The sequence below is a fragment of the Pagrus pagrus genome (assembly GCF_965226575.1).
Source record: "Pagrus pagrus genome assembly, chromosome: 5".
Classification (NCBI taxonomy): Eukaryota; Metazoa; Chordata; class Actinopteri; order Spariformes; family Sparidae; genus Pagrus; species Pagrus pagrus.
In genome coordinates, this window is record NC_140189.1 from 24809070 (window position 1) to 25046482 (window position 237413).

Below are 237413 nucleotides of genomic sequence, written 5' to 3' on the forward strand. Positions count from 1 at the left end.
CACACACACACAGACACACACTCACAAACACACACACTCTCTGCCGCCAACCCCTCCCACAGCCCTCATAACACATAAACACACTTCATCAGTTTATGAGATGTGCGTCTTTTTACGACTGTTTCTTCTCAACGCTTTCTTTTTATAATGGGATCACCATCATTACTATATCATAACTATAACGCACTTTTTTTTACACAGATACCTGAAATAGAGGCTTCACGTCTCCGCGGGTGAGCTCACATTACCGTCAGTAAGTGTGATGAATGTGATGGTAATGGTGGTAACATCCTGTAAATGTATCCTTTTCTGAGCTTCTCTCTTCATTTATGCTCTTTTTTGTCCTTTTCCTGAGCTGATTTTTCACATTTTTATCATATTTATTTTGAAAGAATAACCAGGAACAGTAAGTATTCCGATCCTTTACTTAAATAAACAAGATAATAACAAAATGTGAAAAGAGAGTCCTCGATTCAAAAGTAAATCTGTATAAGTATTATGAGATAATATAATTAAAATATACTTAGAGTGTCTAGTAATACTCATCAGGCAGAATTGCACCTTCCAGGGTGTTGTGTTTCCGCAGATATTGTACTATTGGATTATTGTTGCATTAACCCCCCAGAGTTCAACGTGAATACACTGAGCATGTTTTATTTATAGAAACACAAGTTCATTCATAGATCACGTGGAGACAAACTAAGAAAAGCAGTTCAACGTCTGGTTTAAACGAAACGTTTAACATTTTGAATTATTAATATTTTCAGTGGTTAACAGGGTTACACACACTCTCAGTGTAAAAATGCATGAAACAGATGTGAGCTGTGAATACACTGTGTAATTTTTTGTGCATTTTTCTGGTATTTTTGTGTGATAATAGTGAAATTATACTTTTTACAAGATAGAACTGCAATTAAAACTCAGGATTTGTACATTTTAATAGCAGCCTGTACTTCGGACCCTGGCAGCTTCATACTTTGAATTATCATTTTGTCAGTTTAATAGACTTATAGCTGAGTTTGTGCTGGAGGAAAAAAAAAAATATTACAATGCTTGTGGGGACAGAACAGTTTAAAATCTGGATCTTAAACAACCACAACCACTGTAAACACTTGCCTACACTGACACCTTAATAATGGGGTCTTGAATTTGAGATTCAAGGACTGTGTTTCCTGCAATCTGGTGACATTTAAAGAATAAATATAGCAAAGTAATGAGTAAAATTCAACAGCATTTTTATGTCAAATGACTTAATTTTACTTTTAATTCTCAGGGAATGACGCAGAATAATTCACCCTCAGCGTAAACATATTTATCACTTTTCATTCATTCATTTTTTGCCCCTGTCCCCAAGAGAGTCTCCACTCCACGCCACTGGCCTGTGTTTGTCGGCCTCTGGATGGGAAATGACGTGGCGTGTTCCCAATGGATGGCAGAAAAATTAATCTAACATATTATGAGCGACACGACATTGATAGTCCAATGATTCCTTGTGCAATAATGTGAGCAAGCTAACCTGACCATAAGCTAAATCGCTGTGTGGCACCTAGTCAACAATGTATTATTAAAACATATTGGCTGGTTATGGGTGTTTTTATACGAACAGACATTATTGTGGTTGCCAAGAAAGAGACTCTCACATAGGTGAGTTTAAAAGGTGATAACATCACATCTTTTATATGTAAACTCTACAAAGTAGTATAGTAGTATACCAAGTAGCAGTATGTGAGAATCTGCCACCTGTTGAACTCATACTCCAAACAAATAGGGGAAACTGTAGGGCTAACTGTATTCTGTAACTGTAGCTACAGTTAGCTTGTTAGCTCAGTTAGCCATGCAGCCACCAAAGAGCTGGCGTTTACATTGCTAGCAAAGGATTATTTAAAGGTATAGTTGGTAATGTTGGAGAGCTAGCAAGATTTGAAAGTGGCACCTCGTCTAAGCTCCGCCCCCTTCTCCCCCTCCCGTCAGTGCTCCGTCCAAAGCCCCGCCCCCACAAACTTGAACGCGCATCAGACAATCCGTCAGCAGGGCAGAGGAGAGCCGTTAGCACTGGGCTAATACAAGCTACAAAAGTAGCTAAGTTGGCTAACGTTACATATTTCATGAAAATAACAAATCCCCCCGAAGCAAAACAAATAATTACCTGTCCAACAGAAAGACGGCAACCTCTGCATCACTTCTGGAAGTGCTACTTTTGGCTGCATTTCCTCTGCCATTGTTGTCTCCTGCTAACTGTGCTAACTCTTCTTCTTCTGCTGTTTTATGGCTGTTCGCAAACAACTGTGTGCATTACCGCCACCTTCTGATGAGTGCGCGCAGGGAGGAGGCGGGGACAGAGGGGGGTGCAGGCAGGACGAGACATGAAGGCATCTGATTGGTTCTTTCAACTCGGACCGAGAGGCAGGGATTGGTCAGTTTTTACAGGCCTGCAGCTGCCACAGAGGTCTGATTGTTTTCGTTCCTTTTTCTGAACACATTATGTATGGACTACTCTCAGGGTGGGAAGACCATTTCACCCAGTATAACAAAAAGTATTTCTGAACAGGATTACCAACTATACCTTTAACCACCGGTAGAGAGCGACTTTCAGGCCCGGGGCTAGCTCGTTAGCATGCAAACTTCAGGAGATATCTCAACAACTGGGGGAAGGCATCCTCCCACATGAGTACAGGTAACTCAAAACTGTACCGTATTTGGAGAAATGTACCTAATTGCTCTCTCACTACTGCACTAAATGTTAATATATTTATTGATTATCTCAAGATTGTCTACTACTGATTCCTTTGACCCCGATCTCAACTCATCAATACACCTCCAGCCAGAGAGCCAATCACTTGATCGAGTTGTATTTGCCCCATCTTGTTACGGATCACATGCAGTTGACCTTCACAAGGCCTCCTTGATTCATCCTGACCAGCTGCTTCACTAAAAGATGGAAGAGAAGATGGGAAAGCAAGAGGAGCACAGGAGAGAGAGAGAGAGAGGATGCAGGGACATAATCTTATAATGTCCTCCTGGGCTATATTTAGTCCTGGATCACATATGGTTACTGGACTGACGGGCTAAAATGCAAAGTACAGGAAGAAACGGCAACAACGGCAAAGTTTAGAGGAGGAGAAATGAGGGAATAAATATAAACAGACGCTATGGGGGCAAGAGGGAGAGAGAGGCAAGCAATAGAACAATAAAAATGCAAATGAACAGCATAAAAACCGAAGGAATAGAGAGAATTGATGGAGGAGAAGGGGAATGAGCAGTGGAGTGAGGAGGTTGGGAGCAAAGAGGAGGTGGGGGTGTAAAACTCAAAGTCCCACGCAGGCTCGGGGGGGTTATTTGCCATCAAAGTGAAAAAGGTTCGACAGGGGCTCGGATCAATACTTCTCCTCAGACTCTGAACGCTCCGGTTCACACTTGAGGGAAGCAGGAGGAAGGCGGGAACAAAGAAACACAACATGAGAGAGTGAGAAAGACGAGAAAGAAAGAAAGAAAGAAAGCAAGAAAGAAAGAAAGAGGAGCAAGTGGAACGGTTGAGCGGAGAAAAAGAAGGGGGAGGATTGTTTTTTCTGAGGCGCCACCACTGTTTTGGCTATTAAGCATGAAGGAGATTACTGTGTGGGGGAATTTGCATAAACATGCTTCTCTATTACCGCCCCCATTGTTCATGATTAATGAGATTAAGGCTGCCTTTGCGCACAGATTCGAGGATGTAATAGCAGATAATTGCTTGTCTCTTCCCAAATTAGAAGTTGCGTTGTTTGATGTTTGTTTCAACGAGAATTTGTTCGAAGTGATGAAGCCCTGGTAGGACAGGACAGAGCGTACCTGATAGGCACCGTGGATGATAAAGACGTGGAGAAAATTGAAGGGGATGAGAGAAGACGGGCTGGCGGAGAGATAGAGTTTCATGACGCACAACAGCAGTAAAGCACCTCGAATTGAACTGAAGAAGAGGCAAAGCAAAAAAAGAGAAGAGCACAATATCAACTTGGGTGAGAAAATTGTGGAGATTAAAGGAGAGTTCAAATAGATTAAGGTGTATGAAGAGGCAATACGAACAAAGAGGAATAAGGAGAAAAAACAACTGGAAAAAAAGAGGAAAGAAAAAGATGCAAGGAGTGAGGAGAAGAGAAAAGAGAGGTCGGCGAGGGAGGTGAGAGAAAATCAGAGAGGGGGCGGAGACAGGCAGAGAAATGAGCGAGACAAAAAGAGAGGAGATTGCTTTGAAAGCTGTAGATCTGTCAGAATTGAATCACAGGCGGCCAGCTGTACGCTCTGATAGTGCTTCGCCTCTAAATATAACAGACTGTGAGATGGACTGATACGGCCACAACAAGAGACGCGAGGAGGGTGAGGATAAAGGAGGCATCACAACACTTGAGAGAAGAAAGAGGGGGTGCAGGATGCCAAATCTGTGCACATACAGAAAGCGTGAGAGCTCAGCAGTTGGTAATTTTCATGTGATGACATTTATAGCGTGTGTGTGTTTGCATAATACGCCAATATACATGCGCACACGCACACACACACAAATCAAACCACAACAACCTCCCAGCATTAAGACCCGTCTGCTCAGACACAGCAGCTGGAGAAACCCACTTTTAGAGCTCTTCTCTGGGTGCGAGCGGCAAGCTGGCGCCCCGGAGGTCTGGAAGTCGACTCCAGACAGCCACCCCACTTGTGCCCCGAGTCACTGCCACTGTCAGCAGCAGTGATGGAGTGACAACGTCCCCTCTGGGTGAAATTAAAACCCCAACACACAATCCCTCCTCTCCCCTTTCACATCTGCCTCTACTTTTGCAGCAGTCCCCTCCCTCGAGGCACCCTGCTGATGACAACTGTCTGCAAACACACACACACACACACACACACTCCCCTGCAGTGATGGTACACTCTCAGCCACATGTGCAGAACACACACATGCAGAGAAAGCTCCAGAAGTGTCATTAAACGACACAACAGAATATTCTCGAGCCCAGCTGTCGTTGTCGTTGACGCCCTTGTGACACGCACACACTTTTTTTTCTCACTCTCTGACTCCTGTGTTGGCCTACATGTAAGGAGCTGGGCATCATTAACATCCTGCACGGAAACTTAATTAACACCGAGGTCATTAAACCCATGTAAACAAGACATCAGCACACACAGCACTTCACCGAGGCATGTGCGCATCATATGTGTTAATAACGGAGGTGAGTCTCCCTGCGGAGTGTAATGAGAGTCCTGTGGGTCCGGCTGAGCTTCTTCACGCTGATTCAGTTGCGTCGAGCGTCTGCACTGCAGATTTTATTGAAGCATCTTCAGTTGGTGCAGTGCAGGACTACAGTAGACCACCAATTCAATGGAAACTTGAGATCCAACATGCAATGCAGTGAACAAATGCACCAGATTCTTTTGCACGAGTGCAGTGATGTCATTTTTGATGCACGCGATCTAAGCCTACAGTGAAGAGGCCTTGGATACAGTCAAAATTTAATATTGTTGCTTATGTAGGGTTTATCTTACTGGGTTAACTTGACCCAGTTTTTTAGATTTCTTTTGGGTATCTGGATCATAACAACCCATTCTACCCACTGGGTAAAATTAACCCAGTTTTTGCATCAGTGCGATATTGATCACATTCCTGGGTGAATTTTAACCCTGTTTTTTTAGTGAGTCTGCAGCATGAAAATGATTTGTTTTGTACATAAATGCAGTGTACAGCACTATAATTGCAATATAAAAAAATAATCTACAGTACAGTACAGTACATGCAGTTTATGTCCTGCATTGAAAATGTCACTCAAAGGAGACATTCATTGAAAAATGACAATTCAATCATTTTCTGCTGGCCCCACCTGCCAATAAAAAGTCAGGGGAATTTTTGTAGTCCACAAAACGTTTCTGGAGCATCAAAGCAAAACAGCGTCGCAGTTAACAGCTCATCATCCAAATCTCCAGGAGCCCCAAGATCCTAAATTGATCTGAAAAGATTTTTACACCCCCCATGAGTGGTCAAGCTCATGCACCCACTTCAAGTGGGGGGTGTGCTAATGCTTTTAGCTTAGCAGCCACTGTGAAGATTTCATCTTGAAAAAGGTTTATTAATCAATTAAAATCAGTTTGGGATCTCTGAGCTTCTGTAGGCTTGGTTACATTGGACGAGTTGGGCCAAGTTTTTGTTTGTTTGTTTTTCAGTTGTTTTTTATATTTTAAAACAAGTCCCCATCTACTTCAGCTGTTTAGGAGAATGCTGCATGCTCTGAAGCTCCAGAAATGTTTTGTGGACTACAAAACTTCACCTGACTTTCCATCAGCATGAGGCTGAGAAGATAATGACAAAATCTTTAATTTTTGGGTGAGCTTATCCGTTAATTTAAAATGACACTCAAGTAAAAGTATGTAAGTAGTACAATCAAAAAGTACTTTTATTTATGAGCAAAAGTAATCATCAAAAACTACTGAACAGATTTCCCCCAAACTTCTATAAAATCTATAACAGTGTATCATATTTGCCATTCTCATCATAGTTTGTATGTTAAATCTTAATTTGTAAAAGCAAAGCTGTCAAAAAAGTCTAAGTCTAAGTGAAAAGTGTGATATTTCCCTCCGGATTGCAGTAAAAGTATGAAGTAACAAAGTGGAAATACTTGAGTAAATGTACATGCAGAGAGAGGAAAAGAGGTTGAGGAGCAGGAGAAAACATTAAAAGCAGAGCACGGTTCAGGCGTCCTCTCTTAAACTCCTACACTTTACCTTAATACACACACACACACACACACACACACACTTTCTCCTCCACCTGGTATTCTTTCTGCTGAGCTCGAGCGATGACGTCCTCAGAGGAGCCCCAGAAGCTGCTGAGCACTGCAGGTGATTATTAAGCTCCTTTTTTAAAAAGCTGCTGATGCTTTTTTCTTCTCCTCTTACTTCAGCTTTTGGTGCCGTGCCTGGTTTGTATTGAATGTGAGAGCAGACACTTGATAAGACAAAAGATAAAAAAAACCCTCTTTGTTTGCACGTCAGCATCATCCACTCATCTAAATCTCTGATGAAAGCACATGTCAGATGGAGCGAGTTACAAGCGCACAGCACTACACGTAAAGATGTCCATGAATGGCCGCCATCTAGTGTTCATTAATGGAAAGTGTTTCAGCTGAGTAGAGCTAAGAGGAGTTTCATAATTCATTATCTGCGTTTAATCAGACAAACTGATCGTCACTGTCATGTGATGTATCTGCAAAACATCAACCTTTCATGAGGTAAGAAAAAAGGGCCTATATTTACTTTTGTGACGATGCCTTTTACAAACATTTAATGGGTTTTAAGTCATTTATTTTGGCTAAGTCGGAGAAAGAAACCCATTTTTTTAGAAAAAAGATTTGGAGATGTTTTTTTCTCTGGACAAGAATGTATTATACACATCAGCCAAATCTAAATTCATGATCGTTTTTCAACCAGAATGTTTAAACCCAAACCAGTTCAAACACACAGACAGACACTGGGGTGACAGTTAATATTATATAAACATTTAATCTCTGTACAGTCAGAAGGAATCAATGGGAAATCAATATTCTCAGTTACTGATAGAAAAATACCTCTGCTGCACCATGATCACTCCACACCCATACGTACGTACATACCGTGAGTAGCAAAAGAACATCATCGTGTGTTGTGAACGTCGTATAAAACAAAAAACAATGTGAGCGTGCAAACGTAACATCTATCAGGTGTGAATAACAAGTGTGTCACTCATACAAAAAGACGTACAGTATGTGGTATATTGGCATATTTTTTAGAATATTCTCTACAAAAAAATATCAGTGATAATCTCTTTTTTTAATTTCATCTTTTAGACAGTGTGCAAATATCAGAACTTAAATAACACCTGGCTTCTGTGTGTTAAGTAACGTTGTGGACCTGTGAGGAGAAGGAAACAGATAAGTCTTTGGAGTGATTCTTCATTTTTTTTCTCATATTTGGCTTCATGTGTAAAAATCAAGTAAGACGACCTCAGGGTGCAATGTTGCGTCGGCACATTATACAGTTTTCATACAGTGAATATCCAGCTGCTCGTGTCACAGAGTCCACAGAGGCAGATGAAGCTGTATGACACAAGATCTCTCAGCGTTTAACACAGTGTTTATATGTGCAGCAGATGCAGACGTCCCTCCAACATGCTCTGTTAGTAAATGTTGGTGTCACAGGCAGCTTTTGACATTGTGATTGATCTTGGCTTCATAGAGTTTGTAGTGAAGTAACACTTTACATCAGTTCGTCAGGATTTGTTTGATTGGCAATCACTCCGGCCTCTCACTTAGGAAACGCGACATCCATTCAAGAGGTGAATCCAGGAACAGGAAGCTCTTCCAACGAGAATCAAGCTAATCTTCACCTGCCCAGAGTTCTGACACAGCGTTTTGTTTGACATCTTCAGTGAATCGTTTTGAGGTTAAGCTGCCGGCCACGGGTCACTACATGTTCATAGGCTGGTAATGACGACGTGAGATGAGTTTTTCTGATTAGTTGATCTGAGCCTGAGGGTGTTCCCAGCAGTGTGACGGTGTGTCGCCCTCGCTGTCTGCTGAGGTGGAGGTTAGGACGATCCCTCAGAGGGCTGCAGCTATAGATGGCTGTGCACTGAAGGGCGGACAAACAGGACGAAGGGAAAAATAGATCGTCACACAAATGTCAGTGTGAAGAACTTTAATGTCATATTTATCTGTATATAAATATAATTTAATTTAATATAATTTGTTTTGCATGACAAAGCAAACACATACATAACAAAATACATGACACATTGAAAATATTCAGCCATACTTTTTATATACTGATACTATAAATACAAACACAAGGACAGAAAGATACTAAGACACACACAACCCGCCAACTGACAGTGAAGGTCTTCACCGAAAATTGGCGTTATCCTACAGAGACACTGACGAAATAATAAAACTTTTAACTAATTCGAAGTAAAGATGAAGGTCACAGGGGTGTCACATTACTTTACTTACTTGTTGACGTACGCCACCATCATGTTTGCTGTAGGCAGGACACTGTGAGTCAGTGCTGAGTCCTGAACGTTGTGTGGACACTGTTTGAACTGAGACCGTTAGAGCCCAGCGTTTGGACACTGATGTGGACGGGGACACTCAGGTCCACATTCTCCAGAATACACTGCAAGAAAAAAACAAAAATGCAGAGCAGGGATTGCTGTTATTAAGTATAACAGGATAAAGAAAAGCACAGCTGTTAAGCATCAGGGGAGAGAATGATACCTTGGTGCACGCTGAGCTCATGACAGATTTGTGGAAGTCCTCATCTACAAACACCTGAGAGGTGACAAGAAATAAAATAATAAGCACAAGAAGCTTTTCAGACAAATAAATCTTCCAAGTGTCAGTTTGCTCTGCTCACCCTGTATCCGTACACAAATGCGCCGTTACTGCAGCCCAGCTCGTCCAGTGGCGGCCTCTCCCAGCCAATCATGAGGCTGCTCTGGCCCACTGTTTTGATGACCTCCAAACAGCGAACCTCGGCTGGAGCTTCTGGAGGTGATCGGACAAAGATAAATCAAGCACAGCACCCCACTAACACATGGTGCATTACAGCAACACAGATGTGCACTAATCTATTTATCTCTTTGTGACTGACTTTAGCTATATATTTGACCTTTTAACATAAAAAATCTTAACCATAACAGGACTCACTGCAAACTGAAATGTTACGTGACATTATTTCCATTACAGCACAGAGACAGAATAGTCCATATCTGTGCTGGGTATAATCACATTGCAGCAGTATACAACCAAAAAGTAATATTCTGCAATCTTTATCTGCAATATTTCAGCAAAGTTTGAGCTACTGCTCTTCTTGTCGGTAAATAAAGGCATTTCAAGTTCTTCATAAAAACAAGAATTTCTTCTCCCAGGACTTTAAGCAACTGTGCTCTGCTTTTGTGTAACTAATCTCAAATATGTGCATTACCTGGTGTGGGTCTTGCTGTCTTAGGTTTTTCCAGAGCAGCAGTGGACTTTATGGCGGACTTGTTGGACCTCTCAGGAGAGCAAAGAGAAGACTGGGTGCGGGATGCAGCATAAACAAGCCCGTCATGTACAGGGGCAGCACCATCGGTTTTAGAAGGCATGCTGAAATGATGAGCCTCGGGGGCAGTCGGTATGCTCGGGGCAGTTGTGTCTGAGGCAGTGTTTTTTGGATTTGTGACATCAGAGTCAAAGTTAGTGGTCCTCAGAGTTAAAGGAGTGGAAGCGGTATGTTTACCATCAGATATGTCAGCAGTGATTTTCTTTGTCAGTCGTGGGGATGTTGTGTGACTGCTTGATTTGGCTTTGCTCGGCGCCACAGTGGTAACAGTAAAGTTTGAAGAGTGAGAAAGAGCAGACGTAGTTTTAGAGTCTGCTTTAATGTGATGTTTTGTAAACATGTTGGGACTGAATGCAACATTAGCAGATCTTGAGGCGACTGCATTAAAAAGTGCTGTTGACTTGTTAGTGGAGGCAGATGTGGTTGTCACAGCAGGAGTGTGTTTAACTGGGCCCGAAGCTGTGGTGACTGGGAGAGAGTTGGTAGGTGGTATATTGAAACTTTGCTTCTCTGTCTGAGAGGTTGTTCCCAGGTTTGCAGGAGCTGAAAAAGAGAGACTTTTCCTGGGTTGCTGTCCTCTTCCTCTGCTCACTGGAGCCTTAAAATGAAGGGAATTAAGAGGGATTTTATTTTCTTTTACATACTCCAAACACTAACCTGCATCTGTGCGATGCCAAATGTTTAAAAGGTTTCAGTGTTCGTTACCTGATAGCTGCTCATTAGAGTCTTCTGCAGCTGCTCGTGTAGGCTGATGATCTTCTCAGGACTGCTCAGCCTCCTGCTCAGACTGACACGGGCACCGGAGGACGAAGGAGAGGGACTCAGTGAGGATCGAGGTGAAGCGGTCAGAGCTGGGGAGGACTTTCCTTTCACATCTGGATGATGAAATCCAAATTTCTCAGGTCCGCTGGTTACTTGGACTGACCAACTGGTGGAGGGAGAGAGCTGCAGGGGGATTGAGAAAGATTGTAATGTTTCTCCCAATTTAATTCTATAATTTAAAGTACAAACAGCTAAAAGGTTTAAACACTGATATATTAATTTAATGCTTAATGTGATAACTTTTTAAAATGAGTGTAAACAAATGACTCTATGGCTGAAACAACAGGCAGCTCCATATTATTCAAAGGTTACACTCACAAGGGGAATGATAACAGTAAGCAAAACATGTTTCAGTGTTCATGGTTTATTGCTGTTCAAATGCTACATCTATAAACGGCCAAGTAAATCAATACATTTAAAAATAAATCTGAATTATCTACCTGTGCTGTAGTGGGGATCAAGCTCGCTTTCAGGGCTGAGACATCTGGTGGTGGTGAAGAAGATTGCACACTGGCAGACTCTAGCACCAGTAAGGCTGGCACAGGTGAGTTGGCTTTTTTCTTTAGTGTCCCAGGCGGTCCAGGTGAGACTTCGCTGCTGCTGCTTGTGGATTCAGTGGAGACTAAAATTGTGTGTTGATCACTTTTGAGTGCTTTAAATTTCACTCCAGGTTCAGGTGCGAGTACATTTTGGTTCTGCTGATTTATGAGTGGGGGCATAGTAGAGCAGGTCTGATCAGGTGTGAATCCGTTGGTGTAGTCTTGAAAGTTTGAAATAAATCCTGGTGTAAACTCAGTGCTGTAGTCCCGGGGCTTTACGTGGCTGACTGGTGTGAACGCTGCAGTGTAGTCCTGCAGAGCAGCGTCACTGAGCAGCTGCTCAACCTGCTGTGTGAGCGTGACGTCCGCACATCCTCGCTTATGCATGGCCTTCGTCATCTGAAACAACAAGCTGTTCCTCTCCTGACACTTCACCACCAGGCAGGACAGCTTGGCCTGTCGTCGGACGAAACACCTGTCAGTCAAACTCAACTGCTACTGACACATGACAAGAGTAACCTGACAGTCGTAGAGGAGAATGAAAAGTGTCTTTCCTCACCTTTAAAGGAGCCATATCCAGATCAATCTGGCTCCTCTTCTTCAGGAGTGCATCATACTGCAGAACAAACACAATAAGATTAAACACAAGAAAATCAGCTCATAACTTGCAGCTAACTGCTCTGACAGGTTACCCACCTTAGCTCTGATGTCGTTGTAACGTGTCCTGAGTGAGACGAGAACAGTGCTCAGGTCATCTTTGCTGCCCTGCCCTCGCTTGAGAGCGATATACTCTGAGTTCAGCTCCTCCAGAGCCACCGTCTGTGAGGATTCACACACAGATCAACACACACAGGAACAGATCTATGATAGGAACTGCCTCACAATGTTGCTGCTTCTCATTTTTTATATTTTATCTGTTACTGCTTGTTTTTAAGTAGTTAAAACACCATCAAAGGATGTAAAGAACGTGACAGATGAGGCAGACAAAGCATCAACACTCTCAAGGACTTAAACAACTGCTGATTCAAAATCAAGTCTTGCTAGGTTGATTTTAAAGATGAGTTTTTTATATATATACACAGGCACTCACAGTATATTTATGGTACATAACAAATGAAAACAAAAAATATTCTGCCATTCTTACCTTAGCTTTGAGCTGAGCTGTGAGGATGTTGTGTTGCTCCTCCATCTGTGCCTTTAGTGACAGAGCATCACTCTTCTCTCTGACGAGGCCTGTCAGTTTGCTTTGCAGCTCCTTCACCTGCGGCAGACACAGATAACAGATAAACCAATTAGGTCAGGCACTGTGTGCTGAGGTTTTCTGAATATAGTTTAAAAGAAAGACCAAATGGCAATGGTGGAGCAGACAACACAAGATAATGGCACCACACTGAAGTTTAAACACCTGGGTTATGAGGCTGTCATTTTCCTTTCTGGTTTCTTCCATCTGATTGGCTACATCTGTCAGCCTCATCACCTTTCTCTCCGCCTCCTCCCTCCTGGCTTCTGATTGAAACAATTCACTGTGCAGCCTCTTGGTCTGAAAATACCACAAACATAAACATGAACACATGAAGTTAGTTCAAACATCCCTGATCTGTAAATATAAAATAGAGAAACCAAAAAAATTCTGTTCCTAAACGTGTTCTTTGTCATTTTTTCCTTTCAGGTTAGGATCAATAAATCATATGCAGCGAAAATTATAATAAAATAAAACAACAAATATTATACTGTATGAAATATTCATTTCAGATTAATCAACAGAACGTCTGAAGATAATCTGAAAAACAAACTGTCCAAATGTTAATGAAGAGCGTTGTGTAAACTCACATCTACGTGGTTCTTTTCCAGTTCATCTCGCGACTTCTTTAGTTCTGCTCCCAAAGCTTCAATCTCCCTCATCAGATCACGTTGCTCCTGATTTCCATCAAAAACCATGTTAATCAACATAATGACACACAAAGAGCGATAATGCTGACAGGATATTTACATCTTGATACCTGTAGGTGGTTTCCTCTGTCGTCACCAGGCTGACATCTCTGTGTAGCACCAACAATAATCTCAGCCTTCTTTGTTGTAACAGCACTGTTTGGATTCAGGAGATGCTGCTTCTGATTCCGCCCATCTGTTTGTGTTTGGCTGGATAAAGCAGCTTTGTGGTAGTTTCTTTCCTCTTTTAGGCCCTGAAGTTGTAGCTTTATCTGCTCTTCCTCCTGCCGCAAACAACTGATTGAAAGTTCAATACTTTCCTTTTCTTCTCTCAGACTGCTAACTGATTTTATCAGCTTGTCGGAGTCTTCTTCTAAAGTGTAAGATGATTGTTCCTTGTCTCTTTGTTCCTTCAGACATTTAAGGGAATTGGTTAGTTCGTCTCTCTCCTGTTTCAGATAAAGCACTGCCTGGATTAACTGGTCGCTCTCTGTCTGTAAACTTTGTAGTGACTGCATGATCTGATCTTTCTCTTCTTTTCCACTTGAGAGAGATTCTGACAATTTTCCCTTTTCCCTCTCGAGACCAGATAAAGATTTAGTGAGCTGCTCTTTCTCCTCTTTCAGGCTGCTCATAGACCTTTTAAACTGGTCCCTCTCATCTTTAAGCCCACAGACCGTCCTGGTAAGCTGCTCTTTCTCTTGTTTGAGACCAGTCAGATATCGAGAGATGCTGTCTTTCTCCTCCTTAAGTCCCCAAACTGAGCGGGTTAACTGCTGCTTCACTTCTGTCTGTGTTTGGACTGACAGAGATACTTCTCTCTGCTGCTCACGGAGAGATTCGATGTTGCCTGACAGATCATCTTGTTCTGTTTTGAGGCTCTGAATTAACTTGGTCAGCTGGCCCACTTGATCAGTTTGTGAATTCATATGCAGGCTTTTCTGCAACGGATCATAGTGACTTCCATGTGTAGAAGGTGCTGAAGCTGCAGCCGAATCGACCTGGTGATGACAGGATATCAATTGTGGTTCTTCCCCTTGCAGGACACTTTCCACCAAACTGTCCACACATTCTTCCAGGTTGCTCTGTTGAAAACATCCTGATTTTGCAGATCCACACAGGTCTTTATCAACCTGTGTTTCTTCTATACGGTGTTCAGCCTCCGCTAACTTTTGCTGCAGCTCCATGATGGTATTGAGATCATCCTCAGTCTTCTTGGTGAGTTCTGTAATCAAACACCCATGTTCCTCATTCTCCTGCTTCAGCTCCTCTAACTTGGAGATATGCTCCTTCAGCTGTGTTTCCTCCCTCTTCATCTCCTCTTCTCTAAGCTCAATGTGAGCCAGAAGCTCCTGGATCCGGTCGGCCAAGGCCCGGTTCTCCTGATTCAGGGCCTGGACAAGGTCATCCTGGTCTTCAGCTCCATCCCAGGTGGTTACTGTGTTAATCTGAGTACACAAAGTGGCCAATGTGATCAAATATATACTTTAAAAGTTTGTTATTGAGATTTGGATATAACTTCAGCTGTATAAAATATTTCTAAGTACAACCCCTGTGACATACCTTTTCTCTTGCAGACCCCGGCTCCTCCTCCACCTCTTTCCTGAGTTGTAGTGTCAGTCGAGTATTCTCTTGAGCCATCATCTGCAGCTGCTCCTGCGTGTGCTGCAGGGCGACCTCCAGGCGGTCACGATGTTCTTGAAGTGCTTCAAGATCCTCCCCCAACCCCAAGCTCCTGTAGGCATCCCTCAGGGCATCAGATTCCTCACTGGGGCTCTGCTCCAGGTTTAGCATCCCTCTGGAGCACCAGGTCCCCAGTTTGAACTCATCTAATGTCTCTGTAGCGAAGGGAAGTGACTGGCGGATGGGGTTGGAGCCAGGGTGGTGAAAGAGGCTCAGAGGGCCATTTTTGGGTGGAGGTTCTGATTTGGCAAATGAGGAGTGATCCTCTTCGTTGATCTGTGTGCTCTCTGCTGTCGCCTGGTGGTGAACAGGTAGAACTGCAGATGCATGAGGCTGGTCTGTTGCCTCATCTGAGGTTAGATGGACCTACAGAGAGATCACATAGAGGTCAAAGCTGTAAATCATTTATGTAAACATGAAAATGACAACACACTAAATGATGTAACACAAACCAAATTCATTCACAGCTGATATGTAGATACACTTGGATAAGCATTAACAAACGGAGATTTGGTTATGTAACTAAATCCCGGCAACAAAGCTCTCCCTCTTTTATGCTGTAATACCCTCTCATGAAAAAGCAAGAAGGGATTTACAACATTAAGCCGATGATAACACCGGATAGAATATTTATTGATCCTTTAGTTATTTTTACCAACCATATTGGGGCTGTACAGTGAAGAAGTGGTAGATATTGTAGCAGTCTGGCACAGAATCAACAACTGAATATAAAAATGTGTTTTTTTACTTTGTTACAGAGCATGTTTTTCTTTTGAGAACAGGAACACCATTGGGCAATCAACCGTCATGTCTGTACTTGACTTGTGCTTGTGTAATATCCTGTACTCTCAGACTGCTCGTTCCACCTTTAAAGGAAAAGTTCACCCAAAAATGAAAATTCAGTCCTCATCTGCTAACCCCTACACCAATGAAAAGTCAGCTAAAGCTTCGTATTCCACAAAACATTTCTGGAGCTTCACAACAAAACAGCATTGCAGATTCTCCAAAACAACCGAAGTAGACAGTGACTTGTTTTAAAACGTCCACATCTACTTCAGTTGTTTAGGAGAATGCTGCAACACTGTTATGCTGCGAAGCTCCATAAATTTTAAGTTGACTACAAAGCTTGACCCGACTCTTTATCAAATGTTTTGCATGAGTTTTTGGGTGAACTTAGCCTTTAAAACAACATAATGCAGTTTACTTCCATGCCCCAATGTTTCATCAACGATGAATTTAAGTATTGTACTCATCAATGTATGTAAAGCTGCCTCATTACATCACATTTCTTCTCAGATCTGACTAACTCTAGATGCCCCATAAGTAAATACTGAAGTTGGCAAGACTTTCAATATTTTGTTTTCCGCACCTCTCCAGAGCTCCCCACTGAGGAATGTTCCTTGGCATTATAAGAGAGAGTATTGGAGGGCACAGGACAAACAGCAGGACTGCAGCTGGGCGAGCTGGTCCCAGGAGCCAGGCATGTAGATGACTGACTGTGTGTTTGGTTAGCTGTATCTGTAAGCATCTGCTGGAGTTTGTGGTTCTCCTCTCTCAGCTCTTCAACCTCCTCCGTTAATGAGCTCTCAGACAGCTTCAGCTGTTGCACCTCTGTCTTCATATCCTCCACCTTGCAGCCCAGGAAGTGGCTGTTCTCCTGGGCTGCCTGGAGCTGCTCCGTCAGCCCCCTCCGCTCGGTCATGCCATTCTCCTCTCTCTCCAGCAGCACCCTGAGATCCTCCTGCAGGCTCAAGATGAAGCCTTGCAGCCTGGCTTCATTTGTTTTCTGTTTTGTGTCTTTGACTCTTCCCCCTTGTATCTCTTTCTCGGTCTTTACCTCATCGTCTTTCCCTCCTTCTCTCTCAGCCCCCGCACTTGGCTGCCATTGCCTCCTCATCTCCTCCTTCCTTGCCTCTTCTCCTTCACCCTCTCCTCTCATGGAAGGTAGCCTCTCTTGTTCGTCCCAGTGTGTTACAGTCCCAGCAGTGATTCTGACTGCACTGATCGCTGCCATGCCAGTGGCAGCACTCACAGTCATGTCCAGTATCTGCTTTTCTAACGTGTAGATCCGGTTCTGAAGGCTCTGCTCTCTGTCCCGGGCCAGACTAAGCTTGTGTTGGAGCTGGGTTTTAAAGTTCTCGAAGTACTGGGACTGGCGACTCATCTCCTCCTCTTTGGCCTTCAGCTGCCTCTGACAGCGCTGCAGTCGATCCCTCCAAACCCGCTCCCCTTGCTCCTTGTCCTGGGTCTGAGCAGGAAAGAGAACGGAGAGAGATGGAGATAAAATATTAATATATATATATCTGTACACATACATTTGGATGACTTGATTACCATTTTTCTTGTCCAAACACTTGGTAAATTTGTATTTTGATGCTTTGGCAAATTGTTTGTTTGTTGAAACTTTCACGCCTATAGCCAGTCAAATAAAAAACAAATGAAAATTGAACTAAGATACAACCAACTACTGAGTTATCCTCGTGATCCCAGCTCCATTTCACAAAGCTTGCTTTACAACATGTTTGAAATTGTTCCCCTGAGCTACACCAGTGTCCTCTTAGGACTAATATGTTTTAGTTTCTGTCTTAGCATTAATATTGTAGTGGTAATAGTCTTAACTGTAGATGTTATCTGTTGTGACCGGTGTCTGACATGTGTCTCTTTGGAGCTCTGCTAATTGTCAGTTGTTGCTATAAGCTTGCATATCAAAGTTCAGATTCATCCTTTCTTAATAATCTAACTTTGGTAGCATTGTTTGTGATTTTACTTCAGAATCAAGGTCTCCATTATCTTGTGTCTCACTTGTGCACTGAAGAGGCATTTTAGTCCAGACCTATGGGAAGTAAAACCTGTGTGACTGAAGTCAACCTGCAGGGCTCACACATCCATTACAGTCTTCATGTTTTACAGTTTGTACATCCATTCATGCATTCAGAGATCACAAGCACTCACCATGGTCCTGACCTCCGCCCTGAGCATGTGGAGCCTCTGGTCCAGCCTCTGGGAGTGCTGCATGCTGTGGTGGTTGGAGGCAGAGGCTAGCTGTAGCAGCAGGCTCCTCTCTGACCTCTCTAACTCTCTGATCCTAAAGCAACACAACAGACAAGCTCGCATTACATCATGTAACTTTACACAAATGTGCACATTAAAATAAAGCTAGAATATTATTCTTCTGTTCATTTGATAGATCGATTTTAACCTCCTGATGTGAGAAAAGATGAAAACGTAGTAATCCAGGGGAGATGTTAGCAGCAGCGTGATCACATGCAAGTGTGCAGTGCAGTCAGGTGTGTGTGATATGTGATATCACCTTGGCAAAAAGTGAGTATATAGTAGCAGGTGTGTGTGTGTGAGTGCGTGTGTGTGTGTGTGTGTGTGTGTGTCACAGGATCCCTTCTCCCACAGTGTCTCACCTGTTCCTCAGGTAGCTGTCTGACTGGAGGTCTGAACCTTCTTTCTGCTCCAGGACCCTCACTCTGTTACACAGAACCGGCAGGTCCAAGTCCAGGTCAGTTCCCCTTGAGTCTGTTACCTTGGTAACAGAACAGTATACGGTTCCTGTCGTCTCTGATGAGGCCATGTGATCCTCCACGGGATAGCCTGCGCCCACTAGGTCAGTGTTACCTGTGGCACAGGAACTGATGGTGTCAGAATTACTTCAGGAAGAAAAGAAAAAAAACTGTTGCACATCTTCTTTACGCTTTCTTTTTCATATCAGCATGTCCATCATAAACACACTGACATTTTCCAAGATTAACAGAAATACACAAGCACAAATTAGTCATCCATTATTCACCACGTCAACAGCTTGGTAGCAAGTTGTCCAGCACAGGTGTCTCTCAGGTTACCCCACCTCCCAATCATCCCGTCTCATCCTGCACCTCGAACCACATTTCACAAATCCTTCAGTCCAAAAGACTTTAAAGGAAAGGTTCACATTTTTACATCTAAGTCTGTCTTAAAACAATACTCACATGCCCCTAGGTGCATTGAAATAGTTTTTGGTCGCTGTAATAATTCCCCCTGTTCATACTGGCTGTTTTCAAGACAGAGACGAAAAATGTGAACCTATCCTGTGCGCTAAGCAATAAGTAAGCTAGCAATCAAGTTTGATTAATACATAACTAAATACAGGCAAGAATACATGAGTTAATTGATAACCAGTACACATAAGTATAGTCAGAAAATCATTCAGTTGCAGATTTTAAGTATTTTCGCAGTCTAAAGAAAGTTAAACTCACATGACCTTGAGTAAATTCTTAAAGGTAAACTTAAACAACAACCTGTTCTTTTCGCTCCACTGATTTTAGTTTCATCTTCTTGATACATCGATGAGCTTCCAGTGAGTTTAGCTTCTTCTCTGTGAACTTAGTTGCACGGTTGCTTCCTTGGAAACGCCACAAACGTTGGACTTTGCCAAAATCCTCCGTATCCAGCTGGCACTCAGATTGTTTCACCCCCTCGCTCGGCCCTGTACTTCCACTCTTCTTCTCCTCCCTCCGTCTCTCCTTTTCCATTGTCCGACCGGGCATTCCTTCAGCCGAGGCTCCTTTCCCGTTAATAAATCCTCTGATTCAGAGTTTTCTCTCAGTAAATCCGAGTGTTTGTTTCTCACAAAGGACTTAAAGTTTTATGTTCCAGGTCGAAGAAACCTTATAGTAAATTTCATTTATAAATAAATCTCACTTTAATCTCATGTATATATGGTTATTTAGTACATTTTCAAATATGTTTGCATTCCAGGTAAGGGTCTTCTGCAAAAGTGCACATTTATCAAAAAGGCCATTGGGTTTTGATGGGCTGTCTAAAAATGCATAAAAAACAAGTAGATTTTGTTTCGTCCTCGCTTGCCTCCACAGCACCTTAACACCTGAGAAAGAAGAAACATTTGTATAAATAATAAATGTATTATAACAAATGTATAACTATATGTATTAAATACTGATATGATACAGTGAATAAAGGTGCTACCTGATGTGGGTCCTCGGTCACTTTCATTAAGGCCAAAGAATAAATGCTAAAGAGAAAAACAAAAAGAGGAACAAAAACTAAAAGAACACAAAGTATTTAATGAACAGGTGGAAAAAAAGAGAGAGGAGAAAAAGAGCGTCAAGAAGTTAATAAAATACACACAGTGCCACTACAGCAAATGTAAACTCCTTCATAATCCCTCATTGCTAATCTTTACCTAGTCAAGTTACAGTTTACGCTTCCTCTACCAGCCATGACTGAACCTTTCTTAGAAAGAAACATAAAAAATAAAATTTAAATGTGTACCTTTTCCTCTATTTCCTTTATTTGTCTCTTTTGCAAGTCAATCCTGTCCTCCAGCTCTCTAATTCTCTGCAAGGCAAAGACAGACACGGTTAGGTGGTCAAAAGTATGTTCAAATCTAAAATTAAGACCATCTGGCCGGCTCTCAAACAAAAACAAACAGTTGTTACAGTGTTAATAAAACTGCGATCCAGCTACTCCTGCATTTACTCCAAATACTCTGCCTCCTTCCCATCATGCCCTCTGTCTCCATGGTAGCTGTGTTGGGTAAGAAGCTGCCATGGCAACCAAAGAGCAGATTTAACAGTGAACAGCTGAAGTTACTACATCTTTGAGACTTTAAACCAGAGCAGCTTATTCACTTGACTGTGACACTAACATCTTACTGATCCAGCGTGCAAAAGTCTTTCATCCAGCTGTAGTATCTTTAAGCGTATTCAGGGTCATAAAAAGGACACAGCCGAATCATTTAGGTCATAAAAAGCTGTTAGTTCTTAATTACTAGACTGTTGAGTCAGCCAGGGGACTGAGAAGAAACTAAAACCAAACTGTTGGGAAGAGGAAACAGTTGCTGCTCTTTTGAGTGAGAAGAGGTGCAGAATTTCTACCTTTTTTAATTACAGATTAAATGGACGAGGCATTACAGATGTATTGTTTGAGGACTAATTAAACTACTGCATAGACACATTTAATTAGTATATGTCATTAGCAGCATTAAAATGAGTTTAAAGTGAATAAGTGTGGTTAGAGATTAGAAAAAACAATGTTGGTAAGTTACAGTACAAATGAAGTTGAAGGTGCCGTGGTTGTTGATGTACTCAATGAATAACATATACTGTACGAGCCATGGGTGTAAAACTACTGTGAGGGCTGCGGAGTGGAGGGATACTGAAGGAGTGAGGGGGTATTCAGATCACAATGATACACACTCACACGCAGCCACAAAGTCATTCTGCCTCATCTTTTCACTCTTTCACTGCTACATGTGCACTTACAGGTAGAGTTAGAGGTTGCACACACAGGGATACTGCATCTTTTTCATAGCACCAGAGGTCTGGTGGGGTCAGACGGTTCAGACAGGGACCAGGGCTCAGATTGAGGGAGGGCAGGACTCAGTAACCTGACTGGATTTGTTTTAAGCCTTACCTGCTGGGCCTGCTGTAGGAGCTCCATGCGCTCCTGTAAGATCTGACTGTCAAACTGCCGGCTCTGCCGGAGAATCTGACGCCGCAGCTTGTCCACGGCTAGCCTCAGCTCCTCCCTCTGCCTGTCTGTCAGCGACTCGGCCACCGCCTGGCATGCCGGCTGCTCCTGCTGCAGAGCGCTATACAGCGTGGCCTCCAGCTCCTCGATCCTCTGCACAGCCAGCCACATACACACATACAGGTACACAAACACACAGACACGTACACACACACACAGAGACATGCACATGCACATGCAGAAACACATACAGGCATGCACAAGCACACACATGGAGGCACACACACAAACAGATAAACATATACACACAAACACACACACACATACACACACTACTGTGACCATGGCAGATATGGGGAACAGTGTTCCACTTTACACTGCGGTTATTCAGGCTTGACTTTGTCATGGTAACTTTTATTACCAACACAAAACGTGTTTTTATTCTCAGTCTCATACAGATTAATTCCAGCAAAATTACCATGTAAAAACCAAGTTTTCACCAACACAATATAAAGTGGGACCATAAACACAAACCGACACCAAAACTGACCAAATAAAATGGTTATAATTATATGGAGAGTGACCTAAGTGTTAACCTCTGTCTTCTGGGTACAGTCTATTAAAGTCAGTGAGGGGGAAAATGTTTTCATTTCATTCTTATCACTCACAGTCTAACATTAAAATCTTATTCAACTCATGCTATCCAGAATTATTCCTCAACTTTGCTATTTGTTCATTTGGACCAAGTAACACAGGGTATTCATAAAGGCATTGTATCTTTATACTTTCTACAATTTAACATAAATCAGTGATTGACCTTCTCAGAATATAAAAGTGCATTGGGCCAATAAACATGAAGCCAAATACCTCGGCCAATTCAGTGGCTCAGATTGTTCACAGAATTTAGACTTGAGTGGTAAAAGATGCAGTATCCCGACACAATGTGACAGATTTTACCTTCATGGAGCATGTCGTATTCATGATGTTTAATGGGCTTCCAAATGTTTATGTGTCATGCTGGAATGACAATGTTGCACCGCTGCATTCCTTGAATCACTTAATGCCTTGTACACAACCTTGGTTAATGTTGTTATTAACATAAATGAGTGGATTTTGTCTATTTGACAGGCCGACTTTTGTATAAAGGGACAGGTCATAGTGCTCCAGGCTCCGTACCATGTACGCCTGGTCCAAGGCCTGCTTCCTGTAGTCCAGCTCTTCCTCGAGGAATCCCTTCTGCTTACTGAACAGCTCCTGCAACAAGATGTGATGATATATAGATACAGGGCACAGTATCACAACTGACTGGTAGACTATATTCTGTAGAATCAGGAAAACCATGAGCTCCACATTTAGCATCTTTTTCACATTACAACAGCAGAAAAAACAAGGTGATAAATAGCTTGATTTGTGTATGAAGCAAAGAAAAGTCAAGTATATTTGCATGATACCACTTTAACATAACTTTGTTCACTAATGGTAAATGGATGTTTCACCTTGTCATTTTCCAGGTCAATCATCTTCTGTGTGAGGGCAGCCTCTGTGCTATCTATCTGTTTCAACCACTGCACAGGGAGGATTGGGACGAAACAGGGAACAAGAGGGATCAGTGCTTTTTCAGAAGTTGAAATGGCTGTATTATTGTCATCCATATTAATTTACATGTGCAATAAGTAAGAATTGTAGTTGAAAACATTAAAAAATTAACTAAAATGTATAACAGAATGTGAAGAAATAAAAGGTTTGACGTTATGTCGAAGATGTCTACATGCACGTATTGAAAACTTCTCTCTCCCAGCAGTTCAAAGCTCCTGTGCTCGCGGTGTAAACGCCAACACTCCCCCAGTTGTCCAGCTAGCTGCATGGGCTAACAAGGTAACAGTAGCTACAATCATGCAGGCAGTAGCAGTTACTCTGGTGATATGTGTTTGTTTTGACTATGAACTAAACAGATGGCCAATTCTTACATATTGCAATTGTAGTGCCTGCATTGGGAATCAATGAAGTGTTATGGCCATAAGTGTCCACTGTGTGTCAGTAAAATCCCAACCTCTCTGAGAAGCCTTACTCACCTTTTCACACAGTGAGATCACCGTCCCTGCCTGGATCACAGCGACCTGCTCCTCATTTCTGAGATTCTACAGAAAATACAAGAGAGACGTCAGAAATTAGAACTAAAAATAGACACTGTAGCTTATTTTAATCCAACAGTGTGTTTTAACTCACCCCATTATCCCCCAGGATATCCAGTTTCTTCATCAGCTCAGGAATAATTACATCCTGCAGAGGTCAAAACCATCAGACATCATATTGACTGTGTGTAGTGTTAAAGGAAAATATTTTGTGTAAGTGTGTAATCACCTTGACTCCCTCCTGATGGCAGTAGCTCTGCAGGGCACTGGTGCTGTTCTCAGGGAACGCAGACATGTGCAGATTGAGGGCAGGAGATCTGCGCTCCCTCTCCTATAGCGAGTACACACCATGTTAACATTCACACGCACATCACAAGGTCAGACAAACTAATCAAGTCCTACCGTTGTGTAATAGTTCATCATAACATTGACGGCGGTGCAATGTGAGACACAGAATGTAAATGAGAATGAAAAGGGAGTGAATGAGGGATTTACTTACATAACACTGAAAACATGGTCGGGATCTGCCAAATGAGGGAGGTGGGAACCCATAGATTTAAATGGGAAACCAAACCAAACCAAGAGGGAGTTTGACAACACATGCTGGAACTCAAAACTGACAGCAGATCTCAAACAGATGCTGACCCACAACTGTTAATAAAAAGATAACTGGATGCAGGAACAACTGAAAGAAGTGATGGGTGATAAACTTTATATTCTAAATGATACACGCCTTTGAAACCTCTAGGTTAATGACCTAACATCTCTAGATTTCTAACTTTAATACAAAATACTCTGCAGATAAACAATAAAAATCACTAAATTAGACTACACTGTAAATACTTCCTTGTTTATCCATGGACATAAGCTTTTATCATATGGAATATGTCAACAAAACATAGGACATGCATGCACAAATGAGAGACAAAATGAACAAAGATGGGGTTGAATGGTGAACTTAAATACATTTTTATTCAACAAGAAATTATTTTCATCTTAACACAACATTCTTTCATTAAAAAAAATATTCCAGTTCAGACAAGGGGGCTATGCACACAGCTGCCATGCAGGACACAGATGCTATAGAGGAGGACTCAAGTGTGTATATGTGAACAGTATGTTTGTTTGTTTGTTTGTTTGTATGTCTGTCTGGTGAGTCACTGTATGTAGGTCTTGCGTCTGGAACTGAGATTGTTGTTGTCGCTTCCTGGTGACATTTTGACGTTGTTACAGTCTCTTACTTCCAGTTCCAGCACCCTGAACTCCAGCAGCTCATTCTGATCCCGAGCGTCCTGAACTTCGGCCTGCAGCCGCGACTCATTCTGCTGCAGCACACACATCTACAGACACACACACACACACTTTTGTTAAGTACAATGGTAGGGCATGTTTATGAATGCATTATGAATACTTAGGTTGATTTATTTCTTGTAGTTGTCATTATTCTGTTAGTTATGACGAACTCATATTATTGGTTGTGATTGGATCACTATGCTTTAAAGATATAGAAAAAAAAAAAACTTTCAGAAGATTTAAACCCAGCCCCAAATTTTTTCAAATCATATTTCACCTGTAGTGCTATTTATCTATCCAGATTGTTTTAGTGTGAGTTGCAGAGGCTTTACGATATCGGCCGAAGAGATGTCTGCCTTATCTAGAATATAATGGAACTAGATGGCACTCAAAGCACCATAAAAAATACTTTTGAAAAACTCAACAGTAATGTCTCTTCACAGAAATCTTGACCTGGATACTCAAGATAATCCACAGACCTTGTTGTGAGCAGTTTCCTGTAGGGAACTATTTCCTTACTCACAACCCCCAACCTTATCACCATGCAGAAGGAAACGTGCATCGACTCAAGGACGAGAGGCTCGTGCTCCTGACAGCACAGCCGTGTTCCTTGTCTGAGCTGTAAGGTTAGCCAGCTAAGTTAGCTAACCTCTCGTTGAGAAGGCAGACATCTCCAAAACAATCTAGATGGATAAAAAGCACTACAGGTAGATTTTGAAGTGAACTGGCCCTTTAAATCATGTTAATTTTTTTTTTTTTTTTTTATTCCATACTATTAATTTCTGACATTTTAATTGGCATTTTAATGTTGTGTGCATTTCCTTTTTAAGGTTGAGAGTGTGTAATAACACTTAATGTGTCCTGCCTTGATCAGACAGTTTCTGTTCTTATCTTATTTAAGCAAACCTCTTGACAAGTGTTTAAATGTTTGGTTCTTTTGTTAAATACCAACAAATAAAAAGTTGGGCATTAAAAAAGTATTGTTTGGTATCTGTGCAGAGAATTTACAATATTATGATATCACATCAGCAAGAGCATTGAAAAATCTTAAACTTTTTTTTTTATGTAGTATCTTGATACAGTAACTATGTTTCTGATAGAGTGATGCATTTAAACTGAGTATAGGCTTATTCAATGTACCTTCTCGTGAAGTTCCTGGTTGGTCCTGAGCAAGTACTGCTTCTCCTCCACCCACTTTGAATCCTGCCATAACAACCAAACACAACATCAGCAAGAAATGACACTGCCAGGAACAGTAAAGGATCCTTGACAACAGGGTGTAATGAACAAAGCTGTCGGAAACACAATCAGCCAACTCAAAACATAACATGCAGTGACAAGCTACTGTATTTCCAAATGAAATGAAACATGCAAATGTACCATAGACACAAACAGACAGGAACAGAGTGGCAGTAGTAGTTTATTGATCCAGAGAATTAAAGACCAACCCTGAGATAACAGGCAACGGAGCTGCATTCACAACCATCATGAGTTCACATTAACAGGAGGAACAGAGCAGGAAATCAGCAGAGCAGGAAATCAAAATAACAGAGAAGGATCACGCCACAGTGGAACAGGCAATATGCAGAAAACATGCGGTGACAAAGGAAAAACTTCACAACAAATGAAGAAAATAAGAGTAGTGATACGTATCCATCATAATCATTTCAGTGTTCAAGATAATTAGTGTAGGTAATAATCAAGGTGCTCAGTCAGCTTCTTTTTTAGGTCTCCTTAGTTTTGACAAAATAGCCAACTCAGTTCTCATACCGAAATGCTTTAAGATGACCGTACATATTAAATAAACTAAAATTAATGTAAACATATTTTCAGACTCAGAAAAGGTGAGAAATTACTGGATTAAGATCTTGTATATCAATCTACTCACAGCTGTGCTCGACAGCACTATAAGGCCCAATAAGAAACAGAACCGACAACAGGGAGGACAGAGGGTGAGGCAGAGCATGCAGGCACAGAGCTGTGACATCACACATGCAGGAAGTGACATCACAGGATTCTGCGGCAGACCTGGTCGGCAAAGCGCCAGCCCAGGAGCAGAGCGGCCAGACAGACATGCAGGAGGGCCAGTGAGAGCAGGACCAGTGAGCTCCTGTCACCATTCCTCGGCTTTGTTACCTGCCCCCTCTCGGCCAGGGCCTTCTCCAGGTCCATTATCTTGGCCTGGCAGCTGTTAAGCTCCGCCTGCAGCTGTTCACGTGTCTGTGGGAGCAAAGATTAGCCATGAGACAAACTAACATAAACTCTACTACATCTGAACTTTACACTAATTGCAAAAAATGTTTCAGAGCTGCTGGACGACAGGTAAAGAGGGCAAGAGGTAGAAAGTGATACAAACCCTGGCTTCCCTCTCAGCATCCATAGAGCCCCCCGTCTGCTCTTGGAGAAGGGCATAGGCACGCTGGAGAGCCTGGTACTCTCTGGTCAACTGACGGAAACGAAGCTCTGACTCTTCACGGGTAACACTCTTTATTCAAGAAAAATATAAATGAAGATATTAAAGATTTACTAAAGAGGGACAGGATTTAACGCATACCTTTACCTGAAATTATTTGTTAGCCTGTCTCTTATTCTGTAAATAATTCTTAACGTCATGTCTCCTCTCTGTCCTGTTAATCACTCAGAATTTATGCAGCACATGAAACTATAAAATACACTATAATTTAAATCATTTCTTTCAGTATAGACAAAGGATTTCCTTACCTCTTCCAAATCCTCCTCTGGAGTTGCAGGCGTGCGGTCAGTGAGGTCAGTGTTATAGGAGGTCAGAGAGGAGGTCTCAGAGTCTATCGACTCCTCATCAAATCCAAAATATGTCTCCACAACATGCCTCTGCAAAAAGGGAGAAGAAAAGAGGATATGCACAATTTAAACAAAACCCAAACCATAACATATACGTTGTATATAGAAAGCCAACAAATCCAACATCCATCCACAAGCTTATTTGAATAAAGCTCTTAAATTCAGCTCATACTAAGAAACACAAGCAGACGGTGTTTCTTTACAAATTGCTTCCTTTTGTTTACTCACCAACATTTTGTTTAAAACTTGTCAAAAGCAGCTGTCTTATCTCAGGAAAAGTAAATCAGATCAAGTCTCTGCATGTTAGCTTACTTCTTTCTTGCTATTAACTTTTCCATACCCCACGGAGTCCTTACCATCATGTTTATAAGTCATCTCTTGGCAACCAGAGAAGTAGAGGCAGACTAGGGCGCAGAGGCAAATGAAGGCAGAGAAGTAGAGGATAAGGAGGAGGTACTCCGTCATGTTGCTAATAGAACAAAAACACCAACACTAAACTATAAAAACTATATACATCTATCATCTCATATGCCACACTAGCTGATGTATGCAGCGTTCTGCAGGCCTTCAGTACTCCCGCACAAAATGGAAAAGCAGACAACAAGGCTTCTGGTTACAATCAAACTACTCCTTCAGAAAATCCAAAAAGCCAGCCTTTGTGTTTTTTGTCTCCAAGCTCATGTATTCAGCGTCTGCCTTAAATTAAAAAAGAGAGAGGCAAATTGTCAGGTGAAAATCCAAGAGCCGAGCTGCCGTGCCCAAACACTGAATCCACCACTCCAAGGTGACAAACTGGTTCCAGCAGAAGAGGTGGGATCTGACATGCATCCAAAAGCTCCTCCTCCTAGCAACATCGAATATCCCCTGATGTATGAGCCCAAACACGCACACTCAAATGCACACGTATCTCAGCAATTAGCAATCGTTTGCCTCTTTACTCTTTACACACAAGGAAACACAGAAAAACAAAGACACAACCCAATCAAGCTTGAAATGTATTCAAGGTCCTACAATAACACTAAATACACAAAATAAGAAAAACAACAAAGGCAAAGAAAAAAGAAAAGATTTTCCACTAGCACTTTCATGTTAGAGCTGCGTGATGCTCCCAGCTGTGAGGGATATTGTCATTGTTGTCTCCCGAGCCCAATTAAACAGAGAGACACACACCCAAATGAAAAAAAGTGCTCAAGGATCAGTCAACCACAGATTGGGTAGCTGCTTAGTTGCACATCCCTGGATTAACAGCGTTTATAAATCACTCACAGACACTTACTCTAGTCAGCTTGGGAGGTTTCCTCCTGTTCTTTTTGCTCATCACCAATCGGTCACGTTCCTAGAGACAAACACACAGCAGATCAATATCTCAAACCTCTGGCCCGACCAGCCTCACATCTGATTTAGACACAATACTTTTAGCTGCACAGGATCCCACAGTTCAGCCAAAACATCTGTCATCAGAATATAATGTTTCATGCAGCAGAAGTGTTCAATTTTGTCTGTTTCTACAAAATTCGAGTCAAAAGTCAAGAAGTGCTCAAGAAAATGAAAACCAAAAGTGCAGTGATGATCGAGATGAAGTGGTAATGATGGACAGAAAACAGAATAATTATAGGAATAAAGCGCGTGGGTTGAGGCTCTATATAATGAGGAAATTAGCTGCGGATGATTGATGAGTCGGGCGTGATGGAAACGTACAGAAAAGAGGGTGGGAGGGAAAAGACGAGTGAAGATGAATAAATCAGACACTCTGCTTCTGTTCTTACACCAAAAAACATTAAAGCAACAACAACCACTTCACCATCTGAAAATATAAAACTTCTTCCACTAATCCAGTAGATCCAAAAGTAAAACTGTTTATGTAATTTTATATATATCCAGAACATATCATAAAACCATACTGATATATATTTTGATATTTAAACATTTTCGATAGACAGGAATATATCAGTCTATTCAGAGAAGTAAATATTTGAGAAATCAAACTAAATCATCATATTAAAACAAAATCATGTATCAAATTCGGAAAATGTCCAAAGAAAATCCTGATCATTTATTAACATAAAAATGGTCAAATGTTATGAAAAGAACATCTGATGGGGAAAAAAAATAACATTATCTGACGGCACATATTGTTATATCTTCCAGCCCATTCCTCCCATTTTAGAGACAGTGTGGGATGCCAGCGCTAATTAAAGACACTTCTTACTCATATGTTATAAAAACATGTAAATTTAAACTTGAAAACTTATTAGAGGAGAGTGATCAGAGCCTGGTGGGTTGAGGAAAATCCTGACCTGCGTGAGCTCATCAATGATGCCGCGTTGCTCAGAAATCTGCAGCTTGAGGAACTCCAGTTCCTGTTCTTCGTGGGCGTGGCTCAGGTCTGTCAGGGAGATTGGCCGCTTCAGCTGGGACTGAATGGGTTGTTGTGGTAAGGGGGGCCGAGAGGAGGAGGCTTTCTCCTTCTGAGGGAGGAAGACAAAGACAGAGAGAGAATCTCAATTATTGTTGTATGGAGAATATCATGCTTTTTCTCAAACGGCCTGTAGAGGTCCTGTTTCCTTTTTAATGAACTCTTTTTTTCTTAACACATCTACCATCTACTATATATCTACTATTTTCAAGTATTTGAACTTTCTAATTAATCTTTATCTTGAGAACAGAGAGAAACAAAAGAGAAGAGGTAAAACATCTCACCATTTCAGCGTTCTCTCGGCTCAGGTTCTTCAGTTTCTCCTCCATTCGTTGCAGCGTTTGCAGGAGGTCATCATTTTTCTTGGACAGCCGCTTGTTCTTCTCAAATATTGGCTTCATCTGGCTCTCTGCCTCTCGCACCCTCTTCAACTGGACAGAGGAAGGAAACAGGGAGGGGAAACACTATTCTTAAGTCTTGACCTCGTGTGACACAGAATTTCCAAACTGAGCAAGAGGGAAAGGATCAAAGCAAGAGGTCTTAGGAAATACATTTTTTTAACACACCTAAGCATGTATGTTTCTTTATGTGCGTATACATGTTCTCGCAAGCATAACTATATGCGTTTCTGTCTTTGCATGCCTATAATCGTTGCATGTATATACTTCTGCATGTGTGTTCCTCACTAGTTCATTCCTCTCGTCAGCCAGCAGTGCATTTCTGTCCTCCAGTTTCCTGATGACCGAGTGGAGCTCCGCAATCTTCAACTGGAACCTCCTCATGTCACGCTCCTCCAACTCCTGTGGAGCAGGGGGGAGAGGAGAGGAGGAAAACAAAATCTAAATAAAAAGGGAGTACATGCAGGCAGGCAGGCAGGTAGGTAGGTAATGGAGGTGGATGGAAAAGAGGAAGTGGAGGGATGAAGATTGAGATGCCATTTCACAGAGTAACTGTGAACCTGTATGTACAGTATAAACAGTCTATCAACATGCTTCTTATGAAAGTATGAGATGTAGGTGTGGCTGTATGTGATCTACAATATAACATTTTTATCTTGTAATGTCATGTTCAAATCATGTTCATCCTGTTACAGTTTTAATGTCTGTATTTTGGTGTATAAGTGTATCCATGCACATGTGCAGATGCATGTGTCTACATCTGTTTCTGTATCTGTGTATACCTGGTTGCTGAGCAGGTCTGAGTTGTCCCCCAGCCCAGGCATCACTTCTCTCTTGGGGCTGCCGTGGTTGTGTCTCTCAGCCTCTCGTACGTGGCCCAGCTGCTCATCCAGAGCTTCCTTCTGAAGCTGGAGCTTCTGGGTGTAGCCCGCCTGCAGCCCCAGCTCCTTCTCCAGGGCACCCACCACCCGGTCCTTCGCCTTCAACTCATCCATCTATAAGAGGGATGGAGAGGAACAGTTTTCCATTAAATCCTATTTACATTCCACATTAATATTAGTGAAAAATCTTCACAATAGATGATACAAAGATTTGTGCAATCATGTTGTAGAAAATAAAATGTTTATGACATACAGCAAAAATAGAGCTTGAGCTGTTTATTTCACCCAATTTACCACCAACATGGGCGTATTTGGCTACATGAAGTATGATGTTCATCTTTTTTAGGCCTAGTGTGATGCAGGGTTTAACTTTCAACCTAACACTGTCAGCATCTTCAGTCTAACAAGCTGTTCGCTCTGGTGCCTGAAAACGACAGCGTTTTAGCTTTAAAATACTGTTTCAGCTGTGATTAATTTATGAAGCTTTGTTCTTACTCTGCATGCACACAATCGTCTTCTGACAGATGTTCCTACTTCTACTTCCCTTCTGTATTTTTTATATCATAAAGTCTCCTTGTTCAAACATTCCTTTGCAAACAATAATGCCCGCTATTGTAACCCTACTGTATGTAATCGGGTTAATGAGTAACGTCAGCCGAAAAACAGACTTTTATTTTTGCAGATAAGCACCACATGGTGAGATAGGCCGAGACAGACAGTGGAGCAATTAGCCTGTAGCCTCCATACGACAGTGAGATAAACCCTGAGCAGGAACTTCAGAAGCTGAAAAACAGATGTCATGTGTGAGAGACTCTTGGTGATATTCAAATGTGGTTGGAACAAGGGCTATAAAAGTAACAGCTGTTGGGTTTGTCAAGCTAACCTATCACTGGAATAATAATATATACCTGCCTTTTTATAGCTTAAATTACAGCTCCATATTTTGCAATTCAATAAAAAAAAAATTTAAAGACCTATTTTATTTTATATCAGACAGTCTGGGCAATTTGATAAAGTAAATGCATTGCTTTAACTAGAGCTCCAAGTCAGACAAAGGTTAAATAAGTTCAAGAAGTTCATCTGGGAAACACTGGGGTCACCAGCAATTATGCCTTCAACATTATTAGCCTTTATCGAGATACTTAGCTAGTGGCCATGTCATTTTTGATAAGACATACAGTATGTAGTGTCTGTGGTGTATATCTTTCCAGCAGCATGTGGTCTCACCAGTCTGCGGATGTCTCTCTCACAGTCCCGTTTAATTCGATGCACCTCATCCTGGTGCTGTTGGTAGGCTGTGCGGAGATCTGCGGCTTTGGCTTTATCTGCCTGCTGAGCATTTGCAAGCGCCTCATCAGCCTGCTTCCTGGCCGTCTTCTGCTCCTGGATCTAAAATACCACACACACACACACACACACACACACACACACACACACACACACACTATAATATCAATACACACAAACCTAAAAACAACAGAGTGACACTCATATATAAACACGTCCTATCCCATTAGACTGTTGTAATGATAGATGCCCTGTTTGTCTGGAAAGGCTGCAATGGAACAATAGCTTGGCAACAGGCTTTTCCACCCTGCTTCCTGTTTTTCAACAGCAAATTTAAAAAAGGTTTACACAGTCCCACATCAACACTCGGCAATGACTAGCACACATGCACTCATTTAATGGTTTCAGAATGTCAATTTTCCACAATGAAACTGTTTGTCTTCATCTAAGAACATACATTTCCGTCAGAAAATATCCAATCTGCAACACTCATTGCACAATTTTTTGTCACTAAGATAGTCACCAACATTTCCAGATGAAGCCAATGTATGCTTTAAATACGGTGAGGGGCATACAATGAGATTGCTGCATTGACAAGAAGCACCATTTTGCAACACATAAGGCTGAGCTCTACTTTGTTGAGATTATTTTTTCACAATATATGCTGGAAACAAGAATTAATTCTGCATTAATGTCACCTGTATACATGCTACAACCTACCTCCTGCTGCAGCTTTAGCCTCTCCCCATCAAAAGCTCTCCTGGCCTCCTCCCGAGCCTCTCCGAGAAGAGCATTTTTGAGCTTGTCAGCAGCTCCATCTCTCAGTGCGTTTACAAGCCCCTGGAGTCTCTGCACCTCAGCATCCCGGATTTTGATGGCCCGGGCCAGCTCGATATCATGCTGCCGTGCCAAGCCCTCTCGGACTGCCGCTATCTCGCGTAGCTTTTCTTCGTGGAGTTTGGCACGCAGGTCAGTGAGCGCTACAGCGTGTTTGTGCTGCTCGAGCTCCCGAGCCTGCCGCTGCTCCTGGAGCCGCTCACGGAGCTTACATACCTGGTAGGGCGACACAGTTTGCCATTGGAGTTGCATAAGAATCCAAACAACCAGTCCTCATCACACATATCACAGACCGCCAGTGTATTTGTGTGCCACAGAGTGATGACTTCATTTGTAAGTTTGTGCTCTAAGTGCTGGCAGTCTAAAACAAAATGGATGAACAGCTATCAAGTGGTGCTTTATTTCCCAACAGGGAGCAGTAGACACTCAAATGGAGAACAGTTATGGTGTCTGTCCTAGCTTGAACATGTTCAACCCAAAATATACTTTCCTTGCATTTAATTCCATATACGTCTGCCCTGATATATCTGTATAATCATCTCACAATAATTGTCAATGTTATACTTGCACTGTGCATACTATGCACTACTGTTGTTATTCTTAGGCCACATGCAATATTGCAGATGCTTTAAATGCAATGGCTTGTCCCAGTAAGATATGCTCCATTATAATTTTGTACATAGAATATATTTCACATATGTTCTACTCAAAGGGTGGGTGTTTCTGACTCTGCTTAGTTTGCTGCTGCAAATGGATGAAGCAGGTCTCAACTCAGGGCGAGACTTTCCTCTTTTTAAACATTTGCCCCCTGTCTCACTTGCTTGTCCTCTTGCCACTACTCTGCAGACTGTAGTCCTGTATCATTTAACCTTCCTCTTCTTCTTTGTGAAGGTCTACCTGGCAGAGATGTATCCTACACACACACACACATACTCTCTCACAATGTTCGCACTTAAAGATACGTTTTATGATAAAACTTAGATGTTGACTTGATCGCTTTTTTCTAACAGTTTTTACAGTTTGTTTTATTTATTTAGCCATTAGTGAGGCATTCATTTAAATGAAAAGCCTTTTAGTGTCACATCCTTGTATTTGTTCTATTAATCTGTGGTGTAGGGTGTGGACATCCTGGAACTCTTGTGGCTCACCTGGTCTCTCTCCTACTCTCATCCTCCACCTAGGGACACCTTTCCATAATGGAAAAGCTGGGTCCCTAAAATTGTGATCAGAAAGGCTCACCACTTCCTCTCTCTCTCTCTCTGCTTTGCCAAAGATCCCAGACTGAAGTTCAATCTTCAGTTGACCCACTCACCTTTTCCTCAAAATTATTTATTAATCAATTTATGTCTACAGCATCTGTCTGAGCCTCGTATTTTATTGTGAATTTTGCCTCTGCTTCAGCTTAACGGCAGCGAGAAAGCAAAAATAAGTAAATAATATGTAAGTAATTCTTTAAAGGAGGACTTTCTCATCTTAAGGTTTCTATACAAGGCATCCACTTCTTCTTCTTGCTCGCCCTCACCTTGCCACGCTCCTGCTGCAGCTCAATCTGGACATCCATGAGTTTGCTCCTCAGCTCCTCATTGGTGGCCGGCACCGATTCTGTCATCACCTCCGATTTCTCCGGCTTCCTTCCCTTCTTAAAGGGCGGGGCCGCAGGAGGTGTGTTTGATGACATAGCACTCTGGCCGCCCCAATCAGGACAGACACAGAGTGGCGAAAAGGAGGAGAGAGTCAGTCGCTGCTCCTCCTCCCTGCGAGCATCATCATCATGTCGTTGTCAGGTCTACATCATTGCTGGAGGTTGCCGAGAGTTTCTAAACGAAAAAGAAAAGATGGAAAAAGGGTGAGTCAGTGTTATAATGCGAGCATTACTCTGGGCCCAAGCCACATGACGTGCCACAGCCTGGGGAAAACAGACTATTTTTGGGCCTAACATTTACACTCTCCTCTGTGTTAGAGAGGAGAGGGAGACATACACCTGGGCAATTTATCTTCATCCTATTCTAGTCCCTGGGCTGTATTTAGAAGCTCCACAGTGCATGAGAATGTGTCTGACCACCACAGTTATGGTTCCTTGCCTCTGACATCTCCTTCAAACATTTCTCTCTATCTCTATGCTGCACAGAATATAGAGCAGTCCTAGCATCACTATACTAGATACCAGTTTCATCACGATATGATATGATATCGATTGTTAGGACGATACAATATCACAAAGTCTGCCACAATACAATTTGGATTCAACTCAGGGGCCTCAATATGAACAATATAAGACAATATCATATGCCCACAATCAGTTCCAGAAGAGGCTACCTCCCCTTTCTTTAAGTTCAGTAATGTTACTTTAATGTTACTGCACTTAACGTTAAAATTGACACCACTTACACATAAAACATGGCCTAACAAGAACATTTTGCTCGTACTGTATCAAACAAGTACTGTATCAAATTTGGCTCGATAATAACGTCAAGGAGACAAACCATTTGTTTTTTGCTGATCACCATTATTAGCTTCAGACTATTGTATTTTATATTGCATAAATTATCCGAGCAGCTAGAGCACTTGTCCCCTACTCATACTGTGCTACTAAAACAACAAAATGTAACTTTCTGAAGAAAGATTCATTGCTCATCCATAGGTCATCAAATACTGATGCTTTGGGTTGGTGTCAAACCTGAGCTGCCAACCCACAGCGGCAGTATTTGATGACCTATGGATGAGACTCAACAATGTAAGTAACATTTTGTTGCTTTAAACCATGCAGAAATAAACTAATCATCACAAATCAGTATATCTTTATCACTTTACTACAAAGTCCCTGAACACTGAGAGTCTGTGCTAATAACATTTAAGAGAAGTCTCCTTGGAAAATTAGATCTAGAAATCTTTGCTTCATTCAGTTTTCTCTCGATCCTTTCTATTGCCTGCTTTTTGTCTTTAAGCCTTCTCAAAATGAAATAAATAACTGTTTCAAACAGATATCTCATTGATTTTGTCTGGACTCTTTAGACAAGGTGAATGTAGACAGCAGCTGCCTCGATTACTGTCATTTGATCCTTCCATTTTATCCATCAGTGCAGTACAATTGCAAGATGTGTCTCCACTTTTCTTTCTTGGCATTTCACAACAAAAAGAGGCACCGCTTGTGCTTTTTGTCTGGTTCTAAGAGCCATGACATAAAACAGAGAAAAGCAGCAAATCAGTAAATCAATTTGATCACCTGAAATGAGAGAATGTTTGGCATTTTTGATTATAAAATTTCTTAAACGATTTTCTGATTATCAAAATAGTTTATATAAATTTCTGTCAATCAACAAATATAGATTACTCAAGTTATAGTTTCAGCTTCAGTGTAAACACATGAGAGATATCATTGATATGCATCAGCTTAGCTGGAAAAAAGATGGCATCCAATTGAACCACAGAAAGCAAGGCAAATACAACATGGTTTAAATTAATCATTTGTTTACTCCTCCTCCTTTTTGGCAATGAATGCAGGCTACACTTGTGTATTTTTAGGATATTTTGTTGTAGATGTTTTGCTACAGTGACACACATTCACTGAGCTGAAAATCGACTCCTTTAATCTCTTCCTGGAAATGAATTGTAACCCAGTAACCTTACAGTCGTTCTGCTAACTATTAAATAAATAATGCAACGCTGAGGGAGCTGAAGCATTAAGACCACAGAGGCTCCATCTTTTTTCTGCACATACTACCAAACATTCATACAACATACACAGATGGCTGCAATAGTTACCAAGGCAACCCTTGCTCTCAAAAACTCTATTCCTCTCATAGCAAAGGATGATGGGAAGGAGGAGTCTCACGGTAGATTTGAGACAGACATGGAGCACACACACAATTGCATCGTATAGAGGTCGCACGTTGGAAAAAACAACACGTACATGCACAGGATTTTTTATCTGCTCCAATCTCTGAGCCGAGGTTGACTGAGAGACAGAAATGCACTGATGCTGGAGGGCAAAGAGGTTTTCTTCCACATGGATTTCTAAACAGCAGCACGCACAGTCAAACGTTGGGAACCGATGGGGATGGGAAAGGAAAAAAGAAAAGAGAGAAATGATGGAGCGGGAATAGGCCTAAGAGAGAGGCAGAGAAGGGATTGTAGCACGGATCAAAGTGGGAAAAGAAAACACCATGCAGAGCTCTACAAGACCTTTAACCATCTCACTTCCCCTCCTCTTACATTCTCTAACCTCTCTCATAACTCCAACCCCCACTTGCTGGCATGAGCAGAGGCAATCAGAGATCTCACTCTCATTCACACAGACAGGAAAAGAGAGAGGGAGAGAGAAATCATTCACACACAGAAAGCACTGACACAAGCACACACTCTCTGAGTCTTAAACAGAACAACTAGAGGCAGATACAGCTGTCATCTATTCACACAGGCACCAAAAGCTCTCTGCACTTATTCACTTCGGTAACAAACATGTATTCAGCTAGAGTAGATCAATATACTTGACTCATACATGTACAATAAAGCATTTTCTGTGCACTTTCTATTCCTGTCACTGTTAAGCATGTCTGTGCATGCCTGTGTCATTATCAGGGACCAGGTGTACCTCAGCTGAAATGGCTGAGAGGCATGACGGATGGTTTCACTGGTTTTGTTCATAGGGCAAGGAGGCGTGGATGCTCATCCTACCAACATCTGGATGTAATGCTTGTCCACAGTAGATATGTGACTTGAAGTGGTCTGATATATCAAACATATCAATCATTTTTATACATTTTTGTTTCAAATTCTGGATCAGCGCTGGTCTAAAGATACAATTTGTTTGCATGAAATCAAAAATCTTGGTAAAAAAGGTTTAGTACTTTTCCTCACTTGACATGACTCCAGATGTTTCCTGAGAAAAACATGTGTACAGGCACAAACATATGCCATCAACTACACCCTGTTCCCACAAGGCCTCCCAGAGCCACGTGCTCCCAAGCTGGAAGCCAGAACCTAATGCCAAGAGTTTATGGGGAAACTGGAACATTTTATGGGTGCACCAAGGAGCTAACAAGCACCTTTAATGTTCTCAGGAGCAAACAAAAGCTAGCACAGGTCATAGACCTTAAAATTACCTCATCCACTCAGAGTCTAAACAGTTACCCAGCTTACATTGCACTAGAGAGCTTTAGTCTTAACAAAACCTTTCAAAAGACAAAAGGGGTGGCCACCGTTGACTCTGCTATCACCCATCTATAGCTAATATAATCCCATGTTCATAACTAAAAAAAGAATCATTGTGACTCATCAAATCAATCACAAGTCCTATTCTATTCACAAGACTTATATAAATTGAAAAACACAGCAGAAAAAAATGCACTTTCAAGGGCCGATTTAAATGCACTGAATGTAGAACTGAGACAAAAGGCTTAAAGAAACAATGGAGCTAAATCACCTGGTGGTGACAGCAAGAAAGAAGTGATGAAGAAACTTTGCAGCTGCTGGGAAGTTTCACAATTAGGCTTATTGCTTTTTTGAGAAACCAACTCAAAAGTCAGCAACAAAACGTGTCCTTCAGCATCGATACAACACATAATATTAGTTGAAACATAGCATAACAGAGGCTGTAGGCCGGTACCTGGCTGCCACTGGCTCATGTTGAAACCTTGATCCTTTATAAACTGGCTTAACAAGTGAGACAAACATATACATAGTTTCACAACGGCCTCAGGAAATCCTCCTTCTTTCTGTGAAATGGCAGGCCTGTAGGGTTACAACAGTACACTGGTTGGTGGGTGTTCCTGGGTTTTGTCTTTAAGTTGAAGAATGTTTGTTTGCTTTTTCTTTGTGATAGTTTTTGTAATAAAGCTTAGTGGTGAACTGTACAGTGTAGTGAGCAGTAAGGAAGTACATTCTTAAAACAGGTGCCTAAACTGACCTATTTTAACAGCTGTTTTCATTATCTGAAACAAGGAGCCCTTGAAAAAGTAATGTCCACCTACGAGTTGGCAATAAAACCATTAAGATTTCTGTTGCCATTTCAGGTACATGTCGATGCAGTTTCCTGAACTATTTCTGTTTGTTTGCAACAGTAACAAAGCCACACAATCAAATGTAAATAAATAAATAAAACCAAGTCTTTTTGCACTTGGTCTTATTAGGACAAGGACTGCAACTATCAGTACTATCGGAAAATATTGAAAAAACTTAGAGCCAGACCAATAGTCTTCGATATCTATCTCCACTGGGAAATTAATAATTATAAATTGCACTAAGCATCTATTCCTGCCTTATAATCTTAAAAAGAAAAAAAGGTTTCATACAGGCCATTATCAGTTGGGCTCTAGAAAAAAAATACTTGTCATACTTATAGATAAGATAACGAGTTCAACAACGAGATGTCTAAACCTAAAGAAGAAAGAGTGGCAAACTATCACATGAAGAAGCTGCAATCATAATTTTTTTGCATCTCTGCTTGAAAATTAACTTAAATGATTAAACATCATTGTGAACATACATCTTCTGACTCCTCTGGATCTTCAGTAATGTTCCCGGTACTTCCTTACTCTGTTTCAGGTCTTTCAATATCAGACACCATGGCATCTAAATAGCCGATTAATTTCTTGTAGATTGCCTCATTGATATATTGTCTAATGGTTGCAGTTCTAGTTGCTTATTGACACGATAAGCCAAGTTGCTCTGCACTTACTGCCCGTTTCTGTGTGACTACCTGAATTATCAAACCTCAAAATTCAAAATAGATTTATATTAATGAAGTCAACAACTCAAGTTAAAACCAGTGTGGTGGAGTAAGTGTTGGCATTAGTGCATTAAACCTGTCCTGAATGGACATCTCAGAAAACTAAGCCTGCAAAGAGATAATGCAATTGTATTTACTGACAGTGATGCTGAGGGATGTCACCATCATATCTACCATAAACTGTGAATTTTGTCTACACAGATAATCATGATGTGTGATACAAACGACTCCAGCTAGCTAGAAAAAGTAAAAAGTATTTTTTTGTGTGATTATTGATGAACTTTAAAGGCTAGCTTTGTCTTTTAGCAGAGGAACCAATGTAGGTTTAAAAAAAGACGTAGGAATGTAAACAAATGTCTTTGTAATGGTCACAAGCTTATAACAGACTTACAGATGGACCTCCTCAAAGCTAGACCGACCACACACACGCACTGACATCGTGTCAAACATTAACTAGACATCAGTGAGACATGCAGGCCCAATAAATACATAAAAGAGCTGCAAAAGGGAGCTCAAACAGAGACTCCTCAATTCTCTGTCTAGGTTAAAATATCAACAGTGAGGCTGTGGACAGACTGAGATGTACCCCTGTTTATACTGCACGTTTGTTCAATGCCTCATAGGCTTATATACGGACACAACACACATACATTGTAGTCGTATCAGCATCAGCAGAGTGCAGACTGTCAGAACAGGTCTGGCCAAACTCCAGACATCCCTTCACACTCACACACACACACATGCACACTCAGCAGTCTGGTGATACTCCAAAGACACTGTAGAGAAGATCCCATTGAAAGCCTGAGTAACCTAGCAAAGCGCCACACTTGCGGAGCATATGACCTAAAAACGACTATGCCAACAGAATGACTGCGAGTTACTGACCCCAATGACTAGTCAACCCAAACAGAACAAGACTCTCTGTGTCTCTGTCACACACACACACACACACACACACACACACACACACACACACACACACAATCTACTCAGTGATGCTACTGCTAGTTTTATCACCCAGGATTTAGATCTATAGTTCCCACAAATGTGTCGATTTGCTATTCTTTGCTGGAGGCATTGTGTGTCTTTGGCCTGTGCATGTATCTTTATGAGTGTGCTTTTTGCATGCATGGGTGCATCTGTGTGTATGTTGGCAGTGACAGCCTCTCCTCCCTCGGAAATACATGATAGTGCAATCAGTAATGTGATTAACCTTGCCTCTCTCTCTCTGACTACACAGCACATTGGTCCATACTGGCTGGTTGCTATTTAACCCCTGGCTTAAACAGATGCAGTACGGATGAGGGCTGCAACAGTATGACATTTTCACGGTATGATAACCATCTCAGAAAATATCATGGTGTACAAAAGTACACAATTCCTCACACTATTATTAGTCACAATGACCTTTAAGGGACTGAAAAAAGAAGGGTTTTGGGGTTAAACAAAGACATGAAACTTGAAATATATATATTCTTAATCACAATAAAACAGTAGAATTCAATACTGCACATAAGCAAATGTCAACATATTATACCACGGTATATCGCTGAAACCCTTGTACAGACGTTTAATCACCTGTCCCACTCTTTGCATCAAGAATATATGGGATGAACTACCCTCACATGTCTTCACGAAAGGGTTGTAATGAATGCAATGAGAGAGGCATGCACATGTGAGGGTAGTCCACAGGGATTATCCAGGTATCAGCCTGCTACTCAAAGCGTTACGCTGAGGAAGGCAGAGGCATGGAGGAAGAGATAAGATTATGAATGAGGAATAAGTGGCATGAATTACGTTACAGGAAAGGTGAGTAAATAAAGGCAGAGTGACGGTAAAAAGGAGGGGGAATCTGTGACGTAAAGCGGCATCCCAATGAATGGCATTCATTAACATTACACCTAACAGAGTAGAAAGAGGGGCTCAAAACAAGGGGGTTCTGGGTTCAAGCCCACCAGCAAGCTGTGGCCTTTCTGTGTCCAGTTTGCAGGTTCCCCTGACGTCTGCTTGGGTTTTCTCTGGGTGCTCCAGTTTCCTCCAGCAGTCCAAAGACATGCAGTTTAGGTTCACCCAAAAATGAAAATGTAGGCACTTTTCACTCACCCCAAAGCCAACGGAAAATCTGGTGAAGTCTTGTAGTCCACAAAACATTTGTGGAGCGTCACAGCAAAACAGTGCCTCAGCATTCTCCTTCACCAAGTAAAAACTTTTGATTTTGGGTGAACTTTATACTTTCATTTAATCTGTGTCTCTTATTGCCTGTATGCGTTAAACTGGCGACCTGTCGAGGTTGTACCCCACCACTCTCCCTCCCACTCACCACAAGTATAAGCGATTATAGACATTGAATGGTGGATAGATTGACAGGTAGAGGTCAGGATGAAAAAATAACATTATAATAATAAATAGACAGCGACTGTCATCCTGTCACAATAATGATTGCAGTTTTGATTCAGCACTTGCATGAGAGCAATGCCTTTGTCAGGATGAGTGAGATAAAATTTGCACACCGTGCATCAGAGTTTTTGCAGCATGGCCTGAGCAGGCTGATCAAACAGAAGTGAGTGTGAAACATATGTTGGCTGTCCACAGGGGCAGATTTACGAGCCTCTGGGGCCCCTGCTACAGCAGCAGAGCTGTTATGACAGACAGTCCCCTCCGCCGCCAACAAACACTCACAGCAAACGGACAGAAAACATGCATGACAGAGGACTGGTTTAGTAAAGGGATACTGTTCGTGGGGATGGCTTAATGCGATGTGGCCAGCTCTCTAATGAGCTGTCAAATGGGAGATTACAGGGTAGAGTGCTGCTGGAGGGAGCTGCTGACAGGCTGCCTGCCTGAATGCCTGTCCGGTTTGCCAACCACACCCCACGGCGACATGCAAGGGGGGCTGCTGCTGCAGCATCCTCCAGCCACAGAGGTCGGATGTCCTTGCACTCAGGCTGTGGAGAATACCGTGTTGATGCCGTGAAGCTTTTCTACCGAGGTGTTCTGCTGTGACCACGAACTAACCGCCGGTGGCCTCCATCATACCGGGAGGAAACATCGTGAAGGCTAAAGATAACACATCAGGAGGACAGCTGAATATCAATCACTCGTGTCGGGCTATCACCACGGTCCATACTTCCTCTTTAGCTAGCTGGCACTAGTCTGCCACACAGCTTCACGATGCGGCCAACATTAACACCCCCCGTCTGGCGGTTTGCTTTAACTGTTAGCTAGCAAAAACTCACATCGACCGCCAGAAATGATGAAACCAGGTCGGCGACCGTTACCGCACACGAAACACGGACGTGTGTGGCAGCTAACCGTCCGCCAGAGTCCACAAATCATTTCCCAGAAGTTGTCTTGTCATTACACACCGAACAAACTTACCTGAAATGGAGGTGCAGCGCTCACTCACAAGTGTCCTGATGTTGGGGAAAAACGTCGCCGCCTGATATGCTTCACATCCAGGAAGGGAGGGCAGGGGGGAGCGGTCTGAACTCACCTCCGGCGGCTCTTAACAAGATGTCGACCAGCGACCATTCACAACTTTATCCTCCAGGTATTACACATAATTTCCAGCAGCTGAAGTTGTGTATTATCCTCTAGCTGCAGACTGGACTCAGCTCCGGGGCTTCTCCTCCTCCTCCTCCTCCTCCTCTCGCGCCGCACGTTGACACTTCACTCCACGCCCACACACACACACACACTCACACTTGAGTGCACGCGCGACGTCATCCAGTCTACATTTCACGCACATGAGTAGAAAAATATATAAATAAATAAAAAAGCGTTTCACCGTGAACGTGGGAAAAAAAAAAAAAAAAAATGATGCCGGGGCGGGCGTCGCCGGTAGCGTGATAGAAGCGCGACACCTGACTGCGTGTTCAAGAATGACACCGCGCGCTCTGAGTGCGTGAACACGCCGCCGGTGCGGGAGAAACGTGCGTCGTCAGAGCGTACGGTGGGAGACACTGATACCTGACAGTGTGCCTCAGACTGCTGGATGTGTCAGTGTGGCATGTGTGGTTGATTTTGCTTTAAAGGGACACTATGCAGATTTGGAGAAGAGATTAAAACTCAGGATTTTAATATTAACAATATTAATTAGGTAATAATACTAACTCTGAAATATTTAATTTATCCATAACTGAATAAACGAGCTGTTCTCAGAGGAAAACAGCGTTTGAAGCTAGAAAGGTGGCAGGGTCCGCCAAATATAAACAAAGTAAAACAGTATGAAATTGTGCTGTCCTTTAAGGTCAGTTTGTTTGGTCAGTTTATTCAGCCATGAAAACAAGGAGATTTTGTTTAGTTTAGTTTGTTTGGGCATTTAAAATAATCAGTCAATGAAGATCTTTCTTTTCTGATTACAATTTCCTCCAAAAAACTACATAGTGCACCTTTAATGTATAAAAATGTTCTTACAGTCCATTTCATACTGCACTAATAAGAAGGTTTGTAAAGCTGTTAATGAATGTGTTATTTCATGTCTTTGTTTAACTTTTATTATCATTTTTAATTATATATTTTTATTTTTATTATATTGTTTTTATTGTATACATTTTTTTTAAAATGTTGCCTCATTATTTATATTTTTTATTTGATATTCCATGTGTGTTTGTGACATTCTGTTTACATGTTTGTATCTTGCTCTGGTACCGAATAAAGTTGATTTAAAAAAAAAAAGACAATTCATTTGATCTCAGAGGTTTCTTCAGTTATTAAGACATACTGCTTTTATTGTCTAGAAGATCAATTAACAAAAGATGGGAAGAATAACAAAACATTTCTTTTTGTAAATTAAGCATTTTCCTGGTAAATTAACAGACTCAACAATATACTATATTTTACAGATAGTTACCAATGGAAACAAATTATATCTTCATCTTCTTATTCAAGAATTTTAGTTTAAGTCATTCAAAACTTAAATTATCATCAGAATGTGAAGAAATAAATAGAGTTGCAGAGATATCTACTGAAGTTAGCGTGCTAACCAGCTAGCACAGCTAGGCTTGACAAGCACTTTCTCCCAGTGGTCCAAAGGTCCTGTGCTGCTGTTGTAAACACCGACATTCAAGATAACTGCACGGCTAACCAAGCTAAGAAGCTAATAGTAGCTACAGTCATAAACAGAATACAGTTAGCAGCAGTTAGCTGGTGATATACTGCCCCTATTTGCTGGGAGTGAGATCAATAGGTGGCCAATTCTTACATAATGCACCTTTAAATGCATTCTTAAACAAACAAAAAAATAATGACTCTGATGCAGCTTGTTATCTGCAAAGTAACTATATTGAAGTCATCAAATAAATGTAGTGAGTTAAAAGTACAGCATTTGCATCCAAAATGTAGTGGAGTGTAAGTAGAAAGTACCAGAAAATGGAAATACTCAAGTAAAGTACCTCAAAATTCTACTTGACTAAATGTACATAGTTATTGTACATTAGATGATGATGATGATGATGATGATGATGATGATGATAATGATGATAACTTATTTATTTTATAGAGCCATGTGCTTCATACCAAGCATCATTGTAAAAATACTTTATTCTTTCTTAGTAAAGGTTATTAAAGACAAACCATCATCAACATCAACTCAAAAACATGCCTAAAGATTTCCCACTGTGTGTATCCTCTTCAATTACAGGTACTGCAGTCCGTCTAATTCAGTACATCTATCTGGGACAATATGACTCTGCGAATCATAAAACTAGGTGAAATAATCTGACAATATGAAAGTGGTGTGAGTGTGACCCAGATTCAAGAGGATGCATTACTTACGCACAGCTGCCTGTCCCTGCCTCTCCACACTGCGCCTGCCTGTCTGCCATTCACAGGCAGCACCACACAAATCATCACAGCATATGCAGCCCATTGCTGCAGGGCAACGTAGGCCATAGGAAGTGCAGGAAGGAGAGCACAGCACACAGTCAGGGATGAGTTTCAATTGTCTACATCGCGGTCCCAGTGGGCATTTCGTCCAGGTTGTGCAGGCTCTTTATATTTGCAGAGCATTATTGAGTGAGGTGAAGCAGAGGAGCAAAGGGAGTGAGTTTGGAGTATAAAGCCACACTCATTTAGGTTCCTGCTGAGGCCAGCAAACAGACAACCAGATGGAGTGATAAAGTGAAAAAACATTGTGGTTGCAGGCATCAGGGGAGGGGGTCTGGTTTTGTTTTGGTGAAGGATTGACTCAGAGAGCAAATGTATGTCAGAGACCGGTAATGAGTGTTTCTGTTAACTGTTTTGCCTCAGGTATTTTTTTACTGTTTTCCACCGCATGGTATGTTGTGAGCTTGTTTTTGTACCATACTGTCTGAAAGAACAACGGGAGCATTCACAAAAAGAGCATAAAGGAAACTTGCTTTCTTATGTAAATACTATGCAGGTTCATAATATTATATGGGGTTACTACTAGGATAGGTTTACATGCTTTATGCTTAAAAAAACGCAGCAGTTTTGTCATGGTGCTTGCAGCCCTGTATTCCCCCTCTGTCTGAAACGCTCTGTTTTAGCTCCTGTCTCTTTAAGGCCCCCCCCCCCTCCTGAATACCCAGTCTGCTCTGATTGGCCAGTTCACACACGCCTGACCCAGCACCACTAACCCTGTCTCTGGCCGGCTCTGTTGTGCTTCTGTTAGCTTCACTTCTACCGTGAATAACAATTATACAAATGTGTGACATGGTGATGTAGTGTGATGTCACAAAGTCACAGAATTAAAGGCGAGGCTACTGACGAGCCGTTTCAGGAACGTGAGGAGCAACGTTTTCTGTGGGAGAGAGGAGCTTCTGTTGGTGCAGACTTTGCACAAGAAGCTACATACACTGAAGGAAAGGAAAAAAATGAGGAGGAATAATAGGTCTCCTTTAACGTCACAATAACCTTGTGATTAGGCCTTGTGATATCTCATCCTCTGATAAAAAAACAACCCCACATGTAAAGTGTAAAGGTGATGGTAGGTGAAAAGCATCCTGGGCCTGTGTTATGCTTCTAAGAGGAGACTGACTAACTGGGCTGAATGGACAAGTTATATAACCATCTTAATGACAGATTTCTCCAAGGGAAGAAAGAAACAGTCTCATTCAATAGCAGCGATAACAGTGGACATAGTCAGTCAGCCTATTTCCATCTCTTCGGCCCGGTTACGAGTAACACGGTAATGTGAGGAGTCGCTGGTTTTATTAACTTAACATAATCATCTTAGGTTTTCAGCATCCATGAGAGCTGTCAGTAATAAGCTTAACATATTCATGACTGCTGGCAGATTAAATTTATTTTGGCTTTTAGTGGAGGCCTTTGGTTTTCCGACGGGAGCAGACACTCGAATGAGGAATATATCAAGCTAACACCTTTGCGTCCATTTCTGAAGCCAGCCACCAAACTGACCCATTTTCCACAATGTAACCCCAAGTCCCCCAGTCCGTAGCGGCTATGGTGACGTAACACATTCATATGAAGTTAATTAGACTTCCCAGGCATGAGTCACCGCTGTTAGTCACTAAATAATCTGAGGCTGATGTTCCATGGTCCATCCCCAAAAAGCTTAATTCATAACATGAACACAACAAGACGGTAACCTCATGTGTAAGAGGAGAACGTGGCGTGTGAGGTTGCTTAAAGCTTTTCAAACATAGTAACAAAGATATTCCTGTGTTTCTGACCTTCGGGGTAAGTTATGAGGTGTTTAATGGAAATGCAGTTGTTAAATGTTCCATTAGCTGGTCCAATGCTTTGCTCTACAAATGCGCCATTACTGTCCACACCCAGAATCATGATGCAAGTTGTTTAATGTAGCCACAGAGCAAAGTAGTATGACTCAACAGGGAGAGTTACAGAGCTGTAATAGCATTACAGTTAGCTCAACTGGTTCATAAATAAACAATCATTATATTATTACTGTCACCATAAAGTCACCATATATCTGTCATTGAGTGTCTGTGAGTATTGTGAGCCACATTCCACATAAAACAAAATGGTTTCTGTCTCTGCTTTGTCTTTTTCAGGTCGTAACTGTAAAAATGTCTTGTCTTTTTCTTTTATATCTTATCAAAGCAGCACTCCACCGATTACACATGAAGTTCAGTCTCCTCATTGAGAACTGTTCAGCCTGTTGTATGATGTGTGGCTCTGGAGGGAGCTTTCCAAATGTTTAAAAATAATTCTGATGCCATCGGGGTGGGCTCCAGACTTTGACATTTTTTTACGGAAAGTCTGTTACTATCTAGAAAAGTGGGGCTGGAAAGAATGAAAAAACTTGTAGGCAGTGTAAGACACTACTGAGTTGCATTTAAAATGTTTTTAACTGTTTTGTTGTTTGCATGTTTAAAAGTTGAAATTGATCAAGAAGTAAAGACAAATTCAAGCTCCTCAAGTTTTTTCTTTTAGGTATAACCTATTAAGATGGCTTCATTTGGTGTCATTATAAAATGTATCTAAACCTTTTTTTAAATCATAAGCTCTCATACAATATGATGTAGTTCCTGTCTAAATAAACAGCTGTTACAGATCACAGTAACTGCAGCTGAAGCTCAGAAAAAGCGAGGCAGAGTGAAGTAATGACACATACTGCAATCTGCCTTGGTTTTTGGTTGGATTTTGTAGTTAGTGCCATTTTGATTTCCATTTTCTCTAAGACTGAGCAAGATTGAACTTAGAAATAACTCAATTTTGACCAAAATTGTATGATTGCACTTTTTATGTAAGTGCAATCCTGGCGTAAAGGATCAATAGCTGAAGACAAGACCCCAAAACAAAAGAAATTTCAGAAAGAACATGAGCCCAGACCTACAGGGTTGTGACTAAAAGCCTCTATGCATACATCTATTTTCCATCTTTACTTTTATTTGATTTTCCCCTTTCTCTGCTTCTTTTTTCCACTCAGGCCTCAAAATAGCCACAGATCAATACGCAGAGGGTTGGCAGCCGAAGAAGGGACATAAGCCACAGGAAGGAGCTGAGTTTTCCCCACTTAGAAAATGTGTAGGAAGTGCCAATGATTTAAGCATAACAGTTTGTAAGAGTTTATAATAACAGGTTCGTATAACAGATGGGTCATGTTGTAAGGACGTAAGTCAGTCGCACCGACATTACAAGAGTTGGATCAGCTCCCTGCATGAGGATTTCCTCAAAGTGAAATTGTATTTGTATCATAACATAAACAAGTTGGTGTGATATTTCTTGAGTGCAATTAGGACAAATACCATAAGTCTCTAAAATTGACCAAATTATCAGCTGACTGCAGTCGGTCCAGCATTACAGTTCCAGCTCCCTGTAGAGAGACACTTCAAAGGTCAGAATAGCTTCTGGTCTGCATTTGCGATGGAAGTATTCATCTTCACTTCAGTCGATGTCCGTTCTCACATAACCCTTCTGGTTGCTATGGTTACTGACCATATCTCCTCTCCTCCTCCTCAGGTCTCTCTTCCTGTGAGGGGGGAAGGCCGTGGGTGGGGCCTGTACTGTACAGGGACCTGTTACCTAGACACAGAAGGAGACGGAGAGGGGATTGAGTGCATTTTGAACTCTATTCTGGTGTATCATGCAGCAGCTTTTTATAACAGCAGCTGGCATTGTTGCCAGATCAGATCAGAAAAGATGACGGGGAAGTCTCCATCACATGAGAACTGGGATAGGTCAATACTACCTTGAGGGGATGCTGAGAATGAAAACAAACAGAAAATAAAACCAGCTTGTTTCAGTTTTCACTCGACTAAGTAATGACCACATGGTAGAAATTTGCACGTGTTGACTGTGAGTCTCAGGCAGGGGTAGTGTGCCCCTGACAAATCTGTGAGGGGATTTACATAGTTAAAAGATTTGGACTCATAACAAGCTCTTTATTACAAATATCTGTCTTGAGCTCCTTTGCCTAATTTAGATGGGAAATGCGTCTGTGAGTGCATGTGTGGCTAAGCCTATTTAAATGATAGATTGCCTAATGTAGATTGAAGGTGTGCATGTGAAAGACCAAAACCAGTATAAGGGTGCTGCTTATCCTCTCAACCGGATTGCGTTAATCTACTAATCGAGAGCTATTTACATAACTGCTTCCATGCAGTTGCAATTACAGACTGTTTCCTTCTTTTCCCACAATGTTGAATCCACTCTCAGTCCCACAAATTTAATCTCACTCTGTCCCTTGAGTCCTGTTGCTTATTCCCTTTGTAAGTCATTTAATTGTCTGTGCTCCTTCCTTTTTTGCCTGTGTCCCCCTCTTCTGAACTTGTCTATGTCCCACTGCTCCTGATTGAGGGTGGCGTGGTACAGTACATGCATGTGAGCAGAAACCTCCACAATGGAAGATCTTTACAAATCCTCAGTAGTTTATGTTTGGGGCTCAAGCAACATATGTTTGTCTCAGAGCAAAGCTGGCAGAGAGTAATTCACCCAAATCACAAACTTAGAGGCAAGTTATCAAAGCTTGAATCTGTTTGTTTTGCAGAAGAATAAACTCTTACTGCTAACTAACTTTGGATCATGTGATTAATCATAGTTGTTGGGTAAACCCTGAACCCTAAAGAAGATCAGATTACATAGATGTTAGTCTCTAAAACACATCATTTGCTAATACTACATTTACAACAGCCAACATGGTGCTACCTTTTCTTTCTCCTCTGTTCATTAACTAAAATTATGGATAATTTCTAATTAAACTCAATTATGGGATATAAGTACATTTACTCAAGTACAAGCACAATTTTGAACTACTTCTACTTTACTTGAGTATTTCCCATTTTCTGCTACTTTATACCTCTACACCACTATTTTGGAGGCACATACTGTACTTTTACTCCACTACATTTATTTGACAGCTATAGTTACTTGTTACTTTGCAGATTGCATGCTGCATCAGACCCAGAGTAGCTCATTTATGAATGTTAATAATAATTGGTAAAAAAATAAATAATTAAAAATTAAATTAAAAATTAAAACAGATTTTAAAAAAACACTGATTTCAATCATCAGAAAAAAATGCTGATTATTGAATATGATAATCTACTATAATCTGTCTTGCCATTGCATGCAGTTCATACATACATGTAAATATACATGTATTATTTCAATTTCACTTGTAGGCCTATTTTTAGTACTTAGGTACACTTAATGACAGATAACCTACTTTATGCTTACGTACTTAAGTATTATTTCATGGGTGACTTTAACGCTGATTAAATTTGTCATAAAAATAGTAACACACCATATGAAATGCACAATAACATCTTATATATGGGAATAAAAATGCAAAAAGACAGCAAAAGTTAAGGTAGACTTAGATTTTATTCCGTATTAAGTTTTTTATGTAATGTTAAAGGCTTTGAAATAAGGAGGGAAAATAGTAATCGTGGGTAGGCTATTCTTTTAGTTTGTAATCAACGTTTGTAAAAGAAAACAAAATGCCATGTACTGCCATCTCCTGGTAGACAACTTGAACTACGTTGTTGCAAACTAAAAAAAGAAAGATAATAATTATTATTAAAAGACAAAGCAGACATTCAAAGAAGCCTAAACCACTATTATGTAACTTATTTTAGGATTTAACTAATTTAACGCTAAATTACCTGAAATAACAGTCCCTGATTTTACTTTAGGGGTCCATCAATTTATCGACAGTTGACTCTTCTTGACTGTGAGAAATCTATTGAACTTCCTGTCCTCGCAGCCAATCAAATCGCGTTCTGGAAAAACGAGTCCTAAGTTATATCCAATCACAACACGCAGAAGTCGAAGTGGGCGTGGACGCCCCGTGCAGCCGCTGACAGACCTTCCTGTACATTGTTTGGAGTTTGACCACCCAGAGTCCAGCCGAGAGGCAGACCTCACCAAAGCGAAAGGGAATAATGACTTGGGACACTGAATAGCACAGAAAACGAGATATTTCTCGAGGCCTTTTCACTCGGAGGATTTGAAATAAATTGGTGTGTTCGTGGTTAAAGGTAAGCGAGCAACAGCAGTGACATGTTTGAGGAACGTACAGGTTAGCATTAGCAACAACACCACCGGTTGGTTTAGCTACCTGCCACATATATCACTGTCAGTTACATAAAGACTGTGGTAGTGTATTAGTGTAAGACATGTATAAACGGTGGCTGAATAATAATGAGGATTAGGACTATCTGAGTGTCTATTCCACTGGTTAAATCTATGTCATTGGAGCTTTTCCTTGCTGGCAAAGAAGGGGTTTCCCTAAACTGCAACAGGACACATCACGTTTCCAGTCAGGACTCTTCAAGGATGTGTCCTTCTCGATATAGCTCCACAGGGCTCACTCGATAATGTCTAAAATAGACTGCAGGACACATGACGGGTTTGATATTACAGAAAACAATGGGTTTTACACAGCTGAACCAAACTTATTAAAACGTGGATTTGCAGAAAGTTCGAGGTTTGCAGGCTTCAGTCTTTAAAGACATGTCTGCTGTCAGTGGTTGCAGGGTTGCAATGAAAATCAGCTGTCTCTCAAGCCTTGGTGTCACATGAGAGAGCCATATATGTCAGTTTTTTCTTGTTTTGTTTTACAATAAGTTGTGTTCCCATCATAAAACATATCAGACGTTGTAGGTTATCTGTAATATCATAAGGTGTTAGCCCTATTTTTTCATCTAGGTCTTTCATCTTTGGAGCAAATTTGGCTGTTGACAGAAAACTTTCATGAAATTAATCAATCAGGTTATGTAATGCGAACAGTTTTGTTGCAACTCCGCTTGGCATTGATGTGTCAATTTGATGTTCCCTCGTGAAAAGGGAGAGACAATAACAGATTTTATCACAGATTGTGATTTAAAAAAACACAATAAGTTGATCGTGGTGAATTTTCATTTTCGGGACAATCAGGAATTTCCTTCCTTCCTGTCACCATGGCTTGCACGTTGTATCTGCACAAACGCAAGTTCAATCAGATGTGTGTAAAAACTACAAACTAAAAAGCAACAGGGGGGTGGGTTTACCACCAATAATTTACCCTGGCTTTTGGTGAGGATTTAAGCAGTGATTACAGTAATTTGTTTGTGTACTGCAGTCTCAGTAATAGCTGACTGAGCAGAGGGGGCGTGTTGAAGTGAAAAGAGAAAGTGTCCTTTCACAACAGCTGTTACTCCACCGTCACTTCCTTCTCTGTCATACCTTCACTGTCAGCTGTCTGCCTTGAGCTCTTCCTTACACTCTGCTGCTGAACACATGCTAACATATCAGTTACATTTTAACATTGCTGTTTTCCGATCCTCTCCAACATCACTGTGATTTTGACAAGCCCTTGAGTTTTCTTCTTCACTGATTTGCTCTCTGATGTGATTTTCAGCCATGGAACCATCACCTACCGGCAGCGCTGCCGCCCCAAAACCCAACCCCTCATCTCCCTTCACCCTGAGGCCCAGCCTTTCCACTTCCAGCTCATCGACAACCACACCAACCTCAGAGAGGCCTAAGCCTAAACTCACCATGCCAACGCCGCCAACTATGCCCTCATCATCTCCCTCTACTGCCTCCCCTCGGACTTCTCCTGGCCTTTCCTCCCGTTCTTCCTCCCTGTCCACGCCACCTGCCTCCCCTCTCCGCCAGCCCATCAGGAGCCCCTCTCTGGTGGGCAGATCTCAGCTTAATGCAGCCTCTACGGGGAATCCCCCAACTGGATCCACATCTGCTGGACCTGCTGTGAAGGCTCCACAACCTCCACCCACACCCGAACCAGGTTGGAATCAAACTCTTTGACCTTTTGCTCTTATAATAAAAAAATCTTTCACTTCTCCACCAATCAGTGCAGCCAACACTCCCAGACAGTTTACTGCCTGTACTACTGTGTCTCCATGACAACCATGGACATTCCCCACAACATGTAAAGTAGTCTCCCCCACTCTGCTGACTTGAGGAGAAAAACCAGTCTCACCCTCATCTTTTCACAGACCATGTCAGCTCTGCTTGCTTCCTACTCACCAAAGTAAAGTTCACATAGTAGGGGATCTCGAAGCTGCACTGGGGATATCAGATTTAATTTGTTGCATGACTTTGCAGTGACATGTAAATATGGAGGATGGCTGGAAAGTGTGAAATCCAACACCTCAGTCGTGTGACACAGTTTTTTCCCTTAGACTCAGTCCTGTCCCCGAAAAAAAGACACACCCTGTACTTTGTGTCAAGCTGTCGAGATTTCATCAGATAATCATGTCGTAGCTAATGAAAGTGAAAAATGGGAGACAGATTGCATCACTGTGCAGGGAAGCTAGCAGCTGCTGTTGACTGTGCTCAACCAACAGTTATTTAAGGGCACAGGCGGTGATCGGGGTATGAGCAATGTACCAGGAGCATTGACTGGCATCTGACAGAAGATACCAGATCCCATCTTATTTTTTTCCTCCAGAGACAGGCAGGCAGGCAGGCACAGACAGACCACCAATTCACACACCAGTATCACTAACAGCCTGTGGGCGTTTTGAATCTTGGAAAGTCTTTCCACATTTCTTGCCACCTCCAGTTTTTCCTGGTATACATGATTAGAAAGATTTGCTGTTTTGTTTTTTCAAAACAACAAATGTATCACCTTACTTTGAAGGATGTCGACACATTTTCCATCGGAGCTAGTTTGAGTGAGGCACAGGGATTTGACAGTATCAGAGCTCATCAGCCAGAAGGAGAAGATAATTAAACCAGATTGCTTCAGAGGGACGTTCTTATTAGGGCAGAAGCTGTTTCTGGAAGGGTCTGACTCATGCTCTGGGATCTCTCATATCATGACTGCCATATCGCCTCCTTGTGTTTACCTGGACCATGTATGCGGAGTATTTTATTATTATACTTTAAACTTAATTTATTTTATGGTTGAAGTTTTCCTCAAACTTTAGGCTATAGGCTAAATATTTTTTTATATAGTATTTCCACATTCATATTTTGTCAGTTGTGGACATTAACTTGAACTGGAAACAGTATGGTCAGCAGTTTCAGACCCTACAAATACAAGTATCCATACTGTGCCATGATTAGACAGCATGAACACAAACACACACCTTCACTCACATCTTTTCATGTTTGTGTTCAAATCATTTTTCAATTAACTCTCCTTCAGTGTTATCCATCTATTTACAGAAGACAGACCTAACTAAATAATTACAGCCAAACATTTTACGCAGTACGGCATTTTGTTGGGTACTGTTTATTCAGAATCTGTTGTATATTGTGTACCTGAGATCCATGAAATCTACTGCAGTGTTTAGTAAATAACTTCCTGTTCTCGTCAGAAGAGCCGGAGGAGGAGGTCAGTTTTGAGGACCTGGAGGAGAGAGCAAAGTCAGGAGAAGCTAAAGCACAGACCAAGGTCAGTGTCAATGAACATATTGCAAATACTTTTGACTTTAATGACCATATGGTGGGCGTAGAACAGACCAACATATTGATGGGAAGGACAGGTCATTGCAACGCTTGCCTTTGCAAGTCTAAGAGTGTGTGTGTGTGTGTGTGTGTGTGTGTGTGTGTGTGTCCAGATGGGGCGTTACTTCCTGGCTCTGGCAGAAGAAAGAGATGAGGAGCTGAACAACTGTACAGCAGTCACTTGGCTCATCCAGGCTGCTAAACAAGGCCGCAAGGACGCCGTCAGACTGCTGCAGCAGTGCCTAGCCTCCAGGAAAGGTGCCAAAACCTCCCACTGATATCCTCAATCTATGGCTATTAGCAACGCAGCATGAAAGCCATTGGTTTCCATGTTATGACTGTAACTGTAACTGATGCTGGGAATAGATCTCCATCATCAGCGTGCACATTTGCTGTCTTGTTTTCAGGCATCACTCTGGAGAACTTTGAGGAGGTGAAGAAGTTGTGCACAGAGACGCGTTTCGAGAGAGGAGTTAGGAAAGCAGCTCTGCTGATGTACTGGAAGTTGAACCCGGAGAGGAAGAAGGCGGTGGCTCTTTCTGAGATGTTGGAGAACGTTGAACACGTGCACACAGAGCCAGGTACGAGAAGAGATATACTGTGATTTAACACATTCACATTGCACCATTTTATGTTGTTTTTTCAAAAGCAGGGATGCAAAGATTTATCCACTGGATAAGCAGTACTTGCAATATACCTCTCCTGTTGGAAATTATGTTAAATAGGCAAAGAAATACAAATTATTTCCATGTTTGTTTGTTGTTTTCTCTTGTATCCACAGGTCAGCCAATCTCCCCAGGCCCACTAAACAGCTCCACCAAGAAACAGAGGAGAGTCCTGGAGACTATGGTCAGCAATGAGGGTATGTGTGGCCCCAACTTGTAGGATGTCTTTATCGAAAAGTGTTTTTAAATTTGTGATTTATTTCTCTTGCCTAAGATGATTCAAATGGAGTAAATACATTCTTTTTATTATTCATGTTTGAAGAAGTTACTTTACTTGTAAGTTAACGTACATCATGTGTGTCTTTGCAGCCAGCTCCCATGTGGGTCTTGACGACTTTGTTGAGATGACTAAGAAGTACGCTCAGGGTATTGCACCTTCTCCAGTCATGGCTGCAGCAGGAGGGGGTGATGATGACGATGACGACGATGTGGTAGTGAAGAATCCAGATGAACTGCCACTACACCAAAAGGTAAGACTGTCTCTCTCTGTTTAAAGTCTCCCTCCACTCAAAAATGTGTTTTTCCTATTGTTACTTCACTTGGATGTTTGAGCTTCACTATACAGAAATATGTACATGAGGCAGTTAAAACGATTCTTGCATTTTGGGACCTTTGTCATGTACTAACCAGGGTGGTGTCCTTCCCTCTCTTGTGCTTCCTCCAGCTGCTGAAGTTCCCTCTCTACGCTCTGCTGGAGATCAAGGAGCACCTCATCGACTGGGCGTCACGTGCTGGCATGCAGTGGCTCAGCGCCCTGATCCCCACACACCACGTCAACGCGCTCATCTTCTTCTTTATCATCTCCAACCTCACGATCGAGTTCTTCATCTTCCTCATCCCTCTGCTGGTTTTCTACCTCTCATTCTTCTCCATGGTTATCTGCACACTGCGGGTTTTTCAGGTTAGCGACAACCCCCGTTCTGTTACAGTTACAGTGTGTAGATGTACTTATCTGAGTAGCAAACAGAAATTAATAAGCATCTTTTTCTACAGAATTCAAAAGCATGGGAAAACTACCGGGCCCTGACAGACCTGCTGACTCATTTTGAACCCGGTCTAGATCTGGAGCAGGCTGAGACCAACTTTGGATGGACACACTTGGAGCCTTATCTGTAAGCACATCTGTATTTACATGAATCCACGTGGATACACATTCATCCCTTTGCTCAGCTGACTGCTTTTAACTGTTTTTTTGTACTCCGTTTTGTTTGCAGATGTAAAGTTTGGTTTTGTTCATGGTTTACTGGTTTGAAATTTCAGTTTAGCATTGTCATGTAGACACAATCACACAGAGTTTGCTTAGTGCAGTTACTGTTAATTTCTAATTGAGAAGTGAACTATGTTTTTTTAATTTAACTTATTAAACCTGAACATTAATAGAACAAATTGCTTTTTTTATCAAACACATAAAGAAGCAGAAATGGTGTAAAGAATTTTTCACAGAAAAAGCAGAAATTAAAGAAAATGAATGAGATAAAGATGTCAAACACATAAAATGCACACTAAATTGACTCAAAATGCTTCTGCAGCAAAGTGAATACATCGTGTTTCTGTGTTCTCAGGTACTTCCTGCTCTCGGTGGTCTTTGTGGTTTTCTCCTTCCCTGTTGCTGATAAATCCTGGATCCCCTGCTCCGAGTTGGCTGCTGTCGCTCTCTTCTTCACCGTCACTGCCTTCCTCAGCCTCCACGCCTCTGCTCAGCTCTTCGCTCGTAAAGCCCTCCTCACAGAAGTCCTCTCCGGAGCGTGCTCCCTCACTCACCTCCTGCCCGACTCCTTCTGGCTCCTCAGGATGTTTGGGACGACGTTCATCTCTGTGCCTCTAGGGGACATAATGGTGTTGAACCTGGGGATGCCATGTCTGCTGTATGGACACCTTTTCTATCTCCTCTTCCGTATGGCCCAGCTGAGAGGCTTCAAGGGCACCTACCTGTGCCTGGTTCCCTACCTGGTTTGCTTCAACTGGTGCGAGCTCACCTTGGTGCTCCTTAATAACGCCTCTGCGATAGGACTCATCCGCACCTGCGTTGGCTACTTCCTCTTCCTGTTCGCCCTGCCTATACTCTCGCTGGGCATGGCTGCGATGCTCATCATCCAGCTGATGCAGTGGTTCTTCGCCCTGGAGCTGACCAAGATGGCGGTCACGCTCACAATTTGCTTTGTGCCGGTAGTGTTGAGGCTTTGGACCCGCTTCAGCCTCAACCCCATCGTGGTTTTTCGCTCTTTGTCACGGAGCAGCATCGTCAAGCTCATCCTGGTGTGGCTCAGTGCTGTGGTGCTCTTCTGCTGGATGTACGTCTACAGGTCTGAAGGCATGAAGGTGTATAACTCCACCCTGACGTGGCCTGAGTACAGCAACCTCTGCGGCCCTCAGGCCTGGAAAGAGTACAACATGGCTCAGACTCAGATTCTCTGCTCTCATCTGGAAGGACATCGCGTCACATGGACCGGACGCTTCAAATACGTCCGCGTGACCGACATTGAGAACGGGCCACATTCTGTAATCAACCTGCTGCCTGTGTTTATGGGGAACTGGATGCGGTGCCTGTATGGTGAGCCGTATCCTTTGTGTGAGGAGGTGAAAAACGCCACAGCTGAGCCCCAGCCTCTGCCTGCCCCGGCTCCTCCTCCAGAAGATCCGCTCTGTAAACTTAAAAAACTGGCCAAGCACGAGTGCCATATCAAGCGCTTTGATCGATACAAATTTGAAGTCACGATGGGCATGCCGCTGGAGAGGAAGGCCAAAAATGGGACGATCATAGAGGACGAAGACGCCACTAAGGACATAGTTCTGCGGGCTAGTAATGAGTTCAAATCTGTGCTTTTACACTTAAAAACAGGAAGCCTGGTGGAGTTCAGCACCATACTGGAGGGTCGTTTAGGCTCCAAATGGCCCGTGTTTGAACTGAAAGCCATTCACTGCATGTCGTGCGCCGATGCCCAGGTGCCCAGTCGCAGGCAGTACAAGATCGAACACGACTGGAGGCGGACGGCTCAACACGCCCTGCAGTTTGGATTTGACTTCTTCTTCAACCCCTTCCTGACTGCTCAGCTCCACCCAGAGTCCGAGACTGGAACAGAAACGGAGATTGTGACACAGGAGGTGGCGTAGAGGGAGAGAGATCTGGCAAACACACCTCTGGGAGAAACAATATGTGTGATAACAATAACACTATCTTCAGTCAGAGAACGTGAATGATTGTACAACATTGTCCTGCACAGAATCCAATTGTAATATTGGTGATTATTTTGTTCCTTAAGAGATTAGACAGATATTTAGGGATATTTAAAAATGGCAGGTTGGTGCAGTGAGTCCTTTCTGACAATTCAACGGTCTGCTGTTTTTCTAGCTCCACCTTGTCAGTATCAGATCAGTGTGTTGTGTGCGTCAACGGAGAGGAAAAAACGGGACAGAATAGTCATTTCATGGTACCATCCTCATCTTCTGACAATGGAAGAGCCGTTCTGATGTCTGACGAACTGAACTGAACCGGGCCGCTTGGTGGAAACTCAGACATCCGTGGTGTCAGTCCTGTTTTGAAGCTGAACTTTAGTGAGTGTGTGTTTGCGTTCTCTTAGCTTTTGAGCCAAAATGTGTGAGAATACATTATGTAATTAAATGAAATCTACAAAGGTGAGAATAAGTTAAGAGTTAATTTACTTCCTAACACTTAAGTAAGAAAAACACAATCTTAACGTCCTCAGCTGTGGTAAGTTGTGCATTTCAACCAGTTTAAGCTACACGTGTGCTCATCACAGGGAGTCGGTTAATGAAGGCATTTTGATTTTGTTTGATCATTATACAAACAATATGTGTGCTACACCCACTTTTTATGAAATATTTGTGGCCAAAATCATCAATATTTACATTTCACAGTTTCCTTGTCAGGCTGTTGAACCGTGTTGTGTTTGTGGCCTACGGATTTTAGAGGAAGTTTCTATTTTTACACTAAAGGCTGTGAAGCTGATGATGACGACGTAAGGGTTTCCTTTTGCTGTCAAGCTTTAATTCACTTAACATTATAAAGTATATGTATGTAATTTTAAAATAGTTGATATTGGAAAAATATTTTCAAGTGCCTTGTAAGACATCGTCTCAATTCAAGAATAATTTGGATGAAAATCATCTTAACCTTTTAAAAAGCTCAGCTGCATTTGTGTTTGTATTACAGAGCAGTTGTCCAAGTTTATCTCTGCCTCCTCCCCTCATGTTCTCCTCCTCTCTTGTTTATCTCCATCTCTGCTGTGCAGAGATTTAATATATTGAATATTTGCAGTCCCAGTGTGATGATGTGTTTGAATTAGGATGTCACTACTGTTTTCTACTGTGACCCATAAACATTATGAAAACATTCATGTGTTGCTGTTTTTGTATTGTATTAATTTTAAATGCAACATTTTAAGGTTTAAAGAATGGCATTCACCCTATTACAAGACACTGTCCCATCAACATGATTCTGAAGCTATTTTAAGGCAAAGAAGTTGCATAATATTTTAATTAAACTACCTGTTGAATTATAACTGTTCAAAGGGAAATACATTCATATACAGGCAAATAACAAAACAATGGAAGAGGTTTACTATGCTACACAGTTTGTTGTAACTTCACTGGTATTGTCTGAATGACTGTCCTCCACAATAGGACATCAATTAAGAAACCTAATGATAAACATGTCACTTACTCATTTTGATTTAATGCGCAGGAAGAGAAGGCTTAAGAAAAGAACAAGGGAAAGGAGGGATATATTGACATGTTGTCCTCAAAGTAAAACGAATTTACAATACAAAAATGTTTGTCTACTGAGTACTCTGACCTCATTTGCATACAGATTTGTGTACAATCTACATAGAAAAGGTCTATTTCTTTCTATTCAAGCTCAGAAAATGTCTTTATCTGCCTCCATATTCAAAATAGTGTCATAGTTCTCCCCTATAATCTGTGACATATTCCCAAAACAAACAAAAAACACATTCATGCTTTTGTACAGTCGCGAAATCAGTTTGGATGCCATTAAATTGCATCATTCCTTTTTTTTTTCTTTCATAGAAGAAACCACTGAACTGGTCTTAACAGGACATTGGATAGATTTGTATGAAAACGTGACAGAAAGTGTTTGAACAGGGTTGTTGTAAATGGCAGTGCGGTGTAGGAACAGAGAATCAGTGGGTGGGGTGTTGCCTGTCTTTGCCTGGCTTGAGCCCCTTCCCCCAAAAATGTCTGTGCTCGACCCTGCTGAGGGCATGGCAGTATATTTTTAGGAGGAATTCGAGTCTCAAAATCATTTTGTTTCCAGGTGTAATAAGTGTGCGATGACACCAGGTGGCGCCTCAGACCACATGACTTTGCTGGTGTCACAGACTGTAATGGGGACCCCTTATAGGCCCATATAAATGGAAGCTATAAAGCGTGCTCATTTCCATAATGACACAGGCGATTATTATCAGTCTTACCTAATTACACCGCAATAAAAACCACAGCTGTACGCTCATTGGATGCAATTTCGTTGAAATCTTTATTCAGAAAAAAAACATATTAACATTATTTATAACTGTCCATTTGACAATTTTGTCATCAACATACATTAACACAAAAATATGTGAATCAACATTAGTTTGGTCGGGACGTGGCAAAAAATTGACAGATTTTTTTTTTTTTTTCAAAAAAGAGAAAGGATAAAAATAAAAGAATAAATTGTTCTCTAAAAATAAAAGCTTCTGCACATCAGCAAAGTAATCAGTGAGGAAGGCTGGAGAGATTAGAGTACCATCTCTCTGCTGCAGCTTTGGAGGCAATCATCGATGCAGATGATCGAGTCCGCAGTCCGTTTATGGATGTTAAAAAAAACTAGACCTCATACATGTCAAAAACAGAGTTGATATATACAGACACCATTTAGGCCCTTTGATTTTTTGTTTTTTTTGTTTTTTTTGTGTGTGTTTTTTCTTTTAGAGAACAACATTAATGAAAACATTCCCCATTCTTCTTGGTTCTCAGTTTCAGTCGAGTAGAAACTGATTCTTGGACGGCTTCATTCAAAATGTACATGTAAGTGTATGAACCGAACACTGGTAAACATGCTTCAGTGCCCGAAGACACAAATAAAGGTAGGAGAGCTCGGTCATCTATGGTTACTCGTGCTGCACGGGGGCCCCGGGGCCGCTGAAGCCTTTGTACAGCTGGGTCTAAATGGTTAAGAAGGCAGCCAAGTCAGTCAGTCAGTCAATTTATAAACACCTAGGCTAAATTGGTTTTACATGCAGCATCTTTTTGCTTGATTGTTGAAATAATTTTAATCTTTTTTTCTCTTTTTTTGCTCGATTTGAGTTGTATTTAATGGCAAAGTAGCACACGACGCAGCCCCAGATGGGAAGCAGAATCCACAATCTGAAAAGTTTCATCAGAGGAAACATTAATGACTGAAACACAGTGTGTGGAGCAGATATATGAGAGTGTGTCCTCATATTAGGCCGCGGTGTAGTTACCTATTAACGTCTGCTTCCATCTGCAGGACTGTGAACGTTTTGCCTCACTGAACACGGTCCAGCGGAGCTCAGAGGCGTCTGGGTGCACTTGGGTATAAGGAGAGGGTCCCGAGTTCATCCTTTCACATCACACATTATCATTTTAAATTGTCAGCGTCATCATAATTACCATCATTAACATCATTTCACAGGAAGTTACAAAAACAGAAGTGGGGTAGCTGATCTGAAATCAAACAAACAGCCAGTTACATAAATGGCCCATTTTTCATCGCTGGTTGACAACCACGAAGGGCTTTTTGTTACACAAAACAGTGGGCAAGGGATAAGAATAGGCTTTGCTCGAGCACACAAATACAGAAAGGAGAGGAGGAGGAGGAGGAGGTGGAGAAAGCAAAAGAGCCTGAAGAACAAAAAAAATAAAAAAATACAAACATGTAAACGTCTCTCCGGTCCAAGGGGAGCTTTATCCCCCTCAGAGGCTGAGCTGTAGCAATCAACACACCATCAAGCGCCATCCAGAGGTTAACAATCGGGAAATCCACAGTTCGGACAATTTTGCAATCCATAATCCATTGCGTAATCCAGCCTGTTCCCTTTCTAGCCCTTTCTAGGTCCTTTCAGTTCTGGGAGGCCGGGGAGGAGGTGAGGGAGTGTGAAAGAGTAGACCTAGATGTGTTTATCGTGTGTGAGGGTGTGTTAGGCATATTCCTGTGGGTATATGTCCGTAAATGTGTACATTCTGGCATAGTTGTGTGTTCAGGTGTAAACTCGTTTGTATCCACCGCTGACATCCTTTCATTAATGCATCTCAGAGTTGAGTTTGTCCTGGAAGATGTACAGGTTGTTGGTGGCGGCGATGGCGATGATGTTCTCGGTCGGGTGCCAGGCTGTGTGGAGGATCTTCTTGGTGAAGTCCAGGCTGTCCACGCTGATGTCGTCCTTCCGGCGCTTTCCTCCGGCGGCACAGACCCTGCGTGGCTTCAGGACGGCCCGGGGTTTGCTGCTCTCTCTCGACGCCTCCAGGGTCACGTCGCGCTTGGTGTTCCGGTCGAACATGCGGAAGAAGTTGTTGTAGGCGCCGGTCATGATCACGCTGAGAAGAGGAAGAGGAGAGAGGATTAGTTGCTGAAGACTTAAATTGTCTTTTCTCTCTGAAGTATTCAACTGGGGAGGACCTTCAGTGGCTCCGCTAGTCACTTTCTCAAAATTACAAAAAGACTTCTTAGCCATTGTAGTATCTGACCATGAAGATGGTTTCAGTTTGGCTCTGTTTTGAGATCTTAAAGATTCATTTGTGGTGCTCACAGGTGGTGCAAAGAGTATTCAGATCATTTACAGAAGTGAATGTAGCAGTAACACACTATAGAAAATATCAATGACAAGTAAAAGTGCTGCATTCACAGTTCTACTAAAGTAAAAGTACAAAAGTATCAGTAAAATGTACACAAAGTATATAAAATTGTACTAAAGTACAGTATTTGAGTGAATGTACTTGGCTATGTTCCATCAGTGACTCTCAAAAGTCTACTTGTAACAGTCCTTTTTCACGTTGGATAATCCAGAAAAATGCGATGTCAACAGGAACTACTTCTTTGGAATAAATACTTCCTCACAAAACTGTTCAAAGTTCAGTCTGTGGATTATCCACTCTGAGATATCGCTGCTGAATTTTCAAATGTAATATTTTTCATTGAGGGAAGTCTTCAAACGTGTGTCTCGTTTCAGCCGGGTGAGATTAGTAACAACAGGTGACATGATATTAAAGAGAGACAAAGTCCACATAGGAAGGAGGTTGTGATGATGGATAGGTGGGTCAAACACAGGCCTTTAACCAGGAGAGCAGGGGCTGAGCCTTTTTTTTTTCTACTTAGGAAACAATCATGTGTTTGTATGGAAATAGCACTGTTGGCTGCAGACACCTGGACGGTAATAGCATCTGCCGCACATTAAACAGTACCTAGTGCAAGTGTGGTGACGTCGACAGGAGGGAGGGGATTGCTTCCTGCAAAACTGACAGGAAGTTCGCTTAAACGACGACACACTTGTGTTACAAGTTCTCATCTTGGGACATTCACAAGCACAGAAATACACAAATACATGCAGAAACTCGAGGTACCTGTCCGAGCCGTTCCAGGCACACTCAAACTTGTCGAAGATGCAGTCGTTTTCGTAAAGGGAACACAACTTGCTGCGGAGGTAATCGTGAACCTGGAGGAGTAAACAGACAAACAAAGACGTATATGATTAAAAATGAGTCCACAAGTGCTTCACTCTCAGGTATTGACTCTCTAAATAAACTATAAATAGAAGAGTGAGCGGATGACACACACACACGACGCACAGACAAAACACATTAAATGTGGGCAAGTTGTAACAGAAACCTCCCTGAAGGCAGCTTTAATAAGACAACAACAGCGGCCCTGAGCAATACGAGGGCCAGGAGTACATTTTAATCTGAAATCCTTTTCCATATCAGTAAATCCATTAACATCTAAAACCCACCAAGGGCACGGTAATAGAGACACACATGTGAACGCACACACTCACACACATATTCACTGACTAATAACTCTTTTCCCCCCGAGCTTTTCCTTCGACCTGCCTGTGTCAGCACTGTGTCCGCCCGGTGATGCAAAGGCTTGAAATCTACACCATCCTCCAGCCGCCGCGCTCTGCATTAAGCCCCCCTGTTTTCACATTCTGCATAAAGTCAGCAGTCAACAGTCGCCTCGCGATCAATAAACGGTCAAGCTGAGGTCGGGCTCACAGCTGTACATCAAACCCGGTGACATTTAGGTTTTCCCCTATGGGTCTTCTCTGCTCGAGGTGAAATGATACAGTGTCAGCTGAAGTTGAATATACAGTCTGTTTTTGTTTTTTTCCAGTCGGCGTGATCTCCGGTTTAGAGTACAGCGTCTCATCCCTCGTGGGTATGTGCATATTTTCCATTGTGTGGAAATTTACCAAAATAAAAGCACTTTATCTCCGACATCCTTTCTCTCTCCTCAGTTTACTACTTTCTCATCCTCTTATTTACAAACTCTCCCCTCATTCTTCTCTCCTCTCATCACACCATCCTCACCCCTCTTCCCCTCTCCCTCCCTCCCTCCCTCCCTCCCCTTCCTCCCCTCTCCCTCCCTCTCCGTGCTGCATTGCAGATCTAGGTGTCGGGCGCTGTGTAAGGTATCCCTCCTTCCCGTTTTCACTTTATGAGTGGAGGCCCGGCAGCCTATAAATAGCTCCAGTGCGTCTTAGCCTCCCACTCCTGGCTGCCTCATGGGTCCTCACACGTCAGGAAAACACACACACACACACATGTTCACCCACACGCCCGCGGCAGGAATACTAAACACACACTGAAAGAAGGAGTTGATAAATACTTCTACTGCGCATAAAGGCATAAACAGGAGGTGGTGCGGCCTATTGTAAACACTAAGACGTGACACAAGAGACAAATTGAGTGTGGATGTGTGAAAAATAACAAGCAAAGCTCTTCTTATCAGCATAGTACTTTTTAAACAGCATGTCAAGCCCACTTAATCTCTATTGCACATAGAAGAACATGATAATTTAATGTATTAATCTGCCAAACACGCAGAGATGCATCTACAGATTACAGTCAGAAGTTAAAAGCTTAACACCCACAAATGTTTCTGGCGATTCTGCACATATGAGAAGAAGAAGAAGTGCATTCTCTGGCGTGAAATCAATGCAATCATTCTTAAAAGGTTTTGGGGAAAAAAATCTAATCATCAGTAAGTACGGTGATTCTGAGAGTAAACCATCCTCCCATGATTAATCTCCATCTCCAACTTTGCATATTTCCAGGATGACAAGACCCTCTTTCAGTAAAGGGACAGTTAGTCACCTAACAGTTTGGACAATGCAACAGTGACTTCAGTCACACTTACATCAACCAAGTGAACATTTACAAACAGTTCTTCCGTTAGAGGAAACTGTGAGCAGCGACACTGGACTGGAAGAGTAAATCCTGCACATAACAAACGTCGGAACTGTGCTGGATTGAATTCAGAGAAGCCAGTGGGGGACAGATTAAAGGAAAGGCCCACATAGTGTGTCTTATTTGTAAGGTGTCAGGTAGGGATGTGTGCAAGATTAGTTGCCTAGTCGACCCTCCCCTCACCAGACGGCACCCGAAATAGAAGTCTGGTTCTTTTAGTCTAGTCGACTTGTCAAAGTTGAAACTTCACTTTAAACGTCAGGAAATTAGTCGTGACAAACAACACTATTGTCGGGCCACCACAAGCCACAATAACAGCTTCAGTGCTGTTGAGAAAAGATTCTCCAAGTCTCTTGAACTCTACAGGAGGGATGAACACCATGAAATCAGAAGATTCACCCTGATTTTGTGATTTAATTATGGTGGTAGAGAGTCTAACACATTTAAAATGCAGCTTTTATTCTGTACAAAGCTTTATATATAAGGAGACTGTCATTTTTTATCTGCTCTTCTACAATCACTGAAGTACCGGAGCCAGACTGCGATAATGGCAGATCATTCTGAGGAACTGTAACACGAATGGAGAGCCTCATTTTCAGGACTGGATGACTGAATTAATGTCCAACAGGATGCGGGAAATATCTCCTCAGGGGATATATTTATTTCTTCTGAACTTAATTATTGTTTTTTGTAATGTTTTACAGTTTTATAACAACCCCTTGTGTTTCCGGCTGGGTATGGGCTGCAATGGGGAGGGGGGTTTGACTTGGTTTAAAATATAATGTGTCATCGCTGGGACTGATGTTTGTGTTGTTAAAAAAATGGTGGGTCCTTAAAGAAATTGAAGCATCTGCATTTGTTATGTCTTTCAGGTTTTTCCTTGAATTTGCCACCGACTAAAAGCAGACATGGACATTTTGACATAGACATAGACACCATAGACAAAGATCCCAAAAAGTGTTCACACATGAGGATGACTCAGTGATGACAGCGAGTGTCGGAGGTGTTAAAGGACAGAAGGCACTCTCGCCTCACGCTCTGCGGGACTGCTACGTGATCAAACTTTTATGGGAAACAATTCTGAACTATATGGAATACAGAGATATTTGTATTTCTTGTATTGTATCCCTTGGTTAAGTTTACTGTGTGACTTCTCTAATGTACCTGGACTGAAATACTGGAAACTATCTAATGTTTGGTCTTTGTGTCAGTGATCAGGTTGGTGCTTAGAGAATGAGTCCAAATGTGGCAGAATGAGAAAAACATCAAAGATGTAATGGAGATAATATCAAGATGGGGGACCGGGGAGCCGATCTTACAGCCTCGCTCCTTTTGTTCAAAAGAATGGCTCATCATACTTTTTTTTCTCTTTTCATCCTTAGAGGACGGCAGCTATTAGATTTACTTACCGAAATAATCACTAGAATAATGACAGGCTAAGATTTAGGGCAGATTTTGCATGTGTGGAGTAAGTTTAACAGCACGAAAGGACTTACAGACCTAATGTCAATGATGTGCATTGAAAACATTACACAAGGTGACGCCACGTTTCTCTGCTTTGTCAGGGAATTTATGAATTTGAATTTACCCTCTGTCTGAAATGTGTCAGTAAATAAAGTCACCTTGCTTGATTGGGTGAAATTAGAGGAGTTGGTTCGCTTCGATCATGCCAAAGAGTCATCGAAAAAACTTGTATCGTTCACAAAGGTAACATCACTAAAACATAATGTTATTATAAAGAAAAGGTGAATCAGGTCATTTATGTTTGTGTTGTCTTGGGATTAAACAATTAAAATAACAGACGTGGACAAATGAATTCAGCTACATTATATGAAACCTGAAAAACATAGCGAATATTATTTCTAATAGAGAACGAGCAACAGGTTTGTTTGTTTCTGTCAGTAGATTGTTGGTCTTCATGGACTTAAATTAAACGGTTTAAAAAACAAAAACACATGAGCTGGACTTTGCAACAGCAGCAGAAGCAGCATGTGGTGCTGACGTGAAGGTATCAGCAGAAAAATAATAAGACCAGCCAGGTTATAAAGTCTGTTGGCTATGATTGAATGCCAACAGCCAGCTGATGAAGCTGATGAAGTAAACTGCCAATAAACTGGGCAACCACAACGTCAATGTTCTGCTTCAACACACTGCAGAGTATTCGCAGTGTGCCAAGAGTAGTTAGTCGAATACAGGTATATACTGACTTTAATTTCCAGCTTCTACTGGGTTCAATTTGTAGAAACATCATTATATTAGACGATCATCGCCCTCTGGGAGACGAGTGGATTCAAAGGAAAATATGTTAATGCCTCCTCGCCGGCTGATCAGTTCACCTCGCTCAGAGTAAATTTGCTCATTGCCGGAGTCTCATCACAGCAGCTGAGCCTGAGAGAACATATTCATTCTTGTCTTCTTTTGTGTTTTAATGCTCTCTCGTGCTTTTCATGCGGTCTGAAACACACCTGGTAGGTCTCCAGGGGCTTGCTCTCCATGTTGAGGTCCCAGACTTTGGCGGTCAGGTAGTCTCTGGTGAGCAGGTAGCGACCGCTGTGGCTGAATTTGACGTCTGACACGGAGGAGATGATCTCTGAGAAGAAGGAGCGGGCGCTGGGATCCTCGGGCTCCTCGAACACTGGAGAGAGAGGGGGAGGAAGGGAAATGCCGTTAAGCCAGGTGGCACACAGAAACACAGTTGGATGTGTGTGTCTTTATGTCATGTGCAAAAAATAAGGAAATCTCTCAGACGAGCCTTCATGTTCACTATATGAGGCAGATCAAAAGTCTTCTATAAATAACAATACAAAGACAGAAAACTGGTAAACACTGTCATTTCTTATTGGATTTAACAAACAAAAACTAACTTGCTGCTTGTTTGGGCGCTCTATTGAACACAATTTGCAGTGTTCACTGCACTGGTGACTCATACTGGTAAGAGGTGTAAAATTCACAGGGAAACTGCAATTTCATCTTTGAAGTAAACATGAAAGCTGGGAAAGCATCAATCCAAGAAAATGTGGCATGAATAGATGTATTGTCCCTTCAGGTCAGCAAACTACTTTTGCTCTGTAGAAATGAAAGAATGAACCTCCAAAGGGAAGAAATGTTAATGGAAAATGGTGAAAAATGATACAAAAGAAACATTTTGTGGCCCTGAACTGTGAGGAAATCAAACTTCTTACACTTTGAGATGGGGATGCACGATATCGATTTTTTTCAGCCGATACGATGACTGATAATTGCCTGCTTCTCACGGCCGATTACCTCAAGATAACCGATGATTTCACACACTCATCACACTCGTCTCTGTGATTATTGGCAGATAGCAAACCAACTTTTAAGGTGCAAATAACCACCTGCTGTATCAGAGTTTATACACGCTTGTTAAATCGAAGACAGGAATTTTGCCGTCTCAGGATTTGCAGGTCTCAGCTAGTAAACTACAAATTTACTACTTAGTATTTTACATTTACAGTATATATACAGTGAAATCTATCTATCTATGAAAACTATTATTTGGATACACCTCAAATTGTACTCACTCATAGCCAGCCACCTACAGTAAATACGCCAGATTGTTTTCTTAAAGCTCGATGCATTATTCTCTGAGAAATCCACCTCTTATAAAAATCCATCTAAAACCTTGTGGTATTCTTTGAAAAATGCTCAGAAGCTAAATTTGCTCTCTCTGACTTATAGTTCATAGGTTAAAACAAGGAAAACTACCAGTATCTGACATTTTGACCTTTTGAGGAAAGAAAATAATAAGACATGTTAGTCTCCATCCCAGCTCTCAGCAGGTTTACTCACATTTTGAGTGTTTGTCGCACAGTGCTGCTTCTCTCATGTCACAGAGGCGCAGGGTGCCTTTGCTGCTGCTGTAGACAAACAGGTTACAGTGGTGGGGGTGGAACTCAGCCGCTGTGATCACCTCTGTCAGATCCTCCATGTTGGCTGGTTTGATGTCCACGATGTCTAAGAGAAAGCGTCGCTCAGGAAAGCAACAGAGACTCGACGCCCCAGGGCCGTCAGTTTGTTTTAGCTTGAACTGTTTTAACCTCATCAAGTGTACGCAATCATTCATACATTTTATTCACTAACTTACTCAATGAGAAACTGATTATATTGTGTTTTATTTCACGTAGAAACCCACTCAGTTCCAAAATAAAAGCATGTAAAAATGGATGTAAATGTATACACACCCAAACACACTGCAAATAATTTACAGAGGAAATAAAGCAAACTAATTTAAATATATCTTGGGGGGGATTGTTGGGAGTAAAGTAATTCCATATTCAGATAAATTGTAGTATTATAAATCCTGTCTGGGTCACGGATGTGACTGTACTGTGTCCTATTGAGCTGGATTAGAACCAGAAAGGAGCTGAAATATTTATGAAGCCTTTGAATTATTCATTAAGCTACATTTTCACTCCTCAAGAATAATATTCCCCTCCCCCAACACTGTGTGCCTTCTTGCATTTCTTTATACAACAAAGTGGGATTTGTTGGAATTTATTGAGTGTGTGTGTGGGCAGGGATTGATTACTGAGCATGTGTTAGACTCTATGTGTTAATATATGCAGGAATTATCTGTGTCCTCACACTTTCATAAGTCTATTCCTGCTTTTACATGCGTTTGTGCGCCTACACAACTTCTCCGCACTCAACTACACAGAGGATACTGAAGCTGCGGTCGGTGATGTCCAGATGCCAGAGGTTGATCCTCAGGTCATCGGCTGACATGTAGGTCTCGTAGTCGGAGTTGACGGAGATGGAGTTGACGTGGTAGGTGTGGGCGTTGGCGAACACTCGGCGCGGGCTCACCTCCACCATCAGGTCCATCGGCATCAACACCGGCACCTTGAAGAGAGCGTTTCAACATTAGAGGTGGTCAAGAAACAGACAGCGGATTCAATTTAAATCATTTGTATTGTATTATGAATTAATATTTAAAGAATTACTTCCTTTGACATCAATAATATATAATAGCTAGAGCCGCTCACTTGCTCGCTTGATAGTCGATCAAGAGCCAATTCAGTGCGTGACTTACAGCTCTTTTGGCTGCATTTTCATACCTTGACATTTGCATTTAATACATCATTTCACTGACAATGCGTGATTTACATTATTATACGCGGCTTAAATGTGTGTCCTCATTTGCATACAGCACAGTGGGAGACCCGGCGCCATACACATACATGCTCTCTACAGAGAAGGACGTGTTGAACTACTGTGGCTGCTGCGTCCAGATTAACAAGAATCCATCGCAAAATACAAACACTGATGCTTTGACTACTTTAGATCCAGTGCAGATGTCGTGTCACTCTTCTGCACAGCTGGAAATCGAGGCTTTCTCCGCCCCCACACACTCACGCATACACACATGTACGATTGTGCCAGTGACCCATTTTTGCACATGCAAACACATCTGTACCTACTGACCCAGTTATGCTGCACAACTAACTGCATGAATATGCCAGTGAGAGAAAGATTAAAAAATAGGGTAGATAGATAGATAGATAGATAGATAGATAGATAGATAGATAGATAGATAGATACCTGTAGGGAGGTGACGGTGGAGATGTCCTTGATGCGACCCTCCTCATCCTTCAGGTTGTATCCCTCCGGCCGTTTGTCTCTTTCACTCACCTTCCACAACTTAATGGTCTTATCTGTAGAAACAAACGGAGCCATTAAACAACCAGATAAGATCAGATATCATTTGAAAGCGTGACAAATGATTCTAAGGTACTTGTTCATACGCTCTGAGGTGAGGAAAGTTATCTGGAGAGCTCAGATTCGATGTGATTAAACACACCAGTGTAGGCTGAATCACCTCATCTCAAATTGATAAAGATGAAAGCCAAAAAATCTTTGCAAAAAGGGAGCTGTTTTAGACACTTAACTCAAAAGAAATGACTTAATAGACAAGATAATCCTCCACACTCCAATCTGTCAGCTTTGAAAGACCGCGTGGATCCTGAAACTCTAAATGAGCTAACAGCGGGGTTTTGTTTCATCAACACAGTCAAAGACAGAAAGGCTCTGTATTATATTGACAAAATGACAGCAAGGGTTGCAGCAGCATTACCCAACTGCTGAGGCAGGTCTTACATTTTTCATACCCTCAATCATAAATAATATAGTGCTTAAATAAATCAATAACAGGGCGCTCAGGGAAAATCTATACATCTTCCAATATAGCCATAAACTTAGAGCGTAAACTGATGACGGGACCTCTTATCCGGGGCAGACTAACTCATAATGCACTCTCTCTTTGAGGAAGGAAAATCTCGAATAGCAGTAACGTAATTTCAACTGCCCATTCCTGCCTTTTAAAAATCATTCAAGTAAAGTGTTTTGCCACAAAATATCATCCGAGCACATCACTGCTTCCACATCTTCCCTGTTCCTCTATGATGCGTGTATGTGTGGGAGGTCTCTCACCATTGGTGGAGAGGAGGAACTGTGCAGCGTTCTGCTGAGGCAGCCATCGGATCTTATTGATCTTCTCCTCGATCTCCAGACTCTTAAGGTAGTCGAACTCGGGTTCATGGCTCTGAAAGGTGCTGTAGACATTGTACTCTCCCTGGGAGAATGGCTCAATCTTGCTCTGTGGAAAGAAAAAAGGGAGGCATGTGGAAAAATGTACAAACTCAGGGCGTGAGCCAGCCTCCGTCTCCCTTGCTCATGTGAGGAAGTAGCATGGCACAGCTATAATGATACACTATCTGACACAGCAGGAGCATCAACTATTCATCATTCAATCTAGACTGTAGCTGGAGGGGAACGGTGTGCGTTCACCGCTGCTCTCAGAGCTGCAATGAGAAATGGTGTATTTGTGTGTATGAGTGTAAGTGCTGGCGTGTGTCTCTACCTCAGGTTCCCTCTGAAAGATGACCACTCGGCCCCCTTTGTCCCCTGTGGCCAGGAGCTCTCCGGTGTGGTTGAACTCAACAGTGGAGATGATATCAGCTGAGGAGGACATAGAGACGAAGATGGAGACAGAGGGGGGGGGAGAACAGAGAGAGAAAGAATACCCATTAGCTAATTGACCACACATCATCATTCATCTTCATAATCTGTTTATCTGGCTCTAAATTATTAAACCGAGGCAACAGTCAATGCATTAACATGTAAGTGGATTAAAATATGCAAATGAATGTGTAGAATAAAACAATATTTGATCAATTACACAAATATTCTGCAATTGTGTGTGAGCCTTCAGAGAAAATATACTATCAGCCCACACACACGCACACAAACAGCTGTTTCACAGGAGGCGCAGGTGTTTCAGCATGACATGTACACAATGACGCACACTATGACACTCCAGTACACAAGATTACAGTGTCACTGGAGTTCATTGTGTGTTTGTGTGTAGGTATAATCATGCACTCTATAATCTCTGTAGCATCTAAAAGCGTAAACACAACTCAGAGTGTAAATGCCGAGTGAATATCATTCCAATATCATCTTTCAGGGCAGCCATTTGCATATTTGCGACACTCGCTCTGTGTCATGAAACACCAACACAGTCTGACTGAGTGACAACACTATCAACGCTATTAATCCACTTAGCATTCACTGACTCAGTGCTTTCAGTGGACCTTCCTGCATCACCCAATATACAGAATGGGGAATGGAAAGCACTTTGCCGTCTAATGAAGGGCATGCAAGCGTCATATCTATGTAATCCCCTCCCTGTCCTTCTATACTGCTCCTGCTTTGCACTAGCCTCTGTACCGCTGTAGCTAAAGTCATCTAAGGTCATCTAAACCTTAAAGTTCAATCTAGCCGGATTAGTATGTGAGCCATTTTGCTAGTCTTGAATGCCACGTAACAAATAAATAAATAGAAAAATCCACCATCATAAAGTAGGCCCGTATTTTGACGTGCTTTGTCATCTTCAAACCGAGCAAACAATTGAGGAAGTGAACTGAGTGTTCAGCTCAGATGTGGGTTGGACTGTTTCCACACTTGTAAATACAAAGGCTGCGTTAAGGACAGACAGTTGCTGGTGATGCTGATCATGATGCTGTTGGCTTCGGTGACTGGCTGATGTTCAAAATGGACAAAATCAACCACAGGCACAAAAAAAACGCACAGATTCTCTAGCTTTCATTATCTTATTTTGTCCATTAATTCATACTGAATCATGATACAGCAAAACAGCTCAGCAGAGCAGTTGCTAGTGTGTGAGGCAGTATCTTTAAGACCAACCGAATCAGCTCACTACAGAACAAACAGCATCATCTGGCTATCGTGGCTATCATCTGACAACGATTTTGCTTCTTTATCTTTTTTTTCCCCAGCTACTGGCGACTTATGAAACAATCCGGTCAAAGACATCGTCTGTCAACTCCAACTCCATTCTCTCATCTCTAGATGCTAATTGGATTGTAAACAATGACCAGCACACAGAAGACAGAAAGTCTGAGCCTGTATATCAGACATTATTCAGATGTCTGCTGGCTACACCGGATGCTCCAAAACCATTGGGTAATGACCCCAGTAGATAAAACATAATCCGACAGTGGCCAATCAGTTTGAGACTGACTTTAGCCGGGCTAGTTTTTCCCCCCTCGTTCCTGTCTTTATGCTGACCTAAGCTAGCTGACTGCTGGTTGGGGCCACATATTTAGCTATAATCATATTTGGCAGTAACATTGCTGGAATGTAACTTGTGCATCTCACTAACATAGCATTGGTGATGGTGAACATAGGAAGATAAAAGCTACAAACTTTTTTTTGACTGAAAAGTACTCATTGCAAACCATAAAATTGATAAACATATTCCCACAACCTTTAGCTATTTACAGATTGTGTCTAAGGCAGTCAAGTAAAACTGCACGACCCACAGGTGTAATAATATGCTGCACTTTGACTGACCCACTGTTCTAGCCTCCAAACCAGTCATGCCTCATTGAGATTTTTTTAAAGTTCAAATCCGCCATTGCGCTACACCAAATAATCTTCAAAAATGTCATGGACTAGATTTAAACATAAGGCTCATTTCAGATGCTGTAACCCATGAAGTCTCTGACCAAGGAGTCCACTGAGCTCAGTTTTGATAGGAGGAGAACACGGTCCTCAATAAGCATTGACTGTAATAAAAATAGAGGGGGTTTATTGAGAGTCGGGGTGATTCAAAGCTGTAGCCTTGCCTATTTTGTGGTGGCCTTGAGAGAGGGAGGTTTTATGATGAAGGGGAGGCAGGGACTGCTCCTCAATCTCTACACCAACACAACCCTACACCTCGCCCTGTTACTCACACATTTGAGTACTGTATTACTGGTTGCCTCTCTCTCTCTATCATTTTTCCACTATTAACTGCACTGTGTCTTGATCCTTCAAACACACTGCAGTAGCTCCTTTATTCTCCAGTTTCAATTTCTGTCCTCTGTTCCAGGCTTTCTCTCGCTCTCTTGATCTCTCTCCCCCCACGCGTTCTTTTGTCATTTCTCATCTCGTGTTCCCCAGTTTCTCTCTTTTGCCCCATTTCGCTCTCTCACTTCCTTCTCGGTTGTCTATCCACATTCGGCTCACTCTCTTTCTCATCCCTCCCCCACGGCACTCTGCTGCCAGGCTGTAGGTTAGCGTGTACGTACTGGCGGTGATGCTGGTGGTGGAAGAATGGGAAGGATGGAGAGGGAGGTGGAGGGAAGAGGCGCCGGGGCGGAGGCGGTGCAGGGGTCTGTCGGTGAGCAGGGGTTGCCATGGTAACAGGCTGAGCCAACCAGTAGCAGCGGTACTCGTTAACGGTTAGCCGTATATGGCAGTGTGGTGAAGGAGGAAGTGGGATTCATCAATCCAATCCTCGCAGGAAGGAACGAGCGCGGTAAAATAATTATGCCGCTGCAGTTTTGTCCACTGGCAAACATTGCTGAAGTAATACCAGGAGATGGAGCGGCCGCTGAGGTCCAAATTGAGGATACGCAGATAATTAATGCATACACACACACACACATGATAGCACTCCCAAAAACAGGCCCCTGCACATGAAGTAAAATTCACAAACACTCGTACGCACACCAGGCAGCTTTGTAATGCACGCAGTCACGTAATGATGCACAGAGAATGTGCATGTGCTTGATGCTTTGTGTGTGTGTGTGCACATCCAACACAATTACTGATAACTGTGTCTCCACTCAAGTCGCACAGAGAAAGAGCTAAGCTAAGCAAAACCACAGGAGTGGCACACAATATAGCTGAATAAAATATGGAGCACACACTCTACTCTCTCATCCTCTGTCTGTTCTCAACCTGAAGCCTCTTCATCTTTCTGCAATGCTCTTTCCCTCACACACACAAACACACACAGAGAGAGAGAGAGAGAGAGAGAGAGAGCTCACACCCATCTGTCTCTCTGATGCTCTTTATTAGAAAAGCACTAAAGAAAAATAATCCTCTAGGAATACAAACAACCACTGCAGAAACAAGTATCACGAGTGCTGTGGCTCTCGTACAAGAGGAACCACTGGCCACTGTACTGATGTGTGTGTGTGTGTGTGTGTGTGTGTGTGTGTGTGTGTGTGTGTGTGTGTGTTTGTGTGACGCTCTGTTAGCTTGTCAAGCTGTAAGTCAGTGTCTTATAGTGTGGATGTGTGTGTGTGTGTGTGTGTGTGTGTGTGTGTGTGTGTGTGTGTGTGTTTGTGCTACAGTATAGCAAGCTAGCTGCGTCTGTCTCCCACAGACAGTCCATTAGCATCAGCAGGCCCGTCTGACTCATCGCCACACTGCAGGAGCTGGGGGAACACACTGTGACTGCAAGTGAATGCGCCCACGCATACAGTACATTTCAGCACAAAACAACACACCGACATGAATGAACCGAATGACACTGAGAAGTTTAAAAAAACATGCACAAGTGTAAAAACACCAAACACTGAAATGCACTGTGAGGTGTTGACAGCAGCTCATCATCAAAGAATGTTGTAGAGTTAATTTGTTGGTGAATACAGAAGAAAAGTTGCTGTTTTTTCTTTTTATGTCATTGCAAATTGAATGTATTGAAAACTTTGAAATGCTGATCAACCACAACAAGCGTTTTTAAGACCTTGGGCCTCTGTTTTTGAAAGGGGATATTTGCAAATCCAATGGTCCAAAAAATGTTTCATCAGGAAAATAATAAGTGGATTAATTGACAACCATAGTTTGTATTATTCTCATTAGGGTTATTTGTGTCAACAAAAGTAGTCAAAAAGACACTCTGGAGAGGAGATGAGATGTAAGATGAGATGATATATGAGATATGAGATGAAATATGATATGAGATGATATATGAGATATGACATATGAGATGAAAGACAGGAGATAAGACATGAGATATGAGATGAAAGACAGGAGATAAGACATGAGATATGAAATGATATATGAGATATAAGATGAGATATGAGATGATATATGAGATGATATGATATATGAGATGATATATGAGATATGAAATGAAATGAAATATGAGATATGAGATGAGATATGAAATGATATGATATATGAGATGATATATGAGATATGAAATGAAATATGATATATGAGATATGAGATGAAAGACAGGAGATATAAGAGATATAAGATGAGATATGAGATGAGATATGAGATATGAGATGAAATATGATATGAGATGATATATGAGATATGACATATGAGATGAAAGACAGGAGATAAGACATGAGATATGAGATGAAAGACAGGAGATAAGACATGAGATATGAAATGATATATGAGATATAAGATGAGATATGAGATGATATATGAGATGATATGATATATGAGATGATATATGAGATATGAAATGAAATGAAATATGAGATATGAGATGAGATATGAAATGATATGATATATGAGATGATATATGAGATATGAAATGAAATATGATATATGAGATATGAGATGAAAGACAGGAGATATAAGAGATATAAGATGAGATATGAGATGAGATATGAGATGGGATATGAGATGATATATGATATATGAGATGATATGAGATATGAGATGATATACAAGATATGAGATGATATACAAGATATGAGATGATATATGAGATATGAGATGATATACAAGATATGAGATGCGATATGAGATGATATATGAGATATGAGATGATATATGAGATATGAGATATGACAAAGGAGATGGGAAATGAGATGTTATATGAGGTATGAGATGATATATGAGATATGAGATGATATATGAGGTATGAGATGATATATGAGATATGACAAATGAGATGGGAAATGAGATGTTATATGAGGTATGAGATGATATATGAGATATGAGATGATATATGAGGTATGAGATGATGATATATGAGATGGGAAATGAGATGATATATGAGATATGAGATACAGTATGAGATATGAGATGAAAGAGAGGAGATAAGACATCGGATTTGAAATGATACATGAGATATTAGATGAAATATGAGAGGATATATGATATACGAGATGTGATATGAGATGAAAGAGAGGAGAGAAGATATGAGATCAAAGGACAGGAGGTCTATGGGATAGATGAGGCTGGTGGCGTAGGCTGAAGAAGGCGGATTTCCTGATTTCTTTTTGTGAAGACTACCACAGGGACATAGAGGGGGGCAGACGTCCTACAGCCCCAATTATAGATATCTTCGGTCTGGGCAAACACGGACCATTAAAGCCGAGCCAAAAACACACACTCCTTAAAAGCGAGGACAAGCCACCACTCAGCAGGAGACGTCTGTGCGTGTGTGTTGCCGAGTGTGTGTGCATGCTGCAGCTCAAGCACCCCGCATTTCCTGTGTGCGTGTGCACAAGTGTGTGTACTCAATTACCCTGTAGAGAAATAAATGGGTTGGAGGCAGAGAGGGAGAGGGGGGAGTGAAGGAGACGAGGGGAGAGACAGCCGGAGGGAGACGTTAAATTGATCCCTGTCCTGCAGTTTTGGAGTTATCTGGAAGAAAAAACTGGTGTATGTGTTTGTGTTAGAGGTGCACATGTGTGGAGAGGAGTGATTTAAGCCCAGCACAGCAGGGGATCTGCCATTTCTCCAAACACACATCGGCACAATGGAGCAGAGCTGGTGTGAGCCTAATGGTTATAGACACAAACAATTAGAATCACAAACCAAGCCAGCTTCAAACACACCTGTAATCCTGCTTCGTCTGGTGGTTGCAAAGACATCTTATAGCTGCATGAATTCTCACAGCTGTGATGTGTGATTCATTTTTGATCAAAATCAGTTTGTTTTCTGATAGATTTGTAACACTGTTGCATAAAAAAAAGATTAGGGACTTAGCTGGTTTACACCCAATTGAACCCCGGCGATACTGAAAACTGAGATTATGTGTCGACGCCGCATAAATACTCAAATGTAATCCCATATTCTGAGAGCTGTCGCCCCTTTCATTACACTTCCACTCTAATCTTTTTCGCGTGTAGAGCTGAAATGATTAGTTGGTCGACAAAATTCTATTTATATGTTATTCAATTGTTGTCTTTTTTGGCCAAAAATGCCTAAAAATCGCCATCTCATGTTAATCTTGGCTGGCTTTGTGTGTTTTTTATGACAGTAGACTCGGTTTTTGACTGATTTTCAGCCAAAACAATCAATTTCATTATTCTGGGACATTGTGACAGGCGTTCATCACTATTTTCAGACATTTTATAGATCCAAGATTAATCAATAAATTGAAAAAAAAATAATAAGGAGATGAGCTGATGATGAAAAGATCGTTAGTTATAACCCTGTGTTCGTGTGCATGGATGTGAGTGTCTGAGAGCGTCTTCTTCCTTATCAAATAGGAGCATAAGAATGATAGCTGTGCTTTGAAGGAGACGGGGTGTCATCTGGTCAAACTATTTAAAGAAATCAGTCACACACACTCACACACTCCACACTGAAACAGGCAGACTAGGACAAAAATAAAGAAGCAAGTACAAAAATAGAGACGCACAAAAAAGGATGAGGCAGACAGACAGAGACAAAGTGATGTTTAAGATATTTATAACACTCAGACTCACGTGAGAATTCACCTGATTCAACCTACTCGCACACATGGCACACACACACACTCACATCACAAATGCTCACACGCAGCAGCACACACATTAACTCTCACATCTCACAGTGGGGTCATGTGGCGCAACTGTGCGACACAGATATGACCTTAGGGATAGAAGAGGATAGAGCACACACCTTCAGTGTAAGAGGCAAACGGCTCGGGCTCCAGAGAAAGGGTAGTGATGTCGGAGCACAGCACCTGGATGGGGCTCAACATCCTGGGGGAGGACTCCAGGGTGGAGAGGGGTGGACGGGATGGGCGGAGCTCTTCAGGCTATAGCCAGGAGCAGCCCTGCAAGAGGAGCAAGGATGGAGGGGAGGGAAGGGAGGAAGGAGCAGAAGGGAAGGGAGGAAGTACCAGGGTGGGTGGGGTTAAGGGTAGGGACTGAGTTACTGCATCACCACATTTGGCCATGAGAACCCACCAGAGAGAAAATTTCTGATGGTGTACGTATGATCATTCTGTAACTACACAACATGATGTGTTCACATGTTGAGTTTGGCAGGAAGGCTAGCAGGTCATGCAGGATGGACAGAGATAGCTTGTGGGACAGAGTCTTAATATGTAGAAGTGGAGAGGCTCACACGTCCTCAGAGGTGACAATGATCAACAATTACAAAAGAGCAGTGAGAGCTGGTGAAAGCTCAATTAACTACACACAAGTATGATGACTCAAATTATTTCCATTACTGATTAGTCAATTTAACACAATGACATATACTCATCACGGGTTGAGAAAGAAATGTCTTTAAAGTTTGTTTGAGCAACAGTAAGAATACAGTTTGAAATCACCTAAATGAATACAAGCGAGTAAATGATAATGTCTGAGACGCTGCAATCAACAAATATATAGTATTTTTTAATCTTGATTGAGATTTCAGTGCATAAGACAGACAAATATCAAACAACAAAAAGTGGGGTCAGATTTTCAATTTGAGTGCTTATAGGTCTTTTTAGAGGAGTTTTGAATTGGTAACATATTGTACCTTGTCTCCACATGCTGCTGCTGAGTTGTCAGCCCGAAAGTGGAGCTGGAGTTTGAGTGGGCATTTATGCTGAAAAGCAGGATGTGGAATAAGCCAACTCCCACTGCTTTGCAGGGGAACTCACTAAGGACTTAAAATAATGGCAGAACGTGGACATTTCAGTTTTATGGTGGTATGATGTAATATCAATGATGCCAAAAATGCAATCATGTACAATAATTTGACCTTTTTGTGAGGCTTACATGAGTAATTGGTATTAGTCTACGCTGTCTTATTTCAGTTTATTTCCTGACGTGCCTTCTCTTCAGCCAAATCATGCTTGGTGAAGGCTCTAATGACGAATGTGATTCCCAACACTCCTTCAAAGCGACTTGGGAGGTGGTGCTTGAACTTTCCTACGAAGGAATGCTTGTTAAATTCCAACTGTTTTGAATGCAACAGTAAGCCCAGTTTTTATTTTGAATTTTAAATGTGTATGACAATTTCCCACTAAAACACGATAATTTTAAGCTTCTAGTCTGATAGTTGAATATTTACCATCCGGCAACGCTATTCGGGAGGTCAGGTTTGTTCAGGTCAGGCTTCTTTTACATTATTGTTTTGTTTAAGTTTAAGGAGGAGTCATTTGATGATGTGTAAACATTATGCAACTCTGTTTCTTATTGACTGAATGTTTGTTTGGCTAAATAAAAGATTAACCTTGTGTCCCCTGCCTTTGAGCATAACATACGTTGGCTTTCATGACATTCTTATTGTTTTTGCTTACTGTTTTCTTTACTGATACTTTTGTGTACAGTACGTTGTATACAGTACTGGCTGCTAGCATTATTTATGAAATGGAAGCAGTCTTAGAAAATGCATTTAAAAAACTGTCAATAATGTCCAAATCCAGATTTTTTATAATATGTATATTTGTTCTTAACATGTCCTCATAAACTCTTGAAGCTAATGCCTCTCCAGTTGGAGGTGAGGTGTAGCAAAGGGAGACACTGAGGAGGGCAAAAGGAGTGAGAGGACGGGAGTAAGAGATGGAGGGAAGAAGGGAGGGGAGGGGAGGTTAAGGTAGAGCTTCCCTGCCCTACAGGAGTTAAAGGGCAGGGGAATCCCCACGGGAAGAGCTACAGACACACTGTTATGTATGCACACGCACACACAGAAAACCCTTGCAGACACACACACATACATACACAGACCTGACAAACAAAAAGACACACGGTACACACTCAAAGACACAGACCTGCATGTGAAGGCAACACAGGACAAAAAATAAAAAATAAAGATGGAGACACACAGGAGCTAACACAACACACTCAAGCATAAAATGACATGCACCACCTCTCTGTCTGTCTACCACACACACATACAGAGGCACATTGTGTTTGAGCAGCCTTTAGAGCACTGTTGGATAATTGTTTGGCAGACGTGCCACTTCAGCACCGGGCAATGCTGCGAGTTGCATTAGAGGGCCGATTGGGGAAAGTGAGAGAGGGGGGAGGCAGTGGGGGATGGAAATGGGGAGGAGGACGGGGGATGGGGTGAACATGGAGGAAAGGTGGAGGGGGTTGGAGTGGATGTGGAAGAAGAGGCAGGTGATGGTTCATTTTGCTTTTTTGTGACAGGAAATCACCTCGTTTTTTGTTTGTTTTTTTCATTAGAGGAATTTTTGGTGAGGTTTTGATTGTTACAGCACAACTTACACTTCTTCCTCTTCTACCACAATCTATTTTCAGGCTGTCCATGTGTTGCACAGACCGACAGCGTTCAGTGGTGTGTCCACCTTGGTGTGAGCTCATCAGCAATTCAGCCCTGAACAATGTCAGTGTCTGCCTGAGATGTGTGGAATAATTAATACTGCCATTATTGGTGGGTGGAGACGACCTGTCAATCATATCGGCCAAGCATGAAAAGCAGCATGTTTATCATCACGGACTGTTGCTATGGCGATAATGGATGGTTGGTGATGGATGTTAAGACGGACTTTCTGCCACAGTAGCATCAAAGAAATCCTTTTCTGAAATGAGCAAAGATACATATTTGGTCATGGAAACACTGTACGTACAAGTAGAGAAGGACGCTCCCACACACGGAGACAAACAAAGACACACACGCAGATACTCTTCAATCTCTCACTCAGTGTGGACACACATTGCACAATCAACAGGCAGCGCTACAGGTCCCCCCTGAATACAGTACGTGCTTCTGTGTGAGGGAAATGATATTACAGGACAGACACAGGAAGCATAATTCCCTTTTTTCCGTCGTGATACGAGGATCACAAATGAGCTCACAACACGTTCATGACCCGCCGAATGATAATCCGCTGTTCTGGTGTTAGAGGCGTGGCGAACAATGAGCCGAGTGTAAGAAACAGATTGGGGACAGACAGACAGGAAAGCTAGTGTGCAGGTGAGATTAGTGGTGTAACTGAGATTAGGAGAAAAGGTGGTTATCCGGGGTTATAATCCATCTGTTTTATGAAACAAACCAAAGGAATTCACTGGTTTGCACGACTCGTGTGCTGCTGGACTTTGTAATATTCCCCTGCCTGAGAGTTTGGCTGTATAATACTCAAATTGACACCTGTTATATGCAAGTGGAGAAAGTAACAGTGACTCGATCACAATATGAGAGGTGACATGTCGTGCAATGAGTATGAAAGAACGTGTAGGAAATTTTGGCTGCTACAGAGAAAAAACAGTCTTCTTCCAGCACTCTGTCTCTGACACACACACACACACACACACACACACACACACAAACGTCCGGACACAGGCCAGATCAATTCTTCCCTGCGGTGTAAGAAAATAGCTGTGTTACACAAGGTAAGAAAGTAGTTACGAAAGCACAAATAATCAAAACAAAAACAGAATGAAAGGTGCAAGACACAAAGAAATAGAGAAAGTGAGGAAGGTGAAGTGGGAAACTTGCCTAAAAAGGGTTTTAGTTTTTCACCCTAGTTCATGTTGCCCTGTCTGCAACTCTGTCTGAGCACTGATCAACACGGAGCTTACAGAAGATTAGGAAGCCGTCCTGAGCTTGCTTTGCCTACCAGCATACACAAATTTTGTCACAAACACATACACTCCACAGAAGTCCAAAACATAGACACACACTCACATGTGGGCACACTTAAACACACACTTTGTAACACATAGACAGCTTCCTCTGTCCTCTTCTTACCTTCAGTCACATAATTGTGGTCGGGGAGGAAGCCGCGGTGGTTGAGCGTCGGGGTGGCGTCAGTGTCTTCGCCCATCGGCGGGGCTGGGGGGAGCGCCCGTCTCGGTGGGGCAGCGTGGTGGTGGCAGATCGGTGGTGGAGGGGGTGGTGGGGATGCCGGCCAGCACAGCGCCCATACTGCTGCCCGCCGACGCCTCCTCAGCACAGGGGCGCAGAGCCGGGCATCCTATCCTTAAATGAGGCAGAGGGGCAGGTAGGGAGGGAGTGGGCCGGTCCCGAAGGAGGGATGGGTGCGTGGAGGTCCGCACAACTGCTTCTGAGGCCCAGATGCAAACCTGCAGGAGGAAAATTATTATTACTGAGTTCAAAAACTGCCATGGACGAGCTTGATTTGTGCCTCACGAGAGCACACATCACTCGTGAGGCAAGAAAAATCCAGTGCACCTCGTGTCCACCCTGCAGCTGCTGAGTCCAGGTGTGGCCTGACCAATCCTACACTCTCACAAACACACACAACATACACAGCCCTGTGCTCTCAGAAATGGGTAAAGTCCCGACTTGTTAATGGATGCTCCAGGAGAAGAGAGGAGAGGAGGTGAAGAGGAGGAGGAGGAGAGTGGGGGGAGGGGAGAGAGGGATGAGCAGAGCCCCTGGTTGGTGTATCTGCAGTGCTGCTGCTCCTGCAGTAAACTCGCACGCATTGGACACACATATACAGTTGGATAAAAACACACTCACCTACACACTCGGCAGCTTGCAGGTCAGGTACTCCTCAGCGGATCCTCCATGAATAACGTCCGTCTCCTCCTCAGCAGCTAACTGTCTCTGTGGTTTCTCGGCAGTTCCAGTATGAGGAGGAAAACCCTACTGGCCCTGCGTTCTGCTGCAGTCTGCGCTCTGGCGTATGTATGAAAGGCAGAGTGAGAGGTAGAGAGAGGGGGAGGGAGAATGAGAGAGAGAGAGAGAGAGAGAGAGGGTGAGAGAGAGAGAGGGGATCTGTCTTGCTGCGCTGGTACGTGTGTGATGCATCAGAGTAGGCCCCGCCCACTCCTCGATGCAGCCAATCATCACAGAGCTGAGATCTGCCTGACCACTGACTGCAGGTGATTAAATATGATAGAGAAACAGAGAGGGATGGAGGAGTGGGAGGCAGAGCGGAAGTGGTTGAGTGTCTTATAAGGTTGTGACTAATGAGAGAGAGCATGAGACTGTTTCACTCGACTGAGTGCTGAGTATGAACCACAGTACAGTGACTACTACAGGATTCACCTGGAGACATTATCCAATTAGCACAGAGATGGCTAACACACTGCTGACACAAACACACACACACACACTTTTTAATACACAGCTGAGTCAAGGTCTGCAGGGAAGGGTAGGGCTGGGCAATGATTCAGTTACTATTTGTCATGTCGTGATGTGATCTTATCAAGTTATCATTTTACAAATTCAACCCTACTGCCAACAGTTGTTTAGCTTAGCTTATCTTAGCATAAAGACTGAAAACAGGGGGAAACAGCTAGCTGGGGTCTGTCCACTCCAAGGGTAACACATTTTGCCTATCAAAACCTAAAACCCTGTAATTAGCATGGCATATCTTGTTTGTTTAATCCATCTAAAAAAAACAAAAAAAAAACATAGACAACAAGTTGTGATTTTATGGGGGTTCATGCACAACAGAGTCTTGTTTGTCAGAGACTCAAAGGAAAGTCACTGAACCCGGCATGAAAAAGTATGGCACATAACCATCGGAAAATCTTCAGTTTGTAAACAGATTAAACAAACAAGATATATTTTTAATTAGTGAGCTTAGAGGTTCTGCAATTGTGTCACCTTTGGAACGAGCTAAACTAGCTTTTTCCCCGTTTCCACTACTTGTGCGTAGCCCTATTTATTAGCATTAGCCCTGATAAAGCAATATTTTCGTGGTTGTACAGGTGCAGCAAAAAGTCTGTGTCACATCACTTTGTAATATAAAGCTTCAAACAACTATCAACATGTTGTTTAAATGCTCTACACAAAAAAATGCCAAACATCTTCTTTGAAGCATCCATGTCGTTTATACATTACCACAAAAAAGCTTAACGAGCACAAGTTGGAAAAACTTACTGCACTGATCACCCACCACTACTTTATAGATGATCTTGCATTAATTTGCCATATTGCGATTTACTATATATCAATACCAGAAAATATTCTTATTAACATTAACATGAATATTTTACTGAGATCTACAAAAGGGACCAGAAATAACCACCTCCTGTAAGAGAAGTACTAATACTATGTCACACACCAACACACACACACACACAGGCGTAAGTCAGCGTGGCAGCAGAGAGTGAGGGGCTGCCAGTGACAGTTGGTGCCATCACTAGTGCTGGCTGTCTGCCACCAGGCTTTAAACCACCCCACAGCAGGGAACAAGAAGAGCTGTTTATCTGACTTACTCCAAGACTGCCAGCGTCGCCATCCCCCACCCGCTTCTCACCAATGATGGGCAATGCTCCACACTCCACTGCCATATCTGCCCTTCTAACTGCCCCCCACCAGCCTAACATCCACCACAAAGCTCCCCTAAGCCCACCCACTGTTCCCCCATATATAGCTACTGTTCTACCTGCCCATCTCCACCTATTCACCCCAACCATATGCCACCAAAATCCCCCTCTGGTTAAATCTATAAACCCATAAGGTTTGGTGTTTAGCTCTTACTCTCTGCCAAACCCAAATCAGAGAGGGAGAGGTGAGAAATACAAATGTTTTTATTGTTTTCAATATTGTTTGACATGCTTTTATATCTACTGGTATAAAAAAAGTGGATATAGCTATAGAGGCACATTTGGATATTATACATATGCAATAATCGAGGCATGTTATAGCCTCTTGCTCCATAAAGTAGCTAAAGTTGGTCCTTTTAAGACAATATGTCTTGTTTTTTGATTTTTTTCCAGCCAATACTGATCACCATTGATTACCCACTTCTCATGGCAGACAACGATTTGGCTCTACCCAAGTGCAGCATTTGACGTCATGAGTGCAACAAGATCGTGCTGCACTTCTTCTTCTTCTTCTTCTCTGTGTTTCTTGCTGCTATTGCTCCAACCTGCTGTATCGAAGTGTTTAGATGCTGTGCTTGTAAGGAGCCATTTGGCTTCAGATCATCAGGTCCATTTATCGGCTTTAATTTTAACTGAGACCAATATATAACCAATAATCTACTGCGCGTTTCCCAATATCAGGTCAATAAATTATCATGTATCACTACTTTTAAGTTTATTTTGTAATTTTAACAGTTCAATTTGTAGTTTAGTCAATGGAGTTTTAGTTAATTATATAAAAAAGTGATGACTAGGGGTGGACTGATTATTGGCGCAGATATTCATCATGTTTACAACGATAGGTATTAACGATTTTCTGTCAGATTGCAAATAAAATAAACAATTTAAAAAATGAAAAAGCTATGATCAATCATTTTCGTAATCCATTAAGCATTTAAGTAATGTATTAAGCACACATGTCATAAATAGCTGGTTCCACCCTCTCATATATGTATTTTTTTCTTTCTGTCATATCATTTTCAATTGAATGTCACTGTTTTGTACTCTTGTTGAGACAAAACAAGCCGTTTGAAGGCAAAAAGAATGGATGAATCAAAAATCATCTGCATCACGTAGATTTTCACTAAAACCACAGTATCACTAATATACAGTAACCAACCATAAAGAAGAAGAAGTTGACATATTAAGTCATTAAATCCCTTCTAAACAGTTGATGGCCCAGGTCCTGCTTTATTTCTTACAGTGTTTGGGAATAAAATAATTCCCAAACACTGGGGATATAATAAAGTATAATATGAAAAATGAAAAATGAAAACAATTTAGATATATCTCTTTATTATTTTATATAATAAAATAATAAAGAGATATATCTAAATTGTTTTCATTTTTTCACGTTCAACCAACATCTTTTTTTCCCCATTTGACAGTAGATGAACATCACCTGCTAATAGCTAGTAGCTAATGTCACTGATTAGCATTTAGCTAAGTACCACGTGTAGGAAATATTCAAGCCATAAAGAGCCAAATAGCTTCAGTTTGTAACACATAAATGAACAGAAAATATATGAATTAATATATGAATACAAACCTATATTAATAATATTTTGGCCATTTTAGAGCAGAATCCAAAACAGTCTTGCTATTTTAGCCTTATGCTATGGCTAACATGCTAGGAAACAGTTAATTAGCTGCTTAGCATTTAGCAAACAATGACATGGCGTTAAGTCCAATGTTCACTGACCTTTTAGCTCCGCTTATAATCCTACACCAACCCATGAGCAAGCCAAGGTTGTATGTCAAACTCTCTTGTTACCAGCTGTCTGTCTGTCTGTGTGTGACCTGGCAGGTGTGTAGCTGTTGGTTGTTAACGGCCGCCTGCTGCTGCTGGAATAAGGGCTGTTGATGAGTGAAGTGAGACTGACCCAAACAGCAAAATTGCAGGCTGTAAAAACAAATCAATAAGCTGAAACCGGTTCAAAAGCTCCATGGAGCCGGCGTGAGTCATGATGGAAGAGATGACGGTGATGATTTGTAATTTTTTTCCTCAAAAATAATTCAAATTAGCTGTTGTTTGTTAGAAATCTGAGACAGTCAGAGCACATAAAACCTGGGGAAAAGAAGCAAAACAACCCTTTTTATTATTTTTATAGTGAAAAATGTGCCAAGATTACAGAGAAAATCCAAGAAACACATGTACTTTAGTATAAACAATCCATTTGACTCAAAATCAATCCTTATGCTAGAGGAAATAAGATCTTACTGAACCAAGGCACAGGCTCCTAAAGTCCTCATCATCATAGTAATCACTGTAATCACCGTATTTACCCCTGCAAGAGGCAGGTTTGTTCAGGTACAGCAAATCCAGTTCAGCTTGTCCCTATTAACCTCCCATGCCTGACCCTGGGCTTGTGCAACAGCAGGCTCGGGCCCGTCTCCCCCAGCAGCCATTGCGCCATTCAGCCGTGAAGGCTTGGCCTCGCGGTCGTCCCGTTACCTTGGCGACAATGGAGCGTGACCATCCCCGACGTCACTTTGACACGTTGCCCTGGAGAGCCTGAGCTGTGTTGTGTCCTCACATCATCTCCTTCAGTGGAGATGGTGGGGACACGAGTGGAGCATCTGCATCTAACAAGAGCAATCTGTTTCAATCTGTTTTATTTTGATGTACATCTTTTCTCAGACTGGTAGAAGTACTGAGGAAAAAGGCTGAAATAATGAAAAAGACTCAAAATGAAGCGTGAAAGTGGTGTTTAACAGTTGATCTGTTGACTCAGTGATGACTCATGTTTAAATATCAAATAGCTCTCAAGCCTGACATAAACAAGACTGGGCAGAAGATTATAATGACTGTTTATCCCGGAGCTTATTAAGTATTTATCTGTGCGCAGGTAGGACAGAAACTCTGGAAATGTTTGAAATCAAAGCAATCTTACCACAAATAAGGATATAATTAAAATAATATTGGGAAAAAAAAGAGTAAACTTTGTGGATAGTGGTAAATAAAAGCAGGTCAACCCACGTTCTTCTTGTCTTAAAGGATAAGTTCACCTAAAACAGTTTTGCAGCATTTGTTTAAAATACTGAATAGTAATAATAAAGTTTTTTAGATAAAGTTTCTTCCAAATATATGAGAGAAATCAATTCTTATAACCATCTTTGGAAACAAGGAGGAACTGTTGTCTTCTGGTCTTCGAGGATCAGATGTTTTTGTCATCAAAGCTGATTGTATATGAGAGATAAGTGATAAAAATAAGGACGTCTCTGTGGGAAAGTACAATTATTTGCTATATATTGGAAACCAAGTCTCTTAATATCAGACAGAAATTCTCCATCTCACTCTTCTCTCTTCCTCGTAGTGTGAAAACAAGCAGAATCTGAGCTACAGTTTCTGATACAAATAAATGGACTTTGAGACTCCGGCACGATTCCTGCCTCCAGCCAGTCAACATGATAACGATCAGCATCATTCATCAGGAGCGCCGATGTGTCCAATCAGACGCAGCGATGCCTGTGAGTGTCTGCCTCTGTTGACCTGGTGCTTCTCTCTCTTCCCACCCCCACTCCAATGTGCAGACAGAGGGTTGCTTAGCAACCCAAGAGCAGCCTATGGAGCACACACACTCATCCGTGCACACACACACACAGGCAGTTGGAAAACCCAGGAACTCTGACGGAGGAAGATAATGTACTCCCACTCCACCTCTCCATGCTCTGTGACCCCCAAAAATGTGGAGAGAAACAGTGAACGCCTCTGACTGGATGAGACTCAAACCCAGTAATCGTGGCCCAGTGACTGCTCCTCTCGGAAACACACGCACACACACACACACGAAAGCATGTGTGCGTAAAGTCCACTCCATCCTTAGTTAATATTTTGTGATTGTGACTGATTAGCGACGGTTTTAAGCCGGCAGCCATGAAATCAGCGTTTCCAGCAGACAAAGAGCTTTAGTAGATGAAAGTTAAAAAGCTCTGTGGCGTCTCCCCAGTCTAACACTATTAGCACATTAAGTGAGTGCTTAAATACAGTCAGCAGACGATGGATCAACTCAGTGCCTCGAGCGGGAGACAGCACTGTAATCCCCTAAAGGGGGGTTTCACTACAGTAATGGCAACCCGTATGAAACCACAACCCCTGGGGAGTGGTGGGACTGGGTAGATTATGAGCAGCCTCGGGAACCCGCTAAAACCCTTATAGCCCTGATACACACACACACACACACACACACACACAGAAAGGAGCTGGTACCTCCAACACACACACACACACAAGCATGTTCATAAAAGGAGTCAAACACACAAACACAATATCCAGGAGTATAATTTAGCTGACTGCACATACATCTCCAGCTGAGCGAGGGTTAATATTTCCTCTCTTTTAACATCTGTATGACATGTTTGGGGAGCTGGGTGCAGTGACTGGGTGTCGGGGGGATAATTTTACTCCTGGAGGATTATAGGATGGTGATGGAATGGCTCTTTGGGCCGAGGGCGAGGAGATGGCAGGAGGTTGAGAGCGTGTTTTTTTTTTTTTTGCTTGCTGGCAAATTAAAGCAGTTGCCTCAGGGGCAGGAGAAATAAACTGAAACATGGTGACATAAAAGGTAAAGAGCACATCACGGCTTGATCTCTGCTAGGAAAACAGAATGATAACACTTGGGCCTGGTGATGAACACTGACTGGGACATGGTTACCTGACAGGGTTGTTATTACAAACAGGAAGGTCTAATTTGTATCAAATCACGAGGGGGGGACAGACTGGGATAGATTAGTCTCGGGTCAAATTATTTTATGTGGTGCCAGAGGGCAAAACATGGGTAGAAAATGATTGTTTTAAATAGACGTATTGATAAAATATCTACATACAACACAGCTTTATGTAAAGCTTTTATCACATGAATTATAAAAAGCACCCGTATTGTGCAGTCAACTGTTCATTTGTTGTCTCTCCCTCCCCGGGGCAAAGCAGCTTAAAGCATAAAGGAGATTACACACAACCAAATATACAAACATAAAAAACTGCAAAGCCTACATGACCCCTGCCCGTGAAGACACACACACACACACACATACATATACCCCTATTTCGAGACCCAAATCTGTGTATAGATTTGTGTTTTCTATCTGACCCGAGGCTTTCATCCACACATAAATACAGTACTTACACAGTACATTCCCCTAGATGGCCTGTAAGACCCTGCAGCTTTACTGCATAGGAGTTCAATCCTCTCACGTTGACAGTTAACTCACTCATAAATCCATAAATATAACACAACATAAGCGAGACATGCAACCATTCCTTTCTATGTCTCCTGCATCAGAGCCAATGTAGAGGTGGCCTCTCTTTGTGCACTATTAAGACATTTTTATAACTGCGAGCGTAAAACCCAAAGGGAGAGACGGACACAGGTGACCCTCGGGGGAGGGGAGGTCACTGGAGGTGGGTCACTGAATGTAATCTTTACAATGAGCAAAGCAAGGACTCAGCAGCCGGGGGAATACATGGGCACAGCTTGGCTGATCCTCGCTCAGCAGTCGAGAGTGTGTGTGAAAGGGAGAGCGAGTAAGAGACGGGGACAAATGTCTCATCAACCTCCACACAGCCCACATCCTCGAGGCACTTTCCAGTAGGCGTTTTTGAAAGGGATGGCTCAAAAAACACTGCCTAGGTTCTTTATTTCCTGTAGTTAGATCTATTAGATTAAGTTGCCTGTTTTTGTTTCATTGCTGAGCTTCAATGGAGGGATTGTAACACAGAGGTTACATTTCACACCAAAAACACTGACTCTGGTAGTTACATACTGGATCTAAGGTTGCTGAAGGGACGTGAAAGTGGATTCTGCCCACATCACTTAAAGGGTAACTCACCAATTTTCCACATTGAAGTGTGTTTAGGCCTACTGGATATGTGAAGGAAGTAGTATAAAGCCTTTTGTGGCTCCAGAGGAAGCGCATGTAACCTTATATATTGCCTCCAGTGATGTCACTCAGAGTATTTTAACTATTTTAATTCTACATCAAAGTAATGTAACTTATTCCATTTGATTACTTTATGATTTCTGTTCTAGCAAATGTTTTCAACTGGCAATGAAAAGTCCAATTGGTAGACAAAAGGCAGTGCAAATTCAAACAAGGGAACCAATCAAAAACACAATCCTAAACCAGAGCACACACTGCCCAATGAATTGCGCCTGTCCAGACGTAAAGACAGCTCCTTGTAAGCCATTCGATCCTTGATGGTGTTCCCAATGACTGTGCTGACCAAGGTGATTGCTATGAACGGACAAAACTGCTCACACTTTCACACACACGCCAAACAGCAGGTTTGGTGACCGAAGGACCCGCATACACACATTCTGATTTTGCCTCATAAGCACATGCTTACAGGCCATGACCATGAGAGATGGCATGATGACACAAGTGCATACATCAGGGAAAAATATCTGAAAATTGAGGGCACATGCTAAAACATGCTGAGAGCAACACTTTCTATCCAAAATCTATTTGCATTGCTGTCCAAAGTCATTCCTACCCCGTCTCCTGTATGTTGACACTGCCCCCTGGTGTCTGTGAGAGCAAGGTGCGACAATATAAGACTGTACTGTACAATGCATTGATGTTTCAGATTGATGTTTCAGGCTGAGGAGAACTGTTTGTATACGAGTATATTATTTAATTTCACTTTGCAAAAACAGGATGGAAAATAAAAAGCACAGTTCTTCTGTTACAGCACAATTATGTACTTGTTTCCATTTTACAACACAGTCAAAACAAAAGTGAGGAGATGGGCAGCACATAAACACAATTGTAAAGGAAGAGACGTGCTATCCTACCTCTGCATGCCACATGTATAAATCTAATATCAACTAGATTTTGTTTATTGGCTTTATGAAAAACATTTTGCAGTTCTGTCACTTCAAGTAATGAAAATGTACTTTTCACTGATGGGGAAGAACATCATCAGAACATAGGATCGCCCTTAATTAAACTCGTCTTCTTTATAGCCAATATTTCTTATTAATGGATGACTACATCCGGTCATTTACAAAACAGTTCAACACAGAGCTCTCCCTTTTAGTGTGATCCATATTTCTGACATCGAATTGTATTTGAAAATAAGTCAATACACAAATTTCAGATTTCTTTTGACCATTTATGTCATTAATTACATATGATAAAATTTAAAGATGGTTAATTCTGAGGTTGCCCTGCATTAAAAAAACTAAACAAAACTTTTATTTGTAATTTATCTGGGACACAACAGGTAATCCTGAAACAAGCTCCTCTGGGTTTTTTTTGCGAACAAAATTAAAGTGCAGAACCATCATTTTTCAAATCTTTTCAAATTGGATTAGGGCCCATATCAGGCTCTTGCTGCTCATCCATGTAGTAGGGATCTCCCTGATGGACTCTGTGATTGTGCACCCTCAGGTTCCCCCTGTGGGCAAATCTCTTCCCACACTCTGTGCAAGCGAAAGGCCTCTTCCCCATGTGAACGTCCCTTTGGTGGGCTCTTAAGTTCCCGCTGCGGGCGAAACGTTTACCGCACTGAGCGCAGCCGAAAGGCCGCTCCCCTGTATGTGTGCGAGTGTGCACGGTGAGCTCAGAGGGAGTGAGGAAGCTCTTGTCACAAAACTGACAAGGATGCAGTCTGACTCCTGTGTGGCGTAAAAGGTGTCTGCGCTGGTGGGAGGGGTAGGTGAAACACTTGGTACAGTACGGGCAGGTGTAAGGTCGTCCTGTCCCTCCACCGGGAGCTGCAGGGTGGCTCAGAGTATTTGTGTGTCGTAGCGTGAGCGACTGTGAATTGGACTGTGGTCGGAGAGGGTCTCTGTTGCCAAAGGATGTGACCCGCCGTGTGTGATTGATGGGGCCTCTCCCACCTCTGTCGTCTCTGGGTCTCCATGGTGATTCGCCAGAGGGGGCTTGGGGTTGAACCTGGCGAGACCCCCTCTGCCCCACGGCCTGGCCCTGCACAGAATTCTGATTGGAGTTCTGGTTCTCAGGCTCCTGGTCCAGGAAAGGGAAAGAGCTATCGTCATCTTCATTGCTGGTCTCGTCTGAGCCAAAACCAGGTCGGAAGCAGGATGCGTCTGTTCCAGTGCTGCTGCTAGCTGGACCAGAGCAGCCGGTGCCATCGGCCTGCAGGTTATCCAGACCGGACACCCCACCTCGGGTAGCGTCCAACCCCGGTAACCACTCCCCAGGTTGAGCTAGGCTTGGGTCAGGCCTCGGGGAGCAACGCCCGCTCTGGGAGATGGAGAGAAAAGGGGCGGAGGCTTGATCCTGGAGGGGTCTGTGGTCTGCACTGCGACTACCCTGATCCCAGTGAGACACTACAAAGAAATCAAGGGAGGGGGAGAACAATTGATGCACTTTCTAAAATAAAATATCCTTACACAAAAAATGTCATCTTGTTGGGAGAATAATGTGGGAACTTCTTCTTACATTTGGCCTTGGCTTGTGTGGCAGACAGGGTATCTATCTGCCTCTGGTCCACAGCAGCAAGGCTTCCTTCTGGGGCTTGGACTGCGACAGACCCCAGGGTAGGCCGTGATCCAGCCCGCTGTGGAAAATAAGTAAAACAGATCTGTAAGACACAGAAATGCTAACAGCAAGCCATGGTGCAGTTTTCACCTTGTGCTGGCTACTTCTATTTATTGAAACAGCACACTTTGAATCATGGAGAGGCAGGACAGGGTCTGACCTCATGTTTTACTGAAGCTCCGTCCTGGCCTGTGACCTCCTCTTTCATCCCGCTGAGGCTCTGACTGAGTCCTTCTACTGGGTCTGAATGGGAAGACACGTCCTTTTCCAAATTCAGTCCTGTGCAAGAGAAGTATTGGTGGTCATTGTATCTGTAAAGCCTCTGGTGCTAGTGTGTTCATAGACAGACAGAAAGAGGCTCAAAATGGGTTGACCCACATGCACCCATGCAAAGGATAAACAGTTATAGATAAAAAGTTGGATTACTTGTATTGCTTTTTTACTCTTATGTCCTACATCAACAAAGGCCAAGTGAGTATTCATGCTCTCCTGACTTAAATATTACCTGATCCTGCCAGGGTCTGTTGCCTCAAGCCGCCATCCCTGTCTCCTGAAGACATCTCCCCTTCCTCGCCCCCTCCACCCTTCGCCTTCTGCCTCCTCTCCACTTTCTCCAGCTTGCCTCGGAGGATGGAGATCTCCTCTGATTTCTGCGCTAGCTCCGCCTGCTGTTCACACAGGCTGCTCTCAAAGATCTTGGCGATCTCGCACACAGCAGCTGCCAGCAGTGAGTCCATGACGGTGGCCAGCTGAGCGTGGAAAGCACTCCTCACAGTCTCCATTGTCCTTAGTTTACGTGATGATGTTTTAATGTCAACGACTGATTGACACCGCTGTTTTCTTCTGTGGTTGGCCTCCAGAGGCAGCTGGGGGACGATGTTGCTACCACCGCACACTGCCATGAGACGTTGCCATGCTAAGTAATGTTAGCTACGCCATTCCCAGTAGATGTTTGCCGCAGCAGTTTGTCTTTATCTCTTAGTGGTGAAATATCTCTAGATAGTCAACCTGTGTGACGTTTTTAAGCTATGATGTCATGGAAATCAGCTTGTAGGCTAACGCTACTGTTGTATACAGTGATGACAGGCACATGAAATGCAGAGACTGTCTGCATAGTACGAGTACATAAACAACACACTTCTAGCTAACTGTGGAGATAAAAAGTTGTTAACAGGCGATGCTATTGGTATTAGCAACTGTATCGTTAGCTAACATCACATACAGCTAACGTGTAAACAAGGGAGCCACCGGAGCGTAGCCAGTCCTAGCTCGTTCTAGCTAGCATTCTAGCTAACTACGTAAGAGCAAAACAAACATCCAAAGACGGAGGTTGCAATGTTTCTGATCAGTCGTCGGCCAATATCTTCACTGGCTGACCTTCAATCCAGGAAAACAGTTCAGTCAAGCTCAAAGATGCGGCGACTCAACGTCCAGCTAGCAGGTTGGCATCTGATGTGATAATTGTCGCAAGTCTCGCGAGAACAAAGCCGCGGAATTCAGTTGCTTCATAGCTGCCTGTGAAAAAATAACAAAGAGCCAAAATATGTGTGTAATGCTGTGTAGACTTCAGATTAATTTATTAAGTTATTATAAAAGGAGGTCGTACTAGAACTTTACTGCTACTACAGAAAATAAACACATCTTACACAATATGCAATACATTTTATTGGGGTAATGTTGACAAAGTCTCAATCTAGCAACATTACTGTTGAAGAAAAATACAAAATACAACAAATATTTATATCCGTGAAGCATGTTCACTTATGTTCTTCTTTGTCTTACAACTCAAGCATGAGATGAAATGATTTTACAGTAACCAATTACATTTTGTCCAGTAACATCACAAAGATGGGTCCCACAAGTCTCCATAACCAAGCACATCAGCAGACACTGGGCTGATATGAAAGATTGTGATTAAGGCAAATAGAAGCCAAACATGCACAGAGAACTCAAAATTTACTTTCACTGGATACAAGATGACTGATGATGTTTTTTTAACAGGTAGAGATTTTGTTATACAGCTTCTACCGTACCTATTCTTTTAGAATATATACTTATATTGTTTTGAGAGAGCAGGTGTGCTTTGAGGCAATGTTGGATTTACATAACTGCATCAATGTCATGAAGTACCGTGAGGAATTAGTCAGAAACAATATTTTTTTTCCCCCATGAATGGTTTCTTAGTTCAGATTTCCTGAAAGAATTTACAAAATTACAATTACTTTAACTTTGTGTTGATAATGGTAGAACAGGAGTGCTTGTTCTTACACCTCTCTGCACTAGGGATCGACCAATATGGTTGTTTTCAGGCTGTTACCAATTATCAGTAATCAAGGAGACCAATAACTGACAAGTGGAGCAGATATACATTTGCAGTCAAAATTTAAATCTTCGTGTCCAAAGTCAGAATAAGCGGTGATGGAATGTAACTCAAGTATTGTACACAAGAACACTTTGAGGTACTTGAAGTATTTCAATTTTCTGCTACTTTTTTATCTCCGTTCCACTACATTTATTTGTTAACTTTAGTTACTAGTTACTTTGCAGATTCAGATTCTTCAGTGTTGATAGACTACTACATTTGATGTGACCAATCAGATATTGTTGTGTGCGGGGCATTGAGTGAAACCACAGACTGGCGACAGACAGAGGATGCCGCATCGGAGCCCATGTAGCACATTTACCGAAAAACAAAATGCTGAATATCGGCCCCGATAATCAGTCTATCCCTACTCTGTACATAGACAGAGACACCTATGAAACGAGGAGACTGAAATGGCACATTAAGTGTGACGTGGTTCCCCTTTTCCACAAGTATGCATTTTAATTTAGTATCAGAACGAGATCTTGCTGGCTTGCTTTTTGCAGAAACCCCAAACATCACCAGATTTTTTAAATATTCACCAGAGATGAGGAACACTGATGTGATTTAAAATATTACTACATCCCAAAATAGAAAAACACGACAGAACAGCTTAACTTAAGCCACCAACAAAAAAGTGAAATGCTGGAAAAACCCCACCACCACACCATCCGTCATGATTGACGGCATCCAGGGTTTCAGTGTCCACAGACAAGGCAATACGAACTGTAAACTTGCTTACGTATGGCCCTGCATATGGTTCTTTAGGCGACCTTCAAGAAAGAAGCCTTTTCCGCAAATCTCGCAGAAGAGACGCCAGTCCTTGTGATATTTAAACACGTGCTTATCATACTTTGCCTGTGAGGGGAATTTCTTCTCGCACTTCTCACACTGGAACAAAAAACCAGTGCACTTCTTTATGTGGATCTTAAGCTGCCATGAGGAACGAAACTTTGCAGCACAATGGTCACATATGTAAGGCTTCTCTCCTGTGTGTGTGCGGAAGTGTTCAATCAATGAATATTTGCTTTTGGTGACCTTTGGACACTTTAAGCAGGTGTATCCATCAGAGCATCGGGTGCCCATTTCTTTCCATACTACACCTGGTTTTTGGTCGTGAATGGGTTTTCTCTGAACGTTGTTGTGGTTGCTTGCTTGACTTGTGTCTTTGCTGGGAGAAATCAAATCCTCTTGATTGTCTTCAGTTTCCTCTAAAGGCACGGTCCATGAAAGGACTCCATTCCTCTCACTGGTATTCACTTGGTCTTTGTGCATTCTCGTCATGTGCATTTTGAGGGATTGTTTAAGGCGGAATTTCTTTAGGCACACGCTGCAGCGAAATGGCTTTTTGCCAGTGCGAACACGCATGTGCTCCCGCATCTTGCAGCGTGACTCACACTTCTTGTTGCAGAATGAAGAGGTGTGCTTATTGGTGGGTCCATCTTTCTGGACAGATGATTCACCATGGCTGCAAGACAAAGGTAGTTTTTCTACCTTAATGATCACCTGTTTTTTGGCTGTTGATAATGGTGTGTCATCCGCATTTTGTTTTCTGCTCGGTGATGAAGGTGTGTCATCGTTATTGGTCACATGTTTTTTGCTCGGTGATGAAGGTGTGTTGTCCTCCTTATTGGTAACCTGTTTCTGGCTTGGTGACAAAGCTTTGTCGTCCTTATTGATCACCTGTTCTTTGCCTGGGGCAGCTTCTTCATCACAGGACTGATGTTTTGGAGGGTCAGTGGACTGTGCTTGCTTTGCCAACAATTTCTTAAGTTTTGCACAATGTTGTTTATGGCTGTTGAGAATACTTGGAAAAGCAAACTCTTTTTTACAAGCTCGGCACTTCTTGTGTGATCGCACATGCATGCTTCGGCCAAAGATTGTATGAAATTTCTTCTTACAGAATTTGCAGGTGTAGATTTTTTGACTGTCATTTTCCACAGACTCCTGTTCTGTAGACTTGGACTCAGTTTTTGCGAGTTCTTTTTCCTCTCCTTTGATCTCCATCGCTTTTTCTTGCTCTTTTCCTGTTTGAGTTCTCCGCCCTCTTCTTAGACCTCGAGGTGTGTCTGTTAGGTCGGTACATTCTTCTCTGATGTCTTGGAGCAATCTCTTTATGTCATTTCTTACTGGTCCACGTTTAGCTCCTTCAACAGACGCTGTGTGTCTGTGCTTCCCCTTTAATGAAGAACCTGTGAAAGAAAATATTGCAAGAAAATTAGACTGAGTCAGTGAAAGGGAGAGGTGTCTTGAATATGATAAACTAAACAAACAGTCTATTATCTAACAAACTAATTTAACTAGATGCGTAGAGTGACAAGACAAATTGATTTTCCGAAGATGCTCCAATGTCCAATTTTTTTCTAATGTTATTGACAGCATACACAAATATTTTTGTAATCTTTCTTGAAAAATTAAAATGAAAAATGTAACTGTATATTCATAAAACAGTGGCTAGTGACCAGGTTACAGGACCTCCTCTCACTTTCACAAAAGTCTTTAGTCTGTCCAGTAACATTTTCGTTTTAGTGTGCTTGATATGCACGTTTATGCGTCAGAGATGCATATTTCATCCATGATTAGTTACGAGCTTAACTCAAACTGTGATGGCAAGATAGTCAACAGAGGAGAAATGAGGTGCAGAGCAGGAAAGGAATATTTTAAGCAGCTGATGAAACTGAAGTTGAGGACAGTGAAATGGTCAAAGAGAATTTAGGTACCCTCAGTAAGCATTTATGCAGTATATACTGATATATAAGAGACTCTTATTGTGAAAGGTAAACAAAGAAGAGTGTCTGTAATGTGCTGCAGTTGACATGTAAGCAGAATAAAAAGTTGTCCTGATTCAGACAACAATTTTATTATCCTGAAAGTATAGCTGTCATTTATAGTCGCGCTCTTTAAGAGCTTTCTCTCCTCTTCTCTGCTGCCTGTTTGACAGGGTTGTTACTTGAGATGATTACAAGGTGTGTTGGTATAAAGATCTGTTGCACCTGTTTTTGTTTTGTTTGTTTTGTTTGAAATGAAATGAAAACTCACCTCTCCTGGTTCTCCTGCCACTCTTTGTTTGCTGGTGAGAGTCAATGCCACAGTTATCCACCTACAATACAAATGTATTTGTTATCTATCCAATGATTAAAATGACAAGGAACAAGAAATGGTACATGTCTGAAACAATTAGTGAGATGGACTCTCTCAAGGCCTCACTGACTGCGTCTTGATTCAGAAACACATCAACAACAATTTGATCCTGATGCAGTGTTGGGTTAGTTGTCACAACACTCAAGTGTGCTGACAACTTTTTTAGCCCATCTCTTCCAACAACATAAATTCTCAGTGTATCATAGGTAAATTACTAAACCACATCCCATTTACCTCCTTCTTGATTGGAACCTGCCACAGAGGAATGTACAGCTTTCGCAGTCTTACGCTGGGACACAGGCCATCCTCTTGTTTGGGCACAGTCTCACAGCCCAGAGGAGCACACCAGTCATCAGGTACTGCACAAACCCATACACAAAGACACAGACATGATCATAGTGTGTATGTAAGCCATATAATATTGTGATTCATTTCACTGCAATGCTGTGAGTGATATTTAGTGCCTTGTAGATTTTCTTGAACTGATTTCCATTTAACTTAACATGCACCTGGTGAAAACTGGCAACGCCAGTGATGCTTTAGGTGTGCTCAAGTAGAATCTGTTTTTGTTTATCATATGTATTCTTACTTGGTTCATTTATAAGTATTTGTTTTCACTTTGATTACTGTTACTGTTAAAAAAAGACAAAAACATATTTACATCCATAATGACTCAGTTTAAAACAAAAGAACATGAAAACATCCAGGCGGATGGATACTGTAATGGTTTTAAACACACCGTCAAGTCAGGTTTCACAGTAAAAAGTAGCATATTTTGTCAAGTTATCACCTCATTTAAAGACCATACCTTCAAAATCAATCTCAGGACAATTGGAAGTGTGTCCAGAGGCTTCCACAACATCTTCAGGCTCTTTCTGCGGTTCACTCATCTGAGTTTTATTCATCTCTGTTCCTCTGTCACCTCCGCACTGCCTTTCCCTCAGCTTGATCTCTGCTCTCTGTAACTTTATTTTAAGTTTAGCTATCTCCTCTCCCCTCTGCACCAGCTCCATCTGATGGTCCTGTAGGCTGGTCTCAAAGATTTTCATTATTTCATACATAGCCCTCCTCAGGGTTGAGTCCATGGTCGTTGTCAGCTGGGCACTGAATGCGCTTGTCAGACGGTCGGACATCTTTGGAGATGTGTGGCAGCAGCTTGCAGCTGTCCTTGATCAAGACTTGTGTGATGCTGTACTGGTCCTTTCGCAAACCAATGTCACCTTACACCTATAAAGAGAGATGACGGATCAAGTTAGGGTCAGCTAGGGTCACTTCAGCCTGGTGTACGTTTGCTGAAACAGGGGTCTGGGTGAGAGATGTTCTGCCTTCCCATTTCAATTCATCAGTCACAACACACACAGTAAGACTGTTTGGATAAGCCTGTTCACGTTCAGAGGGGACCATCAGGAACTCAGGTTACGATGCAACATTAAATTGGCATACAAAGTGAGCCAAAACAGTGACGTCCTGTAACATTATTATTCATCTTTCTCAACCACACTGACGTTAGCTAAAGATATCTATGTTAATGACTAACGTTAGCTAGTTCGGTCATTTATTTCAAAAACAGCAGACCAGAAACTCCCTTCTTAATACGAACACGTTATTGTAAACATCAGTAGATATTGTAATGACAACACGTACATACGTTACAAGTTTTACAGTTAGTAGCTAACGTTACACATGGCATGCAACCGCCTGTGCAATACTGACCGTTCGGCACAAGACCCCCTGAACAAAGAAACTTGCTAGCAAGGTCTCAAAGATCTTCAGTGAACTGGCACGATCCAATTCTGATATCGAAATGTCAAACCAGCCGCATTTGTTTCTTTTAATTTAGTTTTACGTGCACACGTATAGATGGCCGTCCGCCATTTTACCGAGAGGAGGGGCTACGCCGCTACTACGTCATCTTGGCTGTAACGTTTCTGCCAGAACACACCAAATTCACCCCGCGTTCACTTATTGTGTCGTTCAACATTTAAAAAACAAGGCGAAATTAAACCTATAACGTGACTGTCAGGGTAGTGTGAAAAGGTACTTAACATACAATCCATAGCAAAACGAGTTTTTGCTTTGCGCATGCGCTTTCTGTTTGCTACCAAGCCGGGAGTTACCATAGCAACCAGGCTGGTATAAAAGCACACCACCCGGTTTGTTACTTTCACGTAAATAAAAGCAATAATGCTGCACTGTGACTCCACTATCAGTTTATTTGATTTTTCTAGTAACCTTCATTTTAAAGTAATATATTATGGTACAATATTACTGTCTGTGTCGAGTAATATATAACTTATTACACTATTTTTTAGTCACTTTCACCAAATTGCCCAAATAACCTATAGAGAACAATTAAATAGCCACACTAAATATATATATATTATGAGATAGGAATTAATATTTTTAATTATAGGCTCAGTCATTCGAAACACAGCAGACCTATACCTTCTATAATGTAGCCTATCAGACAAAAATCTATTTTCTATGCCTTTTTGTTTTAGTCCACAGAACAAGGAATGCATGTGCCTATGTGATTCAAGAATGTAAGTTAAAGTGCGCTTAGGCTTCATTATTAGGCCAACGAAATACGAATCATTTCAGTCGCTATATTAAACACACAATGCGTTGCTTATGTTCACTGCACAGTTTGTAAAGCCCACTGAGGCAATGTGATTGTGATTTTGGCCTGCATAAATAAAACTGAATTGATTTACAAACAAAACTTATTGCATCATAACAATGTTATGTGTTGAAAACTTGCATCTTGAAGTAACTATGTATGTAACGCTGTGACAAGAGGGTGGAGTGGCTGTGACAGAGACACCATTTCCTTCAGTACAAGACACTGTGCCATCAAAATGATTTTAAAGCTGTTATTTTAAGTATCAAAAGTTAAAGTACTCACTGTGCAATATAATGCTACTTGTCAGTTGTATTATATTTGATGCTTTTGGATTAACATACTGCTGCATTCATGTGTGTATGTTGCATTTTAGTGCTTTAGTGGCGGTGCACATTATGCTCATTGTCCAGTAAAAACTTAAATATATATTTTTTTAACAGGTTATATTTTCTTATTGGTTATTATTCACCCCTGCAGAAACTGCTAACCTACTGCATGTAAACATGAGACGTTTAAAGAGAAGAAATAATAATAACATGTCTCTTATCATAGGCATATAGTGATATGAATTTTGACCTACCCTCAGATAGCAAGAAATCAGTAAGCAAATGCAAATATAACTGAGTATCTAACTGAATACCTCCCACTTTGTCAATGAATACCAGGTTTAACGTCAGCTCACATTTGGCTCATTGTTTTCAAACAAAGGTCGATATAGGCACTCAGTTGGGAGAGGCAGACAATTTCTGGAAAACTATCCACAAAATTCGGCTTTTGAATTTTGGGGCCACAAGTAGGCTTTCCTGTCTTCGGATATATTTCCTCATTTTCTTCCTTAAGCTTATCTTAAATAGATCACATTGTTCAGAAGCTCAGAGAATTGGCAAGTTATGACCTGTGCAACATGTATCTAGCAGGCTAAATAGACCTTTTTAAATGGATGATGTGCCGACATGTCGGAAAAGCATGGGATGAGTAATAAAATTACTGATGGATGAATTTCATTTAGCTGCTGTTGTCTACCCGTTATTTTCAACTGGGTGTTTTCCAGATGGGAATTTTTTTTTTTCCCCTAAACACGTCAAAAGCAGTGTGCCTTTCAGGCTAGACAATCAAAGAAACTCAAAGAGATTCATTTTTGGTCTACATGGTTTACTTTATTGCATTTAAATTGACAGGGATCAGTGCAAAGCTAAAGGGTCCTATTAAGTGCTTTTAAGACAGCCATACAATATATTGGCCAGTGGATTACTTGGTGTCTTTGCTTCTTCAATCCATATGTTCGTACATCTATGAAAATACTGGAATGTTCTTCTATTTCAGTGTGTTGACCTCCATGTCAGCCAAAGGTGCTGTTGTTCCAGGCCACATTGCCTGGCTCCATGTCTACAAAGTTAATATAAATCCTGAAATAGACATAAGGGGAAATAGGTTAATGAGATTAGACATTAACAGTGAGCAAGATGCCTGCACAGAGGTAGTCTTTGTTTCTGTCACAATATTACATTTACTTATCAAATTATGTGCAGTAATGGTTGCTATGTGTGTTCACTACCTGTCAGCAGAGATGCCCAAGTGTTTGTTGAGCAGTCCACACAGGAGCTTGGAGTATTGCTTGTTCTGAGGACCGATCTTGCCAATACTGTGGAGGGAGCAGAGTGCGCAGGGGTCTCCCTTTCCTCCAAACATCATCATCTGGTCAGGGTTGATGTGCACAGCAATGTACTGGTATATGTAAAACAGAGACACAAAAGTGATGTCAGCCCACGCTGGGCGGATGAGTCGTGACTGGTGTTGGCCTATTAAATATAGACTTCAGCAAACGACAAACTTTCGTCTCAGATTATGAAAAAGTACTACATATTTAAAGAGCATTTATTACCTCACAAAGAATAAATGGCATAAACAATGATTTTTATTATACATATTTTTCATAATTTCACTTTTTTATTATAAACAGGCCAAATCGAACCTCATGGTGGCAGCCCTGGATAACAGTGAAGGCTGTAATTAGGATTTATGAAACAGTTTCCCCACCACAATCCCAGTTTTTCACCAGAATATACTTGTAAAATTCAAGATTTCTTTCTCATTATATTCATTAATTTGACCATTTACCTCACAGCAATTTCCCTACATAATGGTCTAAATGCTGCTTCATATTCTGGTGTGAAAATACTAAATCACTTTAGTGTATTTTAACATAAATATGTAAGAATTTTGGTTTAAAACATTCAAAAAATTAACAAAAGTTAAGAAGAAAAAGAAAGTTGTGACATTAGGTCAAAGACATCTTGAGACACCTACTGAAGTTAGCATGCTAAGCGGCTAGCCCCGGGCCTGAAAACCTATTTCACAAACATCAACACTCTGGCTAGCAGCACTGCTAACTGTGCTAACAAGCTAACAGCAGCTAGAGTCATAAACAGAACACAGTCAGCAGCAGTTAGCTACTCTGGTTATATGCTGCCCCTGTTTGTTTCGCAGTACGAGGTCAACAGGTGGCCAATTTTTACATATTTAGCATTAAAAACATACAAATTTTAAGATATTTAGCCAAAAATCAGAATCAGTCTTGTAATTACAGACTATTTACAACTGTATCCTAAAATATCGAAGATATGGAATAGATATTCAGTATTACATGTTAAGAGGATTTGCTTTTAACATGTGGGTTTACTGAACTACTGACACCATGATCAATCATTTACCCAAACTCAGAGTATAGGCTAAATAAATAACAGTCTGTTTGCATAACTGCGCCACAAGCTCGTCTTACTCAGAGAGGCGTATAATATCTTATTTTAGCTGCAAATACATGGAAATCAGGCTTCAGCTGCTGCTCGCATGCACTCAGCAGAATAGTCAAGTCATTCATACGGGAAAGAGTCCAGTGATGCCCGGGGGAGCAGGTGCTGCAGGAGTGAGCTTGCACCTGGCCTACCATACCTGTGCAGGTTTGCCCATCGCTTTAGCCAGCTCCTCGGTGGCCTCGGACAGCAGGCTCGACGGCACATCGCCTCTGGCCACGTTGGTGCTCACCACAAACATCGGCATGATGACTTTTCTGCTGTCTTCTCCACTTCACGAACTGCAGATGGCAGACGCTGCAACTCAACCCAGAGGCGGAAGAAACGACGTGTCTTCCTCTCGCTCTCTCTTTCTCTCGCTCAGTGTGCAATCACGAAGCAAAAATGACCACAGCGCCTCCATGCAGCCTGGAAGACATTTTAATGTTGACACTGTCTAAACAAAAAAAAACCGTATTTTAACGGAAGAGGAACTTTTGTGCTGTCACCTCCAAAAAAAATATTTTTTACCACCACTGTTGAATTCAAATCAAGCGCAAGGTGATATATATAAAAAACCCGAGCTTGTGTTTTTCTAGGGTGCGGCAGCTCTTGAGTGTAGGGTAATTACGGTACTGGGCATGCGCAGTGTCCTCAAGCGTCGGTAAGCAGTGCTGAAGGAGGCGAGGAGGAAAACAGTAGCAGGGGGAGAGCGGACAGAAGTTGGATGGCGCTTTCCTTTGTCGCCACGTCTCTGTGCTTATGAACACCGAGCGAGCTCATCTGCCATCCGTGAAATCTTAACCGTGTGTCGCCGTTTCACGTCCAAGTTACTCCCCCGGGCTGAATCTAACAAACGGTGCGTATACGAGGCTAAATTAGCCAGGCTGCTAGCACGATCACTTTCCACCGTTACGGAGGCGTTACTGCTCCTCGTCTACTTTAACAGTCTGTCATTAGCAAGTTATTTAGACTAGCTTATTCTGATTTGGTGTTAAACTACAATAGCGATGTTGTACCTCTTGAATAAGCCTGTAGTATAGTCTGTAAGTAAATGGATTTAAACAGATGGCATAGCCATAATGTTAATGTGTGGACCCACTGAGCTCTGTCACAGGTTAATGTTGATATCGTGAAGGTTTGGTAGCTGCTAGCTAGTAGCGACAAGTAAAGTTCGTTTATGTAACAGACAAGCTGTGGATAAGATTGGACATATCGTGGCTAACGCTATCCGATCGTGTGAAACTTTTGTGATATCGGTGGGGAAACTGTCTCGTATGTCTCACGATCGTGACATCCAACTGTTACTGAACCATCCTCAGGTCGCCAAGATGATGGAGGAGTCGGTCTCCACGTTTGAGACCCATCTGACGGCTGTCATGGACAGCCTGATCCGAGCCTCCGTCTGCGAGATCACCAAACTCTTCCAGGAGACGGTGAACGACTACCTGGTGGAGCTGTCTGTCAACCGGAGGGAGAACGAGGCTCTCAAACTGCGGCTGAGGCTCACCGAGAACAAGCTGAGGACCGAGCGCAAGTACGGGATGGGCTGGGCTGCCCACCGCCGCAACGCCGGACTGGAGGAAGCAGCTGGAGGGCGGCAGAAACGAAAAGTTGAGGGGGCCCGTGAGTATGTCTTATTGCCTGAGGATGGCCTCTCCTCTCAAACAAGGAGGCTTACATCACCTTTTTTAGTTTGTATCATAATTTAAAGCTGCCTTTACAATTAAAAGGCAGCTTGCAGGAACATCTTCCATATCTCAGTGTTTTAATGTGAGAAGCAGGTTTGTTGCTGTGCAGTCGGGGCTTATGTGAAGACGCACTTGTTTTGTTGGAAACCATCTGGCAAGAGCTGATCTCTCCCTCCCTCCCTGCCTCCTCCTTCCTCCTCCGCCTCCTCTTCATGTTCTCTCCCTCTGTCCTTCACCTCCCCCTCTCCTCTCTCTCTCTCTCTCTCCCTCCCTGCTGCATTCTGTCCCTCCCACTCCTCTGTGCTTTTTGCACACTCTCTCCCTCCCTCCCTTCCTGCCTTGCTCCTCTCCCTCCCCCCACCTCCTTCACTCCACTCTCTGCCTCCCTCCAACTCCTCCTCCCCTTCCCGCTCCTCTCTCCTTCACGCCCTCGCCTCCTTCCTCTCTCCCTGCCCCCACCTCCTCCTGCTCTGCTCTCTCCTTCATCACGTTGCACACACACACTCCCCCACCCTCCCTCCCACCCCCGCCTCCTCCGCTCCACTCCTCTCCCGCTCCTCTCCACCGCCACCACCGTAATTACACACTTCCTCTCCACTGCCACTTCTCCTCTGTCTCTCCCTCTCATCTTTTCACATGTTCATTCTTCTCTTTCTCCTTCAACATGTCCTCCCTCTACTCCTCCTCCTCTCCCCACCGACTCCACTTCTCCCTCTCTTCTCTGCCTCTCCTCCCTTTCACGTGTCTCTTTCTCCTTTCCGCTCGCTTGTCTGTCCTTCTACGCCCCCTCTCTCCTCACTCGTTCATCATGCTCACTCCTCCTCCCCTGCTCCCTTTCCTGTCTCCCTTCCCCCCCAACCTCCCCTCTACTCCTGTTCCCTTCTGCCTCCCCTACCCCTCCTCCTCCTCCTACTCCTCCTCCTCCTTCTCATCTCCCACTTCTCCACCCACTTCTCCTTCATCTCTCTCTCTCTCTCTCCTGACCTCCCAATCATCTCCTCCCACTTATCGCTCTCCCCCTCATATTTCATTCTCTCTCCTTCCTGTCTCCCCATATGCCCTCCCTCTCTCCTGCCCCCTCCCCACCTTCCTCTCTCACCTCCCTCTCTCCCTCCCTTCCTTCGTCTTGCTCTCTTCTCCTCTCCACAGGAGGCAAGTCAAAGAAGAGCCCGGCGGCAGCCTATGGCAAAGGCTGGCCTGGAGGTGTGTGGGAGGAAGGAGGAGGCGGCGGTGGTGTTGTCGGGGGAGGAGGTGGAGGAGGAGGAGGAAGCGGAGGAGCTGTGGGGATGGTAGCAGGAGCAGGAGGAAGAGGGGGGAAGGAGGCCCGGGAGATGTACCTCATCCAGTTCCCCGGGGATGAAGAGGATGAGGGAGGGATGGTGGAGGACGAGGAAGGGGAGGGGAGTCTCAGCGTTGAGGGGGAGGAGACGGCCAACATCAAAGAGGAGGTGAGGGAGAAGGGCTTTCTCAGAGGAGGAGGAGTAGGAGGAGAAAGTGGCACAGCATCTCTGCGCTGCTCAGCGGCTTCATATAGAATGAGAACGAACGTGGAGAGAAAAAGAGAGCTAATACGGAGAGACTGAGAGAGTTTTGCTCGTGTTCAGACATCAAATCACTGCAGAGATGTAGTGGATAAAACGAAGGCTATTGATTCGATATTTAGCTTCCAGAAGAGCCTGTTGAGTGTGGCTCTCCACATCTCAAGTGCAGCAAGCTTTTAGGTAGGAATACTACTGGTAGAGGTGAAAAGCTGTTTGCTATTCCACCACATGACCAAGTGGCAGGGCACAGAACCACTCTCCTCTCCTCTCCTCTTTTCTATTTGAATATTCAAAGCATGCGAGATGTGTTATTAGCCTCTCTGTCAAGTCATTTCAAGGTGTTGTTGATGGCTATTAAAATTCAATACAATCAATCATGTAGCTTCGTTCTCAGATGCATTTTAAACATGAATTTGTTGGGTCATGATGTGTTGCATGTAAGTTAACAAGCAATTTTGGTTCTCTGTGCAGTTTTCTCAAACAGAGGGCTATCAACCCGCCTCTCTCCAGCTCATCAAGGAGGCTTTGAAGATGGACCCGCCCAGCAAGAACCTCCACTCTGGCTCCAGAGCCCAAAGCGAAGGTAATGAGCCCAGGTCACGCTGGTGGAGGGAGTGGAGAACAGTTTGAAAGAAAGTGGAAATGATTGCTCACACCATCTTTCTGTCCTCCTCTCTGTCTCTTCTCAGGAGACCTGTCAGATCATCCCCCGACCCTTCATCCTGGAGAGCGAGACGAGGAGGACTGGGAGGTGGGCTCAGCAGAGCCATCGGAGGGGGGCATGACCATGGATGAGCTGAGAGGTCTGGAGTCCGCACTGAGGGCTGAGAGAGGCCGCGAGCAGGCTGCCATGACGGTCTCCCAGAATGTCAGCCCAGATCACAAGATGGTGCGAGGCAGCGAGCTCAGCATGGCGCCCAAGTACATTGGTCTGGATGGAATGGAGCAGGACGAAGAGCTGGAGCCTCAGCCACCCACCCTGCAGAGAGAGGAGCAGGTAGGACAGGGCAGGTCGAAGGACCCCGTGAGGGCTGCAGTGGAGCTGAGGTTAGGCTGGTCGAAGAAGCTGAGAGAGGGCGACTCAGTCACGTCTGGAGATGATGGAATGGAGTCGGAGCCCCGGTCCCACCTGTCTGCTCCAGGGAGTGCTGGGGAGAGTGGAGGGGAAGAGGAGGGTGGTGGGGACCTGCTGCACTTCTGCCCACAGTGTGGAGGAGGCTTCACCTCAGACGCCGAGCTGGAGGATCACCCCTGTCCACTTGGAGGATCTCAGTTACAGAACAGTGGAGCAGAGGATGGTCTTTTCCCCTGTGCCCACTGTGGCAACACGTTCAGCCACGCCTGGGCACTAAAGAACCATGAGTGTGCCTGTGCCGCCGAGCGGCCGCACTGCTGTGAGATCTGCGGAAAGCGCTTCACACACTCGCGCTCACTGGAACGGCATCATCTGGTGCACACGGGCGAGAGGCCGCACCGCTGCCCCCAGTGCGGACGCACCTTCAGTCGCCTAGGCAATCTGGAACGGCACCAGCGGATTCACACGGGCGAACGTCCATACGGGTGTGAAGCATGCGGAAAACGGTTCAGTCGCGTGGAGTACTTGAAGAGACACCAGCTCATACACAACAGTGAAAAGGCGACGCTCCAGTGCTCCAACTGCGGGAGTGGTTTTAGTGATGTGGAGCAGCTGAAAAACCACCAGTGTTTTTAGAGCCTCTCCTCTGAATCTCTGACAGAACTGGAAAGAAGAAGCAGGTTTTTCATTGAATGTGGTAGAATCTAGGTGATGAATGTGACTGGTAGATGCTCATTTTATTCTCAGTGATGTGGAGTTGCCTTTCCTACTCACTGCTAAAAAAGTAAATACAGAAGGCAAATGTCCAAAGTTGACAGGAAGTCAGGTGTAAATGAATTCCTCTGTATGAGGAGAAAGAAAATCAATCTCAGACCTTCAGCCATTTTAATTTGATGTGTGTTCATTTGTATGTACAAAGCTTGTACTTATTTATGATGATCAATAATGTACATTTTTGTCTTTTTATCAATAATTCAGCATTACAGTCGATGCTCTTGTTTGTTTCTGACAATATAATTGACAACTTGGTATTTTGTATGTTTGTGTTTCAGTCATATCATTAAAAAAAATAAAGACTTCAACTCATCAGAAGGCTCTTCGACAGTTTCAGTCTGGTTTTATTGGAGAAGCGTCAGGTTAGTGCAAGATGACATTGACAAGGTGGAAAATAGGAATTTTACAAGATCATATTCAACAGAAACATTAAGAGATGAAACAATATTTTAATTAAGCATACACACAGTAATTAAGCAGTAAGGGAGTTTCTTTAAAGCTTGGGTTCTGCACACCTATAACAACCTTGGCTATGACAGATGTATAAAGAGTCTGTGACCCTTTGTTACTGACACTGCCCTTTAAACAGACTCAATGTAGGCCTTCTCAGCCTTTTCCTCAAGATGCCCTCTAAGGTCTGAAGGGACATCCGCCTCACATCATAGCCACGGATCCTGGCGTTGGCGTCAGGATTCACTGGCACAATCTCCTTCCCACTGTCAGGGTCATTTCTTCCCACTGCAGCATACGTGGGAAAAAAGTTCTTCATGGGCTTAGGAAGGCTGCTACTGTAGGATGGACAGCAATAGGCAGACCACATGTACTCAGGAATAGACACCCTGTTATTAATCCAGCGGGGCTCAGGGATATAAGGCAGGGCTCCGGTGATCACATACATTGACCCCTTGCAATAAGCCTTGAATCTCTCTAACACCTCCGTCTCCAGACGCTTCCAGGGTCCGTTGTTGGATTCCTCTCGCTGAGGGACGATGTTTGTCAGGGTGAAGGTGGACTCACGGTCTGCTTTTATCTTGTGGTGCATGCTGGGATTGAGATGGCCCTTAGTGTAGTTGGAGTTCTTGTAATCCTCACGTACCGCCTGGCTCTTCTTCACTCTCTTTGGGATTTTGCTTGAGAAAGGCTGCATATCTGGGCTGTCTTTGGGACACGCCAGCTTAAAAACAAAGAGAGGAGAAGATATCACTTTTTAGGAGCCACATTAGAGCGCTTTGCTGCTGTTGAATTGAGTTTAATCTGTGTGAGTGTGCCTCTGTTGTGCAAACAGGTGTGTGTACTAAAAAAAATCAACAAAATAAAATGAAATAGAAAACAAAATGGATGAAATACTGCTTTATTTCCTCTGAGAGAAGATTACGTGTGTCTTGCCTTTGCTTCTGCTTGAAGGTAATGGAAAAAAACTGCCTTTGAGCAGGTCACCACAATGACCACGACTGCTAGTGTTCTCACACATTTAGTCACACTACCTTACAGCCGCAAGACAATAACCTATTAAATCTACATGCAAAAACGCACACAGTGACATCCTCCATTTATGATTTAAAGACACACTTATAACAATAACTTTTTTCACAGAGCAGCTTTTAAAACAGTTTACAAAGTGCTGTGACAGACAAAGCAAGGACACTCTGGTCGATAATATAACAGAATGAATGCTTAACAACGAAGACAAATACGAGGAAGCCACGATTAAGAGCAAGTTCAAACAAGAAGGCCAAAAAGAAAACAAAATTCAACACCAAATACAAGTAAAAGAAATAAAAGCAATCGATAGAAAGCAAAATCTGAAGAAGAAAACAGATCAAGAACAGGTAAAAGAATACAAATAAATAAAAAGAGAAAGAGAAAAAGAATTAAAAGATAAAAGAAATCACTTTTTACTAATTTTTGTCCTGTTGTTGCAGTAGGTACATACATTTTGTCTTTAAGTAAAAGTCTCTTAAAAGTTTTTCTGCTTACCTGTGGTTCATACTTCCAGTTAGGAGGTGGCCGTTTTTTGCCCTTTTCAAAAGTGACATTATAGGCAGAGTACAACGGTGTACGACCCTGAAGGTGATACAGGCTGGCAAAGCGGTACTTGTGTTTGTAGCGCTGGCATATTGGCTGGTATCCTGATTTTTTGAAGCCCTGTGGTGGAGTTGCTTTATAGAAGAAATCGAGGCACTGGGAAAAGTCGTTGCTAATCTCGCCGAGGACCAGTCCACCGAACCAGGGTAGGAGAAGAAGCAGAGCTGCTGTTGAGGATTGCAGCATCTTCCTGTGAGACAGGCTTTGGCTGTATCTGTGATGTGGAAAAAAGAGATTATTAGCAGATTATTAGCAGTGAACAGTGAACACACCTTGAACTGCAAACTAGTCTTACCAAAGATCTTTCCCTTCAAACACTGACTAAACCTACCTGCAGCTCTTCAGTTAAAAACTCTCTGAGGTTGGTGGGACCACCACACGACCAAGTGACAGTTCACACTCCACTCTCTTGTTTTGTCACCTCACCCTCAGCCCCCCTGCTTCACCGCTCCCCCGCACCAGTAGGGAGGAGAGCTGAGGTCCAGAGGTGAACCTATCCCCCGCCCCCCTCCCCCTTCTTCTTCCTCAACCTCTGTATATGAGACTTTCTCAGCAGCAGCAGCAGCAGACGCACCTTTACTCCTCACACGGCAACATGACATGATTGATTTGACGTGTAAATGAGCAATGAATGCAAACTTCTACACCAGAAGTGTACTTCATGTCGTTTATTAAAATAAACCAAAATGAATGACATCAGCAATGAAAGCATGGAGTTGCTTTGAGAGAAGTGGTATGGTGCTGAGTGGTGCAAAAAGAAACGGAGCAAGGGGGCACATCAGCTGGAGGAAAGGTAAAAGAAAGGCAAAAGGTTCCTGCGCTACTTGTACCAAAGACCACTGCAGTGACATACAGCTGTCATTCATAAAGGTTTAAACTAGCAACTAAAGAAAGTAGTTGCAAAATCAATAACCAAACCAAAAATATTCTTTAACGTTCTGTGCAGTATGGATGTTCAAATCATATAAGATTTATTTTATTTTAATGGTCAGCTAGTTTATTTATTAATAAACTGTATTATTTACTTTACATTTGCAGGTTGCATCATACCAAGTGGGCCCCAGAAGCTCCGGACTCACTGTGTGTCCACTTATTTCTGCTGATTTGATTCAAAATTAGTTCGCTTCCATGCTAAATGTGTCCAAGATGTGTGCTGTTATTCTAGAGTTAATTTAAGCCTTTCCTATCGTATCGTGTAAGGTTTATCGAACCGTAATGTAAGCTAGGAAGTGACCAAATGCCAATATAAGCTGTTATCTAACTGAAGCTGACGGGTCGGCTTTTCAGTTGCTGATTGATCAGGAAGCAGTGAAATGATAACGAAAGGATTAAATTAACTCTAAATAACAAACGCACATCTTGGACACATTTATTTAAGCCTGGAAGTGAAACACACCGGATGTAATCAAGCAGGAAATGTTAGTTTTGAAGTGATTGAATGCGAACATTAGCTAATGGGCTACCAAAAAAGTATGATTTTACAGGAAGATGGGAAGCGTTGTGTGAACACGGTCTATTCCTGACGTGTTCATTTAATTTACCTCACAGCCAACTTGGAGCTACATTGTCTCCCACAACACAAAAACCTCACACATTTGCACAGAGAGTGGGATGAATTTGGGAGGTAAACAGGTGTCATAGCTCATTAGCTCATTTAGCCTCAGGGCCCCCAGCAGGTTAATCCAGTTGAAGAAGGAAGACACCACAGCCGTAACAGCTAATGGCTGCTCTTGCATGTCACACAGTATTTTTATGATTCGGTACAAAATGTGACACTTTCATTCGGAGGCTTCTGCATATTTGTGTGAACAGTTTATTTAAGATTGTTGTGCACTGACATTTAAACCAATGACATACTCTTTTCTGAAAATATAATCAACGTTTTGTTTTATTTGTTTCATCAGTAGACTCATTCATTCATTTCAATTTTGTTTTATTAGTAAAATCATGAGCTCATCATCATGTCGTGGTTAATTAAACACTCATTCAGTTATTAAAAAGCGTCAGGAAGACTTCTTGATTCTGACTAGACACTGAAAAGATGAGCTGTATGTGGTGACTGCAGTGCACATTTGATTTCAACAAGGAACTAAAGCTTTTCAACCCTCGCTACTGACACTGTCCATGAAACAGACTGATGCGCATGCCCAGCCTCTGTGCCAGGATGCCCTCCAGAGTCTCTAAAGACATCCTCCTCACATCATAGCCCCTCACCGAGGCCTTCGCCTTGACATTAACCGGCACAATCTCCTCTCCACTGTTGCGGTCATTTCTTCCCACTGCAGCATAGGTGGGGAAAAAGTTCTTCATGGACTTAGGAAGGCTGCTACTGTAGGATGGACAGCAGTAGGCAGACCACATGTACTCAGGAACAGACACCCTGTCCTTAATCCGGCGCTCCGTGATATAAGGCAGGGCTCCGGTGATCACATACATTGACCCGTTGCAGTAGGCCTTGAATTTTCCTAACACCTCCCTCTCCAGACCGTTCCAGGGTCCGGCGTTGGAGCCCGCTCGCTGAGGGACGATGTTTGTCAGGGTGAAGGTGGCCTCTCGGTCTGCCATCGTCTTCTGGTGCATGCTGGGATTGAGATGGCCTTTGGTGTAGCTGGAGTTCGTGTAGTCCTGAAGCACCGCCTGGCTCTCGATCACATTCTGGTCTGGAGGGTTTCCATAGAAGGACCTCATCTCTGGGCTGGCACGGGAAAACGCCAACTTCATGACACACGATGGGGGAAGAACATGTCACAGTTTAGAAGTTACAAATGAGAATTTAGCCGCTTTTTGATCCTTTATACTAATGTGAGTCTTTGTGTTATTACTTTACTTTTCACTCCTGAGTTCGAAAAAGAAAAATGAAATTGAATCTCAGCAGAGAAAAGATCAACATTTTTATATGTACATTTTAAGAGGTCGGTCCTCTACTTCTCCTAATCACACACCAACCACAAGGACACTTAAACTAAACACAAACTTCTACTTCCCTGACACGTCATCCCATGTAGCCCCATACATGTAAATATAAGTTATATGTTAGAATTAAGATATTATTGAAAATAAGTGTGTTTGTGAAACCTGAGTTATCTACAGACACTTAAAGGGACAGTTCACACCAAATCAAAAATAATAATTTTTCCTCTTAAATCTAGTGTTGTTTATCTATCTAGATTATTCTGGTGTAAGTTGCCAAGTTTTGGGGATATTGGCCTTTGAGACTGTTACCACCAAGGCCCAACAGTCCCCTTTTGTACTCACTCACAAATACCAGCCACCTAAATACACCTGATATTTTCATCAAGATACAAAAAAAAAAACCGACAGAAAAACAAACTGGATCCGTCCCTTAGTCCAGATCAAAAACAAAAGTTAATGGGGTCAATTCTGGGTCGAGACTCATCCTCCATCCAAGTTTTGTGGAAATCTGTGAAGTAGTTTTTGTGTAATCCTGCTGACAAACCAACCAACTAACAAACCATGACATCACCTCCTTGTGGTGCTGTTATACAGAGAGGTGTTTTATTGATATACATGTGGTGGCAAAAATAATAAAAGATACACCTGCCAGTCTGCAAAGAAAATGTCTGCTGTTCAACACCACTTACCTGCGGTTCATATTTCCAATTGTTATTGGGCCGTTTGCCATCTGCGGTGCTGAGTATGTAGGCGGAGTACAAAGGTGCACGGTGCTGACGGTTATACAAGCTGGCAAAGTGGTACCGGTTCTTGTAGCGCTGGCATATTGGCTGGTATCCTGCCGCAGGGATACCGTTTGGTGGGGTTTCATTATAGAAGAAATTGAGGCACTGGGAAAAGTCGTTGCTGATCTCCCCGAGGACCAGTCCACCAAACCAGGGTAGGAGGAGAAGCAGAGCTCCTGTGGAGAATTGCAGCATCTTCCTTTGAGACATCTTGCACAACAGATCAACAGGCCGGCTGGAGACAGATACCAGTGAGCGCAGACTTTGACAGACTTCCTCTCCGACGCAGCTCCAGAGTTCAATAAAGCCTATATTTCCTTTGTGTCCATTCAGCATCTGGAGTAGAGGCGTTTGTTGAGTTTCCTCTTATATACACTGACAGCAGGACGGTGACAGTTTGAACCCACCCCCTAACCCCAAGTTTGCTATCAAACTTCCCCTGTTAACCAGCAGTCAGTTCTGGGAAACTATCCTTTTGTGGTCAGTCAGCTGAAGTAGAGACAGTTACATTTCAAGGTTTTTATCATTTGATGAAAATGAGAAAAAAATAAGCTACACTGAGCTTCGAGACTGACCTGAACATTTTTTTTATTTAGAGATCTTTTTCACGTCACTGCAGTCATGTATCTGGTGACAGTTGACACATTCTGGTTATTTTGAGGGTGAAAATGACACTGACAGGAACTGACATTGCTGTTTATGGTTGCTGGCTGGTGAAGAAGTTGTTGTTGCACCAGGTTTTACTGCTCAAAGGACCACAGACCTCTTGAAATGTGGCAACAAGTGTCTACTGTCCCCAGCTCTCATACACTTTGTCTAAAATGATGAAACTGATGCAGAGTTCTGTATGAATTGCTCATTTTGTCAATATTCCTGCATTCAAACTGTCTCCAGGTGTTGTTTTAATGCCTCCTCAGACGTTCTTTGACAATAATTTGTGAGTTAATATCATTACACAAACACACTCATCTGAAAAAGTCAGCTTGCTTAGTTTCATTTTCCTTCTCCCTCCAATTTCTGGGTTGTCTTGTGTTTCTATTGTCATCAAAACTTCCCCAATTGTGGGAACCAGAAAGATTTTCCGGAAAGATTTTTTTTTTTAAATCCATACAATGCTCATTATTTCTCAACTGTTTCATTACATACTGGATTGGTTTGTGGGGAACTCTTCAGTTTTAGTCATCTTGATTGATCAAAAAGGATATTTTTACTGTGTTTAGGTCTTTTTAGACTGTAGAAATGATGCAAAGATGGGGGAAACTAGAGTGATGTACCCTACAATGAGGTCATTTTAGCTTTAAAAGACTCACCTCAACACCTTCTCTTCCCTCTCAAAAATAAGATATTTATGCATTCAATTCTGATCTGTGAATGTTGATTCTCTTAAAGGGGGAATAAGAAAACTTAATCTATCTAAACATATTAATACATTTACATTATCAAACACAACACAAAAAGGATTATCGTCTTAATTTTGTTGCCTGAGATTAAGTTCCAGGATCTGATCGTGCATTAAAGGGGCACAACCTTTGAATTTCAGATGGTGCTGGTTCATTATAGCCATCTAGTGAGCGTTCAGAGACATGACAGTTGGCAGCAGCTGACTAATAAACATGCAGAAACTAATCATGGTCAAGTCAATGAAACTGGTTGGACTGGGAGTAATAACGCTGCATTTACCGTCACTGGTGACGAGTCGTAGCCTGTGGACGACCAGGAATTGCCATAGTTTCACTTTCCACACCGAGGAGAGTTGAGCTGAGCCTAAACTTGTTGACAATATGAAAATTATTGGGGTCGGTAGGAGGGCCCTCCCTATAGACTTTATTTATATTTTTGTTGGACCCCCCCTTAACAATTAATGCTGTGTCAGCTAGTTTCTCTTCTTCTTCCTTGTCTTATGTTGCTCACTCAGCAGCTGTAGGCTGTTTTAAACCTTACTGAGCACCTGGTTCACTCTGCCCACCTACTGGATAAGTTTGCTTCACATTAATGAGCCTTAAAGCTCCCCTAATGCTCAACTACATGCTTGAGAGATAAGGTAATGGTGATAGTGGTGTTTGCTTAAAGTAACCTGAATTCATCAGGTTGCACCTATTTTAGAAATCCATATAATGTTCATGATAATTTTTTAAGTGAATTATCAGGTTGCAAAACAAACGTATGTTTTTCAGTAAGTTTATTATGGCACATTTCAGCAGCACATTGTCACAAAGTCTGTCACAATAAATACAAATAAGGCAAACACAAACATAGCTGCTGACATAAAAACACTGAAGCCTAAAATACAAATACATGTTGAAATGTTTAAACCTGATGCAACCTAAAGGGTAGGTAAATACTTTAATGTGTAAAATGGCTGCTGTTGGAAACATGCTATCGTCAATCAGTCAAAAGCAATAAACTTTGATTAGCCTAGTTAGCACAGCTAATAGCATCACTTCCAAAAGTAGCCCAACAGTAGGAGAAAAGTAGACCTATTACATTAAACTAACATCTAGTCCTTTATGTGGTGCATACTTTATAGGTACATGATGAAAAATATGTGTAGGCTATTTCATAATGAGTAGGCTAGTAAGCAGTTTAGACTGAGTGTTAGCCCACTATGCTAACCTAGCCAATGTTAGCTAGGCCTACTTTGTAATTTCATGGAGTTATATTGGTTTTAATGCTTTTATTTTTGTAAATTTGATCTTTAATCTTTACATTTACGTTACTAAACACTGTGATGTGTTTAATTAATTAATGCTTTAGCTCACTCTTCAGTTTTAAACATGTCATAGACCTTCACATGTGTAACTTTGGTAGGTTATACAACAGTTAAGCTGTCTTACACCTGACAGTATGAGGCTAGTTGTGTGTAGGCTAAAATACTTAGCAGCCCAACAACTGTAATCTCTATTTAAAGAACGACCTTGTGCAACTCGTTTTAATTTAGTGATTCATAAAGAAGCACTTGTTAAACAGGTAGGCTATGCTACAACCACAGGCTAAGTTTATCAACAGGAACAGCTGTGTTTTCCTCGGCTTTAAATTTAAAGTCACAGTTTCTTTTGGATTACATTACATATGTTGTGATTTTTACTCACCTACATTTATTTGACAAGTGTCGGCATACTTAGGATCCTTTGTGGACTGCTGCATTAGAGCCAAAGCAGCTCATTTTAAATGAGCATATATACATTTAGGACCAAAATTACTATTTAGAATTTTTTTAATCAGATATTTTAAGACTTTTACTCAAATAATAATCCATTGGTTGACTTTCACTTCTAAAAAAAAAATATTTTAACACATTATCTTTACTTTTTTCACTTTTGGGTCCTTGAGCAGCGTGGCCTCCTCCATCAGGCACTGGCCACGCCTGGGTCCCGGTATGGATATGTGCGAGGAGCATGAGGAGAAGCTGAAGCTTTACTGTGAGGATTAAACACTCATTCAGTTATTAAAAAGCGTCAGGAAGACCCCTTGATTCTGACTAGACACTGAAAAGATGAGCTGTATGTGGTGACTGCAGTGCACATTTGATTTCAACGAGGAACTAAAGCTTTTCAACCCTCGCTACTGACACTGTCCATGAAACAGACTGATGCATATGCCCAGCCTCTGTGCCAGGATGCCCTCCAGAGTCTCTAAAGACATCCTCCTCACATCATAGCCCCTCACTGAGGCCTTCGCCTTGACATCAACCGGCACGATCTCCTTCCCACTGTTGGGGTCATTTCTTCCCACTGCAGCATACGTGGGGAAAAAGTTCTTCATGGACTCAGGAAGGCTGCTACTGTAGGATGGACAGCAGTAGGCAGACCACATGTACTCAGGAACAGACACCCTGTTATTAATCCAGCGTTCCGTGATATAAGGCAGGGCTCCGGTGATCACGTACATTGCCCCTTTGCAGAAAGCCTTAAATCTCTTTAACACCTCCCTCTCCAGACCGTTCCAGGGTCCGGCGTTGGAGCCCGCTCGCTGAGGGACGATGTTTGTCAGGGTGAAGGTGGCCTCTCGGTCTTCCATCGTCTTCTGGTGCATGCTGGGATTGAGATGGCCTTTGGTGTAGCCGGAGTTCTTGTAGTCCTGAAGCACCGCCTGGCTCTCGATCACATTCTGGTCTGGAGGGTTTTCATAGAAGGATCTCATCTCTGGGCTGGCACGGGAAAACGCCAACTTCATGACACACGATGGGGGAAGAACATGTCACAGTTTAGAAGTTACAAATGAGAATTTAGCCGCTTTTTGATCCTTTATACTAATGTGAGTCTTTGTGTTATTACTTTGTCTGAGTGAGTGTATGACTGATTCACTCCTGAGTTCGCAAAAGAAAAAGGAAAATGAAAATGAACCTTAGCAGAGAAATGATCAGCATTTTTATATGTACACTTTAAGAGAGCGTTCGTCTACTTCTGCTAATCACTCACCAACCACAATGACACATAACCTAAACACAAACTTCTACTTCCCTGACACGTCATCCCATGTAGCCCCATACATGTAAATATAAGATATCTGTTAGAATTAATATATTATCGAATATAAGTGTGTTTGTGAAACCTGAGTTATCTATAGACACTTAAAGGGACAGTTCACACCAAATCAAAAATAATATTTTTTCCTCTTACATCTAGTGTTGTTTATCTATCTAGATTGTTTTGGTGTGAAATGCCAAGTTTTGGGGATATTGGCCTTTGAGATGTCTGCCTTCTCTCAAATATAATAAAACCAGATGTCACTTGGCTTGAGGTGCCCAAAGTGCTAAAAAAGAACATAACTAATCCGTCCCTTAGTCCGGATCCACAACAAAAGTTAATGGGGTCTATTCTGGGTCGAGACTCATCCTCCATCCAAGTTTTGTGGAAATCTGTGAAGTAGTTTTTGTGTAATCCTGCTGACAAACCAACCAACTAATGAACCATGACATCACCTCCTTGTGGTGCTGTTATACAGAGAGGTGTTTTATTGATATAAATGTGGTGGCAAAAATAATAAAAGAAACACCTGCCAGTCTGCAAAGAAAATGTCTGCTGTTCAACACCACTTACCTGCGGTTCATATTTCCAATTGTTATTGGGCCGTTTGCCATCAGCGATGCTGAGTATGTAGGCAGAGTACAAAGGTGCACGGTGCTGACGGTTATACAAGCTGGCAAAGTGGTACCGGTTCTTGTAGCGCTGGCATATTGGCTGGTATCCTGCTGCAGGGATACCGTTTGGTGGGGTTTTTTTATAGAAAAAATCGAGGCACTGGTAAAAGTCGTTGCTGATCTCCCCGAGGACCAGTCCACCAAACCAGGGTAGGAGGAGAAGCAGAGCTCCTGTGGAGAATTGCAGCATCTTCCTTTGAGACATCTTGCACAACAGATCAACAGGCCGGCTGGAGACAGATACCAGTGAGCGCAGACTTTGACAGACTTCCTCTCAGACGCAGCTCCAGAGTTCAATAAAGCCTATATTTCCTTTGTATCCATTCAGCATCTGGAGTAGAGGTGTTTGTTGAGTTTTCTCTTATATACACTGACAGCAGGACGGTGACAGTTCGAACCCACCCCCTAACCCCCAGTTTGCTATCAAACTTCCCCTGTTAACCAGCAGGCAGCAGTGTGTCTTCTGAGAAACTTCGGTTCAGCATATCCTTTTGTGGTCAGTCAGCTGAAATAGAGACAGTTACATTTCAAGATTTGTATCATTAGATGAAAATGAGAAAAAAGAAGCCACACTGAGCATCAAGACTGACCTGAACATTTTTTTTATTTAGAGATCTTTTTCACGTTACAGCAGTCATGTATCTGGTGACAGTTGACACATTCTGGTGATATTGAGGGTGAAAATGACACTGACAGGAACTGACATTGCTGTTTATGGTTGCTGGCTGGTGAAGAAGTTGTTGTTGCACCAGGTTTTACTGCTCAAAGGACCACAGACCTCTTGAAATGTGGCAACAAGTGTCTACTGTCCCCAGCTCTCATACACTTTGTCTAAAATGATGAAACTGATGCAGAGTTCTGTATGAATTGCTCATTTTGATCGTCAGTATTCCTGCATTCAAACTGTCTCCAGGTCTTGTTTTAATGCCTCCTCAGATGTTCTTTGACAATAATTTGTGAGTTAATATCATTACACAAACACACTCATCTGAGCAAGTTAGCTTGCTTAGTTTCATGTTCCTTCTCCCTCCAATTTCTGGGTTGTCTTGTGGGAACAAGAAAGATTTTCAGGAAATCCATAAAATACTGTTTCCTTACATACTGGATTGGTTTGTGGGGAACTCTTCAGTTTTAGTCATCTTGATTGATCAAAAAGGATATTTTTACTGTGTTTAGGTCTTGTTAGACTGTAGAAATGATGTAAAGATGGGGGAAACTAGAGTGATGTACCCTACAATGAGGTCATTTTAGCTTTAAAAGACTCACCTCAACACCTTCTCTTCCCTCTCAAAAATAAGATATTTATGCATTCAATTCTGATCTGTGAATGTTGATTCTCTTAAAGGGGGAATAAGAAAACTCAATCTATCTAAACATATTAATACATTTACATTAGCAAACACAACGCAAAAAGGATTATCGTCTTTAATTTGTTGCCTGAGATTAAGTTCCAGGATCTGATCGTGCATTAAAGGGGCACAACCTTTGAATTTCAGATGCTGCTGGTTCATTATAGCCATCTAGTGAGCGTTCAGAGACATGACAGTTGGCAGCAGCTGACTAATAAACATGCAGAAACTAATCATGGTCAAGTCAATGAAACTGGTTGGACTGGGAGTAATAACGCTGCATTTATATTTTTGTTGGACCCCCCTAAACAATTAATGCTGTGTCAGCTAGTTTCTCTTCTTCTTCCTTGTCTTATGTTGCTCACTCAGCAGCTGTAGGCTGTTTTAAACCTTACTGAGCACCTGGTTCACTCTGCCCACCTACTGGATAAGTTTGTTTCACATTAATGAGCCTTAAAGCTCCCCTAATGCTCACCTGCATGCTTGAGAGATAAGGTAATGGTGATAGTGGTGTTTGCTTAAAGTAACCTGAGTTTATCAGGTTGCACCTATTTTAGAAATCCATATAATGTTCATGCTAATTTTGTGTTTGTTTAAGTGAATTATCAGGTTGCAAAACGAGCGTATGTTTTCAGTAAGTTTATTATGGCACATTTCAGCAGCACATTGTCACAAAGTCTGTCACAATAAAAACAAATAAGGCAAACACAAACATAGCAGCTGACATTAAAACACTGAAGCCTAAAATACAAATACATGTTAAAATGTTTAAACCTGATGCAACCTAAAGGGTAAGTAAATACTTTAATGTGTAAAATGGCTGCTATTGGAAACATGCTAGCGTCAATCAGTCAAAAGCAATAAACTTTGATTAGCCTAGTTAGCACAGCTAATAGCATTACTTCCAAAAGTAGCCCAACAGTAGGAGAAAAGTAGACCTATTACATTAAACTAACATCTAGTCCTTCATGTGGTGCATACTTTATGGGTACATGATGAAAAATATGTGTAGGCTATTTCATAATGAGTAGGCTAGTAAGCAGTTTAGACTGAGTGTTAGCCCACTATGCTAACCTAACCAATGTTAGCTATAGGCCTACTTGGTAATTTCATGGAGTTATATTGGTTTTAACGCTTTTATTTTTGTAAATTTGATCTTTAATCTTTATATTTACGTGATGTGTTTAATTAATTAATGCTTTAGCTCACTCTTCAGTTTTAAACGTGTCATAGACCTTCACATGTGTAACTTTGGTAGGTTATACAACAGTTAAGCTGTCTTACACCTGACAGTATGAGGCTAGTTGTGTGTAGGCTAAAATACTTAGCAGCCCAACGACTGTAATCTCTATTTAAAGAACGACCTTGTGCAACTCGTTTTAATTTAGTGATTCATAAAGAGGCACTTGTTAAACAGGTAGGCTATGCTACAACCGCAGGCTAAGTTTATCAACGGGAACAGTCGTGTTTTCCTCGGCTTTAAATTTAAAGTCACAGTTTCTTTTGGATTACAGATTAAATTGGTTCAAAACTTCCTTTTTTTTTAGCGAGTTTTATCTGAAGATGTTGTATTGTAGAAGTGAAATCCAAATTTCATGACTGTCTAAGTTCGGGGGGCGACACCCGTTCCGAAGGACCGCCATTCCGACAGTCCGCCATTCCGACCGGGTTATGGTTAAGGTTCGGGTTTCAGGTTCGGAATGGCGTTCTTTTTTCAAAAATGATTAAGGGCCGGCATTCCGAAACAAGAAAGTGAACGTTCGGAATGGCGGCCCTTCGGAATTCCACCCTGGACCCGGCTGAATGGCTCTCCAGCTGAAGTTTTTTAAAGTCCGATAAGTAGCCCAGCAGTAAGCAGACTGTTAAAATTATAAACTGACCATTCACAATCCATCACTTGCAAGGTGGGTCAGTGCAATAAACACACTTAAAAGCAAGATAAAGTAAGAGACGGAGCTGCCGTAACTAGCCGCCGATCTTTCGGCGACATTTTCATACTGCCCTGTAAACAGACTCAGGTCAGGCAATCTCAGCCTTCCCCTCAAGATGCGCACGAGGTCGTGAAGGGGCATCTGCTTCACATCAAAACCGGCCGTGTCAGGAAGAACCTCCTTCCCACTGTTGGGGTCATTTCTTCCCACTGCAGCATACGTGGGGAAAAAGTTCTTCATGGACTCAGGAAGGCTGCTATTGTAGGATGGACAGCAGTAGGCAGACCACATGTACTCAGGAACAGACACCCTGTTATTAATCCTGCGCTCCGTGGTGTAAGGCAGGGCTCCGGTGATCACGTACATTGACCCTTTGCAGTACTTGAATCTATCTAACACCTCCGTCTCCAGATCGTTCCAGGGTCCTTGGTTGGATTCCTCTCGCTGAGGGACGATGTTTGTCAGGGTGAAGGTGGCCTCTCGGTCTGCCATCGTCTTCTGGTGCATGCTGGGATTGAGATGGCCTTTGGTGTAACTGGAGTTCGTGTAGTCCTGAAGCACCGCCTGGCTCTCGATCACATTCTGGTCTGGAGGGTTTCCATAGAAGAGTATCATCTCTGGGTTGGCACGGGAAAACGCCAACTTCATGACACACGATGGGGGAAGAACATGTCACAGTTTAGAAGTTACAAATGAGTATTTTCCTGCTTTTTGATCCTTTATACTAATGTGAGTCTTTGTGTTATTACTTTGCCTGAGTGAGTGTATGACTGAGTTGGAAAAAGAAAAATGCTAACCTCATGCTAATCCTTACCTACTATCAACATTTTTGTATTCACACTTTTAGAGGGCGTTCCTCTACTTCTGCTAACCACACACCAACCACAAGAACACTTAAACTAAACACAAACCTGTAGTGTTCCTGACACGTTAACCCCATGTAGTCTTACAGTTTAAACACAATTTTCCATACATGTAAATACAAGATATATGTTAGAATTAATATATTATTGAATTTAAGTGTGTTTGTGAAACCTGAGTTGTCTAGAGACACATAAAGGGACAGTTCACACCAAAATCAAAAATAAATATTTTTCCTCTTAAATCTAGTGTTGTTTATCTATCTAGATTGTTTTGGTGTGAAATGCCGAGTTTTGGGGATATTGGCCTTCAAGATATCTGCCTTCTCTCAAATATAATAAAACCAGACACTTGGCTTGACGTGCCCAAAGTGCCAAAAAATAACATAACTAAAGTAAAATGAGATACAATTTAAATATTTACAGCAATGTTTTGCTCCAGAAATAATGACCTGGTTACACAAGATATTCCACAGACCTTGTTGAGAGCAGTTTTATATAGGAACTATTTCAACTATGATGCTCCATAGCAGCATAAAAACTAGAATGGCCCTCAGTAGAGTGCATACCTCCGCCAAGGCCCAACAGTCCCCTTTTGTAGTCATTTATAAATACCAGCCACCTAAATACGGCTGATATGTTCGTCAAGATCCAAAAAACAGACTGGATCCGTCCCTTAGTCCGGATCCACAACAAAAGTTAATGGGGTCAATTCTGGGTCGAGACTCATCCTCCATCCAAGTTTTGTGGAAATCTATGAAGTAGTTTTTGTGTAATCCTGCTGACAAACCAACCAACTAACGAACCATGACATCACCTCCTTGTGGTGCTGTTATACAGAGAGGTGTTTTATTGATATAAATGTGGTGGAAACGATAATAAAAGAAACACCTGCCAGTCTGCAAAGAAAATGTCTGCTGTTCAACACCACTTACCTGCGGTTCATATTTCCAGGGGTTATTGGGCCGTTTGCCATCTGCAGTGCTGAGTATGTAGGCGGAGTACAAAGGTGCACGGTGCTGACGGTTATACAGGCTGGCAAAGTGGTACCGGTTCTTGTAGCGCTGGCATATTGGCTGGTATCCTGCTGCAGGGATACTGTTTGGTGGGGTTTTTTTATAGAAGAAATTGAGGCACTGGGAAAAGTCGTTGCTGATCTCCCCGAGGACCAGTCCACCAAACCAGGGTAGGAGGAGAAGCAGAGCTCCTGTGGAGAATTGCAGCATCTTCCTTTGAGACATCTTGCACAACAGATCAACAGGCCGGCTGGAGACAGATACCAGTGAGCGCAGACTTTGACAGACTTCCTCTCAGACGCAGCTCCAGAGTTCAATAAAGCCTATATTTCCTTTGTATCCATTCAGCATCTGGAGTAGAGGCGTTTGTTGAGTTTCCTCTTATATACACTGACAGCAGGACGGTGACAGTTTGAACCCACGCCCTAACCCCCAGTTTGCCATCAAACTTCCCCTGTTAACCAGCAGTCAGTGTGTCTTCTGAGAAACTTCGGTTCAGCATATCCTTTTGTGATCAGTCGGCTGAAGTAGAGACAGTTACATTTCAAGATTTTTATCATTTGATGACTGTGAAAAAATTGAAAAAAGAAGCCACACTGAGCATTGAGACTGACCTGAACATTTTTTTTATTTAGAGATCTTTTTCACGTTACTGCAGTCATGTATCTGGTGACAGTTGACACATTCTGGTTATTTTGAGGGTGAAAATGACACTGACAGGAACTGACATTGCTGTTTATGGTTGCTGGCTGGTGAAGAAGTTGTTGTTGCACCAGGTGTTACCGCTAGAAAGACCACAGACCTCTTGAGGTGTTGCAACATTCGCCTGCAGAGTGTCTACTGTCCCCAGCTCTCATACACTTTGTCTAAAATGATGAAACTGATGCAGAGTTCTGTATGAATTGCTCATTTTGTCAATATTCCTGCATTCAAACTGTCTCCAGGTGTTGTTTTAATGCCTCCTCAGACGTTCTTTGACAATAATTTGTGAGTTAATTTCATTACACAAACACACTCATCTGAGCAAGTCAGCTTTCTCAGTTTCATGTTCCTTCTCCCTCCAATTTCTGGGTTGTCTTGTGGGAACATGAAAGATTTTCAGCAAATCCATAAAATACTGTTTCGTTACATACTGGATTGATTTGTGGGGAACTCTTCAGTTTTAGTCATCTTGATTGATCAAAAAGGATATTTTTACTGTGTTAAGGTCTTGTTAGACTGTAGAAATGATGTAAAGATGGGGAAACTTCGGTGATGTACCCCACATTTGGGCACCCTCTGGTTTTATTATATTTGAGAGAAGGCAGACATCTCTAAGGCCAATATCCCCAAAACTTGGCAACTCACTAGATGTAAGAGGAAAAGTATTTATTTTTGATTTTGGTGTGAACTGTCCCTTTAAGTGTCTCTAGATAACTCAGGTTTCACAAACACACTTATATTCAATAATATATTAATTCTAACATATATCTTGTATTTTCATGTATGGAAAATTGTGTTTAAACTGTAAGACTACATGGGGTTAACGTGTCAGGAACACTACAGGTTTGTGTTTAGTTTAAGTGTTCTTGTGGTTGGTGTGTGATTAGCAGAAGTAGAGGAACGCCCTCTAAAAGTGTGAATACAAAAATGTTGATCTTTTCTCTGCTGAGGTAAGCATTAGCATGAGGTTAGCATTTTTCTTTTTCCAACTCAGTCATACACTCACTCAGGCAAAGTAATAACACAAAGACTCACATTAGTATAAAGGATCAAAAAGCAGGAAAATACTCATTTGTAACTTCTAAACTGTGACATGTTCTTCCCCCATCGTGTGTCATGAAGTTGGCGTTTTCCCGTGCCAACCCAGAGATGAGATCCTTCTATGGAAACCCTCCAGACCAGAATGTGATCGAGAGCCAGGCGGTGCTTCAGGACTACACAAACTCCGGCTACACCAAAGGCCATCTCAATCCCAGCATGCACCAGAAGACGATGGCAGACCGAGAGGCCACCTTCACCCTGACAAACATCGTCCCTCAGCGAAAGGGCTCCAACGCCGGACCCTGGAACAGTCTAGAGGAGGAGGTGTTAGGAAAATTCAAGGCCTACTGCAACGGGTCAATGTACGTGATCACCGGAGCCCTGCCTTATATCACGGAGCGCAGGATTAATAACAGGGTGTCTGTTCCTGAGTTCATGTGGTCTGCCTACTGCTGTCCATCCTACAGTAGCAGCCTTCCTAAGTCCATGAAGAACTTTTTCCCCACGTATGCTGCAGTGGGAAGAAATGACCGCAACAGTGGAGAGGAGATTGTGCCGGTTAATGTCAAGGCAAAGGCCTCGGTGAGGGGCTATGATGTGAGTAGGATGTCTTTAGAGACTCTGGAGGGCATCCTGGCACAGAGGCTGGGCATGTGCATCAGTCTGTTTCATGGACAGTGTCTGTAGCGAGGGTTGAAAAGCTTTAGTTCCTTATTGAAATCAAATGTGCACTGCAGTCACCACATACAGCTCATCTTTTCAGTGTCTAGTCAGAATCAAGGGGTCTTCCTGACGCTTTTTAATAGCTGAATGAGTGTTTAATCAACCAGGACATGATGATGAGCTCATGATTTTACTAATAAAACAAAACTGATAAATGTACTTAAGTATCACAAGTCATTTCTTGGCAATATGAAAGTATCTTGAGTAAAACTCTTAAAGTATCTAATAATAAATGTCAAGGAAAAGTCTTAAAGTATGTGATAATAAATGTACTGAAGTCAATGCACCCCCTTTAATACATTGAAGTCAATGCATTAAAGGGGCATAAACTTTATAAATCTTGAATTTCAGATGGTGCTGGTTCATTATGGCCATCTAGTGAGCATTCAGAGACATGACAGTTGGCAGCGGCCTGACTAATGAACATGCAGAAACTAATCTTGGTCAAGTCAATGAAACTGGTTTGACTGGGAGTAATAACGCTGCATTTACCGTCACTGGTGACGAGTCGTAGCCTGTGGATGACCAGGAATTGCCATAGTTTCACTTTCCACACCGAGGAGAGTTGAGCTGAGCCTAAACTTGTTGACAATATGAAAATTATTGGGGTCGGTAAATATAAATAAAGCCTATAGGGAGGGCCTTATAGGCTTTATTTATATTTTTGTTGGACCCCCCCTTAACAACTAATGCTGTGTCAGCTAGTTTCTCTTCTTCTTCTTTGTTTTGTGTTGCTCATTCAGCAGCTGTAGGCTGTTTTAAACCTTACTGAGCACCTGGTTCACTCTGCCCACCTACTGGATAAGTTTGCTTCACATTAATGAGCCTTAAAGCTCCCCTAATGCTCACCTGCATGCTTGAGAGATAAGGTAATGGTGATAGTGGTGTTTGCTTAAAGTAACCTGAGTTTATCAGGTTGCACCTACTTTAGAAATCCATATAATGTTCATGCTAATTTTTTAAGTGAATTATCAGGTTGCAAAACAAACGTATGTTTTTCAGTAAGTTTATTATGGCACATTTCAGCAGCACATTATCACAAAGTCTGTCACAATAAATACAAATAAGGCAAACAGACATAGCTGCTGACATAAAAACACTGAAGCCTAAAATACAAATACATGTTAAAATGTTTAAACCTGATGCAACCTAAAGGGTAAGTAAATACTTTAATGTGTAAAATGGCTGCTGTTGGAAACATGCTAGCGTCAATCAGTCAAAAGCAATAAACTTTGATTAGCCTAGTTAGCACAGCTAATCGCATCACTTCCAAAAGTAGCCCAACAGTAGGAGAAAATTAGACCTATTACATTAAACTAACATCTAGTCCTTTATGTGGTGCATAATTTATGGGTACATGATGAAAAATATGTGTAGGCTATTTCATAATGAGTAGGCTAGTAAGCTATTAATGGAGTTTAGACTGAGTGTTAGCCCACTATGCTAACCTTACCAATGTTAGCTAGGCCTACTTTGTAATTTCATGGAGTTATATTGGTTTTAATGCTTTTATTTTTGTAAATTTGATCTTTAATCTTTACGTTTACGTTACTAAACACTGTGATGTGTTTAATTAATTAATGCTTTAGCTCACTCTTCAGTTTTAAACGTGTCATAGACCTTCACATGTGTAACTTTGGTAGGTTATATGCTACAACAGTTAAGCTGTCCTACACCTGACAGTATGAGGCTAGTTGTGTGTAGGCTAAAAACTTAGCAGCCCAACAACTGTAATCTCTATTTAAAGAACGACCTTGTGCAACTCGTTTTAATTTAGTGATTCATAAAGAGGCACTTGTTAAACAGGTAGGCTATGCTACAACCGCAGGCTAAGTTTATCAACAGGAACAGTTGTGTTTTCCTCGGCTTTAAATTTAAAGTCACAGTTTCTTTTGGATTAGCTACATTGCAAATATTGTGATTTTTACTCACCTACATTTATCTGACAAGTGTCGGCATACTTAGGATACTTTGCGGACTGCTGCATTAGAGCCAAAACAGCTCATTTTAAATGAGCATATGTACATTTAGGACCAAAATTACTTTTAAGAATTTTTTAAATCAGATACTTTAAGACTTTTTCTCAAGATACTTAAGTACATTTACTATCGAAGACATTAAGATTGTTACTCAAGATACTTACATTTATTGCCAGAAGAATACTTTTGAAACTTAAGTACATTTATTATCAAATACTTTAACACTTTTACTTGACATAAGTACATTTATTGATACTTAAGTAGGCCTACATTTATTATCAGAGACTTTTCCTCAGGTAATATTCCTACGGGTGACTTTCACTTTTAAAAAAGCAACACTACAACACAATATCTTTACTTTTATTCACTTTTGGGTACTTTTTTTCTTCTTCTTTGTTTGTTTTTTTACAACACTCACTAGCTAAACAAAAATCATGACAAAGCCCATCAGAAAGTGGTGGCCTAGTGTATCTACTGTACGGTACTTCACAGCAAATCTGTACTTTATTTAATTAGGTAACATGTGAGTGGTTCGCCGCTGTGGTTCGGGGGTAATACAGCCCACACGCCCTGTCATGGAGCTGCGGCGGGCGGCTCCGAGCCTGTCGCTGCACGCCCTCCCCTCTTCTCTTCCGTGAACACTGCCGTCAGCTGCAGACCACTCCCTCTGTCTCTGAACGGAAGGACAGTCTAGTCTCTGCTCGTTACTGTGTTGCCATCAGACAGTTTTTTTCTTTCTCAGGACTATGTGCGCGACTGAGAATGGCGGAGGCCAACGCGCTTGAGGAGCTGCAGTCGGAGCTCACCTGCCCGGTGTGTCTGGAGCTGTTCCGCGACCCGGTGATCCTCGAGTGCGGACACCACTTCTGCCAGGTGTGCATCATCCAGTGCTGGGAAGCCAAGGCGGACGAGTTGTCAAGTTGCCCCAAGTGCAGAAAGTCGTGCGGGCGCAAACTGCGACCCAACTCGCTTCTGTGCAACGTCGTGGACAGCGTGAGGAGAGCCGGGGGCATGAACATGGCCTCGGGGATCACTGGGTGGGACCTGGAGGGCGCGCTGGAGGAGCCGGAGCAGCGGGAGCGCGGGTCCAGCATGAGCAGCGTGGCCTCCTCCACCGGGCACTGGCCGCGCCTGGCCCCCGGTATGGATATGTGCGAGGAGCATGAGGAGAAGCTGAAGCTTTACTGCGAGGACGACCAGCTGCCCATCTGTCTGGTGTGCGGCATGTCCCGGGACCACAAGACCCACAATGTCATCCCTATTAATGAGGCGTTTGAAAACTACAAGGTACCCTCTCACTGGCTGGGATTAGACACACTGATCTCTGATCAGTCTAATTCATTTTCTGATCAATCTTCTTTAGGCTTCAGTGATCTCAGTTTACACAGACATGTAGCCTTCTTTCTGTTATAAAGCCTATAAAAGTCATACCTCAGGTTTTAGGGAGTGCCGTGCTGCAACATGCTCTTTACATTCCTCCACTTGTTCTTGGAAGGACCTGGCAAACTTTCCTGAATGTCAACTTTAACGTGGTTTATTAAGCAAAAAGATCTGCTGCTCTGACATTAACACACAGAGCTTTCACAGAGAAACTTCTGTGACATGGCTGTAAAAAAAAAAACTCCCTGTTTGCCTTTGGGTACTTTGGGTACTTTGTGTTTTACAGGAATCCAGCAGGCCTCTGTGAACTCCCCTACACTGTAAACCTCACATCGTCCGTTTGTTTCACTCACAGAGGCCTCTCAGTCTGTTTCAACATGTCTCCCTGTTGCTGAATTCCTGTTTTGTTTGAATGTTTTATGTCAGAGAGGTCAGTTAGGGAAGGGCTGGGCATCATATGACTCCAATTGAAGTTGTTGTTGTTCAGAGGGAGACACCAATGAAATTACCTCTTCTTTTAAGTATAATCTTGTTTAGCGACACCGCTTCATGCATGTGATTGTTTATCTCTTCTGCCTACTAACAGGATAAGCTGTCTGTCGCTCTGGAGAGGGTTCAGCTGCAGACGGAGGAGGCCACGCTCTTCCAGAGTCAGACCAATGACAAGATCCTCCTCATTAAGGTATTAAGATGTGTGTGATTGTTTATCAGAAATGTCGTTCCAAGCAAAGACAAAATACTTGCCTGTGTGCATCCTTTGAGTAGAACCAGTAATTCTGGTAGCTAAGCAACATCACCTGCATTCCTCCACCTTTACCTGTCAGACAGACGTGACTGACGGATGACTCACACTGATCATGACTAGCAGTGACATAACAGATTGTTACTCAGCGACCTTTCGTACGTGGGGATTCTCATGTTTGGCAAACGCGGAGGCCCGACCTGCAATCAGACAGGTGGTTAATAAACATTCATACACGTCACGTCATGTTTGTCTTCCTCACACACACACACACACACACACACCAGATATAAAAGCTGGCACACACACCCACACAGGAAGCGATAACAGCTGGCAGAATTTCACCTTAAACAGAGGTCTGTGTGTGAGTGTCAAACAGAGATATGAGTGTAGTGTATGTTGTGTTGGGGTGTCTGCTGCAGCAGATAACAACACACATCTCCGCTGGAGGCTACTACAAACTGTCTCTCTCTCTCTCCCAGCTGTGTGTCTGTCTGAATGTCTCAGCATGTATGTTTCCTGTGCGTGGCTGTCTGTCTGTTTGACCTAGTTTATGTGCACATTCACAGATTTTCACTTCTCTGTTTCGCCGTCAGTTTGACAGGATGTGGGTCAACAGGGCCGAGAGGAAGTTTGTCGATTCGTCTTTCCTTGTAAATTTCTCTTCCTTCCTATGTATGTATGTATGTGTATGTGTGTGTTTGTGTGTGTGTGTTGTGTAAGTGGCCTTCATTCAACGTGCCTACCTTCTGTCTTGGTTAGCGCTGATATACAGCTTTCAAGGTATACTGTGGTATGAAACGTGACGATTATCATACAGTGTGTGTTTTGCTTATTTTTTGTAATACATTCTACTGGATTAGAGTTTTTAAAAAAGTAATTTCTCAAGTTTACATCAAGTTTCATGTCATGACATTATATTTCATGTAGTATATAAGCCTCATAAACCCTTTGTTCAACCAAAAAAACCCTCATATTTTCATTCCTTTAAGGATCGATGCAACTGATAATAATAATAGTAATTGTGTAATACCATATACCTTGAAACCGTAATATTTTCTGTGATGGTTATGCTGCATAGGAATGGATTATAAGTATAAACACCTGTTACTTAAAGGGCAACTTCACCAATTTACGCAAACTGAGTGTAAAGCCTTTTGTGGCCCCAGAGGAAGCTGCATGTAATCTGATAAATTAACTCCAGTGATGTCACGCAGTGGCTAAGTTGCATTGTGGTTAATGTAGGCGCCAGGTCTTGAAAAGGAAGAAGAATGAGTGGAATAAAAAAAGGCGATATCTCTGATTTTGCTGTATTAAGTTGATCATTTGTTCTTAAACTGTCCATAATGAGTCCAACAGTGTTACAGGAGTGCAATGCTCGACTAGTATCCTGTTTTTAAAACCTGGCGCCTACATTACCCACAATGCAGCATAGCCACTGAGTGACATCACTGGATGCAGTTTATCAGATTACATGCAGCTTCCTCTGGAGCCACAGAAGGCTCTATAATACTGTTATAATACTCTTGTGAGTAGTAAGTAAAATTCCTGCATTGATTATATTACTTAAAGGGAAACTTCACCAATTGTGCACATTAAAGTGTGAGGACACAAAAGGTTTTGCAGTCTATGAACTGTATGTCTGAGTATGAGTATGACTGCATATGTGGAAATAGTGGTGTAAGACCATATGTGTCCTCACAAGTGGTGTCACTTGAAACACTTGAGTCAAGTTGAAAATGTAAAAATCTCTAAAGCTGAGCACTAAAGACCACAATTGCTCGCTGCTTCTCATCTCTGCTTGAGGACATAGTGGCTCGAGGTACAACACGGCAGAATAACCTACTGAACTGGCCGAGCTGCATTGTGGGTAATGTGGGCGTCAGGTGTTGACAAGGTAGAAGAATCCATGGAGTTAGACTTGAGATATCTCAGGTTGTGCTACATCAGAAGAACAGCAGAGTCAGTGTTGTAGGATTGCAATGCTTATTCGGTGGAGTAGTCATATTAAAGCATTAATGTGTTAGGAGCATTTTAACAGTAGTTGTTGACGGATGAGGTTGAAACATCACGTAACCTCTTCTCGCTCCTCTCTGTTTTCAGGAGCGAACAGGAGATCTTGAGGAGCTGGTCACTGCAGAGTTCAGTCGTATGAGGGAGTTTCTGCTCGAGGAGGAGGAGCGCATAAAGGAGAGACTGCAGAAGCAGAAAGAGGAGAAACTCAACCAGCTGGAGGAGGCGCTGACTCAGACCACGGAGCAAATCAGCCAGCTGGAAAGTACGGCCGACCAGCTTCGCCTCAAGCTGACGGAAGAGGAAAACCCGGAGCAGCTCAAGGTGAGAAAGAGCAGGGAGAGGATGATTTTTAAAAAACACCTAGATTAAAAAAAAAGATAAAAACACAGCAGGCAAATACCAAAGAATATTGTTATCGTTGTTGTTGTGAATATTGTCTCAGTGCCAGAGATAATTTACACCAGAGAGTATTTTCTCATCACAGGCTCGTTTTATGTTCTCTGTTTCAGGGAATCAAAGATTTCATCGGAGGGTGAGTATCATCCTGGCTCTTATCAACACTTTGTTACCGTCATTGTGACTTTTTCACTTGTAGGTTTGTAGGTCACGTGCCCTTCTGTCTCTACTTGACTCTTGCCCTACTTAAAATGCCGAGTTAAAAGTGACGAGACGAAGGCGTTTTGTTTACGTGATTAGCTGTAAGTCTTGTAGAAACAGGATGCGGGGGCATGATTGTGGTTTAGTCATCTTTGCCTCATGTTGTCATACCAGGAAGCATAAAGTCTAACTGTTAATGACAGAATAATTCAAAACTGACACTATCTCCTTTCATAAAGGTTTAGTCAGCTTGTTTCTTATGTTTCTTCTTGAACAGGTGTCATAGCAAAGATATGGCTTAAAGTACAAACTAAATACATGTGCTATCATATCTTTATACAAACACAGTTCTTGATATTTCATAATAAGAAGAAATTTCCTTGATGAGTTGGATCTCATTACTTGCGTTAAGGGTACACTTGCTTTGAAAGGTGAAATGACTCTTATTATACATATAAACACAACTTTTCTGGTAATGTTCATTGACTAAAGCAGCCCAAAACTGATGTTTTACTTCCCTCTTGTGCTGCCTTCTCCTTTAAACGATTGTATCTCTTGCTCTCTCTGTCAGGGTTGAGAGCTTGTTCGAGCGCCCCCCAGAGGTGGATATCAATCTGCAGTCAGCTGAGTTCCTGGGACCTCTGCAGTACAGAACCTGGAGGAAAATGAGCTCCATTATTCAGCCAGGTATGTCGACACACGTGTGCACACAACATGGAGGACGGCCAAAATCCGATGCAGCAGAGGCTGAAGAATCTTTGACTTGACTACTGCAACACCATTTCTCCAGACAATAGTCGTGTCCCACTTGTAGGAAAATCCTAAATCCTTGCAGAGCCAAAGAAGATGCTCCATCACTAGTACGTTGACTTTGTCATGTAAATTTGTTGGAGTCCCCGTTTTAAAAGAAGTTACGTATTTGTGCTTTTCATTATATGTTCGGTCTAGTATCAACCTGCTCTGTGTGAGTCGGAGGATATGACTGTATCTGCCGTCCAGACTTAATTTCAACTGCCAGTTCAGTTGAAGTCATGTATGCAAAGACCAGTTCAGTAAAAAGTACAAGTAAAAAAACTTGAGAAAAGTACCTCAAAACTGTATTTAGGTATAGTATTTAAGTAAATGTACTTAGTTACATTCCCTCACTGGCAAAGACTTATTTTGGGTCTATTCGGGTCATTAGTCAATGACAGGTCATCATGCATTGTTGATGATGGTGTCAAATGAAACTCCAACATCAGTTTTCTGTCTTGACGCCGTATCATTTATATTTCATTTGTATCATGTAGCTGCTGCTCTTATCCAGCTCGTCTTACCCTATTTGAGCAGGGAGGCTTTCGGTATCTTGTTGAAGGTCACTGCCAAGAAGTCTTTCTTGGGTCATTCTCTGTAAACACATGTTGGTTGTTGCATTCGTAGATTTCTGACTGTTTTTTCCCCTCTTAGCTGTCACACCAGTGTCCCTCGACCCGGACACAGCCTACCCGTGCCTGTGGGTTTCCCCGTGTCGCACCAGCGTCCAGGTGGGAAAACTCCAGCCTAATCTGCCCAACAACCCAGAGCGCTTCACCCTCTACAACATCGTCCTCGGCACCGATGCCTACTCTTCTGGCAGACACTACTGGGAGGTGGAGGTGGGCTCTAAGACAGCGTGGGGTCTCGGCGTGGCCACAGCCTCCGTCAACAGGAAGGAGGAGATCAGCCTGTGCCCGGAGGACGGCTTCTGGACCCTGGTGCTGAGGGACAACTGTAACGGCACCAGCGAGTATGAAGCATGCACCGACACAGAGGAGAGCTTGGTATATCCCACCACACCCCCCAAGAGGGTGGGGGTCTATCTGGACTATAGCCGTGGTATAGTGGCGTTTTATGATGCAGGTGAAATGAGCCACCTCTTCACCTTCTATGATGCTAAATTCAGAGAGCCAGTTTTCCCGTACTTCAACCCCTGGCCCATTATCAACGGACACAACCGGGAGCCAATCACCATAGTGACGCCATACTGGGGATAGACGTGACTGACGCTGTGCATCAGCAGGTTCATAATGGACTCATCTTAAGAGCATTCACACATCTGCCTCATCATAAAGACTTTTCTAACGATGTGGTGCTGATAAACATGCTGACTACATTCTTGAATAAGAGGATGAAACTCCTTGAGCAGAAGACAAATAACACTTTAGAGGAGATGGATGTTGATATTCTACATTTTACTTATTGTCAACACATCCTGTGAAAAAACCCAAACCAACAATGAATTGATCCTACTAAGAAGAAATGTCTGTGTATCCCTAGCCTCATATATCTCACTCCTCTGTGCCATTTATTACTATTGTATTGCAAAAAAAAAAATATTAAAAACACATCAATGAGCCACATCGTTGTACTGGATTACATGTTCCTGGAGAGGGGCACTGTAGTTTATTTTGACTTGATCCCACAAACACGCCGCTGTTGTCATAAAACTTCACTAGCGAACCAAATGTGTATAAATCCGCAGCTGAAAATAGTCCCAAAAATGTGCACCGGCTCCTCCTGTTTGAGTAATGTTTTCTAAAAACTACAGCGCCATGGCTGTTATGGGAAATTATTTTGACTGTTGACTCTAAACAAATAGAGTACAGCATATCACCCGTGTAACCATCAACAGCAGCAGTTAGCTAGATAGCTCATTTAGCCGTGTAGCTAGTGGTCCTCTTAGCTGATGTGAGTATGTCTGGACTATGAGCTCGAAGCAGTGGTGGAGTGTTGGTGTTAACACCACTAGCACAGGGCTAGCTGGTTAGCATGCTAACTTCAATAGATGTCTTTGACATAACGTCACCACTAATATTTCGTCACTTTCTGTTGATAATCTTAGTAATTTTTTGTTTTTTTTTATGTTTTCAAGTAAAATTCTTAAATATTGCACCTTTTAAGTAGAAATGAATGGGCTTCGGGCTGAAAGACAGACCAACAAACAACTTTGTTTGACAATAAGAAAATGTGTTTTGGTACTGAATTCACTAGAAAAGGCGTAAGGCTTATTGCTTGCTAATGTAACCAAAGACTTAAAGTTTCCCTGTGGAGTTTCAGACACAGTTGAGTCGTGTTCATCTCGCTCTGCCAATTATTTCACTCCACTCCACTGATGTATAAACTGTGATAACAAGTCAAGAAATGCTGCCGTGCTCCAATATGGACTGGATGAAGACCGCCAGCTCGTAAACATGGAAGTAAATGGCGCAGGATTTAAAATTGGCTTCACATTTCATTCAGTACATTTGTTATTTTGGGTGAGTAACACTGAGCGTAAGCATAAGTTGTTTACAATGTTTACAAGAGAGCTCCACAGGACAACTTTAACAAGTAGAAAGTCTGCAGAGGTTTTTTAAATTGCATTAACTGATTTTGCTGCAATATCTTACTGTGTGTTTTGAAATTATATCCGATGTATAAAATAACATCATGTATTTTTTACTAATATGTATCTAATCCTGAAATGTGTGTTTTGTTATGACCAGAGAAAACACTGTAGAGAGTTGGCATGAGATTTTAATATGATGACATTTTCCGACTGAGGTGGTTGTTGTTACATTTGAATGCACCAGAGGGCGCCCAGAACTAACACAGCATCACTCTGCCCCTCAGTGGTCTTCACGCTGAGCTTTTATGAACCAGATGGAAGCCAATTTACAGCAACTGCAGCCCGCTCGAAGCTTTAAGCCAAGAGTTCATCTAGAGGGTGATGCAGAATACATGCAGCGTGCACGCGTGACGCAGTTATCAGGTTTTCCAGTTCTGTCGAGTCATTTTTTTCTACATAACCCAATACGTTACAATTTTTGTTTGCATGTGAAAATATTCAGTTCACGGGTAAATAATGATGAATTCACATGTGACTTTTTCTTTAAATCAGTATTTGCCAAGTTAATCATGTGATTGTCTGTGTCGTGTGTCTGTGTTGGAGTCTTGTGTTTACCGGTCACAGATACACACAGTTTTCCTTTGCCAATGTCCAGTTAAGCAAGGTTAATGCGTTCTCTTGGGCCAAATGAGCAGTTTGGTCATCTGTGACTACTATTACAAACAAATAAATAATGACAATTAGTCTGACCCAAATCAGACGTATCTGTTAACCATGTCAGTTTAATCACTGTGCGTCATCTGCCTCTACATTAACCATAGACGGCTGGATTTAAGACTCTACCTGTCAGTGTCGTGTCCAGGCCGGCCCCTCTCTCCTCTGACTGTCCTGATCTGTAATTAGATATTATTGCTGGCCGATCAACATGCAGTAACACAAGCCTTCACTTCTACATTACTGCTCTGCTGCCACTCCCTCCATCATCCGTCAAGGTGAAAAAGTCTGGGATGAAACTTTCTCCAGAGAAAAAACACCTTTTTCATCTTCATCATCTTTTCATCTTGTTCATTCATCGTCCATCTGCCCCTCTCTCACATGACTGATCTGTTCTTAAAATACAACCCCCCCCTCCCCTATTTTTGACCATCAAGTGCGTGTAACTCAGCTTTTCTGTAATGGATCTCTTTTCTGCCTCCGCTCAAGAATTTGCCTCTCCCTTCGCATCAATAATCAATGAGGAGAGGGACGGGAAGAAGGGGCTAAAGAAAGACACTGAAAGATGGGGTTTAAGTGATTAATGGAAACCACATTAGGAACCGGAGAGAAGTCAAACTATACTGACTACACTGAAGTCTGGAGAATATACTCTGTCCGTTTCGGAGAAATGTTTAATGCGGGTTAACGGGAGGGAAAAAGCAGGAGAGGCAGAGGTGGAGGGAGATATCAGGGGAGGCAAACAGGGTGAAAAGTGAGACGCTTTATCTGCTCAAAGCTGCCAAACACCTGCCTTTTGGACTGGAAGGAGGGAGAGAAGGAAAGCTGAGGCTTTTCGACTATAAGGCTGTTTCAGAGAGCTCAAAGGCTCAATAATTGTTGAATGTTTACACGCTTGTGTGAAGATGCATGTCTAAAAATAGAGGTCAGTGGTGACTTGTTCACCTGTGTGTGCTCAGTCATGCCCGCTGGATGAGATTATGCATGCAGGGCAACGGTGAGGCGATGTGTTGTAGCTAAACAAAAGTCTTTCAATCATCACATAGCGGCTGAGTTTGTTGCATCACTCCCTCCCTTCACTCTCCTTCTCTCGCGCTCACTGCTGACCTGGACACGTCCAAAAGAATCCAATTTGTGTTACAACAAAGGCAGAAAATTTGACAGGGGAGAGGACAGGGGATTTAGGTCGGATAGATTGAGAGGAAGGAGAAGCGTGGAGAGCAATGAGGATTACTGTCAGGGGGGGATGATGGTGACAAGTAAGAGGAAAGGATGACAGGAGGAAAAATAAAGACGAGAAGGAAATACACGACAGGAAAACACAAGATTATGACCGAATCCTGGAGGAGCAAAAAGCACGTTTCATGAAATATATTTGCCAAGAAGGGTAGCTGTGATAAAGCACCCGGGCAACAGGAGGAGGAGGAGTGTTCACCTGTGATGAAGGGGAACAGGTGGAGGAAGGGGAGGAAGAGAAGGAGAGAGATAGGTCGATGTGTTACAGGTAGATAACGTGAGAGAGGTAAAGTTCAGGAGGTATAGGGTGTCACTTTAAGGACCACGAGATAGCGAGCGGGGGCAGAGGTGCAGGAACTCAATCCAAGAGCCAAGACAACAGGTGATGATAAAAACCTCCTCACCTGCACACACCAAGGACTTACCAAGAGAGAGATATGGACAGGAGCACGGTGCAACAGTGAGGAAACGCTTGGAGGAAACACAAGGACACAGAGGAGGAAGGAGAACATTTGACTTATACATCTTTTCCTGGAGAACCTTCATCCATCCTCCCTTTTTCCAGGAACAAAATCAGACTTCTATTCTGTCAAAAGAGCTGAACTTTTTTGCCTTTTTTGAGGAAACTCAACATAAATATACAAGTGACTTTGTGGTGAATTTTAGCACATAAAATAAAAGCAAAATCAAGAGCTGCTGCTGAGGAGAGGAGAGCAGGGAAGAGGCGAGAGAAGACGGTGAGGGAGGGGGAGGAAGGGAGAGCGAGGGAGAGAGAGAGAGTGTGTGTGAGCCCGTGACGCCGAGATGTTCATGCTCATTCGAGAGACGCCCGCCGCAGGAGGCGGTGCTGGAGCGATGAGCGGGCCATCTGAGAGGAGTGCAAAGCAGGTGCGTGAGTCCAAGCCTATATATTTGTGTGTGTGTGTGTAAAGAGTGTAATTTGTGTGTAATTATCACTGTCCTTTCTTTAGAGACACATTCTGATGCTTTCAAAAGTGAATTTTGCATGAATTTATGTTTGTGATGAATTGCAGGATAATTTAAGGATGATCCTAAACCAGTTTTAAAGGTGCACTATGTAGTTTTGGGGAAGAAGAGTATGCCAAAACAAACTAAATGATCAAACTCTCTTTGTTTTCATGACTGAATAAACTGAATAAACAAACTGACCTTAAAAGACAACACAAAGTCATACTGTGTTTATATGTGGCGGACCCTGCCACCTTTCCAGCTTCAAACAGTGTCCTGGGGACCTTATTTTCCTCTGAGAACAGCTTGTTTATTCAGTTACGGAAAAAATAAACATTCCTGAGTTTGTATTATCACCTCATTAATATCGTAGATATCAACATTCTGAGTTTGAATTTCTTCTCCAGAACTACATAGTGCTCCTTTAAAGTGTAAGAGATGTAACTGATGAATCTAGTGAATCTAGTCTCCATATCTGTTAAGTTTTCTCATTGATACATTTACTGTTAATGCTCCTTTATTGCTAAGGAACAACAAAAAGTCCTCTAAAAAGCCAGTGAAATATCTAAAAGTTTACAAAAAAGTGTTTCACAATAAAAGCTAATTAATAGAGACAGAGACAGTGTTGATATCAAGACATTAGATTTCTGGTCACCATATTTTGCATCTATTCACACTGTGTGTGTGCATCAGTCTTAATGTGACCATCATGTGTCATCATGAGTCTGAACCCCTCGTCTCCTCTGCTCCCCTCCTCCTCAGGTGCAGGCCGCCATCAAGAAGAAGGTGGAGAAGCAGAAGAAGCGAACATCTGGGCAGGGAGAGGCTCTGGGCCTCCCCTCTGCGACACCTCAGCCCCCTCGCCAACAGCGATCCGGTTCGGCCCTGCAGGCGACAGCGGAGGTCTCTGAGGACAGAGAGTCACTGGAGGAGACGCTGCAGGAGATGATGGAGGGACCGCAGAGGAGAGAGAGGGAGAGGGAGATGGAGGAGGTGGAGCCCGTTGACCTGCTGCCCATAGTGGACTCTGTGTTTGGACAGGTAGGAGGCAAATGATGCTGTGTGTGTGTGTGTGTGTGTGTGTGTGTGTGTGTGTGTGTGTGTGTGTGTGTGTGTGTGTTTGTGTGTGCTGCATCAAGTTCTCTGGCTGATTGAATGTCTCTCAAACAGATTGATTGAAACCCTAAGCCTCCACTTTGAATTTAAAGCCTGGCTGTACTCACCTACACCCCTGACATCTTTGACCTCACATGGCGAAGGACACAAAGCTGCGTTCACTTGCAGCGACACATTTTACCTTCTTGTTTTAACCCCAAATCCACCCGGAAATGGCGGGAGCAGCGAAACACGAGGGCTAAAGCTAAGGACGGAGATAGCGTGTGCGTTTAAGAGGATTTAGACTCCTTTACTTTGGGAAACGTTATAATCCGTAACAGATACGACCATAGTCAGCCAGAGATCTGATGAACACCCTATCTGTGCGGTATCAGCTCAGTATCACATCACTCACATGGTAAGCAGTGACACACGACACGGCACGGTAAAGGCTCCACCATCACAGCATCTGTCACCCCGGGGTCGGTCAGATGTGTGGCATCGTGGTGTGTGAGAAAATAAAATCAAAAGAGATAACACCAAAATTAAAACTCCACTCGTTTCCTGCCAGCTTGTGAGTCACTCCGACTTGAAGAGAGAGTCCACCTGATCTCGTCAGCAAACTCCAGGGGGGCTGATGATGAGTGTGGCTGAGGTTAGAAACAGGAAGTCAATATAAAAAGCAAACATGAGTGATGTCAATGGTGATGCAAGTGATCCAAAATAAGAGAGGACGACTGGGCGAGTGGGAGAGAAGATTTATCTTTTCCTCGCTTCACTGCAGGGCACCTCAGGGGGCCCTGAACCTCACTTCGACAACCGGTGCGGTATTAGAGGAAACTTTTGTGTGTGTGCGTAGCGGGCGAGTAGCAGACAGCGAGCATGTAGTATTCCCAGAGACCCTCAGCCCCCACACACTGAACCGAGACTCGAACAGACGGAGCTTGAAGAGGCACGCTAGATCTTACCGTCTTCTTAAAGTGATATTTCATAAAAGGAGCTAAGTGCATCACAAACAAACAGGGAACACTGTCACAGGTTTGTCATGTAGGCTTCAGCGTAAGGCTCCAAACATCATAACGGGGGATTTTCACGTGATGCAATTAAAAGAAGGACGATTCCTGATGCCTTTTGACTCTTGGGTGGGAAACTTAGGGCTCTTTAACACCACGTTTTTGTTTTAGAGTTGCAGCAACCCACTTTTTTTCAGTTCAAATCTGATACCTGAATTTGGATATCTGTAAATACTGATACTGATACCAGAACCCTTTTTTCCTTTAATATTTTTATGATAATTATCAGTAATAATAGAAGTAGTATTGTTGTTGGAATTACCTGTAAGGTTACATAAGGCTGTAGTAAACAGCACATCACTCCTTATTTTTTATTTGAGGGTGTAAGTAGTTGCTGATTTCCAGGGAAATTTCCTTCAGATAACATCTTGATTCAAACCCCAATATACATAAATTCATTATTAATTTTGTTATTGCATTTATCCTCCCTATTTGTTGAACTGGATGCTGGCAAGAGGTCAAGTTTCACATTAATGCATGTTGAGCTGGATCTGCACTCACTAATGACTCTTTATGTCACGCTACCAACTAGAAATGAGACAATTGTTGAAACTTGTTACCTGTGAAATGAAGCGTTATACAGAAACCTTACCATAAGGATATAGGGATATCTCCTATCTGCAGGGGTGGAAAGTAACTAAGTACATTTCCTCGAGTATTATCCTCAAGTAGTTAGAATACACTCAACATTGACCAACAACAATAAAGGACTGCTTCTTACATGTTTGCATGCATCAGTACTGATGATCTAATGGTGAGAATTGATGATAATCAATGACGAAGGCAGGACTCTAACTTGTAATGGAGTATTTTAACTCCGCTGTATTTCTAATTTTACTTGAGTAAAAGATCTGAACGCGTCTTCATCTGCGTCGGCCTCCTCATGTTCTTCCACGCTCCGTCGGTTCTGCCTCTTCTAGTCTTTCTCTGACTGACAGCTCTCGTCACTGGACACCAGCTGATCTACATCTGACACCAGAACCAGCACATGATCCGTCTACCTGCACACACACACACACACACACACACACACACACACACACACATGCACACAAGTTTGTGACTGAGGCACAAGGGCACGCTGAGTCCAAAACAAAGAACAGAGTCACATTACCTGAGCACTGCCCACACACACACACACACACACACACACACACACAGACACACAATGCATTGTCAGTGTCACAAGTGTGTGCGGTGCTAAAAATAACTGCTGGCGTGACGGCCATTCAACACTGATACCTGGAGACAATTGAAAAGTAATCAAAACAGAAACCAAATAGCATAAATAAGCCAGAGTGTGCGCACACACACACACACACACACACACACACACACACACAGCAGCAGCAGCAGCATCTTATTTGCATGATTAATTGAGGCTTAATGGTATTGGTGGTGTGTTGGGTTATTCATGCAGCCGCTGGTGTCAGTTTTTACTAACACACAAACATGGAGGTGAATCATCAGCCACCTCGCTGGAAGTTAATTGGATCGATCAGGTTGTATTGTGTTCATTTACTAGTCACAGTCACTAATAGAAATGTTGTGGGTTGTTGTTGTGCGTCAGTCCCAGAAATGGAACAAGTGCAGCAAATTCATCCCCATTATTCAGTCAGGGGGAGCAGAGTTATGGTTTTGATGCCCTACTTTTTGTCTTTTAAAACAATAATCTCATCATCATACAGTCCCTCCAACCAGATGATTATACTGATGCAGTCTAGTAATGATCCCTGGTGAGATATCAGTGAAAACTACTTAAATAATTCAAGGTTTCATGGGTCATGATCTTTTGGCAAACATCAGCTGGTTCCCTGAAAAGAGCTCAAGTGTCCATTACAAGCCACTGATATCCTACTCACACTTTACAATGTAGAGTAAAGTGTAAGTAGGATATCATATGTAGAGTCTACATAATGTTTTTATAAACGTAATTTGAAATATGAGAAATCCATTCTTCTAATAATCACTTCCAGTTCGGACCCTCCCTATTATATCCTACTGTTGTTGGTTTTATAGCATCCTCAATCCAACTAATCAACGCTGCTTCCTGACTTAATCAAAGAGGTCATGTTGAGAAGAAATGCAGGGAAATTGTTTAAAATTACCTCCAACCAATTAAGTATCTTTCAATAAAATAATGTGGTCTTTGATGTTTAAGCTGTGACGTGGAGGCACTGACCTGTGAATATGCAGGAAGTATAAATCATGATGTAAATTATTCCACGAAGATGGTTCAGAAAAAGCTCAGGTGAAAACACACATGTTGGTTTTCTTTTGTTGTGACCTCATGCATTACTTTATACTTTCAGATGTCACATTTTAAATTCAGATGCGTGGACCTCCATTACATAAGACGGCGTTTCTGTTTCACACGCGATGAATAATTACACCTGCGCAGAGTTACAGCTCACAGGTGCCTTGTGTGTAGAACGTATTCACTGATATAATGAATGTAAACTAGTTTTGCTGTGAATTTGCTTGATATTTTTCTAAATCTGACTTTTCTGGGGGAGTTTGAAGGCGTCAACGTGCAAAGAACAACAAACCATGAACACAATATGATCCCTCTGATGCTAAAATATGTGATCAGGGTTGGTTTGCATTTTATTTCCGCTTCTTGTTGTCTTCTATGTGTAACTATGTTCATTCATCTGTCTGTTGTCTTTGTGAAATTAAGAACAATTTGCTTCCATCTGATCAAAATCTCTAATCTCGTGTTATATTGACAGAAAGTTAGTAGCTGGTCTGTGTCAGTCAGTAAAATATTATCACAGCCGGCTGGGAGAAAATGTCATTTTGATCTCTTACATGAGGATCAGATGATGTGAAAGATACTCTCATGTCTGCCCGCTAGATAACCCACAATTAGAGTCTTAATGTCCAAACAGTCTGTTTCTACTTAAGAACTTTTTTTTTCGGGGTAAAGAATTAATTTACAGTCGGTCTTAAGCTTTATATCATTCAATCTGCCAGGAAGTTCATCTTAAAACAGGAGCTGCTGCATCATCACTGACTTCACTGCAGCAGCTGTCAGATGAGACTCAGTTGTTGGACCGGTCCTAAAGTGGCCTCTAGTGGTGACTGCTCATTATTGCAACAAGTGACCAGTCTGAAAGAGATGTCACAGGTGTGTTTCATGGCTCTTGGACAGTATTATCCAAAAATATCCACACAGGAGGATATTATGCAAACTCTCACATCACATCAAACACCACATAATTGTTTTCTAAGGCCCTGCACGCTCTTGTCTCATCCATAATAACAATGAATCAAATGAAAATGTGAAAGGGATCACTAGTAGTGACGAACTTACAGAGAATTATCAGCCCAGAATACACGGCTGCCGTCGTCTTTACAGAGTTTTATAGTGAGTTTCAGCTCATCCATATTTAACACAAATTTAAACCAAATTTTCTAAAAAATCTGCACAAAAAAAGAAAATGCACATTTCCATCCACTACTGAAGCCAAATTCTAGGAACCAGTTCGTGGAAATAAGCAGTAGGTGACACTAATGCTTCAGTCAGAAGTAGAAGAAGAAGGCTCAGCGAGTTGATGCAAATACAAGCAATTTAACAAAGCCATCAAAGAACATCTAGAAAACAAGATGTAAACATGGCATTTATATGTTTGAGGAAGATTAAAGTCTCCTAATTATGGAAGCCTTTATATATAATATGTAATATTTTTTCTCATGAAGCTCGACTTCTTATTCAATTTTCTTCGACTGGCAGAAGTGGGCCTCCATACCTTAACGCTCTACAACAGATCTGATGATTCCTTCTCTTCAGTCACACTCTTCATATGTCATGTGCAAATTCAAAATACACATAAATCAGGTGGATGAAAACCCAGCTATTGTTTAGCTGTCTCCAGTCCTCAGCTCACCTGTTTTAGTTCAATCTTACTGCTCTCATAGTGTCATTATCTGCAGAAAGAGACAGGTGAACACAGTGGAGCATTAAACAGCTAAGAGCCGATGTTTTCCTCAGGAGGTGGTGGAGACCAAAAACAGAGCTAAAAGAGGCCGAATACTGGACTTACATTCATCAGGTGGACATAAACGTGACTATTGTCATTTTTATAGAAACACTTTCAATTCACCAACCATCAGCCTCAGTCATCAGCCCCTAACCCATCAGTGGACTGTTTAATACAGACTGTGTTGTAAGGGAACATTTCTCTGTGAGCACCTCATAAGTTCACACTTGAGCACTAATTTCTCTCATTTTTCACAAGCTTTTGTCTTCATTTAAGTCGTTTTTTAACATATCGAGTCAATAACAATAATACTGCTGAGCCAATGAAATGTCTTTTGGTTTCTATGTGTGCTGATACTGTGTACAGAGTAGATAGGCTGCTGTACAAGAGTGTGTTTCAGCTTTGGAGAAGGAACATTCAGACCTAAATTTAAAGAACTAATGGGTACAATTTACTTCATGGTGTGCTGCACATGTACACACAGACACACACAGACAGACTCACACAGACACACAGACAAGCTGTGCTCTCCATATGGAAGCACTGTAGGAAGGATCATGCCAAATCTGCCTCTGGAGAGATTTGTTGACAGATGCTTTGTACGAGCTCAGCTGACCACTTATTGCTGCACTCATAACCTCAACTTATGATTTTAATGTGTCGCCATTTTAGAAAACCCGACCGAACTGGTTCTGGCATGTCAGAGGTCAAACTCAGCGGGAGCTCACACCAACTCTGACATTGAGCCGTCACGTCCTGCCGAGTGTGACCCGAGGTGACACGGACGCTGCGGGGCTCGTAAGCCGTCCTTTGCTCTGGTGTCACAGCTCGGTTGTGGTCGCTTTTTCATTAGTTTAAAAGTTTAGCACGGTTTGAACCGCGGGACATCTAATTCTTCATGGAAAACAGACAATCACGCTCGGAGAGAATTGTGTGTATCTCCAAAAACACAGGAAACAAACTCGTTATTAGTTTCAGAGCAATGTGTGTGACGACCTGATTTTAGAGCTACACAAAATTTTTTACATAATGTTGCTTTATATTCTGTTTTATACAAGCGTTGTTTGTTTTTGTTTAGTTTCCATAAGTGCAAGTTTTCAAAAATCAGACTTTTCTAGAAGGGTTTTGATGATGCATGTCTGCAAACTCTGACAAAGTATGAGCACAATATGATCTCTTTGATGAGAGACTTCTGCTTTATTGAAAGAAATCTGACTTGTAGGTAAAAAATATCACAGCTGACTGGAAAGTTGGAAGTTGGAAGTCACTCTAGTCTAATTAGACCCTCTGTCTGCATGCTGACTGGATCGCTAACAATTACAGTTTGTGAGTCCAAACAGTCTGTTTCTACCAACATTTCATTTACAGTGGTCACTCTTAAGCTGCACATCAGCTTATGAGAGAAAATGTTTTATCTTTGTCTTGCGTGTGAAACGGATGAGTTTCATACTGCACATCACCCCCTTTTTTTTGTTATGCAACTTCGTTCTGTGTCTTGTGATGATGATGTTTAGCAAAACAAATCTTTCACTAAAAGTCTGTTAAGAAATAGAAGTGTGCGGACACAAAACTGTCTCTATTTTCAGCTCAGTTCGATATTTTTAATATCTTTGTATTTAATTAAGCGTACAGCGCTCATGTTGACATCATTTCCTCCACATTTTAGCCTCCTGGCTTCCATCTCTGTGCTGTATCCCACTCTCCTTTTTCTTTTCCCATCTTCCCCTTTAATCTCAAATGGAAGGGATTAATCCCTCTCTGTTATGCCGTCTTAATTCTCCCTCTAAAACTCCTCGTACTGTCGACAAAGTCATTTGAATGCTTGTGCAACATGTTGGAGAGGGAGGAGAGAGAGACAGGGAGAGAGGAGGAGGAGGAGGGGGATTAAAAGCGCTGGTCGGTGTGAAGAGAAAAGAGACAGCGATGCTGCCGATGTGAGGAGCGAGCTGCTTTTAGTGGGGAGTTCATCGTTGCTGCTTTGTTTGGTGACTCTGGACCAGATAGAGATGGTTGGAGTCAGGCAGGATTGCTCATGCATGGATTAAATCTCTGTGGTGTCAGATGTGACGACTGGTAACCAGCATGGGACAAATGAGAGGGTTTCTCTAAGTTTAGAGCCTGAGCTGGACCTCTGAGGAGTCCGGACAGAGGAGGGAAGAAGAGATAAAACCAGATAAATAGGATCAGAGAGACTCAGGGAAAGTTTTGGGCAGCTGGAGGAGAAGAGTGGGTGAGATTTCTTGTCAAGCAGTGGTGGTTGGGTAATGGGCAACTGCACCAAACCATCTCAAGACAATATGAAAAAGGTAAGAGCACTTTGTCTCGTCTCTTTATGCTTTTGCTTGTACTTGCTAAGTGACAAATCTGCTTTTGTTGGTCTTAAATTCTGAGATTGTCAAACTTCTCAGCAGCTTTGAGCATGGACGTTCATTCTCGTCATTGTCTCGTCGAATAACGATAGTTCAAAAGACCACTTACTAGCTTTTGGAGCTCTCTTTTAAACATATCTTAATCATTTAATCTCTGGATTATAGTTTTGATAATTGTTAATGTTCTTAAATGCAGAAAACAGTTTGCTGGTTGTCTTTAACCTCATCATGCAAGACGTTTTTGATGTTTGTGGCAAGAAAATTCAAAAATGTTCACTTTTTAACATTTTACTGCAGCAGTGTCATCATCAGACCAGACACTTGGCAGGACTATCAGCAAAATGTACACATACTGTACTGAAAATGTAAAGTTAATAGCCGATGTGAGTGGTCGCCTTGAAATAATAAGCGGCTTATGTAATGCAGGCTTACAGCCACATTCTGTCTAATGTTTGCGTGACTAGAAAGCCTCTTCTGTGTGGCTTGTTCCTTGAAAGATGTGATGTTTTATGTGTGAAGAAGTCATGTGAGATAGTATTTGACTGACAGAGTGGTCCAGTAACAGCCTGGTCTGCCTCTGAAGGGGGTAAAGGATGGTAAGGGGAGGTCAGTGGGCCAGCAGGAAGTGGAGGATCAGGACGTGGAGGAAAAGCCGCTCTACGATTCTTTCGGTGCTCTGGTGAAGAACTGCAACATGCTGCACAACATCGTCGGCCCGGCCTGCATCTTCCTTAAAGAGGGCTTTTCACAGACACTCGTATGTAACACAGCACGAACCCCCGGTGCCACTTTTTCCGCTCGTCGTGATTCATTTTCATCCCCACATCGTGACTGACCCTCCTGCTGCCCACCACAACAGCTGTGTCATCCCATCCCCGACCCGGGTCACACGATCCAATGTGCTGGCACATGCTCAGAGGGGTCGATCAATCAGTTCCATGGAAATTATTGACCGGCATTTTGGGAACTTACTCTAAAACGTGTGGTACATCGTGATTCGGGTCAAGGTGAACCGCCGACCGGGCAAAGTGGGCGAGAAATAGCGAGTCCACTGTGGGCTCATAGCAGGTTCATTAACTCGTCCAAAAAGGCTGTACAAAAGTGATGAAGTGTGCTGTGGGTTCCCATCTGGCATATATAGACAGTGGTATTCAGATCCTTAAGTGAGTAAAAGTATTACCACGGCATAAAAATACTGTGTTACAGGTAAAGTTGTGCATTTAAAAAGTACATACGTAAGTATTAACATGAAACTATACCTAAAGTAAACTAGAAGTAGGGTCACATTTATTATATTATTGGATTTTAATACCTTCACCAAGAAGGTTACATTTTTTCCCCATCTATTTTTTGTTTGGTTGGTTTGTCAGCAGGATTACACAAAAACTCCTGAATGGATTTCCACCAAACTTGGCTGGAGGATGTGTCTCGACCCAGAATAGACCCAGTTAACTTTTGGTGTAGATCTGGAAAAGGGGACAAATCCAGGATTTTTTTTTCCCCCACTTCTTTTAACATTAAAAGTTCAGGCGTTTTTCTTGCATTTCTGTACATTTCTCTGGAAATAATGCACGAATCCTGATGAAAAAAAAATCAGACTGAGTGAATTTGATGCCGATCCTAATGAAAATCTAGATCTAGCAGATTTAAGTACGTTTAATTGGATATTGGATTCGGCTTGATTGAATTAAAGGGGACTGTTGGGCCTTGGAGGTATTTGTCTAATGAAAGCCTAGTTATTGATCTATTAATGTGTCATTAATGTTGCAGCTGGTGAAGAAGGAGATCATTTTATTATCTTTATAAACTGCTGTGTAGCTTTAACTTTATAATATATCAGAATTTAGTTTAGTTGATTTACATTTTGTATTAATAATCTGAATTTGTAATATAACTAATGTTGTTTAATAAATGTAGAACACATTTTGCATTCAGACTGAGTGGAGTAGAAATATCAATGAGCATAAAATAAGTACAAGTACCTCAGAACTGTACATACATGCAGTACTTTGCAACTGTAACAGAAAATCTCACATTAAAGGAGCAGTGCAACACTTTGTCCCTCGTTGTCAAGTGAGATCACGTCTCCTCATAGTGTAATTGGTTTGAACTTCAGTGAGAAAAAGGGCGAGCGAAGCGAATAAAATGATCTGAGAGGATTTTGTCGTATCGTTTCCTCTCTAAAGCTCTTAGCCTGACATCCTTGATACCGAACCACGACACCCACTATGTGACTGTGTGCTTTTGCACGGGCGGACTTGCGTGCGAGCTTAAGTGCTATGTGCAAGATTTAGAGTATATGTGTATTTATGTGCGTCAGAACGGGGGACATGTGTCCGAGGGCCTCTGGACTAACTAAACCTCCCAAATCTCATAATCTCCTGATGTGTGTCGCCTGAAAAATAAATCTGGTTACCCTTTGTGATTTATGGTACATGAATTGTCATGTACATCATAATGCAGTTTAATCCATATAGATTTAGAAAGTGTTTTTCATTTGAAGATGTTGTCTAGTACAGCTTACTGAACACTAACATTTGTCAGTCGTGTTGAAGTATGACATCCAGACTATTATACGGGCACAAGCTCAGTTTTCGAAGCAATTTAAATGTAAATGTAACATTTTATAACATCCACAAAGTTTAACCACATGAAGCCAAACCCCACTGGTCATTTCTTCTGTTTGTGTTTGTGCATCATCTCCCTGTTCACTGGCTTTCTGGTTGTTGCTGCAACAATGCTCCTTTTAATCCGACTGTGTTTATATTTCTGCACTATGCCAAACAAGCTCTCTAAATATTTCCAGCATGAGTGTTTTGTGAGTGTTTTAGCACTTTATGAAGAGAGAAGCTAATGTGTGTCTCTGCTTCCTCCAACAGGACAGAGAGCTGAGGCCAGAGGAGATTGAAGGTGAGGTGGTTTCAGTGTCTTTACGTCACATCGACATGGCGGTCGAGTTAAATACATTAAACGCGTGCTTTCTGTGCGTTTCCATCAGAGCTCCGTGAGGCGTTTGTGGAGTTTGACAGGAACAAAAAAGGCTACATCAGTCACAAAGACCTGGGGGAGTGCATGAGGACCATGGGATACATGCCAACAGAGATGGAGCTCATCGAACTGAGCCAGCAGATCTGTGAGTGGAACAACAGCCTGGAACATCTGAGAGAGCAGAGGAGAGTAAAACACAGTAGAGTAGAAACATAGACATTATAATGCACAGGGCATAAAAAGTTTACGTATTGTATCTGTGGTTCGAATGTTGAAATGTTTATTCTTATGTGGAATTTTTTCACTTACATGTGAAAAAAGGAATTTACCTTTAAATGTGACATTTGGTCAGCACAGACTGACGTGACTTGTGTGTTGCAGGTGGAGGTAAAGTGGACTTTGAGGACTTTGTGGAGCTGATGGGACCCAAGATGCTGGCAGAGACAGCAGACATGATCGGAGTCAAGGAGCTACGAGATGCGTTCAAAGAGGTCGGTGATGTTGGGAGGCATTTTGACACTTTCGATCACAAGTTTTTGAGATGGAGCCATCGACCGTTTGATTATGACAGGACAAACATCTGCTGTGTGAAGGATCTATGAATCTGATCCATGTGGGAACAATAAAGAAACAAAAGTTGTGCTCAGTGGGTAAATCTTGGGATGCACATCACAAACAAACTCTGGTGCAAACTTGTAGAGGAGAAAGGGGGTGAAGTCTTGATTAAAAAAGCCCGTAACACTTATACGGGTAAGTAGTATATGGATGATTCATGACACAATCAGACAAGTTATTACAAAACAAGACAAAACCAACCGTTGACCTATTTAAGTCATATCTATCTAAGACCTTTATCACAACAGAGGAGTGCACTCTGCTCTTCCAGGGTCTTGTTACTGAGGATGTTGACTCACTGGAAAAATCTAACCGGCAGCTGAGTCATCGTCAGTGTTGTTTGTTGCAGCTGTTTTTGTCCTGTTATGACAAGTCAAAATGTCTGCTGTGGGAAAAAAAAGGTCTATTGAGACAACAGGTGGGAGATAAAGAGATATTCAGATATTACTCATGAGAGCTCTCCGATGCTGGTAAAGGTATCATGATTCAGGTTTTGCGAGATTTAGTCAGAGAACATGAAGAGTACAAGATTACACAAAGAGGGAGATTTTGAGAGGGAGGAAACGGTTACCAGTTAACACTGATTGTGTTTGTACTGTTTTCTGATGTTGTTGCTGGTTGATAAACCTCTTATAGGTAACACTTCATGATAGCCATGATAAATAAATGGAGAATTTAGCTGATTAAACTTTATTTAACAGTAATTTGACCGTTAACAAACCATGAAATACTTTATAATACATTTATTAAACAATTGTAAAGGTTCATTAACATCAGTTGCAACTTTCTAGTGGCCAAATCATGTTTAAAGATGAACTATAAACAGTGTTTTGTGACCGTTTACAGCTTTACAATAAATAATTGCTTAAGAAATGGGTTATTAAGCATTTCATTGTTTGTTTACATGGAAATAACTCTTAACTACAGCTTAATTAAGTGTAATTTTCCTTTTATAAAGGCTGGTTATTACACACCATGTGTCAGGGTGGGGTGACACATTACTTCAGCCTCATAAGGGCGTCATGCCAGACAAAGTTTGGGAAACAGAGCACCATGTGAAGGATTTGACAATTTCTTTCTTTGGTGCCATCCAGTGGTAGTATAAAAAAAGAGATTCAGGCTGTACTATAAGTATTTGTATTGAAACATGATTAAATCAGATGTGATGTGTATCTCTCTGTGTGTGTTCAGTTTGACTCTAACGGTGACGGTCAGATCAGTCTGATTGAGCTGCGCGAGGCCATGAAGAAGCTGATGGGAGAACAAGTGACCAACAGAGAGATCAACGAGATCCTCCGAGACGTCGACCTCAACGGAGACGGTCTGGTGGACTTTGAGGGTGAGAGAAATTGTCTTTGCCTTCCTGGGATCCGTCTCAGAACACATTCGTCCTCGTCTTCAACCCTCACTCTTCTCTTCTGTCTTTCCAGAGTTTGTGCGGATGATGTCTCGCTGACCGGCCCAGCTGCCCAACACGTCAGACGGACACACACATTATGCAACTGCTGGATTAGTTAGTGAACATTATTTTGCTGCTCTTAAAAGCACTTACCTAAAATTGTATTTTTTATATTAAATCTTAAAAAAAAGAAAAAAGTTTTAAGTAGACAACTATGACACAAATAGCCGTAGATCTGAGGTGCAACACAAAGTATTTTAACAGCTGCAAAACATATCAGAAGCTTCATAGAAAAACATTTACGACCGTGTTTTTTAGATGTATTTTTATATAATCAATGTTTGTTCTTTGAGTGTAAAATCCTGTTTGTAAATCTGTAAAAAAATCTTTTTTAATTAAAGATATGTACAAAAATCAGATGAATGGGTGAATTATTCCGACCGGATAAACTGATGAAAGGTAAACAAAGGAGGATCTATTGGCTTAAATATTTTCTTCATGATTATGTTTTCATTAGTGTATATTCACCTGAAGGTACGGTATTGTTGTGTTTTCGTTTAAAATGAGCCTTTTATATCTACAGACTCTTCCACAGGGTCCGTGTTGCACTGCCATGTTTCTACAGGAGCCCAGAACGGACAAACCAAACACCGACTCTACGGGAGTCAAAGAGGGATTGTTCAGTTGGTTGCAATCTGCAACCTCACCACTAAATGTCACTAAATCCTACACACTGGTCCTTTAAATGGAGATTCAACGAGAACAAGGTGAGGTGAACCTATAGTGAGTCAGAAGCATAAACATCATGTGGACACAGTTCACTTTAATCTTCAAACAACCTGTAAGCATGAATAGAAGAACAAATGGAAGATTCAGCTACAGAAAAATAGTTAATTTCATATTAAATCATATTAAAATATATATTTTTATTCTATATATTTTGTATAAAAAACACGTACATGTAATATTCTTAAAATAAAGTTGTTTTTGAATAGCATGAAAAATTCTGACTTGTTTTCATTAGAAATCATTTAACTCTTCTCATTTTCAATTAATTTGAATAATTACTGCGTCTATATAAAGAGAGGGTTTTGGCCCTACGCACCAATATATCGCTATGTCACATGATCGTCATCACAGCTTGGTCTCTTTTTCTACACACTGCGTTTTATTTATTTTAACAAAGCATGTTTGACTCTGAGGTATTTTGTAGCTGACCATGCAAAAGCTTTTCTAACCCCCATTCAGCATGACTACAATAGTGTTTGTTCACTTTGACAACTACAGTTTCACAATTAAAACTATGAACTACGAAGTATCACACACGTAACAAACTGGATCGAAATATTTCAAGGAAACTTTCAAAATACTGAACTTCAGAAAAGCGGTGATTAATGAAATGGATAAATCTGACATTTTTACTCATCTTGTTATTTTATTTGTCATTTTTTGTTCATTAACATTTTCATTCAGGTGATTTATCAGTAATAATTACCAACAACAACATATTTGAAATCAAGATTTTCCTTTTTATTGAAAACTTGGCCAGGATTCTGTACAGCAGAGAGGGTGTGCAGAGCACAGGGGCGAGAGGTCGGGGGGCAGGGGGCTCTAGGGACTCAGTTTCTCATGGTGTATCGTACCCTGAGCCGAGAATCGAGTGTGTAAAACAGCCAGAGGGGTCGTGCGACCTCTTCGGTGTTTCGGAGGACTGTGGAGGGGAATGAAGTGAGGGACTAAAAAAAAGGGAGAAAAGGGGGGGAAGCAAAACTCAGCCCATAGGGGAGAAAGAGAAAAGTAGAGACAGAGAGGGATGGAGGGTGGTCCAGCTGGTCCTTCCACTGAGGTGTTGTCTCCAATTAGGGGCAGATCTAAATCCTCACCCTTCCCCTCACTGCATTAGATTATTACTTGCACTGAGGTAAAGCCTCAGACATCTCTCCCCCTTTCCCTCTTCCTCCGCCCCTCTCCCTCACTTCCGCTCTTTCTCTTTCTCTCCTTCCCTGAGCCTCACTTGCTGGCCATGGTGTAGCAGCCCTGTTGGTGCCACTGCATGTCACGGATACGCCTCACGGACTGGAACTGAGGATGGCGGGCACCATACTCGTTGAAGTGCCTGAAGTCGCCCTTCTCCAGCAGGTACTGGCTGCCACGGTATCCAGGGAACTGGTATCCCACCCAGCTGGAGGAGAAAGAGGAAACGTGTCAGAAACAGGATCGACATTACGTGGATGGATTTTTTTTACGGCTTTATGAGCTGCACTCACGTTCCACAGCTGACGATGATGCTGCCGACTCTATCGGTGAAGCCGTAGGAGAACAGGCTAGGAACGTCATCGTCCATGATCTCCATCTTGCGGCCCTTGAACTCTCCAACCTCGTACAGGCAGATCTTGTGCTTCTCGGGGTCCTGGAGGAGAGACAGGTTAGTTTAGAGAAGGGGCTCTAAAGCAACAGAGAAAACTCGAGAGCGTGAAAACAAGAGCGTTATTTTCTTTTACCATCCTGACGGGCCTGAAGGACAGCAGGTAGTCGTTCTTCTGGCAGTTGCTCCAGGAGTCCCAGCGAGGATACTCTCCCTTCTCCAGGATGTACATCTCACCACAGAAGTTCATCTGCTCGAAGCCCACGAAGCTGCACACGAGAGAGGACATCATGAATGTCAAGAGGTGGGTTTGAAATGTGAAAATGCAGATGTGTGTCGTGTTTTCGGAGACTTACGGTCCGCACTCAACGCGCAGGGAGCGAACGCGGTCCATGCCCAGCTCGCACACATTCATGCACTCGTTGCTGATCTCGATCATGCGACCCTGGAAGTTCTCCTGGTCGAACACGTACATCTGGAGGGGGAACAGGTGCAGACAGGTGAGTCAGAACAACATCTGCGATATGATAAATTACATATATCTCAGTGTGTTTTTAGACAAGAGAGCCACCCACCTTGTAGGACATCATTCCCATCTCGGACTTCTTGCCCTGAGCGGCCTTCCCATCGGTCTGGGAAGAGGTCTTGGACTTATCTCCACTGGACATGATTACTGAGTGGAAAGAGAGGGGAAAAACACTCAGAGAGGGTTTGTTCATGTGACGGATCGAGCATGTTTGATGGTGTAAAGGAAGGATGCATTAGAGATGGAAGTATGTGGAATAATCTGTATTTTTTGTATCTCCACACACCTGCAGGCATATACTGTATGCGTGTGTACCTTACCTGTGTGTGCGATGCCTGTGCCGAGCCTCACTCAGAGTGTGTGTGGCTCGGAGTGCGCCGCTCCCTTTTATACGCTGGCGCCCATAGGAGGGGGATTATGGGCAGAGAAACAAACCTGCTGAGGTCAGAGCGGCGGGACAAAAGAAACCCCACATCATCAGGGAGGGACGGACAGAGGGGATGGGCGGAGGCAGAGGACGACTGACAGAAGCTGGAGAACAGACTGACGCCCAGTTACTGACAGAGTAAAGCACAAGTTCAACTGTTAGAGTTAAATGAGACTCACAAAAATCAGAGTAATTTGGCGTTATATGTCAGATTCTTTAATCTGCCTTTACCATAACAACCTATAATATTCACTAAAGTTGAATTATTTGATTGTGGCAGGAAGGAATGTGTGGCTTCAAACACAAAGTGGACAAATCTAAATGTAATTTCATGTTTCCAGATAATGTCAGTGAGAAGATTGCCTGTATGACACATATATTTGGATGAAAAGCTTCCTCACTAAAGGTCCAAACTTTTCATCCGAAGGAGCCCCACACAGAAGCATCAGACCACTGACATTTTTTCAATAGGAGGGGTCTGATTTCCGCATGTTTGATGTCATTTATAATTCATTTGCTGCTTAAATGGGGAAGTAACTGCAACTCTGCTTTGGGAAGCATTGATTTTGTTAAACCAAAGTGAAGCTGGCTCACAATGAAAAATTAAAAATGAAAGGTCCAATGTGTAAGAATGAACTGCTGTTATCTTGATAGCTCAGTTATCCGTGCATCTCGTGGTCCGGATTGGGAGCTCGGAGCACCAGGGAAGTGTTGGTGTTAACTCTGGTAGCACAGGACCAGTACGGGCTGGGGCTAGCTGCTTAGCATGCTAACTTAAGTAACACAATATAATTTCTATTATGTTATTTCTTCTCATTTGGCTGATAAGTTCAATTCATATTTGACTATTTTAAATAAAAATTCTTACATTTTGCACCTTTAAACATGTAAATATCTAGTCTGGTGTTTCATTTAAAAAAAAAAAAGTTTTAAAAAATGTTATATGTAGGATAATTATTAATTACTTTTCATAATCAGGTGAGTGACATTGTCCTTCTGGCATTTTGCACCTTTACAAAATGTAATTATCTTAACAACACGATACAATATGAATAAAATTATTACAATTTTGATCCACCATTACCTTTAAGTTTGGGCCCCTCTGATTTATTGATTAAAATGTTTGATTGCGATGTTTATTTCGAATACGTACAGAATAAGAAACGACAGACCAGAATAATAGTTCAAAAACAAATAACAAGAAATAAATAAAAAGCACAGAAACAGATGAAAAACGCTTGATGACTGTGTTTACATATTGGAGAAGGAGTGAGAAGAGTCACTGGATGATAATCAACCAGCTCCCCTGATGACCAAACACATCTGTGTTCAACCAAACATCTGTGTGCCTTGAAGGTGCGCGCGCAGGTACCATTGGAGATGCCATTGTGTGAACGGAGCTCAAATGAAACTTTAACTTTTTCTACACTCACACAGACCCACCCAGTCATCTCCCTCTGTTCCCCCGCGGTGCCTCCCTGCTCCGCCGTTAATCCCCACATTCTCCACCCCGATCCCGGCCCTTTGTGCCGGGGTACGCGCTGGACTGCTGACCGGGGTCCGAACATACCGGAGCGCCTTTGTTCCCGGGCAGCAGCGGCTCTATGGGATGTGCTGAGCTGGCGACACAACGGAGTCCAACAGCGGCACGCGCGGCGAGCTCGGGAGCGCGCCCCCGCCGGATGACACCGCTGTGCCAAACGGACGGAGAGCGTGGTCCCCAGTCAGAGCCGTGGACGCGCACCGGCAGGCGCGCTACCCGACCGTCGGTATAAAACTGAAGCGCCAGGTTCTCCCAAAACTCTACGCGAGGCAGGCGGTAGGCGCGTACCACTCCAAACCTCTTCTAATAAAGTGCCAAACTAGGTAAGGATGAAACTCTGCTCTCCACACGGTCAGGGTCCGACAGACAGGTGCACTCAAGCTGCTCCACACACCAACACTCTGAAAACCAAAAAGCACTTTCTGAAACACTTGGACAACATGCTGCTTTTTAAAAAAAAAAAAAAAAAAAAAAAAGTCAATGATCTGTTTTGGATCAGATCTCCTCCAGATGTTTCAGCTCAGACTGTTATTAGTTAGTGGGAATTGAACAGCAACATGTTTTACACTAAGAAAACGTGCCAAAGCGTCTAAAAATATCTCATTATTGAATCAAACGAGTCTCGAAATGACACTTTTCTCCCCCTGTACCTTCTTCTCAGGAGTAAAGATGTACAGAACTACAAGGTCCCCCATGATGCAGCCGCTGGTCAACTCAGGAATGGGCATGGCTCCCTTCTTCAAGGTAACGCACGCTCATTTACGCACAAATTATGTGATTATGATGTGTTAATTCCTGCTGGACACTCAGAGGATGAACTTCGTTGTAACTTGCCGCCCACTCAAGCCTCGTCTCGTCTCCCCAGGTGACCGTGTTCGAGCAGGAGCACTTCCAGGGCAAGTGCCTGGAGTTCACCTCCGAGTGCTGCAACATTCAGGAGTGCGGCCTGGACAACATCCGCTCCATCAGGGTGGAGAGTGGAGCGTAAGTCTCGCACTTTTCCTCTTGTCCTCTAGCACTTGTCCTCTTGATGACACAAAAGTAAACTGCTCTCTCTCTCTCTGCGTTTCTCAACAGCTGGGTTGGTTTCGAGCACCATGACTTCCAGGGCCAGCAGTTCATCCTGGAGAGAGGAGAGTACCCCCACTGGGACGCTTACAGCGGCTCCCTCTCCTACCACGTGGAGCGCCTCATGTCTCTGCGCCCCATCTACTGCGCCGTGAGTCCACCTCCGTGTCCTCTCTTCAAATCTGTAAGTGCCTCAAGAATCCAAAATCCCAACTGTGCGTTTCTCTCTCTCTCCTCTTCAGTCTCACCAGAGCAGCCGCATGATCATCTTCGAGAGGGAGAACTTCATGGGCCGCAGCGTGGAGATCTGTGACGACTACCCCTCTCTGCAGGCCATGGGCTGGATGATGCCTGAGGTTGGCTCCATGCACGTGCAGTGCGGCGCGTAAGTGTAGTGTGAATCTGTGCGAATAAGATGCATTTTCCAGCTGTTTTAGACTGATCTGTGTCTTTAGTTTCCTTCAAACTATCTATCCAGAAGCTCTGAATCCACACTAACCCTCGCTGCCCTCTCTGTCCACCCCTCAGCTTCGTGTGCTACCAGCACCCTGGCTACAGGGGCCAGCAGTACATCATGGAGTGTGAGAGACACAGCGGAGACTACCAGCACTGGAGGAACTGGGGCTCTCACTGTCAGACCCCCCAGATCCAGTCCATCAGGCGTATCCAGCACTGAGAGGAGGACAGGCTGAGACTGAGACAGCAGCTCCCCTCGACCCTCACCCAACCCCACCCCACCCTTTACCTTTACCTTTACCTTTACCCCCTCCTCTCTTTATCTCTCTCTCTCTTTCTTCCTCTCCTTCCTCTTGACTTGAGCCGCAACAGCCGGCCCGCCCCAACTCAACACCACCACTGATTTACAGCCGTTGCCAGAGTGTGATAAGAGACAATATCGCACTGTTAAAGCACAGGGAAACACATGCTCCACACACACAGACATCACTGACACTCACACAGTGTCTTTTTACTTGGTTTAGAGGTCCCTGCACACTCACGCACAAACACACACCTGCGCTGTTAACTCTCACCTGAGCCGAGCCATGATCCAGAGGGGAGACGAAGCTCCAGCATGGCGCCGTCGACCGGGAAGGCCTCCCCCAGCTGCAGTCGCTGCAGACTGCGCTGTGGCACAGCTCAGATGTGTTTTGTTGTTGTGTGTAGGAGGTTGATCCACAGGTTGATAACTAATAAACTCATTTTCACCTCATGTCCTCTTGGTTTATTGTACAAGTGTGTATGCGAGAGTGCACTGATGGTGGCTTGTCCCGAAACATGAATAAAATATGAAACACACCACCTGCAGGACTATGAGGTGCCTGTGAAGTCAGTTCTTCTCTCTACAGATGACAGCGTTTGTGTTCGGCTGAACTTTATGTCAGTTATAATCGGTTTAAACTGTGAAAGTATCAAAATATCAAGAGACACGTCTCAAAATTAAAGTTGGTTTGATACGTTTCTACTGATGTTCTGACACTTTGTCCCATAATGAAACCTTGTCGCTGTTCCTTTACTCCAAACTTTAGCAAGTCAGGGGTCTAATGATCACATATTTTAAAGCAAGAAAATGTAGCCACAAAATGATCTATATTCAAATGTGCCAAACTAATATTAGGTGCTAAACTGACTGAAACATTTGAGCATTTTAAGAATATTATAACTGATCTATAATAATGGACCATGCTGCTGGATCGGTCGGGTTTTTATGGGGTTTTTTTCGCCTCCATCTTTATTTAAGAGTGCGGTCTTTCAATTTGAGAGTGCAGAGAAGCAGCTGTTCTCATTGCCAACGCATCAAATACAGGCTGTGAGCTTCTCATTTTCAGGCTGAAGGTCCTCCTCTAGTGCAGCAGTATAAAGAGCAAGAAAGTCAGAGTCAGACACGTGTTCACGTCCTGTTTGAGTCAAGACTGATCTATGTAACGTAAGTAAGATAACATGTGGGAAGTGAGTGTTGTCACCTACGGCCAGAACAGAGGGGTAGGTAGAGCGTCATCCTTTGAAGCCTAAAGCCGCTGACCACACGGAAAAGCCCCACAGGCTTCAATCATTTTCATCAGTCCTGTACGTTTGTGATTTTTGTTTCAATATGAAACATTAATCTACACTCTGATGCTTCATTTGCAGCGGTGTGCATTCAAGAAGAGAGCTGATGAAACGCAGGAAGTAGAAAATAATCTTTTTATTTTAGAAATCAGAGTCCTGGACTCAAAGTGCCATGAGGAACATCGTGAAACATAACCTGAGAGTAAAAAAAGGAAGAGTTTTCCTGGAACATTTACAAACTGTGGCAGAATTTACAACTAAAACAGTCATAGTCATATTTACAACTAATAAAACACTCTTGATTACTTTGTCACTGCATGAACCTGATTTTTTTTTTTTGTAGACTCTCTCAACTGTTTGGTTCGTGTTGTTTTTAACACCTGACAGTTAAAACAAACTGAACACATCCGCGTAAAAATGACTGAACATAGTAGTAAGAACCTTAGAACGAGTACGGCTCAATAAAGTGGAAACAATGAACAATCTCAGTCAGTCTGACTGTTGTTAAGTCTTAATTCTCAACTCAAGCCCTGTTGTTTTGTTGCTGATTCTCACTAAGTAACTCACTCAAGTATCTTTATGCATCATAGAGATCATCTTTTCTATCTCTACCCCTATTTTAAATCAAACACACAGCTAACATGTTGCTCACAGCTCTTCTTTTCCTAAACATTAGGAACATTAGGCAGAGTAGGAAAACAAACCCCCTCACGTGATCTTCGGTGTGTTTGCACACGGAGGCGCACACAATAAAAACAAATGTACGAAACAACAAACTGAAGACGAGTAGAAAACAAAACGACAGACACTAACGTAAGAGCACCTCAGTGTGATGATTTCTGTCGACAAGCTCACCTTTACTCATCGTAGCGAAGACCACAGTTGAGGCAGAGTCTGTGCTCTCTCCGTCAACGTCAACATCCTTGTCTTCTTCCTCTTTCTCTTCTTCTGAAGACTCCGTCCAGCTGATGATCACAGGATCAGGAGCGGGACTGGCCCCTCCGATCACGTCGATCTCATCTTCCCAGCTTCTCGTTGACCCTTGATTGACCTCTGAGTGAGAAGCAGGTGAAACGTAAGGCTTCACTTTGACGTCAAGCGACAGAGTTGGTGCTGTTCTGCATTCCCCTTCTCCTTCCTCATCTCCATCCACATCGATGAGCGTGTCATCGCTGCTCTCCGTCTCAGTCTCCACATCCATTACGTCCTCGATCTCTACAGCTGCAGACTCAGAGCCTGATGTTAACGTCTCAGGGGTCGGCTGCTGTATCTGCTCAAAGCAAACCCTCTTGGTCACAGTGGCACCATCACTTGTCTCCTCCTCGGACTCTGCTCCCCTCTTCTCTCCCCTCTTTGTAGGTCCCGCTGCCTCTTGCTGTGGCTGGACAGTCATTTCTTCTTCATGTCTCTCCTGATTTGTCTCTGGTAGCTCCTCTGTGCCACAGGGCTCCACAGGCTCTGTCTCAATTGGCGGTCTTGAACTCTCTTCGTTACATAAACCGAGAGGTTGTCCATTTTTCCTTGGCATGCCTCGCCTGCCAACTGGTTTGACGGTTGAGGGCGGCCGGTTCTGTAGTGGCTCCTCAAGAGGAGAGGGAACACTGTCCTGTAAAACAAATTAATCTTATTGGATAGATATACAGACAAATATAAAAACAATACATGACAGATAGTAGTCTGGTTCATTCCTCTTGGTCGGTGCTCACCATACCTGTTCCTTAAACCTGCTCCTGATGGGGTACGTCTTGGTGATCCGACTGTCTGGCTGATTCTTTCCGGACAAGCTGCCATTTTTCTTTGATGATGATCTGGCCGTTGCTTTTGCAAGACTCTGAAATATATAAACACACAGAAAAACATATAAAATCCTCTATAAGACTTGTTTTTTCTCACCTAAGGGTGACAGCAGACTTCATTCAGAAGCATTAATGGAGAGGATTTAGAAATGTTTGCCACCTTGACGTCCAGGCAGCTGTCTCCCTGCAGTGTAACTCTGACTGGCAGCGGGCCACTCCTCTCCAGTTTCACCACAGGCATCTGCTGGAGCTTGTCTCCTTGGTCATGAACAATTTTGGACTTAGCGTCACTCAATGACGCTGGCTTCCTCACCCTCACCCTCACCCTCTTTCTCTTTTTCTCCAACGTGAACAGATATTGATTAAATGTTTTCTTTCTCCGTCGTTTGACTGGTTTTCTGACTTCCCCTGATGGCTTCTCAGAATGTTTTGGGGGAGCGGGACTGCGAGCTGAAGCTTTACGTGGCTGTGAACGTCTCGCTTCATTCTGCTGCTGTCTGGTTATTTGAGAGCTTCTGACTGGAGCCTCTCTGCAACCACCTACCTCCACCTCTTCTCTGCCAGCACAGTTGTCGACGTGCTGCTCGAAGGACAGGAGGAAGTGCTCCAACATCTCGTTCAGCTCCCCCTGTCCCTGCTGCTGCAGAACCGGCACCTCACTGTTTGCAGAGCTGGAACCACCACCTCCTCCTGCTACAGCGACAACCTGCACTTGTTGTTTTTCCATAGTTTGGCTGGAGGAGGCGTAGGTACTGAGACCGGCTGGAACAGGAGGCTGAGGGTGTAGAGCGGCATTGTTGTTTGGTAAAATGTCGAGGCCCATCATCACTTCCTCCAGCAGACGATCGATGTGTTCGGGCTGTTCCTCATGAGGTGGAGGGGCCAGAGGAGGGACAGGGGTGGTGTGGATTAGAGTCGATGCTGGAGACACGAAGGAGGCTGCAGGGGATCTCAGGTCGTCTGACTGAGAAAGCCGGAGCGAGGTGCTGGGGGTAGACAAGGTATGAACATTGTAGAATCTCATGGGAGGGGAAGAAAAGGAGGAAAGAGTCGTTGGTGGTTTGGCCGTCGCACTCTGAGGTCGACCAGCAGGGAGGTCATCCTGTAACCGCGGAGAAAACTGTGTTTATTATATCATATAGCACTTAATATGTAACGAGCGATGTAAGAAAGTCTTAGAAAGTGATGATACCTACATGAGGTTAGACATGTTAAAAAATAATGTGTGTTTTGGTTCAGCTGGATCTCTCTCTACATTTAGTCTCTTGGCCTGGTAAGAAACAAATGACTGAAGAATAGTGATTGTAAATGCAGTTATAATCCATTAAACCTTTTTAATGGAGGAGTCTTCTTATTTTCTAATATCAGACTTGATTATGTCAGAAGCTTTAGGATGAAAGTTGTCGATAACTAACTTCGATTATTGTATTTTCTATAAAATTGCTGTTATTTTTATTTGTGAAAACAAGAAAATCTCAACTGGTTTCTTCATCTCATTTCATTTATAACATCCCACCCCTGGACTATGGGCCCTCTAATATCCTCTTTCAAAATAAAATACTATATTTCAAGCTCTAAAATGTTCTCATAATCAAGCCCTGGTGAGGTTTTTGTATTTGATTTGAAAAACCAGCCCTCTCGTCTCCATGTCATGTTTATATTATCAAACACCGCTTTACTTGAAATGTCACAATTCTGTACAATAAATAACTTTGATATCTTTTCGTTTCATGTTTTGGTTACGTCACATTATCAGCACTCCCACCTGGTTAAGCTGCTGTGTTGAATTTTTCCGCCCACGCTTCGCTTTTCCTGCTCCTCCATCACTGCACAGCACGTCTCCATTCGGGCCAAACTCCCACACTTTCCCACGCGCTCTCCTCCTCCGGCTCTTGGCTGGCGTCAGCAGCTCTCTGGTCTTCAGCTGCAGCCTCCTACCTGCAGCTCCTCCGCCCTGGCCCGTCCTGGTCGCCCTCGTCCCCCACCTTTGCAGGAACAACTTCTGCAGCTTGCTCACCCCCACCTCCTGCACGTCCACCGTCTGCGTTAACCCTCCTCTCCCTCTCCCTCTCCCTGCTGTCCTCCCTCGTGGTCTCCCGGCTCTTCTCTGGCCAGTCCCACCCCTCCTGGCACGTCCCTCTCCTGTGCCCTGCCTCCCTCTTGACCGCCTCCTGCGGGAGCCCTCCCTCTTGTCCGGGTTCAGGAAGTCGTTGATGTATCCGGGGATGTCGCCTTGAAACTGCTCGTACCTCTCGTCCTCCAATTCATTACTTGCTGTGATGTATTCAGCTTGAGGGCCTGCCCACCAGCTCTGAGGGTCAGCAGCAAAAGAAGGGAGGGACGGGTGGACTGAGGTGTACTGCGGTGCCACATGAGCCGCAGATGTGTGTCCAGCTGCTGTGGCTTCTTGCATGGGGTCAGAGGAAGGCGGAGGAAGGGATACGGGGATGTAGGGGATTTGAGGGAGAAGAAGAGTGGGGTTTGTCTCTCCTAAAATCTGGAGAGTGGCGATGTCAATAGTCTGATAGGAGGCTGCTGGCTCAGAAGGAGGAGCTGTGCTCGCCTGCAGCTCCTCCGTCTGCGTCCATGTGTCTCTTCCACCTTCTGACAATGTTTCTTTCCATAGAAAGGTGCTCCTACCACTCACCTCTCTCCTCCACCTGCCCCGCCACCCCCCATTCTCCTCAGGCTCCGTCTGCACTCCTACCTCTGCAAGGCGACCTTCTCCTTCCTCACGTCTGCGTTTGCAGTCTCTTCTCGTGACCTCCACCAGCCCGTGGATGCCCAGCCTGGCTGCAGCAGAAATGGCCTCCTGTTTCTCCTTCTCCCCCTCTCCTGCCATCTCTCCACAGTACAACAGTCTGACCATGTGAAGCAGCGTGCAGCCACCGAGAGCCCGAAACTCCAGGAGACGGCTCTGTCCTGCAGGGGGCGGCGGCGTGGAGGAGAGAGCGGAGGAGATGTGGGGGCTGATGGCTGAGAGAATACAACTGTGTGCTGGCACTGAAACACCTGCAGGAGAGGAAATAAGTCACTGATGATAAAATCTACAACTACATGAAACTATAATATCAGATGAAAATGTGCAACCATTAATTGAGTATATCTACAATAGTTGGCGATTCATTTTCGTTGTAATGTGTAATTAATCTGTTTTCTTGAGTATATTTATACCGTTTGTCCTGAGCAGAGTGTCACAGAACTGGCTGCACTGCTGCTGTCTCTGCAGCTCGGCGAGGAGGAGGCCTTCAAACCCCGGCTTTTGGTAGCACCACATCTCTGCGTCCACTTTACAGGAGGACGACAGAGAAAAGGAGAGTGGGGGTCAAAAGGTACAGGTGATAACAATTTGTATCTGGAAAAATGTATGTCGATTATTCTGACGATACTGTGATTGGGATATGATTCACGAGCTGTTGGACTGATCGTTTTTGCATCAAAATTCTTATTTTCACTTAAAAAAAAGATTTAAATCATGATGATGTGACATTTGTGGGAGTTTGTAGCAAATAAACAGGTTTTCTTACATCTGGAGAGCAACATTTTAACAAAAAGGCATCTCTGCAGCACTGCAGTACTTCTTTATAATGCTGTTCTGTTTTGACTTACGGGCATGAATGCAGGGCAGGCTAATATGAAATATACTTAACTCTGACTCTAAGTCAATTCAATTCAAAGGGGCTTTATTGGCATGAAAGTTTTACAACGATGTTGCCAAAGCATCAAAACACGTCTCTGACACTCTAAGTCAGATTCATTTTCTTTTTGAAAAACTGCATTATCACAACCAACTATATGAGAAAGTATGTATGTATTTATTGAGCAGGGTTGATGGTGAACTGTAAGACTTACAACCTGAGGTTGTGTACTTTTTTGATAGATATTGGCTATGATAAACATTAAATTGATTGTTTTGCACAATTAATTCAAAATTGAGAACTTTTATTTTAAAAAAAATTAACAACCTCATATGTCAGTTTATTTCTAAATACCCTTAATCTTACTCTAAATGATATTCATGACACAAACTTTCTCAGCAGCAGGAACGAGGCGTATTTAAACAGGAACCCTCGTCCACTGACGTCCACCACGCTGGGATGGAGCACACCTGCAGGTTAGCTTCGCCGCTGACAGCTAGCAGCCAGCTAGCGCCGCACAACACAACCAGAGTAAGCAGGTGTAAACTAGTCATAACCAGTTAACATGTCAAATAAATCACATCATTGTCTTTAATCTAACCTAACAGTGTTTTTCAGAACAACCTGAGCTGTCTGAACCACTTTAACCCGGCGGACTGTAACGATGCTGCACGCAACCGCAGGCCAGTGACGAGAAACGGGCTTCACTCACCGTCCAGAGTCTCAAAGCTCTCTGTTAATCCGTCCGCACGTCACAGAAATAAGATTGTGAAACGTAAATGTTAACAACGAGAGTGCAGACAGTGTTTTTATGTTTTTAAGTTGGTTTTCTGTCCGTTTTGGTGAGGTCATCCACAGGTCAGCGTGGTCAGCAGCGCCAACGGTAAACTGTCGCGTGTCGCTCCGCCGCCAGGGGGCAGCAGACAGCGACGGACAGTCAAAGATTACAGAAGGAGCATCAAACACGAGATGGATCACTTCTGCTACTTCCGGTTTCGTTTCTTAAGATTTGACTCCATCTAGATTCCTGTTTGGTGGTAAGTGACTGCATTTAATGTAACTAATGTCATGTAACTGAGTACATTTACTCATGTACTGCACTCAAGTCCTTTTTACTTGTACTTTACTTGAGTATTTCCATTTTCTGCTTCGTTATACTTTTTCCCCACACTTCACATGCATAAAAATGTATGTATAATTTTATTTTTATTTGTACTTTTGATACTCCAGTACATTTAATATCAGATACTTTAAGACCTTTACTCAAGTATTTATTGCTATACAATATCTTTCTTTTCAAATCAAAACTTTTGAGGGAAGAAAAACACATCTGCTTTTTAAAAATGAACATTTTAATTCAAAAGCAATAGAACACACCAACGCTTAATTAATTATACTCAGGGGTTTTGTTTATGCAGCTTTATTTGGCTAATACACATATTACATTTTAATATTAAGTGTATATTTTTGTGTTTTGCTGCTTTGGTGACTTCTCTGCTTGTGCTACTGTTACACAACTTTGTAGTTAGTGAAACACTGTATATGTCACATAACTCTATTCTAAGACACAATAAAAACGTAATACCATGTTAACTGCTCCAAACCCAGCTCTGCCTCAGTCTGGTTAGGATCTTATTTGGGGTTAACAATTTTAATGACCAACCTTTTAAAAACCCTGTCCCTCAGTAATATAAATAAACAGATGGATGACCAGTGTTATTTTTATCTACCTATATGTTGCTCTGTACACAGCTACCAGTCAGTCTGTAAGCCCCGGCCTTCCTTTGAGGATTACTATGAACATGAATATGATGAAAGTGACAGCAATAAGTAACACATGAGATGCATTTACATGGATATCAAAATGTCACAATAATCCCCAATAATCCACATTAATCCAGACATTTTAACGATTTTTACTGTATGTCGATGACAAATGATTTCTACAGAACGGTACATCAAACATGATTCTGTCTTTACCGGTAGGTTCAGGTGTGTGGTTGGGTTGGTTACTTTGTGGGAGCTGGAAAAAAAGACAAAATCTGCCTCTTTGGCAGTGAGAATTGATTTAGCACAGCTGTTCTGTTGTTGTTAGCAGTGCTGGGTCAGGCATGTGTGAGATGACCAATCAGAGCAGACTAGGGGCCTTAAAGAGACAGGAGCTAAAACAGAGCATGTACAGTGCTGAAGCATTAAATCATGTAAACCTATTTTTGTAGTAAAATAGGTTTACAGGATAGGTTCACAGTGGAGGACGCTCTTCCTCTATTTTTGTGAGGCAAAAGGGATAAAGTAGTAATTGGTTGAAATAAAACATTAACCAATCTCAGTAACATTTATAAAGTAATTTCTCTACTAGTGTAAAATAACATCAGACTCAGAATCAGCTTTATTGGCAAAGAATTTGTACACAAACAGGGAATTTGACTCCGGGTTCAGTTTGCTAACGTGAGACAGGTTTCCTCCTGCCCTCTCCAATTTCATGAGTCACCAGCCGCGACTCTGTGCATTCATGGACCGTGTTGGATCCGTGTGAAGGGATAGTAACAGGAAGCAGGACATTCTTACAGTGGGTTGTCTAACAGACTTCTTAAACCTCATATTAGCTTCAGGAGAAGAGCGATTGTCACAGACTTAATGACTATGGCCAAACAAACAGTATGATATCGTTTGTGCTTAACTGTACATATCAGGCAGCCACAGTTTATAATTAAAACATTCATTAAATTGATACAGATTTATGTGTTGTTGATACAGCTTTTTACAAGTGACTATTTTGGACGCTTCTGTGGAAGCAAGTTCATTGTCCTCGATATGAGAATCGCCAGCTGCACATTCCTGGAAGATGTGCAAAGACCAGCCAGTATTACATGCTATTTTTCAATCTGTAGCATAATTAGTCCTGGGTTTTGTAAAAAAAACAAAATTAAAAAATTTAAATTAAAAAAAGGACAGAGACGGGACATACACGATGCACGATACTGGATGTTAGCCGATACAGATTTGCTGATATTTTCACTCCTTCTGGTTGATTGCAAAGCACATATTATTTTACACCTAATTGCAGAGAGCATGAGGTCTTTCCTGTAGTGAAAAAAAGATATTATTACACGACTCTATTCTAAAACCTTCATCAGCCGATACTGAAGATGTGCTGATATTATCCTGCATCACTAATATACAACAACACAACTTACTCACATATATAGTCAAAGTTTGTGTCCTTTAAAATAGCACTGGTGTAATCCCTGTGGAGTCCTTGTTCCTCATATCCACAGAGAAAAGAAAAGTTCCCCCCCTTTTTGTAAACAATCAACTCATATCGTCTCATTGTCTGTGTGCAGATCAACAAGGACTTGCTCGAAGGATGAAGAGGGGACCGTACTGAGCACCTCGGCTGGCGCTGGAGAGTCCTGCCGGGGCGGAGTGGGCCGCGGCCAGCGCTCGTTGAACTTGACAAAGAAGAGCGGGTCTTTAAAGGGCCCTCCGAAGATGATGGCCTGCATCAAGTAGACGAGTGCCACGACCATGAAGCTGATGAGGAAGAAGGGGATAAAGGGCCTCAGGTGCTCCCAGGCCACCCAGAACCCGTAGCCAAGGCCGCCGAGCCCTGTCTGGTTCCCAGTGTGGGAGGTGTGGCGGGAGGAGTCCGGGACTGGAGTGCGACTGTGGGACTCGCCATCTGAGTTTGAAGAGGACGGACCACGGACATCAAGTGAAGCCATGAGGTTCGAGGCTGAGCAGTTCGTTTGCACTTCTTCAACTGTTTGTACTCACTTTCCTCCACAGATCAGTCGCAGATCATTAGGAAGGAGGGCCACACATAATCTCCCAGTGGTGTGTTTCCACGTCATGCATGGCAAGACAAGCAGTGGTGCCCCTAATGTAGCCTAGCGGTGATGACTCTGGTGTTAATTCCTCACAACGGTCATTCCTCTCTGAACATGCGCAGTATTCCTTCGGCTTTATCCTCCCGGCGTTTTTTTTCACACAGAACTTGTGTGCTTAAGTTTAAAGTTGCTGCTTCTATTTGAGCTCGAGACGGCGTTAGATGGGAAATGAAGAACAGCGGGGGAGCCCTAAATAGATATGACACCAAATGACACAGGGAGGGAGGGAGAATCTGCTGCGTTTGGTGGTCTCAAATTTAAGGAAGGGTGTGTGTGTGCGTGCGTGTGTGTGAAGTTACAAACATTACGCACACCCAGTGACTAACACAGTTATGCACGCTCACTTGTCACTCAGATATATACGCATGCAGGCGCTAGAGGACGAACTCATTTATGTTTCACTGGAGTTTATTATCTGTGGCAAGTGCAGCTGTGGGATATTTATGAACCTACATAAAGTTTACCCTTTACGTGTTACCAGGGCTGTAGCTAAAGTTTTACGTGTACTGAGGTCAAGAGTCCCCCCAATGAACCCCCAAACTCTTGTATCCATCCATCCACTTTCCCAGGATCGGGTCGCAGTGGCAGCAGGCTGGGATGGTATTCCAGATGTCCCTCTCCATAGCAACGCTTTCCAGCTCCTCTTGAGGGATGCCGAGACGTTCTCAGGCCAGATGAGATATATAATCCCTCCAGTTAGCTCTGGGTCTGCCCCGGGGTCTCCTCCAAGTTGATCGTGCCCAGGAGGCCTCCTGATCCGATGCCCAAACCACCTCTACAGGCTCCTTTTGACGTGAAGGAGCAGCAAGTTCCTCACCCTATCTTTAAGGCTGAGCCCAGCTCCTTTACGAAGGAAACTCAATTCAGTTGCTTGTACCCGTAATCTCATTCGTTCAGTCACTACTTTGTAATTACCACAGGTGAGGCTTGGAACATTGTTCGACAGTCCGGTGCAAGGCCTGTAGTACTGCTGACCCCGCACCAAACCACCCGTCATCTCACACTCCACTTATCCATCACTCGTGAACAAGACCCAGAGAAACTCCTTCGAATTGGGGAAGGTGGTCACCCCCCCAACCGGAGGGAACCCTGGCCTCAGACTCTGAGGTGCTGACACTCATCCCAACCGCCTCACACTCGGCTGCAAATCACCCCAGTGCCTGCTGGAGGTCACAGACCGAAGAAGCCAGCAGAACCATGTCATCTGCAGAGAGCTTCCCAAACCTGACACTCTCCTTACCTTGGATGTGCCTTGAGATCCTGTTCATGAATATCACAAACAGGATTGGGGACAAGGGACAACCCTAGAGTCCAACCACCGCTGGAAACGTGTTTGTGCATACGGACACAGCTCTCACTTCAGCGATGGGTGAGCAGTGTGATACCCCGATAATTGGAGAACACCTCACCAATTTGGATTTTTCATACTTTATTCCTTCAGTCAACTATATTATATTTTCTTTAAATTCACAGCGTGTAATTTCCGGCACTAAAGGGGCTCTCAATCAAAACAATGAAAACAAAAGAGGTAGTTTGATGTTGTGAAGTAGCGTAGGATGATGGGAGTTGCAGTTTAACCACCAGGCAGATGAGGTAATGCATTAAAGTTTTATATTATGTTTGGTAAAGACGTCCTTCCTCACTCTCTGAGGTATCATCTGGTGTTTACTTGGAAGTTATAGCAACCGAATGAAACGCACACTTACCTTGAATAAAATTATGATTCCTCTGGGTTTGATAATGTAAAGACACAACTCAATAAAACAAACAAAGGTCTAGTCGTTTGTAAACATCTTAAGTGCAGAAATGTTACATAATTGTATCTTTAATTATATTTACCATCATGGAGGTCTAACTGCTGTTTCAAACCTGTCTCCACTAGGCAAAGGACGATATGAAAATTTCATGTCACGATTATCCTGTCCAACATAATTGGGGTTCACAATGTTATCACAATAATCACCAAGGAAAATTTTTTCAAACTCTTAAAATTGCATTAAAACATACTGAAATCACTTTAACCAAACATTTTGTTAGGAAACAAATATTGTTATTGCATCACAGATACGACACAAGACATCTATTTCTTTTAGTGAAAAACAAACAAAGAATCTTAAATGAGTTATTATGAATCACGAGGCTCCTCCGCATTAATAAAATATAAATAAATGCTTGTAACATCAACTCCCTGTCGTTTGCCCTCAGCTATGGTGATGGGCTTAGGCAATGCAAAATTAACAAAAGGAAACCAATATAGTTCTGTTAGCTAGAAAGCTTTTCAAGTTATTCATGTGAGGATATTCATGATTACTCAGGATTATTCTGATAATAAAAATTGACCACAGTTTCCTGCACATTGAGTGTGATTTCTAGAAAACAACACTCATCATTTGTCAGTGTGAAAGTGAAATCGTCAGAGAAAAAACACAGGACAAATAAAAATATCAGAAAGGAAGTGAAAATAAGTGTGGAAAAAGTATGTATGTACAGATGCTAAACCTCCTGACCTCTTTACTATGCAAAAGTCACATCTTTTGGGCCTTTCTTTCATGACTTTATCTGACAGGAAAGCTGAAGTGTGACAAGAAATGGGAAGAGAAAGAGGGGGAAGTCATGCAGCAAAGGTCTGATTGAAACCCAGCTGCGGTTAAGGCGCATCCTCTGTACATGCGGCCTGCAGTCTACCACCTGAGCTACCAGGGCGCCCCGGCAAAAGACAAATCTTTCACAATGTTTGGACATTTCATAGTGTAAAAAAATACATCGATTATTTAAGAAAATAATCCGCAGGTAAATCAAGTTTGCAGGCTCATAGTAAGAGAAAGTTTATAATTTTAGATGCTGTGACCCCGTGGAGATGGACGTGACCTTCCATCTACATTATTAGCTATGACGCTGCGTCTTACACAATCATTTCAGTTTCAGTAGTTGCGCAAAATCTTTTAACCTTCATCAACATTTATATTTTAAGTAACATTTAAAAAGCACTGGTTGAAGTTGCATGACTTTGTCCGGGTCACACAGGCTGACACACATACACATCATAACCTGACTAATAGCAAACTTTCGCTCTGACATGCACTTAAAGCCCTCGTGATCCAGCAGCTGCTTCTCAATCTGTGTGTGGGATGCATTTCAGATGTGCCGCATACTGGAAACGCCGAGACACTTTCACGTCCTCGTACAACCCTCCCATGTTCCTTCGACATGTCTTAAGGCTGACAAACATACTCACGCATACACACACACACAACTATTCCCTGTCAACATGCGTAACCAGAGACGGCAGCAAAGCCGAGAATGTCAACACTTAAAAGTCTTTAACCGTGCTGCTATGTGTGTTGGTTTTGAAGGTTAGTCGCCTTTATGCAGGCATGAGGACGGTTTGTAGTGTTTACAAAAGGTCTGGTAACAAACAACTTCACGGATAACAAGCTCTGATAATTAGAGCATCCAAAAAAACAAGTTTAACGGGGCACAGAGTGAATAAATGACATAGTGTCATGTTTGTGAGGGTGCCATTTGCCTTAACAAGAGCGCGGGGATGAAATTACTCAGACGAACAGGGTGCCTCTCTTTAATTAGACGTGTTTATCTACATGATACTGCAGTCATTCCTCACCTCACCACACAGCCACATCAATCACACAAATCTTGTCTAAGAAAAGATCTTTATTTATAAAAACAACAGTATTACCAGTTACATACTTTTACTGAAAAAAGCAACTTCTCAGAGCCAAGGCAGGTATGAATGGTACATCATAATTTTACATGGATAGGCAACATTACAAATATACTGAGTGGAGAGTAACAAAAAAAAAAGAAACAAAGATGATTGGTCTCTTTTGCCTTAAAAACAACTCGGCGGTAAAACTGGGACTAAAAAGTTGAACAAATTGCATAATGCTCTCACCCACCGCTCCCATACATACAAACCCCCGAAATAAAATACAAACAAACCAGACACAAAGAGAGAAAATAAAAGTAAAAACAAACGGATCATGGACGAAAATGTGCTTTTTGTCCAACTCCCAAATTAAATTAAAAGTCAGTTTCTCTCCCCAACCTGTCTGTTAAAACTCGAGTCTCCTCTGAGTGAAGACACCTCGCATAGTAGAGTGTTTTTTGCAAAGGATGTGTAGTAGAGAAATATAACATAGATCCTCATGAAGTGTTAGTTACTTTCTAAATAAAGAATAATAGAGCAAGGAAATGCTTCTAGAGCAGGATGTCAATAAGTGTTAGTGGCTTAGTAGTGTTTGTTCCCAGCTTTGCATTTGAGTACCAACTTTGGTCGGCTTAATGGGCAGACAGTAAAGTCTCAAAAGTAATTTTCCTTTTCACTGGAGGAAGAAAAAAAAGGAAAACAAGATGGAAAGTAAGGTATCAAAAACAAAGAGGCAGTTGGTACATAAACAAAAAAAAAAACAATGTTTAGTCACAGGAGTAGGAGCACAAGATTGAAACAGACAACATGAACGGATGAAATAATAAACGTGGTCTTATGGGTCTGGTCCGTGCACACACACAAAAACACACTCACTCCAAGGTCCATATTCCACACTCGCACTCACGGCCACAGGTTCTTACTGTATGACAAATATACACACACCTGCCCTTTCTGGTCTACACCTGTGCTCGTTCCCAACCGAGAGAAAATAACTCTAGACAGGAAAATAACTCCTATATAAACAACATTCTCAATCTACAGGGCGGCCGTCAGCTTGTCCCAACCTCCCAACGTTCCCACTGAAGGGACAATTTAAATTAATGAGCCAAAACTAAAGCAGTCATCCCCGTTTTTCTTTTTATATACAGTATATACCCTACATATAAGTCTACGTACATCATCAGGATGCGGGCGTTGGCAGCAACATGTCATGACCGTGACAAAATTTACCAAAACGTAACAGCAAGAAAAGAAATAAAAAGCAGGATGACAACACCAGAATTAAATGATTGTCAACAAAGGTGATTGCCTTTACAGAAGAATCATAGTTTAAAAAAAAACTGAATATATATTTTTGTTGCTACACTTGAATGAATTTGTAAAAAGTAGATGTTTAAGTATCTGTACGCGTGTTGCACGAAACGTTTCGCCTGCAACACAGCCACTTTCTTTGGATGCCAACCCTCATCTTCTGATCCCATCTGTGTGGTGATAGAGAGAAAGAGAGGAGAGGAAGGGAAGAGAGGGGGGGAGACGAGAGGGAGAGAGTCTGTGCATCTGGATTTTTCTCTCCTCAGTAGCAGTGGTAGGGCAGGGACGGCCCAGTCTGGGTGATGCACACTATCAGTTTTTCTGGAGGACGGAGCAAAAACACATCAATTAAAACCCGAGTCGCAGCACAAGCACTATAAAATAAAATGTTGGTAATCTTTTTTTAAACACGGAGGCAACACAAGGACTCATTATGTGGTATAAGTATGGCACACTGCACAGTAGAGCGGTCACAATAACCAGATGCTTATCACTACTTTAATAATAATATAAACTAAATAGAATATTTGGATTTTATGGCAACCTTTCCCTATCATTTAAACCTTTCAGGGCATGTGCAATATTTTAAATTTGTTATTTGAGTCTATGTAACTTACTATTGTTTTTTGGGTACCATAGTCTTGATTACCACTGTACTGTCTCTGCATGTCTTGTCAGTTACAGACTGTTGTAAAGTTGATTGTAGTTGTATTTAGCACTACTGCCCAAGCAAAATTCCCTGCTGAGGACAATAAAGTACATCTTATCTTACCTTATCGTATTATATTGTTCTAATTTTAGATAAGGGTAACTACTTATGAATGCAAACATTTGTGTTCATTACTTTCCCTTGATCTCAATTATTAAGTCTTTTAAGTTTATTTTCTTGTTTCATCCTTGTTCTCAAACTGATATGAAGTTACTCTGTAACAGGCAGTAAGTTGCCAGTTTCAAAACATAGCAAAATAAAAATCAGTTGCAGTGTTTTAAATATGTTGTTGTAATACCCTGCAGAGCCACAAGAGTGCACTGAAACACAAATCCTACACCACAGACGACAAGTGAAAGGTAACAAAGGGTTAAGAGTTGCAGATGAAGACTCCGATCCTGGACGATATCTCACAACATGTCAAAAGTTGAGGTAGTTATAGTTTTAAAAATAAGCATTAGCATCATATACATTGTTCTGGTATTGTGACAACACTACTGCTGTTATTATTCTGAGGATTTACTATCAGCCTTTGGTTCCTCTCTACTCTGCCGACTGTCGACCAACGCACAGTGAGCACCTCGCAGCATACTATACCAGCATGTACACGTCACATCAGGGCATCGTATAGTTAGATATCAGTACAGCAGAACTCAACCAGTGTTTCAGTGCACCATCAGAGACAGAGACCAGGTTTCACTGAGGGTTTGAAGTTATAAGAGACAAAGGAACTCATAGAGTCCATGCAGGACGAGAGGTCAGTTGGACATACCATGCTGTTACATGCAGAGGGAGGGTAGAGGGGAGGGGGGGAGGGCTAACCATCGTAGGAGTCCAACAGGGGCAAGGAGCCCTTTCTGCCCCCATACACCCCTCGCTGAGAGACAACCAGAGAAAGAAGAGAGAGGGAGTGAGTGTGAGAAAAGAAAAATGTCAGTAATTGTGAAAGTTTTAAAGGCTGCCAAAGGAAAAAAGGTTAAAGTCAGGAAAATACCCATAGTGGTGCAGGAGATTATGGGTTAGTGTAGTTAAGTGAGCAATCCAACATGTGAGGATATGCAAGAACGATTTTAAGTACCGCTAAAGTGTCTGTGGTTTCATCCAGAGTGTGTCTCCGCTCCCTCTGGTCCAGTGTAGAGTAGGCTTCTGAGGAAAAGACGACAAGAATGAGAAAAAAATACATCATCACATCCTGAAAAAACTATAAGTCTATCTTGACTAAAAAAAAGCAACAATGATAAATTTACTCACCAGGGCCGAGGTCATTTAGTGGAATCATGTCCCTCTTTTCCCCTAAAATGAAGAAAAACAGTCACAATTTGCTCAAAATCAACGCATTAGCTTCATTTATACACAAAGTAAATGCACAACCAAAAGCTTCTAATAGAGAACAAAGAGCTGTATTTGTTGTTAAATGTAGAGTTTAGACACCGTCAAAATATTACCAGCCGGATGTTATTTCTTGCACACTGACCTCTGTCTAGCAGTGGCGTGGTGCTGTCTTCATAGGTGCCGTTGGCTCTGGTGCTCGGGCCGTTGGTGGTGCTGCCGTTGGGGTTCAGGTTGACCATGAAGTCAGTTTTCTTCCAGCCGTCTTTCTCAAGAGGCCGGCGCAGCTCTTTGTGGGCCCAGACGAGTTGCAGCACCTGGCCAGCACCTCGCACCTCACGATCTGAGCGCTTACTGTAGGATACACAGAGACATATTCACATATTTACGTTTGTGTTTGGATATATATTACATTCAGGGTTCTTCAAGCAGTATTGTTATTATAAAATTCAATAGTATCTGTTTAATTTGTCCAAGTATCATCAAAATATGTGTGAAACGGTTTGCTGCAAGTTGTCTTCTTAGCCAGAAACTGAAAACATTTTCCACTTGTATATTCTTAGCTCACTTTTAAGAACAAGCTTACCCGTCTTTGTTGATAAGCACCAGCCTCTCAATGCCCTGCGAGGCTCGGAGAGTCTTTGCTGCCTCCAGACTGTTGCCTAGCACCTCGGCGAGCGTGCTCAGTACAGAAACCACCGTTTCCTCTGACAGCGTGCGTCCAGACTGACTCTGGCCTCCAGGCAGGTTGGCCACAAGATGAGGCACTGCATGCAAACCTGCAGGAGAAACACAGTGAGGTAAGAAAATCTATCTATATATGGAAACATCCAAAACACACTGACTTGCTAGATTGCATTGAATATTGTATTTGGAATACATGTCAACAATAAACAGCAAAAGAGAAGTTTGATTTATAGTATTTTTGGATAATTGAGTATTTTGCAGCTCTTTGGAAAACATGACCCAACATCCTTACCGAGCAGTTCGCAGTTGCGGTTGTCGATGGCGAGGTTCCTCAAGGCTCCGGACATTGCCCGAACCACGCGGTCGTTGCCATGAGCCAGCAGCTCTGCCATCATAGGAAGACCCTTCTCCAGACGCACGGTGGCCCGGATATATCGACCGTACTGAGGAACAAACAGATAAAGAGCGATGTGAGTGATGAAGATTACATTGACAGCAATTACATTCCAGTAACATACCAAATTCATAACATTCCCCCTTTTTTTTGCCAACAGCACAGTTTCAGTTTGTTAAGAAATGGTACTAACTGTCCATCGGCCAGCACAAAGGTTCTGGATGGCACCGGCAGCGGCCTCCAGCACCGAGGGGTTCTTGCTCTCTCTGAGCAGCGATGTGTAAACACGAACCACCTCTGGTTGGAACAACAGCTCGTAACCTGAAGTCGACACAAAGAGAGGAGCGTTAACTTGAGAAAGACGAAGCCTATACCAAACTATGTACTATATGTGCAACTGCAAAAAGTCAAGTTTACAGAATTCCTTTACACCCACAGCAATCAATGTCTATAGTCACTGTGTTTATTACCAGCTGTTTCTATAACTTTGATTGTATGTGTTGATCATGATTATTTAGTGTTTGTGAATTTCAACACCAGTAGACAACAAACAAATATGACAACCGGATTGTTTTGTTTCAAATATCAAAAGACCTTTGGTTTACATGAGTAATTGTGAAAATGAAACACAAGTTTATGTTAAAAATCAAGAATTTTCAAGGAGCATCTATCAAATTCAAGCATACTAACCTTGAAAACGGTTAATTAAGCATTAATTAAGCATTTTCTAAACTTTCAAGACTTTGTGCAATCTTGTTGTCAAGTTAGTTTATTGGTAGACATGTTGTAGTGTCACTTGGAGACAAGAAGAAATATTACTACACAACCTACTAATTACTACATATCCACTAGTGACAAACTAAAAAAAGTCTTTGTCTCTCCATGATCTTATGTTTATGTTAAGCAGCAGCAAAAGAAGAGCTGCACAGTACTACTACAAGATCGATCAATTATAAATGAGTTCAACGGAAGATGTGCATACCTTTGGCAGGTGTTGTCCTCTTTGGAATGTCAACCTGATCTCCACTTCCATCATCTCCATCCTTCTTTCCTGCAGAAACCAAATAGAAAGGAACATTAAAGAGTGATCTGAAGGAATAACACAGATTATGTGAAGTTGGGTTGAGATGAGCAGTCGGTTATCCTCAGTCCTCTAACTGTGGAATGTGAAATGGGACCATGCAACCAGCAGAACAAGCACTGTGAACATGCAATGCCATTGGTGTGACACCAGGTGATCATGCTCATAGACTGGATGTGAATTCAACACTCTTATCTCTCAAGTTAAGAAGTATTCTGTGTTAGTGAAATGAGCGATGACAGAGTGGACATGGTTTCAAACGCCAGGAAGCGACTCTTACCTTTGGAAAACCACTCATCTAAACACAGCAGAGAGAAAGAAGAGAGTGAAGGAGGGTGGGAAGAAAGATGGGGGGGAAGGTAAGAGGAAGGAGGGAGGAGAGGAAAAGGAGGGAAACAGTGGTCGAGTGTGAAAAACAGCGACAGGTGCTTCCGCCACCAACAAGCTCAAACCCACCAGCAGCTACCAATCACTCAACAGCAAATATCTTCGACACAGTGCAACTCTCAGCTGTGAGGACTGCCTGACACTCACCTTTGCCCTTTCGAGAGCCAAAGCAGCCGCCTTTGTTAGCAGGGGGTGGCCCCTGGTTGAGGGGCGCGCTCTCTGCGTAGCGCTCGCTGCCAGGGGCTTCACGGTGAACCTGATAGGACAGATTCCTCAGGAGGCAGACGCAGTTCTCCACCAACTGCAGGAAGATAAACGATGATCAGATATAGACAGGAAGAAAGATGCTTTTGTTTCATGAGTGACCAATTATAAAAACATGTCATCTGACTGAACAGGTACCTTATTATCCACATCTTTGCGGTTGATCTGTGATTGGACAATGTACATGAGTGAATCAACCATTCCTGTGCACTCCCTCAGCTTTCGCCGGGCCTCGCTGCGTTCAGAACTCACATTCCTGTCGGACAGAGAGGAAAGTTAAACACATAATTACATGTTTTCTTCTCAAAATAAGTCTCTCCTCCTGCCATCCATCCATTCATCTACTTGTGTACCTAAGGCAGCCAGCAGTGTTGGTCAAGGCGGTCTCCCACTCCAGATGGCGTGGTTTGCAGCTCTCCTCTCCTCCGTTGCTCCCTCGCTCCCAGCCGGAGTGAGGGACGATCACCTCGTCGGCGAGGGCATGCAGGGCGTGGTCCACGATCTCCATCTTTACTGAGTCGTGGGATGAGAGGTTCCACAAGGTGCCTGCAATGAAAGAATAAATACTGTTACTATCCCTGACAAAAGAAGAGACCTGTTGGCCCCTAAAATGATAGAATGATAAATATATTATCTATACAACAATCATATGATGTCGATACCTGTGATAGTGTCAGTAAGGTCCTGGTCGCGGGTTTTTCTCAGTAACCTGACCAGAGCGGGCACGCCATCGCAGTTCTTGATGGCGATCTTGTTGTCTTGGTCTCGCCCATATGAAATGTTCTTTAGTGCTCCACAGGCCGAGTGGTGGACATCCTTGCTGGGGTGGTCCAGCAGGGACACCAAGGATGGGATTCCCTTCAGACGACGCACCTCTGACTTGACCTAGATACACACACACAAAAATTATCAAGCTCACATCAAGGCCAGAATAGAAAAAAATCTGTTATTGTGCATTTGACTTTGACCAATGTTTCACCTTATCGTTTTTGAATGTGAGATGCTGGAGGAAGGCAGCAGCGTTGGTCTTGACAGGGTCTAGACGGTAGTTCAACATGGCGATGACTTCTGGCAGCTCCGGCTGTCTCCATGAACCGGGTGGACCCTTCCTCAGCGTGCTGTCCAGCGAAGCCATGCTCCCCCTCTCCATCGTCATGGGAACACCCCAGGCATAAGGATCAACACCTCCCATGTCACCGTCCAAAGTATCCTCACAGCTCCTGCACACAACATAGGGAGAACATTGTTTAATATGAGGTCTGATTTTAAAAAAGAAAAACAGGTATGATATGATGGGGCAGACTTTATTTTTCACCTGAGTCTTCGTCTGTCTATACCGCCGGGGGCGTGTCCTAGGCGTGGCATGGTACCATAGCCTCCAGGGTGCATGGGTGGAGGCCCCATGCCGTACTCATCATATCCCACACTGCGCTGGTCATCCTCCAGAGCGTAGTGGCCTTGGCCATACCGCATCTCCAACGCTGAGCCCAGGGCTCTCATTCCCCGGCTTACTTGAGGCTGCGCTGCATACGGGTCAAGCTGCTGACGACTCGGGGCCCGGTAGCCAGAGTCCAGGGTCCTGTAGCCATCAACTGGCCTGGGGAAAACAGTCAACAGAGTGAGAGTGAGAGTGTTATCTGGTTTCACTCCTAATTGTGAATCAATCAGGGATTTAATTATGACAGTTGAACATCTAGTTAAATCAGTTTAAATGTAAAAAGGAGCGTGTATTCATTAACCTAGTGAAACTCCAACTCTTGAAATGTGACACATAATATTGACAAAGCAGAACAAGTAATTGGTTTTTCATTCACTCATGAAAAACCAAAAACTACAATTACAGATCGGCTTATTAAAGATCAACTGTCCGTAAAGACAACATATTTCAGAATGTGTGTACAACCACGTCTTGTACCTGTAGCGGTCGTCCATGTGTGCGCCCCTGCTCAGGCTTGTGTATGCCTCTGATGGTGGGCCTCCCCTGTAGTCATCGTAAGCCCCTACAGGCCCGTAGTGGTAGTTTCTAGGCACTGTGGCCGTGGGGTAGTCTGGTACGGGCTGTCTGTAAGGACGGTCCAGTGTGGCGCTGTAGTGGCCCATACCGGACACTGACAAACCCCCGTCAATGGACATCGAGTCAGAGGGCATGACTGTGCGTGAGATTGGTTTCTTCATCTGAGGAAGAGCGAGACAGAAGAGATGCATTAATGTATGGACAGTATGTAAGCCTTTGAAGGAAGTTTAAAAGTCTGATGACATCACGTTATGTGTGTCATATCATTTACCCCATTGTCTGACCGCCGTGTGGTCCCCTCCTCAGAAAAAACTGAGTGTACTTCCTGGGAGTCGTCCTCCGGTGAGTAGCTCTCATCAAGAGCGCCGTGTGCAGGATCCACCATTCTGTACTGTAGCAGAGACGTACCGAACATTTACATCTTTAAATCACTGGCACTTAACTGCATAAATACAAGAAAAATAGATACATGTACGTGCTTTACTTTACACATACCTGTGTGCCGTTTAAGTATGCGTCAGTCAGTTTCAGCCGTTCTATGTCTGCATCCCCTAAACGCCCGTTCTAGGATAAAAGAGATACAACTGTTATACAACTAATATATATATATACATTTTTTTATATGCAATTCTGCTGAAACAGCACATAAAAGTGAAGGCATGACTCTTTGTAGCCACTGCTGTCGACTTTCTTACAACCACCCAGATGATATTACTGCTGCTGAAGCACATTCAGTGCCGACCAAACCGTCCCTGCGTGTTTATGGTCTGTGAATCACTGCCAGACATGAGGGAGGACATTTTGGAGAGCAGCCACTCACCCTCACACCCTACTTCCTCCTCCTTTACTGAGTTACATAATCAAAGACTGTCACACTGTACGACTTGGACACTCTCTACCTAACCCTAAGCAACACTCTCTTTCATGCATTATAACTGTTATCAGCGACAGCCTCGAGCTGAATCACTGCATAATCGGGCTACTTTGGAGATCTTTATCAGCAACCGTTCAACCACAAAGACTCACTATCAGTTTCAGTATTTCTGTGACACTAATGTAAGAGAAAACAATACTATGAACGTTATCAAAACACTTACACCCACTTCATTCTCAGAAGTATGTCATACTGCACTTTATTTTATGTCCACAAGGAGGCAGGGCTATTATGAAGAAAGCAATGGGAAGTGCAGATTGTGTTTTGAGAGAAAGAAGGGTACAGTTCCTCTACAGCTGGTCCTTCCTAAAATACCACCTCATTTACCAACAAATGAGGTGGTTTTTAGAGAAATGTGCAGACTGCAAGGCTAGCAAAGCCTGAGTATCTTCGCCGTTAATCGTTTCAGAAATAAAAGACAGTTGGTAAAAGGCCAAAAACACAGATTCCTGCCTTCTTATCCTTTATCCTCCACTTGCTGCACACGTAATCAAATAAAAACATCACTTCCAAGGATTCAAAGAGACAAAACACAAGAGCTAAATGTCACCAAACCCTTAAATAAGGAAAATATTTAGGAAAACATTTTTTTAAACATGCTACAATTGTCCACGTGAGTTTACCACTGCCTGACCTTTAGTGTCACTTGAGAGCAGAGAAGTGATAATGGTGCTCCTTAAATTTCTTCTCCGTGCCTACAGGCACTGAGGCCGAATGTTACCACTATCTACTAATCAGGTATTTTGAGAGAAACAACCGGGACAAGAAGGCTAAAGCTAAGACCTTGCCCAACCAGATAACTTGGCTGTAAACAAAAATGCTGAGTGGAAAAGTCTTTAAACTCTCAGCACAGTTAAGCTCATCTTTACCTTCAAAAATAGATGTAGATATATCATATTATAGCACATTTTCCTGAGAATCACTTTAAACCATTATCAGACAAAAAAAAATGGTGGGAATTTCTGTTTTTGGCTCACCCAGCAAATTAAACACCTTTCAGATCAAGTTACTTTAATTCAGATAAAAATCTATATTTGCTATACAGCAATCCTGCTCGCTTAACACTGCCTACAATGGTCAAATACAACAGAAAGATATTAAAGTAACAGCTACCATGGTATTGAGCTGTATTAGAGCTGAAAAGATTTGTTGATGATTCAATTAGTCTGGTTACAGAAAATGAATTGTTAACTATTTTGATAATTGAATTTGTTGTTTTTTTTAACCAAAGGTGCCAAAAATTCACTGGCTCACTGCTTAAATGTGAGTTTTTATGGTTTTCCAAATCCTCCATCAGACTAATTTGAATATCTTGGCTTGTAGACTGTTGAGGTGGTGAGACAGAAAGCTATTTAAAAACAACAACTTGGAAAATGTAATCGTGATTTTCCCAATTTTCAGACAGTTTTAGACCTTAAAAATATCAGAACTTCATTGAGAAAATGAATTACATCAATAGCTAAGATGAACTAGTTGCAGCTCTATAAAATAAATGTCTGATGGTAGACGGTGTACGTTGCCCAATCCTAACACATAAAAAGTAGCAGAAACATAATACAATACAGTGATTTTATAATATTATTTCAAGGAGCTTGCAATATTGTGGATGTTCGATATACAAAAGATAACAGCATGCAAAAGAATACTTAGTATACAGCAGAAATAACAGAGATAATGAATTAAAGTGCTTGATAAAAGGATTTAAATGAAAATAAAAAACACAAATGCTTCACGATGAAGAAGAAGCCACAGCGGATGCAGGACTATGCGACACATGCACGACAAATGACCGCGTTTCACAACACGACATGCTGGAACAGAGAAGAAAATAACTGAGATTCCTCAGCAGGGGCCGACGAAAGGTGCAAATGTGTGCGTCAGAGTGCATCCGGTGAGTGACAGGGAGAACATGCAAGCAGTGTGATGATGACCATCTCAGGCATGTTAAAAGTAGTGCGACTATGTGCAGGCAGGAACTGATACACTTGCGGATGAGGGCTGAGAGACAGATGGACTTGGGAGATACAGAATAAAACGAGGAGAGAGTCACAGACACAAACTCGTCGGGCGCTGGTGGAGAAGAGGCGGAGGCAGAGAAGGGATGAATGATCGACGGACAGCTGGATGTCAGAGGGAGGGGTCTTTGAGGATTGGATGGAGGAGATGATGATCCACGGATTAGGCGATAAGTGAAAGACGAGGGGTTGGTAAACGCCTACGAGAGACTCTGGATGGGGATGATGGGGAGCGTTACCTGTGTGTGAGGGAGAGGGCGACCCAGGGCCGAGGGGCTGGTGGCGGGGAGGCCCACTCTCCTCCTCTCCTCCTCCAGCGCCCGGGTCAGCTGTTCAAACTGCACCTCCTGCTCCCTGACCGACTCCAGCAGAGCCGCTGCGCTCTCACACTGCTCCATACACACTACACGGCCCCAAGGGGAAAGAGGGCGGCGTTACATACATCCATACAGCCTCCAACACACTACAGCACAAGGAGAGGGTGTCTGACCATAACACAAACACGCCTCTCAGTAGAGAAAGATCTTCTGGTCTGATTAATCTGCTGACTGTTAGGTGACTCAAGTCGAAATGTCTTCTTGGAAATCTATCTGCACCGTAGTGATTGCATAACAGAAGATCTCCTTTGGCATGAATAATGAATATAGAGCAGTCACCACTGTAAAGACATGTTTGTGGTTGAAACTCTAAGGAAAAACTCCCCCTAGTTACGCTGGATTCTGGTGTACAACGTCAATTCCCTTGAAACTGTCACGGTAAAATGAGTCATTCATTCAAGCTTCTCCTGCCAACTTGCTCAAATCCCACGAAGCCTTAAGCAACACATGTACATGTCAGAATTCATAAAACCTACATCCTAAGAAGTGTGTTAAATGCCGAATATATATGAAGAGTAAATCAATTCAGGGTGGTGCTAATGTGAAAATAAAATAATGCAGAATAATAAGTGACCCAATTGGTGCATTATTCACATCACACAACACAAGACAAAGACTGCAGGAGGAGGGTAGTGCTGATGGAGGAAGGACTCAGATTTATTGATCATAAATATTGCAAAATATTGATTGTGATAATGTGGAGAGAGTTGGTGCGATATTACATTTATCAATATCACCACCTCTTGCGTGCAGATCAATAAACTTATTACCGCTCAACCTTTGCTTTGAGAAGTGATTTGGGCTTTTGATCCTCTAAGACCACATTAGAAAATACAGACCAAGAGAGATTTTTGGATAAATCCTCTCAACAGCAGTTTATTTCATGCTTTCATCTACAATTTGTGTTAAGAAGCTCCAGATTCAATTGAGCTTGAACACTGAAAATGAGGCCACTAATTTTAAATCCAAAAGGCCCAGTGAAGCCCTGGTTATGTAAGAATTTTATTCATTTTTTGACTGTTTTATCTGCGTCTCAGCAGCATACTTTATTCACTGAATAAAGTATGCTGCTGAATAACATTCAGACATCCACAGTGTACAAAAGTTGTCAAACAATGGACATGAGATCAAAAGAAGAGAAGCACCTTTTACACTTTTTGGAGGGAGCTTAAAACCAAGACACACAACACAGCACTCAATCCAAGTCTTTATGGTGGGGAAGCAAGATATGGATTTTTTTCAGCTCATACCGTTAACCGATAATTACCTGCTTCTCATGGCTGATAACAACAAGATAACAGATCGTTTGAAAGAAAGAAAAAAGGTTCCTAAACTGCATTTTATGCACACACGAAGGTTAAGATGTAGTGAGCAAAAATAGGCGATTTAATTAACTATAGCTCTAGTAAGATTTGTTGTGTTAAACCTTGTTGTCTTTTCCTCAACTCTTACCCCCCTGCAGCACATGTGTTGCAAATTACAACTGTTGTGTTGTCCCCCTCTAAAACTGTTTTAAAAATAAAAATTAAACAAACATCTCTCTAGCCGACACTGCTTGACTCTCGCTAGGTGTGGCAGTTGACATCACGAGCACAACAACAGCCTACAACTTCTTCTCTTCAAAATGTGTGTATGCTGTGCTTATTAAGTCAATGAAAGCAACTTGGCCTCATATTATTGGCTCCATTTATTGACTATAAATTCATATCAATACCAAATTATAACAGATAATATAAATTTCCCATGCACAGAGACACTCTCAGAGCTTATTTTAGAGAAAATCAGAAATACACACCTTCACCTGTGGGCGTGGTTTGGTAGTAGAGGTGAGAGATCACGCCAAGGTCAGAGGTTGAGCTCTAGTTGCTCATGGATAGAAGGTCACCGAACCACCAAGCCCCAGAAACAGGAGGAATGGACTGCAGAGAAAGACGGACAAGTGGTGGGAAGAGAATAATAAAGGAGACAGAAGGAGAGATGTTTTAGTGAAGAATGAAGGCACCTCAGTTTGAAAAACAGCAACATAGTGAGAATACCGAACAAGTGGGTCAACGGGAGTTGAGTTTGAGAGAGACATACAGTAGCTCCAGCCTTTAGACACACCCTGTATTTACTCAACATTTGGACTGCGCGCGGCAGCTTGCTGCGGGAAGTTGACCAACCTGCAGCTCTTTCTGGGCCAGAGAACATCGACCGTCAGCACAACGAGAACGAGGGTTTTAAAGATAGTAACATCCTTCAAGAGCCATATGTTCTCCTATCAACTCATCCTTTGTTTAACCTCGTCTTTTCTTCCAGCCTTTCCTTCTCTAATCAGTCTTCATCTACCTCGGGCCCAACTCTGTCAGCCCGCTACTCTTGTTCTCTCAACTTAACCGCCTTTTGTCCCTCCCCCCTACGTTTCTTTGTTTTCTTGGCTGTGCTCTGAAAGAAAGACATTGTTATATCAGAGCCAAACAAGTGGAGACTCAGATCTTCTTATCTGTTGATACAGCCTCTGCTGCAGCAGCCCAGCTCCCCATCAGCCCTGGCTTCAAAAGGTGAATAAACCCAGGCATGGCCACACACACACACACACACACACACACACACACACACACACACACACACACACACACACACACACACACACACACAGTAACACACAGTAACACACCTGCATGACCGGTTGGACAGGGTAGAGGAGGGGCTACCAAATTTCAGTTTCTCAATGTCTCTCTCTGTCTAGCCAACATGCACAGACACACTCTACTGAGAGCCTACGATTACGGTGATGTGAGGAACAAATATGATCCCGTGTTTCCATTTTAGGGCAGCAGGTGTTTGTGTGCTCGACAGGTAGAAAAGAAGAGCGTACCAAGTTACAGTGGAGAGGTGATGGGTGACTCACAGTTTCACCTATGTTAGGTTGTGCAAACAAAAAAAAGAAAAAGAAAAAGACTGGATGATATCATCGCTTAGACAGACAGACTGTTACGACACTCTGTTAGATGGTAAAAGGAAGCCTACAGAGGCTGCTTCAGTTCCTGTCTGTCAAATGAATGACTAACACACGCGCACACACACACACACACGCGTTCATGATTTTGCTTATTTTTAAAAACTCCTCGCTTGGGGTGTGCCCAGTGTGGGAAAAAAGGGAGGAAAAGTAGGATGGCCTGATGAGAAAACGAGGAGTGGCTGAGGCATATTTCACAAGACAAAAGGAATTTGTGAAAACCAAAACCAGGATTTGCATGCGGGATGAGGCCGACCGACGGGAACACATGATGTCACACACTCACACTAACACACACCATCCTTTGCTTAGTGGCTGTGGCGCCCCCGAGCCATAACCTCCCACCTGAGCGAATCACACGCCGCTGTCCTGTACCACTCATGCCTATATATGGTCATAGCCAGGACACGGGCTGATATTATCCACTACAGACAGATGGAGACGGGCAGAGTAGGTAGGAGCTGCAAACAAATAAAACAAAGTGAGAGACGGGTAGTGAGAGGAGAGAGGGGGGGTAGAGATACGGAAAAAGGAGTGCTGAATACAAGATAAAAGCTAATCTTGCATTCCTAGCATTGTCTCCCTGCACATTCAGCACAGCAGCCCACCCACTCATTCACTTTGAAACCTTAGCATGACTCTGGCTAATGACCTACTGGAGAGCTGTGTTTATTGTACTGTTGTAGTATCTTCAATAATCCAAACACGGAGAGACACAAACTATTTCACTAAACCTCTTCTCCTCTGGCATACGTCCATACATGTATGCCACATGTAAACACTGCCACACTCCTCTCTCTCCATCTCTGATGTGGGGAATAATGATCATTAGTATGCTACACACTATCTTGTTTCACTAATGAGCGCAATTGTCATTCACACAAGATGAATGATAAACTGTGATTGATATTTCTTGGCAAGTGTACTTGGCCTGGGAATGGGATTCGATGTGTGTAAGTGTGTGTGTTAACCGCAGCCAGAGGAGGGAATTTGCAGCTGTCAGTCCGGGAGGTTAGTGGAACAATAAGAAGTTTGTGTAACCGAGAACATGAACGCAAGTGTGAAAAGGATCGGAGAGCAAAGAGGACATTATCGGACATATCTGAGCGCAAGTGCATCTGTGTTTGTCTGGGTGGGGGGTCGAGCTCATGTCACTGTTAACACACCCGTGACTTCTGTCCTCCACTCGTCTCCCTCTTTTCACAGCTGTTAGTTTTGGCCTTGAAAGTCTGCCGTGAGTTTCGATGAACAATGAAAACAATCAGTGCAGTCCCCTCGCCAACACCCTCCCCTTTCCCCTCTTACACACTTCCTGAGAAACAGGATGTTATGGATTCGACATTAGAGATGGGTAAAAGGGACGTGGTGGCTACTTAACCTCACCGAAAACCATTAACCTCCTCAGAACAAAACCATTAGATTGTAGGCTGTACACTGTACATAAACCACCTACTGATGGTTGGGGGAAGCAATCGGTAAGGTGTTTTTGCGGTGAAAATCCCCATGGTCAATATGTTGATCATAAGACCACAAGCTACTTCCCATTTTATTAATATTGTTCTCCATCTACTGTTTCTCTTCTGCTTTCATGAACTTCTGGACCTCCATGGCTGAATCATCACATAGAAAAAATGTTTTAAATTGCTGAATCTTGTTTGGTTCCCATGGGTTGAACCAGCGAGTTATTGCACTCTGAAACAACTGACTGAATGAAAATTATCCTTCTTAAAAAACAAAAACAAAAATCCCACTTTTCCCGCTAAAATCACAGAAATATGTCCAGGTAGACCACTCCAAGAAAAGAAAAAGCAAATCAGCAAACCAAACAATTTTTTTTTTTTATGCTTTTGCAATAAACCCTTAAATTTGGTTATCAAAACACTTATTTGTCAAACGGCAGGATATTTTACAGTTTAACAATAAACTTTACTCTCTAAAATGACACCAGCACTGAAACAGTAAACTTCATTGAGAAATTAAAAATTATAAATCACCCCAAGCATCTTTTTCAGCAATCTAATCTGAACTGACTTAACATTTGTCATACATGAAGATCCAGAGTCGTTCATCACACCACATGGAGTTTGTATGATTTGACAACACATGTACGCATCGTCAAAGGTCACAAGAGTACACAGTGTTACGAGATACGTTCTGCTCATCCTAACTATGAAGGAAACGCTCAGTCAAAATGTCAAATACAGTGCCTTGAGGTCAACAACGTACACACGCTCCTCAAACATCTGATCGAGCCCTGACACACCACGAGTCACACATGTCCATCTGATTTTGCAGCAGTCAGTCAGCATGACTCACTTAACCCTGTCAGAAGACATCTGTGATCGTACGCACATGTAACAACAATGCAGCCTTTTTGTCGACTTAATGAAACCCTGCCTCGTGTATTAAGCGTCTACACCTGCCACTGAAACAACACATCCACTGTCAAAATGCACATCTGCTCATTCTCGAGGTAACTCGCACTGCAGTTTGCTGATAAGTCGGTGCGATGCCACCGTTGCTGGTTTAAGCCGAGCGTGGCTTGTAATGGGATTGGAGTTTTAACCCGGTAATCCACTTACCTCCTAACAAATACACATGCGAGGTTAACATGCACGCACATACATAGACACAGACACACAGGTTAAGCCTTGTGTGGATTAACCTGCACACCTCAAGAGAGCAGACACAATTGCAGGCGGCGTTAGTGGTGGGGGGGCATGCATCAACAATCAAACAATTACATGGAGACAAGTAGTCAAGGAAAGCCTGATTCATGGGTGTTCACGCTCACATATGGTGTTATTAGTGGTGGCACCTGCAGCTCACAGTGATACCTGCACACATGCTGTCCTAACATTAACCAAGAGAGTCAGGGAAGGCTCTTACCTACACTGCAATATGTGCCTGCATGAAACCATTGTTTACAAGGGAAAAGCTAGTTTGCTTGTCCACACTCAGGCTGACAGTTATCCCCACCCAGAACCAAAACAAGTTCACACATGACCCACCCAACAGGTTCACAAGCAGACAGATTCAAAGATCCCCGCCTGTGTGAGAGACTACAACTGGGAAGACCATCATCAACACCCTTTAAAGAGACTCAAATACACAAAACCCGCTCAACTTCAATAAAATGTTTTGTCAAACAAGTAGCAAGGTGTCCCCTTTATCTTAACCTACACTCTTATCTCAAGGGCTCCTTACCAATAATAACCGTCGAGGTGATGAACTCTACTTACCTGCTTAAATTGATAAAAGCGCTTCCGACAGAAAGACGCTTATAACCGAGACAACATCGACGTGAACCAGGTCCAATCACGGTGAATATGTTAAATGACGAGGGAACCAGTTTAGCTTCTTTACCGTTGTAAATCCGCCTGGCCGTCACGTTTAACCTCTCTTTCCTATCAGACCTCACCGTGAACCATCTGGAGCTGTTAGCTGTTAGCATAACCCCCACAGACTGTCATGAATTGATCTGCTAACGTAATTTAGCAATCTAGGGCAGGGGCGACTAGGCTGCGTTAGCTAAACACAGAGGCAGTTAACAATAAAGACGTGGGTATAACATCACTCTCACGAACAAAGACTCGCGTATTTGTGCGTTGAGTGTGCGGTGCTTGTGCTAACGCCACTTCCCAGATAAATGACAATGTTGGAGATCAGATCAGCCCCAGTTGGCTCCGATGCTCGCTCAGCACCCCTGTGACCTGGTTTGGCTGTCTTGCTACGTTAGCATCACAATAACCCACATAGCCGCCTGAGAGCGGTGCCAACAAGCAGGCTAGCGTTAGCGTAGCAAACACAGATTAGCCGCAAGTTAGCTAGCTAGCTAGCCAGCTTGTGTTCATAAGCGGCGTTTTTAAGCTAATTTAGACTCTGTTTTAGCCGTTAGCACAAATGGCTCTTTTGAATCAGTTGTAACGGTGTGTACAGCGGCTAACAGCGCCGCGGGTCACGGTGTGAACTTTTAACGTCCGTTAGCATTAGCCGAGGAGAGTCGTGTTGCTGATCTGTCGATGATGTGACCACTCCTTGCCAACGCTGCAGTGCACCCACTATCTATGTGGGGGGGTGGTGGTTTAAAACGCGGCCCCTGCTATATGAAGCATCTGCTAACATTTTACAAATGGACTCACCTGCTCGTGGAAAGCCTGCCCCGACCCCGTCCAGACTATTCCGTTTTTGCGTGTGTGTGTGTGTGTGTGTGTTTTCGCCCCTCTTTTCCCCTCCTTCCCTGGGTTCTGGGTCAAGCTCGTTAAAGACGAAGCGACATCACCGAGTTTTTCTATCAAAGAGGGGGCGGGATCAACACGCGGGCTTTACCGTAAAGACGGACGCGCGCGCACACACTTGCTCTTCTCATACAGGTGTTTGTCACAAGTTTTTTTTTTTTTTTCCCAAACACAGGTCCAGCTGTTCAGAAGCCAGCAGTCAGATTTGGGAATTTATCCCCTTGTATTCCTGCCAAGACGACACACACACACTGATAAGAGGAAGCTTGTGGTTATAATAAAAAGAGAGGAGGGGAGCAGGGGGATTTAAATCCTGTTGCAGTGGTTGAACAAGTAGGCTACCTCCCACCACCTCCTCCTCTCTCCTCCCATTTGTTTCCGTCTGTCGCTCCCTCTCACACACACACACACTGATGTCATTTCATTGATTGCCCAAGAACAATAGCCTGAGAGGAAGCAGCATTTCTTGGGGAAGTACAACAACTAAATTCCACACCAACACGACGAAACTATTGGCACATGAACCCACTGCCAGTGACCGTCATCACATCCTACTCATGTGCATGATCAGTAAATAACTTCATGGTAATGACCTTCTTGTACTAATCAGTTGATTTACTGTACATGAATCATGCTCGACCGCTCAACTATTTAGGGATCACTGCACGACCCGACCACCCAACTGTCAAACTGCATATTCAGCTTAATTCTTCAGCTTTTACAGTAATGATTGTGCTTTTATTCCCGTCTATTTGTGTTTAATGTATTCCTGACTTGTAAGATCTTTGAGGGGAAGAAATAGCAGCCTGAGAAACAACACTTAAGTGTGGGCAGGGTTGGAAAGAGGAACAATGCAAGGAATTTCCCCCGGTTTCCTCATGTGTCCCCCCACAGTGCCACAGTATGTGTAAACCTTAGTCACAATGATCACTGGGAGCAACAGCAATGCTGCTCTCTAGAGGTGCAAAATGAGACTTGTCACACGTTGAAAACGGTTAAAAAAAACTATATTTATTCATAATTCTGCACTCAGATTACAAAAACGCAGACAGAATCCACCCTCGGTTGATTATTGCCTCGTCTGAAACCACAAAAAGAGGAAAAGAACAGCTGCGAGAGAGATCACACTGGAGGTAGTTTGCTTTTTAAATATACACACACACCCACAAATGGGTAAAAGATGAGTAAACGCCCTTCTCCTTATGTCAGGTATGCAGCTCGTTACACAGTAAACTAAACATTTTAAATTCCTAATAAGTTTTAATGTTCAGATCGATGAAGCCAAGTCTGAAGTTTGGTCTCAGATGTGTGATTATCATACGTACAGTAGGGTTGGGTTTCATGGCAATACAAAACTGGGAACCATATCATAACTGGATGCTGTCCCTTTTTGACAAAGTTGCATCGCTGAGATACTTTTAAAAGGGCTCTGTGGGACTGAAGTGCTGTGCTGGAAGCCGGTCGTCAGTTTATGTTAGCGGACTCCATTTCCAAACAAACGTCAGCTACTGTTGCTCTCTGTAAGCGGAGCGGACAGAGGCACGCGAGAACGTGCATGAAGTCACATCCTTTGAACTGTCGCAGAAAACCTAACCTGAGTCTTTCACAGAGAAATTCAAAGTCCAGCAGCGTCAAACAATTCACACACATCTTCCACAAGCTTATGTTCACGTCAAGTTAAAATATGCTCACATACGGCCGATATAAAGTGATTAATACATGGAAATTGCTACAAATTGTTACATAGAGCCCCTTTAATATAAATACCCTCATTTGTTAAATACACAATACCTTAATTAAAGCTGAAGTAGACAGTTCTGGAGAAAGATAGTTGATTATTGAGTCTCACTAACAGGTTGTCAAATACTGATGCTTTGCCACAGGGACGCTGGCCAACTCAAATCCTTCAGTATGAGACTCAATAATCAACCATCTTCCTCTAGAAATGTCAACTTCAGCTTTAATTAAGGTATTGTGTATTTTGGGCAGTAAGCCGAAACAAGAAGAAACAAGACACACAGGAGTTTGTCTGCTTTTCAGACAGCATGAAAAGGGTTTGAAGGTTTTGAAAGTTGTTCTTTTACTGCTGGTTTTTCCTGAATTAATAAAATAAAGGGCTCTTTAGAGTGAACGGAAATCATGCTCGTTTTTGCCCTTATTTTGACCCACAACAGTCCGATGACTTCACTGGAAGGTTGTTAAGATATTCACTTGTGTACCTGTTGGTTAATGAGATCATTTGACACATGAAAAGTTACCGTCAAGTAGCAAAAATAGATACACAAAAGAACAAGACCATGAGGTACTGCCACAGGAAACACATCTTCTCCAAAAAAGACACAAGTGTGAGCAAACAAACATGCTAAAAAAACTCGGTCAGAGCACTCCGTTGGTGTGTGTGATCATGTGCCTGCGCAGGTTGCTGGGGTTGTTGAAGCTGGCCGTGCACTGATTGCAGGTGTACGGCTTCTCTCCCGAGTGAGTCCTCAGGTGGATCTTCAGGCTGCCGTTCTGCGTGAAGCGTTTCCCGCACTGCATACAAGCGTACGGCTTCTCCCCGGTGTGAATGCGCATGTGTATTGTCAGCGTGGTCTTGTTGACGAACGACTTGCCACAAAAGGAACAGGGAAGCGGCATCTCCCCGGTGTGAGTCGCACGGTGTACGATCAGGTCTTCGCGGCTGAGGAAGCACTTGCCGCAGAAGCTGCAGTCCAGGGATTTGTTGACGTTGTGAGGGAAGACGTTCTGCTGCTGGGGGAACTGGCTGACATGACTGGGATGACCCACATGACCATCAGCTGCTACTACTGGTGTACTTAATGCAGGATTCAGTGCTGTCGAGTGATTTCTCTCCAGTTGGCTGCTTCTTGCCAATCCAACGCCGTTATCCTGCATCCCTCTCATCGGGGCTCCGTCATTGGCACCAGTGGTAAAAGTCAGGAGGCTGTCATGGGTGACGTTGTGGTCAGGAGACAGAGAGCTGAAAGCCTGGAGTTCAGAGGCGGTGAAAAGGCTGTCGCTCGCCTCCTGCAGAGGCCCTTCCCCTCGTCCATGAACACTCACGATTCTCAGCTCCTCATGATTACCTGTCAGGCAGGAGGACTCTAAACTCTGAGTCCCTGTGTCAACACCACCCTGTGTACACTGGTTTCCAAAGTCATCATGACCTAAAAGGACAAATCACAAAGTGACATTATAAATTGTGTATGAAACTTCTTTACTGTGACTTATGAGTCTAAAAAGGCAAGAAGGTACATTCTTTACATAGTTCTCATACTTATGGTAGTCAAGTGTTGACTAAAGGTCAATATTACATCAACAGTAATGTTTACCCAATGACTTATGACCTCGTCAAGCCAATACTGGACTTTAAACAGCGACGTAGTCATGGCTTGAATCAGGCCCTTCGTCATGTCTCCATGCATATTGTTTTGTAATAAAACATCCTGAGAGCTGACTCACTGACACTCAGCATGACACACGCTTCAGTAAGATGAAGGTTAGTGTGTTTTCCTGTTCAAAACCCATCTTTTTTTCCCTTAACCTATGAATTATCATCATGAAGATCTGACAACACATTGTTTTTTCTTTTTTCTTTGTATCTTATTTTTGTTGTTTGTGTTATGAGTTTATGTATCGATGTGTTTTACTTAACTTCCTGTTTTTATTTTGAAATTCTTTTGTTTCATTCAATCTCTGTAAAAAGCGCTTCAGTCAACGTTTGTTGTTTTTAAATGTGCTTCATGAATAAACTTGACAAATAACAACACCAGGGGTGCCATTTCGGATATTATTTGTTCATAAAAATAAATAAATTTAAATTTGAGAGGTGGCAATAGCTCAGTCCATAGGGACTTGGCTTGGGGACTTGAAGGTGGCTAGTTCAAGTCCCACTCAGACCAAATAAAGTATAATGTGGACTAGTAGTGGAGAATGCTAGTTCACATCCTGGGCATTGCTGTAGTGCCCTTGAGCAAGGCACCGACCCCTAACACTGCTCGTTGGGTGCCGTGCATGTGGCAGCCCCTTCACTCAACTCCTCTGTGAGTGAAAAAAAGAATTTCCCTTGCAGGATTACAATTAAATTAATACGTTTTAAAATATATATTATTTATATCATTTTTGTTTACATATATGACTATTATTTTTACAAATAAATATTTAAATGTTTAAGCAATGATCTGTCTGAGGCAGGATAAATGCCTTTTCAAACTCCTTGTTTAAAGCCTATTTTGTGCAAATATGACCCCCTATTCACAAATTATGTCAACAAACCTCCTGAACACACTAAACAAACAATGGATTTGTGCCAACGTCATTAAAACACATGAAAGAGTCGTACTGTTGCACCTGTTGATATATTCCTTCCATTACAAAGAAGACGGCCAATCACACCAGGCCAGATCTAGTCACATGATGTCGGCAGCTTTTTGATCAGTCTTTTCGGATATGTATTTTGGAAGCAAAAAACGTATCAGGTTCTGATCAATGATCTGATCTAATCGATTGATCAAGGACCTCATTGTGTGCTCATGAGTAAGACACATAATTCACATTAGCTCATGAGGGCTGCCTAACTGAAATTACAGGCTTTACATGATTAAAAACAGGCTACTCACCTCCAACTGGGCCACATCCTCCAACATCGTCTTCATCTTTGATCAGGATGACATCTGGATTCTCCACATCTGGCTGCTATCAAGTAAGCATACATATGCATGAGCAAACAAAGCTTCACATTAACTTTTAGTGAAAGTATCTGTAATGTATTTACCTTCACCGGAGCGACAGAGGAGGAAGTCTTGTTCTTTGATTGTAGAGAAATAGAAGCAGCTTCTGCAACAGTCTTTTGAGCCTCTGGTGGCTTAACGACAACTGGGGAGAAGAAAAAGACATAATGTCTTTGAATATATTAATATAGAGACGGATATATTTCTTGATTTGTGAGGAAATATGACTGGTCACATTGAGTCAACGATGACTTGAAAGCAAGATAAACTAGTTTTAATAAAATTGGACATACAGGAAACAGAACTGTAATTACTGGAAATTACATATTCACTTAATAAACTCAAGCTTACCAAATTATAATTGTAGGTGTTTTTTATGAGCACCTTGACAGCCAACATGTAATTAGAGATACAGTATATGGGGTTATAGCCTTAATAATTAACTTTGCAGACACATTAAATCGAAACATGCCATGTAAAGTGAATCATATAAAAATCATATTTCATACCCCTAAGGCAGGCCCTAGCTACCAGTGAGGACACTGAGGTCATGTGCTCGGTATTTTTTCTGGATCTATATTTGGTAACATTTTATAATCATTACAATAAACTATTATATATGATAAAAAAAAAAGTTAATTAAACTTTAGTTAATAGTTATTTCACTGTTAACAAGCAATGACATGCTTTATATATTGGAAAATTATCTTTCGAATTGACAAACATCATGTTTCCAAGTCAATAAAGTCTCAGTTTCCCATAAAACTAATGAAATATAAGACTGAAAATACGTAAATTATGAAAACTACACAGCCAACGGTCGCGTTAGTGACGTCATCTCGTTGAACGGTCACCAAAACCCGAAACTTTAAACATTACAGAGCTGCTCCTTTATATTATCAGCTCACTGAACTGATGAACTGCCCTTTCACATAACTGCAGCTGTCAATATGACCAGTTTTATTGTGTTTTTTATCTGTTTTTAGTTCCTTCTCTGAGCCGTGTTGGCGGCCATGTTGGTGTTGATGACGTATATTGTGAGAGACGATGTAGTTCACTGAGCGGTTTGAGCTAAAGTAGATGGTATTTCACTTTAATTACGACAAAGTGCGACTTTTAGGACTTGGAAATTATATTTTTAAATTGGAACACGTAATATGTGTATTTTATGGCACAATTCAAGCGAAATCTAACAAATATTTATCTCTCTCCATTCACAAACATACAAAGTTTTTTTTCCCATGGTCGAAACCGGAAGGAGCGTGATTCCGTCTCTCTGTAAAAGTATCTGTAACTGTTAACTAACCTACAGGAGGAGGAGCGTTACTAACTACTCGAGTGAGTACTTTTAAAGTTAAAGTACTCGTTACCTTGTGACCTAGCCCGTGGTTTGGGGGTGTTTCCTCTGATGGGTGAGAAGCGGCTGGCCGGCCGGTTGGTCCTCGTCTGCAGCCGGAGGGAGAAGAGCTCGCTCCTCATCACCTTCATCCTCATCCTCAGGGTTTCGTTTTCCTTCAGGCTCTGGGTGAGATGCAGGCGGAGAGACGACGAGCTCTCCGAGAACAGCTGGCTGATTTCAGTCACCGCCGCCTTCACCAGCACGTCCATGATGGACAGGAGCTGGGACTCCAGGTTCAGGCTGCCCGGCGGCATGTCTGTGGACATGTTTCCCCACAGAGGACTGTGACAGAAGAGGCGCAACACAAACGATGGTTAGCTCACAACGAGGAAAACACAATGGCCTTTCCGGTAGCATGACGCCGATTACCGTAACTTCTAGAAAGCGGGGACAGGTTTGTTTTGCCTTCTGCTCAGATATCAACAATCAGCTATTATTAATAACAAGTCACGTAATATATTGTGTTATATTGCCTTATTGAGATATTAGAGGCAAAACTAATTACGATTTAACTACATGGTTATAACCATGTGTTTATAAATAGGCCAACCTCGTGTCAACTTTTTATTTTGTTAAGTTCATTTTTATTTATTGCTTATTGTTAGTCGTTATATTTATAAAAAAAATAAAATAAAAAAAAAAGCCCTACCAGTATATCAGGATGCAAAACAGGGGTCAACGCTGTGTCCAAGGTTATTCACAGAGGGAAAAAAAGCAATTGGAGAATGACAAACACTACACTGAACCCATGTGGACTATACTTCAGATGGTTTAAAGTCCACCTTGTAGCTAGGGAGAGTCTGCCACCTCTTTCTCTCGAAGCTTTTTATGCTTTGCCGTGAAGTACTGGTGCGTAATGTAAGTGGACTCTGTAGACAATAATAAAATGTATCTAGATCCAGTTAAGACATCATCTACTAGTAGCCCTACTGCTCCAGATACACTCTCTAATAACCATCATTAATAAACGGTAAACGTGTAGTCAAATAAACATGAGTTAAATGTGATTTAACTGTTATAAATAAACAGCATTTGTTCATTATAAGGTTGCAACTGATGTTTGTAATACTTTGTAAATGGTTAATAAATACGATGTAGTGTCAACTCACCAGAAATCCAGAACTTTTCCCTGTTCGCGTCATCAAAACAATTCATGTTGAAACTTCTATTAATTTCATCAAGTTTCCAATTCACAAGTTCATTAAATCATTTAATATTTTTCTCTATAAACACACAGCAAATGAAACTGAACATTTGTGCTTAATGTGATAAATACAAACATATACAACAACACGTCAGTGAATGAAAAAACACGGCACAGTACACTTCCAAACATGTAACTAACTGTAACATCACATTGCCAGCATTTGAGGTGAGAGTCAACCCGATGTGCCCCTTTTCTATTATTTCAGTAGTCAGTCCAACACCAAACTAAGACTTACTCATTGTCGTACCAACCACTAACAATCTTTTTGGTCTTTTCAGTCTTTCTGTTTGTCGTCAGTATATTTTAGGACTCTGCCTCGACGAACACTCCTCCACCCGCCTCCATCTCACAGCTGCCTGGTGTATTTTCTTCTTCAGCGGTTCCCTCTGTCTCCGTCACGTCCTCCTGTTTCTCCTCCCGGCTCTCCATCGTCCCGTTCTCAGCAGACTCTCCCTCTTCCTTCTCTGCTGACACCTCCCCAGCTTCATCTTCTCCCTTTTCTGTCTCTTCTCCCTCGTTTCCAGCCTTTTCTTTCTCCTCCTTTTCTTTGTCCTTCCTCTCTTTCTCTATTTTGGAGAGGCTGTGGCAGAGGGACTGGACGTATGTGAACACACACATGGGGTCGGGGTTGTTTCCCATCATGAGCATGTCACCCACTTCCAGCAGAGGGCAGCAGTCGGCCAGGGACCTGGGAGTGAAGTAACATGACGAGGACAGAGGAAAGGGGAGAACTGACGTGAGACTGAGCAGAGACAGACTGTAGCTACTTATAAAAAGACAGCAACCTTTTATTATATTAAGTATTGTGTGTATATTACCAAAACTTTAATGTTTTCACCTATTGTTGTTATTGTGTTAATGTTTTTATGCTGTCTACAAAACTAATTTCCTCTTGCGGGACGTGAGGGGGAAAAATGAAGGAGAGATTTAAATGCTCACTCTGCTGTCTGGAAGGCCAGAGTGAAGTTTTTCTCCCTCTTTTTTGGATCCAGGGAGCTGAAGTCGAACGCATCGGGAAAGAATCGATGGATCAGAGCACAGAACGCCATCCCGTCACACCAAGACGACGAGAAGTTCTCTATGTTGACACCCTAAAAGGTCAAAGGGCAGGAAGATGACACACAGGTCGAAGCACATCCACACCAAGGCTCATTTATATTATTTTCTAAGTCCATTAGTCCCAAATCTTGATGACAAATCTGTAAATTTGGTGCATCGGATGACGATTCTGTTTCAAACTCACCTCATATTTGCGAGTCTTGTTGTGACACCACTGAAGGATCTTCTGTTTGATGGAAGCTCCCGTAGCTAAAGCCGTTGTTGACCTCTGAATCTTGAAGTTGCGGGGCAGTGGTGTCCTAAAACAAATGTCACAATATAACACATTTTCCTTTATCAGGTCATATATATCAGTCACTGTTTACACCTATTTGAGGTCCTGCGTATCATACGCCGACTTACTCTGGTGCACCTTGTTGGAACTTGGCAATGATGTCGTTTTTGGCTGCTGCTCTAATAGAGCGGGCCGAGGGCCTCGGTCGAGAGAGAGCAGAGGAAGGAGGACCACTCTTTCTTTTGGGCTTTCCTTGCTTTTCTACCTCCTTAATCTTTCCTTTGTCTTTCATCTCTGCACCTTCGTCCTTGACTTGTTTTTTCTTCTCTGACCCTTTTGCAGCATTTTTATTCTTTTCTTTCTCTGCTTCTTTCGCCTTTTCCTCTGTTTTACTCTCGTCTTTCTCTTCGTTTTTGTCCTTCATCTCCTCTCCATCTCTCGCCTTTTCCTCTGTTTTACTCTCGTCTTTCTCTTTGTTTTTGTCCTTCATCTCCTCTCCATCCCTCTTAGTCTCACAGCTTTTGACCTCTTCCACCTCCTTGCCTTTTTTGTCCTCCTCCCTCTCTCCCTCCCCATCTTTATCTCCACTCGTTTCAGGATCCTTCACTTCACCATCAGTGGAGGCTTTATCTTGTCCAGCCTCTTCAACGTCACCTTCAACACGCTTCGACACAGCACTCTGGGGCTTGTCTGTGTCTCCGGCGCTGGCCTCCTCATCTCCTCCCTGTTCTGGCACTGAATCCTCCTCCCCCTTTACCCCCTGACCTTCTGCTGGCTCTCCTGCTGTAGGCTCTCTCACTGGGTCTTTACTCTCCTCCAGCGCTGGCTCAGCTGTCTGGAAGACAAGCAACAAAACAACTGAATTTAGCTGTGTGTCAAATTATGGACGTACATGATATTGGATTTTTTTGCAGATTTCTATATGCTGATATCTTCCAAACTGTTTTGACCAGTCCTGAAAAGAGTACAGTTACATTACTGCATACTTACGATTCAAATTACAGACTCGAAAAACAATTCCTAAAAGTACCCAGAAGAATGACTTAATTACAGTAATTTAAATGTAAATGTAATGAGTTACTTCCACCCCTGATTTTGACCGATGGCCCATGCCAATACTGATACATGCACTCATTTCAGAGAACATTAAGTCGCTCCTGTGGAGGAATTAATAAATTATTATTACGGTTTGTGCACATAATTAAAGCATCGTCTTGTTGCCCTGTCATATTAGCAGAAATGTTCATTTCAGGCTGATGCCAATATTTCATTTAGGAAGCCTTTATCGGCTAATATTAGTGTGCATCCCTATATCAAATCCATCTGCAAAGAATATTTGATAAACAGGTTACACAGCAACATTCACACTATCATATGTATTTATAATCTGTGCTTCTGTTGACAAATATGGTATGACTTTAATCTTTAATAAGATTCATTTTTTATTAAAGAGTAAAAAGAGACATCTAATATTCCTGCAAAATACTGATACTGATAAATAAATAACATACATGAGTGTAGTTATAATATGTTCTGGTGTTATCCTCCTTCTGTCCTGCTCCACTTCCACTGCAGAGATAGATTTAAACTTCTGTTCAGTAGGTTTCAAAAAGAGAATTAAAATAATCTGGTGACAGTCTCGTTCAACTTCTGTTTGAAAGTTAACATTATGTAAGATGTACTAAAATTAGTGTCCTCTCTTTACTCTGGGGATATCACAGTCCTCTAAGAGCATAATGTAATGTGAGACCTGAAGCTCTGCTCTGGGATTTGTTGAGTATCTCACACACTCAGATGATTAATATTCCTTTTGTAGTTTTTAAATCACTTCTGAACCTAAAATACAGCTCAGCCACCAATGACTCGCTACATTTAAATATCACATAGTGGTTTCTTATGCCAAGAGTGCTTTTTAACTAATCTGAGCCAAAATATGTACAATACATATTTAATGTGATTTTTTCTTTTACTTAATTCTTCAGTGATTTCAGATCTAAAGAAATGACCATAAACCATTCTTATTTTAGACATTAATCATATTTTAAATGTTGTATGTCTAGAAAAATATCAGTATTATGACCTACACCAGGTCAGGCCTCCCAGCGGTGACTCATCAGCGGGAATAGGAAACGCCACGCTGTGTTTTGTGTGTGTGCGTACACATGAGCATTACTTTGCATAACTTGTGCGTCTCTGTGTGTAACAACAGGTGTAACACAGCCTCTCTTGTCCCTGCTGTCCAAACACAACACCTGCCGTGGCCACAAATACTCATCCTGCCGATTCCTGGTACGGATCATAACACCTCTCACTGTACGAATGTGAAATTGTTTACAATATAATTCAGTACAACACATAAAAAACACAAACCTGGTTGTTGTTGTTGTTGGTGTCGGTCTGACTGGTTGTCTCTGTGGACGCAGGTGTCTCCTGGCTGGGTGATTCTCCGTCCATGATGTCCAGAACTGTCTGTTTATCCCCTGGATTAAAGGTCAAATCACACTTTTTTAAAAATAAATGCCCCAGGACTCTTAAATGAACTCTTCCGTCTTCCCTAGAAAGCTTTCATTCAGTGAAAGATGAATCCTCTTCACATGAACCCTGCTTCTCACTACTCTACTTTGCTTCCCCCGTCTCCCTTTCTCCCCCTCTCTGTCAGCACTGCCCCTGTGCTTGAGATGTGTGTGTTTTGGTGTGTGTGGTTTGTGGATATCCTCCTTCAACCCCTTTCACCCGACACCCCCGCCCTCTGCTTTGTGAGGATTCCTATGCTTCTTTATCTGACCTTTTGGACAACACAGGGTCCTGAAATAGAGCCGCAGTGACATAGGCGCAGTCCAACGGGCCAGACAGCTGCGTCTGCTGTGGAAACCGTGGCTGTACACACACGCGTAGAATACACACGTGGGTGCGTGCATGCAGTCCTTTAAACATACAATCTGCCGTGCCCTTTGCACTCTCAATATAAAACCCTGTCAATCAAATCTAAAGTTATTTAAGTATACATATTTAGTGCCAAGTATTTTATAAAAATTTGTCACGTCTGTAGGGTCAGACAGTTAGCTTAGCTTAGCATAAAGACTGAAAAACGAATGGAAACAGCTAGCCTGGCTCTGATCAAGTAACAAAATCTTCCTCCCAGACCTCTAAAGCTCGCTAATTAATAGGTCGTATCTAGTTTGTTTAATTAATTCAAGAAATGTACTTCGACTATTTCTTGGCATGTTGCAGTGAGCTAATAATAACAACTTAACAAGATATTGTGTTAATAAGTGAGCTTTACAGGTGCTGATAGGTGGATTTTGTTGGCTTTGAACAGAACCAGGCTAGCGGTTTCCCCCTGTTTCCATTCTGCTAAGCTAAGCTAAGCTAACTCTCTCTCAGCTATAATTTCATATTTGATGGACAAATGTGACAGTGGTATCAAACTTCTCATCTAACTCACAGCAAGAAAACAACTTTATTTAAAGGTAAGTTCTGATAACACTTTTTTGCAGACAAATCATTTAAAAAAAAATAAAAAAATAAAAAATACATCTACATCACTGCATGTAGAAATGTGCAGAATAAAAGTAGCCTGTCTCCTTCTCTTGAAAACATTATTATTTGTGAATTCAAAATGTTTATCGGGTCCAAAATGATTGTTTTCTTTAAGAATTCTGATGGTCGGTTTCAGCTTCTCACAAGGTTCGTCAGCCAACAGCATGACGCCGTTGGTATCACGTGGTATCTGTGTTTCATCAGCAGCATCAACAGTCTCAGAAGTTGCCAGTTATATCTGAGGATGGCTGACCAAACGTTAACGTTTGCTAGTTCACAAACTGGCAACCATTTGAGGGGGCTGATGGTTCAAACAGCAGCTTAACTCTTGAGCACGTTTTAGTTCTCATGTATCTCCCGACACATAACCTCGTGTCTCTCCTCACTTTAATACTGTAAGTCAAGATCAAGTTAGTCAGTCAACTTTATAAGCCAAGTGATGTTACACATACAGAATGTACTCAGCTTTTTTTAGTTGCTCGTCACTACGTCATCCAAAGTGCTAAACAGAAATGAAAACTTTGTACTCATTTTCATTACGCCCTTGTCTTCAATTTTTTTATTAATACTTCCATAACTCAGCACATCTCAGCTTTCTGTCAATTTTTCCCTTACTTGTTGACTCATCTCCGCCATTATTTAGTTTCTCAACAAGTTTTTTTCTCTCTCTCTCTTTTTGTTCCCCATCTTTACAGACTTAAAGTAGATACATGGAGAAACAACACTAGTCCAGCTTTTCAACTTGGCATCCTGGATGAACAGTTATGTATCAACTCATTCAACACAAAACAGATGGATTTAAAAATAGATGTCTATCTTTATTCCCACTCTGTCTGTCATTATCTTCTCCTACCCCCCACATCCTTCTTCTCCTCCTCCCTTCTGTCTAAGTCTTGGGGGCTATAAATATGTCAGCGCCTTCTTGTGTATCAGTCCCACTCCCTCCTCCTCATGGCCCAATCACTGAAGCACAACTTTGCATCTGTTGTGCTTTGTTGGTAAAACTAGAGGACGTGATGCTATTAAATGGGGACAACAAAGGAGATGTTGGGAGATTTAAATGTAGGCTGTTATAACATAATAAAAGATGATGAAACAAAGAGTGTGTTTTTGTCTTACTATGTGTGTGTGTGTGTGTGTGTGTGTGTGTGTGTGTGTGTGTGTGTGTGTGTGTGTCCATGGGTGGAGTCAAATGATAACATGTTAAATCCTCTTTGTGATTGTCACTGTCGTTTTTGTTTTTTTTGCCGAAGTTCAGGGATCATCTCAAATTATTGTCTTTACTCTGAGTGAAGTCCCTCACGACAGTCACTCTCCTTACTTATCTGTGTGTGTGCGTGTGAGAGAGAGGCTGCCGTGGATGCATAAAGTGTTGTGGTGAACCACTCTTCCTGTTGTCTTCTTCTTGGACTAGATGCATAAAAGAAAGCAGCATCGTGAAATGTGAAATTTGTTTTCAGTGACTTACATAGTGAAGAACAATCAAAAACTCTTGTAGGTCAGACAAAGAGGAACACAAAGAATTAAAAAGACGTTGCTCAATTTGATGCCGTTGGTCTTAAGTGTGATTCCCATTCATTGTTTATGTAAACAGCCAAATGCCGTGTAGACCTGGTTTGAAATCCCGCTGCCGACCAACATTCATCCAATTGAACATGAGAGTGTAGCCTGCTTGTTAGGCATCACGTGTCTCTGTGGACACGTACTACAACTGTGAGCTCAAGGCAACAACTCAAATATGGTCAATGTATATATTGTCCAAATTATCAAACTGAATCTAAAGGAGTCTTTGACCCTGACGTGATTTGAACACGCAACCTTCTGATCTGGAGTCAGATGCGCTACCGTTGCGCCACAAGGTCTGCTTTGATGCCCATGGTGGCACTTTTCTCGGATGCCGTACATGTGCAAAAGCTATCAATGCCTTTACTTTAAGTGTGATACTTTTGGCTGTGTCCAAGAAATGTCTCCGTTTGCGGGACAAATAAAGGAATTCTGATTCTGAACCCACTCTACCTCTTCAGCTACAGCTTACTACTAGTACTACTTGTGGTGCTACTACTAGCTGGGGATCAACTTTTTTGATGACTGGACAACCAACTCTGCCTCCTTATTTGGAAGGAATGCACGCTATAACCATTGCTTTCTATTTCCTGAAGATATTCCCTCATTTGGTGTTTACGTTTACGTAACTTTTGCATTCATTAGCCTGGTGAATGGGGCAGAGTTGGTGCTACGACAGTATTTCAAAGTGATGCCATACATGTTTAACTGTGAAGCTAACTCCATGTGATCCACAGGTCATAAATTAGCAAACATATGACCCTGACGTGATTTGAACACGCAACCTTCTGATCTGGAGTCAGACGCGCTACCGTTGCGCCACAAGGTCCATAACAATTTAATGCATTGGCACTTCAAAACAATGCCAAAGATGTACAACAGCTATCACTGCAGCTGAATTCAAGACCGAGCATAACACGTACAACATCCAACAAACAGCACATTGGATTTATTTCAGCTTTAAGGTTTTGTTCTCAGTGCAAATTTACCTTTAACTGGCTCTTATTTTGAAATTCCTTTCCTGTTTCAGCATTAATATCACATTTGGCGCAGCAAACATTTTGTTATGCGAATGGTTTTGCATGTGGCTTTAACACACTGAAGGCTTTGGCTGAAAGCATCCACGCATTAGTCATGACCTTCATCTTCCAGAAGATATTCCCTCATTTTGCGTTCCGTTAAAATCATTTATATTCATTGATGAAGGTTCTCAGTCATTCAGGTCATGGCAGATCTAGGTACTGCATCATAGGCAACTGGACTTGTTTCAGTTTCTTGAAGATGTCTCACTTCTCATCCAGGAGTCTTCTCCATTTCTAACTCCTCTCCAGTTGGTTCTGATATCCAGTGTAGTAACATTACTTTATCAGCCACAGGTCATAAATTAGCAAACATATGACCCTGACGTGATTTGAACACGCAACCTTCTGATCTGGAGTCAGACGCGCTACCATTGCGCCACAAGGCCTATAAAAATTTGATACATTGGCACTTCAAAACAATGCCAAAGATGTACAAAAGCTATCACTGCCGCTGAATTCAAGGCTGAGCACAACACATGCAACGTCCAACAAAGAGCATACTGGATTTTCACCTTTAACTGTTTGTTCTTGGTTTAAATTTACCTTTTGCTGGCTCAAATTTTGAACTTCTATAAGCCATTTTGCCCTGCAAACATTGTATTATCTGTGTGGTTTAGCAATAACGAACTGAAGGCCTTGGTGCAAACCATTTATGTGCTAGAAATGATGTATTAAGTGTTGGAGTCACATAAGGACATAGTATTCATCTTAGCCATGAGGTTGGGGCATCACCATTGGTGAGACCACCGTCATCAGGATACAGTATCATTGTATGAAGGCTCTACAACCCACTCTACCTCCTGAGCTACAGCTTACTACTACTAGCCAACTACGTTCTGATTACTACTAGTGCTACTACTAGCCGGGGATCAACCTTCTGATTACTGGACAATCCAATCTACCTCCTGAGCTACAGCTTACTGCTAGTACTACTTGTAGTGCTGCTACTAGCTGGGGATCTAATTTTTTGATGACTGGACAACCAACTCTACCTCCTTATTTGGAAGGAATCCACGCTATAATCATTGCTTTGTATTTCCTGAAGATATTCCCTCATTTGGTGCAGTGTTTACATAACTTTTACATTCATTATCCTGCCATCGCAGAAGAGGACATTCTCAGAAGATCAAAGCATAAAGGTCGTTTTGACACAAAGTTGAAGATAGTTGACCTTGATGTGATTTGAACCGCAGTTCAAGTTCAAGTCCGCAGCCCACTGATCTGGAGTCAGACACCATACCCTTGCACCACAAGGTCTGCTGTGCCAGGCTGGAACGGTAGAGCTGGGCTTAAGGTTAGGGTTGGTGCTGCGGCACAAGGTCGGCAATCAGTCTGGGTGAAGATCTGATAACTGTGAAGGTAATTCCATGTGATTCACATCACTTTCATCCTATCAAAACATTCAGTGACCCTTTATACCTTGTAAATGGGGGTTTTGTCACTGTGCCATCAGAATGTGAATGTTTCTGGACTGAATAAAGGTGATGACTCAGAACAACAGGTTTCACACTGAAAGCATCCACGCATTAGTCATGACGTACATCTTCTAGAAGATATTCCCTCATTTTGCGTGCCATTAACACAATTTATATTCATTGATGAAGGTTTTCAGTCATCCAGGTCATGGTAAATCTAGGTACTGTATCATAGGTAACTGGACTTGTTTCAGTTTCTTGAAGACGTTTCTCCTCTCATCCAAGAGTCTTCTTCAGTTCTAACTCCTCTCCAGTTAGTTCTGATATCCAGTGTAGTAACATTACTTGATTGGCCACAGGTCATAAATTAGCAAACATTTGACCCTGACGTGATTTGAACACGCAACCTTCTGATCTGGAGTCAGACGCGCTACCGTTGCGCCACAAGGCCTACGAAAGTATGATACATTGGCACTTCAAAATCACTGAGGCTGAATTCAAGGCTGAGCACAACACATACAACGTCCAACAAACAGCATATTGGATTTAATTCACCTTTAACGTTTGGTTCTCGATGACAATTTACCTTTAACTGGCTCTTATTTTGAAATTCCTTTCCTGTTGTAGAATCAATGCCACATTCGGCGCAGCAAACATGTGGCTGCGCCAAATAACTTAACCATTCACACCTGGGCTCACCCAGCCCTGGCAACCCACGTGAAGGCCGGTTAGGTCAACGACCCACAAGTGGCCCTAAAGTCTCTGTAAAGACACTCCCACCCAAAAAAGCCCGCAACTCCCCTCCCCTCCACAATCTAGATAACAAAACAAAACAAACCCTGACAAGCACGAGGCCTCGTGCATCGCAGTAACCCATCTATGTGATCCTAATCATGATCAATATTATTGCTGCAAACCACTTATATCACTGGCACCAAAAATGAACCGCTGCCACCACCACTACAAATCAATCACAGAGGCAACACTGGTGACAGGCCTGTTCATACAGCTTTGGATTGTTGCAATCTACCATCCACTTTCCACTAGATGGCAGTATGAGAGCACAAACAGACGCTAGTAGATGCTCTGTGGTACACTTGTAAACTGGTTAGTGAATGGCAACATTTTTTGTGCAGCCAAGGGTTAGATTTTGAAATTGTTACTATTGTGTTTAAAAAATAAAATCTGTCCTTTCTCAAACAAACTGTTATAAATCACAGTTTTCCAATGTTCCTCTTCATTTTTTTTTTGCCATTTATGCGGCCTGTCCTCTTCCAGGTCAACACGGTGGAGTGGAGGTCGTGTGACACCACTTGGCGATGCCTTGTCCTGCTCAGCCGTCCTCCTGGATTCACATTATTCACATATATTTTATATAATTTTCTAGTATCAGATATTTCTGTTCATGTCTGTTCGTTCTGGGAGAGGGATCCCTCCTCTGTGGCTCTTCCTGAGGTTTCTTCCATCTTTTTTTGTGTTTAGAAAGAATTTCTTGGGCCAATCTACCAAACTGGTTACAAGCTTAGTTTTCATGTTTTTGTTTTTCTTTAAATGGCAGAAATGAGCTTCCATAGATTTTTGCACCAATTCTGGATGAAAGCACACATACTGTCTGTTGTTCCCCTTCTGGATAGGCATTAATCTTTTCTCACCTACAGTACTTGAGTACATGTACTTAGTTACTTTCTAGGGGGTTTATTTATCGTTACATTTCATTATCAATCATGAGAGGTGATGCTGTGACTGTCACAACACAATGTAATATTATCAAATGGTCACACGGTGGCGCCAACAGTCTCATATATAAGCTGCATTTATTTTACATTTTACTTTTGATACAGTATTGATTATAATGTATTCATGTATTATTTATTTATTTATTTATTTATTTATTTATTCCACTCACACCGATTAGTCTATGATAAATAATCAATGGGTTTATCACAAAATAAACCGGATTTATGTAAATCAGCCTTTAAAACTCTAATTAATTACAATAACAGACTCACAGCAGGTGATAATCTATCATCATGTTTCCATCAGTTGCTGAAACAAACATAAATCGGCATATTTTAATGTAAGTGTGCAGCAGCAGGGTGGAGTGAGGGGCATTTGGACCTGGAGGAGGCCTTGACAGAGCAGAGATGGGAGCAGCAGGCTGACAACACCCTCTCTGTACCCGCCCACCCCGTCAGCAGCGGCGGCCGCTGCATCAGGGTCCTCCCCGCCGGGCCTTTACATCTTCTGGGCCGAACAATATGTGGATGGTGTGGACAATGATATCACTGTAGGAGGGCAAACCAGCACGTAAGTGTATACATCCTGCCATGACAATACATCAGACAGCTATAGGCTGAAAATAGATGTGAAGCTCCTCTCTGTGTGATCCCATGCACTGACTTTCACTGATGATGTTTACAGTTCAGCGTGGGCAGAGCAGCACACAGCATGACCACATGCATGCACACACTGCACCATGAAGCAATGACATCTGCTGCCATGGAGCCAGCAATGGGTGTTAGCTGTGAGCTCAGACAATTCATATTTAAACACCTTTAATCACACTTATTCATGCAAAGTGTCTCACCAATATACAACATGCATTTACTGTTTGTATCTTGCGTGTATTTCTATTTCCATTATTTCATGAGGAGGAGTCTGTTGTGCTACTGTCATTGTAAGAGCACAAGTTCTTATACAAATACCGAACAGTATTTGCCTGTGGACCCTGTTGTTGTGACTGTAGTTCAGTAAACGAGGGGTTTTCTCCTCTCAGATGACTTCTGTTGAATCATTTCCAGAGGTTTTGTGACACAGGGTTTATTTGTTTTATTTTATACCTGGGTGATCAGCTTGCAGTCAATAGATTGATTCTCATAACGCTCTGAACGTACTCAGAAGGTGTAGAAGACAGGGAGTAAACCTGGTGGTAAACCTGTTAATCAGGTTGCTCTACATGTATATCTTACGTACCATTCTCCTAAAGACGGAGATCATGTGAAAAATGTATGGGGTCATAAAACGTTGTTGAACTGAAATAGGGTTGCAAAAAAAAGTTTGAGAGACCATTTCTTGAAGTGTTAAGTCTTTAAATAATTATATGTGTCATTTATATTCACAGTTTTATAGCGGTTTTCAAAAACATAGTGTCAAGTGCTTGAAGACAAACTCAAAATAACATAAAAACACATCAAAATTAAGTTAAACGCTATTTGTAAAAGGTGTTTTTTCCACAGTTCATTTTATTTTACCTTTCACACAAATCAGTTCAGCTCCGTTAAAGTTATTATTTGACGATAAGGAAGGAACAAACAAAGAAAAGAGGGTCGTGCTCAGGAATATATCCTTTAATTTTACTTGATCATCTGTCGGGCGCCACACAAAACATTTATGAAGACACAAACAACACAAAACACCCATCCAGATTATTATACAGATCAAAACTGTACAGTATTTACAGTGCAATGTACTGCCTTGTTTGTGTGTATTTATATAGACTAATGTATTGATATTTGTTTGAGAAGGTAACACTTTTGGTATCATCTCACCATCAGGTACTAAATCTATCAGGACAGACTTTTCCGCGACTGTTCATGAGTCTGATCTCATGTGTACATAAGGTGCCGATGTGCAGTGTCACTTTAGTCTGATGACGAGCATGTTTTTTGTTGAAACGTCACTGCTTTGGTGCGTTAAATAACTTGGATGTTGGCGCTCTGCAGTGTGGGAGCTGTATTTTTGTTACATAAATCCATTAAATAGGAAATTTCATACTTAAAGGCAGCCCAAAGCCCTTTACAGATGACACATGTGGAAACCTAAGGAAGAAATGATAAAAACAATGAAAGCAAACAGATCAGAGTAAATGTTTAGGATTTTGTCACATGATGGTCAATAAGTCATGTGCCGCATTTCATCTTTACCTTTCTCTTCCACTACAACACTTTTAGAAAGAAGAAGTAGTGAGTGAGATGACAGAGAGTCCCGTGGTTCGTCTCTATTCTTATAATTTTCTAAAGAAACGAGATGAGAGATGATGACATCTGACCATACGCTGTCCAAGAAGTTGCTGATGTTGGCACTTCTACTGTTGGCACGATTGTAGAGTGTGTTTGGCTGCTTGTTATGAAACACACACACACACACACACACACACACACACACACACACACACACACACACACTTTAATACTCTGTATCCTAACCTTCATCCCAAAGCTGGATTACCAACAACCAGTCCCCCAGTTCCCAGTTCCCAGATCCCCCAAGTCACCAAAAGCTGCCAAGTTCACTGTGTGGCAAGTTGTGTGTGGTAATAAAATCAACTGTAACTTTGGGCCTTAGTACTGAAGCACAACATCAACTGACATGATGAGGTGCACCCAGATCAGTAAGTCCTGTCTTGAAGAGCATTCTTGTGACAAAAACATGTTTTGAAGGAATATTTTCCACATTTTTAGAAATACACTAATCGTGTTATCTTGCAGAGAGTTAGAGGAGAAGATTGATAACAGCTCCCCTCTCTGCCAAATACATATTAAGCTATAGCTAACAGATGGCTAGCTTCGTTTAGCACAAAACAAAAACAGAAACAGCTAACATAGCAAAACAAAATCTGCCTTGCAGCAGCTGTCAAGATCACTAATTAACACATGACATCTTGAGTGTTTAGTCTGTACACAAATGAAAGTGTAAAAATTATGATTTGTCATTTTATGAGAGGATTCACTGCTCCCGGACGAGAAATAATCCACTTATGCTGTACTGGCACTTTTACATTTAACTTTTCCTTTGGCATACTGTGACTTTTTCTCACACACGAAAGTTGCACATTTTTTATTTTATAGGTAATTGCACACAAAGAACACTGATACTGATAATTGGAAAAAGGCTGATTATTGGCAAATGATCAGCCTGTGCAGTGTCTTGGGGGCCCCCTGATCCGGCCGTGCAAACACACGACGTCTAACTTTAACCCTTAAACCAAGTTTTAACCTTTAAACACACTTTTGACCTGAGCACGCTGTGTTTACACTACTTGACTATTTGGTTTTTCCACTTTATCATTTCTTACTTTGGACTTTGGACATTCATTGATCAAGTTAGAGTCTTCACGGCTTTACCTGAAAAATATTATTATGAAATACAACTAAATTGCTCAGCGTTCACCGACTTGCTGGTTCTGGAGCTTGCCTGTTTGCTCACTGGTCTTGGAGTGTATATCCTTAAACCTTCATCCATCAGTCTGAACAGTTTGAGGACATATAAAAGCCACTCATGTTGGTTTGAAAGTTGAGCCTGACATTGAATGTGTGGCGTCAGTATGGTTTTCTCGACAGTACTGGAGGTCAGTGGCACAGAGGATACAGCTGATGTGTTATGAGGATAAATTCATTCTTTGTTCTGGTGTTTTCATGGGACTTGTTAATAATAAAAAGAAAAACAATGCCAGCATTGTTCTTTAACCTATAGCGAGTCTTGTGATTAGAAAGAAACCCATGTTTAACATGAACCTTCTTTGGAGTTATTGCCTCAAGGCTAAAGCTACACAGACGTATGGCAGGGGGTTTGATAACCCTGGGTCATTGTTTTAAGGAAGTGCGTATGAACTTGTTTTTATATGTCACACAGTGTGCGTGCGTATGTGTGTCTTGTGATCAGGTGATGAATGTGGTGAAACATAAATTCGGAGGTCTCATGAATGGTTCCTGCATCGATTTACATCTCTGCCCCTCAGCTACCGGCGACCTCTCTTACCAAGGGATGAAACAGCAGCAAAGTGAATGACCTTTAAACATTATGCAGATTGTCTTGGCCTACTAATGAAGATTATAAAGCAGTATGTGCCCCGATTACTCATCCGCCACCACAAAAGTGACATAGCAACAACCCACTAAATGCAAATGAACACAGCTACGGCATCTATTAAACTACATGATGTCACTGTTCGCCTCTTCGTGAATTAAATCAAAAGAAATACAGTCGAATCGCTGAAATCAACTGTTATCTTATCAACATAATGTTAATCACTAAAAGTCTCCGGAGCCTCTGCCTCGTTGGTCTTTTATGACTCATTTGGTCATGACACACCATGATAACCCCCGGACCCCACCTTTACAATGGACTGTACTTTTCTAGCATGGCTGACGTGCTGTTAGGACTTCCATCAAGGAGGATCTGTTTTCACTTGTGTGTGTTGTTTGGTGGCTTGTTTGTCAGCAGGATTACACAAAAACTACCCAACAGATCTCCTTGAAGCTTGGATGGAGGATGGTGGTTTTGATGATGGTGGTCAGAGCGACGGTCATGTCGTTCTTTGTCGTTGATAGTCGGCAGTGACTCTTGAAATAGTAACTTCAGTCTCCTGGGATTAAGCTCCTGTTACATCAAATACTGATGCTTTTGGAAGGCGTCCTACAATCCCAAAGTGTATTTGACGAGTTGGGAATGATGCTTTAATGTCTGCTTTATCGTCAAAAGTGTAATAATGTGAGGAAAGACACTGAAATATATTTATTAAATTATTATATTTATTAAAATCTTTGCCTTCGTCGAGATATCTCTGCAGACTTCTTTATGAGAATTCAGATTTTGCTCACTTTCCATACTGATGTGTTAAAAATGTTTAAACGTACTCATAGAGACTTTTAACTGCTCATGAAGGAGTCTCAATGTAACACTGATGCCTTGATAGGACCTACATACGACTGCCTATTTCAGAACTCATCTTATAGTTATTCGTAATGCCTGTCAGCGGTTCAGATACAGACTGTTCTGGGTCGAATGAGTCATTAAATTAGAAATGATTTTTCATGGCAGAGTGTTGAGGATTAATGAAGGAGTCTCACAGCCTGAGGAGAGAAGCTGCTCTGTAGTCTGGTGGTACGGTACGCCACTAAAACAAAGTTTACTCAAGAATTTACAAGAAATGAAAGTTCCTCTAGTTGGAACAGACCAGATGATGTAGTTTATTAAAGGCATCATCACTGTATTGCACTCACACAATGTAGGTTTGGGGATCTGAGAGAGTCAGATAGATAATAGTGGTTAAAATCTGTGCAGCAAAACCAAGATTTGCTGACTTTTAATCCCCAGAGTTGGTCAAGTTTCAAAAGAGCCCAGATCATACACGTCCCATAATGCAACTTGCCTCGGTCGTTCATTAGACCTTCCCAGCCTGTTACTGCAAATACCAATGTCTTCGAAACTTCCACTTGACAGCTCAAATCGGCAAATTCAAACTAAACTAAAAACTAAAATATGTTGTTAGCAGAGAAAAGTAGGACTCAACTGTCATTTAGCTCCAGCAAAACAATAAGACTTTCCCAGAAAATAGTCTTTCCTTCCTTTCATAAAGATTTTATTAATATAATATTTGGTGTTTCTGTCGGTTTGCGGCAGTGCACCATGAACACACCGGGTTGAAATGCGTAAAATGCTCTTTGGCAGACGGTAGTGAAGTTTTTACACTGGATTCATGTGAAAAATGAAGAAACCTCTGCACACATAGTTGTTTTAAATATCATGGTTGTTGAATCTTTGCCTTCCTGAGGTGACCTGACTTTTGACGCTCCTGACGCAACCAGGAGGTGCTAGTGCGAGTCCTAAGTTCAATTTCTGGATCGCCTTTTTTCAATTTTAACCTATTTTTAACTAACTTAACATAAGATTAACATCTCAGGAGATAAAGAATAAGCCTGTAGTGTAATCTAGGTCATGAGTTTATACGGTATCCCTGTGATAAGGTTCATCAGGGATGCTTTTGTCCATTTGGACCCAGATATGACACAGAGAGCCAGTTTCCACACCGAGTTATTCTCAGCACTCCCAGCATCCACATCTGGAGTATGTCTTCAGCGGCTCAGCTGTCTGGCTTGCCGGGAATGTGGGAGTGTTTACTATTTGAGTAGAGGGATGTTCTTTGCAGCAGCTCATGGAGAGTGATTGAGAAAGAGGCAAACAGTCGGGAGGAAAGAGAGGAAACTGGTGAGGAAGAGGAAGGACGAGCTTGCATATATAAAGAAAGAAAGTGGGGTAAGAGCAGAGAGGTGCGGTTTGCGAGCACATTCGGGGAGACGCCCGGACTCTGAACTGTGAGTACAAGAGAGCTGTGAGCTGGAGAGTGTTAACTAACAACTCTGTTTCTTGACTTTACGTCTTTGCGGCTGCACAGAAGATGATTGCGTAATGTAACTGAGTCCTTCTGTTGTTAAAATTGGAGGTTTTGGACGTGCAAGTATCTCAGCTAAAGCTACTTTTTCCTGTTAACCTGCATTCATTCAGAAGTGTATTTTTTTTAGCAGGACTGACCCAACATGTTGCTACTAAAAGTTTCCAGTTTTGACTCATGTTTGGCTTGTGCAACTTTTTCCATATAAGTGCTCTTGAGGTCAGCTTCTCTTTTTTTAAAATGAAAACAAGCATGCCGTTGATTTAAAGGTGCAGAGTCGGCTCATGTCAACACTTAATCTTCTTAATGTCTTATTTTTAATTCCTTTTTTCTCAGGTGCAGTGACAGAAGACATCTGTGTGCATGTGTGCGTCCATGCAGGTGAACATACAGTGTTTGTGAATTGTCTTCCTGTGTGTGTGTGTGTGTGAGTGAGTGAGTCTGTGTGACCATGCCGGGGAACAGCGTGAGGGTGCGACACTGCCTCACCTTTGCCACGGGTCTGGTGGAGTGTCTGTGTTTTGCCGGAGCTGTGTTCGGATGGGCCTCCCTTGTTTTTGTCCTGAAGACGGAGGGCTACTTCAGCTCTCTGTGCGTCAACACCACTGGAGTCAACGCAACGCAGGTCCTAGGTCAGTTTGATACCCTCACCTCAGCGAGTGTCTGGGTGCCTTAATGCTGCAAAACATTGTCTTTTCAAGCACTATTTGAAGAATGAAGATCTTTTTCTCAGCACCTGTTTAACCACATTCTTCTCCACCTTGTGTCGCTCCTTGTCTCTATGTTTTTATGTGTCTACAGATTGCAGTGGACAGGATGAACAGTTCTCGCTTGTTTTCACCATCGCCTCCTTTATGAACAATTTCTCGTCCCTCCCTAATGGTTTCCTCTTTGACCGGTTTGGTACCACGGTGGCTCGGCTCTTTGGAATGTGAGTCCAGCAACAACATCCTTAATTACTTATTGAGAGGAAATCATTAATGGATTCAACAGATGTGATTTTTCACCAAACAAAGTTCGTCAGTAGAGGATTTAAAGCCCACCAGGTGGGTAGTTACTAACAGTTGACTAGTGAAGAACAAAAACAACAGGTCGTTCATTAGTGTGCATTGAGCAGCAAGTGCAAGGTGCAGCGGATGCATTATATATATATATTTTGGGTATTTAAGTAGGCTACAGTTATTGCACATAATTACTTTTGATACTTAACTATACTTAATATCAGATACTTTAAGACTTTTACTCAAGTATGACTTTTGAGTAGTTTTTACAACACTGATTAAACCTCTAGTACGTGACACCACACACTGAAATGTTACCACAAAGTAACTCGTGCATCCATGAGATAAAAACACAAAAGTAAGAAGCATAAAAATCTTGTTAACGAGGTCATTTTTGCATCAAGCCTTTTCATACTACGGCCGTGGCTCTCTCTGCCTGTGGTGGCTAAGCTAACACTACTCTGCAAAGAGGCAATTTGCGGTAATTTTCAGTCAGTCTCTGGTATTTCCCTCGGGGGTGTTCCTAAATGTTTGCTTACAATAACAGCTGTTTCTTCCAAGAGACAAGAGATGGGTAGGACATGTAGAAAAGGGAGTAGGGAGGACTCGCCACAGGAAGACACAGAGGTTAGAAAAGCTCCCTTGATGGATGTTATGTAAAGTTGCTGAGGTCTCCATTCAGCAGCAGACACATGAATGGCGATGCAGCATACACAGCAGAGCCCTGTAGACGCTTAGCAATGCAGAACGTAGAGAACATGTTTTATGAGAGAAGGGAGCAATAAAGAAAACAAAGCAGTAAAGGGCAACTCTTACAAAATTCAAACTGGAAATAGGAAAACAGAGAGAATGATGAAGAAATAGAAAAGGTCAGGAGGACTGTTAATCACCAGAGGATGGAGGAATGTCTGAAAGAAATATGTTTTATGTTTACAGCTGCTCAGACTGTGGGAATAAGAAGTCCTCCCGACCACCTCAGAGTTAAAATCTATCATATATCACAACACCGCGCACACATACCTGCCTGGTTTATTGCCCCAGATACATCTAAATCCACAATAACAAACTGGTACTAAGGCCATCCATATGTTTCCACTAAAAGAGGGTGGAGGGAAAATAAAGGGCCAAGGAATGCAAAAATAGTTGGACAAGTGCAGATGAGGGAGGAACTTTTCTCAGGACAGGACATGAAAAGGAAATTAAAGTCGGCCAAAAGTCCTCCAAACAGCAGCAGAAGAACGTGTTAACCAGGACATTTTTGTATCAAATGTCACATTTTTTTCCAATCTCAAATTCTTTTTTTTTGTAAAATGCCAATAAAATGACTTAATAACACTGGGATTTCTTTCCCCCCCAGATTTCTTTACACTGTGGGTACTGTGATGGTGGCCTTCGCAGTTCCAGGTGAGAAACATTTCTCCATATTTTTGCCCTTATTGTCTAAATAATCGCTCATGTTACAGCTGCAGATGCTCATATCTCCCTTCTTTTTCTTTTCCCATCAGCTTTGTCCAACCTGCTCTTCCCAGCTCTCTCCCTGCTGGCAGTGGGCGGCCTCTTGTTTCTCATCACCAACATGCAGGTAACAGTCGGTATTCAGATTAGAAAAGATAATTGCCGGTTTAGATTGATCTGTCAATTATTTTCTCCAATTAAAGCAGCAAATCCTCAAACAGGAGAAGCTGGACCCAAATGACTTAAACATTTAATCCAGGGGTTTTCAAAGTCTAAAATTGTGGGCGTCGCTTCAGACAAAGCTCGGGAAAAGGTGCCCTCAAGCCTCCTTTAGTTTAGTTACTTAGTTCTGCTCAATTTCTGGATGTCTGTGGGATTAAGATTATGTTATTTGATCACATAGACACACAACAATTGAGCCAGGATAGACTAATATTGCTGTTTGACATAACTTCAGACAACACTGCATTCCTTAAAAAAGGTCTGTGCTCAGACATTTATTAGTTTCTGACTCTGGGAAAGTGGGAAAATGTTAAATGTTGACATATTTTCTTCCTGTAAAAAACTAAAACTGCAGGCTTCTGTTTCATTGTTTTACGCTGGTGATGTATCTTTTCTGAGCTATTTCTGGATCCCTGCATGTGTGCTCTGTCACCCGAGTATCACCCGAAGGTTTGGTAGAAAAGACATGATCTAGAATATCTAACTCTAACTGCAGCTCGTCCCACAAGACGTTTTTGAGGAAAGCTGGCTGAGAAACACAGTTGTAAAAGCTTTATTTGTGTAAGTTACAGATATTTGTATTCACAACCCTCAGGTCCGTCCTCGGGTCAGGAACATAAACAATAGACAGAGTCTGCCTTCAGTGAGTCCTTGTTGGCTGCTGGATCCTGATCTATCGAGGAACAAATACAAAACCTCCTCGGGGAACATGAGTTTGTTTGTAATTTTACATTGAATGACAGAAAGTAATGGCAAAAAAAAGCTGAGTGAGAATTTCAACAAACAACCGAACGGACACTTAAAGTTGCACTGTGTAGTTTTTTTAAGTTTTCAGAAGAAGAGAAAGATCTTCACTGACTGATGTTTATGCCTAAATAAACTAAATACACAAACTCTCTTTGTTTTCATGACTAAGCAAATTAAGTAAACAAACTGACTTTAAAGGACAACATCATTTCATGCTGTTTTACTTTGTTTATATGTGGCGGACCCTGCCACCTTTCCAGTTTCAAACACTGTTCTGGGACCTTATTTTCCTCTGAGAACTGCTTGTTTATTCAGTTATGGAAAAATAAATATTTCTGAGTCTGTTTGATTACCTCACTGATATTGTAACTCTAACCCCAAAACTACATAATGCCCCTTTAAAGCAACAATCATGTGTTTTAATCATGTCTCTAGGTAGGAAACCTGTTCGGCTCACGCCGCTCCACCATCATCACTCTCTACAACGGGGCCTTCGACTCTTCCTCAGCACTTTTCCTCGTCATCAAGGTGAGAAACATCCACCTGCTGCTCTCGTGAATTAAATCTACAGGATATATTTATAATGTTAATCTCGACCCTGTCTCGTCTTCTCCTGCAGTTGTTACACGAGGCTGGCGTCTCTCTCCGTGCCTCCTTCCTCTTCCTGTCGGCCTGCGCCGTCATTCATCTGTTCAGGACTTTCTTCCTGCTGCCGAGAGACTTCATCCCCTACCCGCTGCCTGATCACTACACATACGGGTACGCATCGCCAAAACACCAACGCTTCAAGGACACGGGTGTAAACAAGGCTAATTCATTTTCAGCTTTTGTTTTTTAAAAAAATGAAAGAAGCAAAAATCTAATCAGGCCTTTCTAAATTTGAATTATGTATTAAAAATTGATCAGATAAAACAGTTATGAACATATGCTAGTCATAAATGCCCTTTATCCTGCAACAACAGACTCGGCTTAGTTGGCGGCTCTTTGCTTGTTTTCTGTAAACACATCAGTGTCCTCTTACAGTAGGATGTGGCTGTCTGGCATTGGGTGTGACCTGACATGAAGCCAGAGTCACAAACCAGTTGAAACGAATCTGCTCCCTTTAAAAATCTTTAGAAGTCTTTCCTTATCCAACAACACTGTTGATGATGAATAAATTCAGTTAAAAATAAAAGTTTGTTCATCTTACCATCTTAATGTCCTCCACGTTATGTGATTATAGCTGGTTGGGACTTTAAAACCTCATTTATAAACTAAATAACTATCAAAGAGTTGCCACAATGTACACAATGAACTCCTCAGTCTGAAGCTGACCCTCCGACCTTTGACCTTTGTCAGGATAACGTGTGGTCAATCAAACACTCCGAGGAGCTCAGAGGAGACGACAGCGAATGGTAACGCAAAAATGACGGCAGAGGAAGCACCACTCAAGGCGGACGTCCCTGTGAAACAAGGTGTGTGTGTGTCTGTGGTATAGATAGACAGCAGGATCCTAATTCTCAACAATGACTTCACTGTCTTTCTTCCTGTGGTCTCCCCTCGTCTCCCTCAGAGAAGAGTTTCCGGGAGTGTTTTCTGTCCAGGTTCTTCTTGTGGCACCTGCTCTGGCTGTCGGTGATGCAGCTCAGACATTACCTCTTCATCGGCACCCTCAACCCCATGCTGCAGCGGCTGACGGCAGGAGAGCCTTCACTGGGTAAACACACACAGCACACTGCTTCACCTTGGCACTGTCTTATCAAACATGGAGGTTTGCGCACACCTCCCTCAATTCCCCGAAGCAAGGCAAACTTTTTGTTTTTTTTGAGCAAATATGTTCTCTAATATTTTTCCAACCATCCTCTCCCTGCTTGTGTGCTCCCACAGTGAGCCAGTACATCAATGCCTTCGCTATAACGCAGATGTGCGGCGTGCTCTGCGCTCCCTGGAACGGCCTCATCATGGACAGACACAAGGGCAAACCTCGTGCTGCAGGTAACATACTGTACTGTCGCTACTAATGGCTAATGGTGTTAACCCAACAAGCAGCACCCCTGGCAGATCTACTGTCAGTGTGTTTAATGTCAGGCCTGTTGTCAGTGAAATCTGGTCCGGAGTTCAGCTGGAATAAAAGCCTACAGACCCAACATTGTTTCTCTTTGGATTAACCGATGTGCTCGTGCGCCTCTTCGTAGGAGAGAGTGAACAGGAGTCAGACCTGCGGGCCACGGTGCTCTCTCTCTTCCTGACGGCGCTGCAGTGTGTGTTGTTCTCGGTGTGCGCCTCCACCCCGTACCTGCCGCTTCAGTACCTCACCTTCATCCTGCAGGTGATCAACCGCTCCTTCCTCTACGGCGGCAACGCAGCCTTCATCAGCGTGGCGTGAGTATCAATCACACACAGATACATGCACACACCTCTCTGTGGACTACACTTAAACAAAATTAATTGACTTTACTGAATTTGCTTTCTTCTCTTTGCCATGTCATCTGTCGTTGTGTGCGTGTAGTTTCCCGTCGTGCCACTTCGGGAAGCTGTACGGTATGATCATGGCTCTGTCGGCAGTGTTCTCTCTGCTGCAGTATCCCTGCTTCGCCCTGGTGAAAGCTCTGGATGGAGACCCTTTATACGTGAGTACAGTCTGATGAAACAACTTTGAATACAAAATACTGCGCTTACTCTGCTCCTCCTCCTCCTCCTGTTATCTTCATCTCTGAACTCTCCTCGCTCTCTCCTTGTGCTGCAGGTGAACGTCGGTCTGACGCTGCTCAGCCTGCTCGCCTTCATCCACCCCCTCTCTGTGTACCTGCACTGTCGACGTGTCGCCTCCCAGCGAAATGAGTCTGTGAGATGAGAGCAACGCCTCGCACTTATTATGTCCTTAATATCACCAGTGACACTGTTACCTCTTCAGTTTGTTCGACTTGGAAAGCAACATCGAGCGCTGTAGCGAAGCGAGCGGAGCCGTTCTCTCCAGCATCCTTTAGAAACGCAGCTTTAGCCACTGTTAGCTTCTTCTCCTTTGTTTACAGTTAAAAGTCCTGGTGCTGACGACTCTAACTCTACTTTACAGTGACTGTGACATGTTTTATGTTACTTGTTTTGTGCGAGCTTATGTTTTCTTGCCATTTATGTTCTGTCCTATCACACCACAGTTACGGTGGTTTCAGAGTGCCAAACGATAACGCACTTTGCACTTTGGTGTTCCTCTATATCCATATTTTTCTATAGGACCAACAATGTTGCATGTAGCGACTGCACGAGGGATAACTGAGAGTCATAATTACAGTAATGGATGCTTCGTGACTGACCGATCAGTGATGTGCAGTGTGAAAGAGGTGAACTCAGATACATTAAATGGAGAAACACAGCTCTGCCACCTGCTGGCCTCTTGGTTCAGCTGTTAGCTGCTGATTTCACTGTAGTGCCAAACTTGACAGTAAACTGATCTCCTGTTATGTTTTTATGGAGTCTCAGGTGTTTAATGAAGAACAATTTGGCCTCATGAAGGATTTTAATGACGTTGTGCCATGAGTAATGATATGTAAAGGTTTATAAAGGAAAACTGTACATTTTTTACCAGTATGTTTATGTTTCAGGCTGTATTTTCCATCGTTGAAATCTTACTATATATATATGCAAACTCTTCACTGTGCTGGATCTAATTAAATGTGCCTTTTGATATGAAGTTTAAAGGGAATTGTTACTTTTTGATATTTACTTTTGCCAAAATGAATGTTTCAGTTTTACAAGTATTGTGTGAAAAAATATCTACCTGCACGCAACTGCCACTTACAGCTGGTAGAGAAAATGTCATTGTTATCTGTAAAGAAGATATTTTTAAAAAAGACTGCAGGAAATGTATCTTAAATACTGAAATTAAACTTATAAAGACTGAACCCTGAATTCCTCCTGTTTACTGAGTGTTTACTGAGTTATTTGGATTGACTGTTGCATTTAATTCAGTATCAGCTGCACAAGGTCTTATCGTCAAAAACAAAACATTTGTTTACTGTCAGGAGGATCAGAAATTAACTGGCAAACACTTAACACTCTGGAGTGCGTTGCAGACATTACAAGACAAGAGCGTATTCATTTGTAGATTGAAGTCTTTCATCACCAGTGACGACAGATTAAAGGGGCGCCCTTGAAATCACGAAGTCGTTTACTCATTATAAGTAGTCAGCCTTTGAAAGCTGTTGGGTAATGTGTTCTGTGGCTTTCAAGGAGCTTTCAAGTCTGGGAAGTCCTGGTCATGTCATGAGAGTCGTGTCAGCTTGGGCTTGTGGTGTCTAAAAGATATGAGCTTTTACCAGCAAAGAGGTCAAAAAGGCTGTTCTTATTGGAGATTTGGGGATTAAAATTCAGGACACCTTGGCCTCTGCTGCACAGATTTTTACTACTCTCAGCGATAGCCGTGGCCCGAGGCATTATGTTTGCAGGTCGTCCGTCCATCCCAGTGGACGTGATGTCTGAGGAACTCCTTGAGGGAATTTCTTTAAAATTTGGCACAAGTGTAGATTTTGGCAGTCAAAGGTCAAGTCACTGTCACCGAAAAATAAAACATATTTGTGGCCATTCAACAATAATGACATCAATATTTTACACAAATGTTTTAAACACATGAAAAATGCCGATGTTGATGAAGCAATGGCATTTTATCTATTTTATATTCCAACGGTCGACTTCACAGCGACATCATACAGTTTGTCATATTTTCTGCAGATAATGTTTTTGCCATTATTCAACGCCACAGCTCAGGAGGAGCAGAAGCAAACAACTGCTTATTTTAATTACATTATTTTAATTAGTGTAACAACCTTCGGAAATTAAATTTAGAAATTTCAGGTCTTTATTTTACTGCCCTAAAAATAGTCCTGTGACTGTGGAGCAATCTTGCATGATGAAGGTAGAGGATAATAATTAAAATAAAAAAGTTTAGTTGTAACAAGTTTGTTTTTTCTCATCTCATCTCATCTCATTTTCTTTCCGCTATGTCCCTATTGGGGTCGCGGGGTGTTGCCGCTTTTATCCCCCCCTTTTGGGGGGTTGCGGGGCTACTGGGGCCAAATCCAGCTCTCACAGGGCGAAGGCCAGGGTACGCCAGTTTTTTGAGTTTTCTAAAACACTAAAAATACAGTGCACTTAAATAAAAAATAATAAGGCTTACTGACTTATAATAATTAGTCATTTTTAAATTTACTTAACAAAGTTAGGTTGGTTGACTTGAATATTTCATTGTTATCAGTTTCAACAAAAGTTTGTAGTTTGCAGAGTTTTCTGTGCTACCTGACAAGAAAGCCTTTTGTGTCTCTGAAGTAAGCTGAGCAAAATATGAGGAACAGCCTCGAGTGATGTCACTTGAGTCAGCCGAAGACCACAAGTTTGAAACAAATCTGTGTGTGTGCAGCTCGAAGCTTGTGAGTTTTACCAGACCTCCGTAGCTCGCTCCTCATGTCTGCTTGAGGCTACGAGCAACTCCTAGCGTAACACACCTACAGTAATCTGACACACCAGACGGTTTGATCACAGAATCGTCTGCTGTCCTTGGAAGCTGTTGGGAAAATGGCAGACACGTTCAAAAACTGCTTGGCAGGTGATTGTACGAGCCATCTGTCTGCATCACCTTCTGTCACGACCCTTGTTAAATCAAACTCTTGCCAGTCGAGAGAATAACGGACAACATCAAGAAAAAGCCTTCAGTGCCGTTGTTTTTCTCTTCTTTCAGTGAAATATCCTCTCCAGTTCAGCACCTTCGCTAACCTCTAGAGGAGCTGCCATTGTTGTTTTCAAACGAACGGTTGCTTCTCTCGCTGGTCATCACGCCCGCAGCTTCCCATTAGTTCTGAACAGGACGCTGATTGGCATGAACCACTTTGTGTGTGAAGCCTGGCAAGATTTAATGATCACATGATCTCGCAATTCCAGCTGCCCCGCAACCATCACAGGCTCAAGCTGCATTGTGGGTAATGTAGGCGAAAGGGGTTGACAAGGAAGAAGAATGCATGGAATAAGAAAAAAACAATGTTTCTGGTTCTGCTGCAATTATTTTGTTCTCTATATGTACTTTGTCTGTCCACTGTGGGTCCAATAAAAGGATTGTACTGCTAAATCAATTAATTTCAAACCTCCAGGATCAGAGGACAGTCTGGTGTCTCCAGTCATCAGAGATTCTTGTCAGTCCGGGTTGGTGTTGCCACGTTGTTCCAGAGAGACGTAGGTGGAGACGTTTCACACGGGGCAGATTCATCTGGGGGGTAAAAGATCTGGCAGGGTTTAAACCTGAAATAACAGGGACACTCCCCCACAACAGCCTCTCTCCAGTTCTCACCTGCTGTGTGACAACGCCGAGAGACCAGAAAAACTCAATGCATCTCCACAAAGTCTGTCACATCGAGTGTGTGTCTGTAAGTGCGCGTGTGTGTGTGTGCAGGGAACATGTGCACGGTGACAGGTTCTTCCCTTGTATCTGCGTCATCAATGATCACAACCTCAGTATCTGCGATTTAATTCAGTCTTGCATAAATGACAGAAATAGGAGAGCAGGCGGGAGGAGTGAAGGATAAAAATAAGGCAGTCTGCTAATGAGGCAATTTGTGCTGCGTTGTTTTTTGTTTTTTTTTAATCAGACTGAATCTGTCGCAGGGACCGAGGATGTCTTTATGACACATGGCTTTCACTCAAAAGATGCCGACTCATGCTTGTCTGTTCTCTTTGATGGGAGTAACAACAGAAAAACTGTAATGGCCTCAGTGTATCATCCCTAATGTGTGTGGGTTTTTTTTGTTGGGAAAGCAAATTATCTCTTAAAACTCATGCATAACATACTTTAATGTACTTTTGGTACTTTCTTTGGTACAATTTTGAAGTATTTGTACTTTATTTGTGATCTAGTTGTATTTATTTTTACTTTATGTACTTTATTTGTTTATTCGTCTGCATTTCAGAGGGGAATATCATAGTTTTTAATGCACACAGTAAAAGTAACTTACTTTTCAGATCATTATTTTACAGAAAAAATATGAGATCTCGCAAAATATTTGTTGAAAAACTACCAAGCAGTAGTTTAAGTAGTAGGAAGTACGAATGATGGCTGAATACCATTACATTACTGCAGTATCAAGTTCATAATTAACGTTATTCGTAACACCTGTGGTTTTCCTGCAACAATTAAAAACGTCTTTTAAAATTAAGAGCTGCACAGGCCCGCAGAGCCCTGACCTCATCCCCATCAGACACCCTTGAGATGAACTGGAACACTGACTGTAAAGCCTTTATCACACAGCATCAGTGTCGGCCACATTAATGCTCTTGTGGTTGAATGGGAACAAATCCCAGGAGCAAGAAAATCTTCCAAGAGAAGTGGAGGCGGTTACAGCAACATATGAATACCCAGTCTGTCTCTTGTTTTTAACAGGGGGCATGAACCAAAACCAGAAACCGAACATAATACTAACCTTTACCCTTTATTAATAACTATACCTGTGCTTACGTCTCACCTCACCTTACTGACTACATGTTATGAATGGTGATTGGTACTGTATCAGAATACATTTTTAAAGTAACCCTCCCAACCTTGACTACACTTCGCTACGCGTCACTTTAATCGTGAAGGTGACACTAATCGATGAGTATATAGGCTTTAACAGTAAAGAATTATGTATTAATAATACATAGTTTGGGGTGTAATGTAGATTTAAGAAGAACTACATATCAATTTATTTATCAATACACAGCACAGTTAGGTTACATAACAACCCCTTCGCCCCTGCACTCTCTCTGCTACACGGGGACGGAGAGGGGGGATGGCAGGTCCACAGGGGGATGCATTTTGGTCATTTTGTTAACAAGGGGGACGGCATCGCCCCTCATATTAATAACTGTTAATGCAAAAGTATTCTCCCTCCTTTTCCCCCCAGTTAATCGTTACTCGTGGAGTTTTTTCCTTGTTCAAATCGAGTTGGTGTGAGAGTGTGAGCCTTTGAAGCATCATATGGATGCAATGTTTTGGTGTCCACATACTTTTGGCTGCATAGTGAATCTTAATGTCAAGTTTCCTAACACAGCAAACATATCACACGCTCAGAATCTAGGCCTTTTTAGTAAAACCGAAAGTGTGACTTAAAATTATATCTGATTCTGGACAAACTCAACTTTACAGAAAATTAACTAACAGACAAAAGTTAATGAATTCTAACACCCTCATCACATTAATCTGAACGGGCGTTTATTTAAATTGTTTTGCGAATATGAACTTTGTACAGTGAAGCTTTTTCTTCTGACAGAGCAACTAAATATCAAATGAATCATTATCTCACTAACAAAGTCTTGACAGACCTTTACTGTCCCAGATAACACCCACATCTCGTCTGATTCATACACTTCTACACATTTCAATCTCACGCTGTATTTGATTGCTTGGATTTGAAGAATGTGAAAAACTTTGACATTTAACAATGAGCCAACATGGGGATTCCTGACAACCACACGTTTGCCCAGCAGGCACATGGCAGGTAAAATAAACATGCTCTGTTTCGCATGAAAATATCCCAATCGGTTGATTTGTGAACGTGCTCGTGATGCACGACTCATGGTGATTGAATTCATTAATTAATGCAGGATGTATCATGAATTTCTCTTCTGCTCTCTGACTTTTCAGTATGTGATTAGTTTACGCTCCATAAAACATCAGTTGAGGACATTTATCTATGTGACCAAATCAGTTACAGAGAAGTCTGACAGTCGGTTTGATTTAAAAACAGATCTTCATATTTCTATGACAACATTTGCTGCTCTGAGTTCAAAGACACTAAGCAAACACATCTAGCTAATTTTGTCGCATATGAACCAAAAAGACAGGCAGCTTTCCAACGACAATCAACACTCTTCCCCCGTTTTGGTGAAAACTACACAAACAAATCCCTTCATCTATCAGTCTCCACTGTGGCATTCAATGGCATCAACTCAAGATATCACAGCTGAAACTCAATAACCTCATGTGGAAACATAAAAGGGTCATGGGTCAGTTCAGATGTTTTTGAACAATGGATCCACAAACGCCTCCTTTACATAACCGTTTGCAGCGTTGGCTAGCTACACGCTAACGTCAGCTCACTGTGGCTCTTTTTTACCTTCAGTGCTTGGAAGAGCCGCCCACAGTAAGAAGTGATTGACCGTCTTGTGAAAGCAAACAGTAAAGCTCTGACCACATTGCCGAATGAGGGATTTAAATCATAAATCAGAGACAAAGGTGATCATTCTTCTATTATGTGTACATGCAGGGCTTTTTAGGATGCCATCGGCTAGCTGAGATGCTGACCTCGCTAGTTAAAAGCACCTACGTGATTATCTTAATGATCAAAAACAAATTAACAATATATACAACGTGAACTGTGAAAAGTGAAGTATTTCAACTAAGTGTAGGATGAAAAAGCAATAAGACAACTACAGACGTATACTGTAGAGCACCATCTTTCTGCATGCATATACTCCTGCTTAAACCCCATAGAGGAGGGAGGTTTTTTCAGTATGGTGAAAGGGCTATGACCACTAACAAGGCTTGTTTAGATATCATCATTGAGGCTTGCCTCCTCTTGACTCCAGTAGATTAACGAATTAAAAAATATGAAAATGTATACATATGATGTGTCTTCATATTGTGCTCACCACATTGCCTACAGAGGTTGGGGGAAAACCACAAGCACCATAATCACTGTAAGAGGTTTTTAAAGTAGTCTACTGGATGTATCTCACCTGTGTGTAATAGCTATTTTGTCGTGTTTGTGGATTTGATGGCTGAAGAAACATTTAGAGTCAATTTGAGACGGAGATCATTGTGTGAAAAACCACATAACACGGCTGTCGGCTCTGATGTAGCTCACCCAGTGGGCAGAAAACACACACTCTGTCCACACTCGAGGTCTTCAGGACCATTTGTGAGTGAGTGAGTGTGTGTGTGTGATTGAGTGAGTGGGGGTGACTCCGCAACACATTTTTTTTAGGATCAAGACAGATCCTTCGAACATGTTGTGTTTGCACCAGTTCAAATGCCAGAGTGCCCGTGATTCAGTTTGACACAGCGGGCTAGTGAGAGAAGGGAGGGGCTCTAGGAGTGGAGACATGTATGTGTCTGTAGTATGTTACATACATACATTACACACACACACACACACACACACACACACACACACACACACAGCCTCCATAAGTCTGACTGCCTCCCCCAGGCGTTATTATTTGTACACACAGACAAATGTGACCTTATCTTTCCCACAGCCCCCCACGGAGATTACTAATGCCTAATTGTTGCCTCCCTAAATCACTACACAACAGCCAAGACACAGTGTGATTCCAGGCACCCAATTAATGCACCGTGGTGCACTCACAGCTTGGGGCTGCAGATGACCTTCCATGGAGCAGGTTTTGGTTAGTGTGTGTTCACTTGGGAACAGATGATGTGCATCATGGTGGACGAGGCCCCGACCTGTGCCATGAAGGGAGGACTCACTAGTGAGTAAAGCTGGCCCACCCGTACCCTGATACTGTTTGTTTCACATGCAGAAGACCTCAGTGTCCCATCCCACGTCCTGCCTACATGCTGCACCGCACCTTCTTCAGCAAACCACTTGAGCTGCAGCCAACATACGATGAGGACGAAGCTGTGACTTACTCAGTCACATAGTGTCCATCAGAGTCGGTTCACTGAGTCGACAGCATCGTCTATCACATCCTCCCTGCAGAGAAATCACATGTTTTCCACAGGTGGAAATTATAAATCCAGCCAATCACATATGAATGTTTGTAAATTACCTGTGAAACTGCAAATTTCTTATGTGAGATTTTCATTCATATGTGGAAAAAGCTCATCGCTTGTGAGATCATTTTATTTTCAAGTTAAAGCTGTGATCAGTAAGATTGTAGAAACCAGCAAGACCAAGCTATCCAACCAAAGAAATCCCACCTCCCTCCAGAGCCACTCATATACGCAAGGGATAATACCCGACGAGGTGTCTGTTATCAGGAATATATGGACGACGTGGAGACCTGAACAGTCCGAATGCAGCAAAGTCCATTAAACCCTGATTATGGACACCTTGAAGGGCATTATCCTGCTTTTACCATGGTCACTTGCCAAAGAAAAAAACAATAAGGCCATTTGCATATATTTTGGTGTGATTCGCGATCAAAGTTTAAAGTTTTTCACAAGCAGTATCTTCGTTTCCCTAGCAACACCTGAGAGTTGGCTCAGCGATTGTGTGCTTTGTGCTAACTTTAGCCGCTAAAGGGGTGTGTAGCTGTCACAGTGACTCTTTAATTGGGTTCAGGGGCTGAGTGCTTTGTGCTAATATTAGCTGTTAAAGGGGTGTGTTGCTGCCACACTGGCTCTTTAATTAGGTTCAGGGGCTTAGTGTTTTGTGCTACTCGGTTAGCCACTGAATGCCAGTCTGCCACTGCCACTTACTCATTATAAAGGTGAGGGGCTGTGTGCTTTGTTTTACTGAGCTAGCAAGCTGCTGGCTCAGTGGCTGTGCACTGTGAGTGCAGCACATTGTTATCATTGCTAACCATATCCAACTGGCTGACATTATCAAAATGACCAATGAACAACAAACACTGTTGTTAAGCTAGTACGTTAGCATTGGGAGATTTCAACTGCACTTTCTCTAATGTTCTTGTGCGACTAGCTCGCTAATAGCTTTAGCAACACACCAGCCGAGCCTTGTGGAAGAGTCTGGGATGAGACCGTTGGATGGACTTATTAGAGGCCTGCAAAAGCCACAGATAATGTATTTTTTAATTTTATTTGTCAGAGCATTTGTGCGTATGTTTTCTATAAATATAACAAAAAACATTTCTAGAAAAACTTACCAACCCTAGTTTTAAAATTCGGGTTCACATGTGAAAATAGATTATTGAATGTGAAACTATGATTCAATGTTTTTTTGATTGAAAAAAACTTTTCAAAAAGATTTCACATGTGACACTGTTTTCTTTCACATGTCAACATTTTACTCCACATGTCAACATTCAGTTCAAATGTGAAATGGTGATTTTGACATGTGGAAATGCAATTTTCACATATTTTTTGTCAGAGTTTTGCCAGTTACGGACATGAACATAGAACCATCAAAAGGAGTGTTTGTTGGTGACATCTGTAACTGGATGAAGTGTGTGTGTGTGTGTGTGTGTGTGTGTGTGTGTGTTGTCCTCGTGAAATTTGTCAGCGGTGTGTCATCTCTCCTCCTGACTCCATATGCTGTGTTAGATCATTTCGCTCCACCGCTGGGTTTCCCTTTCATGTTCATCTGTTGTTCTGAGTTGTGGGCGTCTCTCGGCTTCTTTCCAAACAGGCCTACACTCGAATGAGGCAGATGATTTTTGGTGCTTTTAGTGCCAAATGAGTTTTTCCCACCATCCTGTCCTCCTCCAATGCCCTCGTTAGTGTATCTGCCACGGTGGAGCCACACAAACTCAAACATAGCCGGGAGCCATGCAGGAAATACTCCCATATTTTCCCCAGAAACTGTTCAGTTTGTTGTCACCAGTAACCTCCATCCCACCTCCACTATTCATTATCAGCCAGCTTCCTCCCACACAGCGCATTTAATGATGGAGAGATTTGCTTAGAAGTAAATCAGGTACATCTCTTTAAAGACTAGAAAAATG

The 237413-nt window shown here is 42.4% G+C and overlaps 20 protein-coding genes and 1 long non-coding RNA gene across 35 annotated transcripts; 7 read left to right on the forward strand and 14 right to left on the reverse strand.

Moving 5' to 3' along the window:
- Window positions 1–7486: 7486 nt before the first annotated feature.
- LOC311257521 (uncharacterized protein) lies at window positions 7487–19744 on the reverse strand. 2 transcript variants are annotated; one of them, XM_084353179.1, is made up of 18 exons: window positions 19343–19744; window positions 18473–18683; window positions 18012–18144; window positions 16429–17307; window positions 14940–15425; window positions 13448–14824; window positions 13278–13364; window positions 12853–12987; window positions 12592–12708; window positions 12144–12266; window positions 12007–12063; window positions 11349–11903; window positions 10792–11031; window positions 9970–10684; window positions 9400–9527; window positions 9261–9314; window positions 8997–9159; window positions 7487–8619 (listed from the first exon to the last, which is right to left on the reverse strand). In XM_084353179.1, exons 1-17 carry the CDS (start codon window positions 19386–19388, stop codon window positions 9046–9048), a joined length of 5457 nt encoding a protein of 1818 aa, XP_084209305.1. In that variant the 5' UTR covers window positions 19389–19744; the 3' UTR covers window positions 7487–8619; window positions 8997–9045. The 2 variants fall into 2 exon arrangements, with proteins under 2 accessions (XP_084209305.1, XP_084209304.1); XM_084353178.1 differs by having other exon boundaries at window positions 9400–9530.
- Window positions 19745–19757: 13 nt separating this feature from the next.
- On the reverse strand, window positions 19758–44094 carry jakmip1 (janus kinase and microtubule interacting protein 1). Its single transcript, XM_084353181.1, is given in 24 exon segments — window positions 19758–19895; window positions 19898–19929; window positions 20031–20076; window positions 20337–20402; window positions 21480–21689; window positions 22713–22790; window positions 23033–23101; window positions 23609–23674; window positions 23763–23816; window positions 23898–23999; window positions 24910–25008; window positions 26102–26164; window positions 27098–27181; window positions 27318–27446; window positions 27683–27811; window positions 29058–29117; window positions 30079–30249; window positions 30482–30628; window positions 30884–30997; window positions 31378–31590; window positions 32704–32865; window positions 33484–33816; window positions 35123–35417; window positions 43706–44094. Coding segments are annotated over 23 exon segments (2646 nt in total). The 5' UTR covers window positions 35279–35417; window positions 43706–44094; the 3' UTR covers window positions 19758–19832.
- A 7983-nt stretch (window positions 44095–52077) lies between these two features.
- On the forward strand, window positions 52078–60751 carry wfs1b (Wolfram syndrome 1b (wolframin)). Of its 2 annotated transcripts, none has more exons than XM_084353060.1 (10): window positions 52078–52254; window positions 53616–54005; window positions 55546–55622; window positions 55789–55933; window positions 56083–56256; window positions 56457–56537; window positions 56710–56870; window positions 57065–57301; window positions 57394–57512; window positions 57963–60751. In XM_084353060.1, the coding sequence occupies exons 2-10, from the start codon at window positions 53618–53620 to the stop codon at window positions 59509–59511; spliced, it is 2931 nt and encodes a 976-aa protein (XP_084209186.1). In that variant the 5' UTR covers window positions 52078–52254; window positions 53616–53617; the 3' UTR covers window positions 59512–60751. The 2 variants fall into 2 exon arrangements, with proteins under 2 accessions (XP_084209186.1, XP_084209187.1); XM_084353061.1 differs by having other exon boundaries at window positions 55549–55622.
- A 1142-nt stretch (window positions 60752–61893) lies between these two features.
- Window positions 61894–89498, reverse strand: LOC311257839 (serine/threonine-protein phosphatase 2A 55 kDa regulatory subunit B gamma isoform). 5 transcript variants are annotated; one of them, XM_084353768.1, is made up of 11 exons: window positions 89350–89498; window positions 85793–85947; window positions 85051–85385; window positions 73724–73821; window positions 73294–73459; window positions 72406–72518; window positions 71529–71706; window positions 70654–70818; window positions 69309–69478; window positions 64999–65090; window positions 61894–63975 (listed from the first exon to the last, which is right to left on the reverse strand). In XM_084353768.1, exons 3-11 carry the CDS (start codon window positions 85124–85126, stop codon window positions 63681–63683), a joined length of 1353 nt encoding a protein of 450 aa, XP_084209894.1. In that variant the 5' UTR covers window positions 85127–85385; window positions 85793–85947; window positions 89350–89498; the 3' UTR covers window positions 61894–63680. The 5 variants fall into 5 exon arrangements, with proteins under 5 accessions (XP_084209894.1, XP_084209893.1, XP_084209895.1 ...); XM_084353767.1 differs by having other exon boundaries at window positions 85789–85947; XM_084353769.1 differs by lacking the exons at window positions 85793–85947; window positions 89350–89498 and adding an exon at window positions 85495–85585.
- Window positions 89499–94255: 4757 nt separating this feature from the next.
- On the reverse strand, window positions 94256–97699 carry LOC311257595 (uncharacterized protein). The gene is made up of 4 exons (XM_084353313.1): window positions 96661–97699; window positions 96316–96434; window positions 96057–96174; window positions 94256–95944 (listed from the first exon to the last, which is right to left on the reverse strand). The coding sequence occupies exons 1-4, from the start codon at window positions 97055–97057 to the stop codon at window positions 94950–94952; spliced, it is 1629 nt and encodes a 542-aa protein (XP_084209439.1). The 5' UTR covers window positions 97058–97699; the 3' UTR covers window positions 94256–94949.
- A 103-nt stretch (window positions 97700–97802) lies between these two features.
- On the reverse strand, window positions 97803–103761 carry LOC311257594 (uncharacterized protein). 2 transcript variants are annotated; one of them, XM_084353312.1, is made up of 5 exons: window positions 103709–103761; window positions 102467–102885; window positions 101893–102017; window positions 101557–101617; window positions 97803–100709 (listed from the first exon to the last, which is right to left on the reverse strand). In XM_084353312.1, exons 2-5 carry the CDS (start codon window positions 102789–102791, stop codon window positions 99256–99258), a joined length of 1965 nt encoding a protein of 654 aa, XP_084209438.1. In that variant the 5' UTR covers window positions 102792–102885; window positions 103709–103761; the 3' UTR covers window positions 97803–99255. The 2 variants fall into 2 exon arrangements, with proteins under 2 accessions (XP_084209438.1, XP_084209437.1); XM_084353311.1 differs by lacking the exon at window positions 103709–103761 and adding an exon at window positions 103372–103699.
- Window positions 103762–105412: 1651 nt separating this feature from the next.
- Window positions 105413–107454, reverse strand: mif (macrophage migration inhibitory factor). The gene is made up of 3 exons (XM_084352512.1): window positions 107231–107454; window positions 105837–106006; window positions 105413–105687 (listed from the first exon to the last, which is right to left on the reverse strand). Exons 1-3 carry the CDS (start codon window positions 107336–107338, stop codon window positions 105621–105623), a joined length of 345 nt encoding a protein of 114 aa, XP_084208638.1. The 5' UTR covers window positions 107339–107454; the 3' UTR covers window positions 105413–105620.
- A 256-nt stretch (window positions 107455–107710) lies between these two features.
- On the forward strand, window positions 107711–112463 carry LOC311257621 (uncharacterized protein). Its single transcript, XM_084353345.1, has 5 exons — window positions 107711–107929; window positions 108393–108696; window positions 109911–110209; window positions 110774–110885; window positions 110992–112463. Exons 2-5 carry the CDS (start codon window positions 108402–108404, stop codon window positions 112011–112013), a joined length of 1728 nt encoding a protein of 575 aa, XP_084209471.1. The 5' UTR covers window positions 107711–107929; window positions 108393–108401; the 3' UTR covers window positions 112014–112463.
- LOC311256934 (endonuclease domain-containing 1 protein-like) lies at window positions 112304–114422 on the reverse strand (the record flags this gene model as incomplete). Its single annotated transcript, XM_084352345.1, has 2 exons — window positions 112304–113325; window positions 114129–114422. 2 exons carry the CDS (start codon window positions 114420–114422, stop codon window positions 112717–112719), a joined length of 903 nt encoding a protein of 300 aa, XP_084208471.1. The 3' UTR covers window positions 112304–112716.
- Window positions 114423–116070: 1648 nt separating this feature from the next.
- Window positions 116071–118245, reverse strand: LOC311257149 (endonuclease domain-containing 1 protein-like). Its single transcript, XM_084352623.1, has 2 exons — window positions 117839–118245; window positions 116071–116951 (listed from the first exon to the last, which is right to left on the reverse strand). Exons 1-2 carry the CDS (start codon window positions 118142–118144, stop codon window positions 116346–116348), a joined length of 912 nt encoding a protein of 303 aa, XP_084208749.1. The 5' UTR covers window positions 118145–118245; the 3' UTR covers window positions 116071–116345.
- A 6771-nt stretch (window positions 118246–125016) lies between these two features.
- Window positions 125017–128558, reverse strand: LOC311257408 (endonuclease domain-containing 1 protein-like). The gene is made up of 2 exons (XM_084353010.1): window positions 128150–128558; window positions 125017–126996 (listed from the first exon to the last, which is right to left on the reverse strand). Exons 1-2 carry the CDS (start codon window positions 128453–128455, stop codon window positions 126307–126309), a joined length of 996 nt encoding a protein of 331 aa, XP_084209136.1. The 5' UTR covers window positions 128456–128558; the 3' UTR covers window positions 125017–126306.
- A 4769-nt stretch (window positions 128559–133327) lies between these two features.
- LOC311257557 (zinc-binding protein A33-like) lies at window positions 133328–139786 on the forward strand. The gene is made up of 6 exons (XM_084353239.1): window positions 133328–133962; window positions 134642–134737; window positions 136901–137134; window positions 137323–137345; window positions 137982–138097; window positions 138857–139786. Exons 1-6 carry the CDS (start codon window positions 133438–133440, stop codon window positions 139420–139422), a joined length of 1560 nt encoding a protein of 519 aa, XP_084209365.1. The 5' UTR covers window positions 133328–133437; the 3' UTR covers window positions 139423–139786.
- Window positions 139787–143510: 3724 nt separating this feature from the next.
- Window positions 143511–157535, forward strand: cabp2b (calcium binding protein 2b; the record flags this gene model as incomplete). Of its 2 annotated transcripts, XM_084352633.1 has the most annotated exons (7): window positions 143511–143594; window positions 144438–144716; window positions 155075–155105; window positions 155194–155328; window positions 155565–155674; window positions 156990–157137; window positions 157229–157535. In XM_084352633.1, the coding sequence occupies 7 exons, from the start codon at window positions 143511–143513 to the stop codon at window positions 157252–157254; spliced, it is 813 nt and encodes a 270-aa protein (XP_084208759.1). In that variant the 3' UTR covers window positions 157255–157535. The 2 variants fall into 2 exon arrangements, with proteins under 2 accessions (XP_084208759.1, XP_084208760.1); XM_084352634.1 differs by lacking the exons at window positions 143511–143594; window positions 144438–144716 and adding an exon at window positions 151783–152132.
- Window positions 157536–158705: 1170 nt separating this feature from the next.
- LOC311257198 (beta-crystallin B1-like) lies at window positions 158706–160281 on the reverse strand (the record flags this gene model as incomplete). The annotated part of the gene is made up of 5 exons (XM_084352676.1): window positions 158706–159379; window positions 159465–159607; window positions 159699–159831; window positions 159919–160037; window positions 160138–160281. 5 exons carry the CDS (start codon window positions 160279–160281, stop codon window positions 159208–159210), a joined length of 711 nt encoding a protein of 236 aa, XP_084208802.1. The 3' UTR covers window positions 158706–159207.
- LOC311257195 (uncharacterized protein) lies at window positions 160165–171637 on the reverse strand. The gene is made up of 8 exons (XM_084352670.1): window positions 171319–171637; window positions 170143–170256; window positions 168734–169980; window positions 167129–168070; window positions 166884–167003; window positions 166028–166778; window positions 160524–160645; window positions 160165–160235 (listed from the first exon to the last, which is right to left on the reverse strand). Exons 2-7 carry the CDS (start codon window positions 170243–170245, stop codon window positions 160566–160568), a joined length of 3243 nt encoding a protein of 1080 aa, XP_084208796.1. The 5' UTR covers window positions 170246–170256; window positions 171319–171637; the 3' UTR covers window positions 160165–160235; window positions 160524–160565.
- On the forward strand, window positions 160654–164336 carry LOC311257199 (beta-crystallin A1-like). Of its 2 annotated transcripts, XM_084352678.1 has the most exons (6): window positions 160654–162381; window positions 162720–162802; window positions 162924–163042; window positions 163136–163277; window positions 163369–163511; window positions 163655–164336. In XM_084352678.1, exons 2-6 carry the CDS (start codon window positions 162728–162730, stop codon window positions 163800–163802), a joined length of 627 nt encoding a protein of 208 aa, XP_084208804.1. In that variant the 5' UTR covers window positions 160654–162381; window positions 162720–162727; the 3' UTR covers window positions 163803–164336. The 2 variants fall into 2 exon arrangements, with proteins under 2 accessions (XP_084208804.1, XP_084208803.1); XM_084352677.1 differs by lacking the exon at window positions 160654–162381 and having other exon boundaries at window positions 162522–162802.
- Window positions 171638–178150: 6513 nt separating the features above from the next.
- On the reverse strand, window positions 178151–196906 carry LOC311257196 (catenin delta-1-like). 4 transcript variants are annotated; one of them, XM_084352671.1, is made up of 22 exons: window positions 196809–196906; window positions 191464–191587; window positions 189531–189694; window positions 186838–186906; window positions 186614–186733; window positions 186244–186503; window positions 185644–185925; window positions 185308–185548; window positions 184991–185213; window positions 184682–184874; window positions 184467–184584; window positions 184212–184365; window positions 183958–183975; window positions 183579–183647; window positions 182790–182917; window positions 182495–182645; window positions 182102–182294; window positions 181661–181869; window positions 181438–181479; window positions 181265–181332; window positions 181009–181063; window positions 178151–179798 (listed from the first exon to the last, which is right to left on the reverse strand). In XM_084352671.1, the coding sequence occupies exons 3-22, from the start codon at window positions 189687–189689 to the stop codon at window positions 179740–179742; spliced, it is 2811 nt and encodes a 936-aa protein (XP_084208797.1). In that variant the 5' UTR covers window positions 189690–189694; window positions 191464–191587; window positions 196809–196906; the 3' UTR covers window positions 178151–179739. The 4 variants fall into 4 exon arrangements, with proteins under 4 accessions (XP_084208797.1, XP_084208800.1, XP_084208798.1 ...); XM_084352674.1 differs by lacking the exon at window positions 189531–189694; XM_084352672.1 differs by lacking the exon at window positions 183958–183975.
- A 988-nt stretch (window positions 196907–197894) lies between these two features.
- LOC311257652 (uncharacterized protein) lies at window positions 197895–203406 on the reverse strand. Its single transcript, XM_084353407.1, has 4 exons — window positions 203005–203406; window positions 201679–201779; window positions 201524–201599; window positions 197895–200071 (listed from the first exon to the last, which is right to left on the reverse strand). Exons 1-4 carry the CDS (start codon window positions 203297–203299, stop codon window positions 199281–199283), a joined length of 1263 nt encoding a protein of 420 aa, XP_084209533.1. The 5' UTR covers window positions 203300–203406; the 3' UTR covers window positions 197895–199280.
- LOC311257653 lies at window positions 203272–210215 on the forward strand. 2 transcript variants are annotated; one of them, XR_014622648.1, is made up of 4 exons: window positions 203272–203346; window positions 207783–207862; window positions 207997–208064; window positions 209809–210215. It is a non-coding gene; the product is annotated as an uncharacterized lncRNA (long non-coding RNA). The 2 variants fall into 2 exon arrangements; XR_014622649.1 differs by lacking the exon at window positions 203272–203346 and adding an exon at window positions 203362–203427.
- Window positions 204272–208260, reverse strand: smtnl1 (smoothelin-like 1). The gene is made up of 5 exons (XM_084353406.1): window positions 207944–208260; window positions 205702–206408; window positions 205484–205598; window positions 205180–205331; window positions 204272–204928 (listed from the first exon to the last, which is right to left on the reverse strand). The coding sequence occupies exons 1-5, from the start codon at window positions 208025–208027 to the stop codon at window positions 204544–204546; spliced, it is 1443 nt and encodes a 480-aa protein (XP_084209532.1). The 5' UTR covers window positions 208028–208260; the 3' UTR covers window positions 204272–204543.
- Window positions 210216–215379: 5164 nt separating the features above from the next.
- On the forward strand, window positions 215380–228639 carry slc43a3b (solute carrier family 43 member 3b). Of its 2 annotated transcripts, none has more exons than XM_084353326.1 (13): window positions 215380–215480; window positions 221680–221975; window positions 222145–222274; window positions 223702–223748; window positions 223850–223926; window positions 225204–225296; window positions 225388–225527; window positions 226107–226222; window positions 226321–226464; window positions 226635–226742; window positions 226943–227129; window positions 227257–227377; window positions 227494–228639. In XM_084353326.1, the coding sequence occupies exons 2-13, from the start codon at window positions 221795–221797 to the stop codon at window positions 227599–227601; spliced, it is 1452 nt and encodes a 483-aa protein (XP_084209452.1). In that variant the 5' UTR covers window positions 215380–215480; window positions 221680–221794; the 3' UTR covers window positions 227602–228639. The 2 variants fall into 2 exon arrangements, with proteins under 2 accessions (XP_084209452.1, XP_084209451.1); XM_084353325.1 differs by lacking the exon at window positions 215380–215480 and adding an exon at window positions 221173–221266.
- Window positions 228640–237413: the final 8774 nt, after the last annotated feature.

Bases quoted from the DNA above. Each gene is read 5' to 3' on its own strand.
- LOC311257521 (XM_084353178.1), bottom strand. From the start codon at position 19,388: ATGTATCAAGAAGATGAAACTAAAATCAGTGGAGCGAAAAGAACAG. The intron at 13,365-13,447 runs GTATCAAGATGT...GATGGAAATCAG, and splicing joins ACAGAGGAAACCACCTACAG to GAGCAACGTGATCTGATGAG. The intron at 9,315-9,399 runs GTGAGCAGAGCA...GTCACCTCTCAG, and splicing joins CATTTGTGTACGGATACAGG to GTGTTTGTAGATGAGGACTT.
- wfs1b (XM_084353060.1), top strand. From the start codon at position 53,618: ATGGAACCATCACCTACCGGCAGCGCTGCCGCCCCAAAACCCAACCCC. The intron at 55,934-56,082 runs GTGCCAAAACCT...TCTTGTTTTCAG, and splicing joins GTGCCTAGCCTCCAGGAAAG to GCATCACTCTGGAGAACTTT. The intron at 56,871-57,064 runs GTAAGACTGTCT...TGCTTCCTCCAG, and splicing joins AACTGCCACTACACCAAAAG to CTGCTGAAGTTCCCTCTCTA.
- LOC311257839 (XM_084353765.1), bottom strand. From the start codon at position 81,100: ATGTTGAGCCCCATCCAGGTGCTGTGCTCCGACATCACTACCCTTTCT. The intron at 73,822-81,018 runs GTGTGTGCTCTA...TGTCCTCCTCAG, and splicing joins GTTTGCCTCTTACACTGAAG to CTGATATCATCTCCACTGTT. The intron at 70,819-71,528 runs GTATCCTCTGTG...GCTTTCTCTTAG, and splicing joins CATCACCGACCGCAGCTTCA to ACATCGTGGACATCAAACCA.
- LOC311257595 (XM_084353313.1), bottom strand. From the start codon at position 97,057: ATGGCAGTGTGCGGTGGTAGCAACATCGTCCCCCAGCTGCCTCTGGAG. The intron at 96,175-96,315 runs GTCAGACCCTGT...TATTTTCCACAG, and splicing joins GAGCTTCAGTAAAACATGAG to CGGGCTGGATCACGGCCTAC. The intron at 95,945-96,056 runs GTAAGAAGAAGT...ATTTCTTTGTAG, and splicing joins CACACAAGCCAAGGCCAAAT to TGTCTCACTGGGATCAGGGT.
- LOC311257594 (XM_084353312.1), bottom strand. From the start codon at position 102,791: ATGTCCGACCGTCTGACAAGCGCATTCAGTGCCCAGCTGACAACGACC. The intron at 102,018-102,466 runs GTATGGTCTTTA...GGGTTTGTGCAG, and splicing joins TCCTGAGATTGATTTTGAAG to TACCTGATGACTGGTGTGCT. The intron at 101,618-101,892 runs GTAAATGGGATG...TTTGTATTGTAG, and splicing joins AGGTTCCAATCAAGAAGGAG to GTGGATAACTGTGGCATTGA.
- mif (XM_084352512.1), bottom strand. From the start codon at position 107,338: ATGCCGATGTTTGTGGTGAGCACCAACGTGGCCAGAGGCGATGTGCCG. The intron at 106,007-107,230 runs GTATGGTAGGCC...TACATATACCAG, and splicing joins CGATGGGCAAACCTGCACAG to TACATTGCTGTGCACATCAA. The intron at 105,688-105,836 runs GTAGTGAACACA...TGTCTATTTCAG, and splicing joins TTGGGCATCTCTGCTGACAG to GATTTATATTAACTTTGTAG.
- LOC311257621 (XM_084353345.1), top strand. From the start codon at position 108,402: ATGATGGAGGAGTCGGTCTCCACGTTTGAGACCCATCTGACGGCTGTC. The intron at 110,210-110,773 runs GTGAGGGAGAAG...TTCTCTGTGCAG, and splicing joins CGGCCAACATCAAAGAGGAG to TTTTCTCAAACAGAGGGCTA. The intron at 110,886-110,991 runs GTAATGAGCCCA...GTCTCTTCTCAG, and splicing joins CTCCAGAGCCCAAAGCGAAG to GAGACCTGTCAGATCATCCC.
- LOC311257149 (XM_084352623.1), bottom strand. From the start codon at position 118,144: ATGTCTCAAAGGAAGATGCTGCAATTCTCCACAGGAGCTCTGCTTCTC. The intron at 116,952-117,838 runs GTAAGTGGTGTT...TGTGTCATGAAG, and splicing joins ATTGGAAATATGAACCGCAG to TTGGCGTTTTCCCGTGCCAG.
- LOC311257408 (XM_084353010.1), bottom strand. From the start codon at position 128,455: ATGTCTCAAAGGAAGATGCTGCAATTCTCCACAGGAGCTCTGCTTCTC. The intron at 126,997-128,149 runs GTAAGTGGTGTT...TGTGTCATGAAG, and splicing joins CCTGGAAATATGAACCGCAG to TTGGCGTTTTCCCGTGCCAA.
- LOC311257557 (XM_084353239.1), top strand. From the start codon at position 133,438: ATGGCGGAGGCCAACGCGCTTGAGGAGCTGCAGTCGGAGCTCACCTGC. The intron at 134,738-136,900 runs GTATTAAGATGT...CTCTGTTTTCAG, and splicing joins ACAAGATCCTCCTCATTAAG to GAGCGAACAGGAGATCTTGA. The intron at 137,346-137,981 runs GTGAGTATCATC...TCTCTCTGTCAG, and splicing joins ATCAAAGATTTCATCGGAGG to GGTTGAGAGCTTGTTCGAGC.
- LOC311257199 (XM_084352677.1), top strand. From the start codon at position 162,686: ATGACACTTTTCTCCCCCTGTACCTTCTTCTCAGGAGTAAAGATGTAC. The intron at 163,043-163,135 runs GTAAGTCTCGCA...GTTTCTCAACAG, and splicing joins ATCAGGGTGGAGAGTGGAGC to CTGGGTTGGTTTCGAGCACC. The intron at 163,512-163,654 runs GTAAGTGTAGTG...TCCACCCCTCAG, and splicing joins ATGCACGTGCAGTGCGGCGC to CTTCGTGTGCTACCAGCACC.
- LOC311257195 (XM_084352670.1), bottom strand. From the start codon at position 170,245: ATGTGGTGCTACCAAAAGCCGGGGTTTGAAGGCCTCCTCCTCGCCGAG. The intron at 167,004-167,128 runs GTGGCAAACATT...TATATATTTCAG, and splicing joins ACAGCTGCCTGGACGTCAAG to AGTCTTGCAAAAGCAACGGC. The intron at 166,779-166,883 runs GTATGGTGAGCA...TTTGTTTTACAG, and splicing joins GGAGCAGGTTTAAGGAACAG to GACAGTGTTCCCTCTCCTCT.
- LOC311257196 (XM_084352671.1), bottom strand. From the start codon at position 189,689: ATGGAGCAGTGTGAGAGCGCAGCGGCTCTGCTGGAGTCGGTCAGGGAG. The intron at 185,926-186,243 runs GTACAAGACGTG...TGTTTTCCCCAG, and splicing joins CACATGGACGACCGCTACAG to GCCAGTTGATGGCTACAGGA. The intron at 181,333-181,437 runs GTGAGTAAATTT...TCTTTTCCTCAG, and splicing joins ACTAAATGACCTCGGCCCTG to AAGCCTACTCTACACTGGAC.
- LOC311257652 (XM_084353407.1), bottom strand. From the start codon at position 203,299: ATGTCCACAGACATGCCGCCGGGCAGCCTGAACCTGGAGTCCCAGCTC. The intron at 201,780-203,004 runs GTAACGAGTACT...TCTTCTCCCCAG, and splicing joins ACCACGGGCTAGGTCACAAG to TTGTCGTTAAGCCACCAGAG. The intron at 200,072-201,523 runs GTGAGTAGCCTG...TTGTCCTTTTAG, and splicing joins AGGATGTGGCCCAGTTGGAG to GTCATGATGACTTTGGAAAC.
- smtnl1 (XM_084353406.1), bottom strand. From the start codon at position 208,027: ATGGACGGAGAATCACCCAGCCAGGAGACACCTGCGTCCACAGAGACA. The intron at 206,409-207,943 runs GTTTGTGTTTTT...CTTGTCTTCCAG, and splicing joins CCAACAACAACAACAACCAG to ACAGCTGAGCCAGCGCTGGA. The intron at 204,929-205,179 runs GTGAGCATTTAA...CTTCACTCCCAG, and splicing joins CTGGCCTTCCAGACAGCAGA to GTCCCTGGCCGACTGCTGCC.
- slc43a3b (XM_084353326.1), top strand. From the start codon at position 221,795: ATGCCGGGGAACAGCGTGAGGGTGCGACACTGCCTCACCTTTGCCACG. The intron at 221,976-222,144 runs GTCAGTTTGATA...ATGTGTCTACAG, and splicing joins CAACGCAACGCAGGTCCTAG to ATTGCAGTGGACAGGATGAA. The intron at 222,275-223,701 runs GTGAGTCCAGCA...TTTCCCCCCCAG, and splicing joins GTGGCTCGGCTCTTTGGAAT to ATTTCTTTACACTGTGGGTA.